Below are 267,823 nucleotides of genomic sequence, written 5' to 3' on the forward strand. Positions count from 1 at the left end.
CTTTTAAAATTCTCTCTTTATCTTTAACCTTTGGCATTTTAATCATGATGTGTCTATTTGCATCAATCTTATTTGGGACTCTGTGCTTCCTGAACTTGCATGTTTATTTACTTCACCAAATTAGGAAAGTTTTCTTTCACTATTTTTTCAAATTGATTTCCAATTTCTTGCTTTCTCTTCTCCTCTGGCACCCCTATGACGTGAATGTTGGACCTCTTGAAGTTGTCCCAGAGGCTGTTTCTATTATCTTTATTTATTTATTCTTTTTTCTTGTTGTTGTTCCAATTGGGTGTTTTTTGCTTCCTTATATTCCAAATCATTGATTTGATTATTGTCTTCTTTCACTCTACTTTCATTTCCCTGTAAATAGTTTTTCATTTCAATTAGTGTATCCTTCATTTCTGACTAGATCTTTTTTATGCTGTTGAGGTCCTCACTAAGTTTTTTGAGCATACTTATAACCAGTGTTTTGAACTCTGCATCTCATATATTGCTCTCTCCATTTCATTTAGCTCTTTCTCTGGAGTTTTGTTTTGTTCTTTCATTTGAGCTACGTTTTTTTGTCTCCTTGTTTTGGCAGCCTCCCTGTGTTTGTTTCTATGGATTAGGTTGAGCTGTTATGACTTCCTGTCTTCTTGGCATGATCTAATGTAGTAGGTATCCTGTAGGGTCCAGTGGCACAGCCTCCCCTATCACCCAAGCTGGATACTCAAGGTATGCCCTTTGTATGGAATGAGTACACGGTCCTCTTGTAGTTGAGCCTTGGTTCCTTCTGGCGGGTCAATGGGAAGAATTTACCCAGGCCGGTCATAGTATATTCCTAAATAAAAACCCCACAAAATTATATATATAATAATGTCCTGGAACTTCCAGACACAATGGAGGCATAGGTAGACACACTTCGCTTCCTCACACAACAACAGGAAGAATTACAGCTAATCTCAAAACAACAACAACAACAAAAGCACCCAGAACTGCCAGAAAATTGAACTGTATGAAAATCCAACAACCAAAGGTTTAAAGAAGCCACATTCATCTAGATGGATACGGGGGGGTGGAGACCCAGAGTTGGGAGCAGAGAGGATGTAGTGAGGCATGGAGAGGCATCAGCAGCAGCAGAACAGGCTGCCCCACATTTACATATAGTGGATAAAAGTCTGGTGGGATAACTTGGAAACGAGCCATCTCAGCCCCAGGCTAGACCTCACACCCCAGGGTTTCAGCATCAGGAAGATAAAGCCTCATAACTTCTGGCTATAAAATCCAGTGGGGGTTGGGGCAGCAGAAGAAACTGCTGGTTTCTCAGGTTGTCTATTTAAAGGGCCCACATGGACTTAGAACTATACAAACCCACTCGCTATGGGAATCACCATCAGGGCAACAGCTAGAAGGACGTCAGTCGTATATAGAAAGTGGGTGAAGTGACTGAAAATGGGGCGAGTGCTCGGCAAACCTCCAGAAGCCAGACAGTCATGTTGTACCCTTTCCAACCCCTCTGCCCACACACAGAGCCACAAAACAGTGAAGCAGATTGTCCCACCCTGGCAAATACCTCAGGCTCTGCCCCACACAACTTAATAGTTGTGTTAAGACAGGGAGTCAAAGCAGTTGTACCTAATACACAGAAACAAACACAGGGAGGCTGCCAAATTGAGGAGACAAAGAAATATGGTCCAAATGAAAGAACAAAACAAAACCCCAGAAAAAGAACTAAACAAAACTGAGTTAGCCACCTATCTGCAGAGATGCATAGTTCAAAACACAGGTGATCAGGATGCTCAGAGAATTCACTGAGTATGGCAAAAACATAAGGGAAGGTATGAAGTTTACACTAAGTGAAATAAAGAAAAATCCACAGGCAACCAACAATGAAGGGAAGGAAGTTGGGATTCAAATGAATGGTTTAGAACATAAGGAAGAGATAAATATTCAACCATAATAGAAAGAAGAAATAAAAATGGAAAAAAATAAAACAAAAAAATAAATAAAATGAGAAAATAAGAAGACTCTGGGACATCTCCACAAGTGCCAACATCTGAACCATGGGGCTCCCAGAGGAAAAGAGGAAGAGCAAGAAATTGAAAACTTATTTGAAAAAATAATGAAAGAAAACTTCCTTAATTTGGTGAAGGAAATAAGACATACAAGTCCAGAAGCACAGAGTCCCAAACAAGCTAAACCCAAGGAGGACCACACCAAGACACAACATAATTAAAATGCCAAAGGTTAAAGCTAAAGAGAGCATCTTAAAAGCAGCAAGAGAAAAGCAGAGAGTTACCTACAAAGGAGTTCCCATAAGACTATCAGCTGATTTCTCAAAAGAAACTTTGCAGACAAGAAGGGACTGACAACAAGTATTCAATGTGATGAAAAGCAAGGACCTACAACCAATATGACTCTATCCAGCAAAGCTATCATTTAGAATGGAAGGGCAGATGAAGTGTTTCCCAGACAAGATAAAGCTAAAGGAGTTCATTATCACCAAGCCATTATTATATGAAATGTTAAAGAGACTTATTTAAGAAAAAAAGATCAAAACCATGAACATTAAAATGACAACAAACTCACAACTATCAACAACTGAATCTAAAAAACAACAACAAAAAAAAAACACAAACTAAGCAAACAACCAGAACAGGAACAGGATCATAGATATTGAAATCATTTGGAGGGTTATCAGCTGGGAAAGGGAAGGAGAGAATGGGGGAGAAGGTGCAGGGATTAAGAAACATAATTGGTAGGTACAAAATAGACAGGGGAATGGTAAGAATAGTATACAAAAGGGAGAAGCCAAAAAACCTTATGTCCATGACCCATGAACATGATCTAAGGGGTGGGGAGGAATTGCTGGAGGAAAAAAGGGTACTAGGTGGAGAGGGGCAAAGGAGGAAAAACTGAGACAACTGCAATAGCATAATCAATAAAATATACTTAAAAGTAATGTCCCATTTTTGCAAAACAAAATTTAATGGGAAAGATTTATGTAATATTACATATTAGTAAAGTCATATCAATATCTGCTTGTATATCTTATATATAAAGTGTGTATTTTGTTATGTATACATGTCATAAAATATGCTGTATATGCTATATAATGTAATCATATGACACATTTATATAATATATACCATATTTACATGGATTTATAATATTATATATGATAATGCCATTTTGTCCAGAAAATTTACATATCTACCTGTACATGCTTACACCATACATGTTATACATAATACACAACACACATGTTTTAGAGAACATGTGTGTATGCATGCATTGCTCTCTTTCAGTTCATTTTGCCCTTTAGGCTTCAAATAAAATTGGTTGTATCCTCTATTACATGTTTATGGAAAGTATTATATACAATGTTCTATTCAAGATTTATCCAGATTCCAAAGGGCTCACCACTGCCTGAAGACTCCCTCAGCCCACCCAGGCTTCTTTTTCTCCTTCAGTGCCCCAGCTCAGAGGTGGGATATTGTTACCTTCCTGAATTTCTGCAAAACCACCTGCACAAGGCAAATGAGTGTGGTGGACTTTTTCTCAGTGTTCAGAGCACCACGAGGCTACCTTTCCTGCAGTAAGCTTCTCAACGATCCTAGGCTCAGACCACAGCGGGTGCAGGTGTGGCCACAGCCTTGGGTGGGCGTGGCCACTGGCAGGCATAGGCGTGGCCTTGGCCAACGACTTGGCCATAGAGCTGGAGCCAGGGCAGGGGAGGTCTGCTCTCTAGGCTCTGCTTCCTTCTATTACCCTAACCCCGCCTTTATCTCTTGCTCTTTATCCCAGGATTACAAACCATGACTGCCTGGTGACTGACAGAGGTCACCTGGAACAGGAGAAACCAACCAGTGGAAAGTCTGAACCGTGAGTCCCTCCCACCTTCATCTTCACCTTCACTGGTCTCTAAGAGAAAGTGGTGCACATGCAGGCACAGGCCAGGGCTTGCTTCTCGAGTAAACTAGTAAATCCCAGCTCCCACACATACTGGCTGTGTGGTCTGGGGCATGATTCTTCACATGCCTCGGTTTCCTTATCTATGAAATGGGGATGGCAGTAACATTTAATAGGGTCGCTGAAAAGTAAATGAGTTAAATACAGAAAGATATCTTATCTTAGAGTTAATAATGTATGAAGTGTGTGGAATAATGTATGGCACAAAGTAAGTACTATTGAATATTAGCTATTTTATTTTTTCCTCCGCAAATATGAATTATACCCTCACCTGCCCCCTCCCATGAACATGCAAGAGTAGCTATAGCCAGTTTGACTTTGAATTATGTATTTCTATATATAGCTATATCTGAAATACTTGAAGAAAACATTTCAATATGTTGGAGGTGAAATTATGGTGTTTATTTTTTCCTTGTGCTTTCTCAAGTTTTGCATGTTTTGTGCGTTTAGCATTTGTTATTTTTGCAGCTATGGAAAATGCAATTTATTTTTCAAAATAAAGGCAAGAGGAGCCTTGTGGTATGATAATGGTGTGGGTTAGGAGAATTCTTTCCCCTGTGTGTGTGCTGAGGCACAGCTCCTTGGCTTTTTGAGAAATAGGTGGCCCTTAAAAATTAATGATGCCCCACTGTTTGCATCTCAGAAGAAATCTGTGATTATTTATTGCTCTTCAGACATGCCATTTCTGCATCTTAAAAAGAAATCAAAGAAAAATTAAAATGAAACACTTGATTTGTTCCTACAAACCAAAGTGTTCTGAAAATGTCCCCTTTGAGTCCTGGATTTTCAGAGGCTGAGCCTGCATTCTGCCCCTAATTGCTCTATTAATTTAATCTGCTCAAAGTCTCCCAAGAGTGTACACATGGGTCGTCAGGGCTGGTTCTGGCTGGTCTGGGCTCTTGCAGGGTTGTGCTGAGCTGTTTTACATGTTACCCTGAATGCTATTTTGCTAGCCTTTTTCTTCCAAGAGGGTTTCTCTGACCTAATTAAAAGCTTTGGTATTTGCACGAAGTTGCACATTAAGTGAAAGGATCTGGACTCTTTTTTCCTTTTCTCCAGGAGAGACCCGGAGCTACACATTTGTCCTAATTTTCCTGTTTTGGTCCCTGATCATTTTTCTTATGGACACTCAGTGACTATTAATGTTTATCAAGCGTAAATTGGTTCTTTGCATAAAAACAGAACCCAAGCAAGTTAGTTCTCTTTCATTTCCTTATCTGTAAAGTGGAGAGAAAAACATATATGTTAGTTTCATAGGGCTGCTGTAATAAATAATCACACACTTGGCTTGAAACAATAGAAATTTATTTTCTCCCTGAGTCTAGAGGCCAGAAGTACAGAATGGAGGTGTTAGCAAGGCCCATGCTTCCTCCAAAGCCTTAATGGGAGAATTCTTCCAGCTCTAGCCTTCCTTGGTTTGTAGCAACATCACTCCATTCTCTGCCTCCACCTTCACATGGCTTCCTTCACTCTGTCCTCCATTCTCTTCTAAAGACACCATTGCATTTAGGTCCTACTGTAAATCAAGGATGATCTCCTCCCAAGATTCTTAATTACATCTGAAAGATCCTATTTCCAGATAAGGTCACATTCACAGGTACCTGGGATTACGATTTAGACATATTTTTTAGGGGGATACTATGCAACCACTACGACTTACCAACCTTGTTGAGTCGCTCTGTATTACAAATGATATGATAATGTGTGCAACGCAGCTACCACAAAGCCCGATATGTAGTATGTGCTCAACTAATAATTAATCATCATGTGAGAAACACTCACAATAAAACACTGGGACACAGGGCTTCAGTTGCAAAGTGAGGCATTGATTCTCGAGTCTGCAGAGTCGGGTGCACAGCCAGCCAGGGGCATGCATGCGTGAAGTAGACAAGGTAAACTGGTTTTATACTAATGTGATTAGCTCCCCCTCCCTAACGCGATTGGGTTCCCCCCACCCCCATTTCTCCATTACTGGTTAATACAGATTCACAATCTAATGAGATTAACTACTTAACTCAGGGTGTGATTAACTAAGGGTAATCTAGTTATAGGTCTATCTCCAACTTATTTGCAAAGTTATCTAGCTACTTCTTCCCATTTCTGTGTGATGACAATCTTCCTCCTTTTGATCCCAAAGATCTGTGTGAAGAGCTTTGGAATGTCATTTCCTCACCCCTTTTCCATGATTCATCTGTTAATTATCTCCTGCTGGTTTGAGAGTCACTGGCTTCTTTGTCCTTTACAATCATCATAATTATTAATTCCAACCAAGGGATCACTTCCATTGGGCCAGGCCTGACCTGGAGCCTCGCTGTGCCTCCATCTGCTTACCCCTTACAGCAACCTCTCTGAGGGAGACAGTGTAACGCTCCATTTTACAGACGAGCAAACTGAAGCTTCAGAAGCTTAGAGGGGCTGGTAATAAAAAGTAGTGCCGGGACTCCAGAACCTGTGCCCTTCTCCATTACATTTGGTTGCCTCAGGTCTGCCCCTCTGTTGTGACCCTGCATCACCCCCTTATCTCTACTGGCCTTTGCACTCTGACCCAGAACCACGTCTGGTGGGAAAAATCAGCAATGGAGAGAGAGAGAGGAGAGAAGTTTCTCTGAGTTTCTAACCTGCTTGGGTGTCCTTGTGACTTGGCAGGTGGCTTGCCCCAGGGTGAGTGATCTGCGAGAGGGGAGGAAGTCACTGTGCCTTTTCTTGCTCACCTGGGAAGTCTCACATTGCTTCTGCCACACCTAACTCCCTTCTGCCAAGGAATGAATTCATTCCTTGAAAATGAGTCACGAGGTCCAGCCCACACTACAGGGGGAAGGGCATTAGGTGTCACCCTTTGAAAGCAGGGTATCAGAGAACCTGGGGACATATTTAAAAATAACCACACCACATACTGCTTGGGAGGAAGATGGCCTTTGTCTAAGAACTTAATCTGGGTATTTTAACCAAATGCCTAGTTCTGCAGAGCGAGGCCTGGAGCTGAGTTTAGGGGTGCGAGCTGAGGAGAACTAAATTGTCCCCCCTAAGGTAAGTGGGGAGAGAGGAGGGGGAGCAGGAGCCAGGCAACATGCTGGTGCCTGAAAGACCTGGGGGAAGAACAAGTCCTGGTGGTATTATCTTCAATGCTGCGTGCTAAAGCGCAGGCCCCTCCTACCAAACCACTGATGAAATGCCCCGCCCCGCCGGTGTGAGAGACTTTTGATGGTGATTATGGAAAGAGCAGAGTTTCAGATCGGGGTCGATGGAGTCTAATAAGCAGGGACCACACTCGAAGGCCGCAAGCTGATCCACAAACTTACCCCGATGTGACAGAAGCAGATGGTTGAGGCCAAGCTGTTACGGAAGCAGATGGTTCAGAATTCTCAGAAATCTTGGGAAAGGCAATGACGTTTCCATGAGCCTGGAAAGGGAGGGGATCTTTAGGAGCAGAGAGGCACAGGGGTGGTCCCTGCCGTGGAGTCATTACTAAGCACAAGGAGTTGGAGAGTGCTTCACTTGGGAGGGACAAGGCCTGCCGTAATTTGAGAAAGCAGCCTTCAGGCGAGAGGAAACCCCCATTAGCTGCTCTGCGGGTGAAGGGATAGGTATTAGCTTTTTGCGTTAATTTTGCTACTAACTGCCTTGGAGGATTCAATATTTCTGACCAGATCCTAAGCTAACATTTTGCAGTTTTCATTATTTCAAGTCATTTGCTTTCCTCTCTACAATACATGGTAGTTTGGGGATGGTGTATTTATGGGCTTCAGGCTTAATTAAGCCTGAAAAATCAATTTCATGTCACTCAACTTAGGCACGCCATTAGTACTGTAGCGCCCATCACTCTTGTTACACGTAGTTACTGGATTCGTACATCTCTCTTCTTTTGAAAAATATAAAGCCCTGGTGTAGGATCTCTTAAGAGCAAGAGCATTTGTGATACTTTGATATTGAACAAAAACCCTTTTGACAAGAAAAGGCGCCAAGAGGAAAGAGGGTTAATTGGGGGAGAGCACATTATGAAGTTCAAATGTTTACCATTTCTCCTAGACTCTGGTTGGCCAGGTCATTACATATTTAAAAGTCTTGTCTGGGTTCTAGTTGGTCACTGTGCCTGTCAAGGGTGGGTTTCCCTGGAACCCCAGTGCATGATGTGGTCCATTTGTTGACTTGGGTATTCATAACAGACTATTAACACAAAGATTAGGTAGGATCCAGTTCTAGAATATTTCCAAAGGCAAAATATTTCAGAATAATGAAGTCCCTGATCAAAAGGTTATGAATTTCCTTGTTTCTTACTACTTTTGATCAATTTTCAGGAAGGGGGGGCAGTTCACAGGGTGGGATTTAGGGTGAATGTAGCGGAAGATGGCAGACGTCTGGTGCATTTGTCCATGCTGTACTGTCAGAAGTAGGTTTACCGTTGTTTATCTGGAAAGTAATACAATAATTATGAATAATAATACAAGAATTCTGTGTTTTGTGTACTCACAACTGTAAACCTACTTTTGCCCCACCTTTTATATACACATTAAGGCTAGGGAATTTAAACATTCATTTTCCTATTTTCAAAAGCTTCACTACCAAATGTCATTGAAAATAACTAAGTCTCAATGGAGAGTAGACTTTGAAAGGGATCCACTGCCCACTGAATTCTATACGGTCTGTTACTCTCCCCTAATGTTACCTGTATTTGTGCATTTTGAGTCCCCAGATAGATGCTGAATTCCATGAAAATAGGGGCTGTATCTTTCCCATCTCAACCCCACACAGGGTCTGCTCTGGCCCCGCTCTCCAGCCACATCTCACACTGGCTCTTCCCCAGGTTCGGCTCACACCACCTGCCTCCAGGTTCACTCGCCCAGTTCCTTAAATACTGGAAGTGTCAGCTGGAGACATTTTGTCCTTAAGATCTGGACAGGATTGTCTCACACACCTTATTCCACAGACTCTGGAAAACCCAGTGACTTCTCTAAGATGTCTGTAGGTTCCTGGGGGGAGCTGAGTTCTGGGTTAACTTTTAGTTGACCTGCTTCTGTGGATTAGTTCAGCTTAGGGCTCATCTGGCCATGTTGTATAAACCTGAGACTCAAGCATTCCCTTATTTTCTAGATATTTACACTGACACATCTTTGTGTGTATGGCAGACTTTATTTTTAGTAAAATTTCAGGAAGATGGGGTGATTTGCCTCACAGAAAATCAGACAAGTTAAAAGTAAACGTTAGCCATCCTTTCCAGCCTTCTTTTAAAATTTTTATGTTTAAAAACATTTTTTAATAAAAAAATCTATTTAAAACATTTTTATTTTTTATTGTCTTTTTCCCCATTACCATTTCTCCCCATATCCCCTTCCACTCCCACCCATCCCCTCCCCCCACAACCACCACACTGTTGTTCATGTCAACGAGTCTTTTTCCTTTTTTGCTCCATCCCTCCAGCCCCTCAATGCACCCCCAGAGCTGTCAGCCTGCTCTCTATCTATGAGTCTGGCTCTATTTGCTTGTCAGTTCAGTTTGTTCATTAGATTCCACATATGAGTGAAATCATATGAAAACATTCTTCAGCCATTTCTGCTGCCTCCGCCAGGTAATCTTACCTCCTCTCCATCTTCTTTCCTTCTCTCTTCTTGCTTCTTTTCCTTTTTCTCAGGAGAAAACAAAACAACGCCCCCTAACACCCACAACCCTCACACACAAATTCCTCCCATTTTCCAGGCCTTTCTTGCATACTCAAGTTTAGTTTTAAAACACCAAAGTTTTAAAATTACCATTCCTAAAGAAAGGCTCTTCTTAAGTTCTTAAATTTGAATACCACTCAACCCCCATCTCTAGGTTTTGTCTGGATATTAATTAGTAGAGGAATGTGGTGAAGGTTTAGTTTTCTAGTTAACTCTGATGCCCAGTTTCCCCATCTGTAAAATGAAGATATTATAGTTCTTGCTTCGTAGAAGTGATGTGAGAATGAGTAAGTTAATGTGTAAAGTCCTTAACACAGTACTTGGCACATAATCCACAGAACAATGTTACCTCTTCTTACTTGTTTCCTCTCTACCTTCCCATCTGGGGTCCTGTTCAGTCATTTGGGCCTGAGTCAAGGGCCAAAAAAGCCACGGGCACTTCTGTGAGCTCTCCCAGCTGGAGCTAATCACTCCTCCCTCTTCCTCCCTGCTGGCATTCTTGTGCCCTGGGTTTGCCCTTCCCTCCAGGCAAAGAGGAATGTAAGGATGCACAAGACAAGTCCCCGCAGGAGTCTGCAATCTGGAGGGAAAGACAGACAAGGGCATAGAGAAGGAATGATCCAAAGAAGCTAGGAATGGGGAAGGGGAGGGACGAGCCAAGAGGTAAATCAACCAGCTTCAAGGACTTCAATTCAAAATCAGTAACATGGTCATGTTGCCAAATTGCCAGCCCAGAATACCATTATGCAGTTCCTCAGTCAGCTTTCCATCTGTTGCACATTTTACCACTGTGCAGTTTTAGGACTTGCCACTGTTACATTGTGTTGATGATTTCAACATGTGCATATCAGTCAGGACTCCATCAGGGAAGCAGAGCCATTATGAGTTATGGGATAAGGAATTTATTATAAGAAATGGACCCTACTTCATTTCTGGAAGAGCTGGTGAAGTAAAGGTCTGGAAAGAGGAGTTGAAGCATCAGAGAAAAGTCACTAATTAGCCCAGACTTTCAGGGAAATCTGGGACCTGGGCATATCCAGCTGCCGGAGAAGGATTGGGAGGGCTCTGGGGAAGAAGTATAGGGGGATTGTTGGCTCTTCATGACAATGCCTCTGTGCTTCACAGCACAGCATCGGCTGGCAGCCCTGGGCTGCTGTGGCTGGCAGAGCAAGCAGACAGGAAGAAACGAGGGCAAACCAGAGCCGGCTGGCACGTCTGTCTATTTTGCTGCCGCCCACCAATGACAACCTTTAGATGGTCATGGTGCCTGCTACATTTCTGCTTCCTAAGTCTCACACAGCTTCACTTTTGGCCAACTCAACACAGAATCATGTAGAGAAAGGAAACAGTTCCCAGGAGGATCATCCAGCACAACATTCATTATGAATCTCAGTATTCACTGCAAATTGGATAAACGACTAATCTCTAATGTCTACTTCTTGGAACAAGAATACAAAATATTAAGAGGAAATGTTATAGGATCTGGGTAAATGGCAGAGTCAACATTTTATAACAGAAGGTTCTAAAATCAGACTCCCCGAATACAGATACATAATGTATGATAGAGATGGTTCTGCAGAATAATGGGGAAAGGACAGTCTTTTCATATACGTAAATGATGCTGGGTCAGCTGGATGTCCAAATGGAATAAACATAAATCTTGACCCCCTACCTCACAACATATATAAACATCAACTCCAAGATGTAGATCTAAAAGTGTAAGATAAAACAGTAAATCTGCTAGAAAGTAAAATAGGAGGCCATCTCCATGGTTTTGAAATTGGGCAAGATTTCTTAAATGGAACACAAAAAGCACTACTAATCTTCCATAGAGAAAAATGCGGAACAGTTTTAAAGCACACTTGTTAGATGGAGTATAAATAAATTCAATCACTTTGGAAAACTGTTTGATGGTGAGGAAAAGCAGAGACTGCCACCCTAAAATATGCCTTTTGGGATATTGATTGTTTTTAAGAAACCAAAGACTCTGGAAAAATCTTTGACCTTTCTCCTAACTGCCTGAAAGAATTTCTCCCCAGGGCCTGCTCCAGGAAGGGAGATCTCATCATAGATAACTATAGTTAAATATGAGCTAGGTTTGATAGACAGGGAGACACCTAGCGAAGTCCTCTCTGTGTTCATTGTTAGAGATGGCCCGGCAAACACTTATTTACTGAACATTTGCTTTTTCATTTCCTGTAAGTTGTCTTCCTGCTCTTTGAAGTCCCAAGCCACAAATTCCGCTTTGCCCTTAGCTCAGCCTGGTTTATAGGCCTCAACTGCCTGATTTGTCCTGTGTCTCACTCTTATGGAAACCCATAGGTACCTAAGTAATACATTTGGTCATTTTCTCCAGTTAATCTTTCTCATGTTAATTTGATTATTAGATCAGGCAAAAGAACTCAGAAGGGTAGGGAGAAATTTATTTTTCCTTCCCTGCAATGGCGTTTACTGAAGTTTAATATAGTCATACTCTACATTCCAGCAACTTCATTTCTACTTATGTATACAATATAAAGGAATTATATAGGTATAGAAAAGGATTTATGTAAGAATGTTTATAGCTCTTTATTAATAGTCAAAACCAGGAAGCAAGCTAAATGTCCATCGACAGTTGAGCATATAAATAAATATTGGTAGATTTGCACTATGGAATACTATACAACAATGAAATGAACAAACTGCTACATGCAACAAGAAAGATGAATTTCTCAAACATAATTTTGAGCAAAAGCAGCTGGACACAACTGAATATACAGTGTTTGGCTCAAAAAGCTCAAAATGGGCAAAACTAATCTATGATGTTAGAAGCTAGGATAGTGACTTCCTCTAGGTAGTAGGAGTTGACGACAGAGGGATTATGAAGGGGACTTCGGATATGCTGGGAATATTCTGATGTTTGATCTGAAAGGTGGTTACAATCTGTGATAATTCATTAATCATGTACGATATATGCTTTCTGTATGTATGTTTTATTTACTGTTTAAAAAAGCGTATTTTTAGAAAAACTTTTAAAACATCCTGCTTTATCCATCACCAATCATCCTATCTTGTAGTCTTGTATCTCATCCTCTTTTATCCCTATGTTAGTTCCTTTCTTCTTGCTCTAAACATGTTTTCCTTTCATAATTCTTTTTGCACCTTGGGTCCCTAACTTTGTTACTCAACATATATTTCTTGAGTATCCGCCATATGCCCAGCACTGAGCCAGGCCTAGCGTTTATGCTGATGAAAAGCTAGCAAGGACGCTGACCTCAGGGAATCCTGTGGAAAGAGGCTTCCAAACAGGTAATTGCATCATAAGTGATTCTTCTTCCACTTCCCAAAATTCAGGTCTTCCCCAAAGTTCTAGATTAAAGTCAGCTTCTCAAAATCCAGTCCCAGTGTCTTCTCACCTCCTAGCAGGGCTCCCTGCTTCCCTGCTCTTCCCATAATTCTATTCTCTTTATTGCTTCCTGCTCAGATCACATCACTCTGCAGTTCGAAAGCCTGCGATGACTCATTCTCTCCACTGAAGTAGGTTAAAATACCCTCGCTTATCATTCAAGGCCCAACTTGTTTTCCTGGTTTATGTCCTACTCTACCCCTACAGTTTCCTACATATTCTGCTCTTTCCACCTCTGCCTTTGTGCCTCCTCTAACCTTCCCACCAATCAGTCCCATGAAAACATGTAACAGCCTTCTAGCCCATTCCTAATGTTGCTTCCTTTCTATATTCTCCCCTGATGCCCTTAACTAAAGTGACCTCTCACTTCAGCTCTACTGGGAGCTCCTCTTACTTATTCAGACATGGTGTTTGGAATTAATGTGGGCTGGAATTCCAGCTTTGCCTGGGCACCTGAGATCATATGGAATTCCCTGCCTCAATTTCCAACCCTGTCAAAAGGAGATAATAATAGTACCTACTTCCCTGTCAAGAGATAATAATAGTACCTACTTCATAGGCATGTTGGAAGGACTGGTCGAGGTAAGAACCTAAGCTGCTAGTGCATGCCCTCTGCAGATGGCAATTACTGTATTGTCTGGTTTAGCTCTGCACCCCCTTACCCAGGTGCTTAATAAGTTCTCATGTAATGAATGGACACACCAAACGAAGCAACAATATTGACCTTAGGGAACAAGGTGATCAGGGTTAGGGCCCCACGTAGGGTCAGTGTAGGACCCAGGTATTAGCAGATGAAGAGTTTCCACTTGTTCTACCAGGTCAGGAGAAACAAACACTCAGTCTTAACAATTGGGCTGGGGCACAGCCCCATGGTGTAGGCCACAGTAAGTTACCAGTGCCTCTGGATTTTAGACCGTTTGCAAAAGATAGCCCCTCAAAGCCTTTACTTGGGGGGCCCTCAGCTCCATGCTTGGGGATGGAGCTGTCTGCACACAGAAAGGTGAAGAAAGGAGGTGGGAGGCCTCGCAGCAGGTGCATTCCCATTTGAGCCCCAGTGGAAAATATCCATGACATGTCAGGTGCTGCTGGAGGAGCGAAAGCTTGGGCGACCTCGTTTGGCAGAACTTATAAAATATGAAGATGAACATACATACTTGGTGGTCCAGCAGTTCCGCCTCTAGGTGTCCACCCTAGGAAGACACTCATCCCAGAAGACTTGCTCAGGGAGATGCGCTGCTGCACTGTTTGCAAGAACAACAAATAAAAAACAACCTGAATGCTTATCCATGATAAATAAATAAAATGGGGTACATTTAAACGTTAAAATACAAAATAGCAAATGCAAAGGCATGAACTAGATTTTTGTATGTCAATATGGATAGCTTTCAAAAATCATTTTGACTGAAGAAAACAACTTGCAGAATGATACCATTTAAAGATATAAAAACAGCACTCTATATTGTTCAGGGCTTAAATATATGTACAAGCTTTAAACCACAGGCTGAAGGGATACATGGGACAGATGCTAAAGTCATAATTTTAGTTACTTTTGAAAAAATAAATTAGACCAGGAACCATGAAGACTTAAATTTTATCTGCAATCTTTCTTTTTCTCTTTTAATTAAAAAGAAAGAAAGAGAGAAAGAAAGAAGAAAGAAACCCATAAAGCCTTCAAGGACAAATTTTAACAACTGAATTTAGGATGATGGTTGTGGTATAAGAATACATTTTTTCTCAGAAAACAAAAATATGGCTATGAGTCTGATTTGGGGTATTTGTGTTACGTTGTATTGTGTTAGGCAAGGAGGCATTGGTCATGATCCTTTAGGAATCTCTATTTGCAGGCAACAGAAATTAATTATTACTATAGCATTTAAATGTGAATGACTTGCTGAGGTTCTTAAGCCCCTAAGGACATTTTTGACCTTCTGATGAAAGCTACAATGACCTCTTGACTCTAGAGGGGGGAATGGTCATGTACACAATTTGGCATATAATTTCAGGGGGTTTGTAGCCCTGAGGTTAAGAGTTGCAGTACTGCAAGGTATCCAGAGATTGGCCTTTTTTTTTTTTTTTTTTACCTCCAGAACAGCTGTTAGAAATGCATGGCAGAAAGACCAGGAGACTTGTTAAAATGTAATAAATATAAATACGATGCTCTTCTGGCAGAAAGACAGTTTGAAGTGTGTGTGTGTGAAAGCTGCTGAAACCTTTTAGGAAACAAGCTTTTCAAGAGCTTTCCGTTTGCATCCTGAAGTGCAATGTCAATAAGTCAGACCATTCTGGGAAACTTGAGGCTTAGGAAGCCCAGCTTCTGCCAGTGTAAACGCCAGCAAACCAGGCCTCAGCCCAGAGCAAGAAATGTAGAGAAACCCGTTTGGTCTTGCCAAAGGACTGCAAGGTCTGTTCTTGCCGCAGGGACCACGTGGTACCTGGTTTGCAGCGCCGCCAGCCTCTGTCGCCCCTTGCTGGAAGGCCTCTGGTTTCACCCAACATCCCTGAGGGGACAGAGCCTTTCCATTCAGGACCCATGCTGTCCTTTTCTGTCCCCAACCTCAGTCTGGGACTAAGATGGCTTTTGAAACTAAGTATCATTTTGGTATTTGGAATTTTTGAATTTGACTTCTAGTATAGGAAGAAAAATAGAGGGACTATAATGAAAAGAATAATTATGCAAATTTTAGGTCTGCTGCATCTTTTCCAGTTAATGCAAAGGTCTGCTGAGTGGGGGTGATGAGCTGCCAGCACCCCAAGTGCAGAGCTTCCCGTCAGTAGCATTTCCATTGGCAGTGCTGTGGCCAAACCCTAGAGAAGGCATTAGACATTTACTGGAAACCTGATCCCTTCCAAATACCCAAAGTCAGATGGAGCCTTAAATATTTTATAGGAAAATATTTGCAGAAAGAAATGTGACTTGGCAATAAATCACAAGGTAGTACTCATTAGGATTACTTGCTGACAGAGACGTCTGACATAATGATCCAGACCCAGAATTATCTTGGAGCCACGAAAAATCTATCAAGATATATACATATGTACACAGGGTGGGGCAGAAGTAGGTTTCCAGTTGTTTGTATGGACAATAATACGATAATTAATGCATAATAATAAAAGAATAAACTGTGTTTCGCACACTGACTTTGCCAAAGTGAACTGCTTTTGGATTGGGTGGGTGAAGCCCGGTTAGGTCAACTCTGAAATCCAGAGGAGAGAAAGGACATGGGAAGCTCAGGCAGAGCCCTCACTCTGCTTCTGTGGAAACAAGAATTAGCCCACCACTCCGTCCCCACTGCAAGGCAGCTCTCCTTAAACTCCCGTGCCGATGGGGGCAGATCTTTAAGAATTCTTTGTCTGCAGAGGAGCTGTGGTTGGGGCGTCCCCTGGAACTGCTGCAGCTTCTTGTTTAGAGACCCAATGCAGCCCACTGGTGCAACTTTCTGGGGAAGGCATTTGTTCCCAACGAACACCTGACAGTCGTAGAGTCCAGATGGCCACTGTGTTCCGGTGCCCCAGAGGGGAGCGTTCCTACTGCCCGCGGTGCCCTCTCAACTTAGAGACTCGGTTCTGCTAACTTGAATGCTCAGGTAGATGTCAGCAGCTCCTGCGGAGAGCAGTGGTTCTCAAACTGCAGCTTCGGAATAACCTGGAGGGCTTATTCAAATGGAAACTGGCCCTATCCCCCGAGTTTCTGATTCAGTAGGTCTGGGGTGGCAGGGAGCCAGAATCTGCATTTCTAATGAGTTCCCAGGTAATGCCGAGGCCCGCTGCTCCTAGGACCGCGCTTTGAGAATCACTGGTTTGTGCCTTTCATCTAAGATGCCACCTAATTCCTCAGCTTGAGTCTACTCCCAGAAGGAAGCCCTAAACACACAGCACTCCTCACCACAAACATTTGGAAGGAGGGAGGGGTACAGATATAGTTAGCCAGACACAGAGTCCGATTTCATATGTGAAACAGCCCTTTCATTTTACGTTCAGCAGAACATTCCAATCCATTCTAGAGACCAGAAAGGGGCCAGGCAGTCTGGAGTGGCTCCTCCCCTCCCCACATCCCCACCCTGCCACCAGCTTGCCCTTCTCTCTCGGGAAAGAGGATTCTCATTATAACCCTCAGGCACCCAGGTGGCAGCTCCCTCCCTCCCTTTTATCCTGGACATCCTGTCCTGTCCCTCTTTCCCACAAGACTCTCCTTTGGTTTCTTTCTTCTGCTGGACTGCACTCCGTTCATTTCCATCCTGACATGACAGGGCCGCAGGACCTAGGGAGCCGGAGATGGGAAAGGGGAGAAGGGGCCTTCCATCTTGTCTGCCCTCAGGATGTGTTGTGTACAAGACAATCAGAATTCACGCGCTCCCGATTAGCAATGCCGTGGCTCCTATGCTCTGTATTATGCTAAAAGCGTCTCCTCAGTTATCCTGTCTGAAGTGGATCCAGTTCCCGGGAGGGGCAGCCTTTCCATTGCACAATAATGAGTCAGTGTGCTGCTGATCTCTGTGGTCATGGCTGTCTCACTCCTCAGAGGGTAGGCTTGCTGCTGGGAATCTCCGCTCTCAGCAGCTGAGTTGATTGCAGACAATGATTTCCCCTCAGACCATGACTGGTAAGGCTGCAGTTATCTTTACCTATGACTTAGAGGTGGCCCACACATGGAACATATTAACCCTGATTACTACACAGTTCCCTGGCAGTGGTTCCTCAACCTGGCAGTCATCAGAATGCCTGAAAAACTTTCAAGAATATATCTATTATGAAAAAATATGAACAACACAGAAAGCAAGGGTACACTTGTTTTCTTAATATAGATACATGAAAAGCTCTTACAAACCAATAAAAATACTGATAACCCAATAGAAAAAAAATAAAATAAAAGGCATGAATAGGGAGTTCATACACATTCAAATTTTCAATACTTATTAATATATAAAAATATAATTGATGTCACTCAAAGTCATGAGCATTGAATATCAAGGTACCATTTCTCACCTATCAGACTGGCAAAAATAAAAACAGTTGACAATACACTTCATTGTTAAGAATGTGGAAAAAAAACGTATTCCCATACATTGTTGTGGGCATACAGTATATGTTGCCATAAGCTTTATGGATGGCAGTTTGTCAATATCTATCAAAATATACAGGCAAACTTCCTTAGGCTCAGTGATTTCATTGCTATTAGTTCAGCAAAGTGATGTCTTGACACATGTGTGAAAATGTATATACAGGAAGTTCTTAACAGCATTGCTTATAATGGCAAAACCCAGAGACAATAAATGCTTACCAATAAACAGTGAGTTAAGTAAAGTATGCTATGGCCATCCACTGAGCTCTCTACCATAGTAGAAAAGGAGGACGATGATCTGTGATCATGTAACAAATTGAAAACAGTAAGAGGTAAATAGTGTTTTAATGTACTGTTATTTCTGTAAAAATATGGGTGATATATAAAAGTGCACATTGATTTATATTCAGAAATATGTGTAAATTATTTTGGAAAGGATTCATAAGAAACTGGCAATAGGTAGCCTTTAGTTAGAAGGAATGATAGACTCCATATCTATCTATATAACCTTTGCATTGTTTGAATTTATATTTACTATAAGTATGTTCTATTTTATTTTATTAAAAAAATAAAACATTTTTGGGCTCCATCACTAGATCAACTGGATTTGACTCTGAGGCTGGGAGACAGGAATTTAAGTTTTAAAAAAGAACTTTGGGTTGGGATAGGGGATATACAAGGTGAGCTTGGAGCATCTGGTAACGTCAAAAGTCATGAAGTCTCAACAAACAAAAAAATGGGGGCATGTCAAAGGGACACAGGAGTCAATCTGAAAAAGCTTCCAATGGTCAAAACTGGAAAACTGGGGCAATAAATTAAATAACATAGCATTGGATTATAACCCAGAGTATAAAAGAAATACCCAGGAGTATTTATCTGAAGAAACCCAAAACCCTTATTCAAGAGAATATATGTACCCCTGTGTTCATTGCTGTGTTATTAATAGCCAAGATATGAAAGCAGCCCAAGTGCCCATCAACAGACAAGTGGATAAAAAAGCTGTGGTACAGGTATACAGTGGGATATTACTCAGCCATAAAAAAGAATCAAATCTTACCATTTGCGACAGCATGGCTGGACCTAGAGGCTATTATGCTCAGTGAAATAATTCAGTCAGAGAAATACAGATACCATATGATTTCATTAAAATGTGGAATCTAAAGAACAAAATAAACAAACAAAATTGAAACAGACCCATAGACACAGAGAGCAGACTGGTGGTTGCCAGAGCGGAGCGGGCTGGGAAGACTGGGCGAAGGAGATGTAGGGGTTAAGAAGTACAAATCGGCAGTTACAAAATAGTCTTGGATGTAAAGTACAGCACAGGGAATCGAGTCAACAATATTGCAATAACTATATATGCTGCCAGGTTGGTACTAGAATTATCGGAGAGTCACTTTATAAATTATGTAATTGTCTAACTATTAAGCTGTACACCAGAAACAAATACAAAATAATATTGAAAGAAAACTGTAATTGAAAAAATACATACACACATACATAGCCCCGAGCCCATATTGGTATCCATAAATGATTAAATAAATGGGGACAATGAGACACACCTCCCTTACAAAAGAATTCCAAGATTTCCAAATAATTTATGTAAATCCTCTGCACTCTGGAAAGCAAAGCGTAAGTCCCACCTCTCCCTTGACAGTGGATTGTACTTCCTGACTCCAAAGAGTATGGTGTTGGGGTGGAGGAGCAACTTCCAGTGCAGAAACCTGGCAAACACTACCTTAGCAAGACGATTAAGGTTAGCATCAACAGTGGTAAGTCTTGTTGAGAGTAGGTACCTTTGATATGATATAAGAAGGATATAGTCGGCCCTTGGTATCCATGGGTTGTACAACTCTGGGCTCAACCAATTGCAGATCAAAAATATATTTTTTAGAGTGTTATGTTGTTGCTGACATGTACTGTATAGTAAGGCTTATAATGATTGCATCTGTATTTAACATGTACAGACTTTCTTTTTCTTGTCATTATTTCTCAAGACAATACAGTATAACAACTACTTACATAGCATTTACATTGCATTAGGTATTATAAGGACTCTAGTGATGATTTAAAGTATATGGGAGGCTGTGCATAGGTTATATGCAAATACTAAGTCATTTTATATAACAGACTTGAACATGTTTAGATTTTGGTACCCAAGGGAGTCCCGGCACCAATCACCCTTGGAAACTGATGGATGGAATGTATGGCATTGCTATGATATTCTTCCCCCAAACCCATACCCTCAATATAACCATAAGAAAAACATGAGACAAACCCAAATTGAGGGACATTCTACAAGATACTAGGCTGGGATTCTTCAAAGCTATCAAGGTCATGAAAAAACAAGGAAATGCTAAGAAACTCTCACAGAACAGAGGCAACTAGAACATAATGACCAAATGTAATGTGGTGTCCTAGATAGAATCCTGGTCAGGAAAAGGACATTGGTGGAAATCCAAATGAAGTTGAGAGTTAAGTCAATAATCAGAAACAGAAATAAAGTGCCGGGCAGTTCTTAGGTAGCCAGCTTGGCCCCAGGCTCCCAGTAAGCACTTTAAGATCATGGCAATGTAGTGGAAGTTCTCAAACCTGGGTGGACAACAGAATCACCCAGGGAGTGTGTTACCTCTGTAGATCCCACCATAAAAGTTCTGATTCAGCAGATTCATGGGATTTGGGGACATGCATTATTTTATTAAAACAAGAGCCATGTTTTTCATTTGTTCTTTTTTTATTTTTTGCATTTAAAGTATACTTCACTGACATCTTTGAGATTCTTTGCTGTGCCCTTTACCACCACATGACTGCAGCCAACCACTCCACAGGGTTTCCCTTCTCTGTCACCTTTACAGAGGCCTACCCATCCCCCCAGCTCCTTATTGTCATGAACCTTAATTAGGTTGATTTGTTGTTCAGCACAAAGGGCTTCTACTGACGTACATAGACTCATGACAGTTGAATGCAAGCACTCAAGAATGGGCTTGGTGCCAAGACACTGGCAGCTTTGCAAATTCCACCTGCTTGGCCATGGTGAAAGAGGGAAGCCTTCAGTGAGCACCTCATGTAAAGCAGCCCCTTACTCCTCCAGCCACAATGCCATGGCTGTGGGTTATGTGTGGAACCAAATCTTGGATGCACTTGAGCCTCTGCCTCCATCCAGCTCATTAGTGTCAAGGAAAGAAGGAATATGAATTTTCAATAAGCACTCCATGGGCTTCTGAAATGCCACATTTTGGACACACCACATGGGAAAACAAATCTGATTCTTTACTCATAATTACTGTCCACCAATAAAATGTGAGTTCAATTGGAATGCACATCTTTGGAAGATAAAAAGATTACGAACTTCCATTTATTATGTAACATCTCCAATCTATTTGGGGCATTCAGTGAGTTTTTAAATAGAATTCTTACCACCATTTGACATGTGATGTGTGTGAAATGAACAAATACTGAAAATAAGGAATTACAAGGAAACCTCCTGACATATAATCCCTTTTCATCATTCCAACCTGGTATAATCAGAAGAGTTTATTTCCTACAGCACTGAAGTCACATTTAGGTCATATTCTTTTATTTTTCAACACAGGCACAATGTGATATGTTTGCAGAATTAGAGCCTTGATAGGTACGTTGTACTTCTTTCAAAGGCATCCTGTCCCCTCTCTCTTCAGGTTCTCCCTGCCCACAGCTCCCTCTCCCTGGGACTGTCTTGCCAAACCAATCCATAGCACCTCACAACACACATTCCTACTTAATTCCTACTCAAGTCTGAGCTTATAGATTATTTCCTTGTCCAGCCTCCTGCACTGGTAGGGACCCTTCCAACATGCTCCCAGAGCCTGCCATTCCAGCCACACCACCATTCCTTCATTAGAAAAAAAACATAGAATTCCTTTCTTTGTACTTTGTTATTTTTTAAATCCATTGCTTGTGTTTTTACCAGTAAGTTTCAGTGCTGTCAATAGAACATTCTATAATAGTGCAAATGTTCTTCATCTGTGCTCAGGATTCAGTCCAAGAAATCAATTGCCTGAGCTTGTGCTATGAGCCACCATGGAAAACTGCCTCCTGACACCACATACTTCATTGTTTTATTTGTAATTTACTGTATCTTTCGCTCCATAAGACGCACTTTTTTCTCCCCAAAAGGGGTGGGGGTGGGGGGAATGTCTGTGCGTCTTATGGAGCAAATATTGCACCACAGACCATAATGTTATTACCTGACCTGTCAGCAGTGGTGACAGCTGTTAGAAGAGGAAGTGGTGGGCCCATGCGAAAACCCCTGGGGATGCTTAAATGTTCCACTTTACTGCTGAATCTCAAGGCGTCTGGTCAGTATGAAGATAGTGAAGAAAGTGGTATCAGTGATTGTGAGCAACTGAGCTTCATAAATTCTGACACTAGCGATGATGATGAGTTCTTGGGGTTCCCAGAAAACTAGAAGAGTACTTGAACCTTAAGGTCTCTCATTTGTTAATGACAGTGATGATGGTTCTTCATACCGCTGTTGACTACTGTTCACATTACATGGTTGAAATATTATTGTTATATTTTATTAAATATTTTAGTACACCATTTGGTTCAGAATATTTTTTCTTGCTTTCCTCCTCTAAACCTACGTGTGTCTTATGGTTAGGTGCGTCTTGTAGTGAGAAAAATATGGTACCTTTTCTGTTAAGTTGTGTATTTCTTCCTATATTCATCCTTTTGGCTGAGAGGTCAGGGAAGGTTAGTGGAAACTCACACACAAAAGAGGTGATATTGCAGAGAGTTGAGAGCAGGGAAGAGATGTTTCCCTGCAGAATAAGAGAAAGGTCCTGCAGGCAGATGGGACCCTGTGACAAAGGTTCAGAAGCCTGAAACAGCAAGATGAAGGAGGCTCACAATCAAAGACAGTTCATGCCTAAGGAAGACATAAAGGGAACTTGACAAAAAATTTTATGTAGGATATAGGAGAATTGATTAGAATTTGATCTTAGAAAGTGAAATTTAAAAACAAAAGGGAAATGTAAAATTATAACAATAATCTATATTACTACATATTTTTTAACAAACATTAGGTAGTAATTTTCAATCTGCCCTAATTTTTAGAATAAAAAACAGTTAGTGTTGATTTAGAGTTTAGGAGTATTGGAGAAGGGGGATTTTCTCCTTACCTCTCTTGCATTCTTGTGATGGGACTAATTATAAAATTGACACAAGACATTAAGAGGAGAAAAAACAATTTAATTTCATGCACATGTGAAATCACAAAACTGATGCTCAGAGAGTGACTGCAAAGCAGGCAGCTTTGATATCTTTTTAGACAAAGAAGCAATATATTTGTGAGGATTTGACTGAACAAAGAAACAGGTTTGGGAGCTTATTAATGAGGAATCTAAGCAAAGTTTGGGCTTGGGTAGAATTAGTTAAAAAAAAGTAACAAGGCTGATTTATACAGGCTCTGGGCCCTGAATTCGCTAACTTGTGTGATAAGAATGTCTCTCTGTCTTTGGGTGCAGGGAGAGCACTTTTCACAGGAAAAATTTATTTCCCACATTTAGGGAGACAGAGGAGGGTTAAGGCATCCTTCTTACACCAGCTGCTTTTAAAATAACTTTAATTCAAATAATCAATATGCCAAAGTGACATATTTTGGGGCAGCCTACTCTGGGCCCCACTGGGAATCCACTTAAAAAAAAAAAAAGTCTGGTTTGACAAGTATGTTGAGGTCCTTCATTTCCCCCACCCCTCAGCTCCCTCCCTTAAGCTATGATTTCCAAATGTTTCTCTTTGGAAGATCCTATTATGCCCATTTTTCCCCCCTCTTTCATTGTTAACTGGTCTAACTTTGCAAGACTTGTATTAATCAGTGTTTGCCTGTGATTCTAGCATTTCTCCAATATTACTTCCATCAATTTAATGAAACCGTACATCTGGGGGTATTCATATTATGGGGATTTTTTGTGTGTGTCTCAAACTAATCAGAGACATTTGCATAATGATGATCAGCTTAAAAAGAAGTGCCTGCTGTTTGTATGGCTGGAGTATTGGGTATGAGGTGGGGAGCAGTGGGGAAACCTGACATTTACCAGCTGGAGGACTTCAGCAAGTAACTCTGACTTTCAGATTTCTGATCTACCTTGAGGAATCTGTTCTAAGATTTCAATAAAAACTGCACAAATGACAACACGTACCATCGTGCCAGGGGCAGGACCATCCCTCAGCAAACATTCATGATCTTCCTCGGCAATGCTTAAACTATCCTGCGTTGCATTCGCTTGATTAGTTGATTTGCGCACTGGTCACATTTTCGTCTTGCCACTCTGTCAAATAAACACAAAACCTAATAGAAGAACTTCTGTGCCACAGAGGGACAAAATAGGAAACATCGTTCAATTTTTAAGACAGGGATTCCCAAGAATCTAGTTTCCCATTGACTACCAGGATAAAAGCAAAACAGGAATGTGAAATGTTACACATGCTGAGGATGACATCTCTGGGACTAAACAGAACTGGCATCTGCAAGACATGCAAAGATTTTTTTATTCAGGGCCAAGGGATTCTGGAATCCAGCCTCCCTGCATGTCATTCCTTCTAGGGAAATAAATAAATTAGACAGTGAAATTGGAGAATCAGCATGCCTCATTATGGTCTTCAAATTGAATTTATAAATAAAAATAAGAAAGTGGAGCACCTCCTGGGCTCTTCTGAGGAATTAATGACAAATGTGGGACTCTACTGACAGCCCATCTAAAATGCAATGTTTCTGTCTTTTGTTCTCTAAAATCTTTTTTGAATTCATATTTTAATGTATTTGTTTTTAGAATGTTTTATTTCCCTCAAGAACAAAGGGACTCTTTGAAAATAATTACATGTGAAAATTAGCTGAATGGTTTGCAACCATTTGCATTGGAAATTTATATGCAGTAGCAGTAGTCTGAAATGTAACATTTACCTTATCATACAATTCCCATCACTTCTGAGTTAACTCAAGAGAAAAAACTCCCCAGCCAGTTAAGGAGCAAGGTCCTGATTTTATAATGAGGAACTGAAAATAGTAATGAGATTTGTTATCATATTAGAACCATAAACTCACAGAGGAAGGAATACATCTGAGATTTTAATCTTTGTATTTGGTGTTCCAACCACATAGTAGTAGTATCATGAGAGAAATTTCTCATGATTTCTGTGAGGCAATATTTGCAGCTATTTTCCTAGTGTGGGTTAATTTCATGGAATTACTTCTCAAGGATGAATGATCAAGTCTAAAGGAGAAAAATGCTACTAGGCTGTGTCTTACTCCTACATACACTCCTCGGGATATTTTTAACCAAGAATTGAGCTTGTAAGCATTAAAGAAATATTTAAAGAAACTACTGATTTAAGAAAATTTTGGAGGAGCAAGATTAGATACTAAGAACAGGGCACAGAGAAAATCTAAGCGTCTCAACACAACTGACAGAGAAGGTTTGCATGTCCTCTGTGACTGGCCATTTCCAGTTCCTCAAAGAAGGGCATTCTTTTAGGTTAATTTTCTTAATATATAAGTAAGCTTTTATAAATTAGTAAGAGGAAGCTCAAAACCCTGACAGAGGATGTGAACAGGCAGTTAGTTCATGGAGAAAGAACACAAATGGCTTTTAAACATGAAAAACACTTTACCTGGGCAATTATTAACTCAAAGAAAAAATAGGAAGTTGTATAAGAAATGCAATCTTAGTTCACCCCTTGGCTCAGCAACAAATAACATTTATATAGAAATAGTAACTTAAACGCTGAACCAAATATAAGTGTAAGTAGCTTATTGAACAAGATGAACTGGGAAGGTATCAGCGGCTGACCTCTCCGCCATCTCTCTTTTATCAGCCCCGTGGATGAACTATCAGACAATGTCTATAACTGTTGTGAGCATTTTTAGGTTATTAAAGTATTGCCTCAATTCTTTTCAGGTTATCCAAAGTCCATCCAGTGTAGTCTGATATGAGAACACCAAGCTCTTGCCCAGCTTATACGCCTCCTCCCTCCTCTCCCACAGCTTGGGCCTGTCCCAGGCTTGAAGTTTGCAGTGGGCAAGAAGTATAGGTAGGGTTGCCAAGTGCAATACTGGAAGCCCAGCTAAATGTGAATTCCAGAAAGCAACAAATACGTGTAGTACAATTATGTCCCAATATTGCATAGGATGTACTTATGCTTAAAAAAGCATTCATTGTTTATCTAAAATTCAAATTTAACTGGGCTTCCTGTACTTTTATTTGCTAAATCTGGCAACACTGGGTGGAGAGGTTCAGCATCACTCTTCACCTAGGCTCACTGCCTTGTCCCTGGCTCCTCTGGAGTCAGAGGCAGACAGGGAAGAGAAATAAGGGGGAGAAAAGCTCTTGACCTGCAGAGTTGTCATCTGCCACGGGTGTCCTCTTCGTAAGTCATATGTCCAAGGCTGACTCATGGGAGCAGCTCGTCACTGAGGAATTTTAGCTGCACTTTCCTAGACCTGAAGGTGCCTCATTTGACCACGACAGTAGTCTCCTCAGCATGTGGCCTCTGGTTGTTGAGGCCGTTTTTTACTCTTCAAGATAGTACTGTTGGGTGGGGAATTCTTGAAAGCTGCCCATTGGCAGCTCTCTTCCACAGAGTCCAATCTGGCCCATAGAAAACCTAATCCTCACCCCACCAATCCTGGAAATTCTGGCCAACCTTGGCTCTCTGTCCTGCTCCCAGGCAGGCTGCTCCAGGAAGCTCTGGCGTTCAGATATTTTTTTATTTTTTATTTTCCCTGGGTGTGAGTAATTTGCCAAGTTATGTGACTATCTCCCCAAATTCCAGGGAACACCTATCTTTCTCTGTGAGAATCCTCTTGACGTCCCCCTTACTCAGTGCATGGTGAGTGGGGGGAGGGGAGTCCTTCTCCCGTTCTGCATTGGGTGTGGAGTGGGAAACACAGTACTGCTAACTCTCCCGGAAGCAATCCCCAACACAGCAGTGTCAACGCCCTGGTTAATTCCTGTGGCCGCAGGTGGTTAGTGGCTGAGGCTGGACGAATCTCTTTGGGGCCACCCAGTTTGCAAGCCCTGCATAGATTGTCTAGAATCTCTCTTTAGACCGTGGGGGCTTTTGGAACCTATTTTTCTCAGCTTTGGAGTCTAAATTCAATCTCAGAGACTTTAAAAAAATCTATTTTAATTATCTACTATATAACTAAAAATTATTGTATAATCATATTATGAAAATGACCAGAGGGAAAGTGTGTGTGTGAGTGTGTGTTGTGTATAGTGGGTGGTTTTTTTAATAAATCATAATTCTCGTTTATCATAACAGGAAGGCAGAAGAATGTCTCAATCTGAAAAATCAAGAAGTAGTAGTATATTACTTAGAAATATGGATTAAAATACCAGCAGTCCTGTTACAGAACCCCTGGGCTGCTCCAATTGAAAACAAACCCACGGGGTCTTTAGTCAGGGGCCCGATTGCCCGCCGCCAGAATTATAACTCTCAATACCAGAGTTTAGTGAAAAGAAAAAAATTGTTTATTTAACAGTTATATAGATCTAATTATTTGCGGATTTCTGCTGTTAAGTCTTATGCTCTTTAAAACACTCATAAACACATATCCTTGCCTCCCCCCTACCAAACCAGGCTAGTTTTAGAAAAGGTAGGAGATACTGTTTCCCTCCTTTCTAAACACAGTTCAGCTTTACCAGTAGCTGCCAATCATTCAATCCTGATTGGGGAGACCTCGCCTGTGTTATGGTGTCCACCAGCTTTTAATCTAGAACCTCGTGGATTCTCAGCCTCCTTGTAAACTGCATGGTTAGTCCTTTGTAATCCACATGGAGATCCTTCCTTTTCAAAGCAGCAAGGTACGTCCCTTCCTTAAAACTGTATCATCGACTTCCGGCCAAGATGGAGGCTTAGACGGACACGCTAGGTCTCCCTCTACAACTAGAGAGGAATACAACTACTTCAAAACAAAGGATAACTAGAAATTCCAGAAAATAAAACTACACGGAAGTCCAACATATGAAGTTATAAACCAGCGGTGCCATTTGGGCAGGTAAGAGTTAAAGAGGGCAGTGCTGTTTGCAGTCGCACCCGGAGCTGCGGGAGGCGAGGAAGCCCGGCTGCGCAAGCCCCTGGCGGTGCGCGACCCGGGCGAGGAGTCCCGGCGGCCAAGCCCCTGGCGGTGCGCGACTCCGGAGCTGGGGAGAGCGGCCGCCGCATCGCCTTGAACAGTGAGGCCCAGGGGGGCGGGAGGACGGATCCCGGTCTCCTAGCTGAATAACTGTGAGAATCCATCTTGGACCCCCACCCCCAAAGAAAGCACCACAGGGTTGCGAAATAGGTCGCGGACAGGCAGGCGCCGGTCGCTGATTTGTGACGCGTACACAGGCACTGCCCCGGACAGCCGGCCCAAGAAAACAAAACGCATCTGTCAAAATGAGGCAGACAACAATAGAAATCCCGGTGACACAACTCACCAGGCAGCAGATAGAGAACCTGACAGATGAACAGATAAGAAACCTGTCAGAGGCTCAGTTCTGGGCCATTGTTATCAGGTGGCTTACAGAATTCACAAAAGAGCAGGAAAAAGATATGAAAGAAGCGAAAAACTTTCATAACGAAAGGAACAAAACCACATACGAGACAGAAGGAAAGGAAATAAAATCCAGAGTTCATTTCAACAAACTGGAATATGGAGAAGGAACAAGCAGTCAACCAATGCAGCGAGAGGAAATGGGAAGCAACAATGAAAGGATCAGAAACCTCTGGGACAGCTATAAAAGGCCCAACATAAGAATCATTGGTTTGCCAGAGAATGAGGAAGATGAACTAGAACTTGAAAAATTGAGTGAAAATATAATAAAGGAGAACTTCCCAGACTTGGGGAAGGGAATAGACCTGCAGGTCCAGGAAGCAAGGAGAGTTCCCAAGAGACTGGACCCAGGGAGAACCACTCCAAGACACATTATAATCAAAATGTCAAAAATTAAAGATAAAGAGAGAATCTCAAAAGCAGCAAGAGAGAAGAAAAGAATTATGTACAAAGGGGTCCCAATTAGACTATCAGCTGACTTCTCAAGGGAGACCCTGCAGGCAAGAAGAGACTGGCAAGAAATATTCAAAGTAATGAAAATCCAAAACCTACAACCACGAATACTCTATCCAGCGAAATTGTCATTCAGAATAGAAGGACAGAGAAAGTGTTTCCAGGACAAAATAAAACTGAAAGAGTTCATTAGATCCAAACCACTGTTATATGAGATGTTAAAGGGACTGGTTTAAAAAAAAAACAGAAGCTAGGGAGATGAAACAAAGGCAAACTAAATAGGCAACGAGAGTGGAAGAGGAACTGTGGGTACGGGAAGCATATTGGGGGGAGGTCAACAGGGAGGGGGAATGGGGAAAGGGAGGGAGATGATATAGGAATTGGGGATCAAGGTAGGAGGGAATGGAATAGACGGAGAGAGGTTGGGAGGAACTGTATGCACAACTAATGGACATAATCTAAAAGGGGGGGACAACTGGAGGGAGGGGGGCCACCGGGTGGAGGGGAGCAGAGGGAAGGGAAATTGGCACAAATGTAATAATTTAATCAATAAAACACATTAAATCTGAAAAAAAAAATACAAAAAAAAAAAAACTGTATCATCATTTTCCCCCCATTGCTCCCCCTCCCCCCAGCCCACCCCTTCTCCCACAATCATATCCCTCCCCGTTGTCCATGTCCATGAGTCATTTATACACGTTCCTTGACTAAACCCTTCCCTTACTTATCCCCCTTCTCTCCCTCCCCCCTTCCCCCCCATTGACTGCTATTCTGCTCTTTGTTCTATTTAGTTCTTTTGTTTGTGTTGTTCTTTAGTTTCCTGTGTTAGGTGATATCATATGGTATTTTTCTTTCTTTGCCTGGGACAACTGTAATTGAAAAACCAAAAAAAAAAAAATAATAATAATAATCATCATGAGATATCACCTCACAATTTGCTTCACAAAGTACAAATTGGTAGTTACAAAAAGGTTGTAAAGTAAAGCATAAGGAATACAATCAGTAATATTATTATCATTATGTATGATGTCATGTGGGTAATGAAAATATTGAGGGAAACACTATGTACTGTATATGATTGTCTAACCACTAAGTTGTACACCTGAAACTAATATGAGATGATATTGAAAATAAACTGTAATTAAAAAATAAAAAAATAATAAAAATAAAAGCAAAAACCTTCTTTGAATCTCATGGTTGAATTACAGTTCTCTCTCATGTAAAACTTAAACTCTATATTATATCCAAATACACAGGAAGTATTTGCTGAATAAATCTGAGTATGCTTATGTAGGTATTAGTAATTTTTTAATCCCAAGATTTTGAAAACATAGCCACAAATTTAATAAAAAATATTTTGTCGGCAGCCGTCCGTCTAGAGACACGATGGTGTAGCTCCTTAAGAGTCTATCTGCACCGCCGAGAATGGCTGTGCAGTCCGACTCGGGAGTGACACGGTATCCATCTCCTCCCGTGTTGAATCGACATCTTGCGATGACGCTGGAGTGTCCTCTCCAGTGAAGCTGAAGCTACAGAGCCTGGGCAGGGTGATATGGAGGGTCTGCTGTTGCCCATGCAGCAGACCCCCCCTCTCTTCGCAGCTGAAGCGTCCAAGGGAAAGACAGAGTCAATACAGCTCGGCTTCAGGTGCGCTGCAGGAGTTGCCGGTGTTGACTACAACGTCAAACCGCCTTAGGGACTCCGGCTCCGGATTTTCTGTCGGGGTTTACTCCCTTAGCCTTTCCCCTGAAGAGGTATGCCGCAAGGCAGTGGAGGTTTTTTGGAGTCAGAGTTTTCCTTCTCTGATGTGCCCTGACTGGAAGATCGAACCAGCGACACTTAGCTCGCAGGCCGACGCTCAATCCACTGAGCCAAACCAGCCAGGGTAAATAAAAAATATAATGCTGTGAGATCTCATATAATGTTTGATAAACATGGGCTTTAATCTCAATTTAATAGAGTTTTAAAAATAACCACATTTTCTCTTTTATTAAGTGAGAAGCATAACATTTTTTTTGTCCCAGAGCTGACCATAGTCAAATCTAAAGGCAATTTTCCTCAGATAAAAAAACCATAATTTTTCAGCAACTAACAGATTTTAATATATGTATTCCTGATATCTTTATATGCTGTGCTTTTACAAGTATACATTCTAAAAAAAAAACAAAAACTGTATCATCATTCCCTGTTAAATCTGCATGGTCAGCCGCTCATTTTTAAATCCATGACTGCGTCCTGTGATGAAGTGGGTGCGGCAACCAGTTCTGACCATTCACAGCACCTCATGCAGGCTCTGCCTGCTTTTTCCATACTATCCCCTGGGCCAAGACCCCTCCCATCTACCTGAGGCTTTGGATGCATTAAAGCCATTTTGCATAACAAAGACACTAGCCACCAGCTTCAGGCATGTGAAGGCATCCTGAAAGCTGCTTCCTTCTCCCCATCCCCCAGCCGCAAGCTCTGGGGGTTTTTGGACACCCCTGTTTCTGTAACACTTCGATAATAAACATTTAAATGACAATTTTGACAAAACTACCAACAAAGTATGTAGTTATTAAAAGAATGAGGCATCAAACTAAAAAGTTTCTGCACAGCAAAGGAAACCATTAACAAAACAAAAAGACAAATCACTGAATGGGAAAAGATATTCACAAATGATATATCTGATGAGGGGTTACCATCCAAAATATGTAAAGGATTCACACAGCTCAACATCAGAAAACCCAAACAATCCAAATAAAAAATGGGCAGATGACCTACATAGACATTTCTCCAAAGAGGACATACAGGTGCCCAGCAGACACATGAAAAGATGCTCAACATCCCTAATCATCAGGGAAATGCAAATCAAAACCACAATGAGATAGCACCTCATGCCTGTCAGAATGGTTCTCATCAATAAATAAACAAGTGCTGGCAAGGATGTGGAGAAAAGGGAACCCTTGTGCATTGTTGGTAGATTGTAAATTGGTGGAGCCATTATGAACACGGTATGGAGATTCCTTAAAAAATTAAAAATAGTTATATGACACAGCAATTCCACTTCTGGGTATTTATTCAAAGAAAAGTAAAACACTAACTCAAAAAGATATATGCACTCCTAGGTCCATTGCAGCATTATTTACTATAACCCAAACAGAAGCGACATAGGTGTCCATCCATAGGTGAATAGATAAAGAAAATGTGGTATATACAAGGGGAGACCCCATCCTAAAAACCAGAATTATCTTCTGGAGGGCGGGCCCCTTGTAGTGCAGGCTTCCTCGGCTAGGTGAGTGTTCTAGGAACCCATCTGTTTCAGTGTACCAGTTGGCGTTGTTGTGAGAGGCTGTGTTCAGCTTCATTGAGTTTTTTTTTGAAGACTTTCAATGCATTTGCCCATTTCATAATGGGTGATTTACAAGTGCACCTGCCCACACTATGCTGAGTGTTCAGCAGTTTTGACCAAATCCTGCATGACCCCTACCCTTCCTATTCACTCAATCTTGCCCTGAGTGACTTTTTTTTTTTTTTTTCTGGGATGTAAAAAGTCCGCAAAGACAAACATTCTGGTGATATGGAAGAAGTTGAAACAAAAAACAGCAGAAGCACTAAAAAACATAAAAATGAACAAGTTCAAAACTTTTTGGGCACTGGAAAAATACATCTCGATAGGTGTATTGCATCAAATAGAGAGTACTTTGAAGGTGACTGAAGTTTAAACATGTAAGAATAAATACACAATTTTTATACATAAATTCCAGGGTTTTTTTGCCCCCCCCCTCATATATGATGGAATATTATTCAGCCATAAAAAAGAATGAAATCTTGCCATTCATGACACTGTGGATGGCCTAGCGGGTATTATGCTAAGTGAAATAAGTCAAACAGAGAAAGACAAATACCATGTGATTTTGTAACAGAACCCCTGGGCTGCTCAGATTGAAACAACCCACTGACTATTTAGTTAGGGGCCCGATTGCCCGCCGCCAGAATTATAACTCTCAATACCAGAGTTTAGTGAAAAGAAAAAGAATTGTTTATTTGCACATAGTTCTGCCTCCCCCTCCCAGACCTGTCCAGTCTTAGGAAAGTCAGAGAAACTGTTTCCCTACTTCCTAGGCACAGTTCAGCTTTACCAGTAGCTGCCAATCACTCAACTCTGATTGGGGAGGTCCTTTCTGTGCTGTGGTGCCCTCCAGCTCTCAGTGCAGAACCGCCTGGATTCTCAGCCTCCTTGTAAACAGCCTTCTTCCTGCAAACCGCATGGCGAGAGCCTCTTCTTAAAGCGGCCTGGAGACTCCCTCCTCTAAGCCACATGGAGGGAGAGCACCCTAAAATGTCCGCAGCTGCTTATATATCCCTGACTGCGTCCTCTGACGCAGTGGGTGTTGCAAGTAGTTCTGACCATTCACAGAACCCTACGCAGGCTCTAGGCTCCTTCCATACCATCCCACAGTCCAATATCCCTCCCATCTTCCTGAGTCTTGGAAGTAAAGCGCATCTTTGTGCAACGAAGTTTCCAGCTACCAGCTCCAGGCTCGCAAAGGCATCCTGAAAGCTGCTTCCTTTCCCCTATATCCCAGCCACAAGCTCTGAGGTTTGTTTTTGGACTCCCCTGTTTCTGTAACAGTTTCACTTTTCTGTGGGAACTAAAACAAACAAACAAACAAATGAAAAAACAAAACAGAAACAGATCCATACATACAGACAACAAACTGATGGTTGCCAACAGGAAGGGGAGTTGGGGAGAATGTGGGGGAAAAAATGAGGTAGCTCTAAATAATAATGATAGCTAACACTTTGAGCGTCAGACATAGTCTAAATTCTGCTCATATATCACATTTTCCCATGTGTATTTGTTTGCTGGGACTGCCATAACAAAGTACAATGAAGTAGGGGGCTTGGAACAACAGTAACTTCCTGTCTCTCAGTTCTACAGGCTAGAGGTCAGCAATCAAGATGCCAACAGCACCACGCTCCCACTGAGACCTATAGGGGAGGATCCTTCCTGCCTCTTCCAGCTCTGGCTGCCCCGCTGTTCCTTGGCTTGTGGCAGCGTTCTCCCATCTCCATATGGTGTTCTCCCCATGTGCATGTTATGTGTCTGTATCCAAGTTTCCAACTTCTATAAGAACAGAAGTCCTTCCGAATTAAGGCCCACCCTAATGACCTCATTTTAACTTGATTACTCTGTAAATTCCCTATTTCCAAATAAAATCACATTCTGAGGTCCTAGGGGTTAGGACTTCAACATATCTTTAGGCAGGGACACCACAATTTAACCCATAACACCATGCAAGTAAGGTGGGTACTGTTCTTAATACCATTGTTACAGATGAGGAAAGTGGAGAACGGAGAGATTAGGTAATTTCTCCAAGAATGCACGACTAATTAACAGTGGTTCTGGAATTTTATACCCAGGAAGTCTGGCTCCCATATTCTGTGCCTTTAGCCACTCAGCCACACTCTTTCTCTCCATTAGGTGCACAAAGCAAGGTGAGAGCAGTGGGTATAGTATGCTGTTGTTTGTGTTAAAAAATGGGGGGCCACCATTGTGTGCATGCTTACGTATGCACAGTACACCTCTGGAGGAATGCTCAAGAAACTGACAGCAGTGTCCTCCTTTTATATATATTTTTGAACATTTTAAAATTTGCTAGGGTTCATTCGTTTGTTTGTTTACCATGTACAGGGATTAATTTAAAATGTTTAAATTAAAAATGAAAGAGGAATGTTCTTTCACTGATGTCATCCCTGAGACTATAGGGGTGACTTGGGTGATAGTTTATGAAAGTGTGTAAGGAATCTACCTGGAGGAAATGATCTAACTGCTGGTTCCCGGGCAACCTCTTGAAGAAAGACAATTGCTTTAAAGGACTTTTCTGGTGGCTGTAGAATCTGGATAGTGGAATATTATGCAGCCATTAAACTTTATATTTATGAAGAAATAAATATAAACATTGGGAGATACGTTTATAAAATAGTAAGTGAACTCGTATGAAGAGATGTTCAGTTATCTTTAAAAACAAAGCTAGAAGGAAATAGACTTAAATATTAACCATGGTTATTTTGGGTGAAAGAATTATGGATGATGTTCATCTTTTGTTTGTACTTTTTCTTGTTTCATCTAAGTCTGCAGATAGAATTTAAAACATTTTTAAAAATGCAAACAGTGTTTCCGGCGAACTGGAGCCATTCCCACATCGACCGACAGCGACTGCCCTGAAGAGGTACAATGACAAGATGAGTGTGTGCCTTGGAGAATGTGCTCCTTCAAAAGCCAGCCGAGAACTCATTTTCCCATGTAGGCACTTCTCTCACACCACCACTTTCCTAGCTTGATTCCTCAATACATTTTTTAAAAAGGAGAACCAGAGGCGTGAGGGTATTCTATTCTGCAAGGTATCAGTTGTTATGCTTGGAACTCCATTAGGATTACTCTTTGAATTGGCTGCAGGATATAAGCTTATCCTGCAGGCCCAGAATCCGCTGGCTGATGGTGGGGCAGTCACTTAAAGCTCCTGTGGCTGTGTACAGCACAAGTCACGGTGTCATTCATGTGGACTGATGGGAATGGGTCTTCTAGTGAAGCACACTGGGGCCGCTCTCACTGTAAAACTTATCTAGTTGCCTGGAGAGGCTTAGACTTCTCTCACTAGCCCACCTCATGTCACTGTCCTGCTGAAATAATATAATCGGCAACAGCTCTCAGCTCAGCTTCACCACTGAGGGTGTGTCTGCAGGGTGGGTTTCCATGCTGCCAGCTGGCACATGACTCAGGCATCATCAAACCATCGTCAGCCCAGAACCTGGCTAATTCTCCAGTGAGCTAGGGGTCAGGCCCTCAGGTCCAAGTCACTGGCCAGCAGCACTTTTTGGTTTGCCTTCTAGAAGGGATTTTTGTGGCCTTCTCAAGGAGGGCTTCGTTAAACAGCAGATTAAAATAAAACCTGTTATGAAGTACAGCAACAGTCCTTTAGGGACTGGAAACACTCATCTGGAGTTCTCTCTTCTTAGCCAGCTGGGAGGCACCACTAGGCCCTAATCATTCTAATAACCAGGGAGATTTACATAACACTTTGAAGTCTATGGAGGGCTGCTGAGGTCCAGGTAATGTAATAGGGCAGGAAAACTAAGTTACAGAAAAGTCTTGTGTGCTGGATCCCATTTATGTTTTGGTGATCATGAATCAATATGATCTTAACTATACAGAGATATTTAGAGGAACTTAAATATTATTAGTGGTTATCTCTGGGTGGTAGAATTTGGTGCAATTTTTTAAAAACATTTTTATCCTAATTCTCAGTACATTTTTTTAACCGTAAGCGTGCATTATTTTTATAAAGACAAAACAATTGTTTTTCTAAAGAGCAATTACACACATCTCTTTTGCTATGTGTATAACCTTAGGCAAGTTAGCTAATCTGTCTGTGCCTCCTTCTCCTGCATTATAAAATGGAGGAAATAATAGTTCCTGCTTCATGAAATGTGTTAGTGTGTGTAAAGTACTTAGAACAGTACTAAAAACATTGAAACGCTCAATGCTATTATTATTTTGATGGTCGTGGTGGTCGATGTTAGTTTTATTATTATAACCCCACGTTACACCATGACATCGGCAGGTCAGGAATTACTCAGAACAAAAAGAGCCAAATTAATTTTTCAAGTCCATGCAATAGCAATAGTTGAAAAGAAGGATATAACAGCATTGACACACTAACTATCAGAGGTAAAATGCTTCATTGTGGTAACTGTCTAGGACAGTGATTCTCATCCTGTGGGTCGCGACCCCTTTGGGGGTCAAACGACCCTTCATAGGGGTTGCCTAAGACCATCGGAAAACACATATATAATTACATATTGTTTTTGTGATTAATCACTATGCTTTAATTATGTTCAATTTGTAACAATGACAATACATCCTGCATATCAGATATTTACATTACGATTCATAACAGTAGCAAAATTACAGTTATGAAGTAGCAATGAAAATAATTTTATGGTTGGGGGTCACCACAACATGAGGAACTGTATTAAAGGGTCATGGAATTAGGAAGGTTGAGAACCACTGGTCTAGGAGATAACTTTCCAAGAAAGATGTGGTGATTTTTAGACTTAATGAACTTCAAAGAAATGTATGAAGGTCATAATGAGACAAGAACTTCTATATAAAATGCCTTTATAGCATAGGCCATAGGCCACCTGCAACAACTCAGTCTGTTTCATCAACACGGACCCTTAAAGTAAGAATTTGGGATGGATGGGAGGCAAAGTGTTAATACATTAACCCCTTGAGTTTCTATTTGCAGTCGGGGTCTCTGCCTGGTATCTGTATGTCGTGAAAGGCCCAGAGAGCTAAGGGTTTACAAATGGGCACAGTTCTGGGCACCAGGCTCTCCACGTGAGTGAGCTCATGCAGCCTAACCCTGAAATACTTGCTCTCAAGCTCCCGCTGCTTCAATTTCTGGCTCAGATGCCTGTGGCGCCTGCATCCTGGGGATGAGGGCACCTTGACTTAAATTCCTGGTCCAGTCTCTCATCTGATGACGACTGATAGAGGACGGACGAGGCAGCCAAAGTATGTCATCATTCAAGCTGGTTTGAACCAAAGACCCAAGTTAAGGAAACAGTGTATGTCCTTATCATCGCCAGTGATAAACTCCTGAACAAAGCCGCCTGCTAATTAAGAATGTACAACAACAAAGATCCATTAGCATTCCACTTAGAGGAATTCCGTGCTTAAAATTCCACAGTAAATGTAAGCACTTTTCACTAGCAATTGCATGGCTGAAAAGAGGAATTATTGTCAGTGACACAAATAGATAGATAATGTTTATGAACCCGGCTACGAGAAGGGCGTTCATTCTTCTTTCTAGCAGATGAATTGCTTTGTCACCCAATGTCACCCTATGACAAAAGTAAGACATGAGAGCCACTGGTAGAAAACAGACAAATACAGATTCTTCAAAGAAGGGAATGAAAAATATTTTTGTATACCTATATCAGTTTTTATAAAAGAAAGACTAAATATAAATATTTTGAAGTAACATCTAATTTAGTGACCTGCATATGCAGGCTCAGTGTGTTATGGTATTTTGTTTATTTACACCATACTGAGGGTTGAAGTGGTTATTTAGAAAACAGTTTGGATCCTGGTCTAGTAGAGACCATGGAAAAAAGCCCCAAACCTCCACCCCCTAGCAATATAGAAATTATTTTGACCTTGAAAGATGTTAGAACAGTTATACCAATAATTGCCCGGGTCAATAAAAGAAAAAAAATCTTTATTGATTTGAGCTACAGAGGTTCTTGAGGTGGTTTCTGAGATAAACAAGTTGCAAAATATTTTCTTGTCAGTATTTGTAGGCTACTGAGCTAACTCTCGAGAGACTGGAATAAGATGGTCCTCTGAGAGCTAAACTATAAAATCAAAAACTAATGGGTTGCAGTAGAAACAGTGAAAATTTCCTTATAAAGAATGCTACCCAGGCAGGTCTTGGCTACCCTAGAGAAAGCATGGAGGGAAATGTGGGCACTGCCTAGCGGAGCAGAAATTAGTCAACAGCTTTTGAATTTTGACTTTTTATTTTTGGGGCCTAGAAAGGCCAATTCCCATGTGGAGGTATGAGCAGGAGATGGTTACCAAGTGGCCATAAACGTTCAGATTCCTAGGCAAGAACATCGCTAAAGGGAGCTGGATGTATGCAATGTGTGCATGATAGCATTAAACATTTAATTAATCCTACTTCCCTTGTTCTCATTCAATGTTTATGAGCAATCTCTTGATTACCTTAGCCCCTCACGTCAGTGTCCCTATAGAGAAATTCTGTATGGAGAAGATGGACAAATCCTTGTTGTGATGGGAATAACTGTTGTATTCCCATCACAATAATTATCTTTGGTGTTGTAAATGAATTTAATTGTTATTCAGTTTATGATTTGGCTTCCCGTACAACTTGACTACAGGGAGGAAATGGGCTCCCCATGCCCACTTAAGGTATTTCAGTCTATAATCTACATAATATTTTGATTTTGTAGCTGAAGTCTCAGTGGGCACCCTTATTTCCTGGTTCTTAAAAAAAAAAAATACCTTCTTTGTAGCTTCAAAGGATTAATGAAAGCATGTAAATTAATGCATCAGTGTTTTGGTTTTATATCTAATCTCATAGGCTTGGTTAAAGTGAGTGTAATTTATGAAACTAGATTTCTAAACCCTTAAGACCAGGAACCACCCAGCAGACCATGGAAACATTTTAAAGGTAACAGGTGTCACCTGAGGCCTCCTGAGAAAGTCACATCACCTTCCCTGGAAAAAACAAACCCCCGTTTCTCTAGGAGGGCAGACACACCTCTCTTCCTTTTCTCTATAAATCTTGGACCATAAATGAGCTTGATGGTTTTATGGGATTATTTGAGACAAACTAGTTTAAAAAAAAAGAAATGAGGGATATCTACTCAAAATAGAGAATTTGGCTTTTGAATACTCCACTCAAAGCTGTTCTTTCTGGTATTCATTATCCATTAGGACCCAATGCCTGTTAAGTCCACTCTTAAATTATGATAACAAATCCATGTATCATTTGCATAGCAGAGAATGTTTGTCTTTCTATTCTCCGTAATGAGTAGTTATGCATCTAGCTGACCCAAAAGTAGTAAAAAAATATTATTATCTAAGGCTGAGTCTAAAGGAGGAGAGGCCCCCCAACATTCCAGTTTATTCCCATTAGAGATTATTAACTGATCGGTCAAGAGACCTTTCCTACTTGGACACTCAGGGTGGATTCTGATGTAGGTTCTTATGAGTACCACTGGTCAGGCAGTGGTCGTTCAACTTAGCCTGAACCCATTTGAGGTCCCCAAAGTCACACACCAGGGAAAAGTCTATAAGAACCACCATTACGTTGTTATGGACAGATTTTTCTTCCAGGTAACAAAGAATCTAATAGTGGCTTATATAGAATAGTTACACCTAAGAACCCTTGCTCTTCATGTTAAGTACTAGCTTGAAAATCCCAGACTTACAAATTTATAAAGCAAAAACTGACCACCTTTTTCAGGGAGCACCTAATAATTAGTAGATTTGTAATCAGGCAAAGAAAAGAATTTTCCATTTTTCTAAATCAAACTTTTTGTTCTGAGATAGCTGTAGGTTAATACTTTGCAATTGAAAGATCTTATGTCCCTTTACCTGCTTTCCCCAATGGTAACATGTTGCAAAATTCTTGTACGAGATCACAACCTGGATATTGACATTAATACAGTCAAGATACAAAAAATTTTCAGCACCACAAAGATTTTCATGAAGTCCTTTCATAGCCACATCTGCTTCCCTCCCACTCCCATCACTCCTTAACCCTTGGCAAGCATTAATCTATTCCCCATTTCTATACTTTTGTCATTTCAAGAATGTTATGTAAGTGGGATAATACAGTACATAATCTTTGGGGATTGGCTTCTTTTTACTCAACATAATCCTGTAGAGATGCATCTAAGTTGTTGTATCTATCAATAACTGGTTTCTTTTTATTGCTGAATAGTATTTCATGGTATGGATTAACCTCAAAAATTGTTTTACCATTTATCTGTTGAAGGACAAATGTTTTTAGTTTTTGTCTATTATGAATAAAGGTGCTATAAATATTTGTGTGTAGGCTTTTGTGTGAACATAACTTTTCATTTCTCTGGGGCAATTTCCCAGGATTGTAATTACTGGATCAAATGTTTAGTTTTTAAAGAAACTGCCAAACTATTTTCTAGAATGGTTGTACCATTTTTGCATTCCCATCGGCAATATATGAGTGACCCAGTTTCTTCAAATCCTTGAAAGCATCTGTCTGGTATGGTCACTATTTTTTATTAGACATTTGGATAGGTATTAGTTACATCTCATGGTGGTTTTAATTTGCATTTTCCTAATGGATAATGATGTTAAACATCTTTTTGGGTAATTGTGTGCCATTTGTATATTCTTTTTGGTGAACTGTCTCTTCATATCTTTAGCCCATTTGGTTTTTCTTAGTGTTGAGTTTTAGGAGTTCTTTATCTATTCTAGATACTAGTCCTTTGTGAAATATGTGCTTTATAAATATTTTATTCTAGTCTCTAGTTTGTCTTTTCATTTTCTTAACAAGATATTTCACAGAGCAAAATGTTTAATTTTGATGAAATCCAATGTATTAATTTTTCCTTTTATAGATCATGCTTTTTGTGTCAAGACTAAATACTCTTATCAAGTTTTAGATTCTGAAGAGTTCCTCCTGCTTTTATTCTACAGTTTTATAATTTCCATTTAAGTCAGTGGTCCATTTTGAGTAATTTTTTGTATAAGGAGTGATACTTAGATAGAGGCTTATTTATTAATTTTTTGCCTATGATGTCCAGTGATTCCAGCACCATTTATTACAAATCTACCTTTCTTTCACAGAATTCCTTTTCCATCTTTCCCAAAAACAGTTGGGCATATTTCTGTGTTTCTATTTTTTGGTTCTCTCATGTGTTCCCTTGATCTAAGTGTATTCTCCCATATTACCACACAGTTTTTTTTATCAGTATTATATAGTAAGTCTTGGACTTTTTCCACTTTATTCTTCTTTTTCCAAATTGCTTTGTCTATTTTAGGTCCTCTGTTTTTGCATATACATCTTAGAATAATCTAGTAATATCTATAAAATCTTTCTGGGATTTTTTATAGGAATTGCATTAAACCTATATATCAATTTGCTGAGAATAACATTTTTACTAAGTTGAATCTTCCAATCCATGAACACTGTATGTCTCTTTCAACTAGGTACTCTTTGATTTCTTTCATTAGCATTCTGTAATTTTCATTATATAAGTCCTGTAATATAGTGTTATATTTACACCTAAGAATTTCATTTTTTTTGTAATTTAAAATAGTATTGTATTTCCCTTTTTGACTAATGTTTTTGTTATTTATTTTCTTTTTTATAAAAGACATACAATATATTAGTTTCAGGGATACAACATAGTGATTCAGCATTTATCAAAGTGATCCCCATAGTAAGTCGAGTAACCATCTGTCACCATACACAGTTGCATTATTGATTCTATTCCCTGTGCTGCACATTTCATCCCCATGACTTATTTTGTAAATGGAAGCTTGTACTTCTTAATGCCTTTTCCAATAGTTTTGTATTTTTTAATTTTGGTGTTCACAAGTTTATTGCTGTTATATAGAACTAAAGTTGATTTTTGTATGTTTATTTTGCATCTAGCAAGATGAACTCACTTGTTATTCCTAGGAGTTTTGAGGGTTTGGGGGATTTTCTACATAGATATGTAACCTGAAAATAGGGATGATTTTATTTCTTCTTTTTAAATCTGTATGCCTTTTATTGACTTTTCTTACCTTATTGCTTGGCTAGAACTTCCAGGATTATGTTGACTAAGAGTGGTAAAAGCAGACATCCTTACCTTGTTCACTATCTTAGGAGGAAAGCATTCAGTCTTTCACAATTAAGTGTAATGTTAGATGTAAGATTTTGTTGATGTTCTTTATCAGTTTGAGAACTTTCTATTCCTATTTCTTTCTGAGAGCTTTTACTATGAATGGGTGTTGAACTCTGTCAAATGTTTTTTCTGCATGGACTAATATGATTTTTTTTAGTCCATTAATATTGTGGATTACATTGATTGACCTTTGAATATTGAACCACTCTTGCATTCCTGGTATGACCCATTTGATCATGCTGTATAATTCATATATATATATACACACTATATGAATACTATATATACATATATACATATATATACATACATACTATATATACATAGTCTCTTTGCTAATATTTTAAGAACTTTTGTGTCCATATTCATGAAGAATACTGTACTGTAGTTTTCTCTCTTTTTTTGTACTATCTTTGTCTAGTTTTTATACTGTTATATAAATGAGCCAAAGATGTCCTCCCTGTATTGGCCCCTATGTTGTTTATTTCTTCACTGCAGGCTGAGACCCTTTGACTCAGTACCAAACTCAAATCTTTTACACATCGAACATCCAATTATTTTAAAAATAGCCCCAACAAGCAAATGTTTAGCCACTTAAGGCCTGCCTGCTGTGTATATCCCACAAAAGTTCATCCAGCATGTGCTGGCCATTGATAAAGATAGAGCCTTATGGTTATAAGACCCCAAACTGCTGTTGCCCTGATGAGTTCTCTGACCTAGAGACTCCACGCTATGCTGCTGAGTAACATCACCTGGACACATAATTCTCCTCTCCTCTAGGAGTTCCCTTGTCCTTCTCCATTTCTTGATTGTGGCCGTCTGGCCATAAGCCTCTGGAGGTCAAATTCTGTGAGGGACTTCTCACATGCAACCCTGTGCAAGCGTGGCCCAATAAAGCTTGTGTGCTACTTCTTTGGTGGTTTTATCTTTCTCTTTGATCATTCCAACTCCCCCTTCCACCCCCCCAATCCCTTAAATCCCCTATAGGCATCAGGATAATACTAGCTTTATAAAATGAATTGAGAAGGACTCCATTTTCTGTAAGAGATCATATAAAATTTATGTTAATTTTTCCTTAAGTGTTTGGAAGAATTTTCCAGTGAAACTATCCAATGATAGAAATTTATTTTTGGGATATTTTATTTAAAAATTCAATTTCCTTAATAATTATAAGGCTATTCAAGTGTTCTATTCCATACTGGATGTGCTGGATGTGGTAGGGTTGTTTTTGTTTTTAAAAAAATACAACATTGTTTATTATTGTCCTCCTTCTCCTCCTCCCAGGAATTTGATGAATCAAATGTTAGATTATTTGTTAGAGTCCCACAAGTCCCTGAGGCTCTGGTTTTTTCCCCTCAGTCTATTTTCTGTTGTTCAGATTGGGTGATTTCTATTGTTGCAGCTTCAAGTTCACTGATTTGTTTCTCTATCTCCCTCCATTCTGCTACTGAGCAAATCCACTGAGTTTTTAATTTCTGTTATGGTTTTTAATTCTAAATTTCCTCTTTGGTTCTTCTTTGTATCTTCTATTTCTTTGGTGAGACTGTTTCTTTGCTGAGTCTATGTTTTTGTTTCAAGCCTGTTCTTAATTACTTAATGAGGCATTTGTATGGTGGCTGCTTTAAAATCCTTTTCAGGTGATTCTAACATCTCTGCCATCTTGATATTGGTATCTAATGACTGTCTTTTTTCATTCAGTTTGTGATCTTCATGGGTTTTGGTACGATGAGTGATTTTCAAATTGAAATCTGGACTTTAGGGGTACTATGAGACTTTGGATCTTAGGAAAAATGTTTTTGTTTCAGCTGGCTTTCTGTGACTTTGTTCTGGCAGGGGCGGGGGTGGTTCTCCCTCATTATTGCCAAGTGGAAGTAGAAGTCCAGCTCTCCCACTCAGCTCTGTGGACACTTGGTGGGGGAAGGAGTTCCAGTTTTCTACTAGGCCTGCGCTGACACCTCTCTCTCCTTCACTGACACCACAGAGTGGGGAGTGGCCTTGTTACTGCTGGGCAGTGGTGGAAGTCCTGACTGTCCACTAGGCTTCCCTGACATCACTCCAGTGGGAAGGAAAAGGTGCTGCATTACTGTGAATAGGGTGGACAGGGCCCCGCTCTCCATGTGGCCTCTCTCCACTGAGTCCATGAAGGAGATCTTGTTACTCTTTGGGGGATAACATTTTCATCCCCTATTCTGTCCTCTTTCACACCACCCTGGCAATGGATTTTACATTTGCAATTTTCATTACAGTCTCATGAAGAAGCCATCTAGGCTCTCCACTCTAGCACTGGTGGGGCTGGGACTACAGTTTTTTTTTTTTTTTTTTTTTTTTTCCTGTGGTATTTGGCTACAGTAGAGCAGTTTTTAACTAAAAGTTTTCTGTTCTTGCCAGGCTGCCCCTTTTCTGATTTTTTTGGCTGGAGAGAGCAGGCTATTGTTGGGGCTTTTTGTTTTTCTCAGCTTGTTGGCATTTTGGGGTTGTTGGCTTCTTTAACTCCAAGTCTGAGATAGGCAAGGCAAACAGAAAGCCCAGAGAACTCACCACTGTGTTGTTCCTTGGATCTCGGTGTCCCTAGCTGTTCTGATTTCTCTCCACCTCTCAGAGTCTCCTTATATATAATGTGTGTTTTATATATAACGTTCAGGGTTTTTCATTGCATAGGGAAAAGTACTCTGTCTTTGTAGAAGTCTCTAATTGGCCATTTTGAAATATAGTCAAAACCCACATTCTGAGTCAAACCAGAGAACAGTGTTATCCACAGGATTCATGAAGGTGACCAGATTGATAGTCATGAGAGCTGACAGTTCTAAGTGGTCCTCCGAGGAACACCGAGGGCTGGGAACCTCCTCAAGGCATTTATTTAGCTTGAAGTTTTTAAAATCAACTATGTAAAATGAGGCATAATCACCAGTCTCCAGTCAGAGAAAGATTGGAGCAGTTGACCTTGTCTTGTGAATCAGTGGGCGTCACCCATATCTCAGGTGGGAGCTTTGCCTCCAAGACCACAGTCATCAAGATTATGTCTTTGCTGTCTGGCCCCAGAATCTACTCTCATCATTGTCTCTGACAGCCAGACTCACATCCTCCACTGGAATTTATAATTCCTACTTTTTTTTAGGTGGTGAGAAACCTATAATAAGCCTCAAATCTGATGATACTTTAATCACATGTATATCCTTCATCTTTGTCAATGCAGACTGTTGGAAAGTGTCTGCCAGATTTACAGGACACTCTGCAGGTAAAACTGATTTTTTTTTGTTATCAACAATTCATTGGTAAGAGATAAGAGAAGAAATTTCACCCTAAAGACAGTTTTAAATAGATCTCAGACAGGCGGTAATAAGTCATCAATCGCATTGAAAGGTCTTGGTCTAAACTCCCATTTCAATCTTATGTGCACCCAGACTGCATTAGAAAGAGAAAGAAAACATCACTTTCTGCCTGATACAGAATATTCATTCTAAAGATGGGGCCTTGATCAGGATTAGACTCAGTGGCAAATGACAAAAAAATCACAGTGACAGTGGCTTATACAAGATAGTTATTTATTTCACTCCTTCATAAAAGTCTTGAAGAGCAGTCCGGAACTGGTATGGCGGCGGTGCACTGAGCAGGGACCTTCTCTCCTTTCTTCTTGCTTTTCCGTTCTCAGTATGAAGCTTTCATGTCGTGGTTCAGTGACAAGTAGACGTACTCTCTCCCTTATAGTGAGACTTCCTGATCATTGTGATCACCCCTTTTCACTGGCCTGATCTGAGTCACAGGGTACAGTTAGTTGGCAGGAAGGCTGGGTAAGTAGTGCTTCTTCTAAGTGGCTGAGTGCCACAGAGAGAATAAATAATGGGGGCAAATAACAATTCGGTCACTGGGACTAACAATGATAAAAATCTCTAATGTTAACTGTAAGTGACCACCCCATCTGATTTACTTTCATTTGCTGTCGTTGCGAAGCAGTTGAGGGTTTTTTCATTTGAGGGCCACATCTGTCTTTGGGAGTAGGGTTCGAAAGGAAGCAGCCCTCCTCTCTCCAGCTGCTGCATATGAGTGTGTTCTGACTCAGCAGCCGCTTAATGCTCAGGTTCCAAGGATGATTCATTCTGCCATGGAGTCTGTGGAATAATACAGAATAAATATTATGGCAAAGAGATCACAAGACCAAGCAAATAGCATGCCCTTGCCAGGGGAGATACAAATGTGAAAAACAAATCACATCCAGTTGGCCAGAGAGTCAGAGCAAAGCTGTAGGAAGCTTTGGTCTCTCTGATGCTAGCAGTGTTGCAAGTGACCAGTCCACTCTTCTCCTAATTTCCCCCCAATATACGGAGAGATAAATCCATGAAATTAAGAGATTGATTTTAAACTCTGGCTCGACTGTATGCATATAATGTGAAAATTCACCTGCAAAGCTAATGTTAAAGGTTTATAATGTTAGAGTACTCACTTACCACGGCCCCCTGGAACCCAGAACTAAGTAACTGTGTCTGAAATTTACCAAAAGCATGTGCTGTCACTGCTCTACCTTAAAATAAAAACTTCACCTGTTTACAAGCTCTCACTTCTCTAGAGCTCAGCAATCTGCAGCCTCTTGGGAATACAGCTAAGAAACCCATGTCTATGAGAAAATAAAATAGATGGTATAAGAAGTCAAGTATTTTTTTCCCTAAGGAAGCCCAGACTACTCATTGGCTCCTGGCTCACAGCCCCTATCGTCTTGCACTACACACAGCTCTAATGAGTGTGTTACCTGGCTTCTAGCTTACAAGCATGTTGGAACTGTAGAAGTGGGAAGACGGCTGTGCAGACAGGCACATGAACAGCAACAGGAAGTAATATTGTCAACCTGCCAGCAAGAGAAGGGACAGAAACCTACAAAAGGTAGATAGGAACATTAATAAATCTGGTTTCCACAAACATTTAATGGGTGGACAAAGAACCATGTACCTGGTTAAAGTACCATGTCTTTGCTCAGTGAACACTGATGGAATATTTACCCTGTTATCCTCACATTGGGACACGGGAATGAATTCTGGACAATGGAATATAAACAAAAAGTGCTATGTGGTACATTCAGGTATGGGCTTCTAAATTTCTTTTAAATACATCAAATGTTCTGTCTCTCCCTTATGTTCCAAAATGCAGAGAATGCAGTGATGGACTCTGAGACCCTAGAAGATTTTGGAGCTCCAGATACAAAGGGTCCTGGTTCCTGAATGACTACATAATGCAGAGCACTTGTACTGACCCACATTGGATTGTGATGCCTGCTAGAAATATTGCATTTTGTTGGGTCAAGACCCTGAGTTTTGGGGGTGGTTTGTTACAGTAACCAGAATTTCTCAACCAAGATAATAGAGAAATTAGTACTGAAAATGCTGTAAAAAACCAAAAAACCAAAATAACCTGTGGCATCACATAGTAAGCAGCAAGAAAACTGACAGAGCAGGATGCTGTCTAAAAATCCATGCAATACGGTGGCAAAACTTTGGTAAAATTGTCACCTGTGATATCTTGGAGGCAGACCGTAGGTCTGTTGCACTTGTAGCTCTGTGGGGAGTAGTTAGAAAACCACACATTAGTAGCGTGTTGGTTCTTATTGGCTGCATTTGACAGACTATGAAAAGAAAGATGAGCTCTTCCCAAAAGCGGCCAGAGGTGACTTCTAAAAATGGTTACTTGACCCAGGAAACTTCACAAAATCATGCAAATCAAGAGGTTCAAATCTTCGTGTTCATTTTAAGAATACTTGTGAAACTGCCCAGGCCATCAAGGGTATGCAGGTGTGAAAAGTCACCAAGTATCTGAAGAATGTCACTTTACAGAAGCAATGTGTGACCTTCTGTCATTACAGTGGCAGTTGGCAGGTGTTCCCAGGCCAAACAGTGGCACTGGACACAGGCTCAGTGGTCCAAAAAGAGTGCTGAATCTTTTGCTGCACATGCTTAAAAATGCAGAGAATAATGTTGAACTTAAGGGTTTAGATGTCGATTCTCTGATCATTGAGCACATCCAAGCGAACAAAACTCCCAAGATGCAGCGTAGAACTCACAGAGCTCATGGACGGGTTACCCCACACATGAGTTCTCCCTACCACACTGAGAGGATTCTACTGAAAAAGAGCAGTTCCTAATCCAGAGAGGAGGATGCACAGAAGAAAATAATATCTCAGAAGAAACTGAAGAAGTAAAAACTTATGGCCTGGGAGTAAAGTCAGCATAAAATAAGTACTAATAAAAGTTTTTTTAAAAAATGAGCACAGGAAAAAAAAAATTGGCCAATCTGTAAGCAAAAGTGAAAAGAAATAAAGTCCAGAAATTCCCGGTCTCACAAAGTTGGAAAATCCAACTATTTTAGGCTCCAAATCAAACAATGTTAAGAACAAATAAGGCTTTGAGCAACAATGTCCCAAGAAAATTTCTCAGTCGAACATGTGGCTCAGCCTTGCATTAAAGGTCAGATCAAGGCTGTGGCCCCCTAAGCCAGGTCTGATAGTTCAAAGGTAGACACCATTAAGTTGAAAGAGGCATGGGGGAAAAAGGGCAGATTGGGAACAAAAAATAAGGCGGCCTTGAAAACTATGTCTAGGAAGGAATTTGGGGTAAGGTTACTGGCACATGGAACTGCCCTGAAGTAAAGAGATGAGAAGCCTACAAAGGTTTTGAATCCAGCAACCCAGACCAAAAACATTTTGACTATTCCAAAAAAAAGTTTGGAGCCCCTAATCTTTTTTCCAAAGACGGCATCCTCCCAAATATACATTTCAGTTGTAGCCAAAGAAAATGATGCCTAGTGAAGACCATGCCAAAGGGGAAGTGCAGAGCCACAGGAAACAATGGAAAGTTCCTCCCAGAGAAGAGAATTAGAGTTTAACGAAGGCTATGAATGCCTAGAAGGTTTCACATTCCTAAGGATCAGTGGCTGCTATGTGTTTTCCACTTTCTCTTCCAAATGTGAGTGATTAATGCAGTAGTTCTGTGTTCCACCATTTTATTAGTATGTGCAGAAGGCAGGGCTGGGACCAGGGTGAGGCAAGTGAAATGCCCATGGTGCAAATTTAAGAAAGTGCTCACTCTCAGGTGGGTGCGAGGGTTGATGTTGTACACAAAGAGCCATAATTAGACCTGATGGAGAGGACCACACATCAACACATAATCTGAAAATTCTGACTTTTGAGCTGAATGTCATAACTGAGGCTTTGGATTGTACCTCTTTGCAGGGTGCATGGAAGAAAGAATGAAACAGACATTTCGTTACCAGAAGCAAGGACGTAAGCAGAAACTGGCAAGGCATTCCCCCGTACCTATGCTCTCTCTTGCCTGACACAATGGGAAGCTGCATTTTCTTATCCCTCTGCACCCCGGTGGGGCCCCGTGACTGTGTTCTGCCCAGTACAATGCAATGCAACTTTAGGCCTGGTTCCTAAAACCTCTGGTGCAATTATCACCTGCCACAACATGCAAACAATTGTAGTGGAGAGCTCCCAGGCCCTAGAAGGTGGCAGAACCCCAGATAGAAGGAACTTTGTCAGCAGAATACACATTTCTCTCGAGCTCACATGAAACATTTACTAAGACAGACCACATTCTGTTCCAGAAAGCACACCTTAACTAATTTCAAAGAATAGATGTTATACAATGTCTATTCTCAGACCTCAATGGAATTAAACTAACAATCAATAACAGAAAGATAGCTGGAAAATTCCAAAATACGTGAACATTAAACAACACACTTCCGAGTAACAAATGAGAAAAGAAGAAATTTCAAGGGATATCTAAAAATGTTTTGAGCTAAATGAAAATTTAAACACAACTAATAAAAATTTGTGGTATGCTGTGAAAGCATTGCTTAAAGGGAAATTTATAGCATTGATGGCATATTTATAAAAAAGAAGAAAAATTTAAGATCAGTAATCTAAGTTTCCACCATAGAAAAGTAGAAAAGAATGAGCAAATTAAATTCAAAGTCAACAAAAGGAAAGAAATAAGAATTAGAGCAGAAATCAATGAAATGTAATGACTCCTAAAGATGTTCATGTAATTAATCAAGAAAATAAATTCAAAAGCAGAATGACAAATAGATCAATATAACAGAGTAAAGAGCCCAGAAATAGACCCCCATAAATATGGTCACTAATCTTTGGCAAAGGAGCAAAAGCAATACAATAGAGCAAAGATAGTCTCTTCAGCAAATCGGTGCTGGAACAACTGGATATCCACATGCAAAAAAAAAAAAAAGAAAAAGAAAAAAAAAGAATATAGACACACACTTTACACCCTTCACAAAAATGAACTCAAAATGGATCATGGACCTAAATGTAAAATGCAAAACTATAAAATTCATAAAAGATAACAGAAAAAAATCTTAGATGACTCTGGATATAGTGATGACTTTTTTGATGCAACAATAAAGGCACCATTCATGAAAGAGAGAATTGATAAGCTGGATTTCATTAAAATTAAAAATTTCTGCTCTACAGAAGGTACTATCAAGAGAATGAAAAGACAAGTCACAGACTTGGAGAAGATATCTGCAAAAGCGATATCTGATAAAAGAACGTTACCCAAAGTATACACAGAACTCTTAAAACTCAACAATAAGAAAACAAACAACCGATTAAAAAATGGGCCAAGGACCTTAACTGTCACCTCACCAAAGAAAATATACAGATGGCAAACAAGCATATGAAAAGATGCTCTACATCATACGTCATCAAGAAAATGAAAAAAAAACACAAGATACCCATAAATGTCTAGTTGAATGGTCAAGATCCAGAACGCTGACAACAGTAAATGCTGATGAGGATGTGGAGCAACAAGAGCACTCCTTCACTGCTGGTGGGAATGCAAATGGTACAGCCACTTTGAAACCATTTTGGTGGTTTTCTTTCTCCCTCCCTCCCTCTTTTCCTTCTTTCCTTCCTTCCTTCCTTCCTTCCTTCCTTCCTTCCTTCCTTCCTCTTCCTCTCTCTCTCTTTCTTCCTTTTCCCTTCTCTCATAGAATTACAAGACAGTTATGTTTTTCTGATTTGGTTTTTCAAGCAAAAATTAATGACCACTTCTTGAAAAAATTACTATAAGTAAGAGTGCACATAGAACAAGAAATAACTAATTCTGTTCCAAAGCAATTTTAGTGAGAAAGATGCTGCTTCTTTGGTTTATTTTTTATTTTGCAACCCCTCCCACTGCCCGCCCCAAACCAGCAGCCACTTATTATTTCAAGTTTTATGTCATTAGAAGTCTGGACACAGGAAAGCTGAGAACCCTGTAGCTGTCATGTAAGGCTTGGGGTACCCTTCATGGCCCATTCAGACTGCTGTGAGAATTTCAATGTAAGATTGAGGTCCCCATTTTCTTGCCAGGTATGTAGGCTGTGACCACTCTCAGCTCCTGGACGCTGTCCTCAGTTCCTTGCCATGTGGCCTCTGTAGGCAGTTCCTCACACGGACATTTGCTTGCTTCCAGGCCAGCAGGAGTGTGTCTCTCCGACTTCCTTAAGGGCTCAGTCCCTTTAATGACTTACCCGATTAGGTTTGGCCCACCCGCATCCTCTCCCTTTGTTTAACAACTGATTAGAAGCCTGATCACAAGAGTGGTATCCCATCATTTTCACAGATTCTGCCTGCACTCAAGGGACGGAAATTATATAAACCATGTACACCAGGGGGGGCAGGATCCTCGGAGGTCACTGGAATTCTTCCAGCCATGGCTACTTTCTCACAACTGCCTCCAGGGAGGCTCCTTTGCTTTAATAAGAAGTGTGGATCTTGAAAAGATAAGACAAACATTCTCATTCGATTGACTTGAACTTCCTTTGATGGAACTGAGAGGTGAAACCCTGACTTACTAAAGTCCGTGGTAGTGACTTGGAATCATGGCCAGCTAAGGATGGGCGTGGATCAGGAACACCAGGATTCTCTACAACTCTTCAAGTGGAATTTGGGTTACTTCATTTCCTTTGTTCTCAAGTCAATGAAGTCATCTTTGGCCAGGTCAGCTTCACTACTGCCAACTTCACTACTGCCATCTGTGTCAATATGGAACAGATTACAGATTCCCTTTGCACTGTATTGTTTGTGCAGGAGTACACTCAAAATATTCTGGGGGCTTGTGGGTCGCTACAGTTTTGGGATTCAAAGGAACCCAGAAAGTGTCTTCGTCACTCTCGGTTCTAGCATGTAGAAGCTTTTGCTTCAGTGATGGAAAGTTTGAAGCTTCTTCCTTCCAAGTGTGTAGGTTTGGCCAAAAGTTTGTGTTAGTTTAGTTTTTTTTTTTTTTTTTTTTTTCAGAAGAACTAGATTGGGGACTCCAGGACCTTGGTCTGAAAGATTTGCCTCATTCAGTAGGACCTCAACTCTCTGCCTGATACACCAAGCCGTGATTAGATGCCCCCACTAGCATTACTAGGAACGGGTTCTTCTTTTTCTCAGAAGCATGCATAGAGACCACTGCTTTAAATCCAGTAAGCCCTCCAGGACCTGTCTTATTCTGTCTGGTTGGTAATATTCTGCTGCTATTAGTTGACAAAATCTCATGAAAAGATGGCAATGCGAGGCCTCGGCTTGGAGAAAGGTGAATACACCCACGGCATAGGGCAGGCTGTAGGCAGGATCTTTGGCACAGATGCTTGCAGAGCAGCTTTTTTCTCAAAGGCAGGTGACCAGATGGGCAGCTGAGCTTCCAGGGATGCCCCCTGGGACCCAAGCACAAATTTTTTTTTTTTTTTTTTTTTTTTTTTTTGTTTCATCAAAGTTTGCTCTGCAAAGACTCTTCACAGTTTTAGAGAATGGGCTCAGAAAAACATGTTTCTTTTACTGATGGCATCTGATGGCATCGGTCAGTAACAACGAACAAAACCCAGAAGGTCAAAGAGAAATGTTGGTAGTTTTGTTCTTCTCCATGCCAAAGGGAAATGTTATCACTTTCAATTATTTGAAGATCTGCTTCAAGCTACAAGAAAGGACTGTTACACATTTTGGAGTGGGTGACATCAACTGAAACATTCCTCCTTGGTTTCAAGCCCCTAGTAGACCAATTTCAGGGTGTGTGGTTTTGCCAAGGTCTCTCCAATCCCATGGGGATTCTTTAGCTTGGCCACAGGATGAGCAGTCTTGCAGGATACACCAACATAAGGCTCTTGATTTGAGATTAATCCATTTGATAAAATTCTAGTATTTCCAAAACAGGGTTCTTCTCACACGTCCACACTGTCTGAGTTAGTTGTGTTTTAGGACTCAGAAGTGTTTGCATGGGCAGAACCAAGACTTGGTATCTGATTGCATTTGGCAGTGAAAATAGACCACAAAGCACAAAAATTTGATCATACTGTACTTTCTTTTCTTCAACATTTTCTAATTTAAGCTACACTGAACAGAAGCAAAGGCAGATGTTTGTATTCAAAAGATAGGGTACATTTTATTTAATTCTCGCCAATGGTAAACTATTTTAGAAATCTTAAAATGGCAAGAGTGATAATTATATATTACCCACCCACATACTTAGCACGTGATAAAGACAATTTTAGTAAGCAGAAGTCAAATTTGGGAAGTTCCACCAGCAAACTGTCCCATTCACTAGTTTTCTGTGTAATTAACCAGGCAATTGCAAAAGCTTGGCGCTGATAATGAACAATGATGTCCAGTTCTGTAGGTTTAAAATGAATCACATAGCTTCCAGCGCATTACACTGCACTTATAAATGCTTTTGTATTGCCAACATTTTTACAGATGCCTGATTGGTAGAAAACAAGGAATTGACAGCACTGAGAGAACTGTGATGCTCTACTTCCCTCCAGACCTCATACAACTATTCTAGTGGATGAGCATGACATGAGTGCATGGAGAACTGGTCTCGGCTTTTCTTACACTTCATTACAACTTGGTTACTTTCATTCATGGCAGCAGCAGTATCATAGGCATAACCCTGCATTTTATTCATATTAACTCTGATTTGCTGCAAATAATTTTATACCACAGATAACGAATCTTGGCCACGTCTTCCTCATCAGTGAGCCTCTCTTTTAAGTGTAGACTTTGTTGGTTTTTATGATTATCTTGCATAGATTAATTGCGTTTTTTTTCTTTGCAGTATTAGTCTTCTTGTAAAATAGTATTGAATAAACTGAAAAAAAAATTCATATCCTACAACTACTCTGTCTTTAACATCCCAATGATTGTGAATTTATACATTTATAGAAATCAACTCAAGAATGCTAAAAAAAATTTGCTTTATATATCAATGAAATAAACTCCTAAAAGTAAATGCTACTTTTCAAGAAAAAGAAAATATTTTCACCTAAGAACGTCAGGAATATTAGAATGAAGGTAATCTATTATCAATGGTTTTACCACAAAAATCAATATTTACTTTTACGTTGTAGTGTTTTCAAACATATTTCAACTTTTTCATGCTTTCTAAAAAATGTAATGACTCCTAAAGATGTTCAAAGCTATTTTCCATCAGAAATTTTTAATGACTAATTTTTTTAAGTGAAGGAGACTAGTAAGTATAAATAACAGGATATTGCATTTTTTGGCAATACCATATGCCAACGATTGAAACAATTTCCTTAAAGCCCGAGAATTTACCTGGGATGTCTTGTCATCTTCAGGTACATTTCTGTGGATACTGTCTACCACATAATTTCATGAACTTCAAACTCTGTGCAGGATACCAAGTGGAAGCTGAATCATTGTCTGGCTAACAGATGGACTCTGATTAATTGTTGGTGATGATAAAGCCTCTATTGCATGTTATCATCATTGACACCATTCTTCAATTTACAGTGGAATATTAGCACATTTTTAAAGATAGTAACTGACTTCTGTTTTGACAATGTTTTAAAAACAACCACACTTCCAAACAAACAAGACTCATGCAAGCCTACACAACTGACCACGACTGAAATTTTCATATTGCTAAACAACAACTACAAAACGTGTGTAACAAGCCTCGCAAACTCTACAATTGTTGGCAGGAACAAATAAGTCCACTTGATGAGACAGGCAAAACCCCACCTGCGGAACAATGCCAGGACTCACCATTGTTTTAGATAAGATAGTCAATAGTGTCCTGTCTTTGTCTGTTTGGGCTACTATAACAAACATACCATAGTCACAGGGATGTAAAGTACAGCATAGGGGAATATAGTTAATAATATTGCAATAACTATGTATGGTGCCAGCTGGGTACTGGAAATAGCAGGGGAACATTTTGTAAAGTATATGACTGTCTAACTACCATGCTGTACACCCAAATGCAATTCAAAATAATATTGAAAGTAAACTGTAATTAAAAATAAAAGAAATAAAGAAATCAACATGTAATTAACCAAATAGTGTATATAAGCAATGGGTCAGCTTCCTCTCAGGGGGATAGAGCTTTGGATATGAAACCTATCTCCTTTACTTGCTGCTAGTAAAACTACCTTGTATCACATGAGCTAATTCCTTACAGTAAATTAATGTACTTATCTATCTATCCTTTTGGTTCTGTTTCTTTGGAGAACTCTAAAAGAGCAACTTAGCCATTTACATTTATTTTAATTAATATGCTATTGGGATTTATTTCTTATTTGACATGTCTTAAAATTTTTTCTTCTTTCCTTTGGGTAGAACACATTTTCTTCTCATGAAGAAAAGCATATCTTACAGAAAATATCTCTAGTCAATGTTTTATCAAAAAATTGCTACTTGATTTTTAACATCCAAATGTCATTGTGCATAAGTGTATTACGACATGAGACTTTTGGCTGATGTTTATATAGGAAACAATTGTGTTTATACTTCCTAAATTCAGTACAATATTTTAAACAATACAATGAGAAGGAAGTGTCACGTTACATTCCCAATGAAATTGGTAAAATATACAAATCATGTGCAGACATTCTGAAAAGTGCACTAAGTGCAAAGAAAGGGAATATATGTTTCAGATGTTGCAGAAGCAGAGACAAGAGGGAACAAAATTTCAAAGCTGTAGAGCATATGGCCGTGTGGTAAGACTTAGCAGAGAGGCAAGAGCTGAAACGTGGGTAATTGCAGGCAGGAAACAACATGAACCAGCAGAACTCAAGAAACTGGCCGCATTAGGTCATTCTGAACACAGGGGTCAAGTAGAGGCTGAAAACAATGGCAGAAAAAACTTCAAGGTCTACATTGTGAACCACTGGCCCCATTCACATATTTGGCCCTCATAACACTGGAGGTTGTAGTTATTCTTATTACCATTTCTATCCCAGAAAGTTCGAGAAGATTACCCTCTAGAGAAAATGATCAACTACAAAGAAAAAATTTCACTTTAATCTGGGAAGGTTGCCAAAGAGAGTCTGGGACCCCATCCAATTACCCTTCAGAAAATGCCATCAGAACAGTCCCCAGCCACTCAGTGATTCTAATCACCATCTATCAAAATGATCATATGGCTTTAATCCTTTCATTTGTTACAGTAGAACTCTCTTAATTGACTTATATTTAACAGACCAATACTCACCATCTCTCCAGAAAACATACTGACAAATGTTTATGGTACAGGACCCTTGAACAATGTGGGGGTTGGAATGCTCACCCCTATACAGTAAAAAATCCACATATAACTTTAACTCCTAAAAACTTAACTATTGCTGTCTCTCGGTATCCTTGGGGACAGCTTTCAAGACCCCACAGATACCAAAATCCTCAGATGCTCACCCCTACCTGTGCACACATCCATGGGTTCCCAACCTCGAATGCAAAACCTAAGGATACCAAGGGCTGACTGTATTTATTGAAGGACATCCATGTAGGGCCACGCCCCACTCCTTCCCCCAGTTCTGACTGGCACCTCCCCTTCTCCCGACTCCCAGTGGCTTCACCCTGCTGAGGTTGGGCTCCTGGCAGACTTTGGAACAGTTTGAATTGTGTGGCTCTAGTATGAGAGAAATTTTTCCCTTGCACACACAACTAGTTCAGAGCCTTCCCTTCACACAGCCAAATCTTGTCTGTTTGTGCCTGATAAACTGTAGGCCTCACCCTGAAGACTCCCTGAGACCCCACCCCACAACAAAGGTGTACAAGCACCCAGTACGTAGCAGCTAGCCTTGATATACATGAGACATTTGCTGAGTGGTCACAGATCCAGCACTGGCACCAAGTTTTAACCTTTGTCCGTCTGGTGAACACAACTCGCCTTACCTGGTGACTCACTGAGAACATACCTACCTTATGCAGTTCAAGTACCACCAAGGGTTCTTTGTGACTGAGCCTAACAGGCAGCTGGAAGGTGGAGGCAGGAGGAGGTAGGTCTCAGGGCTCCTTGGGACTTTTGCTGACCTACCCCCAGGCCTGGTGCTGGTAAAAGCCAGCTTCAGTGAGCAGCTTGGTCTTTCCTGCATGTACCTAGGCCCAGCAGAGGCAGCCACAAACTACGGTTCAGTTTGTAGCTCCAAACAGGTTGCCAAGGGCCAGTCACAAGCAGCATCTGACATTATTCTGCACCAGAGTCCCTCCCAAGAGGCCCTAGAATCAGTATACCCAGTGGCCAACTTCAGACAACATCAGAGAATAATCCAACTAGCTTCACAAGCAGCATATCCAAAGGGAGATCTCACAGGCACCAGACCTTGCTGAGGTGAATTTTGCTCTGCACATCAGCTCATACACTGTGGGTGGGGTTGATCCTCACAGTCAGCCAGCCTGAAGGATGACTCAACACACAAATGAGCTAATAGCAATCCAGATTCAATTACAACAAAAGGGTCCATATAAACCACACAGGGGTCATTCCTTGATCAGTTGTGCTGGTGAAGGAAAACAACACACAAGTCCAGGAATTACAGATAGTCCCAAACTAGATGAACCCAAAGAGGCCTACACTAATACATATAATAATTAAAATGGCTACGGTTAAAGACAAAGAGAGAATCTTAAAAGCAGCAAGAAAGACAGTTAGTTACCTACAAGGAAACTCCTGTAAGACTGCCAGCTGATCTCTCAACAGAAACATTTCAGGCCAGAAGGGATTGGTATGAAATGTTCAAAGTGGTTAAAAGCAAGGCTTTCATTTTAAAATCAAAGGAGAAATAAAGAGCAAGAACATGCAATGCAGCATTGAAGGTCCCCATCTTCTTACACCATCCATGAAAATAAACTCAAAATGGACTGAAGACTTAAATGTTAGTCTTGAAACCATACAAATCCTAGAAGAAAACCGAGGCATTAAAATCTCGGACATTTCTTGTAGCAAAATTTTTTCTGATATATTTCCTCAAGCAAGGGAAACAAAAGAAAAAATAGACAAATAGAACTACATTAAACTAAAAAGTTTTAGCACAGCAAAGGAAACCATCAACAATATGAAAAGACAACCCACGAATGCGAGGACATATTTGCCAATGATACACCTGCTAAGTGGTTAATATCCAAAATTTGTAAAGAACTTATACAACTCAACACCAAAAAACCAAACAGTCCAATTAAAAAATGGGCAAAGGACCTGAATAGACACTTCTCCAAGGAAGACATACAGATGACCAATAGACATATAAAAAGATGCTCAACATTACTAATAATCAGAGAAATGGAAATCAAAACGACAATGAGATACCACCTCACACCTGTCAGATTGGTTACCATAAATAAATCAACAAACAACAAGTGTTGGTGAGGATGTGGAGAAAATGGAACCCTTGTGCACTCTTGGTGGGAATGCAGGTTGGTGCAGCCACTGCAGAAAAAAACCATAAACCCTAATTCAAAAGAATATATGCACCCCTATGTTGATTGCAGCATTATTTACAATAGCAAAGATTTGGAAGCCCAAGTGCCTGTCAGTAGATGAACGGACAGAAATACATTGATAGAATAGAATACTACTCAGCCAAAAAAAAAAAAAAAAAAAAAAAAAGGAAATCTTACCTTTTTGTATAGCATGGATGGACCTGCAGAGTATTATGCTAAGTGAAATACACCAGTCAAAGAAAGACAAATACCATATGATTTCACTTATATGTGAAATCTAATGAACAAAATAAACTAACAACCAAATGAGAAACAGACTCAGATAGAGAATAGACTAACAGCTGTCAGAAGGGATGAGGTAGGGGGGCTGGGTGAAAAAGGTAAAGGGATTAAGGAAAAAAAATGGGGGAGGAGATAAATAGTGATGAAAGTAAACTTGACTTTGGATGGTGAACACATGATACAATAGACAGATGATGTATCATAGAATTGCACTCCTGAAACCTATACAATTCTATTAATAAATGTCACTCCAACAAATTCAATATAAATAAGAAAGAAAGAAAGAAGAAAGGAAAAGAGATCCATGTATAAGTGAGCCTCTGCTGTTAAAATCATGTTGTTAAGGGTCAATGGCATACTGCACATGCATGGCTAGCACGCTTCTCTCTAGTATAATCATGCACTTCTCTTCCTACAAGTTGAGTTCTTTGGTTGTTGTTTGTCCCCAAATTGCTTTTTACCACTTGTACTTGTTATTTTAAATATTTAATATAATCAAATATTTTAAAGTTTGGTAAAATATGAGTATGAGGTGAAAAAGCTATTGATCCTATTTGGAATGGGCAGAATTCTAAAGACTTCCCTCAAGACTCTCATCTCCTGATTACTCAAACACTAATGTGAATACTGTTTCACAGGGACTTTGAAGAGGAAATTAAGATTATTGATAATCTGACCTTCAAAGAAGGAGATCATCCTGGATTTTCCAGATAGGTGCGAAGTAATCACACAAGCCCCTAATAATAGAAGAGGAAAACAGAAGAGATGAGTCATAAGGGAGATTGGAAAGATCAGAAAGAAGTGCAAGAAGAACTTGTTCCACCATTGCTGGCTTTGAATATTGAGAAAGGATGCCAAGAGCCAGGGAATATAGGCAGCCTCTGGAAGATGAGAATAACTCTGGCCACCAGGCTGCCAGGAAACAGGGACCTCAGTCCTTACAACCTCACAGAACTCAATTCTGCCAACAACCCAAATGATTCTGGAAATGATTTTCCCTTAAGAGCCTCCAGTAAGGAATAAAGCTCAGTTAACCCTTCTCTTACAGCCCTGTTGTTACAGAACCCCTGGGCTGCTCCAGTTGAAAACAAACCCATGGGCTCTTTAGTTAGGGGCCCGATTGCCCGCCGCCAAAATTATAACTCTCAATACCAGAGTTTGGTGAAAAGAAAAAGAATTGTTTATTTAACAGTTATATAGATTTAGTTACTTGCGGATTTCTGTTGTTAAGTCTTATGCTCTTTAAAATACCCACAAACACATATCCTTGCCTCCCCCCCCTTCCAAACCAGGCTAGTTTTAGGGAAGTCAGAGAAACCGTTTCCCTACTTTCCCAACACAGTTCAGCTTTACCAGCAGCTGCCAATCATTCAATCTGATTGGGGAGGTCCTTTCTGTGCTGTGGTGCCCTCCAGCTCTCAATGCAGAACCACCTGGATTCTCAGCCTCCTTGCAAACTGCCTTCTTCCTGAAAACTGCGTGGATCTTCTCTCCTTCTCAGAACTGCATGGCGAGAGCCTCAACGCAGCCTGGAGACCCCTTCTCCAAGCCACATGGAGAAGGCCCCTTCACCAAGCCACGTGGAGGGAGCACATGAGAGAGCGAGAGAGCGAGAGCGAGAGCGAGCGCGAGCGTGCGAGTGAGAGAGAGTCAGAGCGCCAGAGCCAGAGCGCGAGTGAGAACCCGAGTCAGAGAGCGAGAGTGTCTCAGAGTGAGAGCACGAGCGAGAGCCAGAGAGAGTCTGAGCGCCAGAGCGAGAGCGCGAGCCAGAGAGCGAGAGTCCCAGAGTGAGAGCACGAGCCAGAGAAAGTCCGAGCGCCAGAGAGAGTCAGAGCGAGAGTCTGAGAGAGTCTGAGTCAGAGCGCCAGAGCGAGAGCCAGAGTGCCAGTGAGAGCCAGAGCCCGAACGAGAGCTTGAGAGAGTCCCAGAGTGAGAGCACAAGCGAGAGTCAGAGCGCCAGAGCCAGAGCCAGAGTGCCAGTGAGAGCCAGAGCCGGAACGAGAGCTTGAGAGACCCCGCTAAAATGTCTGCAGCTGCTTATATATCCCTGACTGCGTCATCTGACGCAGTGGGCGTTGCAAACAGTTCTGACCATTCACAGAACCTTACGTAGGCTCTGTGTGCTTTCCATACCATCCCCTGGTTCAAGACTCCTCCCATCTGCCTGAGGCTTTGGATGCATTAAAGCCATTTGCATAAGAAAGACAGTAGCCACCAGCCTCAGGCATGTGGAAGCACTTGAAAAGCTGCTTACTTCTCCCCATCCCCCAGCAGCAAACTCTGGGGATTTTTGGACTCCCCTGTTTCTGTAACAGTTTCCCCCCTTTCAGACTAAGACCCTTTATAATCTTATAAAGGACAATGGGCGAAGGTCTCATGCTCCTCTAACTGCTTCCTGCTGAACGTGGTCGTCGTCCTACCTACCCTTGGGTCTAGAAATCCCTAATAAGAGTGGGGATGTAGGGGACGGTGCCCTTCCCACATGGGGAAGAATCTTGCAGAGTCCAGGTCAGTTGGCTATTCCTGGGTAGCAGCATGCTTGGTTTCCAAGGGCTGGTACTGCTGGACAAGCTGGCATTCTTGTCGTATTCTGAGGGCAACAGACTTGGCAACAAGGTTAAAAAAACACAATTCAACCTATAACCTCTATATACAAAAGGCAGGGATTAATTTTTCAATGTCCCACGTTAGGAAAAGAAATGGCTTCTTTGGAGGAAGGTGTGCAGGGCACGTCACACCTGTTCAAAGCCCTTTTGCCCACTATACTTAGTTTGGGCTGAGGGGTATAAATTTTGGATTTCCCCCCTCTCAGACCTCTGGGCCCTTTCTGTCCAAGCCATTAGGACAGAAAAGAAACCAGTTTTAAAGTGAAGCCTGCAGATCACCCCATACTTCACCAACTCAGCCACTTAGTTCAGCCAAACCGTTGAGTCTCAGGAGGTGACAATGCAGATGGGCTTCTTAAGTGAGGCCTATATGTACAGATAATTACTCAGGTAGAGATCATAGGCTTATGCCCTATGAAAACAGAAAGAACATGCATGTTAAATCACACAACACAGTTCACAAACCAGTCTTCAAATCTGAGAGACTGTCTTATTGTTAAGACATCCAGTTGCAAGGCACTTGACATTCTTCTTGCCTGTAAATAAAGCATTCTTGATAATGTCACAGACTTGGTTTAACTTTCAAATGGAAAACAAACTTTATAGACAGTTAGCTGCACTGAGCATTGCAATTTTTCTTAAGTCATGATTTTTCTCCTTAAGATCACCCTCCTTGCCAGTAAAGGCACTGCATTAAGTCCAGTTTTTAATTTAGCCTGTTCATTTGCATAAACACAACAAGAGCAGTGATTGATCACATATGATCTTTAAGTCTACTATGCTGGAACTTACGCAAGGAACCTTCATGTTGACTTTTGTCTGCCCATCAGGGCACAGAAGCTGAGCCACATACCTGCCATTCAGCCTTGCCTGCAAACACCTGCTTTCCCAAGTTCTTTGGGTTTTCCATTGTGCCTTAAGGTTCTTTCCAGCCATCTTTCAGGAAAGCAACCTTCGTTCCTTCCCTGGAAAGACTGCCGTGAACCGCACAACCAACCAAGGTGTCAGGCCTTTTTCCTTCTGGGCTTTCCTTAGCTTCAAAAGTCAAGTCCAGTTCCTCAGGGCTTTCTGGTAACAACCAGAGCCTAAGCATGCCTCCTTCAGGCATGTCACTCCAGTCAAAAGTCTTGGTTAACAATACCTTTATTAACAACTGGTCTTTTTAGTTTTATGCAAAGAAACCTAACGGTAATTACTTACTCCTTTAAATTGCCAAATTCTGGAGGGATCAGGTAGGAGAAAAATACACAGTGTGAAGGAAAATCCTTGTCCTTCTAATATTCCCAAAATTGCATTTCCATGCCTTATACTTTCTTTTGTTCACTTTCCTACATGTGAAGTTTTTTTAACTTTCTCTGGGAAACCTCAATTTTCCTTTCAGATTATATGGCCAGTACCAATACACAGAATTCCAGACCCTTCCTAGGCCTCAGGGAATTCTAGACCTTACATAGGTCTCTAATGGCTAATGCCAAACCAATACAGGGAATTCCAAATGACCTTTCATAGGTCCCCAATGGCTAAATGCCAACACAGGGAATTCCAAATGACCTTTCATAGGTCCCCAATGGCTAAATGCCAATACAGAGGTACAGTAACCATACAATTAGACCACAAGTAGTTGAGGTTTCCCTTTTCCCAGGTTTAAAAACTTTCACAACCTTTCTATATATTTACCCATTCAGATTTAACCATAACCCATTTCCAATTCTTTTCCACACTGTAAAGGACTCTACCCAAACTCAATATTTGGCAGCTAAAATTCCCTAGATTTGCAAGCACATGCCTAAAGCAAAAGAAACATTTTAAATCTGTGTTTCAGTTCACTGTCCTTTTTTTCGAAAGAGTAATTTCAAATCTTCTTCCGGAGTGCAGGTCCAACTTTCCCTTTCGGTGTCAGTCACAGCAGCAGGGTCTGTGTCCTCCTCAGGCGGTGCTCGTTTTACCCGTGTGTGGTGTATCCAGGGCTTGATTCCTACCAGCTTCAGCGAAGAATGTGTTGTTAGCAAAACATCATAGGGACCAGTCCATTGTTCAGCCAGCTGCTGTTCGGGACCTTGTGTCTTTCAGTTCTTCAGTAAGACTCTGTCCCCAGGTCCGAATTGGTGCAAGGGTTTTCATTTCTACTTCCCTTCTTACGATTTGGACACTCATTTTTCCAATGGCCCTTCTTTCTGCAATAAGCACACTGGTCCTTGCCCAATGGTTCTTTCCTCCTCTCTTTAGGGTCCTGTTTCTTCCTTTGGCCTCTCCAGCCTGTTTTAAAGAACATCAGGTCCTGTCTTCTCTTTTCTACTCCCCTTGCATGGTAAACTTTAAATGCGATGTCCACTAACTGAGAGGGGCTCATTCCTAATACCCCATCTATACGCTGGAGTTTCCGTCTAATATCTGGGGCACTCTGCCCAATAAATGTCATGTTCACCATTCTTAAGTTCTCTTGTGCCTGTGGATCAACATCAGTGTACTTTCTATAGGCTTGATAGATCCTCTCTAAGAACGCAGAAGGATCCTCATCTGGTTTTTGCTGAATAGTCTGTACCATAGTCAGGCTTTTTGGCTTGGGTACCCCTTTTCTAAGTCCTTCCAATATACACTTCCTGTAGTGTTTCAAAGGAACTAAGCCTCCACCATTTGGGTCCCAGTTAGGCTCTGTCCAAGGAATTGCCACAGTTGGGTCGGGGGTCCCATGGGGATCCTCTCCATGGAGACGCTGAGCCTCTTTATTAGCCTTACTTGTAACCAGTCGCCTCTCATCTCCAGTTAGAAGAATATTTAGGAGAGCCTGTACATCTGCCCAGTTCGGGTTATGAGTGGCAAAAATGGAGGCAACAAGCTCTACCATCTTCTGAGGATCTTCCCTATATGAGGGGTTAGAATTCTTCCAATTTAGCAAATCTGAAGTGGAAAACGGAGTATGGGCCCAATAGTAGCCAGAGGGCTGGCCTTGCTGATTTATTCCACCTATTGGGTACTGCCGTAGAGGGAATTGGCTTGCTCCGAATTGGGAGGTCCCCTGACTATACTGAGTTCCTTGGCAGGTTCTGGCGGGGGAGACCCACTCCTCCTCCTGTAAGGGTGGAGTCATTGACTTTGCAGTCATTTCAGAGGCTGGCTCCAAAAAGGGTGGTGCGAGAGAAGTCCCTTGAGTTTGCAAAAGGGCGGGCACCACGGAAGCCACTTCCATCTCTGGAGGTGGTATGGTGGAAGCAACCTCCACCTGCAGAGGGCGCTGCGCCACAGGAACCGCCGCCCCGGAAGCCTGGGCCTCCTGCAGAGGAGGTGGAGCCACTGCTGCGGAAGCTATGGCCTCCTGAACCGCCCCCACCTGTGCCTGGCTTGGTGCCAAATTAGGGCCTTTGTCTCCCGGATTTAGAGAATTAAAGAGGGCTACTTCCTCATTCTCCCTTTCTTCCGGCGTTTGACTCTCAGGAAAAGGCTTTGAGACCTCTTTTTTCCTCTGCACCATTATTTGGGCCTCCATTTCTGCTAAGGTCTTATTATGCAACTCTGCAAATGCATTTAGATAATAAACATCTTCCCAATTTCCTGATTGCAGACAGTACCCCTTTAATTGATTAATGACATGATAATTCAGGGTACCATTCACAGGCCACCTTTTCTTACCACCCAGAACATACTCAGGCCAAACAGTATTACAATAATAAATATTTTTCTAGTCATAGGATAACGACAGTATTTATCCCAATTTTCCAAAATTCTCTCCAGTGGGCTGCCATCAGGGACTTGCCCAGAACTGCTCTTATTAACCCAGACATACATGCTAATGGCTATAACCAAAACAATCCCAAGGACTAGAAAACATATATACCACTCCGGCATCCATAATTCTTTTACGTCAAGGAATTCTCCTAATCGGACAAACAAATCTAGTATCCACGATGCCATTATTTTAGAAATACACAGAAATAAGTTTTAGCAAACAATCTTACTTCTCTAATCCCTTCCCAGTTCTGTTTTCTTTTCACCACACAGGCGTACTTAGGCGGTCGGCGCCCTCAGAAGGTGTCTCCCAAGGGGGTCGACCTGCCACGGGCAATTATTAACGTCCCATCTGGGTCGCCAAATTGTTACAGAACCCCTGGGCTGCTCCAGTTGAAAACAAACCCACGGGCTCTTTAGTTAGGGGCCCGATTGCCCGCCGCCAAAATTATAACTCTCAATACCAGAGTTTGGTGAAAAGAAAAAGAATTGTTTATTTAACAGTTATATAGATTTAGTTACTTGCGGATTTCTGTTGTTAAGTCTTATGCTCTTTAAAATACCCACAAACACATATCCTTGCCTCCCCCCCCCTTCCAAACCAGGCTAGTTTTAGGGAAGTCAGAGAAACCGTTTCCCTACTTTCCCAACACAGTTCAGCTTTACCAGCAGCTGCCAATCATTCAATCTGATTGGGGAGGTCCTTTCTGTGCTGTGGTGCCCTCCAGCTCTCAATGCAGAACCACCTGGATTCTCAGCCTCCTTGCAAACTGCCTTCTTCCTGAAAACTGCGTGGATCTTCTCTCCTTCTCAGAACTGCATGGCGAGAGCCTCAACGCAGCCTGGAGACCCCTTCTCCAAGCCACATGGAGAAGGCCCCTTCACCAAGCCACGTGGAGGGAGCACACGAGAGAGCGAGAGAGCGAGAGCGAGAGCGAGCGCGAGCGTGCGAGTGAGAGAGAGTCAGAGCGCCAGAGCCAGAGCGCGAGTGAGAACCCGAGTCAGAGAGCGAGAGTGTCTCAGAGTGAGAGCACGAGCGAGAGCCAGAGAGAGTCTGAGCGCCAGAGCGAGAGCGCGAGCCAGAGAGCGAGAGTCCCAGAGTGAGAGCACGAGCCAGAGAAAGTCCGAGCGCCAGAGAGAGTCAGAGCGAGAGTCTGAGAGAGTCTGAGTCAGAGCGCCAGAGCGAGAGCCAGAGTGCCAGTGAGAGCCAGAGCCCGAACGAGAGCTTGAGAGAGTCCCAGAGTGAGAGCACAAGCGAGAGTCAGAGCGCCAGAGCCAGAGCCAGAGTGCCAGTGAGAGCCAGAGCCGGAACGAGAGCTTGAGAGACCCCGCTAAAATGTCTGCAGCTGCTTATATATCCCTGACTGCGTCATCTGACGCAGTGGGCGTTGCAAACAGTTCTGACCATTCACAGATCCTTACGTAGGCTCTGTGTGCTTTCCATACCATCCCCTGGTTCAAGACTCCTCCCATCTGCCTGAGGCTTTGGATGCATTAAAGCCATTTGCATAAGAAAGACAGTAGCCACCAGCCTCAGGCATGTGGAAGCACTTGAAAAGCTGCTTACTTCTCCCCATCCCCCAGCAGCAAACTCTGGGGATTTTTGGACTCCCCTGTTTCTGTAACACTGTGAGACTCTAAGCAGGGCCTACAAACCAATGAGATATTATGGGTATTATTTTAAGCAGCTAAGATTGTGGTAAGTTGTCACAGCAGCAATAAGAAACTAATACACTACTGAAGCCTAAATTTGTGACTTTGGAAAGATTTAACAAGAGGAGTTGCTGAAAAATGCTGCTTTCGAATTCGATGTGAACACAACAATTGTAAAAGATTGGAAGGAAGATTGTGAAAATCTTGCACAAAAATACATTCCATGTCCTTCACACATGCCCTTATGTTTTTGCTCCACTTTAATGGCACCTAACCTAGAAGTTGAAGGCAATACGTTATGTGTATGGCTTATGCAGGAAAGGAAAGACAACTCAGAATTTCACTAACCCAAACTAAAAGAAAATAACTTAGCCCTACCTTAAAGACTGATGTTTATACAGTTTAAGGTAAAATAAACTGTATAAGGTATCTACGTCATTTTAAAAAAGATTCTGTGCTCTAAGCACGTTTGATAGACAAATGAGGAGTGCTGATTGCCTCTGATAAGAGAGCTTTACCTGTAAAGTAGTAAATCATCAACTGCCTTCCTAAAGTTCCATGTTTCTATCTTTATTGGCTATACTGGTTTGTGCGGTGCTGTCTTTCATTGTAAGCCCTCTGCAGAATGATGCCTGCTATCTAGGGGGTGCAGTGTGGTTGGGGGTCTCCCTTTCTGGGCTGGCCTGTCTGTGGTTCTTCTTCTGCAGCTACCTATGTTGTAAATATGAGAAAGTTTCATTGGATGCCATGAATTTCCATTTTCCAAGTCGGGTAGGACCTGCCAGTCTCCCCACCGCACAGAGGTCCTTGAATTGCTGAGATGACACATTCTTGGCTTTAGGTTTTTACTGCTTCAGGGGCTGCAAACTGAAACGCTCTGGGTGTGAGGCAGGTGACCTGAATGAGAAAGGGGGGACGGAGACCTGGCAAAAGCCACAGAGTGGAAAGGCCAGGGACAAAGCAGAGGACCTGCCAAACAAATAACAGGGTGCCTGTCTGTGTCCACTGCTGCGAATATTATGCCCACTACCAGCTGTATTTTAGATCTCTTCTACTTTCATTTTTAATGACTACTGTACCTGATAAAAATATATACGTACAGTTTTACAAATAACTAAAAGGCATATTAATTGCAAGTAGGTGCCTAAAGTAAAGTTGTATTTTTGTAATATAGCAAAACATTTCCCCCTACATTTCAGTGAATGACCGATGCACTCATTTGTCATTGTATGGTTCTGTCATACGATGAGAAGGAACCAGGAGGTCTGAGAGGACCAGTATACCTGTCATGGGGAGCAAGCTGAGAAAAGAAAAGATGAGGGCACGCTGAAGAAGGTAGAAAAGAAAAATTGTGAAAGAGCAAAATAAGAATTTTGAGAAGCAGTAGGAAAAGGCCTTTGACATTTTTAATGACTAACTCAGAAAATACAGTTTTCTGGATTGAAGGTGTACTGCCTACTCAAATGTAAGTTCAAATTACATTCAATGGCTTTTTAAATACTGTTGTATATCCTACAGAGGGTCATGAAATTTTTCCATGTGCTTCTGAGGAATTCTTCTTGAGATATTCTTTTCTAATCATTGGTGAGAAATCAATTTTAATGACATCTGAATTGCTTTTAGAAAAAGTTGTGTATATTCTTTCCTCCAGCTCAGTTGCGCTAGAACATTAGTATGGAGATTTTTGGCACAGCAAAGAACTAGTGTATTTTGACTATTTGTGTTAAAAGTTTTTAGGGAGAGGTTTCATTTTTTTCTACAAAGTCTGCCAATCTCTGGCTAAAACAAAGCAAATAAGCCAGCAGTATAAAATTAGACACCAGTTACATGTCTTTTTAAATGAAACCTATTGTAAATAGATAATTGAGTGAAAAAAATTATAATGGTGATAAGAAATTAAAAACTAACCACTATCTGTCTAAAATACAGCAGAACCAAAAGCCTATAAAGAACGCTGTTTTATGGTTCAAGCAAACAATAACCAAAATATATAAAAGTTAATTCCCTTATTACATTGTTTTAGGGAGTTATTGAAGTTACTCAAGATTAAGGATATTGAAACAATTATAATTCAGAGGCTGTCTTGTTATGTTATGTAGTTTAAAGCAAGATGCAATCAGGAGAAATTTTTCACTAATGAGAAACAGAAAGCAAATTTAGGATAATTACAAATATCTGATAGTATAACCTTGGTAACTAGTTGAAAATTAAATGTTAGCATAGTAGGGGATTTTAGTTTTTGATATTTTGTGACTCGTGTGCACTTAAATAGGACTGTTTTACTATGAATATTGAGTTGTTGAGGAATTATTTTAGGCCATGAGCCAGGACAGGGAATAAGTGTTTAGATCAGTGTCAAAGTCAAATGCCTACAGGGACCAGGCGGAGGACATAGAAAATGAAAGTGGCCTGATGTGAGAATAAGGGGAATAGTGGAGACAGGAACCAACTAGGAGGTGGCATTGCATCTAAAGGGGCAACTGTTGACAAATGGGAATGTGGGTGATGAGATCTTCATATTTTTAAGTGATTCTGGGTATTTAGATTTCATGTAACACCTCTTGGTATTTAATTCAGCAAATCAATTTTAAAAAACCCTATGAGTTAAATAAAACTCTTACACTGTCTGGATTCAGCTTGCAGATCATCTCTAGATTACCAAGGGGCATGGCATTAATGTTATGTGAGTACTTACTAAGTGCTTGCAGATTTGCAAATCACAGTACTGTAGAATACAGTGGAGCCACAAAATCCCATGAGGGTAGTAAGCCATGGAGAGAAAAGATCAGCTCTGACTCATGTTAACCCCATCCAGAGCCTGGACTGAAACTGACATGCTTCCTTGTGGTCTCCCCATGCTGATAGATGGATATTTTCTACTTCTTACCGTCCCCAACGACTTAACCCTTGAATGGTTGTAGCTCTAGGCAGGGCTCTCAGTTCCAACTTTCTGCCTACTCCACTGTCACCTTGTGGCCATGAAATCCAGAGTGTCCTGATTACCTAGCAGGGGGCAAACACTCCCATCCGTGCTGTGGCAGCAGCAACTGTGGCCCTGCTCTCTATTTCAAAAAGGTCCGTCTTTCATTTGGGCTTTTGGGCTTCTTGTGCTTTCTTAGGAGCTCAGTTCCACATTTAAACAAACATTTGTTGTGTTTCATTTAGCATTTAGAGGAGTTTGTGGTGGGAAGAGTTTTATGTTCTGGAAATGGAAGCCCACGCGCTTCCCTTTTCTCTTTCTCCCTTGGATCTTTTCAGACCAAAGACTCCTGCATCTAGAATATGGAAGGAGTTCCAAACTTGGTTTGGCATCCTTCTTATACAATAAATCTCACTGGATTAAACCTTTGATTCCAGCTACAGGTGATTATAGAGCCAGCATAAGCAGCCACCCCATGGAATAGATGCCAGGGGCAAGACTCCAAGTATTCTCCTTTTTAAAATGTTATTTATTTTAGAGAGAGGGAAGGGAAGGAGAAAGAGAGGGAGAGCAACATCAATGCATGGTGCCTCTCATGCACCCCAACTGGGGACCTGGCCCACAACTCAGGCATATGCCCTGACTGGGAATCAAACAGGCGACCCTTTGGTTCGCAGGCCAGTGCTCAATTCACTGAGCCACACCAGCCAGGGCCCAAGTCTTCTCCTTTTATTTTAATTTTTGAAGGTTCATTTAAAATTTAAAAAAATATTTAAATTGAAATTACTCCTTTTAAGGTTAAATTTCATTCACATTTTAGATTTCCAGGTGTTGGTAAGAAAACCCCTTTTGATGGGCATATTAAAATGAGTGCGATGGCCTAGTTACACAAAGCTGCTTTGATTTGCTTTACATTTATTTTGAATGAAATTCATTGTAAAAGAGAGCCTCTTACCTGCCCAGCTGCCGGGACATCCCGCAAGATGATGAGGGGCCAACTTCACCCGACCTGCCACACTCAGGCCTGGAGCTCCGACCTGTCATGGGATGAGTTCCCCGAGATACGACTCATGAGGGCAGGCATTTTCTTCGAAGAAGGAAACCAAGTCAGGTCCAGTGGCTTGAATGATTTTGGAGACCTGTCCAGACAGAGTGTGCCTGCTGGGCTGGATGCTTTCCTGTCCTCGGTTCCTTGCCATTAGCTGCAACCATACAACTGGAGTTTGCTGGAGAACTGAATAGCTCTTCTCCCAACAAGTCTTTAGCTAAGAGAATGCCCAGAATGCAAACCATGGCCAGTGGCAAGAGAGCAGACAGGCCCAGTCATCTGCCTCGGACTACACCTAGGAAGAAGGCACCTCAGGAGAAGAAATCCCTTGCTGGCAATGTCTTAGAAGTTGTCCTGGGCTGAAAATCCCAGGCCTTTATCCCGGAAGTACCAGCAACCTCCTCTCCAGTGTCTGGCCCTCCCGTGCTTAGGGTTGCTAAGAAATATTCCTTGCTCCTTTCGGGGCCCAAACAGCCCAAGCACAACTCCAGGAAGAAACCAGTGGTGAATAGGACAAGGGAGCTTGACCTGCTGGCCTGAGAAGATACCGACCCAAATGAAAGCCCCAAAGGTCCGACTTCCAGCAAACAGGCCAGGGCTACCTCGCCTGTCCATGCATTGTGGAGGATGCAACTGTGGAGACCCCAAGATCAAGACCTTTCAAGTTCCAGGACGCTCACAGCTTTTGGCCATGGCCCAGGAAGGAGTCAAGCCCAGAGTGCTCCCACCAGTCGGTGACCAGGGGCCACCTCTCCATCCACCATGACAGGAAAAGCAGTGACCACCTGGAGCATGGGACTGCCCTCAATGTCCTGTGCTGCAGAGAGAAACCGACAGCCTTAAAAATCAACCTGTGGCCATGCACTGCCTCATCAACAAGTTCCAGATCCTTTAAAGTTGAACACAGCACATACCCCGCCACCTCCCACACATACAGAAGCAGCTGCACCTTTTGAATCCAAGGCCTACAGCCACACGGGTTCTCTGTTCCCCATGCCCACTTCTCATTGGAAGGCCCTCCTGTGCTGCCTTGCCAGGGCTTCCCTCCTTCTTGAGGTTTAGCACAGCTTTTGTCCTGTTTGTTGTGGTTTTATTATTTTTTAAATTTGATGTACTTTTAAGTATTTTTTATTGATTACGCTGTTACAATTGTCCCAATTATTTCCCTTTGCCCCTCCGCCCAGTACCCCTTCCCTCCAGCAGTCTCCCCCTTAGTTCATGTCCATCAGTTATGCATGCAAGTTCTTTGGCTTCTCCCTTTCCTATACCATTCTTAACATCCCCCTGTCTGCTTTGTTCTTACCAATTCTGCTTCTTAATCCCTGCACCATTTCCCCTTCTCCCTTCCAGGTGATAACCCTCCAAATGATCCCCATACCTATGATTCCGTCCCTGTTCCTGTTGTGGTTTTAAAGTAAAGTACTTCTGAGGTGGGGGCGGGGGGTGGGGGTCAAGGGCCTGATACTCCTGTTTGTTAAAGGTCCGGGGTTGGGAGTGGGGAATTAAGGTCAAGAAGCATTACCTTAGGGTATATTACTTTCATGTAATTTAATTAACACGAACTCAGATGAGCACTAAAGAAACTGGAAAGGAAAAAGATTAGGAGCTTTGAATTTATAGTGCGAAGAACAGAAGAAAGGAGGAAAACGTGGGAGGGTCTCAGTGAAGGGGTTGGAAAGTGGGCACAGACAGCTTGAGACCTTCCGCGGAGCAAGCTCTGGGATAGTGTAATGGTTAGGGGCCTGCCTGGAATTAGATGGCACTCTGCAAAGAACAAAATTTAATGAAGGGGCTATTTAGAAAAACGAACAAGGTCTAGTGAAGCACGGTGGGGAGGGGTGGGCATTTCCCAAGTTATCACCCCCAGCCTGAAGAGGAAAGGGGAGGGAGTGGTACTGGAACCCGAGGAGAACCATACTGTAGGAGACAGCTGTGGCCTCGTCAGCAAGCCCCGTGAAACTCGGGCCCAGTGGAGAGGGAGCAGGGGGTTGGGGTTGGGGCATCTCCCCCTAGTGGTAGCCATTGGTTTAGCGCAAATAGAGGCCAGAGGACCAGGGGGGCCCACTGGTGTAGGCACCAAGCCTCAGGCTCCTGCGGAGAGCGAATGTGGGGAAACAGACGGTCCAGCGCGGGAGGACCTGCACTGCTGGTGGAGGGCAGGCGGGCCAACGTGGGTCCAGGGGAAAGGCTCAGAGCGTGGGCACTCTGGCCGCTGCCTTTTCATTTCTCACAGCCTTGCTTTCATAACTGCTTCTGCTTTTACCTGTCAAAAGAGTACCTAAATGGTTGTTGGAAAGGCACCAGCTTTGAAGGCTGTCTTCGGGGGATGAAAACGCTTTCTCTTTCCCCCACTTGCCCCTCCCAGCTACAGTGCTCATGGAAAGGTGACAAAAATCAAGCCATATTCTCCAGCAAATCGTTCAGCATCTTGGTGGTGGGCAGAGTGGCACTGAACGATAGCATCAGCGGCAAGTTGCCCTCATATGGATTAAAATGTCAGGGCAGATTGAGGATTCCACTAACCTTGTCTTTTCCCCAGTGGAACCCAGTCTCCCCAGGCCACCTACGTCTAAGACACCCTTTTCAGTTTAGGCTCTTGTGTCTCTATTTAATCACTGAACTTTCTCCACTGGGTAGCTATTGAGAAAAGAGAGAACAAGAGGGGATGGAAGAAGTGAAGAAAAGACAGTGTGGCTTTTCCTCTTGCTCTCTTCATCCTCGAAATAATGCCCTGATTTCCCTCCGCACGGGGCCATGAGCACTTGAACCCAGTCAAGGGAGGGCTCCAGAGCCAACCTTTAATCACTTGTGAATTCAGTAACCATGATCTATAATAGTATTCTCAGCATTTTATGAGGACATTACTCATGATGATTGGTATCTTTGTGTGTGGACAGGGCTCCTAGAACAAGACTAGGCTAATGTTCCCTTTTAGGCTGCATATATACAATCTATTTTCTAGTTTGTGGAAAGAGCCACCAATTGGATCATCTGAAACCATTTGTGAGCCTGCCTTTTTTGCCCTGTGTTTGGTCACTTCCCTTCTGTGAAACTAGTCACCACATTTCTGATTACAAAATATCAGGTTGGTCTATCTGCCTTTGTCATTTCTCACCTAATCACAAATACCGTGTCCCAATTCTTGTGGCATAAGATTTGGAGACAGAAGCTGCTTCCCCCTCTAAGCCCCCAAAAGCATGACCCTGAAAAGCTGCTCAGAGTTGCACTCTGAACCTTATTCTTCTCATCTGTAAAGTGGGGGTTTTAATATTATTTTCCTTACATACGAAGCTCAGAGGATTATGGAATACTCTGAAGGTTATAAAGTGCAAGTAGACACTGATTTTCATTTGCTTCTTTGGGTGATTAGAACACCATGATTCAGAAGACAGAATTCAATGAGACAGATACTGTTAGCCTTGGGAGTGACAATAAATTTGAAAATATACTCTTTTCAGAAAGTGTATCCTTATGGGGCCAAGGCCATGCGGCTGCTGAAGCTGTGGCCCACTCGAGGGGGAACGCCACAGCCTTGCTGCCAAAGTGGAATGTTTGAGCCAGTGGGGCCAACAGAATTAAATCTGTGGGCCATTTCTAATCATAGTATCAGGAAACCACTCTCCCTTCCAGCTCTTTCCATGACTTCTAATAAAACAGCAAAGTGGGAAATTAGCATTCCCTGATGGAGTTAACAGTAACAACACCAGACAGAATCAGAAACTGGGTTCAAGATCCAATTGTTGTATTTCTGGCTGTGTGATCGCAGACAAGTCATTTATCATTGCTTAGCTGGAGAAAGAGAATCATGAAATCTATTCTGCAGGGCTGTTAAGAAGCTACAGCAAGTTTGTATATTTAATGTCATTTTGTAGGCTGCAAAGCACTAAACAAATGGAAGTATTAGTATTCTTCCCAGACACTGAGGGAGATGTTACTGAGCACTAAAATTTCCTTACACATAAATAACAGAGGCAGAGAAAAAAAAAATAAGCAAAAGACCTAGATTATTCACAGACTGGAACAACCAGCTCCTGAATCCTCTAGACGTGGTTAGGCAGTGTCCGATATAAAGCCCTGGTGACGGCTTCAGTGGCTGGAAATTTGAGGCTACAAGCAAAAGCTGAAGGGGTAATCTCTACAGAAAAGATAGATGGGAGGAAACTCAATGATTTCCAAGTATACACAGGGCAACTGTGGGAAATGTGGTGAGTAGCTGCACCACTTCCACAGAAAACAGAACTTGTGAGGATCCACCGGGGTCAGTGGGTTGGGAGATGGGGCAGTCGGGCAGGCCAGAGCTGCTGTGGCCTGATTATGCACTCAGCCAGACTGTCTCTTCCAGACTTAGGTTGGAGGACAGGCATGGAGTTTAAGCATGTTGAGCAAACGTGGGCTGACCCCTAACATTGAAAGATTTATCTTTGTGAGATGGAGCTTAAAGGAGCCCATGGGACAAAAGATCTTACTTTGGCAGGTAGCTCACCCCAGAACTAAACGGTGCTTTAATCCCTAAATTAGCTACTTGGGACAAGGTATTACAGCCTTACATAACCTTAAATAAAAAACGAAATTCGGATATAGTCATCATTCATTCATTCACTTTTTATCTGTGGTTCTGGTACTGGTGACAGTTATGCACTAGCAGAAACACCAGGGTGAACGTGACAGTCGTTTCCATAAGGAAGTGCCTGGAGTAAAGAAGGGCGCTAAGTCCGTAAATAACTGTGGTAGATGAGTACAGTACATGGAGAGTGAACTGTGGGGGTTCGGGGAAGAAAGAAATGTCACCTGACTGTGGAGGTGATGGGTAACATAGAGAAAGTGGCATTTGGATCAGGAATTCAGAATGGGCATTTTGGCAGGATGCTTGCAGCAATGGGTACAGCATGAATCTTTGTGTGGAAGTATTTGATTTTTTATTATTCATGGTCCTTGACTGTATATTTAATCAAAGTGTAAAAAGCTTTGTTAACAATAGTGATTGTACCCTTTTTTGAATTGTGAGGTGTTTACATGGTGTTCCATACATACCTGGAGTGAATGGCCCTTCTTTACAGCTTCTCTTCCACAATTTCTCTCCAGAGATTGCTTGAACAAAACCCTTCCTCCAGGCTTTTATCTGTCATTCTCTTGTTTAAATCATCCCCATCTTGTGAGACCACTTTCCCTTTTTTCCCCCTGGGGAGAAAGGACCCAACCTGTCTCTAACTCCTATTTATAAAGCTGAACCACAGGAAGTTGTTATTTCTGTAGATCAAAGATGGTTCAACCTAATGGAGTCTCTTCCACTGACTTGTCATGCACTTGGTCTCACTTGTATGCTTCTCATTATTAAATCATCTTGTTTCTTTTTTTTTGGCTTTCTCCCTGTTCCCACCCCAACTCTCATCAAATATAAGCCCCTTGAGAGTAAGAAAGATACTGTCTTATCTTTGCTGTATCCCTTGCTCCTAGCATACTGTACATGGTAGGTGCTCAATATTTGTTTACTGAATGTGAATAAATGCTTTGCCTTCCTGGTTCTATCCAGGGTTTCAGCATGTGCACACACACAAAGCTATTCCATTACCGGGTTTGGGTATTAAATAGATTTTGTCTAGTTGTGGGATTGGGTGAGCCTTTCTGGGTCTTGCTTATCTCAGCTCTGAAAGCCAAGTTGTGGGGTACACTAGGATTAGTGGTTTCCAAACCTGGCTGCTCACCAGAATTGCCTTAGGGAAGTGTTAAAAATATAGATCCCAAGGCCCACTCCAGACCAATGTAATCAGAGTGGTGGGGGTGGGCAGTAATCTTTAGATATCTTCACCTCCCAAGATGACTCTTGGGTAGCCACTGAAATAGCTGTCAACCTGCACTTGGGAACTGACAGACCCCTGAAGTCACGGAGAAAGGACTGCATTTGTCTTGCTCACTACCAGGGTCTCAGTACATAATACAATGCCTAGCACATGGTGAACGGCAGTGAACAGCTGTTGAATGCATGTTGGAGGGCTTTTTCGTTTCTGAGGGCATCTGAAGTGCCAGAGGTCTTACGTGGATTGACGTTGAGAGTTTCCAGGGTCCCCTTGGGCTCCCAAACTTGAGATCCTTGTATACTTGTAATAGTATATTATAAGCCACGTGTCACTGGGTGGTTTAACCTCTCTGAGCCTCAGATTCTTTGGTGAAATCAGGGCATTGGGTTAAATGACCACTAGGGTCCTATAGAACTTGATCTTGCTTTCCATAATGACTCCTCTATGTACTAACGGTGTGATTACCTTTTGTTAAAATATCTGTAACTCTATTTTATCACCTCTCGCTACTGGATTGTAAGCCCCATGAGGGCAGAGACCTTGCCTATCCCATTGCATGGATCTGCAATACTTAGTGCGTGGCATAAAGTTGTCACTCAAGAACTCAGTCTTTGGAGGAATGATAGAGACATTTATTAAAAATGCAATGAGAAGGTAAAAGCTAGCTTACTTAATAAAAAATTGTATATATCAACCTAAACTCACTGCACTGCTAGTGGGAGAATAAAGTCACACAACCACTTTCCTTTTTTCTGAATAACAAATTTATTAAGATATAATTAACATATCATAAAATTAACCCTTTTAAAGTTATAATTCAGTGATTTTTACTATATTCACAGTTGTGCAACGATCGCCACTATCTAGTTTCAGAACATTTCATTACCCCCCCCCCAAAAAAAAAACCCAAGTCTATCTGCACTAGCAGTCACTGCCCATTTCCTGTTCCTCTTAGTCCCTGACAACGACCTAGTCCCTTCTTGTCTTTGTGGATTTGCCTATTCTGGACACATCATGTAAAGGGAGACATACATTTGGCCTTTTGTATCTGGCTTCTTTCACTTATATTAAGGTATATTCATGCTGAAGCATGTATCAGAACGTCATCCTTTTTAAGAAAAATAATATTTCATTGATGGATATATCACATTTAATTTATCCATTTATTAGATGGTAGACATTTAGGTTATTTCCACTATTTCTCTATTATAAAAAATACTACTATGAACGTTTGTGTACAAGTTTTTGCGTGGACATAAGTTTTCAATTCTCTTGGGAATAGGCCTATGTTTTTGATGAACTGTAAAAACTGTTAACTGTTTTCCAAAATGGCTGCTCCATTTTACAATTCCATCAACAGCATATGAGGGTAGCAATCTCCACATCCTCTCCAACATTTGTTATTGGCTGTCTTTCTTATATTCACCATTCTAGTAGATGAGAAATAATCTCTCATTGTAGGTATGATTTACATTTCTCTAATGACAATTGATGTTGGGTATCTTTTCGTGTGCTTATTTGGCCATTTGTATATATTCTTTGGAGAAATGTCATTAAAATCCTTTGCCCATTCCCTCCTGCCCCCCAAGATTAAAAATTTTTATTTGGCAATATAGCATTATTTGCGTCTGTAGGCTTAACTTCCAATATGAGCTTTATTTGTTCACCTTCAAAATACTGTCTTACATTTTCTAGTCTGCACTCTTCAATAGGATAGTCAGGGGTAAAACATTCTGCCTTCTCTCTTAGCATCACTACATCTTCACAAACCAGTGCTTTACACATTCTTCTCATCTTCTTTCATATACTTTAGCTCATCCTCAGCGTCCTCTTTCCCCTTTGCCCATTTCTAACTTGGATTATTTGTCTTTTTATTGTTGAGTTATAAGTAAGATGTCGATTCAACACGGGAGGAGACAGATACCGTGTCACTCCCGAGTCGGACTGCACAGCCATTCTCGGCGGTGCAGATAGACTCTTAAGAAGCTACACCATCGTCTCTCGAGACGGACGGCTGCCGACGACGACGAATAAGTTTTTAAAATGCATTCTAGGTTCTAGTCTCATATCAGATATATGCCTTATATTTTCTCCCATTCCATGGATTGCCTTTCTACTTTCTTAATCTTGTTCTTTGAGGCACAAAAGTATTAAATTTTTATGAAGTCCAATTCATCCATTTTTTTTTTTTAGTTGGTTATGCTTTTGTATCTAAGAAACTATTGTCTTCTCTGAGGTCACAAAGATTTGCTCCTATCTTCTAAGAGTTTTGAAGCTTTAGCTCTTACATTTAGATCTATAATCCATTTTGGTGGATTTATATGGTGTGAGGTAGAGCCACTTTTTAAAAAAAGTATCTTTTTCTATAGTGAAATTTAGCATACACACAAATACACAAAATAAAAATGCACAGCTAAATGGATTATCAAAGAATGAACACCCTATAACCAACCCTTAGGCCAGAAAATAGGATACTGTCAGCATTCAAAGGGTCACCTTATGATACTTCTATATCAATACCCCTTCCTCCCCCTTGAAGTACCTATACCCCCTAAGGCAGCCCCTTGTTTACTTTTCTTAGTTTTATTACCTAAACATGTATCCCCAACAATTTAGTTTCACTTTGCTGCTTTTTGAAGCTAATATCAATGGAATTATACCATCTCTGGCTTCTTTCACTCAACATTATTTTTCTGGAGATTCATTCAGGTTTTTCAAGTAGGTATAGCTCATTATTGCTGTATAGTATTATTTTGCATGAACATACCATAATATTCTATTTGTGATGGTGATTTGAATTGTTTACAGTTTGGGGCTTTTATAAATAGTACTGCTACGAGCATTTGTTTTCTTATTTGGTATATACCTTGAAATCAATTTTTTGGATGTATGTATATTTCACTTTAGTAGAAAGTGAAAAACTTTTCCAAAGTGATTGTATCTCCATAGTTTTGCCTCTTCCAGAATGTCATATAGTTGGAATCAGATTATATAACCTTTCAGACTAATTTCTTTCACTTAGTAGTATGCTTTTAGTTTCTCCATATATTTTCATGCTTGATATCTTAATATTTTAGTGCTGAATAATATTACATTGTCTGGATATACCACAGTTTATTTATACATTCACTCACTGAAGGACATCTTAGTTGCTTCCAAGTTTTGACAATTATGAATAATGCTTCTATAAACATCTGTGTTCAGATTTTTGCACGGATGTAAGTTTTTAAATCCTTTGGAAAAATATCAAAGAGTGTAACTGCTGGATCATGTGTTAAAAGTATGTTTAGTTTTATAAGAAACCACCAAACTGTCTTCTAAGCTGGCTGTACCATTTTGCATTCCCACCAGCAATGGATGAGAGTGTTTACTGTTCTGCATTTCTGCCAGCATTTGGTGTTATCATTGTCTTGGATTTTCAGGTCCCATTATTTTAGTTAGTCAGCAATCATATACCCACATATTTTCCCTTTCCATTCCTCATTCCTTTGTGCCTCTTTGGGTTTACACTGGGGAATCACTTTCCTTTTTCTTGAAGAATACCTTGTAGTGTGAGTTAACTGCTAAAAATTTCTCACATTTCTTTTTTCTTTGTCTTTTTGGAATGTCATTATTTTTCTTTCACTCTTGAAGCTGACCTGTAGTAGTGTGCTTTGCCCACAATGAGGAAAGCTTGAAGTGTCAGGGAGTTAAAAACACACAATCAGTCCTCAACTACTGAAGGATGGAGCTGATGGATAAATACCTACAGTTTCTTCCCCCTTCAATGGCATAATTCTCAGTGTGGCCAAACACTGTCCCTCAGATGGTCCTTAGTGGGACTGAATTCCAGTTGCCCACAGTGGTAAAACATTCATCAGCTCACCTTCTATTGTTTTTTTTTCCCCTTCCCTGTCTCATTTCTTCATTCTCATACAGTGCTTCCTGGAATAATTTCCTATATAAACAATTTATAGCTAAATCCTTGTCTTAAGTCTGTTTTTTTTTTTTTTTTTTTTTTTTTTAAACCAAATCTAAGACAAGGCCTATTTCAGCAGTATAGCCCTCCAGGGCCCAACCCAAAGTAAGAGGGGGTTCATTAGTACTCACCACTGCACTGGGGAACCTTGGAGCTCAATCCCTGGTGTTTTAGCCCTGCATGCTTGTCAGAGCTGCTCAGCTTCTTGGCTTCTCACTCTATCTTTCTGGAAACTGGCATTCATCCCAGAGGAAAAAGTGGCTCCAAACACAAGATTCACTTCCTTGGGTCTTATTCATCCTTTGGATCCCAGTTTGGTAATTCATCATTATTTTGTTAACTCTCTTGTATCTTTAAGCAGATTTAAAGAAATATTTGGCTAACTTTTCTAGTCGTCTTCAAAGGGAGAAAAAGTCCAATTATTAGGGGAAACCTCACCCCTCCTTTTCTTTGCTTGTATTGCATTTTGGCTCTTTAAAAAGCTTCTGCTTGAACCCTGTTTCTCTCCATTCCCTATTTGTATTCCCTCCTCCCTCATCCATGCAATGGGCTTGCACAACTCCATGCCTTTATTCTTGTTTTTCTCCGTTCAAAGAGTGACCCACCAAAGAATTGGGCCCTGGGAGACTAAAATTCTCCTTAATATGCCATCCTGGGACAACAAAGCAGTTACTATGTCAAGGTGGTTGTCAATCAAAGACCAAGTGGGCAGTTTGAAAGGGCTGCCTCAAGTGAGGAGACAAGCTTCAACCAATCCAGAAAGTCTCAGTTCTAGGAAACTGGGAGTGGATAAATCAAGTGGAAAGGGTAGAAGAACAAAGAAAAGACGAAGAAAGGGAGATTTGGAGGAGAATCATGAGGCAAAGTCTGGGTGTGGAGCTTGTACAGGAGCAACTCTAAAATGACAAGGTTTAAGCTATTCTATATGTCCAGAATATTCTTGAAAGCTCAACGTAAGTGACTTTTCTTAATTTTCTTGACTAGAATCACTTCCTTCTTTAGCTCTCATAGCACTCTTATTGCATCTATCATATCACATTGTTCTCCTACTGGCTTTGAATAATCTGTTCCTTCTAAATTAGTAACTAGCCAGTAGCTGTGGGACAGTGGAAACAGCAATGGAATAAAAGTTAGACAATCTGGGTTTTAGTCTCAGCTTCAGTAGTTACCTAAGGTGTTTGAGCCTCAGTGTCCTCATCTATATAATGGGGGTAATAATACTTATTCCAGTGTGATTTGAATATTAAAAGACAAAAGCATAACAAGTGGTACACAGTGAGTACTTGACAAATAAAAGCTTCCATTTGCAGTGTCTACTAAGTGTCATGAAGTGCCCTAGGTGCTTGATAAAAGTTATTTTACTTAGACCTCACTACAACCCTACAAAGATCTATTACTTGGAATATTTTACAAATTAGAAAAAAAGACACTATGATAAGTAATATAATCAATGTCACATAGTTAAGTAACAGCAATAGTACACAAATCCAGGTGTATCTGGCTTTAAAACTAGCAGTGTAAATTGGTCTACCCTGCTTCCCCATGGGTCATATGGACTTCTAATAAATACTGGTCTTCAAATTACTTCTAGTCAGTACTAATCTGGGACAATTTTAGAGTTGGTGACCTACAAAAAGTGTTCCATTATGTGTCTCAAGGAGTCCCTACTCTATCCTGATTTCTGAATAAATTTTCACGAGATCTGTCCAAAAAGTATCCAGCCATGTACTATGAAAAATAGAGACAATTATTAAAGAAGATACAAGAAACATGGTACATAAGAAAATGATGTCTCAGTTCCCTTCAAAGTAGGTACCTTGGGACCTCACACAGTTCTCCCAATTGCCATCAACTGCCCTGTCATATTTTCCTGCATCTCATTGATGATCTGAAATCTCTTCCTTTTCAAAGGTGATTTTAGTTTTGTGAAAAGCCAGAAGTTGCAGGGTACCAAATCTGGGCTGTAGGGGGTGTTGAGTAACCTGGGTGATTTGATGTCTCTCCAAATACTGCACGAGACATGATTCATGAGCAGGGGCATTGTCGTGATGAAGCTGCCGATAATCAGTTACCCATAGCTGCGGCCTTCTGAATCATCCAAATACTTTCCGCAGAGGAATATTCGAGCTTAATGCAAAATTTGATGCAGATTTATTGCTCTACTCACTCCTTCATTTTGAGTGCAATCGTCACATAGTACACATGCTCACTGAACGGCATCTACTGCCCCCAATGACTTGTACAGTGAAGTTGTCATTATTCATGCATGAGCATTCTAGTCCACTCTCCTTGGCTGCCAGGTTACATTGATATTGCACAAACCATTCTTGTTATATTAACAATGGTTGGACTTTTTTCAGACAGACCTCATATATTTTGCTCTAAAGAACTTCCTAAGCAAGTGTGTATATATAATGCATTAATAAAGGTAAAGTGTTATCTAATATTGAAAACTTTTCACAGGACCCTTTAATTTTAACAAATATCCACAGACTAGAGAAGTAGTTTCATGTTTTCATCTTTACCTTGAGACATGTACTTGAGCCCTGGCCAGGTAGTTCAGTTGGCTGGAGCATTCTCCTGATACAAGGTTGCAGGTTACATTCCCTGTTAGGCACACACAAGAATCAACTAGTGAATAAGTGGAACAACAAATTGATGTCTCTCTCAGAAAAAATTAAGGTGTTTGATTTTTTTGAAGGGGCCATAAAAACCTTTGAAAGAAAGTTATAAACCGGCTCCCTAGAAAAAAGCAACTAGATCCATTCATAAATTTGTCATTATGATCCCACTGATCATAAATTGAAGTGCACCTTTGTAGGATAGATCATCTTTCATTTACGAGTCGTAAAAAAAATCATTAACCATTTAAATCAGGAAATTAGTGGAAATTTCCACTTTTTTCTTTGTGTAGGTACCCAACAGTGTTGGGGAAATTGGGGAGACTAAGATAATAAAGGGAGTTGCTAAAAAAAAAAAAAAAGTTGCTGCAAATCAGCTCTCTGATCCTACAACAGGACCTTGTGGGAAGGTTCTTACATAACTATCTTCTCCATAAAACACTGCATTTCCTGCACCTTACCTGATTTTACACTACCACTTTAAATATTACTGCTGAGGAAGGACGAGAAACAACAAAAAAAACCCCTACGGGTCTGCAAAGTAATTAGGGCAGCCCCAAGGAAATCAAACAGAGACAACGCCGGAGGCCCTCTTCCATCCCACCTCCCTGCGGACACACTCACACTCGTGCTTACTCCCTCCCCGCGCGGGAGGACGCGCCCCTCCGCCTGCTAGTTCCCTAACACGTGCTCTCCGGGACACTCACTGGGGAGCTTCTCACCCCCACCGGGGGCTGGGCTCGGGGCCGAACGGACCAATCCGCGCGCGCCTTACAGCGCCGTGGTCCAACAACGTTGAGCCGCCCAATCGAAAGGGCCGAATCGCCCGTTTCCCGGAGCCCCGCCCCTCGCAGCCGGACCCCCCCCCTCCCCACGCCGGTCGCCTCCCTCCTCCTCCTCCTCCTCCCCCCTGCCGTTTGCCCCTCCCCCCCGCTCGGGAGAGGAGCCTGCGAGACGGAGAAACTGGGACAGAAGTGAAGATGGCGGCGGCGGCGCGGGTGGCGGCGGCAGCTTTTCGCCAGTGACGCGCGGTGCGGGCTTATCCCAGTCCCCACCTCCCCAGTCTGGACCCCGTCCGCCGCTGGGACCACACCGTCTCTGCAGCCCGTCCCTCTTCCCAGTCGCCCCCCCTCTCCCGACGCCCGGCTACTGGTGGCGGCGGCGGCGCCGCGCCCCGAGCCCCGGTCGCCGGCCTCGCAGTCCTGCGCGCTGACGCCGGGGGAGCGGGTGGCTTATAGATTTGCGCTTCAGCCCGCCCCGCCGGACCGCCGGGCCGCGGACACACACCCGGCACGGCACGGAGCGGCGGCCCCTGCGCATTTGCTTCCCTCCATTTGGGGACTGGGAGGCGGCGGCGGCAGTGGGTTTTGGGGAGGGGAAGTGGGTTCGGGGGGGGCGGGCGAGAGCGGGAGGGGGCCGTCCTCGGGAAGAGGACGAGAAGGAAGCACCATGACGTCCATCCATTTCGTGGTTCACCCGCTGCCGGGCACTGAGGACCAGCTCAATGACAGGTAATAGGGCCGGCGGACGGGGGGAGGGGCGTCTCCCCGCCCTGTCCTCCCCCACGGGGCCATGCCGGAGCGGGCGCCAGTGTTTACGCGCCTGCCCGTCGGCAGGCGTTAGTGGGGGGGGGGGCGGGGGCTGGCGTCCTCACTGTCCCTGGCTAGGCCCCTTCCGGGGTAAACTTCTAGTCCGGGGTGCCCGGGGCCGCGGGGGCAGCGCCGTGTGGATAGGGAAGCGCGCTGCACGCCACCCCCACCCCCACCCCCCTCTGAGGAGCCGCGTAGAACTCGGCGGAGATGGGGGCGGGGGTGGTCCGGTTCCCGGGGAGGGGGGGCGGTCTGTAATTACCGCTGGGCCCAGGCCCGAGGAATCCATATTAGTCAAAGTTGAATTGAGACAGACAATGCGGATGGGGGATGGTGGAGATAAAAAGAGAGGGAAGAGGGCCCCGGGGTAGGCTGGGCTCGCCCAGGCCCCCGGGAGTTGTGTCCCACGGGTGGTCTGGACCTGCCAAGCCTGGAGATCCCGGGGTTGGGGAGGAGGGGGCGAAAAGCTGATTCCCAGCAGATCGCGGTAGGAGGAGGCGGGGAGGAAGCGCCATGATTATTGTTATTATTATTAAATTTGAGCCCCTGCAGTGAGGTTTGCCTGCCCGGGGTGGAACGAATTCAGGCAAGGGTGGGGAAGTGGATTGGATTCCCTTTGCTCTCCTCCCAAAACGGTGCTGGCAGCTCCTGCTCCCTCTCCTGTGGTGTGAGCTTTTTTGTTTCCTTTTTTATTCTAATGATAGTGTTTTCCTGAGTTGTAATTTGACAGCTGAAAACCTTGCGTAGGGTCAAAGAAAAACTTACGTTTGCAGTTCGCAGTGCTGCTTTTCCTAAGACGCTGTAAATTTTTGAGATGGGTTTGCTATGGGGGGAGGAGGGGTGATGATTTTTTTTTTTTTTTTTTTTTGGTCTTTATTAAGAAGGCTCTCTTGGCCGTGGATCCTCCTTCCTCCTCCACCGTTCCCTGCCAGTTTAGGGTATTGAATGCAGGGCCGCATGCTCTCATGGAACTGAGGTAACGCAGGAAAAGTTCCTTCACTGTTGGAAAACAGACTCCGAGGAGACTGAGGGAGGCCTCCATTAAAGTAAATCTTAGGATCTAGGACTCGTATCTGATGATGGGCTAAAATGTTTAGGGGTCACAAAGTGGGGCATTTTAAGCCGCCTTCTCCCCACTGCTTTCGCTGCTGTCTTTCATTTGAGTGTAGGATGCCATTTGGTTCAAGTTTTGAAGTGAGATTTAATTTTTACTAAGTGACCGGGTGACATAAGTTGCATGACGCCCTGTTTGTCATGCGCTTCCCGGAGGGAGAAAGAGGCCTAACGTGGTGCTAAGATATTAGCCTCCGTTTACATGGAGCTAACCCGCGGGGCGGACAGCGATTCCATTCGAAAACTGGCGGCTTAGTTTCTGGAGCGGGGTTTGCATTTCTCCAGCCGTAATTTAATGTTTGTTAAACTTTTGGAATACGTTCTGAAAATATAACCGTTTGGAGTTACCACATGTATTCTTTAAATACTGAGAGAAATTTTAAATCACTGAAGATTTTGTTAAGAGGATCCTTACTGTGATTTTATTAAATTAGCGATAGAGGTCCTTTTGAAAGACTTGAACAGAAGATTTTTTTGCTAAGTTTTCGAATCAGGCTAGTAGTGAGGATATCTCTGCTGTCATTCATAGAACCGAACTGGTAGTGTATGGAGTGTTACATTTTGTAACTTAGAAAATTGCACCAGGGAGGAGAGAAAGGAGTAGGGTGTGTTTTCAACATTAGTCTTATTTTATATAAGGAACCTGATTAGTTTACTCAATGGACCATGCATGCCAAATCCTATTTTGCAGTGGTGTTGAGCAATTTTGATTCATTTTTCAGTATTCCTTTTGCTTCAGCTAGTCTGAGAAATTGACAAGTAATGTATCTTTTTTTTAAGCTGCCTTTCTCTTTTTTCATTCCTATTATAAACCAGTAATCAGCTTTATTTTTGATTCCTGTAGTGTCAGTATATACATATTAAGAATATTTACTACTTTAATAAAAACTCAAATTTAAGAAAAGAATAGATATTTAGTTTTCATTTCATGAACTAAAAGACAAATGATTTTAATTCAGATCATATGTGTGCATCAAAGGTGCAGATATTTTGAGAAAATAGGAAAGTGCTGTAGGTAAAACTTTAGGGACCTAAAATTGTATATAGTAGCAGTAAAAATGTCTGGTCTGTTGAGATTTGTGAAGGAAGCATTTGAGACAGTCCTGCACCCTAAGTTTTGAAGTTCAGTGGTTGACTTGTGGTGGAGCTCTTCTCTCTGTCTTCCCTTCAAAAGAAAGGAGCTGATCAACCTATTATTCCTGTATTGCTTGAGAACAATCAAGTTTGGGTAATAGAAGAGTGTGCTATTGTAGCTCGATTTTTATATGAGAAACGTGCCCATGATAGTCACAAGCGAAATGATAAATATTAGTCTTGGGTCAGAAAGGGTATAAGTAGGTAGACTTTATTCTTCACACAAAAAGTAAGATTCGATAGGAAGTGTGGTACTGCAAGTCAGTTGCTCAATTAAAGAAAACTTAGGCGACTCAAAGCATCAATAATTTCTTCAAATGAGATTTCTTTCTTTAAATAGCCACATCCTGTTAAAAATCAGGTATTTTGTTAAGTGTAAACCTGTGATGTCTTAAACATGTAAAATATACTCAGCATTAAAAAAAGGTTACGTTGAGTTTTTTCTTCGTTTTTTTAAACTTGCTAATTCTGTGGTAGTCTTTGTATATTTTTGTACATTAAAGTCTTTAATTATTGGCCCTGGGGGACCAATAATGAATTCAGTTTATGAATATAGGTGGGGATGGTTAGGGCAGAGAAGAGGAATTCAGACAGCCTAAGATGTAGGTTGCTTGTGGTTTCCCAGAGTGATTGCAAGGTCCCTGGCGCTGAGTGGCCTTCTGCAAATATTCCTTGTGTTGAATTGAAACCATTCCATGCTCAGATACTTCTGTGACCTTTTGATTTTCTTTCAAGTGAATTTCTTGAGTTAGTGCTATGTTTCTGCTTTAACCATTGTCTCAGAGTAATAGAAAAATGATACCAGGGACATGGTTCTGCCCGCTGAGGCTGAGGGAAGAGCTGGAAAGTGCCCAAGAAGTCATGTAGACCAGTCTTTTCACTAATGAGTTGAAAAAACAGGCCTAGAGATTTACAGAATTTATCCAGGGGTACTCGGTGAACTACTAACTGATGAGATCCACATGATAGGTCTTCTGACTTTTCCAAAGTCCAGGGCTCTTTCCACTATTCCACGTGGTCTTGATTCAGGGGTATTTCTGCTTTTTGAGGCATCCCAGCCTTAAGGCAATCACCTGTCTTACAGTTTTGCTTTCCCCTTCCCCTCGACGACTCCTTCCAGGGCTCCAAACTGACTTTTTTTGCTTTTTGTTAGGCTGCTGACCTTTCCTAAAACTAGATTAGGAGAGGAGAGGCAATGTGGGTATGGCTTGTTACTGTCCTGAATTACTCCTTGGAATGAAGGTTAACAATCCAAACCAGTTCTCATTGTTTTTTCTATATGTGGAATTTTCCTGTGAGCTTTTTTTGGCATTGTCATATGTTGTGCAGTCATAAACAGTCTTGGTTGAGATTGTCTTATCAAAAGGGCTTTTCTCTAAGGAGCTTCCCCTTTAGATGCTGTGAGAGACAACAGAGTAAGACAGGCAGGAGCTTGGAATTTGGAATTCCTAAATCTGGGTTCGTCTTAGCCCTCCTATTTATTAACTGTACAGTCTATTACAGTAGGCAAGTCATTTAACCACTTAGAACCTGACTCCCTGTCTCCTTTCCACCCCCCACACCAGAGTCTCTTAAGTCCAGCAGAATACCTACCTCACCATCAGTGAGGAACAGTTGAGACAGTGGCAAAATACAAGTATTATAAAGTAGATTCTGTGGAAAATATTATGAAGAGATGGTTACTTTTAACTGCTTTTAAGTGTAGTCTGGTTTACAAATAAGAGAAGCAGGACCTCCCAAAAAATTATTCTGGAGTATCCTTAGCACTTAGTGTAGAACCCAGACTCTTAACCTTAGATCAGTGGTTTTCAACTGGGTGTGATTTTGCCCCCCTGGGGTTATTTGGCAGTGTTTGGAACAACTTTTTGATTGTCACAGCTGGGGCAGTGCTGCTGGCTTCTTCCTACCCAGAGACGATGCTAATATCCTACAGTGCACAGGCCAGCCCCCCCAACAAAGAATACGTATCCTGTCCTAAATGTCAGCTGTGTTGAAGTTGAGGAACTCTGTCCAAGGTTATTTGAGTGCGTATAGTTGTCAAACTAAATGGAATGATCTTTATGAAGGCGAATCCAAGCAATATAAGTCAGTCTCAAAATGTGATTATTTAAATTGAAATTAATTAAAATGAAATAAATTTAAAAGTCGGTTGCTCAGCAACATTAGCCACATTTCAAGTTTTCTGTAGCCACATGGCACCAGTGGCCACCACATTGGACAGCACAGGTACAGAATGGTGCCCTCGTCACTGAAAGGCCCGTTGGGCAGCAATGACATAGAAGTGCCTTTATTCTGCACAGGGCATGACATTTAGTAAGTGCTGCTTATTTTCATTTGGAGCTGTTGGGTTTTAAAGACTCGGGCATATCGTTGCCTCACGGTGGAAGACAAAATAAGCCAGGGATTTCATGCAGCTGAACAAAGGTTGTGGGAGGTAGTTGAAAGCAGCCTAAAATTTCAGTGTGCTACACCAGAAAACACAAGTGTTAGGCTGAGTGGGAGAGAGCATCAGTCACATCACTAAACCAGTGGGAAGTCTCACTGTTTGATTATTGAGATTGTTACTACAAATAGTAACACAGCACCCGTCCTGGGAAAGTACAGGAGAGCTTAACTAAAATGATTAAACAAAGTTGATGAAGAAAGGTATTGTAAGATTAAAGACAGGGTATAGAGAAAATATTGAAAATCAAAGAAGGGCAGATCAATTTTATAAATCAAGAAGATCAGTGACTGTTGTAGGCTTCGGAGTAAGCAGACTTGTGAAGGAAGTGGCACGGTACATAGGTACATAGCACAACTAGGGGTAATGGGATGAACTTAAGAAAGGTCACATTTTTCCTTAACAATTAAGTTATTTAGGGAATAGTCTCTAAAGGAAAGTTTAATTACTGGAGACTGAAATTACACTTCAGTAGATCACATTGGGTATATTGACAGGAACAGTTTGTTGCAGGAGGATTACTTATGCCTTCTTTCCCGTTTTTATTTTTATCATACCTATCTACTTCAATGAAAACACATCCAGTTACAGTCTGTTTCTGTCACTTTGACACCTTTGCATTCTGAACAAATGAACCATGGTAATTGTGAATTGTTGATTTTTTAAAATAATTTTTTAAGTTTTCCTCTGAAAATTATTTTTAAGCTTTTTATTATGGGAAGTTTTTAGCAGTTTCAGGCATCTTCCCCTTTTATTTCCTTTCATTAGATAACTGAATCAGTATACCTCCACAAGATGTATTTCCAAGATGAGGACAAGAAAACAAAACAAAAAAATACCTTAATATCAAAATTCAGTCTGTTTAGATTTTCCTATTGTCACCAATACTTATTTTTGATTGGCAATTTTGATCATTTTACCTGAGACAACTAATTAGGTTCTAACATGTTACAAAATTTGACAGTTCTTAAGAAGAGAAAGTTTGTTTGATTGTAGACTTAGAAGGAGGGGCAGCACCACACTGGAAATCTTAAGGTTCCCTACAGCTTTATGCTGTCACTTCTTACTTCTTAACCTCCATTGTGACAGCATTTTATCAGCAGTCACTTGTAATGATTATGTGATGATAGTAAGATGGAATTCTTGAAATTAAGTACTTTTCTGTGGAACACTTCAAGAAATAAGATTGCAGCATTCTTCTAAGTTAATATGAAGAGGTGAGACTGTTGGTAAATTAAACTTTGTTATTAGAAATTATTCTCTAATGAGATCGAATTTCATTACTTTCTGGGTAGAATCAGTGTAGTGGTAGTAAATCGCTTTAAAATGAGAAATACGGAAAAATTCATAGGATATTCCCATTTTTGTCGGCATATTAAATAAAGCAAAGAAATCAATGTTCTTTCATGTGTACTTATTGCAGAAGTAATGTTATTTGTTTAATTTCTGATGTTATCCTTCACCTTAATAAAATTTTCAGCTTCCTCTTGTTTTGTAAATCAGCTTTATTGAAGTATAATTTCCATGTAATAAAATTCACCCATTTTAAGTGTACAGTTTGATGAATTTTGATAAATGTATACAAAATTTGTGTTCCCAGTACCACAATTAAGACGGAGAATATTTTCGTCACCCCAGAAGTATTTTGTGTGTGTGTGTGACAGCTCACTCTGTGATGTGAGAAGTGGAAGGTGATGGGTTTTGTAAGCTGTAAGGAGCCAATTTTGAGATTAGGAAGTTTAATTAACTTCAGGAGAAAGTCAAAATAGACGGTATGGTGGGGTTATTTTAATGTTTAAATGATGAAAACAGGGTCTGGGGGGAGGGGTGTTAGGCTTGTGCAGTTCATCATCTCTTTTCTTATGGTGAAGTAGTGGCTTTGTTTCCCGTCCAGAAGTAATTTGAACTAGTTAAGTTAAGGCTCTGTATCATCATCTGCATATGGAAACCCTGTTTTGTCTTTAAAGGAAGCGCCAATCAAGTGACTTTTCTTAAATTGCATGCAAATCTAGTTTGAACATTCATTCTTAGTATGCTTAGATTTCTAGTGGTTTAAAACTGAAGTCTTCTAGAAACCCCTTGATGCTTTCCTTAAGAGACTGCATTTTTCTGCTTACCACGTGTTGTGATTGTTCTCTATAACTGGAGAATAGTAAAGGAGAGGGACTCCTCCCATGCTGTCTGTGGTGATTCTTTGGGGGGAGGTATAGGAACTACTTTTTCTTTGCCTCTTGCAGTTGCCAGCAGGGATGAGTACAAATTGCCACCACCTGTTCCTACTGAGTCCTTGTTAGGTTTCTGTCACTGCTGAGGGGAGGCAGAACCAGGAATGGGTGTCTTCTGTAGGGGAGGTTGGCAGCCCATGGTCTGCAAGTCAGAGATGACATGTGGGCTGCTTTTGTTGGCAGCTTCTCATCTTTCTGCCACTTCCGAGAGCTGAGAGCTACTAAAAAATACATACAACACCCACATCCAGCGACAGGAATCAGTATGAGGTTAGCAGCCAGCCCATAACATCCCAGAATGTTTCTGGTTTCACAAAACTGTTGAGTGGGCAGTTGGCCTTTTGCTTTTATTCTCCAGGCCTCTTGACTCTTTGGAAGACTCTTTGGAAATGTAAAAAGTCTTTTCAGTTGACGTGAAGATTTAATTTTTCTTCAGTAGGTTCTAGGGCATTCTTGAGGGGTCATAGCATTTGTTTTTGAGTATATGTTCAAACCTTTTTTTTTTTTTTAATGGGAAGGTTTTCTGGCAATAATGTTGAAGTTTTTTAAGTGTAACATAACCTAACCAAATTGTAGTGAAACATTTATTGTGGTGGCTTTTCCTGATCAAGAATTTCTCTGATTCAAGTAGTGCTTCTCATAGTGTCTAAATGGACCACCCTCAGGAGCTGAGGAACTTGAGGACTACTTTAGAAGAAAGGCTCTTGCACATTTCTTTGTTTAAAATAAAGTGATGACAGCAAATAAGGGTCAAGCTTGTGAGTTCCTCACAGCCTCCAGCCACCCCCCACCCCCCAGACTATGGGTTCTTTAAGAGCTGTCTGTTTGAGAATAAGGTATTTTCTTTCCCTTTGAGGCTAGAGTAGTTTGTTTTTGTTTGCTTTTTTGTTTTTACAAATGAATTTTTAAAAGTTTAGGTTCCATAAATATTAGGGCATCCCCAGAGCTGTAAGACACTGGGAGGATAGCTTTTTAAAAACAGGGTCAGGGCTGTTAGGGTTACAGTCTAATTGAGGGAGTGGAGCTGATCCACTGACCAGTAACAGAAAGACTGGCGAAAGAGTTTGGCTTGTGTAAATATTAGCTCTGTGTTGCCTGCACAGAGTTTGAGAACAGCGTTAGATTAATTTTCCTTGGTCAGTAAATGTTTGTGTGCTTCTCAAACATTGTGCTGGGCCAGGGGTGCTGCCAGGCCAGGTTCCCGTACCAACCCTTCCTGGAACTTTGGATTGACGAGAACTTGGAAATTTTTCTGGCTCGCTGGGGAGGTTTGGAGAAGAGTGATTACAATTGATTGCTGGGCCCAGGGAGTAGCATCAGGTGGGTGTGCCATGTATTTTTTTTTTTAACTTTGTACTTCAACATGATTTTAGACTCACAAGAAGTTGCAAAAATAATGCAGAGAGGTCCCCTGTACCCATAACCTAGCTTCCCCCAATGATAACATCTTGATTGTGCCAAGTTTTTTCACATCCTTGTCAAAATAACAGAGATGGAAAGGAACATCTTTCTCATATGCATTTTTGAAAATTACTTATTTCTCTGCTAAGATAACATAGAAGACAGATTTAAAGAAAACTTGGTATTCTTAGATGATTTTAAGTTGATGGAATATATTCTAGGCAGTGATTTTTTTGGTCAGTCTTTGATATGATGGTGAATGGGAGGAAAACGGTTGGGAATTTGTTCTTTTTGTATCTGGCACTAATTGGCCATGTGACCTTGAGTAAATGATGTACTTATTTTTGTAAAAGGGGAGAACTGGGCCAGATCACTTAGGTTTTTCATGCTCCAATTTCTATGTTCCTAGGGTTGTGGTAGGGAAAAGGAGTTTTGTATTGTGGGTTGGCTTGGGGGAGAAAGAACTGAGTCTGTGGTTGTTCATTATTTCTTTTACTTAAATTTTGTTGATTAATGGAAAAAATGAACTAGGGAAGTGAGAAAATAAATTTTATTCTTGCTCAATTCAGTGAATATTTTGCCAACTAAGTTATATACATTGGTATACAAAAATGATGACCACTGCTTCATGGGGCTTTCAGTTTAATGAGACAGTCATATAAATAAAGAATTAGGTGTGAGCAGAGAATGTAAGTCACAGGGTCTGATGATTCAACTCGGTGCTTATGAAGGGTTTTGCAGACAGGGTTTTAGGGTGTTGAGACTGGATCATTCTCTTCTGATCTCTTGAGCCTAATGAATTTTTGTCTGTGGGATTGAAGATAATGTTCATCATAGGTGCCTGTGTCTGATAGTGATAAATGGGAGTCCAGAATTCTTGTGCTGTGTGAGAACAACTTACATAAAGTCAGCGGTTTTTTTTTTTTGTTCTTTGCTTTTTTATTTGCCAAAGATACTGTCTAGGGCAGTGGTTCTCAACTTTCCTTGTGCCGCGACCCTTTAATACAGTTCCTCATGTTGTGGAGATCCCCAACCGTAAAATTATTTTCGTTGCTACTTCATAACTAATTTTGCTACTGTTATGAACTGTAATGTAAATATCTGATATACAGGATGTATTGTCATTGTTACAAATTGAACATACTTAAAGCATAGTGATTAATCACAAAAACAATATGTAATTATATATGTGTTTCCCGATGGTCTCAGGTGACCCCTGTGAAAGGGTCATTTGAACCCCTAAAGGGGTCGCGACCCACAGGTTGAGAACCACTGGTCTAGGGATTAGAAGAAGGTAATCGGCCAATCAGAATGTGAAAACGGGTTGCTTCACCCTTATGCTTTTTTTTTTTTTTTTCTGGGTTTATGCTTTGACTATATTGGGAGTTGGCAAGGAGGGTAGAGGGGGTACTTGAAGAGTTTATGTGTGGAGTTTGCTCCTTTCTGACCCTCGTTTTGTACAGGCTAGGACTGTGATCCTGTGGCCTTCTTCAGTACTGCCAGGAGAGTGGTTAAAAATGAGACTGAGTGTCCTCTGACTCTTGTTATTATCTTTGTTTAAAATACTTATAAATTCATCTAATGTACTGCCAATAAATATTTAAAGATTACGATTATAGATATTCATGTAATAGCACTGTTTTAATGGATTTAGAATTTCGTACCAGATTTAAGACCTTAAGGTGAGATGAGATAGTCATAAATACATTCTGAATTTCCATGTATCTGCTTAATCTTTTAAGTTTTGTAATACATTTTTACCTATCTTCAGGTTTGCTTCATGATATTGACATTCATTATCAAGTATTACAGTTCTTAAGAATTTGGGAGTATTACTGTATATCCAAAAGATTTTGTGTACTAGACAGGTCCTGATGGGGAGAGAGCTCTGAAAGACACTGGATTTGTAGGTAGGAGCCTTGGTTTTTGTGTCTTGGACAAGTCGTTGCCCTAAGATGAGGGCATGTATTTGATGTCTGAAAGTTCATTTCAGCTCTGAATCTGTGTGACTTTTGGGCTCCAGATATTGTTTGATGAGTTATAGTTGACGTATGTGGTCAGCTTTGCCATTTGAAGATTTGTTTTTTATTTCCTGCCTCAGACCTGCTTTTCTACTCTCTTTTACTTGTCCTGATGGGTATTTAGAATTGAAGATATTCTAAACTCTACCTGTTTAATTGGAGGGAAGCTCTTAAAAACCACCCGAACTATGCTGTTGTGTTTTTTTTTTTTTTTAATTTCAAAATGTTAGGGCTGATGTATTTGACACGAATGAATTTAGTACAATTGCATTATCTTTTAATTATACTTCCCATATAAACTTAAAAGGGGAAGATTCTGTGTGACAGAAGCTGATTTGAAATAACTGTGTGATGAAGCAAAAGCACATTGACTGTGTATCACCTACAAGGGGTGGGAATGCTTGCTCACCTTTGATTTTTGGTTGGTTGAGACTATTATTCCCTTTTGGAAGGCTCTTTAGTAGGAGGTCCTAGTGCTGTCAAGTGCTTGATGGGAATTGAACCTCTGTTTTCCAGGATACCTATTATCATTCTGCATGTTAGGCTATAATACTTGATACTACCTTTTGACTTAAGCAGACTGCAGGTCTACTTGACTTTGATTGCTGAGTAGGAAATAACATTTGAAATGTTCAAATTTTTACCCCAAGGATGATTTTAGAATTTCTGTATTTTACAGCTGAAGAACTTGTGAGTTGGAATGCCCAAGATGATTACATGACGAAGACTAGACTCTGCATTAACTCAGCTTTATTGCTTTTCCTTTTCTTTTTGGAATGAGCATGGGAAGTTACTTGTTTTTCTGTTAAATATTAATATGGAAATGCACTGGGTATATGTATAAATATTACAATATCGCATCATTTAATTCAGTAAATTTGGGAGGGACTCCTGCTACCTGTCAGTTCTAGCCTTGGGTGTATGGTGGTGGAGCTCAGTCTATGGGGCAGTATGATGAGAGCAGTAAAGAGGAAGTTCCAGACTCTTATCACAGGCACATATGAAGAAGGAAAGCTTACTGAAAGAAGGAACATTTAAAATGAGGATCAGGATTCTGAACAGGAGGGAGGCTGAGGGGCTAGTGGGGATTCTATGTGATGCAGGGCAAGCTATTGAGGACTGGAAGAGCTTTCTATGCAGAAGGAACAGCATGTTTTGAAGACCCTGAACTGTGTACAGTACATTTCAAGAGCTAAAGTCCAGCATGCTTAGAATAATAATACATAGGGCTTCAAATCAGTTGACCTTTTTTTTTTTTCTTTTTGGTAGAAAAAGATACCATTAACTATTGGATTAGCCAAAGAGCCCATTACATTTTTTTTCTGTACGATGGCTCTAGTAGTGCCTAGTTGTTTGTCTTTAACTTTATTCAAAACGATTTTGTTAGATTGTATTGTGACAACTGTCATGTTAGTGTGCATTTTTAAAAAAGCTTAACAAATTCGTGAATTTCTGTGCAGCCATTTTAATATTGAAGATGGAAGAAGTTACACAACATTTTCAGTGTTATTAGGCTTTATTATTTCAAGAAAGGTAAGTGCTGGCTAGTGTGGCTTTGTGGGCTGAATGCTGGCCTGCAAACTGAAAGGTTGCTGGTTTTGATTCCCAGTCAGGGCACATGCCTGGGTTGTGGGCCAGGTCCCTGATTGGGGGCATGTGAGAGGCAACTGATGGATGTTTCTCTCACACATTGATGTTTCTCTCCCTCTCTTTCTTCCTCCCTTGCCCTCTGTCTAAAAATAAATACAACAACCAGAAAAAAAGGTAAAAATGCAGCGGAAATGCAAAAAAAAAAAAAAAAAAAAAAGATTTATGCAGTGTATGGAGAAGGTGCTGTGACTGATAGAATGTATCAGAAATGGTTTGGGGCCCTGGCTGGTGTAGCTCAGTGGATTGAGTACCACCCTGCGAACCAAAGGGTTGCTGGTTCGATTCCCAGTCAGGGCACATGCCTGGGTTGCAGGCCAGGTTCCCAGTTGGGGGTGAGTAAGAGGCAACCACACATTCATGGTTGTCTTGCTTTCTTTCTCTCTCCCTTCCTCTCTTTCTAAAAATAAATAAGTAAAATATTAAAAAGAAAGAAATGATTTTGGAAGTTTCTTGGTACTATTGACATTTTGGCCAAATGATTCTTTAATGGGGGGGTGTCTTATGCCCTGGAAGACATCCCTGGCCTCTACCCACTAAAAGCCAATAGCTGGAGATAGCCGACATACTCAAAATACCCAAATCAATGAAGTTATTGGTGAAAATGAAAAATGTGCCTTTTATTTTACAGAAAAAAATGTAATGGACTTTTTGGCCAACCCAATATCTTCAGTAATGAGCTTTGTATTATGATAAAATAAATCTGATGTGTTAGGTCATATATTGGCTGTGACTGCTAAATTGAAGGGTTAGACTTAGAGCAGCAGTTCTCAACCTGTGGGTCGCGACCCCTTTGAGGATCGAACGACCCTTTCACAGGGGTCACCTGAGACCATTGGGAAACACATACATAATTATATATTGTTTTTGTGATTAATCACTATGCTTTAAGTATGTTCAATTTGTAACAATGACAATACATCCTGTATATCAGATATTTACATTACAGTTCATAACAGTAGCAAAATTACAGTTATGAAGTAGCAACGAAAACAGTTTTATGGTTGGGGGTCACCGCACCATGAGGAGAACTGTATTAAAGGGTTGCGGCATTAGGAAGGTTGAGACACTGACTTAGAGTAACGGAACCAGTGCAGTAAAGGGTGTGAAATTCCATTCTAGTTTAAGCCGATTGCTTGATTTCAGGACTACAAATAGCATCCTTCACCTCTGTCCAGCCAGGTTTTTAACAAAGACGAGCAAGCTTGAATGAATAATTCAGATCAAATGCCTCATTGTTGTTGGGAAAGCACTGCAAATCCTGCAGATGAGCCAGTACCACGGAGATAAAAGTCTGTGGTCTTAACTATGTTAAAGACAAGAGTTTCATTAGAAGTAATGAAAATGACAGTGAACTTGTCTCTGGGTTGTGTGAGTGCTTACTTTTGAAATCTTTTAATATATGTTAGTATTTTATATACTTTCATATGAGCATGTATTACTTTAATAATTTATTCTTTTTCTAAAGAATAAGTCCCTGTGGAAGTGTTTTAGTTTAGTTAGCTATCTGCCTAAAATAAGAACATGGAAAGTATTGAAGAAAAGGGTACTAAGATAATTTCCTTAACATTTTTTTTCCTCTAGGAACTTCTTAGAGGAAATGGAATTCTTTGTATAAAACTGGGGGATGATTCTATAAATAGATTTATTATTTTAAAAATACTATTTGGAGCTTCGATATTGAACAAAGCCCATTAGGATCAGATATGGGCATAATTTCTGAATTGAGCTTGGAGAATGTTTGTTCCCAGCCCTTTCACAAACGAATGGTGTGTAAGGAAAGCCTTTTGGATTTTGGGCCAGAATTTATTGTTTCCATTTTACAGTCAGAGTTCATTCCAGGGAGAAGACAACTTGTGAAACACCCCCCGCACCCCCCAGTAAACTGACCAGAATTTTCTTCTTAACTTAAATATAAATGAGTATTATAAGAAAGCATTTTTAAGAATTTTATTCATTCATTGTTAATCAGTACATTTATTGGGCTTGTTTTAGGTCAGATACTTAGGGGCAAAAATTCCAGCCCTTGTGGAGCTTACATTCTACTGACATGCTTTTTATGTGTTAATAATTATGAAATACTTCCTTTGAAATTTGTGATGTTTAACTTTCATATGCTATATCTATTTGAAATGTATTTGTATTAAAATGTAGTCAGCTAGAAATAATGGGAATGCCCACTGAATTAACTATTCTTTATAATATTTCTAAATAGTTTAAGTACCATCATTGTCCTGCAGGACCATCTTTAAACTTGCCTTTCCTAGAGCTTGAGCCTGTGACTGCCATTAGGAGAGATGAGAGCTGATGTCTTCTGAAGACAGGCTCACGGTCATCTTTGCATACCTAATGTATATTAGTACATCTTTATTAAATTAATGTGAGCTTCAAAAATAAGCACAGTAAAGTACTTTATTTTATTAAAAATTAGTTCTTACTACTATATTCCGATCTTTAGAATAAGGAGTGAATTAAATGTATGGAATTCAAAATATTTTTGGCATGTACTTACTATTCCAATGACATTGGAAGATAGCACAGCATAACTTTACTTTTACCCCCTCTTGATTTCAGTAGGAGGCCTTCACTCTGGGGGTGTGTATTTTTGATGTTGATTTTTTTCACCAGCATTCTGTTGTAAACATTTTCAGAGATGCAGAAAAATAGAAAAAATGAACAATGAATTATTTTGTTATCCATCTTCTAGATCCAGTAATCGTTAACATTTTGTCAAATTTTCAAAACATACGTGTATAGATAAATAATTTTGAACTATTTGTTTGGAAGTAGCAGTCATCATGATGCTTTATCTTTAAATGTTTAAATTAAGTTTAAAGTGTGTTTTTAAATTTAAAATAGACTTTCTGAACAACCACCATACTATTATCACATCTTAGAAAATTAACAAGAATTCCTTAATACCATCCAGTAGCCAGTGATATACTCATTTTTCCCCACTTGTCCTCAAAGTATCTGTATATTCTGTAATAGCTTGGTTTTTCAAACCAGAATTTAATCAAGGTCCACACATTGCATTTGGCTTCATCTGAATTTTGTCATGGAGTCATTTTCACCAAAATATTTGCAGTTTTTCCAAAAGACCGCATGTAATGAAATATTAAAATCATTCTATTTTGAAGCACAGTTGTCATTGTTTTAAATTTTCACAAATTTTTAAATTGTTTTTTGTATGCAGTTTTCACTTGTCAGTGGTGTGTATGTTTTGATGAATTTTCCAATGTTACTTTTCCTACACCTCATGGACTCTTACATCTTTTGCAAGATTTGCAGTTTCACTTTGCACTTATTTTGCACTGGATTATATTTTATTGTCTGATAACATACTATGAGCAGCAACAGCTTGACCTCAAAAGACGTGGATGTGATAGGCTTGTTAAAATTGCAGGGATTTTTGGAGAGCATTTTAATAAGAAATCAGTGGCTTATGAAGGATTTGGCCTTAGTAACTTTTGTTTCCTTCTGCAGTCTCCTGACTGCAGGGATGAGGAAATGAGAACGTGTGTCAGTATATGTGACCCGGTGATTGACAGGCGAGCTGGCCCTGTCGGTGTTGTATTCATTATTGTACTAGGGTTTATTACAAGTGGGGTTTTTGGTTTATGTTTACATAAAGATTGGCTTTTATTTTGAGCAAAGGTTTACTATTCAGATGAGTCTAAGATTAAATAGATTTGTAAATAAGATAGTTGAAATTAATGTTTAAGGAAGTCAACAGGTGTAGGTAATACAAAGTTTTGGGTTTTTACACTTGTCCCAGTTAAAGGAAATTGGTAAGAAAATTAATCAGAAATGAAGCATGAATAAGGTTTTATAAGTACAGCAGTGGAACTAGGACCTGAGAAAATGTTGAGGTTTTCTTTGGTCATTCTGTTTTGTTTTTTAAATTGTTTTGTAATAAACAGCTCTAAACTTAATGTGAAACAACATCATTATTATTTCTCGGGACTGACAGTACTCAGCCAGGTGGTTCTTACTCCAGGTTTTTTCTGCCATTGCAGTGAGATGGTGGCTTGAGTTATGTAGAACTCAACCAGCTGGTTCCTCAGGCATCTTGAACTCTGTGTATGCGGTCTCTGCAGAAGGGAGGCTTCCAGGTAGCCAGACTCCTGATGCGTCAGTTCAGAGTTTCAAAGGCATGTGTCCCAAGAAAGAGCCTCTGGCTGGGATGCCTTTTTATGACATAGCCTTAGGAGTCATGCAGAGTCACTCAGCCTCATTCTTTCCTCAACCAAGTAATAGGCTCCACCTCCTGATGGGAGGAGGAGTGTCAAAGAATTTATAGATTTTTCTCTTTTCCCTAAAACTACCACAACCATTAAAAAAATATGATAAACTAATAGTAAAGTATAATTATTCAGAAGGAGATCTGGGTACCATGAAAGTATTAGAAAACATCGATATCTTATATTTGATATAAAAACAAGACTTGACATTTTTGTCACTGGGCATTATGCATTTTGTAGATGTAGTAACTGTTAATGAACATAATGTTTTCAGGCAGAAGTACTGAACTTGTTCAACAACTTAACATCACAGAGACACTCAGGTCAGAACCACAGGGAAGCCAATATAGATGTGTTTCTTTTGACATCACTGATATTACTCCCATAGTCAGGTGGTTGATTGGGCACATTATTTAGGAAAGATTGAAACATGGGCTACTTCTTTACTATGATTGTCCTTGAATGCAGGGTGTATTTCTCTGTGAACCAGAATTTTCTTTGGACAAAAACTACTCAGCTTCATCATCCACCTAACTAATCAGCTTTATGACTGAATGCTTTCTATATCCAGAGACACATATGCCCTGAAGTGACTAGGTGTTGCAGCTGAGTTAACTTGTTTTAATGATCATTTATGTGCCCACTATGTGCTAGGCATTGTACTAGCTACTGGCTATGTAGTAGCATTCGAAAGAAACCTTACAGCCAAATCCAAAAGGAGAGTTCCAAAAATCTTTTGGGCAGGGTCGTTGTTGAAATAAATGTGTAGCTTACTAGTATGATTAATATGAAGATGAGGTCTTTTTGCATATAAAGCTTGTTAGAAACATAGGCCTTATTTTATAGCTTTGCCTGAGTGGTAGGTATTTTGGTTACTTGTGGTCAGTTTTAAAGGGATGTTAGTCATTGTCATTTTTCTTGCTATGTTGCGGGTTTTTTTTAATGGAATATGTAAAGTTGCAGCATCTTTTGTGCATATGGGAAAAAGAAATACCTATATTTATTTTGCACATACAGTATTTTTTGTTGTTTTGTCTAATAAAAGAGGCCTTATTGCTGTCATTATGAAGTGAAGATGTGGCACTGGACTGTTTCTAAAGGGCCTAACACTTAAAGTGGGAAAGAGTGGATAGAAGTTCAGGATGTAAACATGGTAGGAGGTGCCAGTGAAGTGTCAGCTGAGGTTGAGTCATATTTTGGACATTCTGAAAGCCAAGACAAAACGCAGTGGCTAATGAAAGACACTGCTTATTATATCAGAGAGAAACTTGATCATGCTGAAATGAATTTTTAGTGACTTTTCTACATTTAGAGATACTAAAAATTTAGCACATTGGACTGTGAGTTTTAAAACAGACATAAAAGTTTTCTTTCCATGACTGTATTAAAAAATAAAACGAAATGGCAATGTTTTATAGAGACCCTTCTCTGGAGATTGAGGGATGTAATTTTCTGGGTTCAAATTATGTAATGTTTAGAGGCAGATCATGTAATGCTGAGGTTTGTTCATCTTAAACATTATTTGTAGTGTTGTTGCTCCTTACTGTGTATGAAGCACTCTTTTTCAAATATCTCCTGGCAGTATTGCTGGGGAGAAAAGTTGAGCGGAAGGAGACTAAGCATGGGGCCCATGCTGCACAGACTTGAGTAGTAGGTCTCCCAGCACAGGCCCTTAGTTATTAAGTCATACAATAGGCTGTGCTGTTGAGGCTCTTGGGTACTTTTTTTGAACTGCAGTTTTAAATATTTGTAGGTAAAAACAAAGCGTTATAGAAAAGGAATGTGTTGTAGCCTTTAAAAGCAGTACATTAACTATCTTGTGCCTACACAAATACATTTTTTAAAATTGCTTTAAAATATTGGTCTGTGGCAGAGGGCAAAATCATCGTCATGTCTTTTCTTCCCTCTTGCCTGGGGTTTGAGGGAGGAGAGCAGATCATGTATAAAGTGATTAATAGTCTCCATGCTCAGTTGAGTGTTGAAACTAGGATCAGTGTTTATTTCTGAAGCGAGTATGCCAGTACCTATTTAGTAAGCTTGTGCTAGACATTTCATCTTGACATGCTAGGGCAGTGGTTCTCAACCTTCCTAATGCCGCGACCCTTTAATACAGTTCCTCATGTTGTGGTGACCCCCAACCATAAAATTATTTTCATTGCTACTTCATAACTGTAATTTTGCTACTGTTATGAATCGTAATGTAGATATTTGATATGCAGGATGTATTTTCATTGTTACAAATTGAACATACTTAAAGCATAGTGATTAATCACAAAAACAATATGTAATTATATGTGTTTTCCGATGGTCTTAGGCGACCCCTGTGAAAGGATTGTTCGACCCCCACAGGGTTCTCGACCCACAGGTTGAGAACTGCTGTGCCAGGGTGTCTGATGGTAAACTGGGGACACTTTAGAATCATTACCGTAATGACACTGAAGTGTTTATCTTTTAAGTGCTGTTTGGGTGAGAAAAGTTGTGAACAGTTGATCTCTGGTGTTGTATAATATTCTTGTGTATTTAGGCAATGTATGCAGACCTACAGTGTGTAAAAAGTTAAGTCACAGGTCACATCCTTAAGATGTATACTCTGTAGATGGGAAAATAAAATAGAGATGTAAAAAGTGGACTAGCAATGTCAATGACAACAGTTCAAAGCAGTAATTGATTAACTGCAAAATTGAATGATATTGATGAGTTCTGGATGAGGTCAAAAGAGGAAGTGCTCACTGGACTCTAGTACCCCAGTTATACTTTCCGTAGATAGTTGATATGTATCTTGGGTAGATAAAGGTGATTCTAAATGTAATTTGGGGAAGTTGAGATAACCAGGATTTTAATAGATGCCATGGCTTCACATTGTTTTTACAGTACATATGACTTAAGAAGTACCATTTTTTATTCACGAATTTGAGTTATGTCTTTGGTACTATGTGTTAGTTATGAGATCTGTTTTAAGTGCTTGCTTTTTAATGGGGCATGATGGTAGATATTTGCTGTTCATTCAGAGCGATACGCCCATCAAATAATAGTTCCACACCCGCAAATTCCTTTTTCACTCATCCCCATTTAGCAGTTCCTTTCATTCAGTAAGAAGTAGTAATGACAGACACTAAGATTAGGAGCAGCTAACATTTTGTACAAGGGTCTCTATTAAGCATATAATGTACTGTAATGCCTTGTTGGTTCAAATGTGTAAGTAAACTTTGCTACTAGAAGTGATTTATTGTTTAAATTATTTCTTGGATGTGTTGAGGGACTCAACAACTCTTTCTGGGGTATTTCAGATAAAAACTCCTGACCTTTAAACTAAATCAAGCTTTTAAGAAGTCCTGATTGTTGTGGATAGAATTTTTCTGAATTGTCTACTTTATAGACTCTGGTCAAGCCAATAACTTGAAAAACTGGTGAGGGAATTTAAAGTAGTAGGGTCAAGGTGCTTTAGACTTACTGGTTTCAAGAAGAGCTTGTTTACAAGGAACTCCTTAAGGTTTTAAAGAGGGTTTGTCCCTAGGGGGTCTTTAGTTTTGTTTGTTTGATTTCAGTCTCTGCTCTGTTCTTGCTCTTCCCCCTTACCCCAAGCTTTTGGCTTTGCAGACGTATAGTGATGTTCAGAATATTTAAAGGTGTTTAAAGTTGCACATATACATTTTAAACACAAATAGCACTTTTACTTTTCTATCCCCCTTTTTTTTATCCCAGTTTTTATACATTTAAAGATTTTATTTATTTATTTTTAGAGGGAGAAAGCGAGGGAGAGAAACGTCAATGCGTGGTTGCTTCTCATGTGCCCCCAACTGGGGACCTGGCCTGCAACCCTTGGCAAGTGCCCTGACTGGGAATCGAACCAGTGACCCTTTTGGTTCACAGGCTAAGCACTCAATCCACTTAGCCACACCAGCCAGGGCTCTATAACTTTTTATACAAGACCAGGCACTACTATGACATTAGACAAATGAATCTATGTACTTCCTGTATTCAGAAAATCAGGAAGGTGGAATTTTTTTGGTTTTTGTTTCTATCTCAGTTAACTGTTTTGGTGACCTTTTAAGGAATTTTGGGTCTAGTTTTGCTGGTTTGTTGTAGAAGTGGTTTAAAACCTTGTTTCTACTTTGTTATTAGTGTGTCATTTATTTAGATGAAAGCAAATATATTTTTTGTGTATGCGTTGTTACTGATTGGAAATCATTTCCCCCCAAAATGATAACTTCTAGTTGTTCTTTTATTTTTCCCTCTTGTGGCAAATATTTGAGTGACTGCTATGTGCCAGGATTGTACCAGGTGCTGAGGAAAAAATGAGTAAAAATGGACACAGCCAACTTACAGCTTAGTCATTGCACAGATACAGTTAACGGAATAGATGTTTTTCCAAAGAAGCCATGCAAATAGCCAACAGGTGCATGAAAAGCTGCTCAACATTGCTAATCATCAGAGAAACGCAAATTAACACCAAAATGAGATATTACCTTGCATCTGTCAGAATAGACACCATCAATAACTCAGCAAAAAACAAGTGCTGGTGAGGATATGGAGAAAAGGGAATTCCTGTACACTTTTAGTGGGAATGCAGGTTGGTGTGGCCACTATGAAGAACAATGTGAAGTTTCTTTGAAAAATTAAAAATGGAACTGCCTTATGACCCAGCAATCCCACTTCTTTTTTAAAAATTATATTTTATTGATTACACTATTGCAGTTGTCCTGATCTTCCCCCTTAACCCCCCTCCACCTGGCAACCCCCACTTCCTCAGGCAGTCCACCCCACCATTTTCACGCCCATGGGTCATATGTATAAGTTCTTTGGCTACTGCATTTCCTAAATGTACTGTACTTTACATCCCCATAGCTGGCTATTCTGTAACTACCTATTTGTACTTCTTAATCCCCTCACCTCTTCACCCATTTCCCCGAACCCCCCTTTCATCTGGCAACCATCAAAACATGATTCTATCTCTGTTCTTGTTTGCTTAGTTTGTTTTTTAGATTCAATTATTGATAGATATTTCTTGCCATTTTATTGTTTGTAGTTTTCATCTTCTTTTTCTTTAAATAAGTCCCTTTAACATTTCATATAATAATGGTTTGGTGATGATGAACTCCTTTAGTTTTTTCTTGGCTGGGAAGAACAGTCTTGGCTGTAGGTCCCTGCTTTTCATGACTTTGAATATTTCTTGTCAATCCCTTCTAACCTGCAAAAGTTTCTTTTGAGAAATCAGCTGACAGTCTTGTGGGAACTCCCTGTAGGTAACTTAACTTCTTTTGCTGCTTTTAAGATTCAATCTTGATCTTTAACTTTTGATGTTTTAATTATGATATATCTTGGAGTGGGCCTCTTTGCATCCATCTTGTGTGGGACTCTGTGCTTCCTGGACTTGCATGTCTATTTCCTTCACCAAATTAAGGAAGTTTTCTTTCATTATTTTTTCAAATAGATTTCCAATTTCTTGCTTTTTCTTTTCTCTTTCTGGTACCCTTATGATGAAAATGTTGGACCTCTTAAAGTTGTCCCGGAGGCTGCTTATACTGCCATCATTTTTTTTTTTATTATTTTTTCATCTCCTTGTTCTGATTGGTTGTTTTTTGCTTCCTTATGTTCCAAATCATTGATTTGATTCTCGGCTTCATCCACTCTACTGTTGTTCCTTGGTAAATTTTTCTTTATTTCAATTAGTGTCTCCTTCATTTCTGACTGGGTAATTTTTATGCTGTTGAGGTCCTCACTAAGTTCCTTGAGCATCTTTTTAACCAATATTTTGAACTCTGCATCTGATAGGCTGTTTATCTCCATTTTGTTTAGCTCTTTTTCTGTAGTTTTGATCTGTTCTTTCATTTGGGCCATGTTTCTTTGTCTCCCTGTTTTGGCAGCCTCCCTGTGTTTGTTTCTATGTATTTGGTAGAACTGCTGTGACTCTCTGTCTTGGTGGTGTGGCCTAATGTAGTAGGTGTCCTGTAGGACCTGGTAGCGCAGCCTTTCCTATCACCCAAGCTGGGTACTTGAGGTGCGCCTTCTGTCTGGACTGAGTACACCCTCCTCTTGTAGTTGAGCCTTGGTTGCTGATGGCAGATCAATGGCCGTTCAGCTGCAAGGACTGGCTGTGACCACTGACCACCAACTTCCACCCTTTGTGGAGGATCAGCTGTGCAGGCGCAGGGTGATGGTGCTCCAACATGGTCTGTAGCTGTTCACAGGGTGTCCTGGCCCTGGGTTTCCTGGGTGGTGCAGGCCAAGGTCAGCCCCCACCTATGTTCTGCCCAGGGCCACCCTGCCTGAGCTATAAAGCAATCTGAGATGGCTGCTGCTTGTGCTGGGCTTGAAGATTCCCAGGCGAGGCCAAACTGTGATTAGGCTAGCTGCTGCTAATGTGGGGCCTGGGGCTCACTGAAGCCAGCCTTTGCTTTGATAGGATTTAGGAAGTTGTGAAACATGAGCCAAGACCAGCCATTCATAAGGAAAAGTAGCTTGGGTGGGCCCATAAGTTGGGTGGGGTGGAGTCTGGGGTTCTCCAAGGTGGGTCAAACAGTGTTAGCCAGGTTGATGGAGTTACAGATATGGCACCAGCTTGCTAGCTCGGTTTGGATGCATGTGGTTTTGTTAATTCCATAGTTGTCAGACTTCCATTCAACTTGACTTCTGATGGTTCTGAGTGATGGCTGTTCTATATTTTAGTTGTGATTTTGATATGGTTGTGCAAAGAGACGAGCCATGTCTGCCTATGCTGTCCTCTTGATCGGAAATTCCAGTATTTCTTTTGAGGAGTTCAATGTCATTTTTGGTACCTGATACTTGCTGCTTGACCTCCCTAACCCCCAAAGTTTTAGGGGCTTACTCAACCCCTGGTGCCGAGAAATTGCATGTTGAGGTGCCTTGATGGTTGGGCTCTTTCTCATTTGTTGTTTTTTCCCATTCTTTGTATTTTTCTCATTTGTATTTTGGATCCCAAACACTTGCTAGGTCCCTTTATTCTGGAAGTTCATATAGTTCAGTTCCAGGACATTTTGTATGTTATTTCTTTTAATACTGTTTTCTCCCAGTTATTTTATCTTTCTTCTTTTAGAACTCTTGATATATATTTTTTTAAATTAATTTTTTATTGATTTTTAGAGAAAGGAAGGAAGACAGAGAGAGACACAGAGAGACAGATTTGTTATTCCACTTATTCATGCATTCATTGGTTGCTTCTTGTATGTGCCCTGACTGGGGATCTTACCTGCAACCTTGGCAAATCAGGACATAGCTATAACCAACTGAGCTACCTGGCCAGGGCCACAACTAGTATTTGGCTCCCCTCCTGTAGATTTTAGGCTTCAGTTTTCTCTTGTCAAGTTACTTGCCACTTCTCTATCTGCTATTTAGCTTCCAAAATTTTTGCATCTCTTGCTTGAGTGCCCCAGCCTTCTCTCTCTCTCTCTTTGTACTTATAATTTAAAATTCATTTGTTGTCCTTTTAGTGGCGTTGCAGGAGGTAGTGGAGATAAACACATGCTTAATGAGAAGTCCTGTACAAGAAAATGATTATTTATTCGCAATAGACTAGTTCTCCAAACCTAGTGTTTTAGTCTGCTCCAGCTGCTGTGTATAACAAACTATCATCAGCTGGGTAGCTTACATAGCAGACATATTTCTCCTGGTCTCAGAGGCTGCAACTCTTGGATCAGGGTGCCGTAATGACCCGGTGCTGGTGCCGGCCTTCTTGGCTTGTAGATGACTGTCTTCTTTTTTCTTCACCTGGCCCAGAGCAGAGAGAAAGGATGTAAACTCTCTCCTATCCATTGTAAGGATTCCAGTGCCATCATGAGGGCTCCACCCTCAAGACCTAATTACCTCCCCAAAGTCCCCCTCCTCAAACACCATCACAACATGTGAATGGGGGGAGGGGCACATTCAGTCCATAGCACCCAGTGTAACTTTTATGTGATTCTCTCTTTAGCTTGCATACTTTTTCTTTAATCTCTGCTCCTGTATCTATGGTTCTTGGTCATGGCCCTGTTTACTCTTTGAAGACATTCTAGCTTGCTGTAGGGCTTCACAGTAACTGTGTTTTCCTCTTGAAAATGAGCATCCCGCAGTGTGCAGATTGAGTAACTTTTCAAAATATACTCAAGACTCACTCGTTTTAATTTTGGGTGCTCTCCATTGGTCTTCAGGCATGAAAAATGTTCTTCAAAACTGACTGTAATCAGGGTTTGTATTTTACTATGTTTTGGAAATGTTTTCTTCCTTATTTTCTCCTACATCTGGTGAGGGGCCCAAAGCAAGATTTTCTTTTACTTTGTTTTCCCATTTATTAAGATTCTCTTCAGAGCATTGAAGTTAGAGCAGAGAAGTTTACAGCCTTCATTTCGTATGATTTCATGTCCATAACAGGTATTGTTGGATCTACGTCCCTTATATCCGCTGTCCTGTTAATGATATCTGGGTCTATGAAGTACACTTTTTTAAAAAAAAATTCCAATAAAAGATAATTATTTGATCACTGGAAAGTGGTATGTCGTTGTTTGTTACTTATTCTTGCATTGTGTTTTGACTTAGACTGCTCTACCACTACCCACTGTTTAGATGACTTGTTAAGAAAAATAAAAGAATTAAAGCCTAGAATTATCTTTTTGGCTTCCTGAAACGTTTTGGAGAATTTTAACCTTTTTAGTTGCATAAGAGCTAAATAGTTTTTAGTTTAATAGATAAATCATCATAAATATTTTCACTTGAATATGCCCCTTTTCCTGAGATGATGAATTCTAGCACCCATCAAGGCCCATTTCCAAATCTTGACTCTCCTGAAGCCCTCGTCCTCATTGAATCTTGCAACCCAAAATGAGTTCTAACTTCTCTTTGCAGTTCTTGCCTTTAGCACTCATCTTGGCACCTAGTTCACTATTTTAGTTTTTGTCTTTCTATGTATACATTTTGTTTTTGCAAGTTGGTTCTAAGCTACTTAAGATGTGTCGATTGACTCAGTGTTTCTCAACTTGACTTTCTTCCTCTGGCTTCCCACGTGGCAGTGCACAGTCTTCTGTAGGGTTAGGGGCAGTGTCTCGAAGTGTGTAGAGACCCCGTCAGGTGGCTTTGTTAGTCTCCCCAGGGTATTTTATGGTGCAGTTTACTTCCTGTAATACTTGGCACCCAGTGTTCAGGAAGTATTTTTTGATTGCATTGGAGCTTTGGCAGGTGTGGGGTTGGCAGGACTGGAGCGAGGCCTGCAGAGGTTGGTCTCTCACTCTCCCTTCCACCTCTTAATTGAGTAATTACAGGTAAATCACTTAACCTCTGTAGTCTCCTGTTTTCTCAAGTGGAAAACAAGGAGACTATTGTAGTAAGGACTCCACAGTAAATTAAAAAGCTCTGTGATCGAAAAAGTTAAGAAATATCAAATGAAGTACAATTCTGTGCTGGTGCCAGTTAGAATTTTTTTAAAATTATAGATTGTCTTTCCTACTTCTTAAAATTTTAAAGGCATCTTTCCTTTTATGAAATATTGGCAACAATAGTAGATTGTTTTTCTGAACCTTACCTGGCAAAGCGAAAAGTTGGCAACCTTATGTTTGTCCTTATAATTTGAAGGAAATTTTGTTAATCTGTTAAGTCCAGATAACAAGCTTTATAGCTTTGAAAAGGGGTGTTACGAATGCCTCAGTTAGGGGACAGGTCTCTACATATTTGTTAGATCAAGCTTGTTAATATTCCTTTTCAAAGTTTCTATCTTTACTAATATTTTGTCTGCTTGAATGATCAGTTTCTGATAGCAGTGTGCTAATTTCTCATTGGGGTTGGCAATTTCTCAAATGATCAATTTTTAGTAGGTATTAGGAACATTCATATTCATGCATGTTAAATGTTCTTGTTGGTGTATTTTTTCTTCCCATTGTTCTGTAGTGTCTTTTTATCCCTATTAATACTTTTTTTCTAATACTTTTTCCCCCTTCATTCTGATAATTTTTGACTTTTAATAATGTGAGGTGAACCACTTGAATAAGTAGATTTATTTTACTGTCTGAATTTCATATTTTCTAATTTTTTTGCTACTTTTTTTTAATGTTAGATCCTTAGTTTTCTGCATTCTTTCCCTTTCCTCTTTTGATTTGGAAACCATAGGCTGTATTTCTGTTCTTTTACTCTTAAAATTCTCAGCTACAGTGTTTTCTAACAAAACTGGGGAAGGGGGGGCCACACTAGCTTCCAGGATGAACTTGGCTGTGGTACCCAGTCTCACTGGGGAACACTTAGCCTCATTTTCCTTTTGTGGCGATGCTAATCTTATATTTGATCTTAGCTTTGTTTTTTTCTTCCCTCTCTCTCCACCTCCTCCACTATCTCCCCCCCCCAACCCCCCCAAACAATGGTCTTTTCTAGCAGTGTATTTAGACTAGGAGATGCTTTCCCAGAGTGAACGCACTATACCATCTCTATACCAACTGTTCTTCCACCCTGCTGGCTTGTTACTTGAAAGTATCTTACATGTTTTGTTCCTTCTGTTGGTTTTCGTTTTACCCACTTTTTTCAACTCTAATTGGAAAGGAGAGAAAGTGGTGGCAATAGGAGCACTCAGACCTATGAGGGGCTTTTTCGCTGGCTCTCCATGTCAGGCTTGGTGGGGTGCTCAGTGTTGGGAGAAGGGAGGAATAGAAAATTCAGTCTAGTTCAAAGTAACTGTAGAGTCCTAGTGTTGAATTAGCAAGATTTAGTAATAGTGTTCTCATCTTAGGCTGGCTTCATTTTAGCTGTTAATTGTTTTGGTCTATAAACAATAAAGCATTATATATATGCTGCTTATTTTTTGTGGGAAACAGGAGAGTTCCCCTGTATGTTGTAGCTTTGATGATGGGACTGAGTTTTACAAGCATTCTTGTTTTACCCTAGTGATATTGCTAGGACAGAGCTGAGGCAGTCTTTGATTAGTCTGGCTTCATGGTAATAAAGATGCTCAGTAAGATCTGCTTATACTGTTGAAGGAAAAATGATACTGAAATTTATTGCTGTCTCCTTAAAGTAGATGATTCTGAAGTTAAAGGTCTTTTATTTTCCACTTAAAGGAATAAAAATGCATGTTGCCATATTATTTGGATTTAAAAAATTGCTGAAAATAGTTTGCTTTTTTTAACATAATTTTTTAAACAATATAATTTTAGGCAGCGTGGGATTGTTTATGCTGTTAACTGTTTTATCCTTTAAGATGATTAAATAATAAGAAAATTGGGAAATCGTTTTTATTTAGATAAAGAGAAGACAAGAAAGGCAATTTGTCACTCTTGAGCTCTAGCTTTTGGAGAGGCTTTCTCTGTGCCAGGCACTCCCCAGGCTTCTGGGGCAGAGAGATAAATAAGACATGGTCTCCACCTCCGGGAGCTGGGATTTGAAACCAGTGTCCTCTGATTCCTGAGACCTTACTAGAAAGAATGACCTGAACTGTGTTTCATGTTCAACTTCAACTTGGGAAATGTAAGGTTAAGCATAGTTAAGCAGGTTTGTTTATTACAGGATTTATCAGTTTTTTCTTTTAAGATTTTATTTTTAGAGAGATGAGAAGGGAGGGAGAAAGACGGGGAAAGAAACATCAATGTGAGAAAAAAACATCGAAGTTAGAGAGAAACATTGATTGGTTGTGTTGCCTCTCATATGTGCCCTGACCAGGGACCAAACCCGCAACCCAGGCATGTGCCCTTACTGGGAATCCAATGGGCCACCCTTCACTTTGCTAAGTGACCCCCAAGCAACTGAGCCACACCTGCCAGGATTTATCAGTCTTTAATGGGCGTACTTGAATTGTTAATTTCTAAGAGAGGGCTGTCCTGAGAAACATTAACAAAACTTGAAACAGTAGGGTTATTAATATTTCTCTAAATATACTACTAATCTTGTGATTATTTTAAGTAACTCTTACATGTACATGTGGTCTTTTAGAGGAGTGATTTGTAAACCTGTTGATCATTGGAATCACTTTGGGTGCTTAGAAATTAAAAAACATTTTTTTTGAGTTAATAATAAGTTTATGTGTTTTAAAATTCAAAAAGTGTATAATTGGCATCTAGGAAAAGTTTCCCTCACTGCTCTGTTCTCTACCTGCCTGCTTCCTTTCCTTGTAGGTGGTGACTCATGTTACTCTTTCCAGAGGTATTTCATGCAGGTGCCATAATTTATTTAGCCAGAATATAAATTACTGAGCCTTGTATTTGGAGATTTCTGATTTAGAAGGTTTGGGCCTAGGAATATGTCTCTTAAGATGTTTCCAAGAGATTGTGATGATTAGATATATGTAGGCACTATTATTTTAGATTACAGATTACTTTTGTAGGTGGCATATTATCCAATTCTTTAAACAACTCTGTGAAACAGATTTATATGGTAACTACTGTTTTGGCCAAGAGGTAGAAACATGAGAGTGGGAGATGTTCAATGGCCTACTCAAATTCATGTCCATCTTTTAATAGTGGAGCTGGGTGGGACTCATAGCCCTCAAAGATGTTGCTGGTTTTCTTCGATTATCTAGGTGGGACCTGGTTGGCACTAATGCTGCCCTTTCGTGGCTATAATGCTGACGATTGGCCAAAAAACAAACAAAAACCCAAACATAAAAAATTAATGTGGGTATTTACATGCAGTTCTTCCTATTTTAGTACAGCATTAAATGTTATACTATTTTATTGCATTACTTACCACTAGATGTCCAATGATTAGAATTTCTCTAGTTTGCATTTTAATCAGTTATCCAGGTAGACTTGTCAATTTCAGGAGCTTAAAAAGACAGGCTGCACACAGACGCTCATCTGTAATTTTGCTTCCTGATGAGCCCTCCTCTCTCCTCCCTTTGCTTCCAGCTTTCTTTGGCCCCTTTAGCATTTCCTTAATACCAACCCAGATTAAATCAGAGGAGAGAAGTGGGAGGGACAGAGAAAGACCATCCTCGAAGTGGAAGAGACTGGGAGAGTCTCCTAGGACTGTAAAGTACGGTGTGATTTTCCTGTCTGCCTGGTGAACTTTTCTCGGAATAATTCTCAAAGAAAGCATTTCAAAAATTTCTCGTAGCATTGCAGGACCATTTGAACTAGGGTATAGCCCCCTGGTGGATTATTTTGTAGGATAGTATTCCTTTGGGATTTTTAAAAAACCTAGTCTCATAATATTGATCACATAGCAGAACATCTAAAACAGTTAAATGGCTTCAAAAAGAATAAAAAAATTTCTAATCCACCATTTTGAGGCAGTGTATGAATGTTCATTCATTCGTTTAGCCACCCATCTATTGGCAGACACTTTCTAAGGATTTACTGTGTGTCAGTTGTTAGGGATTAAGAAGTTAGTAAAACATGGTTCTTGCCTTTATCATAGAGTTTGTCTGGTGGTGAAAGACACAAATCTTTCATCAAGCAAATAGTTACAGCATAAGAAGTACTATAGATGAAGCATGCCCCAGGTATAACTGGGATTCAGAAATGCCTGGTTTAGCCTGGAGTGAAAGGTGAGTTAAGGTTTCCCACAGTTTTTTCAGTTCAGCCTTGAGGGACTAGGAGCTAGATATGTAGAAGGCTGTTGAGGGTATAGTTGTTCTAGGCTGAGGGAATAGACATGTACAAAAAGAGTATTTTGGGTATTAGGGAATTAATGAGAGTATAGTAATGTTTGAAATATGTATAGAGTCCTATGGAGGAGTGAGGAGATGAGGTTGAAGAGGTGGTAGGGGCCAGAAAGAAGAAATCTTTCACTCTTTGTGAATTAAAACCCATGCACAAGAAACAAAGAATTATAGAGTATCTACAGGTTTCTGGTTCCAAGAATTCCCAGACTTAGGTGTCACTCCCTGCATCCTCAGGTTCCTCCTAGGTCTCAGGATTCAAATTGGACCCTATTGATCTGGCAACCAGTTTAAGCCAGACATGGAGGGCTTGAAGCAGCAAAAAAAAATATATATGAAGTCTGTCCGGAAAAAGTCCACCCATTGTTAATATGAGAACAGGTTGCACAACATAGGGGTAACCTGGCAGCCAAGGAGAGTGGACTGGAATGCGCCTGCATGAACAGTGATGACTTCACTGTACTAGTCAGTGGGGGTGGTAGATGCCATTGAGTGAGCATGTGTACCGTGTGGCTATCACATTCAAAATGACTGAGCGAGCAGAGTAACGAATCTGCATCAGATTTTGCGTTAAGCTTGAACATTCCTCTGTGGAAACCATTCTGATGATTCAGAAGGGCGCAGCTACGGGTAACTGGTGTTTGGCAGCTTCATCATGACAATGCATCACGTCTTGTGCAGAGTTTTTTGGCAAAACATCAGATCACCCAGGTGATTCAGCCCCCTACAACCCGGATTTAGCACCCTGCACCTTCTGGCTATTTCAAAACTAAAATCACCTTTGAAAGAAACACATTTCAGACTGTCAATGAGATTCAGGAAAATATGATGGAGCAGCTGATGGTGCTTGGGAGAACTGTGTGAGGTCCCAAGTTGCCTGCTTTGAAGAGGGGACTGAGGTGTCATTCTCCTGTGTAGAGTTTCTTGTATCTTTTATCTTCTTCAATAAATGACTCTTTTTCATATCACATGGCTGGGTACCTTCTGGCTGTGTGTGTGCGTGCACACGCATGCAGTTTGTACACACACACACCCTGTACACACACACACACACACACCCCCTTTACACACACACACACTCTCTCTCTCTCCAAGAAAAATACAGTATAAAGATAATGGCAGCCATTTTTTGAGCATTTAAATGCTTGGCCTTTACAATTGCCTTCAATCCTTACAGCATCACTAACAGACAAGTGCTTTAATCTCCATTTAACAGACCAAGAAACCTTCCACTTCTGGGAAGTTAAAGTAAGATTGCCCAAGGTTACAAAGCCAGTTAATGGTAGGGATGGAATTGAACCCAGGTTTGTTGACACCGCAGTTCATTCTTTCCCCACTCCACCATGCCGTCCTTTATAGGACTCCAGGTGTGGTTCCTGGAGCCCATGGAATGGAGCTCAGGAATGTGAAATGACCATTTCAAAGGTAGTAGAACTGCTTTTCATCTTTGATGTTAAAAGGGCAACAAAAGAAATCCCCATAGCTCTGGTTTAAAAAACTTCTCATGAATCTGATGGCCTCAAGATCCTTGGTCAGGAATATAAACTTCTGCTTGTCTTGGTTCTGTGGAAAACCAGATTTCATTACAGGTATTTTATTTCAGTTTGCAGTTTTATCTCAAGGACCGAATAATTTGTCAAATGACAGTGTTTATTCTATGAAGTGCATCAGTTATCTCATGAGACATTTGATTTGCATGTAGAGTTAAAATTGGGTTTGTAATGATTTTAATATATTATCTGCATTTGGCAGAGACTTTAATGAATGATGTTGCAGATATTTAGAATGTGGATTTGGCATAAGGGTGAAGAAAACCACTAATTTTCTCTTGACGTTTTTGCTGATGGTGGACTTTGTGGAGGGAGATCTAAAGAAGTCTTATCCTGTTAACACAGTTTGATTTTTTATGTACTTATAGTAACACATGAAGAAAATGAAATCTGATGAGACTTAGGAAATTCTCAGAAGGATTATCTTCTCTTACCAAATTTCTTCTTGTCCATTTGGCATGTGTATTTCCCTTTGCTGTTTTTAAAGCAGCTGAAAATAGCATGGTTTTGCTTTAAAGGAAAATGACTCATTTTGTTCTGTTCAGCATTTAGTTTCTCTGATATGTGTTTATCTTTCAAATGGCACAGTTGTTTGGAATTTTGATCTCTATTTTATTACTAAAATGTTATTTATGACAAAATATAGGAATTTCTAACCAGAAAAAATTTCCAGGTTAAGGGAAGAAATTATACTGTCATTTTTCCCCCCATGATAGTTTGCAGAGCGTTCTGTAACATGAATTTTGTTATCTTAGTTTTATAGAAATCTTTTAACCATTTTAGGGGAAATGTTAAAATTTCCCATTTTCAAAAATTTACATTATTTCATGAATTTATAGTATTTATTTAGAAGCTACTTTTCTTTTTGGTCTTGAATGCATCTTGAATGTGAATGTCCTGCATCATTTACTTAAAGTGAACACATTATATAAACTGGCATTTGTCATCTCCATAAGCATAAAGTATGTATAAGTCATAGCTGTAATTGTTACTCAGGAAGCTTCCAGATGGATTTTTCCTCTACAAAAGCCATCGTTTGTGTGATTTGAGGTCTTTTAAGAGTAAAGTCAGATATTTGCTACTTGGCATAGTTTTCTTTGGCTAGGCAAAAATTGAGAAGAATCAGGCTGCTATTTTAGAAATTGTCAATTCAAAGTTAAAGAAACAAAATGTAGTTAGGACTTAGGGCTGAGCAAAGATATATTAGGGATTAATGTACAGGCTGAGATTTGAATTATAAAATTGATCAGATTACTCTTCACTGAGGAAATATCTTTTTTTGGAGGGTGTGAGGAGGAGTAATCCTGTATCTCTAGTCTCAAACCCAGATGCCTATAGGTGCTAGGCAAGCCAGGACACCTCTAGTCACCACTAGGGCGTATAAGCTCAGTTGCTAGATCTCATTTTATAGGAAAAGCTAGAAATCTGAAATTCTAGGTGAAATCTTCTGGTTTTAAAAGTTAGCCAAGAATCTTTAAAGATCTTTTCAAAATTTAAAATACCATCGGATTCAATATTATGTGTCCGGATGTAGGATGGCAGTTTGTGACATTTCCTTAAGTGTGTCTTTAGTGTCCCCACCCACTTTAGTAATTGACTATAGCTTTTGTATATAAATCTTAAAGAAGGTCTTTTGTATCCTTGCCGATTGCCTTTTCCTCCCTTATTGAAAATCACTGGCAAGTGAATGCTAGACATTTAGTGCCTCTTGGGAGTTTAATACTATCAGGGAGGCAGTATTAAAATTTTTAATATACTTTATGATAGTTTGCTGTGCCCTTTTATATCTGAAGAGATTTATGCATGGGTAAAAATGATCAATTTAGAGTCAAGATAAACCAGTGAATTTTAGTATAATAGTACGAAAAGTTCATTCATCGGTTTTCAGATTCTACATTGCAGCCAACCTTTAAGAAACTATCACTTGTTGGCTTTTGGTATAGCATCAGAGAATATCCATTATTTAAGAAGTATTTTAAAAGTACATGATTAGGAGGTTGTTTTAGTTGACATTTGTGGCTGTTTTAGTAAGAAAGAACAATTATTTTTTTCCCAACTCTGATTTAGTAATTGGTTACTTTAATGGCACTGACATTTTGGAATAGACCACAGCAGTTCTCAGAATGTGGTTCGTGGACCCCCAAGACCCTTTCAGGGACTCTGAGTTCAAAACTATCTTCATGGTAATATTGAGACTTATTTGGCCTTTCCATTGTTTTGACATTTTTGCTATTGTTCAAAAGCAATAGTGGAGAAAAGACCAGTTTCTTAGTACACATCAAAGTATTGGCATCAAATTGTACTGAAAATTATTGTATTCTTCATGTTTTTTGCACTTGCAGAGAAGAAAACACCATTTCACTTAAGGGGAGGGGTCCTTGTTTAAACAATAAAAATTATTATTTTTATTAAATCTTAACCTTTGAGTATATGTCATTTTAGTATTCATGTGACAAAATGAGAAGGACATTCGTTTTGTTAAGGAAACACTTATGCAAGTGTTTTAGTTGTAAGTTGAACTAGCTGTTTTCTTCATGGAATAATATCATTTTTATTTGAAAGAGTAAATGACAAACTATGGCTATCCAGACCCAGGGTATTTGACAGACATTTTCTTGAAAATGAACAGAGTGAGCCTGTTACTTCAAGGAAAACAACTGACACTATTTGTTCCCAATGATAAAGTAGAGTTTTCGAGCAAAAATTTGAATTTTGGGGAAGTTTGTATCCATCACTGTGAGTTTGAGAGTGTAAATTGATGGTGACTTGAACAGATGTGATTTTGATTTTGATTTTGAACCTGCATAAGTCAGTAAACCAGTGTTTTTCAAATGGCCAATGCATGTTCTTACAGGCTCATGCCTGGGCAAAAGGTTTTTTCAAAGTTTATTGACAGGTTTTACATTCCACATTGTTCCTGGTCTTTAAGAAACTAACACTTGTTGGGTTTTGGTGTAATATCAGCGAAGAATGTCTATAGTATCTGAAAAGGGTATTAAAATATTCCTTCCTTTTCTAACAGCTTCTCTATATAGGGCCAGCTTTCCTTCATATACTTCAACCAAAATACTGTACTGTGTGGTATATTGAATGCAGAAGCAGATGTGAGGGACCTAAGTTATATTAAAGCTGATAATAAAGAGACTTGCAAAAATGTAAAACAGTTCCCCACCGCAAATATTTTTTGGAATTAGTTATTTTTCAAAAGGTAACTTACGTCAATATGTAATTAATTTGTTATTTTAAAAAAATATATTCAAAAATTTTCTTGTTTTAATGTTACAAATATCAGTGGCTATAACCCGCACAAACGAAAGCTTTTTGAGGTCCTCAATAATTTTTAAGAATCTAAAGTGGTCCTGAGATTTAAAAAGTTTGAGAAGCGTTGAAGTACACCCTGAAGGATTGGCAAGGGAGACTGTTGAGAAGACCTAAAGGATATCTGGGGAGAAGGAAAATATGCATCCAGAGGTTCTGATTTGCCTTTAAAGAGAACCCTCCTATAGATGACACAAAGAAATATACTTAGGGTCTTTGCTTTCTTGAAGCCTAAAACCTTTTTTTTTCTGCTAACATTTTTAGTTCCTGTTTTGGCCCCTACAATAATCTTGTCTGTTGCTTCATTGTTGTTAAATTTGGAAGTTTTCTGTGACATGAGAAAAATTAAAGACAAAATAGGGAGTTTTTAATATAGCTAAACTTAGATAATTTGATTTATTTTAAGATTGTAGCCTTCTTACATTTTTGACATGAAAATGAGGTCTAGTGAGTTTTCCTGTGTGTGTGTGTTGTCCAAGTAGCTATATTCTCATTGTCATCCATCTCCACTCCCATTTACTGTTCCATGAAATCCTAAAGTTGAGAAACTCATAATCTGGGTTAAATTCAGATAGCAGCACTACAAAATGGCTTTCAGAAAATGTATCTGAAATATAATGTCATGAAGTTAAATTTCAGACAGTGAGAGAGTTGAGATAGTCTTTCATAATCACAGAGATGAACAGAATCATCCCTAATGTTCTGGTGGTTCTTCATTGGACCAAGGCAACCCTTATTCTTTCTAGACTTGCCTCTGCCATTCTCAGCACCATGGTTCAAGGTAGCTCCCAATATCTACGTCACAACACAGAGTGGGTAGATAGAGGGAAAGGCCTTATCCCCTTCACAGAAAAACAAACTCAAAGTTCAGGATGAGGGGAACACTGAGCTAATGAATCTGCAGCCACAGGCCTCCCCTTATTGGCACCTGTTAGCCATGGTGTTTATTCTCTGCTTCAAAGAACAACTTCTTTCTTCATTAAGTATACAACTACCATCACCATCATCACAACCATTATTACCAACACTATCACCACCATAATTACCCCAATCACCAACAATGAAGAACATTGCCACCATCGCTACCACTACTAGGCGCCAGCAGTTGCTCTGCATTAGACATTGTGCTACACTCTTTATAAACCTTATTTGATTACATAACCACCTTGATTCTATAATTATAGACAGAAAGAAGGTAGTGATTGTTTAAATTGACTTATGAGAGTATAAGGACTTGCTTTCTGCTCTCAAGATGTCTTGCAAAGAAATGTGAAGACTTGTGATACTTTACTTCTTAACCCCCCCCCGCCCCGCCCCCCAACTCTTCCCTAGGCAGTTGAGATCAGAACAGCTGCCATGATGTCATCACTGGCCTCTTATCTCCTCCTTCAGAGCCTGATTTTCTGGTTCTGAAATTTTCAGAGAGCTGCATCACCTGCCACATGAAAAGCCATTGTTACCCTTGGTAACTGCCTCCCTCAGTTTTGCCCTTCATGTAGCCTGGCCTCTAGGGACACTGGGCTCATTGATGTTCTGCACATACTTACCTGTCTTGCCTCACATGATTTTGCTATTCTGGAAACTTCACCTCTGCTTTCTCACTTGACCCTGAATCTTTCTTTTGCCCCCTCAAATCCTGCCTGTTCTTCAAGTCTGTATGCACCTCGTGTATGAATTCATCCTGGTCCACTGAGCCAGAGGTGAACCTTTCTCTCCTGAAGGTGTGCAGCATTTTTGTGTTCACTACGGACATTTATCACACCATTTTGGGTCTTTCTTACTTGTGTGTGTATTTGTTGCCCAATCAAGCCTGGAGAGCAGGGTGTGTCTGTCTTCGTGTGATTTGCCTCTCAGACAACAATGAAATAACCACAAACAAAAAGTAGTTACTGTTACTGCTACTACTACTACCTAACAGTGAACATGATACTCTGTGACTTATTATAACCTCTCAATAACTAATAGATACTGTTACTATCCCAAGTTTACAGATGAGGAAACAGGCACACTGAGGTTGAGAAAGTGTCTCAAAGCCACAGCTTAAAAATGGCAGAATCAGGATTTTAACCAGTGGAGTTTGGATCCAGTGCCCTTGCTCCTGTCATGAAAGTTAGATGTCCTAGCTTTTTGCAGCCTCCAAATCCGTTGGTCATTTGAGTCTGTGGTGGGCTACAGTTGCCCTGCTGTTGAGCTCTCCCCTCATGAAACTTGACACAAATTTGCTCCCTTTGGTCTAGACTCTCCTACAGTATTTGGAATTTTCTTCCTCTTATGTTGTCTCATTGATTTCCCCCCCCTCCTCCATTTGTAATCCATTATACATCACACTGAATAAATCATTGGTGTGGGAGTACTAAGGATTGTCAGAGGCTTATTGCTAACCTACCCATTGTGTGTTAGAGGCACCTCACAAAGGCTTGCCTTTGTGTCCCTGAATCAGAATAAACACTGAGTTATGAGGTTATTTTGTAATGTTACACTGTACTCTTAAAATAGTTTTTTCTCATAACCACATGTAAAGATTTATTTTGAAATGGAATTTGCTTAGTTGTAGGGTACTTTTCCTTTTATTTTAAAAATGGGGAAAACTTGTTAATGTTGCCATGAGAGGAATTATAGTTACTAACTTTAAGCATTGTAAACTTTAAGAGGAAGAGCCTTCAAAGTAGATGAGGGCCTAATATATAGAGATATTCAGGATTTAGTAAATTTAAATGAATGTGATTTGGCCCTCAGTGATTGTGTGATTTGCGTGTCTGCTGTGGAAAAGCAAAAGGGAGCTAAATACACATTTATAATTTACTTTATTTGCTTGACGATTTCTTTGTCACTGTTATCTGGGATTCATGTAAATTAATGTGTAGGTGGCCAATTTAGTTATAACTGTCTTGTGATTTGGAAGAACGATACATTTTACATACACTTTTGGGATTCAATTCAAGAAACATAAAAAATTTAATATGGAGAAATTGTCTAAATGTCCGTGTAAAATCAGTTTGTATATGAAAGTTTCAGATGGCTAAGATGAAACTGAATATGACTATTAAAAAGTGCTTTTTCCATAAAAACTTTGCATATATGTCCTTTGCCGGGACATTTGCTTTCATATTGTCCATTCATAAGAATTTCAGGACTGAAAAGAACCAGAGGTGACTATTCATCTTCCCTCACATAGGTGAGGACCTGAGACCTGATGGGTTTCAGTGAGTAGTAGACGAGCTGGGAGAAACCCCCGATTATTTGCTATCCAGTGAGTATTGTTTCCAATATAAATGGCACACATTTCAGATGTGGTTCGGAGTCCACCATGATTTTTAAGATTAGAAAATTTAATTAATGGCAGTAACTATTTTCTCTATCCCCTAGGTATCCTGAAATTTGCTAAGTTCTTGTGTTATTAAATATTTTCTAGCATTTTGATATTCTCAAAACCTATAAATATATAGATATAAATATAAATAAATATATATTATATAAATATATATTTATATATAAATATATAAATATATAAATTCTATAAATATTAGCTACCTGGAGTGAGATTTGGAACCATGAAAGGCACATTAATTCTTTTTTCTTAAATCGAAATAATGTTCTTTATTTTTAAACTTAAAAGGTAGGAAGCAACATCCAAGAATGTTTAATAAAACTTTTTCAAGTCTGATAATGTTTGTGCTCATAGTTCTTAACTGTTAACGTTGATTTGCTTATAAAATAAGCTGAAGCTTTTGAGAAAGTGGTGTTTCTAGGATGTGCATGGGAAAAATGAGTCAGCTTAGGAACATTAATTCTTAATTTCAGTTGTTTTTCAGCTCCTAAAAGGCTTTGACACATTTTATCACCCCCCACCCCCCAATACTATATACTTTGTGAAAATTCTACAGACAGTGTTGAGCTAAGAAACAAGAAATGGAAATGAATGTGTTTAGTTGTAAGCCAATGACTAAGAACCTTCTAAAAGTGTCACTACTGTGGTTTTTGGAAAGTAGAACCTTTCTCAACCCTTTCTCATATTCTGATTCTAGTAGGGTGAAAAGTTTTGTTAATTACTTAAGAGTAGGTGTGGGCCAAGGGGAGTGCGAGCTCCTGCCAGGCGCTGGGTCTTCTGAAGGCCTTGATGGCTCAGGTTAGCAGCCTAGCACTTGGGACATCTCCCGGTTTTTCTTCTTGATGTTTAGTCAGCCTTCTTGCGGAGCTCAGGGGTGCCAGAGTGCATTAGTTTTACAGTGTTTTTTCCTGCCTTGGAACACAGAAGTGTGCCTTGCCAATGAAGTGGGTTTGGAGCTCAACACTCCAGGAACAATGAAAACACATTTTGGTTTTATTGGGGGGCCATGTCACACATGATCAGAAACTGGTTTTTGGGAGTGAGAATAAAGTAATCAGTGAATATCTACTTTTGGGGAAAGAAATTATGGCATCATTTGAAAGTTACTCTTGAGGATTATGATTCGGTACTGGACAGTTACTGTATGTATTTTAGTGTTTGAAAGATGCTCCTCAGCATTGAACCAGAGAGTAGAAGTACCAGGATAAAGTAAGTACAGTTGAGGGACAACTGGCTGCTGCTAGAATCTTTTATTGAAATAATTAGATTGTTTGCTTGTCTCTGATATGATTTGTGGCAGCTTTTAACCTAAACTGGCTGTAAGGTGTGATTTATTTTTGAGTATGTGTTCCACTTTCATCTATTAGTACAAATGATTGAAATTTGATTTTATGTAATTTTGCCATTTTTTAGAGAGCAAAGTTTATGGAATTTTGTACTGATCTACTATACTGATTTCCCCCCCCATTGTTTTCTAAAATTGTCAGTTTATTTTTAAGAGAATTATTTCCAACAAAGTTTGGAAAGACCAGGCAATTGTTTTGGTAATTTCATAGAAGCAAACTCTTAAAATCTCTGCATTTGATTATATCTCTATAAAATTACTTCTTTAGCTTGGCAAGTGTTTAAATGGGTATTACAGTATTTTATATTAATCCAAAATACTTTTTTTGAGAGAAACAGAAAAATCAAATAATATGAGTTAATATATTTTAATGCAGCTCTGAGATTTTTCTGAGAGTATTCAATACTCTTAAAAATAGGGAGATGTTATACTTATTTTATAGATAGTGACATTGAGGTTTTAATTTGTACAATTTTGTGTAATAAGGCCCTTGAGGAACTTGAGACTGTGCTTTAATGCTTCGGGGCTTTTTCTGCCTCATTATATTAAATTTTTAATAGATTTGTGCCTCCCATGTATTTTCATTTTGTGATCTACATGTACGTTCAAGAATCTTTTGACATACCACAGTGTTTAAAAATTGGCTTTCCCTTGGGCGTTGATTTAAGTACCAGCTCTACTGCCACTTTTTGTTTTATAAATTCTAGAAGGCTCATTCTCCTCATCTGTAAAATGAGATTAATAATAATATTGTTATTGAAGCTGCTAATGGGATGGTGAGGGAAGGGAATTGCAGAATTGACTTATGGGTTTTTTGGTTTTTTTTTGGAGTTGGGGGACAAAAGTCAAAAGATAATATAAAAACATTCTTGCCATAGCAAATATTCTGTATACTACTGTTAGAAATAACTGAAGTAATGGTACAAGTCCTATCAGAACAGAATTGTTTTGTTTACAAAGGATAATGTACATGTGGTTTATTCATGTGTTTTGCTTTGATTTTACAGGTTACGGGAAGTTTCAGAGAAACTGAACAAATATAATTTAAACAGGTAAGAGTTGGAAGGTATTTAAAATTTCCTGAAAAGAATGATATTCCTTTATTTGGAAAAACAACTCATATTTAGGCAGCAACTGTCAGCTTCTTTTGAGTTGGATTCATTTGAATTACAGTTTCTATTCATGCTGGGTTTAAAAAATCTAGCATTCCAAGGAGCTATAATGACTGCGAGGATATAATTATTTTTCTTCAATTATTGCTTTAAAAATATTAGTTTTTTAAAAGATTTTGCCAGCTTTTTAAAAAATTGATTGGATAAACAAAAAAGAGAACAACTCTATGATGTATTTACCATTTACAAAGTAGTTTTACTTATATACTTTTCTTTTTCTTCATTCACCAGCCATCCGCCTTTGAATGTATTGGAACAGGCTACTATTAAACAGTGTGTGGTGGGACCAAATCATGCTGCCTTCCTTCTTGAGGTAAATTGTTTAAGATAGAGAGAGAGATGAAAATAAACAGTTAAAATACGACTGTGCATCATCAGGTTTCTTTCTTTTTAACTATGGAAATAGCAGTTTCTTGCAAGATTTATTTCAGATATTATCCTGTTCTATTTCCCCGTTGAGTAACTTCTCTGGCCCGGAAGAAAGCTTAGATGATTTGCTAGACCTTGAAACTAATTAGTAACAGAATGGAGAAGTTTCTGATATTCATTCATTTCCTCTGATTCTGTTAGATTGAGATATTTTAAATTACTTTTACTGGTTTCTTGATAATGTATATAAAACATATTTCCCCAACTCAGGTGTGAGTACCTTCTGGAAGGAAGCTTATTTGTTGTCTTCTGAATTGACAGTGATAGGCACTTAATTAATGTTTGTTGAATATACTGAAATTTTAACACACATTTTTTACTTTGGAAATTTCTTATATTTGCTTTACTTTTAGGATGGTAGAGTTTGCAGGATTGGTTTTTCAGTACAGCCAGACAGATTGGAATTGGGTAAACCTGATAATAATGATGGGTAAGACATGTCCTTTCTATTTACTATTTAGCTCTTAAAGGTATTATTTTAAATCTGTTTTTATATTGGTAACCCTTAAGTTAAAAAAAAAAGCACTGCAGAAATGAGACTTAAAACAGAGTGAAATGGTTACTTTGTAGTGTGATTTTAATTTTATGCAAGCAGTGATCTATAGCTAAAAATGTCAGCATTAAAAGTAGCAGCACAGGTCCTGGCCCATGTAGCTTAGTTGGTTAGAACATTGTCCAGATATGCCACGGTTGCTGGTTTGATTCCCGGTCAAATCGATCTCTCTCTCTCTCTCTCTCTGTCTCTCTCTGTCTCTGTCTCTCTCTCTCTCTCTCTGTGTCTCTCCCTCCCTCCCTCCCTTCCTCTCTCTAAAAAAAATTAATTAAAAAAAACGTAGCAGAGTCAATGATGCTTAACAGAAGTAGGTTGCCAGAGGAATAATATGTATTTGGTAGGTCCCAAGTCATATTGGGTCTTTGATTGAAATAACTCATTAGATCATGTTTGTTTTTATTTCCTTTTTAGTATTTTCAAATCAAGTAACTCAGTTTGAAAATGACAGGGTCTTTAAAATTTTGGTCTTTATAAATGATGGCATATTAAAAAAATTGATGGACAATGTATGATGAATTTCAGTTGATCACTTCTAAGGAAAGCATGATTACTTTAAGAAATCTAAAGAATTAATTCATTTGTATTTAAACCTTGATAATAGTTTCAGCCAGTAAAGAACCCTAGATTGTTATGAGGCTATAAGTTGTTAGATTTGCTCTTTGATGTGAAGTAAACGTTTTAGTGGGATTAATAAAATAATACTTAGGCTAGTTATTTCACTATAGGAAGTCCCAGAATAGTGAGGCCTGGAAACCCAGGCTTGTTCCTAGGCAGTTTGGGACTATTCTGTGATTGTTCTACCTCTTGTTTTTTCCCAGGTCAAAGTTGAACAGCAACTCGGGGGCGGGGAGGACCTCGAGGCCTGGTAGGACAAGCGACTCCCCGTGGTTTCTCTCAGGTTCCGAGACTCTGGGCAGGCTGGCAGGCAACACTTTGGGGTAAGTTGTGGCTGGATGATGACATCCATTGGTCTTAGCTGGTGCTCTGAGTGCTCTTCCTGAGAGTTTTTGTCTTTAGTGTTATCCTGGGATGGAATAAGGAAACTCCTGAACTCCAGGCAGGAGCTCATGTTGCTCCCGATGAGCCTCCATGATAAAAATAACCCACACAAGCTAATTACAATTAACCCAGATTCTTGACCTTTTAAAAATGTAAAATGTTCACATGGGTTTATGATGTTATTTATCGTATCATTTATGTCATTTAAAAATTTCAGTGATACCATGTTTGGTTTTGTAACTCATTCTTAGGTAAAAAAAACTTCAGATATTTTTCATTCTGGTCTCTAAATCTGAGAATTCTTTCTGAATTAGTGAGGTTAGAAATTCATTTAACTAATCCTTAAATACTATAATAGAGTTAATTTTTGCCTTAAAAATTGAGATATAATTGACATACAATTTCAGGTGTACAACATAATGATTCTATATTTATACAGGCATAATACCTCAGAGATAATTGTGGGTTTGGTTCCAGACCATTGCAATAAAACAAATATTGCAATAAAGGGAGTCTTGTAAAAGTTATGTTTATTTTTACTCTGTTAATTGCAGAAGGACGATATCTAAAACAACAGTGTATGTTAATTAAAATACTTGCTAAAAAATGCTAACCATCATCTGAGCTGATTATTACCATAGGGGAATTATTGCTAAATGCAAACCTCTGCCCCCGTTCTCTTTTTGTCCTTAGAAAAGCTGCAAATCTGGATTTCTATGTCAAATCTCCTGATTTAAATGTTGTAACTAATTAATATTTTTATATAAAAATGCACAGGCACACATATCAATCTTACGTATATAAGTTGTGTGTACACATGCATCTGTTTGTGTATATATATCTTCTTTTAAATTTTTATTTCAGAACAGATATAAATTGACAGAAAAGTTAGAGATAGTAATGAGAGTCTCATAAACCCCACACCTAGTTTTTACTATTATTAACATCTAACATTAGCATGGTGCAGTTTTTGTTATTAGTGTATACTGATACATTATTATTATTATTTTTAAAGATTTTATTTATTTACTTTTAGAGAAAGGGATGGGGAGAAACATCGTTGTGAGAGAGAAACATTGATTAGTTACCTCTTGCATGTGCCCCTACTGGGGAATGAATTTGCAACCCAGGCATGTGCCCAACTGGGAATTGAACTGGTGACCCTTTGCTTTGCGGAACAACGCCCAACCAAGGCACACCAGTCCAGCGCACTGATATGTTATTATTAGTTGAAGGCCTTATGTTATTCACATCCTTAGTTTTTCCCTAATGTCCTTCCTGTGTTCCAGAATCCCATCCTGGATACCACGTTTCATTTAGTCATCATTTTCCCTTAGGCTCCTCTTGACTGACAGTTTCTCACACTTTCCTTAACTTTGGTTGGTATATATACTTTTTAAAGTAACCAACCAGTCAGGTATCGGGACAAGACTTGGCCCATGGACTTTAAGTTTGCAAGCTATGGATTAATTCCATATGAAGTGTTATTTCTTCAGTTGATTTCAAGTCATTTTGTTAACTTATAATGGGATCAAAATTGTAGGATTAATTTGATAAGCCAGGTAGAAACTGATGTTCCCAGTATTTTTGAATTTAATAGTTATATATAACTACTATAATTACAATTAAAAAGAATCACTGATTTCAATACTGTCTTGTGTGTCCACTGACAACACATTACTTTCTCTAGAAAGCAAGCTGGTTAGAGGAATGTTGAGGAGGAAATGAGACAGGAGGCTGATAGGTTGGATTCTGATTAAGAAGCCCTGCACAGTGGGAGAGAGCAGGAAAACATGGTATATCCTTCATGGTTAATGGTCAGGTCAGTGGACAAGCTAGAGATGTTTTGACCTTTGTCTTCCACCTAACCTCAGTTGAGGGTTTGTGTAGCAGAGATTGCAAATTGGCAGCTCTTTGTGTATTAATGGAGTAATCAAGAAGGGAATTTGAATGTTTTAGGTAGGCTGGTATACTCCTCTCTTCCCTGTTACCTTGACTTCACTTATTTATATAATCTATCTACCCCATTGGCGTTTGTGATACCTGTAAGGTCTACTCCGGAGTAGATCTGTACTTGGATAGTTTGCCATATCAGGTTTCTAGCATTATTTGCTTGGAGGAAAATGGTATGTATCTTAGAGAAAATATGTCATTCCTTATTTCTGTGTTAGCCATATAATTTATTGTTCAACCTTGGACATTTTGGAGTGAAATTAGTAATTAGGCTCAGATAGTAGGCTTAAACAGCATTATCTCATGCAAATCAGGACATATACTCACCTAATTATATCTTTTTGAGACTCCTTAGTGTGGTTCTACCTGTTTTCAAGATGAAATGATATACTGGGTGAGGCAAAAGAGTAGGTTTCAGTTGTGAGTATGTGAAACAGAGTTTATTTTTGTATTAATTGCTGTATTATTTTTCATATGAACAACTGTCAACCTACTTTTGCCTCACCATGTATTTAGCTTTTGAATATTTAGGTTTAAAAATTCCAAGAGTGGTTCCACCTGGCTTAGTTTTTGTGACTTAGTTTTTGTAACTTAAAGGAAACCATGAATTAGAAATGCTGATTTAATATTTGACTTGAATGCCTATTTATGTCTCATTGATCCTACATTGTTTTCTGTTGCATAATTGTCAGAATACATTTAACTTAAAAAGAAAACATGTCTTACTTTCTTGAATGTTGCTTTCTCTGATAACACATGACTTAATTGTTTTTTAAATTATGGTAAAAATAACATAACATAAAATTTACTGTCTTACCTGTTTTAAGTGTACAGCTTAGTGGTATTGAGTATTCACATATAAACAGATCTATGGAACTTCTTTCTCCTGGGAAACTGAAAATTTATACCTGTTACAGCTCCCCTTTACTGTTACTTCCTAGCCCCAGGCAACCACCATTCTATTTTCTGTTTCTATGAATATGACTACGTTAGATACCTCATATAACTGAAGTCACAAAGTGTTTTGTGGCTGGCTTATTGTTAGCACAATATCTTCAAGATTCATCCATGTCGTAGCATGTGACAAAATTTCTTTACTTTTTAAAGGTTGAATAATATTATACCATATTTTGTTCCTCTATGCATCTTTGATGGACATTTATATTGCTTCTACTACTTGGTTATTGTGAATAGGGTGCTTATGAACATGGGTGTTGCAGATATCTCCTTGAGACTCTGCTGTTAATTCTTGAATGTATATCCAGAAGTGGTATTGCTGGGTCATATGATAGTTCTATTTTTAATTTTTGAGGAACCCCTCTACACTTTTCTATGGCATTATACCATTTTACGATCCCACTAACAGTGCATGAGGGTTCCAATTTTTCAGCCCCTTGTCAACACTTATAATTTTGTTGTTGTCATTCTAATGTGTGTGAGGTAATTATTTGATTGTGATTTTGATTTGCATTTCTCTGATGATTAGTGATGTTGAACATTTTTTCATATGCTTGGCCATTTGTGTATCATCTTTGGAGAAGTGTCTGTTCATGTCCTTTGCCCATTTTTAAATCGGGTTGGGTGATATTTTTTCTTTGTTATTGGGTGTAGGAGCTCTTTAAACATTCTGGATATTAACCCCTTAGCAGATACGTGATTTGTAAATATTTTCTCCCATTCCATAGGTTACCCTTTCACTCTCTGGATTATATTCTTTGAGACACAAAAATTTTTAGATTTAACATTGTTCTTTATGTCTGCTTTTGCTTTTATTGTTGCCTGTGCTTTTGGTGTCACATCTAAGAGATCATTACCAAGTTTGAAGCCATGAAGCGTTTTCTTAGTTTTCTTTTAGGAACTTCATAGTTTTTAGGTCTTATGCTTATGTCTTCAATCCATTTTGAGTTAATTTTTGTATATGGTATAAGACGGGGTTCTGTTTCATTCTTTTGCATGTGGATATTCAGCTTTCCCAGCATCATTCGTTAAAGACTCTGTCCTTTCCCCATTGAGTGGTTTTGGCACCCTGATTGAAGATCATTTGACCACATACACGAGAGCTTATTTCTGGACCCTCCATCCCACTACGTTTGCCTTTAGGCCAGTACCGTGCTGTTTTAATTGCGGTAGCTTTGTAATATTTTCAACTTAGGAATTGTGATTCCTTCAGTTTGGTTTTTTGATCTTCTTTTGCAAAATTGTGTTGGCTATTCTGAGTCTCTTGAGAAGGTTGTATATGAATTTTAAGATACATTTTTCTATTTTTGTAAAAAATGCCATTGAGATTTTGGTAGGGATTGTGGTGAATCTGGAGATTTCTTTGAGGGTTATAGACATCCTAACAATATTAAGTCTTACAGTTTATGAACACAGGATGTATTTCCATTAATTTATGTCTTTAATTTCTTTCAGCTGTGTTTAGTAGTTTTCATTGTACAAGTCTTCACCTTCTTGATGAAGTTTATTCCTAAGTATTCTTATGATGCTACTGTAAATGGAATTGTTTTTTTACTTTTTATTTTTATTAATGTAATGTACTTTAATGCCCCCCCCCCCTTTTTTTGGTCTATGAATGGTTCTTTTTTAAAAAAGATTTTATTATTTTATTTCATTTTTGAGAGAGAGAGGAAGGGAAAGAGAGAGAGAGAGAGGGAGAGAAACATCGATGTGTGGTTGCTCTCACACGCCCCCAACTGGGGACCTGGCGTGCAGCCCAGGCATGTGCCCTGACTGGGAATCGAACCAGTGACACTTGGCTCACAGGCTGATACTCAATCCACTGAGCCACACCAGCCAGGGCTATAAATGGTTCTTTACCACTTCATTTATATTGGGTTGGCCAAAAAAGTCTATTTACTTTTTTTCTGTAACATTTTTCATTTTCACCAATAACTTTATTGATTTGGATGTTTTGAGTATGTTGACTATCTCCCGTGTGGTATAATGTTGATTGTTCTCAATTAATGTCTTGATTTGATCACTATCAACTAAAACTGGTCTATCCGACCTTAGAGCATCATTCAGTGAGAAACCTCCAGCACGCAACTTCACAAAAACACTTCTGACATGTTTGATGAGTCACAGCACCCTCCGCATACACTGCACAAATCTTTTCTTTTTTTTGTGTTTCAGTTGTGTTTTTATCTTTCTTGAAATAATGAAGTGCTTATTACCATCTCCAGTATTAACATGGTTACATGAAAATTCACCAATTTTGATCATTAAAAAAAAAAGCATGCTGAACTTGTCTCTCCAATAGCTCAGCTGGTAGAGCGGAGGAATGTAGTTGATTTGTAAAAAAAAAAATGCACGCTGATATGACAGCTGTCACAATGCAGTCTAACAAAATTGTTTTGAATGAAGTTAAAGACAACTGAACACTAATAGAGCCATCATTACAGAAAAAACCAAATGAACTTTTTTGCTAACCCAATAAAATATGTAGACCTGAGAATGCACTATATTGTCCTTCTCTAAAATAACCTTGGGCAGTTCTCAGGCTCTAGATACTGACGCTGCACAAGCATGAATGGATAGAGTGCATCAACAGGTGTAGAAAGCCTTCAAAAAGGATGATACCAGGGTTTCTGGAGTGTCGTCCCCACCCCATTCCACTGCAGACACTGTTTAAAAAGCTTTTATTTGTTTAGACAGAGATTATTGGGTTTTTCGATTAAGTGAGAAGAGAGACCCAAGAAATCTGTGTTATATTAATTTGAGTATTGCTACTGGTTAATATATTCACACATTTTTAAGAGGAAGAATGAAAGGCTTGGGAAATCAGATGTAAACTAAATCTATCCGCAATGGGAGGTGGAAGGTTTCAGCCTTGGGTGAATGCAATGCAGAGGAGACGGGAGTGAAGCACCTCTCTTTAGATTGAATCATCTCTAAGTATTAGATTCATTTTAAAGAGAACCAGCACTGTCATAATTTAACGGCTAATGGGATTTTTGTGTGTGTGTGGCTATTTTCCTAAGATCTGAGTGAATGCAGAAAAGCAATTGTTTATGGTTATCTAGTTTACTTAATTTGAATGAAGATACTTAACTATCCTGTTTGGGGCAGTAAGTGAAGATGTAGATGTCATGCCCTTTCTAAGTTGTTTTCTCATACTTAAGAAAAAATTAGGCCCTGGCTAGGTGGTCCTGATACTTCAAGGTTGCGGTTGGATCCCCAGGAAGGGCACATACAAGAATCAATCAATGAATGCATAAATAAGTGGAATGACAAAATCGATGTTTCTCTTTCCCTCTCTCCCTCCCTCCATCTCTCCCCCTTTCTCTAAAATCAATAAATAAAGATTTTCAAAAATGAATGTTTTAAAGAACAGCTTACCCTTGTTCAAGTTGGTTAATAGTGCTAAATATTAATGAACAATATATATTATCTTTGCAAATGAATATTTTATTCCATGCAAAGCACTTCAAGTTCTAAACTCCTTAATTTTACTTTTTGTGTAACAGAGTATTGGTAGTTATGTTTGATGGGTCTTTTAAGCAGAGGTGAGATGTGTACTATAACTCATTTTAGAGTTGTCACTAGAAATAACATGGTATGTGGATCTTTTTTTAAAATTTTACTTATTATTTTATAAATCCTCACCTGAGGATATGCTCATTGATATTAGAGAGGAAGAAAGAGGAAGGGAGAGAGAGAGGGAGGGAGGGGAACATCAGTCGATTCCCTCCCCTGTGCACCCTAACTGTGGATTGAACTTGCAGCCTAGGCATGTGCCCTGACTGGGGATTGAACTCACAACCTTTTGGTGTATGGGACGATGATCCAAGCACCTGCGCCACCTGGCCAGCGCAGTATGTGTATCTTTTAAAAAAAATGCTTAAAAGATGCAAAAGCATATTTATCTTTTTAAAAGTGATTTTATACATAAACATTTAAAAAAATTGGAAGTGTTATTTTAAAGCTCAGTTCTATTACCCTGTTCTATCAAAATACTGCTATTTCATATCAATTAGACAAATTCTTTCATTTTGCTGAAGAGAATGAAAATGAGATCTGAAGTGACCTTTTCAGAATGGTTATTTAAAATGATAATTTTATAAATTCTCCAATATTTAGAAGTCGCTGGAGTTCTGGAGTAGGTGGGAGTGGAGGAGGATCCTCTGGTAGGTCATCAGCTGGAGCTCGAGATTCCCGTCGACAGACGCGAGTGATTCGGACAGGACGGGATCGAGGGTCTGGGCTTTTGGGCAGTCAGCCCCAGCCAGTTATTCCAGCATCTGTCATCCCTGAGGAGCTGATATCACAGGTATGAACTTTGTAGAACACTGAATGAGACAACAGGACAGGGTGAGGTTGAACCGATTGTAATGGGCCGTAGTCACAACTCATATCATGAATTGTGACACACTGCTTTCCTATATGAATCCTAGGAAGGTGATTTTGATAAAGAATTTAATCAAAAGAGAATTAGCATAGCACTCTTTTGTATTTTTTTATTTCAGGCCCAGGTTGTTTTACAAGGCAAATCCAGAAGTGTCATTATTCGGGAACTTCAGCGAACAAATCTTGATGTAAACCTTGCTGTAAATAACTTACTTAGCCGGGATGATGAAGATGGAGATGATGGGGATGATACAGCCAGTGAATCTTATTTGCCTGGAGGTTGGTGGATCACCATCATAGTTTTCTCATCTCTGGAGGGCGAGATTTCTTTAAGCTGGGGAATAGAATTTTAAAGTACAGTGAATATTGACTTTAATTTCCAAGGTGGCAGATATTTCTTACTGTGGTGTTTTTTGAAAAGAAATGGGTGTCTGTGTGTGGCTATATCACTGGCTGACAAATGACTCTGAAATTCTGTTTTTTTTTTTTTTTTGATGTCCTTATTACTGAATATGTCTTAACTGCATTTAAATTTAAATATCTCTGTGATGTCACAGTTACCTTACATAGAGATCTTATTTTCTTGTAATTAGTAGGTAGCACAAGCAGCAGACATGCATTTGATATTCCTTAAAATCTTTGTTAAGGACGTTCACTTTATTTCCTAGGTAGTTACTGCTTTTTTTCCTCAGCTTATGTCATTCAGTTCCTGATTTTAATCTGTTTCAGTTTGCAGAGATCTTTCAGTGGTCTGCAGACGTTTTCTCTATAGCTGCTTCATTTTTGTTTGTCTTTGTAGAGGACCTTATGTCTCTTCTTGATGCTGACATTCACTCTGCCCACCCAAGTGTCATCATTGATGCAGATGCCATGTTTTCTGAAGACATTAGCTATTTTGGTTACCCTTCATTTCGTCGTTCGTCACTTTCCAGGCTAGGCTCATCGCGAGGTAATTTTGCAATTATTTCTTTGTGATCATTGGCTGGCTGTGTGGAGAGAGTGGTCAGACTTACTGTATTTTAACTTTTCACATTACCGTAGATGAAATCATTAATTACTTATTAGTGTTTTTGGGTGCTTTGGCATTAAAACTAGTTATTTTTGATTTTTGAAGAGCCACAATACTTTAGAGATGATCTTATCTATATTGTGGAATACTCATCAAGGGTTTTGACTTACCTAACTGTATTTTTAAATAGGATTATGGATTCTGAACTAAAAGCAGAATTCTACTTTATTGACATGCAGCATTCAGAAAACAAGTCTCTTTATTTGATTAAAATAAATGATTATTCTGTTAATTTTAAATCCTGGTTAAATGAAAGTGAAAAAAAACTTCTTAGGATGGGATTGGCCAATAATATACAGAAATGTTTAGCTCATTAAAATGCTAATATAGAAGATATAGGAGAGGTTAGAAAGAAGATTTTGAAATCATATAAACATAAGACTTTCTGTATCTTTTGGTATAGATTTAGTTTGCATTTCAATTTTGTTAAGCCAAAGTTTTTACTGTCCAGAATGTAAAACTGCTTGACTCAGTAACAGTCAGCTGTATTACTTACTGATCATTAGTAAACTGAAGAAGATGCCATATTATATTTAAGACTTTGTTGCAAATATCTAGTACTTAAAAAGTTTTAAAACAACAAACCTATGATCTTTTAACATACTGAACCTATTATGTAAGAGCTTTAAATTTTTTTGAAATAAATGCATACTTTACTGCCTTAAATGCATTAAATATTGTGTTTTTAAATACTCTGTATCTAACACAAATAACTCCCTCTAAACCTCTCCCTTTTGGTTTTTCTTAGGTCATTTTATGTAGTAGGCATTACTTTTAGTTTGAACTATATAAAATTGCTGGTTTTTGACCTGTATTGATGGCAATTTCATATAGTTCAACTTCATATTGTGTTTAATCCTTATCAAAAATCTCAAATACTTTGATTACCTATTTAAAAAATAATATATGAGCAAATTGCAAAAAATTGGCTATATAGACTTGTAGCCAGTTGTAGGGGAAGCAATTTCATAAGGAAATCTTTCTATAAAGATTTTTTAAAGAAAAAGTAAAAATCCTGTCTGGTTTCTCAAAAATTTTAAAATAAGACCTATGCATAAAAATATAGCCTTTAAAATTACTCTAAACGATGGCTTGGATTATCAGAAGTTTTATAGTTAATGTTAATGGATTTAACCATTTCAACATTTTTTTGGTATGTGTAGGGTTTTTTGTTTTCAATTAACAGAAGACATTCTAACAGATACTATTGGTTTTTATATATATATATCTAATGTTGAAATTCTAATTTGTGTATATTTTCTAATAGATAAATAAAAAATTGTGGTAAGCATTTTTAATGAAAGCCAGAAATTTTAAACTCCATTAAAAAAATTCAAAGTCTAGTTTAAAATAAAGTAATTTGGCTCTAAAAACATGAAATTGGAATTCAGGAAAGTCTTTCTCTACATAGTTCTTTAATATACTAATTTATAATTTTTATACATGTACTTGAAAGAGTTAATGTTTTGAATGTTGCATGTCAGGCTTATTAGAAATACATTTACATTAAATTTTTTGTGAGTAGATAAACTGCTGTTAGTTGCATCCTGAAGGGTCTTTACTAGAGAGTGGCTTACTTTTATCCCACTGGTGTGACCCAATTGCATACCAGTTCTCCTTCTTCCCTTAGAGAGAGACTCTGAGCTGTTGCGTGAACGGGAATCCGTTTTACGTTTACGTGAACGAAGGTGGCTTGATGGAGCCTCATTTGATAATGAAAGGGGCTCTACCAGCAAGGAAGGAGAGCCAAACTTGGATAAGAAGAATACACCTGTTCAAAGTCCAGTATCTCTAGGAGAAGATTTGCAGTGGTGGCCTGATAAGGTATTTGGAAAAAATCCTCACCCTTTCCATTTAAATAGATTCCTGGCAACCACCCTCCCCACTCCCACCCTCCCTCCCCCAAAGGTTTCTGTTTCATTTCAGATTTTTGTACTACTGTTCATTAAAACACACACACACATACACACAGATATAAAGTGAAATTTTTGTTCTGTTTAAAATATAGGCAGAGCATCTGTATTTGGCACTAGATGCCTCATATTAGTGAGGCATGTTTCAGTGATACTGTTTTATTCTACTTGATGAAGTAAATCAGAGAAATCGAAATGGTAGTTCAGTTAATACATCAGCATTATGTTTTAGGACTTCTTTTCTGGTGCTAATTACACCAGTAATTGATGGTGTATCTCTGGTGCCCAGTTTCTGCAGGGCAAGTTTGTGGTCATTTAGATACAAGTGTGTATGTCAGGGCAAGATTAGGGAACTGCATTTCTTTGATTAGTTAGCTGTCCCTTTTGATGGCAGTGAATTCCGACAGGTTCTTTGTTCTAAATGCTGCGGGAGACAAAACAGGCTGAACAGGAATGGATTGGAGGAGTTCTGCTCTGCATCCTGAGAAGACATACAATGGCTGGCTTCTAGAAAGCACCCAGGATTCATTAAGATGATTTGAATCTTTTAAGAATCTATCACTGCCACAAGTGAAACAGAGTTGGTGCATCCTATTGATGGTGTGTAGGTTTCATTGTATTAGGTGATAAGTAATTCATCTTCAGAGGGCCCTATAGGGAGCCGTGTTTTTCACCTCTTTGGTGCTTCTTTCTTATTTCCAGAACCAGTTGGGTAGGAAATTTTATAAGTAGAAGTAAAGGAAAGAACTTTGAGGTTAATCTCTAGCAGATAAGGAGATTCTGGTAAGGACTTCTTTTTTCTCTTTGAAGTTGAATTTGAATGTGGGGTTTTAAAGGAAAATATCTAACTTTCTGAATTTGTTTATTTTTCATAGTTATTGTGAATCTTGACATAGCTCATTAATTTTTCTCTACATTCAGCTCATGTAGAAAACTTGAATGCAAGAAGGAACATGAATTTTAATCAGTCTCTTTGTAAGCAAAAGGTTATTCCCGTTTCTTTGGCAGCTGACAGATTTTCCTTGACTTGAATTCTTTTATTTCCATAAAACTAGAAATTTCCCAAAAGTTTTACTGTCTGTCACTCCAAGTGGTAGAAGGTGATTTAACCCTTTGAGTGCCATGCACAATTGCTAAAATTCGTGTGAGAAATGCCAGGCTATTTTGCTGAGAAATGTAGAGTTTATGAAAAATGTCTATAAAGACATTATTATTCAAAATAATTTGCTGAAAATTTCATGACATATATAGTAAATACATTCTTCTTTTGTAAGCAGAGTTCTTTGATGCAATTTAGCAAAATATTTATTGCATTAAAATTATTTTATTATAACAATTATTTTAGAAAATATAAATTCTTCCCTTCAGTATGGCTTTTGAAGTATAATATATATATATATGGCATAATATAAAACCTATGATTATAATCTGAAAAAACACATAGCAACATGGATGATAAGCAAGAAGTGTGCCAAATATTGCATAAATTTAAAAAAGAAAAATACAAAAAAAATGAACACAAACAGCCTTCACGCTAGAGACATATATCAATAGATATCAACAGTGAAAAACAGTTTATAAACAAAATGCTAACGCTGTACCATGAAGCAATGAAACTGTCCATTAGCAAAAGCTTCCTTATCATGCATAGTGCATAGAGTTTTGACGATTATTGGAAAGATAAATGAAATTAAAAGGACCGTTTAAAATGTAAGTAAAAATTATAACAGAATTAATGTGTCAGTATTTGAACAAGCATAAAAATTCAAAATGTGGATCAACATGAGAAAAAGTTATATTAATATAACAAAACATAAAATATGAATTATTCCATTATTTATATTTATAGCCATCGAAAAAAGAGTTGCTTGGAGTGACGCTGGCACTTTTGGGAAAATTTGTCAGCATTGCTCATAGTGACATTGGCATTCAAGGGGGTTAAACCATTGAACTTTTGTTTGTATAGTACATTGTTCTGTGTTTCTATTTCCTTGCCTGGATCATATCAGGGCTGTGTCTGCATGTTTTTAGGCAGTCATAGAAGACTCACGAATCTTATTTTAATAGTGCCATCACATGTATATTAGTCTAGACTTCTTTATCATATTATTTTTTATTAATGAACGGGTTTTGAATCGTACAAATTCAGCAAGCTTTTTCTTTGACTTGTATAGACATTGACTGAAGGAGGAATAGCAATATGTGATACAGGTATATCATAGCTATACTTTTTGTTTCTTATTAAACACCTAATTTAAAATATTACTGAAAAAAGAACCACTTTTTATTAGTTTATGATTGAAGTTTAGACATCAGAAATTTAATTTTTTCTTTTTCTTTTTTTTTTTTTAAAGCTTTGACTGTGAGCTAATTTCCATTGTATTTTTAAGTTTTCCTCTCCCTTTGGGGAAGAATTTCTAATTAGATTGATGACTCGTATATTGTTATTCTGCCAGTTGTGAATATACTAATTAGGTCCACCCTCTAATGATTTGCTTTTTATTAAATAGAACTAAACTACTGATCTTTACGGACACAGTGCATGTTCACTTTTCCAGTTGGGTTGAAGCAGGCCCCCAACTTGTTCAGAAGCAGCTTGTTAGTCATGCATTAAAACAATTAAAGCATTGTTTTCTATGATATTGTGAAATGAGTGAGCTAAAAATACAGTTCTTTTGTGTGTATTTGATGATTTTGTATTTCGCTACATACAAACCTAAAGCAGGCAAGAAACAGTCGGTGGTCTTTCCATTGTCTTCCTTTGGTTGATGATTGAGTCATCTGTCCGCATTTGTCTCTATAGTAGTGGGTTTTCACTTGACTCATTCAGGACTCTATTCTGGGGAATGTTGACCTGCACTTGAAGGATCTATGCAGATCGGATTTGAGAGGTCTTGTGCACCATGTTTTTGTCACAGGGATGGTTTGTTCAGGATTGCACTGCTCTGGCGAGGTATTTACGTGAAGAAGTTAGAATTTAGATTCATTTGTTTATTCAATTATTAGCGTGCTCGTACTGTGTACCGTGTGCCAAGTGCCAGGTTGACCTTGGGGGGGTGTAGAGGTGAATACATATGGACCCTCCCACAGGAAACTCAGTGGGCAAACATTTACATTCCATATAATGTGTTCACAGTATGATCAGTGGTAGACTAAAGGTGGGAGTACAGTGCTCAGGGGCTTAGAGTGGGGACTGATACCACCTGAGAGATTTGGCAATGACTCACAGATAAGGTGACATTTAAGCATCATTTTTAAGGTAAAGTAGGTGTTGACCAAGATACAAAGACATTCCAAACATTCGAACTCAAGTGTGAATAAGTACAGTTGACCAAATTGTAATGTAACCTTTAGTTGTATTCCATCCTTTTAAACCATAATACATAGTACATCGTTGTTGGAGCTGGTACTTAATGGGAAAACTAGTGTTTGCTGATAGTAGGAAAACTTACAAAAGTAAAAAAGATGAAAACCAAGTTTTGTGGGGAGAAATTTAGGACTAGAAAGACCAACCCATGTGTTTGGGGAACAAAGAGAATTCAGAATTGCTGCTATGTGGTGGGGAGAAGGAGAAGAGCAAGATGGAGGAAGACTGCAGAGGGCCCTAGAAAACCTGCCAAGGAGTTAAGACGTTGTTTTCCACTCACCAGAAAGTCAGTGGGGTTCTTAGAGAAGTGACATTATGGGGTTTCGTTTTGTTTGTTTTCAATGAGATGGACGTTATGGGCATTGAGGGAGAAGGATAGGAATAGGAAAAATCTATTTAGTTAAGAGACTTGTAGAATTGTTACAGAAAGGAATTGTGAGGTTCTCCACCACAGCAGTGACAATGGGGACAGGGGAAGGGAAGAATTTAAGAGGAACCCAAGACAAGTGCACCACTGGTTCACTGGTCACTAGGTTGCTGGGAGAGGAGGAGATGTTGAGGAGAGCGCACAGGTTCCCCCATGTCTCTCACACGATGTGGGTGGTGGATGGAATGCATTTAGGTGGGAACTGCAGAAGTCAAGCACCTGGGAGGAGATGATGCATTTGCTTTGGCACCATTCTGGTACTTGAAGACATCAGAGCTCTTGCAGTTTACCCTGGAGATAGGGATTTACTTGTTTAAAAGCATGGTGCCCTAGTGGTGACAGTCACTTAGGTGGAGGGTGGAACATAATTTGAATAAAGAGACAAGGACAGCATCTGGGATAGGGAGTGCCTGGTGGTGCGAAGGAGGTGGAGAAAACAGTCATGAAGACTGGAGGGAATCCAGTAGAGAGTAATAATCTGTAAGCAAGGGACAGAAGGGGTTTCAGAACTGATGGTAAACAGGATCAGACAGTTCGAATATAAGTTTAAAGAGACGGTGGGTTGGTTAAATGCATGGGGGCATTGATAGTAAGTACAGGTATAGTTGCTAAGGAAAGCTGTAGGTGAAACATGCCAAGTGGTAATGCACTTGCGTGTGAGTAGGATTAGAGGAGAGATTAGCTTGGATGGTTGTTGGGATTATAAGAGAGAGTTGTATCCAGAATGTGTGTGTGTGGGGCTATCTTTAAATAGGAGAAAAGGTGTGTTCTTTTATTAAATGAATGTAGAAGTGGGAATTTTCAGGAAGCTTGTGCTTTCCGGGTGAGTAGGAGATGAAGTCGGGGGAGCAGAGTAATGGTGGTTGAATTGGATTGATCCCCTACTTGTGCTGGGCTCTGTGCCGTGTACGTCATATGTTACACTATTTGGTTTTTACCCTCCCCCTCTCCATCTGTGTTATTATATCCATTTTAGAGGTGAAGAAATGGGTTCAGAGAAATTACATGTTACATGAAGTCATGAACTTAGTGTTTGGTACAGGTTTTGGATTCAGTTGGTCTGATTCCATCATTCCTTCAACCAAGGGGTTGAGAAGGAAGTGTCAGGGGAGATGGTAAGATTTGTTGGAGGAGCCATGGAAGAAAGTAGGCAGTGATTTTCAGATACCCATGGAGATGTTAAGAGTGGAATCTCTTTTTAGAGAATTTCATATTTGGTTTCTTTCCCATCATGATTTGAAAATTGGTATGGCCAGTACTGGTAAAATAGAAAATTTTAAAATTAGTATTCTTTTGTACAACTCTGAGGAATAACCTGTTGTTATTACATTGAAAATCTTGGCAGACTTCACTGCTTTAGCTGAGCGCTGAGCATTATAACCCATCTGACCAGATGAGATCAGAATCTGGAAAACCATAAAGGCACCATTAATTTAGCACGCTCTAGAGCTGGAATTCCAAAGAGACTAGTGGATAGACCTTAGCAAAAAGTACAAGCTAAAATCTGTTATTGGCAAGTTTTGCAGTGAGACTTCTGGGTAGCTTCATGACTCTGATTTTTTAACCATGGTCTTATGTTTAAAAAACTATCATTGATATTGTGTTTTTACATTTATTGTCCAAGATTTGTATAGTTTAATTGCGTTTGAACTCATTGCCTGTGCATTGCCTTAAAACGAAAGAAACTTTTACCTTAAAAACCAACACACATTGTTTAGCAGCCTGAAAGAGCCTACAGGGAGGGGGTCTTCTGTTTTGGCACTGGACTTGACCTGCTCCACCTCCTTGGGCACTGTTCTAAGAACTGGGGACACAGTGGCGAACAAGACAAAGCTTATTCTAGTGAGGTAGACTATAAACAAGTTAATATACATCAAATTGTGAAATGCTGTGAACTAAAAAGAAAGCAGAGTAAGGAGATAAAATATATGAGTGGTAGGTAGTTTTATAGACAGTGTGGTCAGAGAAGGTCTCCTTTGAGCAGACATGATTGAGGAGAGGGAGTGAGTCACATGGGAAACAAGACAAAAGAACAAGGACGTGGTGGGATCCTGGTGGACAGGAAGGAGCAAGAAGAAGGCCAATTGTGACTGTGGCGAGGGAGCTGTGGCCATGTTATGGAGGGCCTTGCGGGCTGTGCTAAAATAAAGACTTTTCCTAGCTGTGGTTTATGTGTTCACATAGTTAATCCACATTTTATGTAGTGATTGTACCCAAACCATTAGGGTTGGCAACTGTTACATATATACCATTGTATTATTTTTACTCTATAGGATGGGACAAAATTCATCTGTATTGGAGCTCTGTATTCTGAGCTTTTGGCTGTTAGCAGTAAAGGAGAACTTTATCAGTGGAAGTGGAGTGAATCTGAACCTTACAGAAATGCGCAGGTATTTTATTATATAAATCTTGCATTGAATAGGTCTATATTTTAACATACAAAATGGTGATCATTTTTCTTATGCGTTCAAAGAATCCTTCATTACATCATCCACGAGCAACATTTTTGGGGCTAACCAATGAAAAGATAGTCCTCCTGTCTGCAAATAGCATAAGAGCAACTGTAGCTACAGAAAATAATAAGGTATGAAACACTTTGCATTGATTGATGAACATTTCATGCTTAAATTCTTGATTTTCTTCTTTTCCCTTTTCCATCTCATCATCTTCTGCCTTTCTCACTAGATCCACAAAGTATCTCTGTCTTAGTAGAGTAATCCAGTGTAGGCCCTGACTGGGTAGTTAAGTTGGTTAGAGCATTGTTTGATCCCCAGTCAGGGCACATAGAAGAATTGACCAAATGAATGCTTATATAAATGGAACAACAAATCAATGTGTCTCTCACTCTCACTCGCTCTCTAAAAAAAGTAAATTAGTAAAAATTTTAAAAGGGAATATGCAGGCATCTGCAATAGTGTCAACAGTAAATAAGGGAAAAATACTTGTAATCTAATGTGTAATCTTTTTGTTGCTTGTTTATTTCTATGTTATAATTCAACTCTAGAGGTAGCTTTCTACTTTAAGGGAAGGAAAAATATTCAAGGTAAGTGCTGACAAAAGAGATATGAAAAGCAATGTAACTTGAGATTGTATTATAGATCGAGAAAGTGTGAATATTATACCTCAGTTTATCAGTTTTGCTTTAAAAGAGTCATTAAATTCTTTTAAAAATGTTGGAGCAAATGTTTACTTTTGATTAATGCCTGATACGGCTTTAGACACTCATTTCAATAACTGTTTTTGATTTATTTGTGTGAAGAAAGTAACTTACTTTCTAGTCTTATTAAGAACCTTTTTTGAATTACTTATTATTATTATTATTTTTTAGCATTTAGCTCAAAATATTTTAGAATTCCAGTCCATAGAGTATTGTTTTGACAGCAATTCTTTTGCAAAGATTACTTGTTTTTATTTAAATCTTTACTATTTTATTGTTTAGGTTGCTACATGGGTGGATGAAACTTTAAGTTCTGTGGCTTCTAAATTAGAGCATACTGCACAGACTTACTCAGAACTTCAAGGTGAACGGATAGTTTCTTTACATTGCTGTGCCCTTTATACTTGTGCCCAGCTAGAAAACAATTTATATTGGTGGTGAGTATCACAGGGAGGGGGACTAAGCGTATGCTTTATAAATAGGTGCTTTGAGTAGTGGAACCACCAACATGAGAAGGTCAGCCAAAGACAATGCTTTATAGAGAGGGAAATGTCACTTTGGAGCAAAGTAACATTAGAAAATACCTTAAAAGAAATTCTTAAAAATTATAGTCACTGTAATTATGAAATTTTGTAAAAATATAAAGCAGAAACAAAAATCACCTATAATCCTACGTCTTCAAAGATAATAGCTACTGTTAACATTTGGGGGTATTTTAGTCTTTCTTTCCTATACATAAATGTGTACTTTGTTTTTACATAATTGAAAGCATAGGTTATAGGGTGCTTTTTCAAAAATTCAACAGCATTACCGAAAATATCATTTTAAGGGTTATTAAATTATTTCATTTTATGAATATTCTGTGCCTTCCTATTAGAAAGGAACTTAATGGTGTTCTCTGTTGTGTTTTAAGGCATCAGCAACTTTGCATTGACAAAAAAGTACATTGGGAAATCTAATGAAATACAATTATTTGGAATAAAATATCAACTGATGAATTTTTTTTGTAAATTTCTAAATGTTTAAGTATGGATTCAGTTATTTATTAAATAGTTCTTATAATTAAGAATAAGTTGAACATGTTAATATCCTGAAGCAAAAATATTGGAGAAGGAATACACCAGAAATGCCCAAATATGAGTAATTTCAGATATGTTTAATGAGCTTGTTTGCTGCTTATTTGACCAATTTATGCCTTTTTCTTTTAGGGGTGTAGTCCCTTTTAGTCAAAGGAAAAAAATGTTAGAGAAAGCTAGAGCAAAAAATAAAAAGCCCAAATCTAGTGCTGGTATTTCTTCGATGCCGAACATCACTGTTGGTACCCAGGTAAGTGATTAGAATTAAGTTTGTCCTAAGGGGACATTGTTTCTCTTCGCCTATTAGTAATTCCCCTATAAGCGATTTTACAAAAGAAGGTCATTTAAAGGACCAGGTTCCAGCAGCACATAGGTGGCACCTCAATGGATTTAATAGCTCCGTAACATGTAGAGTGTGCCCAGTGTCAGGAGGTACCCCTATGGGGGAGGGCTTCTAGATTTGTCTGGTGTTAGGAATCATTTGGTAATTACTTAACATGCACTGTGTGGAGCCTTTTACCTGAAATGTGCTTTCAGTGTCCCTGGTGGTAGTGCCCAGGCCTCATTGTGTTTAACATGTATTCCAGGAGATTCTTATGACCAAGCCGTTTAATACATACTGCTGTCTGGTGACATTATCAGCATGAGACTGGAGGCTTCACCAGATTACCCCTGTTCCCACCAGTTTCTGTTTTGTGACTCAGATGGTTTAGGCTCCTATACCTATTTTATGGAAGGTCATTTTTCTAATACCCCAGCTGGCTTCTCAGCCCTTTGCAGGAATCTGCAGAGTCCATCTTTCTCCCATTATGTACGTGTGAAGCTGAATGGACTTTATATACTTTACTTAAAGTAACATTACAACACACTGAAGCAGAAGCAGACATGGGAATCCAGCTGTCTTCTATTAAATCAGACATTAAGAGATGTGCAAAAATGCAAACAATGCCACTTTCCTTGCTGATTTCTTTGGAAATATAGTTATTTTTAAAATTGTTTATATTAATGGGGTTTATTACTGTTAAATTAATATTTAAAAATTTCTCAGTTTTAATTACTATTAAAAAAACAACTAGATATGGACCCACATAAACAAAAGATTTTTAGGTTCTCAGTAATGTTTAATAGGGAAAAGGGGTTTTGAGACCAAGATTTGAGGGCTGTTGTTAACACATCTAATTCATTAGACTTTCATAGAAATTTATCTTGAGGATACAACTTGACATTTATATTCATTTTAGCAAGTGCTGCGAAGAATGTTTAAGGACCTTATAATCCCTAACACTTAGACAAATGGTAGTTTTTATTACATAATGTGCTAATTTCCTCATCTAGTACTTTCTTTAAATTCATTTTTTTCTCTTCACTACAAAGTGGTACTACTTAAACAGTATTCTCTATGTTTTAAAAAGTTGTCACTATTTTCGCTGTTATTTTTCTTCAAAAGCCAATTTAAATGGAGCTGTTCTTTTTGTTTGTGACTATTTTTTTGTCCTACTCATGGTTGTCTTGTTCTGATTCCTTTGTTGGCCTTCCAACTAGGAAGTTTTCAGCAATTACCCACTATTTTGAATATTACTGTTCAGCCTCCATTATTTGTGTCACTTGCTTTGCAACAGATCTCGCTCTTGGAGCCCCATTTCCTACTTAGTTCAAATGCTGCTTTCTGATGTTCTTATGAGTTCTTTGCTCACTGGATTCACGTAACTGAGGCTGTCTTAGCAATTGCCTTATTACCACGTAGGATGACATGACTATGCACAGCGAGGGCAGAACAAATACTTTAAGGACATTGAAGAAAAGCTAATTTAGCTTGGCACTAAATTGCTAAAAGAGAGCAGTATATTAAAATACTTGGTGTTGAATTAAGATTGTGTTTCGAAGCTGTAGAAAATTGGAGGTTTAGGACAGTCACGACCACAGGACAAGAGCATTGATGTGTGAACATCAGAAAGAATTGTCGATCATTTCAGGTTTTCCACTACATCTGCTCTCACAGATCATAATTGTTGAGAGAAACGTGTAGGCATATCTTGTTTTATTGGGCTTTGCAGATGCTGTATTTTTTTTTTTTTTTTACAAATTGAAGATTTGTGGCAATTGTATCAAGCAAGTCTTATCAGCACTATTTCTCCTACGGGCTCACATGGTGGCTAGCATAATAGCAATAAAGTACTTTTAAATTCAGATATATACTTTTTTTAGACGTAATGCTATTGCACACTCAATAGACTATAGTATAAACAGCTTTTATATGTTCTGGAAAACCAAAAAATTTGTGTGACTTGCTTTATTGTATTATTAACTTTATTATGGTGGTGAGGAACAGAACTCACAATATCTCTGAGGTATACTTTTATTCCGTTGTATGTCTTACTGTATACTGGAGCCTGGATACACACCTTCCTGTCTTAAGGTGTATTTGTTTTTATTAGAAGGCATTAATAATTTCTAATATATCTTGCCACATTTCCCTTTCAGTTACAGCCCTTTTTCTTATTGGTCCTCTTTCAGGCTTTAAAGCTTTCCACCAGACTTTCCTGATGCGGATGAAACTTTTGTTTAAGTCACAGTAAAGCAGGGCATACTTTTTTCCAAGAAGTTAGCTATTAAAAACTATTCATTAGAAGTGATAGATCTGCATTTAGTAACATGCAACTATTCTTTGGTAGAACTGCTACTCTATGCCAGTATTTCCAGTTCTCATACTTCTCAAATGTACACCTTTTTCTGTGTCATTTTAATTATAAAGCACCAAAAAACATGATCTTCATATATGCTACTGTCAAGTACAACATAATCGTTAGTTACTGGAGGACTGAACAGAATGTTAGTAAGATTGGGCTATTAGAGAAATCAAAAGAGATTTCCAGAAATAATGTTTCTCTCTTTTGGAACTATTTTTAGTGACCCCTTGCAGGTTATTGGTTTCAGGGTGTTCCCTGCCAGTGAGGATTTATAGCTTGTTAACTCCTGAACTCAGTTAACTGCTAACACTAATGTCTTCATACTCTTTAAACTTAAGAGAAACCTTACAGTATCCAGGGAAGCGTCTAGCCTGTAGAGAACAAAAGTCTTCTGAAGGAAACAAACACCAATAGATATGAAGTGTTAGAGCCTATATAGTGTCATAAGTTATGAAAGAAAATAATTCAAATTATAAGAAACAGACGAAATGTGTAATTATTTTGTTCGCTTCATTTTTTTAATGACCTTTTTAGTTTCTTCTCTGCTGTTTTTGTTTCTTTATAGCAGAATGTCAGAATATTTGCTGCCTGAAATATTAAAGTTAATTTTCAGAAAATGTGCTGAAATTGTTTCTGTTTCTTTGGGGAGTACATTTTCTTAATGGAGACCTTTTATCTGTCTCTTGATTGTGTACGATCGTATTTGGAAAACTGAGGAAGCAATATACTTTCATATATTGTATTTTTATACATTTTTGAAATAACTCTTCTAGTTTGTCATCTTGATGGTGATTTTTCTTTTGTCAGGTATGTTTGAGAAATAATCCTCTTTATCATGCTGGAGCAGTCGCATTTTCAATTAGTGCTGGGATTCCTAAAGTTGGTGTCTTAATGGAGTCAGTTTGGAATATGAATGATAGCTGTAGATTTCAACTTAGATCTCCTGAGAGCTTGAAAAGCATGGACAAAGCTAGCAAAACTACTGAAGCGAAGTAAGTACTATGCTGTAACTAATCTTGAGTTTACACTGCTTTCTAGTTTGTGCTGTACATGAAGGGGAGTAATCAAGGGAAACTTAGACGTGTGTAGAGACTCAGAAAATCACCAAAATGATGGGTGCTTGTTAAGATCCTGAGGAGTTTGGAAAGGAATTGGGAAAATTTACTGTTCGCTGTTTAGTTAATATTTGAATATTATAGTTACCCTTGATGTTTAATGGTCAGAATGACAGTGTTGTGGATCTCTTGTTCTCTGTGTTTTGTTGCTAGAGTGTCCTGTGCAGGTGTTGTGTGGCAGTAATGTGTTCAGCCGCTCCCCCTCACTCCCTCTTTAATCATCCTAATTTCTAGTCTCGCCTGCGTCTTGATCACCGCGAGGGTTTTACAGGTCATTGTGCTGGGAAGGGAAATTTGTAAAGGATTTGTAAACTTTTTGGAGGCATATGTGAACAGGAATACCACTGAATTGTGTACAGCCCATCTTTGGGGCTGGCTTACAATTTGGGAGCCAGGTACACAGATTTTAACTCCTGTGCTGTTAGAAGCATCTACTTATCTTTAAAAATATGTGTATTATATTTTGATTGATAGATGAACCTAAAAACTAATAGAAGTTTTTAAATAACTCTTTTCTTAATCTTATAAAAATGTGTGACTATTATAGAAACATGCAAAAATAATATCACATTCCAGAAATAAAATTTTAAATATTTTGCTTTTTTTTTTTTTCTAAATTTATACAGTTATTGAAAATAAATGATTGGGATTTTACTACATATACAGGTTTTTAAAGTTCCGACATTTTTTAAGTTTGCTGAAACAAATAATTATAAATTTACTATCTATTGCTGTTACTCCTCTTAATGTTAAAAATGCAAATTGAAATTCTGAAACACAAGGATCACCATTAAATAACTTAAAATAGAATTTTTAATTAGCCAAAGCTACTGTGTAATTTATGTCTAATTAAAGTTTTCTGTTTTATTTTTAGTGCTCAGTCTTGCCTTAAAAAAAAGGTTTATAGACTTTCTCCCTAATTGCATTGATTTTTTTTTTTTTTTAATCCCAAAGATAGAAGTAACAACGCATTTTTATTTTTTATGGAAACTTTCTAGAGAGCGTTTGAAATATTTTTGATGTGTATAAATAGTTCAAATGAGGTTACAATAAAATACGCTTTTTAAATCCTGTACTATGAAGATTTTCATAATCTTCCTTGAAATTTGCCATCTGTATTACTTTTGTGAAAGAACTAAGTGAAATGAAATGTTAAGAAGATAGTTTTCATGTCAGTAGACTTTTTTTTGCAAGTCATTGAAATACATTCACTTTAAAGGCATGCTAATGATTAGTCAGGATCGCCTTGGTCTGCACATCACACGATTTTCATGTGTTCTTGCACAGAGCTCTTGGCTAAGACGCTGGTGAAATAATACTGGTTTTCTGTGAACTGTTTCTAAACTCAGGTGAAGTTCCAGGTAGGGGTAAGGAGATGAGTGTTAGCTTAAGATGATGGCCCTATTTATAATATATACCATGGTGTATATATAATACATTTCTGAGTAATAGTGACTTTTCTGACCAAAAATTGACCTTCTGCCCTTTAATGAATAAAAATATTTAATTTTACTTCCTGCAGAAGATTGTCTAGTTGACTGCAGTTATCTTCTTAAGTATAATTAGTAAGTAACTCAAGCGGGATAGTTTGTTAATCCTATAATTTCTCATTTTAGTTATAGCAGGTGATGGTTCATCACCAGATGGTTCAAGATTAAATTTTGGTACACCATTGTGAGTAGAGGTCCTTCTTTGAACTCCCAAGACATTAATGATCTAGTAGGCTTTTTTATTTATTTGCCTTTACCTTTTGTTTTCTTTTTTTTCTTTTTCAGTTAACTTGCTACTTCCAAATCAGAGTTCACAGAAAATGTGACTTATTTGCTCAGGATGGTAAAGCTATGTTGAAAAATTAAGTGTAGCTTTCATTGTTATTCCTCAATAAGGCTTACCTGAAGGGTTATTCCAAGTTGTCGATAGCTTTATGTGGTATATTTTTCCTTCCTATTTAAAAACAGGACTAAAATTTTGAAGTATGCACTGTGTACCTTTTTCAGTACCTGAGTCCTAAAAATCAACCATTTTGTTCAAGTTTTTAATATTTCATTCCCTTATATAAGAATAAATGAGTCTTAAAAATAAACCATTTGACAAGTTCCTAATTCTTCGTTTTCCTAATTATAAGGAAAATCTTATCTCTAATCTCAGGCCAGAAAGTAAGCAGGAACCAGTGAAAACAGAAATGGGTCCTCCTCCGTCTCCGGCGTCCACCTGCAGTGACGCGTCCTCCATCGCCAGCAGCGCATCAATGCCATACAGTAAGTTTTATGTGTAGTACATGTTGGTCAGTATATCAATTCTGTTTCGACTGGTTTGATTTTTGTATATGTGTGTGCAGCTTTATTTAAATGAAAAAAATATTATTTACAGTGTTGACTGTTCCTGTTGTTTTTGAGCATTATAATTTTTTACAGTATGTAAGCATATTGGCAGTAATAGAAGGAAATAACTGCCACTAGCCAGATACCTGCCCAGCTTTATTGAGAATGTTATTGTAAATTGGTACTGGCTCAGTCACAACTTTCGCTCAGAATTTGTAGAATTTATAAACTTAGACTCACTATTGCATCTTAGATATCAAGAGTTTTAAAAAGTTCCTCAAAATAAATTTGTTGTACAGTGTAGTTGTGTTGAAGTTCAAATTGAAAGACTGTGTGATAGTTTTAAGAACAGCTCAACACATCTATTTTTTTTTTTTTTTTTTTTTATACCTTGTTCAGAGAGCCCTAATCTTGAGGGTCCAAAATGCGTTTTGTACTTCTTTGTTGCATATGGTTGTAGTAGTGTCAGTATTGTTAGTTATTTAACAGATAAGGCTATTTTCCTCTCTGAATTCATTAGAAGTGAAAGTTGGTTATAAGGCCTCAATTTATAAAGCAGTAGTTCACGAAATTTTTATTTAGATATCTCAATTATGTGTCCCTTTACAAATGACTTTTTTCATACATTTAGATGAAATCTATAAAGTCTCTTTTACATTTTCTTTTTGGTACTTACCATTTTGTTGTTGTCTAAGAACGACGACGGTCCACCCCTGCCCCAAAAGAGGAGGAAAAGGTGAATGAAGAGCAGTGGTCTCTTCGGGAAGTCGTTTTTGTGGAAGATGTTAAGAATGTTCCTGTTGGCAAGGTGTGTTCAGAATATCTAAGAATTAATTACTAACAACTTTAATGGTATTGGTTATATGAGATTTATGGTTGGCGAGTGTTCATCAGCTCTTTCTTCACAGCTGCTTTTATTTCTCACCTTCCATGATCTCTTAAAGTCACATCCCTTAAACTGATGCAGGTCTCCCCTCTGTGCATGACAGATGAACAGGTGATTGTTATGCCCCTCCCTGAGCTTTTATGTTATGTTGCTTTAAAAAAAAATGTTATTTTGGAATAATTTTAGATTTGCAGAAAAATTGCAAAGAGATAATTACTTTTTGATACAGTCCATTCTTTGGAACTATTAGACAGTTCTAATGGAGGTCATCTTCCATAGCATTTAAACATCTTATTACTCTTGAGTCACCTCTCATCTTCTCCTTTCTTCTTTCTGAAGAGCATCTTACCTTTTAGGAAACCAACTTAGTAGAGTTTTATCAGCTGAAATGCCATTAATTTCACCTTCTCTCTATATACACTTAAAACCAAAATGGATCTATAGTTGTAGAATATCTACAAAGTAAATGTTTTCCTGATTGCTTGTTAATTTCTGAAATGTGATGGTCTTTCATTTGTACTTAAAGGAAGGAGTAGCTATACCACATTCTGCAATTTACAAAGACCTTTTTCGTATTCTCCCATTTGATTGTTGAAATGGAACTGTAGATTATGGGCAGGTTTTTTTTCTTCTGGCCCCAAATCAAAAGGAGTAAGTAGCAGAGGTGGGACTCAAGCATTCTGGTTTCAAGTCCCGTGCTTGTCTTTCTGTGCATTATTGACTGTATACCTGTGTTGTCCGGTATGGTAGCCCCTAGTTGTATATTTGGCTAATTCATTTTAGTAAAATTAAATAACGTTAAAGGCAGCTCCTCGGTCCCATTAGCTCCATTTCAAGTGCTTAGTAGCCGCTAATGGATATCATATTGGACAATGAAGGTACAGAACATACCATCATTGTAAAAATTCTTTTGAATAGCAGGGCTCTATAAACTATCAAAGAGGGATAATGTGAGGATTTTATGGATTATACTTAATTTTTTCAGTTGATTGCTAAACATCCACAGGCTGTAATCACTGCCTGTGGGGTTAGTTTTTCTCTAGAATATAGGCCTTGAATAATAGATATCAGTAATAAAGCTTTGCTGGATCTGTTCATGTTAATTTCATAAATTGGTGATTATGGCAGAAACACTCAAAAGTAGTTAAATTCCTCAGTGTTAAATTAATCCAGTGAAAACCATCTGCATGTTGATTTCATATACGTTATTACTATTTAGCATATTTACCTGTATTTCTAGGTGCTAAAAGTGGATGGTGCCTATGTTGCTGTCAAATTTCCAGGAACGTCCAGTAATACGAACTGTCAGAGCAGCTCTGGGTCCGATGCAGACCCTTCTTCTCTCCTGCAGGACTGTAGATTGCTCAGAATTGATGAACTGCAGGTACGTGTAGAGGACTCACTCGGCAGGTGAATTTTGGGACTGACTCCCTGAGGATGTTACGGAATTTGAGAGCAAAATCTCTTTTGTGTCATTTAGGTTGTCAAAACTGGTGGAACACCGAAAGTTCCCGACTGTTTCCAAAGGACTCCTAAAAAGCTTTGTATACCTGAAAAAACAGAAATATTAGCAGTGAATGTAGATTCTAAAGGTAAAGATCTTTTAAGTTTTTCAACTTAACACTCAGTGCAGTAAATGAACAGGTTAAAGTGGTTTGAGGCATTTGTAATAGAATAAAATGTATCTGTTGGAATTGATTTACTAATGTGGCTAGAGAAATTCAAATTTGGTGGTACTTACAAGAGAGTACTAAAGACATACAATAACTTATTTTATATTTCTATGTTTCTGAAGGTGTGCATGCTGTTTTGAAGACTGGAAATTGGGTACGGTACTGTATCTTTGATCTTGCTACAGGGAAGGCAGAACAGGAAAATAATTTCCCTACAAGCAGCATCGCTTTCCTTGGTCAGAACGAGAGGAATGTAGCCATTTTCACTGCTGGACAGGTACAGTGGCTTTTTTTGCTTTTGAAAAGTGACGCGACAGCATTGTCATTTTTGTGACACTTAAGAGTCTGGCTCTAGTTTGCTTGTTATTAACTACTGAAGAATTTAAAATTTCAGCATATTTGAATACTAGGTTTCTTATTTGGTCATTATTACTAACTAATATATATATTTGTCTCTCTTTATAAAACTAATTTAAAAATAAATACTTTTAAAAATCAGAGCTAGAGTTTTGATTGGTAAGCAAATTTTATTATTTCCTTTCTGTTTATAGGAGTCTCCTATTATCCTTCGAGATGGAAATGGTACTATCTACCCAATGGCCAAAGATTGCATGGGAGGAATAAGGGATCCTGATTGGCTTGATCTTCCACCTATTAGTAGTCTTGGAATGGGTGTACATTCTTTAATAAATCTTCCTGCCAATTCAACAATCAAAAAGAAAGCTGCTATTATTATCATGGCTGTAGAGGTAATGTGACTTCTGAAACGACTTGGCATTTGAATTCACAAGACAACTGCTCAAGTCCAGGGAAACAGTCTTGAATAGGTCATTCATTGCCCCTTCCCTACAGGAGCTAATAGTCTTATTAGGATAAGAAAGATGAGTGAATCAGTGATTACATATCATGTAAGTGTTTGAGAATGGCATGCACAGTGTGGGGACAGACGTCAATCAGACTGTAGAGAAGACTTCTCTGAGGAGGCGATGCCTGCACAGAGCTCTGAACAATGAGACACAAGGTGAAGGTGGGCAGTGTTGTCTCATGCATGGGAGAACATGGACATTGTTTTGATAGAACCAGAAGGTAGGGCTCATGAAAATTAGTGAGTGGCCCTAAGAAGTCTGGAGAAAGACACTAGGTGTCTTGTGTGCTGACCTAAGGGTTGTGGGAGTTCCCCTGAAAGCTAGGAGAAGGATTGAAGCTGGCTTTCACAGACAAGATTAGCAGTGGACAGAGAACAGAAGTTCAGAGACAGATAAAAAGGCTAATACAGTTACCCAGGTGAGAAACAAAGTAAGCTTGAATTCTTGGAAAAGAGGAAGAGTAGGTCGATTTGAGAGCTGTGAAGAAAGTAGAAACTCTAAAGTTTGAAAGCTTCTGGTGTGGGTGTGGTAGATGTGAAGCGGAAACACAGAAGGAGGAACAGATGGAATAAGGGAGGAGGATGAGCTTCGTTTTGAATACACTGCTGTTGAGGTATTTGTCAGATGCCTGGATAACACCGTTGGGAGTTACTGAGCAATGTGAGCAGATTGACCAGATTTGCCATAGAGAGGATCACTGCTGACATGCTGAGAGTACCGGGACAGGGAGGGAGTAGGGAGACTGATAGAAGGCTGTTAAAGTAATCTGGGGGGCGTGTTAATGATGGCTTGGCCCGGGAGGTGCAGTTATGAGTGAGAAGTGATTAGATTCCGGATATGCTACATATGTAGAGCCAACAGGATTTGATTATGGCTAAATACAGGGTATCAAATAGAGGAAGCAAGAGGGCAAAAGGTTTTGGGAAAATGAAACTGCCATTTTGGGGGATGAAGCAGGTTCAAGGGGTGGGGTGTGATGTCAGGAGTTTGGTTTTAGACATGTTAGATTTAAGATGCCTCTCAGATATCCAAGAGGAGATGGTGTATAGAGAGTTCTGATGTGTAAGTCCGAAGACCGAAAGAGAGGGCCAAGCTGAAGAAACATACTCAGGAGTTGTCAGTATGTCTTTGATAGTTGAAGGAATTATAATGAATGATATTACCAAGCTTAAGGAGAAGAGGAAAGGTGTAAGGACTCTACCGTGAGAAGAGGCCCAGCATTTAAATGCCAGGAAGATAATGAGGAACCTGCATAAGAGCCTGCAAACTAGAATGAGTATTGTCTTGGTCTCTCCAATTCATTGCAGTTCCCGCTGCTTAAAATTTATTGCTCTGAGTTGTGGCCATTTATTTATTATACAGGCTGTTACCTTTTTTCCACCTGGCCTCATCCACTCATTTATATTACTTCAAATGCTTCTGTAGGCGTTTGATTCTGTGACCCCTGCATTTTGTCTGCATCTCAAGGGTAAAGATAAAATGTGCCCTCATTCCATGTGTGGAGATAAAGTGTAATTTATCTTCTTACCTCACTTCTTACCAAGTGACGAGGGCTTGGTGCATACTAGACCTGCAAGAATTATTTTTAGTGAACTCTCTGCCTTTTCCTATAATAATAAGTGACAAGTACAGCATACTGTGATGCAGAATAAACTTTTTTGCTTGTGACACAGTAAGTGTGGTATTGATACTCTTAGTTGTGAGAGCTGTGTCCAGTCTAGCAGGTTGGAGATGGATGTTCCCTGAAGAGGAGCTGCTTCTAACCAAATGACTGGTTGATGCTTGAAAATATCTGTATCACAACAGTGTACAGCAGAATATCTTGATTTTTGTTACTTTTAAAAGTATTGTGCTTCTTATTCTTTGGACAGGCTTTGACATTTTCTCAGCATACTGATTAATGCAAACATGTCACTTTACTTGAGCAAGGTCAGTCTCATGTAGCCCACCTCATAACTCTTGAACTGGAGATTGCAACTTAAGGGGTCACCTCAGAGTCTTAGTTTAGTTCCACATTCAAAATGGCCAGTCTCACATGTAGCAGGCACTGAAAGTAGCTTTTAGCTGTATTTTCTTGCACCCCTACCCCGCCCTGCACTCTAATCCTTCTCCATGAGGTTGGGGGAAGGGTTGGGTTATTTTAGGCAGCTTGTGGGGAGGTGGTAAGTTGTTCCAGTGCATCTTCTCTCTTCCCTTTGTATTGCCATACATCCTTTCCCCATCTGCTTTCTTCCAGCAGTTTCTAATTGTAATTAAATTGAACAGTATTACTCATTTTCCAAAACTAATGCTTTGTATTCATTTCGTTAAGTATCCTATAACCATAGTTTTACATTCTGAAAGAAGTTCATTTGAACTCTTGGGTATGTTCTTGCTGTGGCTTAGTCCGTTCTGTTGTCTTATAAACAACAGAAATTTATTTCTCACATTCCTGGAGACAGGGAAGTCCAAGATTAAGGTGTGGGCAGAGTTGGTGTCTGGTGAGGGCCTGCTTTACATCGTGTGGTGGGAGGAGAGAACTCTTCTTTAGCCTTTTTAAAGTGCATTGATCTCCGTCATGAGGGCTCCACCGTGATGACTTAATCACCTCCCAAAGGTCCTCCTCCAGACACCATCACGTTGGGGGCTGGGTTTCAGCATCTGAATTGTGGGAGCAGGTGGGACACAAATATCAGTCCAGAGCAGGCTGATTCTCAGGTAATGAATGATATATTCTGTGCTTTACCAGTACTACATTGTCTTTTCACAACGAAGTACATTCATTGTCACCTTTTGGGGGATTGCTTGTGTCATGATTTCTGGGAAGGTAAAAGTTGTGATTTTTACATACCACAGTGTGAGAGGGTGTGAGTAGGCTTGAAATAAAATGTATACCCTTTGCCTAATTGGTTAATAGTACTAATGAGGGTTCTGATTTGATAGTTGTTATATACAGGGTGGGGCAAAGTAGGTCAGCAGTTGTTCATATGGAAAATAATGCAGTAATTAATAGATAATAATAGAAGAATAAAATGTGTTTTTCATATTCACAACTGTAAACCTACTTTTGCCCCATCCTATACATAATATAAAACCAGGGGTTGGCAGAATATGGCTTGCAGGCCAGATCCAGCTAGCACCATTCAGTTGTGCATTGAACGTGGCTGCTTTCCTGTTACAACCTCAGAGTCAAGGTCGTTGCAAGTGCTGAAAATATTTACTGGTTCTGTACAGAAAATTTACCTACCTTTTCTTATTCCTGTCAATTGTATACTCTATTTAAAGGGTACCCTTAAGTTCAGCTCCTTTTGCCAGTGTCCCTGAAATTGTCCTTACTCATTTGCTGAGCTGATTGCATTATTTTTGTTGGCCATGAGAAATTTTTGATGTGTGTAATGTTATGATTATTGAAGATATTTTTCCTAATTTATCCGAGCACAGAAACAAACCTTAATGCAGCACATCCTACGCTGTGACTATGAGGCCTGTCGACAATATCTTATGAATCTTGAGCAAGCGGTTGTTTTAGAGCAGAATCTACAGATGTTGCAGACATTCATCAGCCACAGATGTGATGGAAACCGAAATATTTTGCATGCTTGTGTATCAGTTTGCTTTCCGACCAGCAATAAGGAAACTAAAGAAGAAGAGGGTGAGATTAAATACTATATTGAAGTGTGTAAAAGGAATTTTAGACCATTTTGAAAATACAGTAACAATTAAAATAAATAAAGTAATCATTATAAAGAATTTATGGTACTTTGTTTCGTAAAATCTAGGAGTTTTGACTTTCTCAGAAGGTAAAAATTTCTGTCCTTGTTAGGCTAAGTATGTGACATAAGCAAATAAAATTTTTATTGATGTGTTTTTGTTGTCTTGAGTTCTCTTCTCTATGATATATACAAATTCTATATGTAATACTTAAAAAAGCTTTACTGCAGATGACTTTTATTACCAGGAGAACTATTTAGCAAGTTAAGGCAAATTATATTAAGGCAATCTTAATCCTAATTTTCAAAATGTAGAGGGAAAAATAACTTAATGAGTTGTTAGATATTTTTGGAAAAGTAAATAAGAATTTTTGCCTTAAAGTTTTAAATTGCTGAATGAAGGGGGAAACTGAAAACCTAAAGTGCAGCCGTGTAATTCATGTTTTTTCCTATTTTGAATTCTGCCAATGATATTCTAGTAGCTACATATTTGAATAGTGGTTTGAATAAGTAGTATATAAACTAAGATTGAGGTACTGATATGTGGGTCTTTTTCTTCCTTGGTAGTGAAAGCTGTATTTCATTCTACTTATGAATAACCATATTCTTGACCTTTGGGAGTTGAAATATAAGGCAGAAAAAAAAATATTCATATATTAAAGGTCATAGTTCAGTCTGTCTTAGGTGTTTATTGCTCTGGGGAGGAAAATTTAAGCTATTAATTATTTCTAGTATGTGAATAAGAGCAATAAAATACATAGCAGTTAACATTTAATGGCCTGTACATACTTAATCTCTTAGTTATTTTTGAAGTATAAGTTGATCCTAATTTTTTCTCTTTATTTTTCAGAAGCAGAGCGCTCTGAAAGAAATACATTTGCTGAAAGGCTTTCTGCTGTTGAGGCCATTGCAAATGCAATATCAGTTGTTTCGAGTAATGGCCCAGGTAATCGGGCTGGATCATCAAGTAGTCGAAGGTAATGTGATTTTTACCAGGAAAACTTAATTGGCGGAAACATAATCCAAGTACAGAAAAAAATATATCTCTTACCTATCATAGTCATGAATTGATGGGTCCTTTCCTTTCGTTTTTGTTCCTCCCTGTAGTACCTTGGGAAAAATATCTGATAATATCAGAATTGAAGTGTAGAACAATAGGACCTAGGATGCTTCAAAATTTTGAGATAATTTAGTCGAATAATTCAAACTTGATTCTTTGAATGTATTTTAAATTTATCATTTTTGTTTCCTAGGAAGTTATTTTTAGTTGGAGAACAACTAAAAACAGTAATTGAAAGAACCTCAATCTTTTATTTTCAGATTGCTTACTTAGGTCAATTTTTCACATGTCTTAATGATCTGGGAAGAAATGAAAGGTTGGTGTGTATTGTGAATGTTTGGTATTACAAATTTTCAGGCTTTCTGAGTTTTGGGATGGACAAAGCTTAGTAATACATTAAAAATTACTAGGTGTTTGACTAGGTGACAAATAAAAAGAATGCTGGATATAGTTCTGTTCCTGAAGAAAAAGCACATTTATATTAGACATGACAGCCACAATTCTTGGATACTTGACAGATGATTAATGGAAGCACTGCTTGCTGTGCTAATGTGATAGTTGTAAAGTCTTCTCGGAATGAAGAGGATTTTTGCCTGTTTTCTGTTCCCTATTCAACTTCCCCTTTAAAAATGATTCCTCTAAAATCAGTACCAGGTTTATAGCTTCCCAGGTTCAAAAACATCCTGAAGTGGGATTTATCAAACACTATCTTGGGTGACCAAATTATAATTTAAAACAGTACAAAAACATTATATAGACTATATGAAATGGAAATGATGACCAGCTTATTTGTTTAGGATTACACTAAGCAGTCAAAGTATTTGACTTAAAATGGAGAGCAACTTAAATGCTTCATGAAGAACTTAGTGTCTGAATTATTTCAGGTATTTCATTTCCTCAGGGAAAATACAGGTGCAAATCAAGTTGGACTCTGCTATGGTTGGTCCAATGCCAGTGCTGCCGGCATCTTTTTTTCCTATAAGGATTATTTTGAAGGCAAAGACTAAAAGGAGCTTCAAGAGTGGGTGATGTGTTGCTCACAGAAATAATTTGCAGAGTAAGCTCCTTTGAGGCATTTGCCGAAGATTTCACTGCAGTGTTCTTACACAGTTCAAACTCAGGGCTGCTGATTGAACAGATGAAAGCACAGGAGTCTTATTATCCACGCCGGGCAGTAGCAAGTCCACAGACTCTGCGTCACTGACGTGAAATCCTCCTCTAGCCTACAATGGATTTTCTAGGCGATGCCCCTTGATGAGTATGCAGGCTGGGATTCATGAGCTGTAAGCTCAAAACTGATGCAATTTCAATGTTGACTGGAATACTGTTAAATGTCTTCAAATGATGATTTGACTCAGAAGTTTTGTTATGTGACTCAATAGTTCCTGAGTACAGAGGGCAGATTTAGTGGAAAGCTTGATTGATGCATCTGATTACAGGTGTATGTACTCTAGAGATTGTTAACCTGGAAGACACGTGACCTTCGCTTTTTTGTCACAGTGGTATGTTTGAACATGACTGGATTCTAAGGCTTCTGTAGCATGGATATAACGTGCTTACAAAGAGGAAATTACATCATCCTTGAATTCTTCCATATTCTCAGAAAATACGATGACTTCCAGGCAAGCCTATATGAAGAAATGTCAAAACTCTGAACCTTAGCAGCCAAGGTGGTATCTCCTCAGTATTGTCCTCAGCCACTGAGGATACAGGTGAATCTTCATGAATTGTGTACAACATCTTGAAGAATAATTTTCTTTTTTTTTGTTTTTTGTTTTTTGTTTTTGTTTTTAAGACTCTGTATGAGGAGCTAGGCATTGTACTTAAAAATGTTTCCAAGACCTAATGAAGAAGAGGTTAAGGACAACTTTTTTTAATGACAAGCAATGGTCCCCTCATTTAATATTGAGTTGACTACACCACAACAAGAGTTGGGAGTTTGCAAGTTCAGTATGAGATTGTGGTCTCCATTTACCTTTACTTATTCTTAATCTACTCTAAGCTAGAGCTTGGAGAATAGCTCACATATATTTTGTTTGGCCTGTGCAATGTTAATTTTTTTTTCTTTAAAACTTGAATGTCTTTAGATGAGCATGTACACTGCTAGTTGGCCATTACTTCCTGCTTCTTACACCTGACTGCCCTTGCCTCAACTTCATCATTTGGGCCCAGTAGACATTGAGTTTGTGACCCTGATGGAAGCCATCTTGATAAGCCCAAAACAAGCATTTATTTTCAGTGCCTCCCACTTACTGCTTTTTAAAAAAAATTTTTTTTATTCCTTTTTGTGTGTGTTTTGAGTAAGACACATTAGGATGCTAAATGTCTGTGTTGAGCCTAATTGGATTTGTGTAGGAGCATCACAGTGTGAACAGTCACCCTGGTGTGTTCTGTTACCGGTAAGGAGCCTGCCTTCTCTGTGGGTAATGTCTTTGGACAGAAATGGGACTTCAACTGAAATAATCACTGTGACCTGCTCCCCTCCATATTACAAAACTCTTAAACTCAGATTTCTAAATTGGGAGACAGAAGACATTGATAACATAAAGATTAACTATATGTATTTTTAAGTAGTGAATACTGTAATAACTAAAATACTATTTGAGACACTAAAATTTACTGCACAGTCTTCCAAAGAATGTTTGTTTCTAGAGGTACATCATTATGCAAAAGCCTTATAAAATAGACATGTTCATAAAAGTAGCCTCTAAAAGAAATTTTCATAAATGCTTTTTAAATAGAAATTTCCTTATAAAATTGAAAATTATCGCTATGGAAAAACACATTTACTCTCAGATAAATAATCATAATTAGAGATTCAAACGTTAATAAAAATCTAAGTTACTTATTTGTAGACATAACAGTGATTACTTGGTAAGGTGTTAGGTCTTTTACGTCAGAAATGTCCTATCTTTGGGATTAAACCTGCAAGGAAGAATGAAATCCCTAATGTGTTGCTTGGCCCTTAAAATTGAATTTTTACTCTTTACTTAGGAACTCTAAAATTGTGTCTGACTTGAAGGGATTAGCCTCATGTGCTCTCTTTTAATTGCTGTTACTAATGTATTAATTTTGTAGCTTTCATAAGCTGTCATTCAGAGGTATAGATTTTTGTATAGGTAGGTAGTTACCAGATCCCCTAATGAGGTCTGTGTTTATGAATATTTCTTTTTCTTTTAGTGATGTGCACATCTGTGCAGTATTTTTTGTTTTCTTTTAGCAGGAGGAAAAAAATATTATTCCCAGATAAATAATCTCTAACACATTTTACAAGCTCCATTTTTATTCATTAATTTACTTGGGATGCAAGTTGTACTGTTAAAAAAGCTTTTTGTATAAAAATATAAATCTAAATTGGTCTTTGTTTCAAAACTACTTACTCTGTGGATATTAGTTCAATTGCTTTTGAGATCACAATAGGATTTAGCGGGCTAAATCAGTCTGTTTTAGTTTTGTGCTAATCAGCCTGTTCACTGATGTCTATGATTAAACTTAATTCTTACTAATTATAAATGGGACAGAAATATTTTTTAATATTCAGCTGTCATTTGTCTTAACTGTATGAAAGATTATTTTCTAAATGTCACCACAACTTTTGTTCCCTGCGCTTAAGTTTGTGTGGGAGCTTAATATAGTGGTTTTAATGCTGAACTGGGTACTAGGAACCCTCAGGTTCATTTCTGTGCCTCACTGACTGACTCTGTGCTTCCAGAATTGGCATTCGTACTTCACTGCCCTTGCCTGGAGTATTTGCTTGTAGAACAAACTTTGATCTCAGATGAGAAGTTCTGTGAACCTTTTCATTACTCTTGGTCATGGTAGTGAGTTTTGATTTTGTCCATGTTCTAGTTTGAGACTACGGGAAATGATGAGACGTTCGTTGAGAGCAGCTGGTTTGGGTAGACATGAAGCTGGAGCTTCATCCAGTGACCATCAGGATCCAGTTTCGCCTCCCATTGCTCCCCCTAGTTGGGTTCCTGACCCTCCTGCAATGGATCCTGGTAAGGTGTTATTTTATTTAGTTTTTAACACAGAGACAAGGTTATGAAAGAAATGAAATTGAGCATTTAACAGGATATTGAGAAATCTGAAATATTTAAAAGTAGCTTATTCTAATAATAGTTTTATAATGAATTTAGTTATAAAGATTTTGTGTAAGGGGTTTGTAATTTCAAAATTAAAATTCTAGAAACTCTTGTCAGGAGTCCTTCTTTTATTGAAATATTTCCATACTGGTAAGAAGCTACCTAGTAGTATAGCAAGATAAGTCAGTGAATTACCTAGGAGATTCCTTCTCTTAGAGTTAGGAAAAGAACCTTACACTTAAGCCTCTGTCCCATCTGTCATTTGGCTTGCACAGAAGAGCCTTAAGGCCAGTTAAGAAAACATGTTAGGGCTATGTTGCCTGTAATGATATACATCCTGCTGTTCTGTTTACTGAAAGATGGTGACATTGATTTTATCCTGGCCCCTGCTGTGGGATCTCTTACCACAGCAGCCACTGGCACCAGTCAAGGACCCAGCACCTCCACCATCCCAGGTGAGAATCTCTCCTACTTTATTTGCCCAGGCATTTGGAAGTTAAAAGAACAGACTTCGGAAATAAGTTTTACAGATCCACACTTTATCTCAAGGCGACTTTCCTTGGCCTGAAAAGCATCTAATTCTCTGAATTATCTTCCATATGTCAGTGAAATTTTGGTGTACATGTACATACATTTTGTCAGCCGATATTTGTAAAATGTGTTAAAATTCTCTTCAGTGAAGTTCTTATTACTAATACAAGTATATTTTTCTGGTGGTTTATTTAATGAATACTTGGAATGTTATTCCAGATTATTCTTTTACTCTCTCTTGTTTACTCTTGTTAACAAATGGATCTGCTTAATTACAGGTCCTTCCACAGAGCCATCTGTAGTAGAATCCAAGGATCGAAAGGCTAATGCTCACTTTATATTAAAATTGTTATGTGACAGTGTTGTCCTGCAGCCCTATCTACGGGAACTCCTCTCTGCCAAGTAAGTTGAATATACTTTTGATAAGATTCAGCTTAGCGCCTTTTAAGTTAAGTTGATCTTTTTGCAATGTATGACACAGTTATGTGAATTTAAAATATCAGAATCCAGTGTTGTATTCCATCTTTTACTACACTCTCTTCAGTGAAGGATGCCTTCATCATAAAATACAATGTATGCTAAATGAATATAAAGTGATTTTATGTTAGCTTGATCTAAGTGTGTATATGTTAAAAAGATCACAGCATTTTATTATTCTCAAATGTGAATCCACAAGTTAATTCTATCACTATCACCTGTAGAACTTTAAGAATTACACAGATTCTTCCCAAGCTACACACTAGAAGTATGACTCAGTAGGTCTGGGGTGGGGCCCGGAATCTCTGTTTTAAAACTGGGCAGGTAATTCTTTTTTTGGTTTTTCAATTACAGTTGTCCCATTTTTTTCCCCCATTTCTCTCCCCCACCCAGCTCACCCCTTCTCCCACAATCATACCCCCCCCCTTTGTCCATGTTCATGAGTCATTTGTACACGTTCCTTGACTAAACCCTTCACTTACTTATCCCCCTTCTCTCCCTCCCTACTCCCCCCTATTGACTGCTATTCTGCTCTTTGTTCTATTTAGTTCATTTGTTTATGTTGTTCTTTAGTTTCCTGTATTAGGTGATATCATATGGTATTTTTCTTTCTTTGCCTGGCTTATTTCACTAAGCATAATTCTCTCTAGTTCCATCCATGTTGTCGCGAATGGCAGGAATTCCTTCTTTCTCTCTGCTGCATAGTATTCCATTATGTTGTGCAGATAATTCTGATGGTTTCTTTGGAAATCCTTGTGGCTTGCAGACTGCATCATGAGATTATGCAGGTTTTTTGATAAAGTACTCTGTGGTAAATGCTCATTAGCCATTAATACATTATATCCCTGCTTTCAGCATGATTGTTTATCTTTCTTTACAAGTTCATAACAGTAAACATTAAAAAAATAAATTAGCCATTATCTGTGCCAAACTCAACTTGTATTAACTCTTAATCCTAGCAATAACTGGCTGGAGTAGGTGATATGATCCCCACTTTATATTTGAAAATCCGGGCTTAGAGGTTAATTAACTTGCCCGGGGTTACAGAACCAGTGGTGGCACAGCTGGACTTCCAACCCTCGTCTGTCTCTTGCTTCCAGAATTGATGAGACATTCATTTGGGGTTGAGTATGGTGGCAACACATATATTTTGGAGTAAACAGAAGGGAGAAGTGTGTTTATTTTGTAGTAGACAGCTTTATGAAGATGAAGTTTGAGTAGGACCATGTGGAATGGGGAGGGAAAAGAGTGAACAACACCAGAGAAGTGGAGAAGTATAAGTCTTCTAAGAAATAGTAACTCATCTAATTGGAAGTGGATGGCCAGTGAATCTGAAAAGTTAGATTAAAGCTCCCACTTTGGTCTCTATTCTTTGGGTTGGAATCCCCTAACTAATGGCATTGTTTAGACTGTAATAGTATCAAAGTGGGGTTATAAAAATAATAATGTGATGGTGATACTAAAAAATGACTAAAATAGGCGAGTGTAGAGACTAGCGTTGAGGCTATGTTTTGTATGCCTACTATAGCCTTGAATTTGTGTGTTGCAAGAAACTGAACTAATGAGTTGCTGAAAATGGGAAGATTAGATGCAAAATAAAAAAATGATTTAGAAGGAAGATTTCATAAGAATCCAAGTTTTCTGTCTTAGCTACAAGGGACAGTGATACTGGTGCCTGACAAGTCAGGTAGAGAGCAGGTTTGGGGAGAAAGATGACTTTAGTGGTTAGACATGTTGAATGTGAGGGAGCACTGGGAAATCCCAAGAACATGTATCATGTAAGCAAGTGTAGATGTTGGAACTGTACTGTCCTCAGAGAAGTGGTAGTTGCTATGGTGGATGAGAGAAGGAGGAACAAATGGTTGAGGTCAGAATTTTGGAAATTCCAGGAGGGAATAGAAATTTAATAAAGAATATTGAAGGCAAGCATTTAAGAAAAATGCATAATAATAGGTAACATCTATTGAGTGCATATTATTTTGCAGGCATTGTGCTAAAAGCTTTCTAAGTAATAATTTATTTAATCCTCATCACAATTGAATGACTAGAGCATATTCCTTTCCCGTTCAAAAAGTATTAGTTTGACTCCAGAGCCCTTGCTGGTCTATGGTGACACTAATGACTAAGAAAGGAAAGCATGGTTTAGAGAGACAAGGATTCAGCAGAGGTGAATGAGAGAATATGAGACCAGAAAATACCACCAGTGATTTTCTTTGAGCAATGGGACATTATTTAGCAACACATAACTAGTTTGTTTCATTGGGAACATGTATTTCTTTTACAATCCGTAAAGAAAAGTAATTGATAATATTTTTATGTACAATTTTGATCATGCTAGGGATGCAAGAGGGATGACCCCATTTATGTCTGCTGTAAGTGGCCGAGCTTATCCTGCTGCAATTACCATCTTAGAAACAGCCCAGAAGATTGCCAAAGGTAATTTATTTCAGGCCCTAAGTGAGTTGCTTGTTTTTTAATTTGAGTAGATTCTATTCTGTACGCAGAACACCATAATTATTCAAACTTAATTTCTGTATATGGAAATTATATAGTTGATTAGAAGCTATCAAGATAATTATTTTGTGTATATGTTTGTGTGTAAAATTTCAAGTGTATTATATCTTCTGACTTTTCATCAAAAAGCAGCTGGTATAACTGTCTTAAATTTCAAAAAGTTTCCATAATGTATAGTGTAATAACCTGTTTTTTGAAAATAAAGGTGGGTTATTGATAAAACCTGCCAGTGGTTAAAATGGTGGTAGTAATAAAATTTTATAGAAATTACAGGCCAGATATCTTGTTCTTCCTTCTGGCTTGGAATTCCTGCTTAATAGAAAGCATTAAGGAATATCGATTCCTGTCATCCATTCTTTAAAAGATTAAAGTTATTTCCTTTAAAATACTGGTTATAAATAGTTCATGTGATCGTCTCTACTTTGTGAAATAGAGCTAGGACTTGAACCCTAACTGCATAGCTCAGCGCTAAGCGCTCAGGTGGCTGATGTGTGGTACATTTGTGTTGTCCTCTTATGTGGTTATTATATAATTATATTTTGCTTTACTTTGCACTGGAATTGACTGGATTTCCTTGCATGTTAACTTTGTATATCAGTTTTTTAAATTAATATGTGCTAGTTTCTGATTTATACTCTGTAAATGTTAGAGCTTTTCCATTTGAAGAAAGTAATAGATGGCTGTGATTTAAGTCCTTTCTTTAATATTTTTAGCTGAAGTATCCTCAAGTGAAAAAGAGGAAGATGTATTTATGGGGATGGTTTGCCCATCAGGTACCAACCCTGATGATTCTCCTTTATATGTCTTATGTTGTAATGATACCTGCAGTTTTACATGGACTGGAGCAGAGCACATTAACCAGGTAAGTTATTTTATATTTCCCTATATTTATGCTATCTTCAGGTTTTATTATTTTTTTTCCTTGTGACCATCGCTAGAGTTATATAGCTTATAACTTGGAATTGCAAGTCTGATATTTCCTGTTACTCTTGAGTTATAAAATTCTCCAAAGAAAGTTTTTATTTAGTCTTAAATAAATGAGGCAGAGGAGCTGATTCTTAACTTAGTTATGGGATATCATGAAAATTAGAAACCTTCACTGGGTAGTATAATCCAATCCACAACTCTTGATACAGATTTTAGAACTATAATCCTTTTTTGGATGATGTAAATTATTTTTGCCATACTGGTAATATTCGACTTGCATCTATCTAATTGTTAAGTGTATATTCGGTATACCCTTTCTATGACTCTTTGTTTCCAGAGCACATTAATTTTGCTCTGCTATTATTGTGATTGAATTGTTTCAGAAAAGACCAGTTAATTGGTGAGGTATACATCTCATTTTTTTAAGTATAGTCTTTTAATTTTAGGATATTTTTGAGTGTCGAACTTGTGGCTTGCTGGAGTCACTCTGTTGTTGTACGGAATGTGCCAGGGTTTGTCATAAAGGTCATGATTGCAAGTGAGTACAATCTAGTTTACTTTAATAATATAAATTGTTTGGATTCATATTTCTGCATTAAATTAATTTACATCAAGTCATGTTTTTGACTCATAATTTAGAAAGCATGAGGTTTTACCAACTTGCCTTTCTTAAGGCAGTTATATATTAAAATATGGTTCTTGATTCAAAGTGTACTTTGAGATAAATGTTCTTTAAATAAAAGTAGGCTGATATGCACAGGAATATGTGATCATACATTGTGGCTAGGATCAGATTAATCTTTTGAGATGCAGCTACAGGGTGCTTTTGTCTGTATACTCCAGCCAAAGTCTTAGGTCCCCTTCGCAGGAAATCACATTAAGAGAATCATAGTGAATGTTTGGCATATGCTTCATTTATGCCATAGACTAAATGTAATAATCTTTCAACTTAGTACTAGAGTTACCATGGCTATTTTGTTTTCACAGATTTAAGAAGCAATAAAATACCCCAGCACTAACATTTGTAGGGCGCCTCAGTCTTGTAGGGACATCAGCTATAATTGCTACAGATGTGTAGACATTATAGTTGAGAGAACTGGTTTGTAAAAACCGTCTATTCTGGTTTGAAATAATTATGTAGGATGGTGGAAAATTTTTATAGATACTATACTGATACTTATTTATGATTTTCATTAAAAGAATTGTGGCTGTTTGTCTTGCTTATTTTACACATCGAAAAGTGATCATCTTTCTTCATTCATTGCTTACTATGTGCACTCACTGTGCTAGAAGTTATGGTGGCGGCGGACAGGATAGTCCCTGTCCTCACAGAGTTGACAGTCCTGTCAGAGGACACAAGCAAGGAGCATCTGCTCATAAGGGTTTTGGGGTTCGTTAGCTGTACGTAGGAAGAACACTTAAACTGAGTTGGAGCTGTGGGGAAATAGGGAAGACATTCCAGAGGAAGTGACTATACCCAAGTCAGTTATAACATACCCCTTCTCAGGAGAGTTTTGTGTTGCCTTTTAGACTTTGTACCACTAAATAATCCTTCTTGTTATGTATATTTTAACAGTTGCACTTTGCATTTAAAAATTAGCAAGGGTTTTGTTTGGTTCCAATGAGTTATGCCTCCATAATTTCAATATAGTACTTTGTCTTTTTTAAAAAAATTTTGTACTTGTGTATGAATTCTTTCTAGACTCAAACGGACGTCACCGACAGCCTATTGTGATTGTTGGGAGAAATGTAAATGTAAAACTCTAATTGCTGGACAGAAATCTGCTCGTCTTGATCTGCTTTATCGCCTGCTTACTGCTACTAATCTGGTCACTCTGCCAAACAGCAGGCAAGTGGGCTTTTTAGGACATAAATTGGGTTGAGAAAGCACAGCACATGTAAATAGCACCCCTCCCCCACTACTCCCACTCCCGCACACTTAACCCTCACAAAAGTGTTCTGTTTTGCAGGGGAGAGCACCTCTTACTCTTTTTAGTGCAAACAGTTGCAAGGCAGACGGTAGAGCATTGCCAGTACAGACCTCCTCGAATCAGGGAAGATCGTAACCGAAAAACAGCCAATCCTGAAGGTGAGTAGATTTTATAGTTATGACACATATGACAAGCAGATGTTTATTTTTGTCTTACCCACAATTTCTCTTTCTTCTTAGATTCAGATATGCCTGATCATGATTTAGAGCCCCCAAGGTTTGCCCAGCTTGCACTGGAGCGTGTTCTACAGGACTGGAATGCTTTGAAATCTATGATTATGTTTGGGTCACAGGAGAATAAAGACCCGTATGTAATCATTAATTTTTTAAAGATTTATGTATTTTCCATACTTGTGTAGGCGATTACAATGCATTCTGTCTTTTCTTCCCTATCAAGTCTCAGTGCCAGCAGTAGGATAGGCCATCTTTTGCCAGAAGAGCAAGTATACCTCAATCAGCAAAGTGGCACAATTCGGCTGGACTGTTTCACTCATTGCCTTATAGTCAAGTGTACAGCAGATATCTTGGTAAGTCCTTGGAACGTTTCTTTACAAGCACATGAAGAGCATGTTTTCCTATAATTTAGTCCAAATTAATAAGTACTCATAACTAATTAAGCAGTACATTAAGGGGAATGGAATTTTTGGGGTGATTTAAATGTCTCAGTAGAAGCTCCTTTCATTCTAAATAAATTCCTAAAATATGTGAAAAATACAACAATATAAAAATGAATGGAGCGGTATTCAAAATTCATAGTAACTTGATGCAAACTCTTTTTAAGTACTCCTTTTTTGCTGTGAAATTAGAAAAGAATATAAAGCACAATACCTAGTACTGATGAGGTTATGGTAAAAAGAACATTACACTGAAGGGGTGGCGTTGCATTTGGTACTTTTTTGAAAAACATCTTAGCAATGTCAAGAGCCATAAAAGTATCACTGCCCTCAGAATTTGTCATAAGGAAATAATTTATGATATGAGAGAGAAAAAATCATGTCACAGAATAATATAAAATTAAAAAATGGAAATACTTTGTGGACCCAATAATAGTGGACTCCTGAATCAAATTAGAGTTAACCCACTTACTGAAATATAATGTAGCAATTTAAAAATTAAGTGTTATTTCAAGTAACATTTTAAGAAACAAAATAATATGAAATTGGGTATTCTCTGTAATTAATATCTGTATGATAGACCATGCATAGAAATGAGACTAGGAAGTAATAATAATGGCTACTTTGCTAATTCATTAAGTATCCTATAATGAATGAAATCTATTCTTCCTCTGACGTATTTGGTATTGTTTTTCTAAGTATTGATATACATAGGTCTATGAAACTGAAAACAAGAAATTAGACATTTGAGACTTATAGATCAAGCACAGTGGGAGGTATGTGGCATAAATTAATCACTGACTTTGTAAATGATTTGGTTAAGTTTATTTGGAGACTGAAAAGATGTTAGAACTTGTTATTTCAAGAATGTCTAAACATCTCTTAAAGTGTATCTACATTAAGAGTGGTTATACTTTTTTTAAAGCTTCTAGATACTCTACTAGGTACACTAGTGAAAGAACTCCAAAACAAATATACCCCTGGACGTCGGGAGGAAGCTATTGCTGTGACAATGAGGTTTTTGCGTTCAGTGGCAAGAGTTTTTGTCATTCTTAGTGTGGAAATGGCTTCGTCCAAAAAGAAAAAGTAAGGCATCCTTTTTGATTTTGACTTCTCTGGTATTTTGCATACATTTTTTGTGGAAACGATAACATTATGTATTTGAAAGGATTCATAAAAGATTCCTATATTGTCCTTTTTGCTTTAGCAACTTTATTCCGCAGCCAATTGGAAAATGCAAGAGAGTATTCCAGGCTCTGCTACCTTACGCTGTGGAAGAATTGTGCAATGTAGCAGAGTCGCTGATTGTTCCCGTCCGAATGGGGATTGCACGCCCGACTGCACCTTTTACTTTGGCTAGTACCAGCATAGACGCTATGCAGGGCAGTGAGGAATTATTTTCAGTGGAACCGCTACCACCACGACCATCATCTGATCAGTCTAGCAGGTAAATTTCTATAGATTATGATTAATTCTTTCTCTGGAAATGTTATGTTTGGCTTACTAAAATCTTTCTATAAATGTTCAAGTGATGTACTTGATCATTTATAAAACAATTGGTTAAAGGTTTTACTTTATTTGGAACACTTGAAGGCACTTTAAAAGTTATACATGTGTTTCCACGTTTAATAGATAACACAGTTGTGGGTTTTGTTTTGGGTTTGGAAAAACACTTTTTATTATGCCAGTAAAGTAATCTGATAAGAAAGATTACTTAAGACTTCCATAGACATCATTACTTTCTGTTCCTTCTTACCTTTAAATAATAGTCTGCTGGAAGGCCCAGATGAAGATTGAAAAGATACAATTTTCTCTATATCCAAAGTCTTGGGCTGGGGGGGAAATTGTGTATAATCTAAATAACAGTCAGAATGTTAGAGTTTTAAAAATATTCTCTACAATAGCCATATTAACCTAGGATAGAGCTAAAATAACTCAGTAATGAAAAGTTTCTAGTTAACAAGGTAATTTAAATCTATTCACCTTTTCCTTTTTTTTTTTTTTCTTTTTTTTTAAATCCTCACTCAAGGACATGCTTATTGATTTTAGAGAGAGAGGGGAACGGATGGGGAGAGAGAGGGAGAGAAACATGGATGCGAGAGAGAAACACTAATTGGTTACCTCTTGTACGCAACCCAGTTGTGTGTCCTGACTGGGAATTGAACATGTGACCTTTCTTTCAGTCTACAAGACAATGTTCCAACCATCTGAGCCACACCAGCCATATTTTCAATTTATTTGATAGTTTCCCTAACTAGAATGTAAGCTCATTGAGTCACAATATTTGGAACCTAAAAGTAAATGTTCTAGTGTATTTTATTTAGCAAAGTGCTTCTCAGACTTTTAATATACATGCTGATCACTTGGGGTTTTATTAAAATGCAGAGGCTGATTTTGGAGGTCAGGATGGGGCCTGAGATTCTGTATTTCTTATGAACTGTCAGATAATTCCAAAACTGCTGGTTTAGGGGCCACACTTTTGAATTACAAGGCACTAGAGATATGCTTTTTAATATTAAAAAACGTTTTTCCCCATCACCAATTATCCCTCCATATCCTCTTCCAGCCCCCAGCCCCAGCATGTTGTCCATGCCCATGCATTCTTTCTCTCTAAGGCTCTAGAGCTCTTTAGAAAATACTTGATTTTATGTTTCTCAGGTCTCATCTTCTTTCTGTATGTGTATGTGATAATGTTTTAATAAAGCTCTCTAAGATCTAAACACCCTTCTTCCTCTTTTCTGAACATCTGTGTGTTAATAAGGATAGTCTGCTTTAGTACTGGGACAGTTCCCAAGTCTTAGTCTCTGGATTTCATTTGCGTTGATGTTGCCTGTCTGCTCTCTCACTGTTCTTCTTACTCTATAGGCCAATATATGTGTCCTAACTTTTCCTTTATTGTCAGGTCTCATAGGATACCCTAGATTCTTAACTCCGGGTTTGTCTGTCAAAGCTCTCCCCTGGTAGCCTTGTCACTGATGTACTTCCAGGATTTGCTGAAAACTGTTAGAAATCAGGCTATACATATATGTTCAGACTTGCCAGATATACCCTACTGTCCAAAGGTTCTTCTAGTGAAATCTTCTCCTTGGACTCCTGTGATGCTCCTGATTCTCATACCCTGCGATGAACCCCCAGTTACTTATGTGATGTATCACCTTTTGAATTCTTTGTGCCCTTTCCTTGATTTTATTTCAGAACATATAATTTTAAACAGATTTTGTGATCATCTCATCTCAAAAGAGTGTCCATGAGCCTGTTCTTACCAAGTTGTTTTTTAATCCTCACCTGAGGAAATTTTTTTAATTGCTTTTAGAGAGGGGGCAGCGGGGAGGAGAGAGGGAGAGGGGCAGGAGAGAAAGAACCGTTGATGTGAGAGAGAAACATTGATTGGTTTGCCTTCTTGTATGACCAAGAATCAAATCCGTGACATTTTGGTCAACAGGCCAACATTCCAACCAATTGAGCCACTCTGACCAGGGCCCACTAAGTTTTAAGATTTTTTCACCTGCCCTGCTTCTTAGTTTCTTTATTAAAGTATTGTGCACTCTTAAGTTCTCCTTTACTCTGTTCCCCTTGGTATATTCTTGGGCCAGTCTCTCATGTCTTTCCAGAAGGAGATCTCATTTCATAATCAACAGATAACACTGTGAATGTTTTGTACTGTTGATATGATACATAATTCCTTGATTATAATATAGTGCAATTACTCCTTCGTGTAAGGTGTGTTTGACCAGTGTTCCAAGCATGTTTTAAATAAAACAAACACTTGACCAGTTTCTGGGATTTTTCTTGTGTTGGTTGATAGATGGTGTTTACCACTCCATTGAGTATAAATTCTTAAGTTTTGTAGTTTTGCTTTTTCTGTTGTTGCCTCCCATCTTTTCAAAACTCTTGTGTCCTTATTAAATAATGTGTCTATCTCCAGGCCTCATATAGTAACTGTTACTGAAATTTTAGTATGAACTAAGAACTTCCCTAAGCACTGTAGATGCATAAACCTGTTCATCTTCCCAATAACATTAGATACAACTATCAATCTAATTTTAAAAGTGAGGAAACTGAGGCTCAGGGAGGTTAAGTAACAGGTCCCACAGCTGTTGATGTTTAGAGATATTTGGAAATCTAGACAGGTTTTTCCCCCCTATGGTATTAGGCAGAATATTAGATGGCAGAGTAGAGAGAGATTGCTGCTTGGTGCTCACTGATAATGCTGAGGCACTGGGTTAATCAGCACTGAAGCCCACCCTTCCCCATAGCGTGGATTGCAGGCCTGAACTGTCATGAGCGCAGGCTTGTAGTTAGAAGTCTCTGAAAAGACGTTTTTCCTTTCTCTACCCAGCCATGGCTGATAACAGGGTAGGTCTCTTAAAATCTGTTGCACTATTATGAGTTATATTTGGCTTTGTGTGTTTGAAGGAGCAGAAGAGAGGATTTTTGTGATGCAACTTCCTATTTTGCTTAGACCCCATACTGTCTTCTGTGAAAACTAAGGCTCCTTTGAACCCTTCCAGCCCAAGACACATGTTTGTATGTGAAGGCAGAGTGTCTCAGTTGATGACTTTTCATGCGTAACTGGTTTGATCTTGTTTTTCACAGCAGCTGAGATAAGGACAGCATAAACATTTAAAGGTCCTTTAACCTCTTTTAGACTGTGTTTTAAAATCTGTGAATAGAGGATAATCGTTAGGTCACAGGGTAAAACCCTTTTTGCACCTCACCTTTCATTATAATTCTGTTTTAACATTATACTTTTGAACTGATGTTTCCCCTATCCACGCCCAGTAAGTCAAAGGTTTAATAAGCTGATGCAAGGCAGGTAATGTCAGGTCTCTGAAAGAGCAGATTATTTACAGGAAGCACACTTTCATGAATGGATGCACGCTGCTCTTAGAGCCTTTGGAAGTTGAGGACTGCCGGTGTTGGAAGCAATGGGAAAGGGGTAAACTTCCCTTTAGAATATTTCAGTCAAGGATTCATGAAAAGTATATGCATTAACGTGGATTTGAAATGACTTACTAAAGGTAAAAACAATTCGGAGATTTATAAGTTCAATCTTTATGATAACATAATTTCTTTGGGGTTTATATTTTCTGAGAGACTAGATTAATTGTTACTGGTTTCCAAGAGTTTTTAGGTCAGATTTAAAAAGCTTACTAGTAAGTGAAGCACATTGGATGCCCTGGTGTCAGGTGCGGCAGCCGCGTATACTCCTAGCCTCCCTTCCCTTTCAGCTCCAGTCAGTCTCAGTCGTCCTACATCATCCGGAACCCACAGCAGAGGCGCATCAGCCAGTCACAGCCTGTTCGGGGCAGAGACGAGGAACAGGATGATATTGTTTCAGCAGATGTGGAAGAGGTAGTTTTAACTTTTAACTGTGGTAGGCGAGAGGCTTTTATTTGGGGAGGAAAGAGGGGAATGTCGTCACTATAAGTTTTATAAATAGTAGCTTACTATACTGTTAAATATGTTTGTTGCCAGCTTCTGGATTTTTGCTGTATGTTCTCATTTGTGGTTATACATCTTGAAAATATTTTAACAGTGCCTGATTAATTGGGTAATAGGAAATTGGAAACATAAACCTGTTTTTACTGAAGGGTTAAAAGATTTATCAATCTTAAAAACAGTTTTAGTAGCTTTGTGCAATGTATTTGAAATACAGAGAATACTGCATATTTTTAGATAAATTTTAAAATGGCAGAAATTTAAATAAACTTCCACTCCACAATTGTTATACTACTAATTTTGAGGTTCTGCATGTGGACAGTAATTATAAACTTTGAGGAAGGTCATCATAATTTTTGATAGCAAATTGCAACTAGCAAATGAAGAGTTTGATTCCCTGTATTTAGGGACCCTTGTGTTCTCATTTGTTAATTGCTGTGGAGGAACATTGGTAGAGAAGTGGGTTAATATGTGCTTTGATTGTCTACAAATGAGATTCTGGATTTAGGTTGAGGTGGTGGAGGGTGTGGCTGGAGAAGAGGATCATCATGATGAACAGGAAGAACACGGGGAAGAAAATGCTGAGGCTGAGGGACAACACGATGAGCATGATGAAGACGGTATGCAGGTTATTTGAGAAGTTACTCCGCATGAGTAAATCAGATACCTTAAAGAGAGAGAGTAACAGAGAAAAGCCCCATTTGATGTGTTGTGAAATATGCAACAGATTTTCTGCCAAGGGATTCTGTAGCATCTTTTTCAAATTTTAGGAGGTAATGTGTGTGTGTATACACACATATATAAGTATACATATATAATATATTTGTGTGTATATATATATAAAGTAATTTATCCTCTTCTCTCTTTACCTTTTGGTTTAAGTCCCTTTTTTTAAGTGCTTTTAGAAATTAAAATAATTGTAACCATATTATGAAATATTTGGAATTAGAGAAAAGGAAAACAAATGACCCATAATGTGACTATGTACTAACAGTTTGTATTTTCCTTTCAGTCCTTCCTAGTCCCATGCATGTCTTTTAGATATTGTATGTGAGATTTTTGTGACTTTCTTTTTCACTTAAAATAGTCGTTTTTGTCTTTTTGCTACATAGCCAACTTAACCATTCTTACCAGTAGCCATGCAATAGATTTTTTTTTTTTTGGAACCAGCTTTATTGTGTAACTGACATACATTTATCGTTTTGTGCATGTTTATATGTGTATATACTGTGAAATATGAAGAATAAATATTTCTAACTTCCTTCCCTTTTTGGAAGTCCAGTATGTAAAACAGATGAGAATGAAGCAATGGACCTAGCCCAGAGCTCTGCCCACTGGCCAAAGTCCCCTTCCTCAGCCCTTTATGTAATTTTGCATTGCTGTGTAATGATCCCCTGAGCACCATAGTTTACCTAGGCCTCCTTTCCCTGCTTAGCAGGCAGTCATGCTTACTGTGGCACAGTTGTCACTTCTCTCTGCCCTGTCTCCTGCCTCTCACTTGCTTAGTTCCCTCCCTTAGCGATATTCTGGCTTACAAGACCCAGTGTGGATCCACAGTGAGTTTGTACTTCTTGTTTCTTCTTATTTAAATGTATTTTCTAGGGAGTGACATGGAGCTGGACTTGTTAGCAGCAGCTGAAACAGAAAGTGACAGTGAGAGTAATCATAGCAACCAAGATAATGCTAGTGGGCGCCGAAGTGTCGTCACCGCAGCAACTGCCGGCTCAGAAGCAGGTATGTCACCTTATCCCAGCAGCTTTCTTATTGATACTAAGGCCGTGCACGTATGTATGTCATGTGAATTTGTTAAACTGTACTCTATGCATGCATGGCACAGGGTGACTAACTCTTTATAACTTCATCCTTTTTCCCTGTAGATGTTAGTAAAGAAGGTATTGTTTTAATGACTTGCTTTTCTGTTTTTTTTTAAATAATGTATTTTAAGGTTTTAGTGATGTTTTGTGGACTGTTGAATATAGCCTGACATTCTGTTTAAAATATATATTTTCCTGAATGAGGGGTTACACTATAGTTTTAGATATCAATAAACTCACCATGGTTTTGGTTTTAAAAATTAAAAATTTAGGTGCAAGCAGTGTTCCTGCCTTCTTTTCTGAAGATGATTCACAGTCAAATGACTCAAGTGATTCTGATAGCAGCAGTAGTCAGAGTGACGACATAGAACAGGAGACCTTTATGCTTGATGAGCCTTTAGAGAGAACCACGAATAGCTCCCATGCCAATGGTGCTGCCCAGGCTCCCCGGTCCATGCAGTGGGCTGTTCGCAACACCCAGCACCAGCGGGCAGCCAGCACGGCCCCTTCCAGTACATCCACACCAGCAGGCAAGTTTGAAAACTTGGTTTTCCTAAGAGTGCTTAATAGGTATTTTTTTAAAGTATGCATGTTCATCTAGAGAACAAATAGTTTCATAATAGTTCCCTATTGTTTTGCTAAGGTCAAATATAAAACATTATTTATATAAGCTTATAGGAGGGTTTCTCAATCCCTGTACCATTGCTACCTTAGACTAAATAATTATTTGTAATTGTGCATTGCAGGGTGATTAGCATCATCCATTAGCAACCCCTCACCCTGGTACGATGACCAAAAAAGGTTTGCATACATTGCCAGATGTCCCTCTTTGATGGGGGCAGTGGCAAAATTGTGGTTAAGAACATTATAGTACGTAATTCCCTCATCATTCTCCTCCCTAAATTAGTGTGGCTTAAAAAAATGTTTTTTGCTGTTACCACATTTGCAAATGTAGTTGATCTTTTAGTTTTCTTAAATACATACAGTGCTTGAGAAACATAATTAGCAACTGACATTAGCTTCCTGTGCTTGCCCTTTTTTACTTATAGCAAGTTCAGCAGGTTTGATTTATATCGATCCTTCCAACTTACGCCGGAGCGGTACCATCAGCACGAGTGCTGCAGCTGCGGCAGCTGCGCTGGAAGCAAGCAATGCCAGCAGCTACTTAACATCTGCAAGCAGTTTAGCCAGGGCTTACAGCATTGTCATCAGACAAATCTCAGACTTGATGGGCCTTATTCCCAAGTATAATCACCTAGTGTACTCGCAGATTCCAGCAGCTGTGAAATTGACTTACCAGGATGCAGTAAACTTACAGGTATAAAACCACTGAAAAATTACTCATTCAAATATAGTTTTTGGCTGTTAATTATGAAAATTCCAGTATAATGGGAATTAATGTTACACATATTTAAATCTTTACACAGTACTACAATAGTATGTCCTCACTTAATGTCATTTATAGGTTCTGTGACTTTAAGCAAAATGGAGTCAATTTCACCATAGACTAATTGGTATAAACAAGAGTTAAGTTCCTACAGCATCATGTGAACAAAACGACATTATTTGAGGACCTGCTGTATATCAAATTTAACTTTATTTGGGTAGTTTTAACTATTTCAGTTTGGTTTTCACAATTTTAACTATTTTAGTTTGGTCTTCATAGAACTATGTAGAAGAAAAACTTATACCCACTTGGAACTGGATGGTCAGTATTATGGATTCTACTGAAGCTCAATTACGTTATGGTTCTGCATTAGCATCTGCTGGTGACCCGGGACACCCAAATCATCCTCTCCATGCTTCTCAGAACTCAGCGCGGAGAGAGAGGATGACCGCACGAGAGGAGGCTAGTTTACGAACCCTCGAAGGCAGACGGTATGAGAGACTTCATTTATGCTTGTGTATTTATTTACACAGAACCCTTGTATACTAGAAAATGTTTTACAGAAGACCCCACTCTGTTGTGAAGGAGGAAGTAAATACCTTACTACATTACTTCATTTTAAATTGTGAAGCTGAAGCAAAACAAATTAGTTATAATCCAGGCTATTGAAAAAATTTTTAATTTGTTTTATAGGAATCTGATACTAAATACTTGGTCAGTTTTGAAGGAGTTCATCTACATCCGTGTCTTATTATCCCCAAGACCCCATACCCCCTACCCCTTGAAAGGGATGTATTCGTGGAAACGACTTATTTTGACCATGATAGAATATGAATGAACTTTGTACTCAGGAAGGGGAAAGTCTGTATATAATTACCAAAGCTGCTGTGTGGTTTTTCAAATCACATTTCTTTTTCTATCTTCTCTAGCCTGCTGAATCATAAAGAATATTTCTTTGTGGATTTGTTGTGTTCTTTTTTATTTTTTTAATAATTTGCTTATTTATTTTATTTTTAGAGAGAGGAGAAAGGAGAAAGAGAGGGAGAGAAACATCACTGTGTAGGTTACCTCTCACTCATGCCCCCAGCTGGGGACCTGAAGTGCAACCTAGTCATGTACCCTGACTGAGAATTGAACCAGCGACACTTGGCTCGCAGGCTGACGCTCAGTCCACTGTGTTATATTCTTTTTATTCAGTTATAAAATGACATTTTTTAGGACTAGGAATTAGGTCACACATTGATCATAAAGCAGTGGCAGTGCCATAGAGTGAAAGTGCGTGTGCTTAAAATCAGTTCTAGGATTTGGTCCCAGCTTCGGCTCAGGCTAGCCTAACCAACCTTGCTTCTTTGGGTGGATCATGAAGGGGGAAAGATAGGGGTCTGGGAGACCGTTTAGGAAACTTGACAAGGTTGTGGTTGGAGTCTACAAGAGAGGTAATAGTTACTAAACTAGAGTGGGACAGTAAAGGTCAGGAAGGAGGAGAGAGAAGCTTTGAGAGCATGTGAACAGAATTTAGGGCCTTGCCGGGAGAGCAAAAGGAAGCAGAAATTACTTTTAGATATTTAGACTTGGGTTCTGAATAACTAGTAAGAGAATAAAGAGAAAATCCTAGAGGAGAGGAGTGTACATACGTACTTGGTTTTGAACTTGTTGAGAACTGGGGAGAGAATGCAAAATTGAATGCCTGGCAGAGATCTGGGCCAAAGATAAGATTTGGGAGGCATCAGCTTTCCTGCCCTAGGAAGCCTGCTCCACAAACACTCACAAACCTTGTCTTCATTAGGCTAATCTACTCTGAAGAAGAGAGTTTTGATAAGATCTTCATTGGTGGCAGGGTTCTTCATTTCTCTCTTGCTCTCCCCCTAATATAACAGCTTTATTGAGATGCAAATCATACACCATAATTCATCCATTTGAAGTGTATAGAGCTTTGCACAACCACCACAATTAAATTTGAAGTACTTGATCTCCACAAGAAACACTATGGCTGTTAGCAGTCACTCCTCCATTTTCCCTACCTTCCAACCCTAAGCAACCACTGATCTCTGTCTCTATAGATTTGCCTATTCTGGACATTTCACATAGATGGAATCATATAATATGAGGTCTTTTGTGCCTGGCTTCTTTTATTTAGCATAATGGTTTTAAGGTTCATCCATGTTATTAAGTGAAGAGCTGAGGTCTGAGAAAATCTCAGCATATTGCTTGCCAATTCCAAAGAAGTAACCCAGAGGACTGGTGGTGAAAGACATGGGTTTATTAGGACTTAACGTGGGCCCTGGTGGTGGCTGGCCAGTGAAGTTTTCTGCAGCCCAGGCTTTCCCAGCACAGGGTTATGTAGAGTGCAGAAAACAAAGCAGACAGAGCATGGGGGTGGGGGTGGGGTGGGTAGAGAAACATAATCACATGCAAGCTGTGTGAGATCAAAACGCTAGCTGTTTCTGCGTTGAGTCCAATTTCACGTCTATAATTCTGCAGTTTTTCTTTGCTGTTTCTTCACCGAGGAGCTGGCCAGGCTCTCAAGGTCGGTCCCACAGTCCACTTACATATGGCCTTGATCATATTCCCACAGAACAACAACATCAGTATCACCTGAGAGCTTGTTAGAAATGCAAATTTTGGGGCCCTATCCCAGACCTGAGACTGTGGGGGTGGGGGCCAACTATGTTTTAACAAGCCTCCCAGATGATTCTGATGGATGCTTAAGTTTTGAGAACCATTGTCTTTAGGGAAGGAGTTTTTCTGCCCTTCCAAAGGATACTGGAATTCCTTTTCTGTACAAAAGTATAGGACTGTAAATCATACACAATGGTTATGTTTCTAAAGCAGAGCCACAGGCTTTTAAAAAGTTTTTATTTATGGGTAGTCTTATTACTTAACTTTGCATATTTATGATAGCGACAAACTTCGTGTTTGTGTTCTTGTAAACACTTTCATTTCTTTTTATTTCTGTAGACGTGCCACATTGCTTAGTGCCCGCCAAGGAATGATGTCAGCTCGAGGCGACTTCCTAAATTATGCTTTGTCTCTAATGCGGTCTCATAATGATGAGCATTCTGATGTCCTTCCAGTTTTGGATGTTTGCTCACTGAAGCATGTAGCATATGTTTTTCAAGCTCTTATATATTGGATTAAAGCAATGAATCAGCAGACAACATTGGATACACCTCAACTGGAACGCAAAAGGTATCCATACTTGCCATGAGGTTGGTTTAGGAAATAACTTAATTGCTCAGTGTGGTCATTAGTACGTTGTCCAATTTTTGGAGTAAGGAAAACAGCATTGCAAAAGGGAAATAGTGCAGGAACATCTCATTTGGAAGTGAACTTGAGTTTATCCAGCCTTTTCACCATAGCTGCTTCTCACTTAAAATAGGAAACCCTAAGAATCCATTTAAGTTTTCTTTATGCTTGAGATAGTTTGGCCTGGTTGATCATGTTTTCTATTAGAATTTATATAACCACTCACTGTTTCTTGTGTGATTGATTAACTTTTTACTTCTGTTTAAGCCTATTTTGTAATGGTAGCACATTTGGCTGGTTAGTCTACCATTCCCAGAGTCTGAAACTTTATCACAGTGTTTGAAGTTGGTCAGATACTTAACAGACATTTTCAGTATTTTTTTGCTTGTAGTTCCCATCATCGTTGCTTCTGTTCATAGGACACATATATTGCATGTAAAATGACATTTGTCTTTTTAAAGGACGCGAGAACTCTTGGAACTGGGTATTGATAATGAAGATTCAGAACATGAAAATGATGATGACACCAATCAAAGTTAGTGTACAGAAAATCTGCTAATCTACTTCAAGAAATGGCTGCCTCAATAGTTCCCCTTCAAGCTTTTTAACTTCATTATTTTCTGTCTGGGTGGGAATTTCTCTTTATGTCCCCTTTCCTGCCTTTTCTGTCCCCTTTTCCTTATACATTCTTGCATTATTTGCCTCATAAATGAGAACGATTAAAGAAATGTTACGAACTTTTTAATCAGTATTTTTTTTTGCATAAACTTGTTATCGCTTTGGTGCATTTCTCTCAGTTTTAGGTTTACCTTTACTCTTAAGTGGGTAGGCAATACATTAAAATCTTATAATCTCTGTTACTATTGATACAAAATAGATTTAGTCAAGAAAATGAGATATAGCAGTTCTAACTCCAAAATTCCAAATCTGTAATAGTTAATGCAACAAAAAGAGAGAAAGTATTCAGACTCAAGAAATTTTTGGGATCTTCTGCAGTCTATTTGTAGTTTTCAGCTATTATTTCGAGTGGAATTAACAAATTTTAAATTGGATCAGATAGTCCACTTGACTCTTATTATAAGATAGCACTTTTAGTCAGCCTAGGAAAAGACAACTGACCCAACTGGTAATTTTGAGAACCCAGCCATCGCTTACTGTTGTTTTCACAGCACACTTTAAGCACTGCTCAAAGTTTAAAGGGAGTTGGTGTGCTGACTTCCTATTGGGATTCATAAGAGCCCAGGGATTTTCTTATTTATCTTCTTACAGAAGAAGCAGAACTTATAAGTAAGCAAATGTGCATATTTCAGCCCCTGACCATCTCCCCTTTTTGGAGTCATGTGTGAGCCATGTCCTGAATATGCTCAGGAATCTACCTGTATTCAGATCTGAATCTCTAGAGATATAAAGAAGAGGATATGGGAAACTCCTAATACAAAATGGAGCAATATTTGTTATGGCCTTCTGTGTGTGTGTGTGGCGGGGGCAAGTTTTTATTTTTATTTAAAAGACATAACAAAATTTATCATTGTAACCCTTTTAAACTGCTAATATTTTAAATTATCACTTTGAAGTATTATCAAAATTTTGGACTATTATTTTTTAATAGCATTCAAATTTATAAAGAGGTAATTAAAAATTTGGATTGAGCAGATTAAGATTCTTTTATCCTTTCCCATTAAATGATTTTTCTAAAAACCAAACATTTTATCTTTTTATGTTTAGGTGCTACTTTGAATGATAAGGATGATGACTCTGTTCCTGCAGAAACTGGCCAAAACCATCCATTTTTCCGACGCTCAGATTCCATGACGTTTCTTGGGTGTATACCCCCAAATCCATTCGAAGTGCCTCTGGCTGAAGCCATCCCCTTGGCTGATCAGCCACATCTCTTGCAGGTGACTTAATGAACTGGTCCTAAGGTTTCTCTTTAATTGACTTTATTTTTTTCAAGTGTTCAATGTAACTTGAATATTTCTGTTAAAATTCCAGCCAAATGCTAGAAAGGAGGATCTTTTTGGCCGTCCAAGTCAGGGTCTTTATTCTTCATCTGCCAGTAGTGGGAAATGCTTGATGGAGGTTACAGTGGATAGAAACTGCCTTGAGGTAAGATAGTAAAAAGCTTTATAATATAATATTTGTGAATGAGCACTTGTCCCCAGCATCCAGATCTTTAGAAATGCATTAATTCAGAATATTCTATTTCCCCAAATAATAGACGTATCAGAAATTCCTGTTTTATGACAATAAAAGGAATTCCAACTGTTTTGTTAGCCTTTTTTGAGATGGATTTGCACTCTCAGGTTACTTCATCTATAACAGGGTAGTTTCATTATGTGCTCTCCCTGTTTCACAGAGTTGATTTGTTGTAATGCTCTTGACAATTTAAATTTATATGTGTATATAAAAAGACATTTAAAATATAAGAGCATGCGTATTATTAGCTTGAAACTTTTCTTTTGCATCTAGAATGTGAATAAATAAGGAAATAACACTGTCTCAATCTTTATAGCCATGTTGGGTAGAAAATATTGTTATTTTGATTTTATGGGTAATAAATTGAGGCTTGGAGAGATTTCATAAATTTCATGTGGGCATGTCTATTGTTATACAGCTAGTTAAGTAGAAGATCTAGATTTTAGGTAAAAGTCTGATTTGAGAGCCTAAAATTATACTTTATTGTTTCTCCAATGAAAAATAACATGTTTAAGAGCTGGGATAAAAGAAATTTAATTGAGTACAATGTTTTATTATCTAAATGATAAAGGAAAAATTGAAAGTGCATAAGAGACTAAAGTAAACACATATTACAAAGATTCTTTTAAAAGTTTTTGTGGGCTGCTGAGGTAAATGCACTAGAATTTGTGGTTGAGGGGAATCACAGACAAGAAACAGGCAGCATCTTTGCAGTTGAAATGCCAGAAAGGAATTACATCACTTCCATGTGGTTTCTGTGGAGGACTAGCAAGTTGAACGTGAAATCTAGTTAGTTTTTTAAGTGTGTAACTTTTAAATGTAAAAATTCATAGGTTCTTCCAACTAAAATGTCTTATGCTGCCAATTTGAAAAATGTAATGAACATGCAAAATCGGCAAAAGAAGGAAGGGGAAGAACAGACCGTGGTGCCAGAGGAAGCCGAGAGTTCAAAACCAGGGCCATCTGCTCATGATCTTGCTGCACAACTGAAAAGCAGTTTACTGGCTGAAATAGGACTGACTGAAAGTGAAGGGCCACCTCTTACATCTTTCAGGTATTTGTTAAGTGAATATAGTTTTTCTGTTGTATTACTTTTATGGCCATTATATAATTGTAAGAATTTTTATTTAGAAATTTTATAATTTTATTTGTATTAGAATTAAATATTATTTTATTTTTGTGTTCTCATAGGTTATAAGCAGATATTTAAATAATAAATATGAGTTTTCTGGGTTTCTGATTTTTTTGTGACTATGTCATTGATTGGCATTATGATTTTCTCCTTACTATTGAGGAAATTCTAAGACAATGTTTAGTACTGAGTTAATGTATATACTTCTCTGTCAAATAGCCAGTTATAGACTTGTTAGCAGCATCTCAGCTAAGGGGGGACATGGGAATAACTAGAAAGAAGTTTCTAGATTTGTGACTCTTACACTCACTTGGGCTCCTTTGCAGGTCCACAGCTGGTAATTCTCTTTCTAGAGGTAGATTCTTTGCTTTCCCAATAAAAATTTGCCAGTATACACTGTGGCTCAATGTGGCTAATCACCAAATGATTTGTAGAGTATCTGCTTCATGGCCTTATGTTTTTTGCTTGCATAATGTCAGATTATGTTTTTGCTTGGAAGGAATTAAAGCTAGTTTAGGAAACTATACACTTCATATACATGGTTTAAAAACCATAAAAGATAAAGAAGAATTATGGACTGGGTGGCCCAAGTTTCCTAGAGACAGTGTGGCTTGCGGAGAGAGAGTGTTGAAGCAGTTAGATTGACAGAGAAAAGAATTAAGAGGTAGGGAGACATGTTAGAAAGTTGTTATTAGTTCTGTGCTAGTGGTAAATAAAAGGGGGGCTGAAGTAGAATGTTGCCTTTAGGAATGGAAAGAAAGTCATGGGAAGGAAGAGAAGCTCATTCAGGACTTGATCACTCTGGAGGAACCAAGGGAAGAAAAATTAGAACTTGTTTCACGTGTGTGCATTAGGGAAGTAGGTGTTCCTACTAAAAGAAGTCAGGAGGCAATATCATTGTAGTGAAGAGGCCATATTCAGTTGTACCATTTTGATTTTGAGTATCATTGGAGTGGTTATATTTAACACAGTGGAAATTCTGGTTTATTGTGGAAGTGTGAACTAGAGAGGGGGTCTGGGAATCACCTAGATGGAGATGAACATTGTAGTTGAAGGAAAAGAGGTAAAATGAAAGATGAAGACACAAGGCAGCCTAGGTATGTATCCTTACATAAAGGACAGAGGGGAAAATGGAGTAAGAATGAGACTTTCTATGAGGAATGAGTAGCTATAGAAAGTTCTCCATTAGAGATGATGATATAGTTTGAAGTACTTAAAACCTCAGAAAATTAAAAGACTAAGTAAATTACTGTTATTGGCCAAAAATCAGGGAAGTTTTATTAGAGTTGGCTAAATGACTTCCCCTCTCCCCTTAAACTTCTTACAGGCCACAATGTAGCTTCATGGGAATGGTTATTTCCCATGATATGCTGCTCGGACGTTGGCGCCTTTCATTAGAATTGTTCGGCAGGGTATTCATGGAAGATGTTGGAGCAGAACCTGGATCAGTATGTATTTTGAGCACTTTAAATTCTGTTTTGCCTGTAAGAACATATTTCAGAAAATAATTCTGTCATGCATTCTTTTTTTTTAAAGATCCTAACTGAATTGGGTGGTTTTGAGGTAAAAGAATCAAAATTCCGTAGAGAAATGGAAAAACTGAGAAATCAGCAGTCAAGAGATTTATCATTAGAGGTAAAGGTATCAGATTTTCTTATACTATACTTATAGTATGTCATTTATATGAAGTTTAGAAACAAAAATTAACTGTCTTGCTTAGGGATATGTGCTGTATAATTCAAAGTTTTAATGACAATAAGTGGTAATTAGCAGGTGTAGAGTAGTGGCTATCTCTGGCAGTTAGTTTCCTGGCATCCTCTAGGGATGATTAATGAGTTTTTTGTTTTACTTTTTTTTAAGTAACATTATGAACACATGGATTTAAATGTCTTTGGTGTGTTTCATTTCATTGAGAATATTATTCCAATCGATGCTGAAATTGTCTCTGTTTTGGCTAGTAGGAGTCTGGTTCCTTTTTGGCTCCCGAGTCCTTTTGACATGACTCCAGTAATCTTTGATAACTTCCTTACTTTTTGGTATGTCTTGTCTTGTATATTTCCTGTCACAGACCTTACTTAAGTTGGACATTTCTTCAAAAAGTCCTTGTTCTTTTTAGTAGAAAATTGTATCTTGACATTATAATCTGGGTTGCTCACTGCCTCCTGGATTGGTCATTGTTTCTGGGCTTTTTTCATGGAGAGAGGTAGGAAATGCTCCTTACCAAAAAATAAAAAAGAAGAAAATGACCTCAGGTTCATACTGATAATAATCTCAGTCAAATTCAAGATTAAGGACAACAAGGTTGGTTGTTTATTTTTACCTCTTAGTCTTTATCTTTTTCTTCCAAACTGAATATCCAAATTCCCAACACTAATAAAATCACTTACTTGCTTTTATCCCACAGCATATACACAACAGTCTTAGAATCACAGTATCGACACTACCACAAAAGGACTGTTGAAAATAGCTTAAGATTTACTTACAGTTTTTCATCCTTAGAATATATTCAGTTGGAGATGTATGGTCAAATTACTTTACAGTTCTTTGAAATAATTTATCTTTGTGTGGTTTTTGCTACCATCTCCATATAATTATGGCTATTTGCTTTCAGTTTTTTGGGATTGCTTTCTCCTTATATTTATTTATTCCCCCCCCCCCCCCCATTAACGTAAAATATCTACAGTGTTGCAAGGTCACAGAAAAGATCTATATATTCAGAGAATCTAGTTTCTATTCCTAGTTCTCTCTTATCATGTCCTCCACTCTTCAAGGGTTATTTTTTCCCTTTTAAGTTATATTTTATTGATTATGCTGTTACAGTTGTCCCAGTCTTTCCTTCTTTGCCCCTCCCCACCCAGCAACTCCCAGCTCCCTCAGGCAGTCCCCAACCTTTTGTTCATATCCATAGGTCATGCTTGTAAGTTCTTTGGCTACTCCATTATACTGTACTTTACATCCCCATGGCTCTTCTTTACCTATTAGTATTTCTTAATCCCCTTATCATTTCCTCCATTCCCCTACAGCCACCTCCCATCTGGTAACCATCAAAATGCTCTCCATATCCATGCTTGTCTCTGTTCTTCTTGGTTGCTTAGTTTCTTTTTAGATTCAGTTGTTGGTAGGTATGTGTTTATTGCCATTTTATTGTTCATAATTTTTCTTGTTTTCTTAAGTCCTAACATTTCATATAAAATGGTTTGATAATGATGAACTTCTTTAGTTTTTCCTTGTCTGGGAAGCTCTTTATCTTCCCTTCAATTCTAAATGATATCTTTGCTGGGTAGAGTATCTTAGCTGTAGGCTCTGCTTTTCATGACTTTGAATATTTCTTGCTAATCCCTTCTACCTGCAAAGTTTCTTTTGAAAAATCAGCTGACAGTCTTAAGGGAACTCCGCTGTTGGCATCTAACTGCTTTTCTCTTGCTGCTTTTAAGATTCTATCTTTACTTTTAACTTTTGACATTTTAATTATGATGTGTCTTGGAGTGGGTCTCTTTGCGTCCATCTTGTTTGGGACTCTGTGCTTCCCGGACTTGCATGTCTATTTCCTTCACCAAATGAAGTTTTCTTTCACTATTTTTCAAATAGATTTTCAGTTTCTTACTCTTTCTCTTCTCCTTCTGGCACGCCTGTGATATGAATGTCGAAGTTGTCCCAGAGGCTGCTTACACTATCCTAACTTTTTGTATTCTTTTTTCTTATTGTTGTTCTGATTGGTTGTTTTTTGTTCCCTTATGTTCCAAATCGTTGATTTGATTCTCAGTTTCAACCATTCTACCATTGATCAACTCTAAATTATTCTTTATTTTAATTAGTGTATCTTTCGTTTCTGACTGGATATTCTTTATGCTGTTGAGGTCCTCACTAAGTTTCTTGAGCCACCTTATCACCAGTGTTTTGAATTGTGCATCTGATAGATTGCTTATCTCCATTTTGTTTTGATCTGTTCATTCATTTGGGCTGTGTTTCTTTGTCTCCTCATTTTGGCAGACTCCCTGTGTTGGTTTCTATGTATTAGGTTGAGCTGCTATAACTGTCTGTCTTGGTAGCATGGCCTAATGTAGTAAGTGTCCTGTAGGGTCCATTGGCACAGCCTCCCCTATTACCCAAACTGGGTACTTGAGGTGTGCCCTTTGAAACACAAAATATTCTCATATGGTTTAGACTGTTGTTGATTTGGAGTTTTTAAGTTTCTGAGAACCCAGATTGCTTTGTAATTATTTAAATTGTCAAGAAAAAGCTAAAATTAGATTTTCAGATTTTTACATAGAAAATTTTCAGGTTGATTTCCAACACTGAATTCACTACTTTTTGCTATGTTTTAATAGGTTGATCGGGATCGAGATCTTCTTATTCAGCAGACCATGAGGCAGCTTAACAATCACTTTGGTCGTAGATGTGCTACTACACCAATGGCTGTACACAGAGTGAAAGTCACTTTTAAGGATGAGCCAGGAGAGGGCAGTGGTGTAGCACGAAGTTTTTATACAGCCATTGCACAAGCATTTTTGTCAAATGAAAAATTGCCAAATCTAGATTGTATCCAAAATGCCAACAAAGGAACTCATACAAGTAAGTACAGATACCTAGCATCATAAAAAATCTTTCCTTGTTTGACTGAAACGATGATAATCATGTATATTGGGAGAACTTTAATGTAAATTTACATTTTTATATGCTTTTATTCTAGATTGATGATTTAATCTTGTTTAAAGTACTCTAATTGAGAGTTTAGCACTTGCTCTTTACTGCCACATTTATTTTCCTTAATGTTTATGCTTGTAAATGTCTCATCTCAGTTGTTACAGGTTTGGGAGTGGAGGTTGTAAGATCCATGGCAATATAAAAGTTCACCAAGTTGATTAAAGTATTTTCCCTTTCCTGTATTATATTGGTACAGATACCTGAGAAGAAAATACTGTTCTCCAGAGCAGTGCTATTAAAAGTATGATTTGTGTGTAGTTGCTACTGGTTTCCAATGAGATAATGGAGCTTGCAACCAAACGTAAATTGGTTGATGATATGTCACTAAACTCACTGCTTAATGTAGCAAAACTTTTTTTTTAATATGCTTTATTGATTATGCTGTTAGAGTTGTCCCAATTTCTTTTCCCTTTGTTCCCCTCCACCCAGTGACCCCCCCCACTTTTCCCTCCCCCCTTAGTCCATGCCCATTGGTTGTGCATATAGTTCTTCTCAACAACTTCCTATCTACTCCACTCCCTCCTACTATGCTTCTTAATTCCTGTACCATCTCTCTCCCTTTCCCTTCTTCCCCCTCCCTGCTGACGTCCCCCCAAAATGTTACCCATACCTATAATTCTTTTCCCACTCTCGTTGCCTACTCAGTCTGCCTTTGTTTCAATTCCCCAGCTTCTGTTGTTGGTTGTTGTGATACAGTTTTCATTTTAATGTTCATAGTTTTGATCCTCTTTCTCCTAAACAAGTCCCTTTTATATTTCATATAACAGCGGTTTGGATCTGATGAACTCCTTCAGTTTTACTTTGTCCTAGAAGCACTCTCTCTGCCCTTCTATTCTGAATGACAGCTTTGCTGGATAGAGGAATCATGGTTGTAGGTTTTTGCTTTTCATTACTTTGAATATTTCTTGCCAGTCCCTTCTTGCCTGCAGAGTCTCCTTTGAGAAATCAGCTGATAGTCATATTGGGACCGCTTTGTGCATAATACTCTTCTTTCTTGCTGCTTTTAAGATTCTCTCTTTATCTTTAATTTTTGACATTTTGATTATAATGTGTCTTGTTGTGGTTCTCCCTGGGTCCAGTTTTTTTGGAACTTTCTGTAATTCTGTTTCTTTTCCCAAGTTAGGGAAGTTCTGCTTCATTATTTTTTCACATAATTTTTTCAATTTCTAGTTCTTCTTCATCTTCTGGTAACCCTATGATTCAGATGTTGGGCCGCTTAATAGCTGTCCCATAGGTTTCTGAGCCTCCTCATTTTCCCCACTTTTCGTTTCCTCTTTCTGCACTGATTGACTGTTTGTTCCTTCCCTATGTTCCAATTTGTTGATTTGACCCCTTGTTTTCCTTTGCTCACCACTTGTTTTGTATGTGTTTTCATTCATTTTAGCAAGACTAGCCTTCATTCCTTCCCCGTCTTGTTTAAGATCTTCTGTTAGATCTGTAAGCTTTCTTATAACCAAAGCTCTGAACCGAGCCTCAGAAAGATTTCCTATCTGCTGGTCCGTTAGATCATATATTTGCTGTCTGGTCAGCTGCGTGATTGGGATCTCTATCATGATTCCTGCCCTCCTGACAGTTTTGTGCTTCCTGGGCGGGGCTGTCACACCTCCTATGCTATAGGAGGCAGAGTCTCGTGCACTCATCACTACCAGGCGACCCTTATCACCATGGTGTGGCGTTTTTTGTGTCAGGGCGGGGGTCCATGATGGATTCTTGCCATTTACTTTCCGCTGAGAGACCGGGAGTTTCTTCCTCCATCCCCACCCCCTCCAGTCCTCATAGTCTGAGGCAATGGGGATCTGCCTTCCCTGGCATTGGAATTGAGAGCTGACGGGTCTGGTTTGCAGCCGGGGTGCTCCCCAGGTGGTTCTTGCCTCCCCTTAAATACGGGTGTCTGTGTTTACCGCCTTCCCTCCACCATCTCCGCAGCTGCCGCCACCAGCACAACTTGACCTCTCTTCCCCGGCTTCACCCCTCCTACCTGTCCGGATGAGCACCATGTCTTTTATAACTTCATACATTGGACTTCCATTTATTTTCTGGAACTTCTGGTTATTTCTGATTTTGTGGTAGTTGTATTCCTTCTTAGTTGTGGAGGGAGACAGAGCGTGTCAGTCTAGGCCTCCATCTTGGCCGGAAGTCTCCACAAAACTATTTTTTGATAGTAAGATTTCTATTGACATCCTGGTGCAAGCTCTTTACCTCCCTTGGGGACCAGCATTTTGGGATTAGAATTCTTGCCTGAATTTCGAGATTATAATTAGCAAATTAAAAAGTCTGAAAATTACAAAAGCCTTAAATAGGTGATAATGGGTGATTCATGTAAAGTTGGGGCAGAATATTGTCAGTTTTGTAGGTGGGTGAGTAAAGGAAATCAAGGAGAGTTACTAAGAAAATCCTTTATTTTACCTAGACTAGATAAACAGTCAAACCTCAGTTCTCAAACGTTTTGGTTCTCAAACTATTTGGATCTCGATCAAGTTGTTCACGGAAAAAAATGTTTCAGTTGTCTAACAAAACTTTCATTCTCAATTCTGTACCCGACAACCCTTTCATGCTGATACTTGTATGATCAGTCACGCATTTCTCAGGTGACAAAGGAGATTTGATGTTCGAACGAATCTCTTCTCAAACAGTTTTCCGGAACAAATTAAGTTCGCAAACCGATGTTCCAATGTATTTTATTGTGGTTCTGTAACCAGTACCATAGAGGCTGAATGAGCTCTAGAAAGGATTGAAGATGAAAAGATTGGGAGTGTACCCCAGTCTTTCATCATTAGTTTTGCCATTTGACTTTCTTTAGTCTTATAATAAGAATTTGGCAAATATAAATGAGAAAACCCAGTAGTCATAACATTTCAGAAATAACTTCTTCATTTTGCTAGGAAACCATACTCTGGTTTATGTTTATAATAATTAAAAAAAAGCTGATATTCTGGGTGGCCTATAATGCTTAAAACCAAATGCTAATAATAGAGAAGATATTCAAATACAATTCTTATCCTGTAAGAAATCTCAGCATTATTTATGGTGAAAGTAAACATGACCCTGGTTGCTACATATTATTCCACAGCTTTGTCATGACAAGGCGAAAATTCATTAAACAAATACTAAGTGAACATCTATTACATGCTAGATACATTCTTCACAATCACTCCAACCCTTAAAATCATAGGGAGAATGAGAGAAAGACACTAACACAGATGGTAAGAAGATGATCTAAGGCTTTTATGTCTTATTGTGTTTGGTCATGTCCTCACATTGATTTTATGTAAACAAAGTGTATTTCAATTTTCCTCCAGGTTTAATGCAGAGATTAAGGAACAGAGGAGAGCGGGATCGGGAAAGAGAGAGAGAAAGGGAGATGAGGAGGAGTAGTGGCTTGCGAGCAGGTTCTCGGAGAGATCGGGATAGGTAAGATAATTTTGTATCTTTTCTTGAACTCTACCCTTTTGGATGAATTGAAGGTAGGCCTATAAATAAAAGAATCTCAATTATGGGTTATATTTTAGTAAATGGAAGTTAATATTTGGATATATACATAATAACTAAAATAGTCTAACCAACTGTTATTAAAGTGTTCTTTAAAATCTCAAGGGCAGTTAATTACGTTTGCTCTTTATTTATCCCTCTTAAGTTCTTAATTTTTTGAAACTTTTATTAACTTCATAATGTTCATAAATTTGTTTTAAAATTATAAGTATGGCAATTATGTTATTTAAACCTTTTAATTTTTCTCCTGTTAGGCTGATTGGCATTTTACTTTTGACTAAAATTTCTAGCAGTTGAGTAGGCTCTTGATTCTGGTATTTTAAGGTCCTACTCCCTCAGAATCAAATTGAACTGTGTATTGTGGATATGTATATTTTCAAGTGACAATTTCTAGATAATCTTTATTTCCCAGCTGTCATCTGTTCAGGCATTTCACCACCTTGGTGTGCCATACCTGGAGCAACTTATATCCTCTGGTTTTCTTTTCTTTCTTTCTTTCTTTTTTTTTTTTAATTTTATTTTTTGGTTTTTCAATTACAGTTGTCCCATTTTTCCCCCATTGCTCCCCCCCACCCATATCCTCTGGTTTTCTAACTTCATTACTTGTTGTGCTGATATTTTCATTTTGAAGACAAAGGAGATGAAGTCATAATAGCTTTGTTCTTCTTTCAGAGACTTTAGAAGACAGCTTTCCATCGATACTAGACCCTTCAGACCAGCCTCTGAAGGGAATCCTAGTGATGACCCTGACCCTCTGCCAGCACATCGTCAGGCACTTGGTGAAAGACTTTATCCGCGTGTACAAGCGATGCAACCAGTATGTACAGTGCACTTAGCTGCCACTTAACTGGCTGTGTGACATTTTTGTTTTTGAATGAAAGTTGGTATTTTAAAAATTGTCAGCTCCTTGCAAGCCATGTGGTTGAGACTGTAGTAAGAACAAAGCTTAGGAGGGGAACATGTTTGCTGGAGGGTTAACTACATAGCTTAAAATTTATTTGGTTTTCCCACCTATGCTGCTTTGGCATTCTACCTGATAAGTTCCTCTGTGCTAAAATATCCTCTGTGCATTGTATTTATTTGTACCCTTATCTGCATAAATTATTGTTACATTCTAAAGCAGTCTTATCTGTTATCAACCTGTAGCTAGAACACATTGCAAAAATTGTACTTCACTGCTGATAAATATTGCAAGATTTTTATTTTGTATGTTCTGTCAGAGGTTTCTTTCATAACATGAAACAAACTGGTTGTGATATTTGTCTTTCTACATAACTATGTGTACATGATGTAGCAAAAGAATAATAAAACTGAGAAACCCAATTATATTTCTTTAATTAAATGTAGGCTTCTTTTTCTCTTTTCTTCCTCCTTCACTACTTCTCTCCTTCTCTTTCCTTTTTTCTATCCTAAATGAAAGAAATGTTTCTGGTGTCCTGATAGAAAATAAAAACATGGAAATTGAGTATTTGTATGTTTACTCATAAATAGCAAAAGCATTACAAAAAGGCTTGCCATACAAATATTAACCCTTTGAGTGCCATGTATAATTGCTAAAATTTGTGTGAGAAATGCAGAGTTTATGAAAATGTCTATAAAAACATTATTATTCATAGTAATTTGCTGAAAATTTCACAACATATAGTAAGTACACTTCTTTCATAAGCAGTGTTCTTTGATGCAATTTAGCAAAAACTTGCATTAAAATTATAACAATTATTTTAGAAGAAATAAATTCTTTCCTTCAGTATGGTTTTTGAAGTACAATATATGGCATAATATAAAACCTATGATTATAATTTGAAAAAACACATAGTAACATGGATAACAAGCAAGAAGTATGCCAAATATTGCATAAATTTATGAAAAAAAAAACTTCATAACGTACAAAGAAAATGAAGACAAACAGCATTCACACTAGAGACATATATCAATAGATATCAACAGTGAAAAGCTGTTTATAAACAAAATTCTAATGCTATACTGTGAAGCAGTGAAGATGTCCATTAGCAAAAGCTTCCTTATCATGCACAGTGCAGAGTTTCAACGATTATTGCAAAGATAAATGAAATTAAAAGGACCGTTTAAAATGTAAGTAAAAATTATAACAGAATTAATATGTCAGTATTTGAACAAGCGTAAAAATTCGCATGAGAAAAAGTTATATCATTATATAACCTCAGGTACAAAAAGGGAGACCAAAACATAAAATACGAATTATTCCATTGTTATTTACACTTACAGCCATTGAAAAAAGAGTCACTGGGAGTAATGTTGGCACTTTTGGGAAAATTTGTCAGCATTGCTCACAGTGACGTTGGCACTGAAAGGGTTAAATGAGCTTTAACAAGACTGTACTAGTGCATGGACTATTTGTTCCTTACCAAAATTCTCTATAATTGAACTTCTAGTTTAATAAAATACCTTATTGGTTTAGAAATTTCTGAATTGTTAATCTTTCTTGTCTTTTCTTTTTTTCTTTTTCTTCTTTGTGGTTAGGAGTAAGATTGCTGATTAGACCGGAGGTTTCAGAGAGTAGGGGCAATTAACATTTATTCATCATTTACAGGCATTTGCAAGTAAAATCACTGGCATGTTGTTGGAATTATCCCCAGCTCAGTTGCTTCTCCTTCTAGCAAGTGAAGATTCTCTGAGGGCAAGAGTGGATGAAGCCATGGAACTTATTATTGCACATGGACGGTAATGTGTACAATTGGGAAGGCATTTCCGTTTTTACATCAGCTACTTTATTAGTAGGATGTGGGTGCCACTATATCTTAAAATTTATACTATAAAGCAGAAGACTTTAAATGGGTTTTTAAGAGATGGCTTATAATCCATGATTGAGACAGCTAAGTTTCATATGTATTAGAAAGATAGAGTTTCTAACAGTTATATAACTTACCCTTTTTTCCAAGCTGACAAGTGACACCAGGAAGATATATGTTATACTTATTCTATGACTTCTGTCCTGGGACTACTCTTGATATCCAGTTCGAGACTTTGAGGGGTTAATTATTTTTCCTTATGAAATTTTTTTTTCCTTCCTAGTCATGATTTTGAATGAGGAATTTAGATTAGAGATAGAAAGCAGGTAGGCTAAGCCCTGAAACGAAACCGCCACTTCCCTGTTTCAGAAACTTTGAATAGACCAAGCCGAAGACTTGCTATAAGTTTTTTTGTTTGCTAGAACTCTTTTTCTTCTAGACTTAGTGTACTATTTTATTCCTCTTTAGCACACTGATGTAGCGCAGACTATTATAGAAAAAGTTGAGAGGATATACATTTTTGATAAGAAGAGGTTTTGTAAATACATGTAAGGTTTGCTAATTTAGTAGTGTTTTCTATGTAATGCAAATAATACATAATGTTGATTGCTTTCTTCACCTAGTTTTATGGAGTGAAGAGTAAAGTTACTAGTATTCTAGAATACTACGCTAAAGAATTTAATTCCATCTATAACAAACCGAACTAACAAGCAAAATAGAGACAGACTCAGAGCAGGGTGACAGCTCTAGGGGTGTATTGAGGGGGTGGAGGGATCTAGCAAAAAGGAAAAAGACTCATGGGCATGGACAGTAGTGTGGTGATAGAGGGTTATAAGGGGGATAAGTGGTAATGGAAAAAATATAATAAAAAGGAAATTAAAAAAATTAATTCCTATTATAATTGCTTTCTGAACATATTTCTGTTCTTTACAATGCTTCCCCAAGCTTAAATTTCAGCACCCCTATGAAGACCACATTTATTTTGTCTTAGCCCTTGGCTCATTATCTTGAATCACATGGAGCATCTAGTACTTTTTATGTATGTATTATTGATGTCTCTGCATTAAGACTAGTATGTGTCCTGGATATTTACTTAAAAACTTAAATGTGTTTATAAATTCTTATAAATTTAAATGTATATGTTTTATCTACACTAAATTTGAGAAGTTTCCATTATGTGGAATGTGAAAGGCTTTTTATTTGTTTTTAGGGAAAATGGAGCTGATAGTATCCTGGATCTTGGATTATTAGATTCCTCAGAAAAGGTACAGGTAAGGGATATTTGCACATGTGCTTGTAGTGAGCATTTGGAATTTGAATTCTAGAAGGGGAGGGAAGCCATATTTATGAAGAAACTATGTCTTTATAAGTAAAATGCTTGATAATAGTAGGAAAAAAAGATGTCATATACAGAATCAAGTAATAAGATTGGTTTAGTGAGGGCTAAGTGTAACCGTGCTCACTGGCTGCCTCTATTTAAGTACAGCCTGAATTAAGCTTTAATTTAGAGATGTCATGAATTAATAGCAGAGAAGGAAAGGCAATATGGAATCCTAGAGCTTATTCCTCAAAGAAGCAGTGAGTGTTAAAGATGCAGACAGAATATGACATACAGTATAGCAGTTAGGAAGGCTCTTCAGTGCATGGTGCATTTTATTCTTAAGCTATCTAGAACTTTACGGTCAGTCAAGATGGAGCAAACCCAATATATCGTATCTCTTCATTGCTTACAACTAAAAATTCTGGACAAAATACAAAATAGAATTGCCTGAGGATCCTGAAAAGTAAACAGCACACAGATTGGAGAGGGAAATCAAAACTTGAAAAACAGTTTGGAATGGCATTGTTTAAAGGAAGGGAGAGGAGAGCTGATCAGTGTTCCACCTTAGCTGGAAGACAGAGCAAAGGCTCTTTAGAGCTAACCTATAGCATAAACCACTGTCTGAGTCCCAGACTACCTGAAATGGTGAAATGAGTAACAGGCCCTAAACAGTATAAGAAAGGCTTTGGAAACGTAATTGCTATTGGAACCACTGCACACAGAAGGTGACACTTCCAATCTGAAGCTAATTGGGTTGATTGCTACTGAAGCCAAAACACCAACATTCTCTAACAAGACCCCAACTTTCACAACTTAATATTCAAAGTCCAGGATATGCTTCAAAATTAGTCAGCATACAAAGAACAGGAAAGATTGACACAGGGAAAGAACCAAAAGAAGCTAACTTTGAGATGACCCAGTTGTTGGAATTATCAAAGACTTTGTATCACATGTTCTATAAAATAAAGGTAAACACCAAAGAATAACAAGATAGAGGTTCTAAGCAGAGAAATAGAAACTTTGTAAGAGAACAAAAATAAAATTTCAGAATTAAAAGTGCAATGTCTGAAAAGAAAAAAATGCACTGGATAGGGTAGTAGCAAAATGAAGATAACAGGAAAGCGTCAGTCAATTTGAAGAGAGCTAGAAATTATCCATTCTGAAAAACGGAAGATTTCAAACAGAACTTTTTCAGGGACCATGAATGATTAACTATTCATGCCATTGGAGTACCCAGAAAAGAGAAGAAAGAGCTTGCTATAGAAAAAAATATTTGAAGGAATAATAGCTGAAACTTCCCAAATTTCATGCAAGACAGATTTATAGGTTCAAGGTCAGTGAACTGTAAACAGGATAAACTGAAAGAAAATCATGTCCAGACTTATTATAATCAAACTGCTTTTGTAAAATGAAGGAGTCAACAGTGCTTACATGGAGATTAATGATGACTTGAGATTGTATTTCTCATCAGAAAAACTGTGACGGTCAGGAGATAATGGAACGTCATCCTAAAAATGCTTTAAGAATTATCAATCCAGAATTCTATATCCAGTGAAAACATCTTTAAGGAATTAAGGTGAAAGATGCTACCAGGGTTTCATTAAGTGATTTAATTTACATGAACAGAGAAGTTAGAGACCTAACATGTATATGCTTTGTATATCATAGTTCTAATAGGATGAATGAAAAGTTCACCTTTAGTATGTTATATACATACATTTAAATATGAATGTTGGTCTGCTTACCTGACTTCATTTTGAGTGACTTTAAGTTCTTTTGTTTTGTTTTTAAAATTAATCTTGGGACACGCATTTTCTGATACTGTTATCAGGAAAACCGAAAGCGTCATGGCTCTAGTCGAAGTGTAGTGGATATGGATCTAGATGACACAGATGATGGCGATGACAATGCCCCTTTGTTTTACCAACCTGGAAAAAGAGGATTTTATACTCCACGACCTGGCAAAAACACAGAAGCAAGGTTGAATTGTTTCAGAAACATTGGCAGGTAAAATACCTCTAATCTTATATTTGAATTTTTAAAAAATTTCAGTTGAGACTTATAAAATACATTAGTTTTTAAAATGTGTGTATATTCAAATTCATACTGATTAGAAATGAGGCGATAGAAAATTTCTCAAAATACTGTATAGAGGGGATATGTATATTCTAGAATTGTTTTTGAATTTAAATTTTTTTTGTTTTGTTTTTAGGATTCTTGGACTATGTCTGTTACAGAATGAACTCTGTCCCATCACATTGAATAGACATGTGATTAAGGTGTTGCTTGGTAGAAAAGTAAGTGATTTTAATGAACCGAACTGCTTACAATTGCAAAAATTTTCTTTTATAAAATAACTATATACTAGCACACTGTTTATTGCATTATTTTAAAATTAAAATTTAAAGTATTATAGCCATTGTAAATCATTTTCAAGCATTTTCTTTAATCAAATCCACTGTCATTTTCTGTTAGTACAGCCATGTCATATTATGATATATATATTATTCTTAAAAACAAAACAAAACTCTGGCCCTATTGAATTCTTAAAAGTAGTCCAGCCAAAATGTTCTTGAGCAAAGAAGAACTGAAATAAAGTTCAGCAACATTACAAGCATTGCTATGTTTAGCCTTTAACAAGGTTTATGGAAAAGAAAAGATCATGAACTCAAATAGAGTCAAGTTCAACCCAGTGATGTGATCTTCAGCAAGTTACTGAATTCCTTTGAGCATCAGATTTATCACCTGGAATTAGTAATCTGTATTTTGTAACTGTTGTCAAGATTAATAGGATGTTCACCATAATCATTGTTTAATAGTGATGTTTTTTGCAAACATATTTTGGAACTTAAAAAAATTACACTATTGGCTTTGAATATTTTCAAAATATATGTTACATTTTTCATACTTTAAAAATTAAATGTAGCTCTGGCTGGTCTGGCTCTGTGGATTGAGTGCCAGCCTGCGAACCGAGGGGTTGCCAGTTAGATTCCCAGTCAGGGCACAGGCCTGGGTTGCGGGCCGGGTCTCCAGTTGGGGGCGTGTGAGAGGCAGCCGATTGATGTATCTCTCACACATTGATGTTTCTCTCCCTCCTCTTCTCCCTCCCTTCCCCTCTCTCTGAAAATAAATAAATAAAATCTTTAAAAAAGTAAACATGTGTTAAAGTAATTCCAGAATGTCTATTTTTAAAAAATTAAATGTACTATCAGAACCAAAGATTTATTATTACTTCTTTAAATCAGTTAAACGTAGTAGAAGATTATTTTTTATCATTATACCTTCAAATTATTCTTTATCATAGATTTCAGTTTACCAATGAATCCAGTAGAGATTTTTCTTTCATAATTTTCATATGATTACTTTCTTAGGTCAATTGGCATGATTTTGCTTTTTTTGACCCTGTGATGTATGAGAGTTTGCGGCAACTTATCCTTGCTTCTCAGAGTTCAGATGCTGATGCTGTTTTCTCAGCAATGGATCTGGCATTTGCAATTGACCTGTGTAAAGAAGAGGGTGGAGGACAGGTAAAGCAATTATGTCATTTTCTGATTCTGGCAAGAGAATTTGGTTAGTCTGTAGTGCTAGTCTTATGTAGAAACAATTTAGATAGGAGCCAAGAAAGAGACATACACAAATCCAGAATAAAGATAGAGGAGATTAATAGAAACAGAGAGAGACACACACAAACAAAGATCGAGGGTCAAAAAAGTTTTTTGTACTTATGAGGCCTAAAGCGTTTGTATTTCTTAGATTAGATACTTGTGAGATACAGAATTGCCTTTAGATTTTAAAAATTAGGAAATTGTTTTATGAACTGTTAACGTCTTATTGCTTTGACAAAATTGTTTTTTAAGTGGCACTAAATTTTTCACAGGTTGAACTTATTCCTAATGGTGTAAATATACCAGTGACTCCCCAGAATGTGTATGAATATGTACGGAAATATGCAGAGCACAGAATGTTGGTAGTTGCAGAACAGCCATTACACGTAAGCGTTTCTAAAAAGTGTTACTTGATCTAAAGAGTCTTTATGCGTCTTCCTGTGTGGTAAACTAGCTCATAGTATATTCAGCTTGCCTATAAAAGGTCAAAAATTTTAAACCAAAGTGAATTTATTTATAATGTAAATTACACCTGAATCCAGGCCTTATTACTCACTTTCTTTAGGTGAAACTACTTGGAAGAAAATGTAGTCATCAGAAACTTAATTTTAGTGGGCAAAATTTTGGAACGGATGCTTGCAAGACTGAAATGGCTACTGTTTTGGGATCCTGTGACCACTCATACTTTTGTTGACCTACTAGCTGGATTCCTAGGCCTCAGAGGCAGTTATGCTCGTAGTTATGGTTTAATATAGCCAAAGGACTATCAGCAAGGGGTGCAGGCTTCCATAGTTCTCTTGTTGGGGACATGGGTTGTCACAAAGAACACACTTCTTTCTTCAGCTGTGAATTAGAGCAACATGTGCAGTGTTTGTGTTTAAGGAAGCCTGTTTAAGAGTCAGCCTAGTGTTTTTAATTGGAGGCCAGTCCAGTAAGCATATTCCTGCCTTTAGAACCAGCCATGATTACTGAAAATCAGACTCCCAGAGGAAAGCACATGTTCATCATAAATCACTTCGTATGCACAGATCATCTAGGCAAGATGTGCAGCAGGGTTCTTTGCCTGAAACATTCAAAACAGCCACATCAGTTAATAATGTAGGCAATATTCCAAAAACCAAGTTCCCAGATGCTAGCCAGAGGCCAGTCAGGCCCTTCTAAAGGGCAACATCAAGCTTACTACATTAACTCTTTCCCTTTCTAGGGTAAAATGTTTGTTTATGTAGATTTAGGACTGGTCTCAAATGTTTCTGGTCCTTGGGCTGGGAATAATTGTGCAGGTTCTGGATCTACTACCAGAGTTCAAATCATGGCTGCAGCACCCTCTTGCTGTGTTGACATTAGCAAACTACTTAAGTTCTTTGTGCCTTGGTTCCCTCCTCTGAAAAATGAGGATAGGATTAAATGAATGAATACTTGTAAGGTGCTTAGATCAGTTCTTGGCACATGGTAATTTATCGGTAAGCATCTAGATTTTGGGTTTATGTCAGGGAAGTTCGTTTTGTCATTACAATAGCTATCCTAGGATGTTGACAGGATAGTACATTTGACAAATTGAAGCTATTCTTGTTCATTTAATGACTACCCTCTACTACCCTCTTTGTTATTAATACAGTTTAAAAAATTATTTCAGTTAATGACTGGTATGTAGTACCACTTCGCTTTTTAAATGAAGCCTTTTGAATACCCACCCCTTTGCCCCTCTTTTGAATCTATTAATAAGAATATAAAAATGCAGAGCCTAATGTTTTTATCTCTGGTTTTAAATGAGAACTATTATTTTTAGAGAGAGGCTGCTAAAACATATTGGGCTTTAATAATCATAAAGGTTACATGAAAAGTACCAATACTAATAAAAGGATAACTTTTGAAATTCTCTAGGCAATGAGGAAAGGTCTACTGGATGTGCTTCCAAAAAACTCATTAGAAGATTTAACAGCAGAAGATTTTAGACTTTTGGTAAATGGCTGTGGTGAAGTTAATGTGCAAATGCTGATCAGTTTTACCTCTTTCAATGATGAATCAGGTATGTAATTCTTGAAGTGTTTAAGGAATAAGCTATATAGTTTGTCAGCATTTTTTGAGTTTCTGGTTTTTAGATGTATTTATAGGGCTTTGGAAATGCTGTATTAGATGCTTAAAAGTTTGTTGTTTTTTTGTGATTATATGATTGAATGATGATGGCTTAGCATTAGGCTTTTATTGCTTAATTTTTCTAGATTTTAAAGAATGCATGGTTTATAAAAAAAAAAAAACCTTGTGGTGAGCAACTTAGTGGGTGGAAACAATTCATGTGACAATTCCATTGATCTTTCCTGATTCATTTCTCTTAAAATCTCTAAAGAATTTGACTGCATGATGTCAACTGGACCCAAAGCGCACTTAACAGGGACATAGCACACAAACACATGGAGAATCTAGAAAGAATAAGGAGGTAGTGATAATCCCCCTAGAATAACATTTACCTTCAGTGCTTGATTGCTGCAAATCTTTCTTTTCAAAGTCCTATAGTCTAGGAATAGACTTTTTAGCTGTGGACTATACAATAAAACACTGGAAGCTCCAAGAAATTTGTTATGAGAGGACAATACCTATAGCCCAAGATTATTGCATACATTGAAGGTACCAAATTTTCCCCTCTATTTTTCATATTTTGTAAACAATTTCAGCCAAATTATAGTAAGTTAAATTTGGATAAATTATCTTGTTTATTCTTTGTGCTTGGCAATATATATGTCATTATATAATAGTTTTTGTGTTTTTTCATATAGTTTTTAATAGTTTAATAGTTTTGAAGTAAGAAATTTATCTCATTTATAAGTCAAAAACCTAGGAGGGGAAAGAATATATCTAAAGATATCCCCAAGTATGATCTTCAAATCAGCAGCAGCATCTGAAGCTTTCTAGAAATACAGAATCTCTGGTTCCTTTCCCTTTTTCTTCCCCCCAGACCTAGTGGATGACAGTCTACATTTTAAAAAGCTCCCCAAGTGATTTGTAAACTCACTAAAATTTGAGAAACACTGGCTTAAGATCATGAGAAGAAATTGTCAGTTATAGATGGGATTAAAGTCATGTGATTACCAATTTTGAGACAGGTGTTTTTTTTTTTTTGGTCTTGGTCATCTTGAGTCAGGATTGACTAATACACTATAGAGTTTTTACATCATGCAAATGATCCTAATTTCCTGTATTAAAAGTAAGACCTAAATAACATTTTAATTATATATTTATAATAAGAAATACTTTAAAACTATTAACTACTGGTACAATATATTGAGTTTATATTCTTCCTTAGGAGAAAATGCGGAGAAGCTCTTACAGTTCAAGCGTTGGTTCTGGTCAATAGTAGAGAAGATGAGCATGACTGAACGACAAGATCTTGTAAGTTAAGTTCACAGAATTTGTAGGAGAAAATATAAAAGTTTAAAATACTGTGTATGATAGCCTTTTGTTTTAAATTTGTAATGGTTGGTTATTTTAATTTTGGTTAAGAAATTACAGAAGGTCAGAAATAACTTTTTTTTTTTTTTTTACTCTGCAATAGAACACCTGAAGTATTGATAAAGCTGTAAGCAAAGTGAAATAAACACATCTTAGGTGTTAATACACATTGTTAGTCCCAGAAGATAATACAAGCTTATTGTTGAGACATGTTTTTTTCCTCCCTATAGTGCCTACATATGTTGGCTGCTCCTTTTATATATCCTTCATCTTTTTGACTAGTAGCAAGCCTTTGCAAAATTTCTGAATAGTATAGTATCTTGGTCGCTGTCTGTACACTAGGAATAGAGTAGCTTAATTGTGATATGTGGATAGTAAACTTACTGCTTTAATCTTATTACTACAAATTAATTTAGAAGCTTAAATTAGATATTAACTTTGATCACAGTGAAAAGTCTGTCATAAAGTCAATGAAATTATGTCCAATCTGGAGTATAGCCATAACCAATCAGCTTGTTTATTAATCTTGAAAGGCAAGTCCCCACCAGACTTTCTTGTAAAAAATTGAGGAACATTTGCCCCACTGAACCAGCCTGAGTTCTCAGTAATCTAAATTAGACTATTCATGGAATGTATAAGAAGGATCTCATTTCTAGATATAGCCCTCAATTTTATTTGAGAGGGGGAAATGGTTACTTATGCAGGAAAGCACAAAACTTGCAGTTTCCCATTTACCTTCAGTTGAGGCAGTAACTTATTTTTGGGGAGGGGAGGGGAGGGTACTAACTTGCTTTTAGTACTCCGTAATCTATACATGTGTGCACCCTTCTCTCCCAAGCCTTCTAGTATTTCTTCACTAATTTGTTCAGCAGTCCTGGTGATTGCCACTTATATTGTTCCTTAGGTAAATTCTGTATAATTGGTTCCATATAATTTGGCTTTCCCAATCTTGTGAATCCTAAACCAGTGCTAATACCATATCTGTTCTTCTGTTTCCAGGAGCACCTAAATAGCTTGTTAGGGTTATACCACTTGTAGTCAATCTTTGGATTTGGGAACCTTTCTTCCCTGTAATAGGCAACATATTAGTTCTGTAAGATCTACCAGAATCAGAAATAGAAATGATTGGTTATCTGGTGTGAATTCTAAGGTATATATTTTTATTCCCTAGTTTTAATTTTCTGCTGTTTTTAAATCAATCTCACTGCAACCCAGTCTTCTGCTTTCCCGGGAGAAGTGTGCTAACTCTTCAGTCTTGAGAGAGGGAGACAGAATCTCTCTTTATAAAGACCTCAATATTTCCTATCAGCAACTTTAATGTGTGAGCTTCGCTTTTTAAATGGCTGTATGAAGTCTATTCTGGGGGCTTAAGCAGTTTATCAAGGTGTCTTTTCCCTCTCCTCTTCCCTTCTCCTACACATACTGTTTGCTTTATCCTGGTGTGTTTGAGGGGAAGTGCTGGGGGATATAAGAATATAACAGGGTTTCCCAAATTGTTCTCCCTTGAATTATTAGTCCAGCAAATTACAGGGTTTCTGTATACTGATATTTCTCATAAAAATTTGCTTCAGGAAATAGCAACTTAGTTCATTTAGTTTTCCTCGTCACTCTGGGATATTAGATATATTTATTTAGTTGTGCACTATAAATGCATAGGATTTAAAAAGCTTTACCTTAAGAGATAGGCACTGTTTTATTATCACTAAAGAATGGTATGCATGTATATGTGTATGGGCCAATGTGAAATGGTATATATACAAATGTTACAGGAAAACAACCTTGGTTATCATATATAAGTAAAAAATAAAGTAGAAGAAGTTAACATTTATCTTAACGTCACAAAGTATATGTGTAGTAAAACTCTTAAACTTTTTTTGATAACCTATATGAATTTTGAACCTTTTTTGGTGGATGGCTTTGCAATTTAAGAAATGCTCCATGCAATTTAGCTATTGGAAAGTCCCTTAGAGAACATTTGGTCCAACAGTCATGTTACAGATGAGAAACTGAGTGCCTGAAACACAGTCACTTTTCTACATAGCTGGCTCTTTTTTTTTCTTCTGACTCTCACCCTTTCATTTTCAATACAAGAAATAAATTTAAAACTCAGTTCAAAATATTGTAATATCCTTTTGTAGGTTTTAATACAAGAATGGGGCTCTGTGTGTATTTTGCCAGAATTAAGGGTTGAATGTTAATCTGTTAAAAGCCAAAATTATAATTAATATATTCCTGTTTAGGTTTACTTTTGGACATCAAGCCCATCATTACCAGCTAGTGAAGAAGGATTTCAGCCTATGCCCTCCATCACAATAAGACCACCAGATGACCAACATCTTCCTACTGCAAATACTTGCATTTCTCGACTTTACGTCCCACTCTATTCCTCTAAACAGATTCTCAAACAGAAATTGCTACTTGCCATTAAGACCAAGAATTTTGGTTTTGTGTAGAGTATAAAAAGTGTGTACTGCTGTGTAATATTACTAGCTAATTTTGTAGATTTTTTTTTTCCATTTGTCTATAAAAGTTTATGGAAGTCAATGCTGTCACACCCCACTGGAGGTACCTTAAAAGAGATTAAATGCAAACATTCCTTGCTGAGTTTGTAGCAGAAAGGCCTGAGGAGCAGTAGCAACATTTGACCATAATGGCTTGCTAGTCAACAACTTCTGGGTCTAACCCCAGCCAAAGATGACAGCAGAACAACATAATTTACACTGTGATTTATCTTTTTGCTGAGGGGAAAAAATGTAAAATGTTCTGAAAATTCACTGCTGCCTTTGTGGAAAGTGTTTCAGCAAAGGTTCTTGTATAGAGGGAATAGGGAATTTCAAAATAAAAAATTAAGTATGTTCTGTGTTTTCATTTTAACTTTTTTTATGGTGTTTAATTTGTGGTTGGCTGCAATTGTGTATCATGTATATGGAACTTGTAAAAAGTTCTGGACATTCAGATCTTAGAGATAAAATCACTTTTACCTATAAAAACCACTTATTGTGGTTTATTTTGGCTGCATTGAGCTCTAGGATATTAAATGAAATCACTAATATTTTGCATGTAATTGTTCATTTGAGTGAGGGCACTTTTTTGTACATATGATGGGGCCAATGCACAATACTTGATCACAATCAACTTTTTCCCTTTGTATCCCTATTTCAATGAGCAGTCAGTCAGGAGGTTACTGCACTTCAGTTCTAACTAGACATTTGTACTAAGATATTTCAGTTATGTAAACTCAGCCTGGGCACTTTCTGATAACTGTAAAATGTTTTATAAGATCATGATTATTGAAGATACATTTTGGAAAATTTTAAATGTTCGTGAGCAGCTTAACTACTTTTGTATCTAGCCTTTTTTAAGTATCTTGTTACATTTACTTTTTTAAATAAAGAAATTACAGAAGAAGTGTCAAGTAATATTGAAGAAACAATAGTTTTTATTTATGTAGTTGTACATTTTTAAACTAAGGGCAATACACGGACACGGTTATGTGCATAAAAATTTTTGATTTAAAGAACAGAAAGTTTATGTACACATGGACTAAAAGAAACAAGAAAATCAGTCCACATTTTACAGTTAGCAGAGAATCCTGAATGGCACTGGCCAGGCCACCTCTTACTTGGCATAGGAAGTTAACTCACTTATACTTTATAACTACTTAATAACTAAGTGAGAGGTTAGTTTTTGATGACTCATTAATTACGTAGCCTAAAATCAATATCTAAATTCCTGTGTAGCTTTAGTCAATGGCATAATAAGGAACACTTTCTTCATGGAGTCTTCAATAAAATGACTTAAACTAGTCACTTTATATGTTGAAAATGAGGTGAGAAATTCTCTGAAGTCTCTCCTACCTTTCAGTTACTTCATAGGACTCCTGTCCTTTGGGGTGTTTTCATGGTCAAAGGCACTACACTTTTATTCACTTTTATTATATAGCTTCCTTCTAGAAGACTGAACCATGTGATATTCTCAGCCCTGCTGACATAATAAATATTAAAAACTAAAATGATAGTGAAACTCATTGTATTACTTAAAACTTACACAACATGTTGTGTTAGATTTGTGTAAATTAACCAAAGGTTATTTTACAAAGTAAGACATTGGTTTTTATGTCTAAATGCTATTTCTGAGTAAATGAAATAGTAATTAGATTAAGAGCTGATCATTGATGTATCTGAAATAGATAAAATTTATATATTACCTTAACTTCTGTATGCACATTATGGGGTTGATAAACTATGAAATGAGAACAAACTAGATATCATTAGGACATTTGAAACCCTAATTGTGAACTTATTTTTAATAATTACTGAGAGAATGAAAATATTTAAAATAATACAAAATGTCTCAAGTCTTCCTAAATCAAGATTTTGGTTAAAATGCTTTTAGAACTATTAAAAGCAGAGAGTGAGTTTTATTTTTTTTTTTTTAAGTAAAGCATAAAATGGTTCTAAATGTAAAATAAAGTCATGTAAAATAAAGTTCTCTTTTGGTCTTGTTTAGTGATTAAATCTAATATACTTAAAAACAAATTTAGGAAGAAGACCAAGAATGAACTTTACTGAGGGTTTTCAAAGTTTTGCTACTTTTATTCTTAAATCATCTGAATATCAAGCATAATAGCTTCCTGGGGCAGACTTGAGAGTGCTTTTAGAGTATGATTTCGCTACTTAGTATTTGCTCTAAACATTACTCCTCAAGATATTATTTTTGTGTGTTTTAAGGAAGTCAGCAATTTCTAGGTCTAAACTCAGATACCTTCCTTTGAGGCGGTTGTTCTCATGTGACTGTAGGCACAAGATTCTTCTTGTGGAACTTCTGAATGCAGATCTCAATCACGTTCTTGTTCTTGTTCAGTAAATCTTAAATGGAGGACAGAAATCTTTATTCTTAAACAACATTGCAGGTGATTCTGAAACACTGCCCAAAGAGCATTACTTTTTATTTACAAATATAAATTCCCCTGTTGGTAAGCTCTCAAGAGCCAAATCTTTCCTACTTATAACCTATGGAAAAGTACTTCTGTCAATCACCTTGTCCTAAATTAGGTTCTGCTGCTGCCTGATAAAGGGCTGAACAGTGATAGGAAATATTTTCAGTGGTTACATTAACCTAAGTAGGTAGGCATGAACATACAGATTCTTTTTGAAACCCCATATGATTAAGAATTTAAAAGTGTGATTTTATTAATGTCAAGATACCTTAGATAAGGAAAGTATCTTACATTACCTCAAAATTAAAAAATTATATATATTCTTGGACTTACGAAGTTTCTCTTCATTAACTTTTGTTAGTACTTACGTGCTACACACTTTGTCAGGTGCTTTACATGGATTATATTTCGTTTTACTCTGAGAGTGCCTGTTACCAACCTCTCAGATAGGAAACTAGACAGGCTAAACAACTTGCTCAAGGTTACACAGCTTATAAGTATAAAGTGAGGCATTCTGGAGCTTGCATTCCTAAGTATTGGGCTATACAGTTTTGTGGAAGGTATGATTATAAGCAAGTGAGTTGGTCATTGAAGGTTCTAATCACCCAATTCCAATATCCGGGGTGGGGTGTGTGTTCCTCCACACCATCAAGCAATGCTGTGACACGAGCTGGGTGTCCTACAGTTCAACTCAATTCTGACACTACCTCAATTCTTCCACAGGTAAAGGGCTCCGTCCCACAAGACCACACCCCAGATGCCAGTTGCAAGCACCGCTTGTTATCTGTACATCTGACTGAGAGGCTATACATCAGTGGTTCCCATGACTCCTTCCTTGGGTTTGATTAATTTGCTAGAGCAGCTCACAGACCTCAATGAAACATTTTACTTACTAAATTATTGAAAAAAAGGAAATAACTCGGGAACAACCAGATGAGCAACATGCATAGGGACTTCTGTGTTCTCTCCAAGCATGCCACTCTCCTCAAATCTCCCAAGTAAGTGCTCACCAACCTGGAAGCTCTCGGAGCCCTATCCTTTTGGGTTGTTACCGAGCTTCATTACATAGGCATGATTGTGAAGTCGCTGGCCACTGGTGATTGATTTCAACCTCCAGCCCCTTTCCCCTCCCTGGCTGTGGGGTAGGTTAGCCTTAAAGTTCCAACCCTCTTGTCATCTGGCATCCTTGGCAATCAGCTCCTATCTTTGGGTGCACTCCAAAAGTCACCTCATTAACAACAAAAGACACCTTTATTATTTTCATCACTTAGGAAATTCCAAGCGTTTTAGAAGCTCTGTGCCATAAATGGGAAAGGACCAAATACGTATTTATTATAAATCACAATATCGGTCTACCCCTTGGTCTTTGAACGTGAATACCTTACAGCAAAACAACTATAAGGGTCAAAATATAATAGCACATTACTGGAATACCATTCAGTCAACAACCATCCAATCCATCATTGTATAATATGAACATATCTCCCAGTGTGAGGCCACTTAGGTTTGCAGGCTTCCATTTGATTGTGTCAGGTTCCAAAAGCAGGAGAGGTAGCAGCAGTATATAGCTTCACCCTGCATCTGGTATAATCAAGCAAAGGAACTATCATTTTAAAAATGTTTTCAACATTTTTATTTATTTTTAAGAGAGGGGAAGGGAGGGAAAAAGAGGGGGAGAAACATCAGTGAGAGAGAGAACGGGACTGAATCTGCAACCCAGGCATGTGCCCTGACTGGGAATTGAACGGGCAACCTTTCACTTTGTGGGATGACAGTAAACCAACTGAGCCGCACTGGTTAGGGCGATCTCTCTCTCTCTCTCTCTCTCTCTCTCTCTCTCTAAATCCTCACCAGAGGATATGTTTATTGATATTAGAGAGAGGGAGAGGGAAGGAGGGAGGTGTGGGGGAGAGATAAAGAGAAACATTGATGTGAGAAACATCAACGGGTTGTTTCCCTTATGCACCCCAACTAGGGATTGAACCTGCAACCTAGGCATGTGACCTGACCAGGAATCAAATCTGCAACTTCTTGGTGTATGGGACAATGCTCCAACCAACTGAGCTATTTGCTCAAGGAGGAACTATCATCTCTTGCTCTGAGCCTCTTTCAGTGTGTAATGTAATATGAAATTTCCCTAATTAACATAATCCATTTATTCATTCCTTTACTCATAACTACTATTTTTCCTTCTCTATTTATACCCAAACTTTTCCACCTTTGGAAAGGATCTTAGATTCTGCTTCTGTGCTGTCTACATTGCAGACAGCAACACTAGTCTAGCAAGTCCCTCCCACTTCTGTTCAGATAAGGTAAGTTTACAAAGGTGTAGAATAACTAACTAGTGGACTGTTTTTACCACCAGGCAGTATAGCTGAATTCACTGTTAGCCCCAACTTGGCAGATGGGGTAAAGGGACATCTGCCCCATCAGACCCTTAACACTCAAAGTTTAAAAGCAGTTTCTTGCTTCGGAATCATCCCTGCTTCCAGCCCTTGCAGTTGCAGCAGCCATGGTCCTATGACCATTGCCACAAGTAGAAGAAGAAAAAAGTTGAAGTGATGTGAGGAAGAAAGAATATCAGCATTTTCCCCATCCCCTCTTCCCCACATCCAACAGAAAACCTACCCAGTAGGGAGATTCCTTTAGCCCGGTAGCCCCACTCATACTCATGTTGAGTGTGGGCACATTAACAACCACTGTTTTAATCACCCATTCCAGTTCTCTATCAAACTAACCAAGGAGGAGAGATCTCAGCCCACTGTTGGACATTATGGGCTATAAATTATGTTTGTTCCTTGGTCTGAAGAAATAACAATAAACTGAGATTCAAGCAACTCAGTTTGATCTGAACCTTTCAGTTCCATGACTGCTACAATTGCCTGATCAGTAGTGTATGTGGAAGCTACCATAGTAATTTCCCACCCCACTGAGTGATTTATGAGTAATATTAAATCCACACAACAATCTTATTAGGAAGGAATTATTATTATTCTACAAATGAGGAAGCAGTCTCAGAGAGGCTAGGTAACTTGTCCAAGGTAGCACAGCTAATAAACAGGGGAGCTGGAATTAATGTCCATGGTATGGTTCTAGGATCCATATTCTTTTTCACTAAGCTCATTCATTTTTGTATCTTCAATACCAAAAATGTTATCTGACATAGTGGACATATTGTTTGATGATGTTAATTAAATGACAACTTTTGCTCTTTGTTTATTTGCCATGTGGCCTATGGTAAATGATCTAACTTCTTTAAAACTCAGTTTTCTCATATATTTTCTTATTTAAAGTTAATACATGTAAAAATTTTACTCCACACTTGGCCTATGGTAGTTGTCTCAGAAAGGATAACTCTCACCCCCTACTCTAGGGCAGGTCTCAGAAAGAGCTTTCAGTCATTTTCAAAGTTGAATTTTCTATCCTATTTACCCCACTTCACACAGTTATCCACAAAACAGGTGCATGCTGTTCAAGGCTTAATATTTCAACTTCAGGCTACCTAAACAAATCTCACCTCATTTTAGATCAAACTATTTTTTCTTTCTGTTGTAGTTTCCTTTAGATAGTTCCCCTGAGAGACGGTATTAGTAATTCAACCAAATTATTGTGACCATCGGTAGTAACCACTGCCTATAGCTATTACAGGGGAGAATATCCTCTCCACGACTTTAACTTTTGGCCTTGTAAAGGGCACTTACTAAGGAGACTGTGCAGTCGACTACTTTCTAAGTGGATAATCTTATCAATCCTAAGGCTGGGTTTCTTCATCTGCAACACGAGGGATATTGGTATCGCTTACCTCAGAGATGCACTGACAACTAAGTGACAATTCATATAAGATGCATAGGATGACGCCTGACACTTCGTAAGAGCTCAATATTCCTAAAAGCTCAGTATGTTGAAACAATTTCAGAGCCTTTAAAGTATTTTCCTAAATTGAGTCATTTCCCCCCTCTCACTCTCACGCCCCCTTCCCCACGCACACGCACACTTTCCCCTGGACCACTTCTTTTCGGACGCTTAAATACAAAACAAGGCAGCGTTCTCTCCTCGTTAATTTGTTAACTGTGCGGTATTTTTTCCCCCACCAAGAGCGTGGCTTTTCCCCACCATCACTTCGCACAAAGATAGTGCTTTCTCCTTATCATCTCATCCGGTGTGTGGTCCTGTGGCCACCTGGCATTCTCTCGGGACAAGCCGAATTAGCGCAACATACCGTGTTCCTGAGGCACCGCGAGAGCTGCTGGGGAATCGCGACCTGGAGAGGTGACCTGGCACGGCGGGCACCTCCGGTAGGTACTAGGACAGTGGAACCCGAAGCTGCCAAGGAAGGCGGGGCCGAAAGCCGCAGGCCTGGTACCTCAGGCCGCAGGCCGGGAAGCGAGGCCTGGCGGGCTCCTGCGAGCTCCTTAGCAGGGCAGGGAGAAGGCGGGCCCGGCTCAAAGAATGGGGCGGGGCCAATCGGCGTAGGCGGGTCCCTAAGGTGTGTAGGCGGGGCTGGGAGGCGCAGGGTGTGTCCTCACTGGGCTCAGGAGGGAGGCGGTGCCTAGGGCCATAGAGTGGGCGTGGCCAACAGGAGTAGGCGGGTCCTTGAGGCAGTGATGGCAGGACCAGGCCTACGCAACGAGAAAGCAGGGGAGGTGCAGTGGAGCGAGGCGGGGCCGGCCGGCGTGGGAGGGGTCTCTGCCGCTGGGGGCGGGCGTACTCCGCAGCCCTACTGGCCACCTGGGTCCAGTCTTAGTTGGAGGTGTCCTGCTGCGCTCGGTTCCCAGAGCTCCAGTAGCTCTGGCGGAGTCTGCGCGATGGGCGACTCCGAGGGGCCGGAAGAGGCCAGGCCAGAGCTGGATGAGGTAACGTTGTTGCCGCTTTTTCTCTGGTCCCACAGTCAGCCTGGCTTCTAGATTGCAGGTTGCAGCGGGGACTTGCAAGGTGCCGGACCGCTGCAGGAAAACTTCCCCCTTGCCGTTGGAAACCCCATGTAGGCCCGGCCTGGAGCCCTGGCCAGAGCCTGGTTTCGTCTTTTCAAGCACCCAAGAGGCCGTCTCCGGGGACGGGTGCGGTGAGAGCCGGGTTTCTGCTCCACTGCTCTGTACCGGTGCCCGTCAAGGGCAACGCTATGAGGCTTCAGGCCAGGGCGAGGCGCACCCTTTCTTTTATTCTCCTCCCATCCTTCCCTTTTCTGGAGCCCTGGCCGGGGAAACTGAGGCAAGGAACGAGGGCCGGTGGATTTACTGGAGGAAAGCTTTCCACCTCTAGGGTGGTTCAAAGGAACAGGAGGACGACTGTGGACATTGACCCAGGGAGGTGGGATGGAGACATCGGTAGAAGGGCGACCGGAAATATTCATAATAATCAAAACAATCAGTTCAAGAGGCCAGTTTTGCCCATACCAGGTGACGTAACTAGTTGTGACTCTTTGGGGTGTCACTTCATTTATACAGTCGAAGTGATACAACTCTCACAGAGGATTAAGTAAAATGCTTTATGCAAAGTACTATGTAACTTGTGGATGCTTCATAAAACCTAAGCATGTTCATCCTCTCTGCTTCTCTATGAATAAAAGTACATAACAGTAAAGAAACCGGGATTTATTAGACTGGAGTGTTGTAGAGTAAGTAGTTCAAATTGTTGCTTCATAATTTTCATACCCTGTTTATTTTGCAAGTACTGTAAACCATTTGTGTTTCCTTTGAACCTGAAGCTGTGTATGGTTTCTTTGACTTTCTAGAGTTTCAGCTCACAGAGACTTGCTTAGCCCTACATTTCTTCAGAAAGTTGTGGATTCCAGATATGCGATTTTATTTTGATTTTGTAAACATTTAGTAACAATTAACAATTTCTAAATATCCCTCAAACTTTTCCTTCCCGTTTTGAAACAAAGAAGACATTTAGTACTGATTTCTCCACTTCAATGAAACAACTCAGATTTTTCCTTTTGTGGTAATAGGCACCAGCTGTCATTAAGGCTTAAGACCTGGAACTTAGCTTTTATTTATTATCCCTATCTCAGTGATAGCCACCCACGAAGACAGAGGTGGAACTTTATTTCTAGAATGAATTTTAGTGAGCATCTGTTCTGAAAGTTTTAAACTTGAGATGCAGGGATGCCTTAAATACTTTGTTTCTCTGGATTTGATGGTGCATCATGGGCCACCTGCATCAGAATCACCTGGAGTACTTTGTAAAAAACATAAATTACTGGGTCTACACCCAGTAATCAACTCTGATAGTGAATCAAAATTTCTTGAGATGGGTCTGGGACTGCATTTTTAACAAGCACTTCAGGCCATGCTGTTGCTCATGCCTTAAAGGGTTTATAAATGGACTTTGAAGGAGGTTTGTAAATCTCCTGAAGTTTGAAGATTTTTCATGTGTAGATGTGAATCTCCTAAGGAAGGGGTCCATAGCTTTCATTAATTTCTCAAAGCTAACTATCATTAATCTAACAGATAGTCTCTGTTTTCAAAGTAAAAAAGTTCAGGCCAGAGCAGATTAAGTGATGTGCCCAGGACCACCCAACTCAGTAGTAGAACAAGGCTTAAACTCAAGTTCTTGCTCCTGGGCTGATATTCCATCTGATTTCTCAGATTTGATGGGAATAGAAGAATGAAAATGAAAATGATACCTACAACTAGTGTATGACTGACTGTGACAATATCCAAATATTCTGCTGCACCTGAAGAGTAGAAGAGAGGCGAAGGCAAATGAACGTTGTGGAGAGTTTGGGTGGATGGAAAGAAGGGGCCTAGTAGAATGCCATTCTCGGTCAGGGCCTGGTGAGCACTAGCTGGAGAATCTGGACTTAAATGGGTGCACTAGCATGTCCAGGTCCCTTTGGGGACCAGGTCACCAGAAACTGAGGCAGGTAGAAACTAGAGAGACCGTTGAATGTTTCCAAGAAATGCCTCTGTGAAACTTTATTTCAGATTCTCATCACTTCACACCTGTGCTGTTGCAACAATTTAGTTGTCTCTCTACCTGTATGTAGCCTTAACCTGCTCCCCTATCCTGTTGACCACTGCCAAATTAATCCATCATTAAACCAGTGCCTCTGTGTCACTCCCTCCGCATAAAAATGCCCCAAAGGGTCTCAGTTCCCACCAAAAAATGCCCAACTCCTCAGACTGGCAAAGTCCTGTTCAAGCAGCTTTTTCATGCTGTCATATCTTAATTCAGGTTCTCATTTGCACCTCTAACTTGACACAATAGTTACTACCAAAATCTAGGGGATTTTTTCCCCCCTCTTTTCTAATTCATGGATTAATCTTGCTAATGCCATCCCTGTCCATGTTCATTGCTATTCAGGAACTTTCCATGACTATCCATAGAAATGATTTCTAAATTGTGCCGCACAATGAATGCCAGCACCTGGAGGTTGGGAGCAAGTGTGGAGAATTAGAATATGAGCCTCCCAACCCCCCAGACATTTGAAAATCTTTGGCCCACACAATTCTTAACCTCTTAGTTTGATATCCAGAGTGTGAATCCTGTTCCAAGTTCCTTGCTGTCTCCTCTGTTGACCCTATACTTCAGCCCAATCAGATCACTTCTGCCTTTGCTTTACATCCACTTGAGTCAGCTTTAATCTCAGCTGGCCCCTGCTCTTCCATCTGCCCTTTCTCTCTAGGCTTCGTCCTCAGTCATGCTACTGCTACTCTATATGATGTCCCTGGATAATCACAACCCTCCCCTTGGTGACTCTAATGGCATCTTCAGGGAGGGAGCAGAGATATGGCCTCTGACTACTATAGTATTATATCCGGCTATCGACTGGATACCTTGAAACTGAACCCATTATCTTTTATTGACTGAATTGACTTTTTAAAAACTTGTGTTTGCAACTTTTTATTCTTGTTGTGGCTTGTGTTAGTGGGGGGAGTTCATTCAAATTAAACTTTTATTTTGGCCTTATGTTAAATTAAAAAATTCTTACAGCAACCAGTAATCTGAGCCCAGGATTAAAAAAAAAAAAAAAATTAGCGGCCCATTTACTTGCTTAGCTAATGCGTATTGATGTTACGCTTGACACGGGAACATCACAAAAAATGAAAACTAGTTTCTACCTTCTGGGGCTTAAGTGCTATAGCTGGGGAGGCTCACGCCTTCAATATAAGTAGTTACCAAAGAAGACAGTCAGCATGTGTGAAATGTGTAAGCCCCACAGGTGTTTGTGTGACCTCAGGCTCTGGCTGTGGGCCTCTCTCTCATCTGGCCTTGCCTCTTAGCCTCATCCCTGTTAGCATGAGGATTGGTGGAGGCAATGGTAAGGAGGCAGGAACACAATGAAATGAATCCGGATAATCTTGATTTATATGTTTTAGTCTATTTGTATATACTTTATATATACTCATTCTCATGCACACACAACTCTTCTGATGCTTTTGCTAACTATTAAAAAAATGGCACTTTCCTCTGTGAGAGTGCCATCATGTTTCCACGCAGTATGTATGTAGGTATGTGTTTTTCACTTTATTCCACAAAGTTTAGAGACCATCCACAGCGAGACCATGTGCAGTAATATTAACATGTAAATACAATAACAAATTGGTATATGGTCAGCTTCAGACAAACAAAGGCTCTGTTGGTACAGAGTTCAAATAAGTATTATTATATTTCAGTTAAGAGTAGAAAAAAAAGCATTAAACTAAAAAGAAAAAAATGGTTTTTACAGTAGCTTATTTGTGCCAGCATCCTGTCTCTGAGAGAGGAACAAAGGGGACTTTTTATTCATAAACTTATATATTTCCCCACTGTGACATTTATGGGTTAAATTTTGTGCTTATCTTCAAAGTAGCATTAATGACAATAATTTGTTCAGTGCTTATTATGCGCCAGTTTCTGTTTAAGGCACTTTTAATCACTGAAATTAATTTGATGGGCACCTATGAGGTAGGTATAATTTTATTGACTTGGAAACTGAGGCTCAGAGAAGTTAGTCAACTAACCAAACACTATTAACCAGCTACCAGATGAGAATAAGGATTCAAGCAGACTGGCTCCCAGACCTATGCTGTTTCCCTAACCACCCCCAGGTGTGGGTTTAGCTAAAACTAAAGAGGAAATGTCTACACAAGATGGGTGTTTGTACTTTAATTTTCAAAGAGGCTGTCTTCAGTTACCAACGAAAATGAAGCAGAGTCAAATGAAGAACCACTCCTAAGGAAGAGCTCTCGTCGGTTTGTCATTTTTCCTATCCAGTATCCTGATATTTGGAAAATGTATAAACAGGCACAGGCATCCTTCTGGACAGCAGAAGAGGTAAGTGGTATCACCTTCATCAGCAATCATGTTCTGTAGTGCAGGGTTCACATTTTCTGTTACAGGACATTAAAGAATTTTAACTTATATGCGTTGAATAAGATCACTTGTATAAGATAATGTTTGAAATTACTGAGATTAAATACAGTGTTTGCCAATGTTTGGTATTTAGACTAATGTCCATAAATATGTTCCCTGCCACAAAAAATGGCATCTCAGTCCGCCAGATTTTTGTTTCCAATATATTTTAGGACATTTTCTATTTTTAAACAGACTTGTTTGCTGTGACTAAATGAAACAACTCTTTATTTATGGTCAGCAGAATAAGGACAATTGCAGCTACAGACATACAATGGCAGTGGAAGCCTTAGCAACCCTGCTTTCAATTGAGATTGAACAGAAGGAGCTGTCACATGAAGAGTGTGACTGCCGGACAGTGCACTTACTTCTGAGCTGCCAGCTGAATTCACAGTGCTCCTCCCAGTCTGGCTCTGCCCTCAGCCACGTCAGACCTGGCACAGCTGCCCCAACAGACAGGACGTCTGTAAAATTATTTCTATTAGTGTGGCATTTTCCACCTAGGAAATGACCTGAACTCAACAAATTAGAAAATACTGGCTGGTTTGGTAAGGACATTTGGTCACGTAAGTGGCTGTCCTGTAGTCTAACTGAACACACCCATAGCCATTGTCTTCATCTTTGAATATGATGGATAATACCTGCATAGCACTCTTGCACACTGTGTATGTTTGAATCTGTTTATCTATTTGGGTAGGTATGTTTGGGCCTATATGTGTATTTTTTTCTTGAGGTTGATTCTATACACGTAAATGCATGCTGTTAAGAATACAGGCTGTGGAGCTAGCTGCACAAATCCTGGGTCTCCCACTTACTAACTGGAATTGCAGAAGTTGCTTAACCTCTCCATGTAATCTAATTGGTATATTGAGCTAACAGTAGCTGGTACATTGGGCTGTTGTGAGGATTAATGAGATAAATCTTGTTAATAAGATTAATGCCATATTTAGAATGTTACTTGGCACTCAGAAGCTATTATTTTACCCAGAATGGGGGAAACTTGCACTAGAAATCAGAAGCACCAATTTTTGAAACTTCTGTTACGAATTTTACCCACTTACCCAACTTTGTTATATCGTATTGTTATATTGTTAACATCTTTGTTGTATTTAACATATAGAGCAAAACGAAACAAAATCCCAGCATTTTCAAATTGGGTCATAGTGCTTGGCACACCTGATTATCACTAACTGTCTGTGGCTTTTAGAAAGGTTTTTATTAGAGTTATGAGAACAAAGGGAGTATACAGGTGGCTTTTTCATTTATCATGTTAAAAAAGTACTTGTGATGCTTCGGTTTCTTGGAATTCTTTTGGAAATTATATGCATCTTTTAGCAAATGTAATATATGTTGTATCATGACTAAGAAATACTAATTTGAAAAAATATGCAAGGTAGGACAAAAATACATTTGCAGTTGTGAGTCTATGAAACAGGGTTTATTCCTGTATTATTATTTATTAATTATTGTATTATTTTCCATGTGAACAACTGTAAATCTATTTTGCCCCCCCCATAATATACATATTTTGTAGGCAGCTTATAGGAAGATTCAAATAAGTATTATTTTTAATTTAAACAGATTTGTCAGTTATAATTTATTGACTTTAGACCTTATTGTTTTTATCAGTGGTTTAGCTTTATTCCTAAGTATGGCTAATCATTAGGAACCTTGATTCAAAAGACAAATTTCTGGGGTTTGTTTTTGTTTTTGTTTTTTAAAGCTACCTAGGGGATTCTGATAACTAGTAGTTTGGAATCAATATTTAGAGAATTTACTCAAATAAGATAAAGCCAGAAGGGTTTACATTGGGTATGGAAAATAACTAATGTAGTATAAACAAAATTAATAGGACCTTTGAAAGCTGAGTGTTTGAAGAGATTAGATTAATATGTAAGAGCGAACATATTGTAATATTAAGTGTACCCAACTGCAAAGAAGAAGAAATCAATGTGTAATTAACCAGATAGTGTATATAAGCAATGACTAAGCCACCCTTTCAAGAGACAGTGTTTTGGATATGAATCCTCTGTCCCCTTTACTTGCTGCAAGTAAATAAGAATACCTAACGACAGCCACTTCTCATTCTTGATCAGAACACCCCAAGTGGCAAACCCCTTAAGTTTGGGAATAGTAGTTGTTCAGTAAACACTGAAAGACTAAAGTAATAAGGGAAGGATTTTAGAAAAGAACACAAATGATTAAAAGGATGAACCAGCCCTTTTTAGAATGGTCAAAGAGATTAGGATTTTGTAGAATAATTAAAAGAAGGACAAAGGAGAATTACATATTTCAAATGTTTATGAGGTTACTGTGAAACATACTTAAGAGATCTTCTGGAGATGAAGTGGTATCGACAAGGTATATTTAAAGACTATTTTTGAATTGTAGATTTCACCAAACTCTAGAGTTCATCTCTCTTTTAATTCCAAGGACTGCTTCTAATAACCATTTTCTAAAAACATTTCTATTCTTAGAGGGAGACATACCTATAAATTACTTTAAAACCCAGGTTAACTGCCTGACATTACATACTTCTTAATATGAAAGTATATTAACCTGCAGTAAAGTAGCAGCTATAATTGCTTAACAGGTGTCAAATTATGTGTCTAACACTATAGTGTTATATAATTTGTTATATACTATTTAAAATGTTAAAGCAATGGTTGCTGCAAATCATTAGTTTATTCACCTGAGTTCCTTCTTGACCAGTTTCTAGTCTCTTCTGTCTTTTGCCCTTTCCTCATTTGTTTCAGTTTCAATAGATTATGTTTTCCCTCCAGCTTTATTGACATAATTGACATATAACATTGTAAGTGTGAGGTGTACAACGTATTAATTTGATACAGTTATATATAGTACATATATTGCAAAAAATGATACCACCATAGCATTAGCTAACACCTGTATCCCGACACATAATTACCATTTCTTTTTTGTGGTGAGCATAGATCATGTTAATTGTAATATTTTGAAAGTACATCTTGCCAGCTTCTCAATTAAACAGAAGGCAGATTCTTTTATAATGTTTTTATTTTATTGCGTTCCTTTGTAATTGTCTTGGTTCAGGCTGCTGTAATAATACCCTAGACGGGATGGTTTATGAACAATAGAAATTTATTTCTAATAGTTCTGGAGGCTGGGAGTTCTAAGATCACGGTGCCAGCAGATTTGCTACCTGAGAGGGCTCACTTCCTGGTTTACAGACAGCTGTCTTCTTGCTGTACCTTCACATGGCAGAAAGGGTGGTGGAGTTCTCTGGGTGTCCACTCCCATCACCTAATCACCCCCTAGGCTCCACCTCCAAACATCATCATCTTGGAAAGTAGTTTTCAACACAGGAATTAGGGTTGGGGGGTGAATGCAAGCATTCAACCTGTGGCAATGATGTTAATATTTTCTCCCTCTTAAACATTTTACTGCTAATGAGATATCCCTCCTTAACTCTGAGGTAAAAGTTAGTTTTACAAATATTTTGGGAAGAATTTAACTTCAAATTAAAATTTTGAAAATCTTTTTTATTTAGGTTGACTTATCAAAGGATCTCCCTCACTGGAACAAGCTTAAATCAGATGAGAAGTATTTTATTTCTCACATCTTAGCCTTTTTTGCAGCCAGTGATGGAATTGTAAATGAAAATTTGGTAAGATCTTTTTTTTTTTTTTAACTTTTGTTTCCATTTAGCAGTTAAATTATGATAATGGCAGTAAGATAATTAGACTGAATCTAAAAACTTAGGTCTAGGAAATAAACTAGATGAATATGTTTTTCTGACCAAGTGTCAGAGAAAATGGTACATTTCTGTTGTTTGACCAGCAAAATATCATTAAATCAAGCCTATGGTACCAGTCAAGATTACTTAAAATGCAAAAACATGAGTTTGATTTTCACCCTGCACCTTAATAATCCTTCTGGAGCTCTGCAATAGTGCTCTGGGTTCTGGCTCTGCATTTTTAAACTTGTATGATGGCTGACCAGGAGGCATACTTTCTTGTTAAAGAGAATAGAAAGATGTGAACTTTCATCATGTAGATTTACTATATACTGTCAGAAAAAAAAGACTTAAGGTCAGTTCTACAAAGTACAATAATTATTTTTTGTTAGATGTTCTACAATTTACTGGGCACTATAGTCAGTTTCTCCACCTAACAGGTCAATTACTTTAATTTCTTAAGAATACATTATGCAACTAATTTATTGTGGAGGGTTGATGAATAAACAATACTGTTTAAAATCATCCATAAGATCTTTCTGATCTGTTTGTGGCATGACAGGCCATTTTTAAGCAATAAATCTGATGTCTATATTCTGATATATAGTGTTTAATGAGAACCCACAGAATTGGATATATTTGTTTCTTTTATTTTCATAGGTGGAGCGATTTAGTCAGGAGGTGCAGGTTCCAGAAGCTCGCTGTTTTTATGGCTTTCAAATTCTCATTGAGAATGTTCACTCAGAGATGTACAGTTTGCTAATAGACACTTACATCAGAGATCCCAAGAAAAGGTATCACTGCTGGGATTTTATTTACAAAGGTTTATCCTATCATTTGGTTATGTTAAAAGCAGACTTTATTCCAAAACTAAATGTTAGGGAAATATTATTCAAATATGGAGTTTAGGAGTATAATGTTTTCTATTGATCAATAATGTGTCCGTTTAAAAAAAAAAAAGAACTTGTATAGAACCTGTTAATCTGTGGAGCACTTTCTGTTTTGCAATTGAATATTTGAGTTTGGTCAATTTTGTATCAGATCAGATCCAAACTACTAATTTGAATTTTACTTTAATGTCTATATTTCATGCAAAATACATAAAAATTACAGATCTGATAGTAGACCATAGAGTTGCAATTATTATCCCTGATTAGCCAATGAAAATTTATTCCAGTTAAGGAAACAAATGAGTAACTTTGCCATTAATTCTTTTGACAGGGAATTTCTATTTAATGCAATTGAAACCATGCCATATGTTAAGAAAAAAGCAGATTGGGCCTTGCAATGGATAGCAGATAGAAAATCTACTTTTGGTATGTAGCTTTAATTTATATACCGTATTTTTAGCATTATAAGACACACCTGACCATAAGACACACCTAGGTATAAAGGAGGAAAACAAGAAAAAAAAATCTGAACCAAATGGTGTACTAAAATATTTAATAAAATATAACAGAATAATATTTCAACCATGTAGAGTGAACAGCAGTCAACAGTGGTATTAAGAACCATTATCACTGTCATTAACAGATGAGGAGAGACTTTAAGGTTCAAGTACTCTTCTAGTTTTCTGGGAATCCCAAGAACTCATCATTGCTAGTGTCAGAATTTATGGGGGCCTTTAATAACAGGCATTGAGGGAGTTAAGAGGTTCACTAGTTCTAACAGTCACTGAGACTATCACTATCCTAGTTACACGGTCTGGCGGACTAGCCCCAGTGCCTGTTACAGCCAGTGACACCCCTTAATCCCCTCAGTGCCTGTGTTACTACTAGAATAGTGACCCCACCATAACTCCCTTTATATACTACAAACTTCAGCATTTAGGGCTGCTCTCCCAGTTACTGCTGGCCTCCTCACACAGAAATCTGGTGTGCGCTGGGAACAGTATGGAGGCAGACGAGACAGCTGTAGCATCTAACGGAGCCAGTAGCCAGCCAAGAACATGTTACTTCAGCTCCCCCATCTGCCTCTCATGATTGGCAGAGCTTAAGACATAGTAGTTGGTCACTGGAGGCAGTCCTACTGACACAGACCTCACCCAGTGTCAAAGACAATTGGCAACTGGCACTGTGCCTCATACCCGTTATTAGCCTCAGCTGATTCAACAGGTCAGCAGTTGTAGCTGGGAGTGTCAGGCAGCTCTCTGCACTCTCCTAGGTCCTGCATGTTGGGCAGAGGCAGACAGCAACTGACCAGACACCCTGAGATTCAGCAGTAAAGTGGGACATTTTAAGTGTCCCCAGGGGTTTCGCGTGGGCCCACCACTTCCTCTTCTAACAGCTGTCGCCACCACTGACAGGTCAGGTAGTACATATCATGGTCTGTGATGCAATATTTGCTCCATAAGATGCACATTTACCCCCACTTTTGAGGGGAAAAAAAGTGTGTCTTATGGAGCAAAAAATACGGTATATCAAATTTGGCTGTTATGACTATCTCAAAGTCTCAATGTGCACCTTTAGTAGGATCATTCTTTCTAATAATTGATGAGAAACCATAAAATAATGTAAAACTCTGTTCTGTTTAATAAACTGAAACTTGAAAGATTAAGATGTCAGTGTATAATAACAGGTAAATAAGTCAGTTACTTAGTATCTGACGAGAGTCTTAAAGCAATTCACAGTTTATATCTGCTTTCAGGAATGTTTATTTTAGAAATTTAAAGCAAGTCAAAATCTGTACATTTTTCAGAGAACAAATATGTAGTTTCTGAAAAACTAAAGGTTAGTGCAAGAACAGGCTTATTTTTCACCCTTCTGGATGAGTTGAGATCCAATAGCTTTAAAAAAAATTTATTTACTTTTAGAGATAGGTGAAGGGAGGGAGAAAGAGGGAGAGAAACATCGATGTGTGGTTGCCTCTCGTGCGCCCCCTACTGAGCACCTGGCCCACAACCCAGGCATGTGCCCTGACTGGGAATCAAACTAGCGACCCTTTGGTTCCGGCACTCAATCCACTGAGCCACACTAGCCAGGGCCCAATAACATTTTTTAAGGAAGTGATTAACAATGCATCTTATACATAGTAGTTGCTCAGTAAATCTTTTAAAATTTTAATTAAAATATTTAGATAATTCATTTGAATAGCTCTAAGTATCTGTCTCATTCTTATCTATTTTATAATTGGCGGTCTTACTTTTGGGGTTTATTCAAAATGTAGGGAAACAGGTCTCAAAATATTTGGTTTCAGGACTCCTTTGTTCTCTAAAAATTATCGAGGATTCCAAAGTGTTTTTCTTTTTGTGGGTTATTGATATTTCCATATTATAAATTAAAACAATCTTTAAACATTTATTAATGCATTTTAAATGATAGTAACCTGATAGATTTTAACATATATTTATGAAAAAAAAAAACACTTTTCCAAAAAAAATTAGTGAGGAGAATGGCATAGTTTTTAATTTTTGTAAATCTTTTAAATGTCTGACTGAATAGAAGACAGATGAATTATGTCTACTTCTACACCCAGTTTGTTTCAGAATGTTGTTTTAGTTAAATTATACAAAGAAAATTCACCCTCATTCAAATATGTAGTTAGAAAAGGGAGGAGTATTTTACTAGACTTTTCAGATTATTATGGAAGTGCCATGTAGCATCTGGAAAACACCAGTATACCTCATGAGAGAATGGTAGTAAAAAAAAAAAAAAAGAATAAATAGTGTCATAGTATTATTATGAAAATAGTTTTGATACCACAGACCTCCTCAGTCTGTGAATTTCCAGCGACTTCTGGACCACACATTGAGAACCAGAGATGTTGTGTAAGGTATGGCTAACTTACAGTATGTCAGGGAAGAAGCAGATATGTCTGCATTGCCTTGAGTTCATTTTGAGAGTGAGAAAAGCAGTGATTCTCAATGTGTTTAACTGTCACCTGAGAATTTGTGGAAAAACTGAGTGATGTAGGAGGCCCAGGTGAAGTGGAGGAATCTGCATTTCATACCTAGTTGATGCTCACACAAGGGGTTTGAGAGGCACATTTTGAAGAACATTGGCTTTAAAGAAAAAAAGGGAAATTCCAAGGTGTTCAGTATGCATTGAAGATATTTAGGCTGATAGGCTCTGATGGAAAAATGAAGAACAGGCTCATGAGAGGCATGTATTTCATGAAGCTACCAAAGAAAGCAGCCTGGAAATAGAGAACACAGAGGAGGGTGGTGTCACCGTGTGACATCAGGGGCTCCATTTAAAATTTTCATGTTGCTCACTCTCAAGGCAGACTCCACTTAGGGTTCTGAATCAGGGTCTCAGAGGAGAGAACATGGTCTGAAATGATGCTGGGGGAGTGGAATGGGTGGTGGGACAAGAAAAAGGTGAAGAACACATTGGTGGCCCTCCTCTTTGAGAGAGGAGCTAAAAGACAGTAACATGAAAAGGGAGTCTCGCTTCACCAAACACCTGCACTTCCCGTTAACCAGCTGGGGAAGTGCCGTTTTATGAACTAATTGTGCCACCTGCACCATCAGTGCCTTTAGGTTGATGAAGCTGGCTTTGGGCTTTGCTAGTCTTCTGCACCTAGGGAGACCCAGTAGAGCAACTCTTCTTTTCTCACATTCAGACTTCTAATTTTTAGCTCAGGAGAACCTGAGAATAGTCCTTAAAAAAGCATTAGGTTTTTGAAAATTAATATGTTGGAAGTAGATTCAATTCATGTAGAGCTAAAAATTCTTAATTGTATATCTGCTTATTTTTTAAAAACTGAGATATACTGCTTAATTTTAAAAATATCTTTAAAGAGCCTTCACATTCATTACAGCTTTTAGAAGGAATGTTTTAGAAATCTTTTTAGTTCACATTTGTTCATGAAAATATGTAAACTTTACCTCTTATAATTCTTCATTTCTTTCCAAGAAGAATAGCCTTCTATATATGTTATGATTTTCATTCTTTAACATTCACATGAGTGCACAAAGTAGTTAAAATAACAAATTTTTTCTTGCTCACAATGTATTAAATTATAGCCTCGTTCACTTACAGATAAATGGCCACATGGCATCACCTTTATGTCAATAAAATATGTATCAATTATAACTATCCATTATCTTATTAATAATAAAATTAAAATATAGTAGTAATCTATATATTAAACTAATGATAAATCTCCATCTTAGCCCTGGCTGGTGTGGCTCAGTGGATTGAGCGCTGGCCTGTGAACCAAAGTGTCGAGGGTTCAATTCCCAGTCAGGGCACATGCCTGGGCTGCAGACCAGGTCCCCAGTTGGGGGCACGTGAGAGGCAACCACACATTGATATTTCTCTCCCTCTCTCTAAAAATAAATAAATAAAATCTTAAAAAAAAACCCTCCATCTTAAAAGTATCTCTATTCTTAAAAGCCATTTTTGTATTCAAAAGAGTTAGCAGAACATAGTGATTATTATTATATTTTAAGATTTAATTTTAGCATATTTAATATATACTACACTAAAGAGTCTTGGTAATTCCTCCTACATAGTATGTACTCAAGTACTTATTTAATTTTTATTTCTCCTATTTTTTCAAAGTGACTGTTTAAATTGTGCCTATAAAAAGAAAATGTCATAGAAGTTTTTGTGTTGTTTTGGATTAATAATAGATAAATATTTGCTATAATGGCTCTATCTGATATGATTTGTTTATGATAATCAGAGAAAAGAACAAGGACAAATCAGAGTACTATTTAATGACAGCCAGAAATATTTTAACTTAGCCATCTTCTTTTTGAAATTAAACATTATAATTACCTTTGTTTGGGAAGTTATAAATATTTAGTTTCTGCATCAAGTTTTAGCATTTCTATTATGTCTTTTATCATCAAGCACAGCGATTTTCAACTGGTGTGCTTCAAGAAATTTTAAATCATGCATTACCTGGCTATTTTAGTCAGGGTCACTGATCTCTTTTTTCTTAGATTGTCAAATAAAACAATAACAACAGCCAACACAGCAATAGCTGTCCAGAGTGAACGAATCAAAATTATACCTATTTTTTTTGTCAGGTTGGTAAAATTTGTACTTTTTGGTGTGCTGCAGAATTTTAGTAATTAGTTTATATGTGCCATGACATGAAAAAGGTTGACAATCACTGATCTAAGTGCTTTTATAGTTCCCATTGATTCAGATCAGGACACAGTTATTGTGTTTTTGGTGGCGCAACACGTACAGGGACGCAAGCTATGCTGCCATCTGTGAAACGGGTCTGTAGTTGGTTCTATTACTCGGCTGCCTTTCACAGTCATATAGACCAAACCTTTCTCCCTAGACAGACATATATAAATATTTCTCCTGAGCATGCAATGTTGTGGCATAAGGGGCTTGAGAATGGTCTTCTTTCGGCTTAGACCTATAATCACCCCCTAAAGATAGTGTTGCAGATAGACTGCAACATTTCATTTTCGGAGATGGGCTTCTGCAAAGTGCTTGCCTGACAGTAAGTAACATTAGAAATTGGGCCTTACATGTTTAGCAGAAGACTGTATTTTTCCTATGTGATGGGATATTATCTGATAGATGTACTTATAATCTTCAGCTGGATGTATCTGTTTTTCTTTAATTGCAGATGCAGGGCAATGATTTTTGAAGTATTTACATCTAACCTAAGACATTTCTAAAACATAAACCTCAGCGACCTCCCTTCTCCCAGCTGCAGAGAGATATTTGTCATAAAAGCTATCTGCTACTCTCCACTTTGAAACACACACACATATGCACTTACTGCACTCACAGGCACATGTGGTGCACAGATAAGTAACCTCTTTTTTTTTTTTTTTGAGTATGAAAGGCTCTCCTTTGTCTGTATACCAAGACCTATAGGAGTTCAGTGTATGACATAAGATTTGAAGTAGATGTACCTTTCTGCTCTAGTAGGTAGAGGTAGCAGTTCCCCCTCTGAAGACCCTTGGCTATTGCATTAACTTGTTGATTTTATTTCTTGACAGAATAGCTGTGGTATTGTTATAAAAAAAATATAAAAGTGTGTGTATATATAGCTTAAATATATCTGCAGTATATGATATTTCAGAAAATGAAACTATTTATTGTCTCCTAGGGGAAAGGGTAGTGGCCTTTGCTGCTGTAGAAGGAATTTTCTTCTCGGGATCTTTTGCTGCTATATTCTGGTTAAAGAAAAGAGGTCTCATGCCTGGACTCACCTTTTCCAATGAACTCATCAGCAGAGATGAAGTAAGGAATGAAGTATTCTTCTAGTTTTATTTGTATTCATTTTTAGTGTTCACTTATTTTTCTGTCCCATGGAAAAATACTTATGGTGACACAGGATCCTGGTAATTCAAAGAAAATAAGAAGTCATTTCTTCCCTTGCTCTGGAGACCCTGTGCTTTCCTCTTGCCTCTTACTGTTTCTCCTCAGTCTCTTCTGTTCATCCTTAAATATTGTACTCCAGGTTCCCATTGTTGCCTCTCTGTTTTACTGTACGTGACCTCCTGGCTGATCTAATTTATTCCCCTGGAATTGGCTACCATCCAGATGCTCATGCAACCAAAATTTTGTCTTTAGCCTGTATATTCTTTCCTGAGCTCCAGACCTGTGTATCCAAGTGCATATTAGATGGTTTCTCTTGGAAGGTGAAATCAAACTCATCATCTTTATCCCAAGATTTAGTCTTCCTTCTGTTTTCCCTATCTCATTGAGGGTCACTAACTTCCATCCAATCATTTCTTAATTTTTTAGACATTAAAAATCAATAAACTTTTATTTTGGCTCTTCTTTGTTTTCCTTTCAAAAATTCTTTTGGTTGTAGATTTCTGTTGTTGTTGTTGTTAATGAATTCTTTCAGTTGATGAACTAAGATTTGCTGGCACTGAAATATTTTCACTACAGGTTATTATAATTGGCATTTTAATGAGATTTTAACAAAAGTAGTTCCTGGCCCTTTTAATTCTTCTTTTATTTTCCAGAGGTTGCATTCCTAGAACGTACTCTATATGATACCTGACACCCTCTGTGTTAAAACAGCTATTAGATGTTTTTTTGACATGGTATTTTTCTTCTGTTTCAGGGGCTTCACTGTGATTTTGCTTGTCTTATGTTTCAATACTTAGTAAATAAGCCTTCAGAAGAAAGGGTTAGAGAGATCATTGTTAATGCTGTTGAAATCGAGCAGGTAAGCAGGGAAGCTTATATGATTCGCACATCTCTCTCTGAAGATGGTACCATTATATTATTAGGTTGACTCAAATGAAACTGCCATTTTGTAGGTCAAAATAAATACCAGTAATTTTATATAGTCAATCTGACAGTACTAATAGATAGTGTATTTCAATTATTATGTCACTTTATAATTTGGTTTGTAAGTACTAGATATTAAGGTTTTACGTATATAAAGACTGTTTAAGAACTGGTTTTTCTGTCTCATTGACCTGTCAAATCTTATGCCATAACAAACTATTTTAATTATTTTAGCTTTATATTTTTAGATTGTTAGCTACTGGAGGGCAGTGATGTTTTCTTGTTTGTTTTGTGTTGTCAAAAACCTAACAGGGTGTCTAGCTTGAAGCATGTACCAGATGCTTATAGGATGAATAAATGAATGAATTAGTGAATAATAAAACTTAAGTTTTAGCATGTAACAATATATGACTAGAAAGATCTGACTGCTCCACTTAGGATGTGTTTCTATCATTTGAAAGAACTAGTTTAAAAGTAAAAGGAACTAAAAAAATTTAACACGGCATAGTCTAGCAGCCACACTTGTCATATTTGGAGGGGGGAAAGGCATAAATACATTCTGGTATCTTTAATCACTTTGAGAACTAAACCCACATGATTAATAGTTTTATTTTTCCTCTATTAACACTTTACCACTGTCTTTCAATATAGTTGGAGTTCACTTTATCTCCCAATCCTCGAATCCAATCCTATTTCTTTCTCATTTTCTTTGTTAGTTGTGTTTTCTCTTTTTTGCAACACCCTCCATAATCACAGTCTCCATAATGATCATCTTTGGTGAATCTTTTTCTAGATATTTCAGAACAAAATATCTCCTTTTTATCTATTGATAAACATATGAATTCAAGTCCTACTTGTGCTACTTTAAAAAATACCAGTAATTTGATAATTAGTTTCTATTTATTTTGGCTACTTGAGAATGTGAAAAAATGTAAATAGTTAATACCCCAAACATCTGTAAACAAATGGACATTATTTGCCACGTTGAAAGAATTTAACCTAGTATGCTTTCCTTGGACAAGATTAGTGACTTAGAAGATTAATAAAACTAAAACCCTTTTTTTATTTGGAAGATACATACTTATTTCTTGTTCTGTCTTTGTACTCTATTCTGTTTTTGTTTTTATCTCAGGAATTTTTAACAGAAGCCTTGCCAGTTGGCCTCATTGGAATGAACTGTGTTTTGATGAAACAGTATATTGAGTTTGTAGCTGACAGATTATTTGTGGAACTTGGATTCTCAAAAGTAAGGTTTTTTATAGGTATTACTACTAAGCTAAAATGTTATTTGTCAAATAGGGCCACTAAAATATTATAATTGAACTGAAAGCATTTGTAACATACTAGTTTACTTTTAAAATATCGATGACAGAGCCTTGTTTTGCATGAACAGAATAGCTTTGCAAAATCTTTTGAAACTTAAAATGAAATTTATAACAGAAGTAGGAGGCTGATAAATTGTAGAATAAGCTCAATAAATTACTTTGTAATAATTGCAGGAATCTATTTAAAAATAGGATTATTTTTAAGTAATTGAATTTAATATGTATGTATGTGTTTTACCCTCATATAAATCTCTATATGTCTTTGTTGTGTTTTAGGGGTTAATACTTTTAAATAGGAAATGGTTATTATGAAGACATTAACTGTCATAACTTGACTCTTTCAACTCAGTTGTCTTTAAGTTATTTTTGTCGTTTTGTTTATCAACAATAATGTACCTGGGTTTTTTAAAGAGATGTGCTTTTCACATGACTTAACAAACAGAGGCTGCAGCCAGACTCCCTGGGTTTGAATCCTGGTTCCACCACTTTCTAGCTATGTAGCTTAACCTCTATCTCAATTTCCTCATTCGTAAAATGGAGATAATAATAATAATACTGATCACAAAGGATTATTGATGAGTTGGTAACTTAAAGCACTTAAAACAGTGTCAGACATATAGTAAATGCACACTAAGTGTTCAGCATAAGTGGAACATTCACAGAACTTTACTATGTACTACACCATGGTAATTAAAAATTATAGATTTTGATTTTTAGCATGGAAATGTAAGTTTAAATTGTATTTAATGACAAGTCTTATGGAATCCATGATTCTGAAGTAATAATTACCTTTCTTGGTAATGTGTTTATATTCTGGTAACCACAGAAAGACTAAAGGAAGTCAGGTGAGGGAAAGGTTTTTGTAAGATAAACTATTTATATTTTATTATTTTAGTTGAAAGATCCTTTCTATGTTTATCAGTAATTAATGAGAGAAATCAAGATTATAATTGTATTAATGTGATCTCTTAAATTTGTGAACTGTGTATTAAAAATGTGTATCTGTTCCTAAGCTATACCAATATGTTTGTTGTAGGAAAATTAATTTGCTTACTTAAACCTTAATTAAAGTGAACTCTCCATCCTTTATCCCACAACCATATACTTGTACCCACACATCCATGTTCTCCAGCTTATTGGAAAACTGTGGCCCCTGGGTCTAGTTTTCCCCACATGCCTCATACAGAAGAAAATCTAAACATAGTGTAAAACGTCATTTTTCAAAGGCCTTCAACATATCTCAATAAATTCCTAAGAGCAGAAATTATACAGACCTCTTAGATTTTAATGCAGTAAAATGAGAAATTCATAATAAAAGATTGCCAAAAAGTTCCATCTACTTTGAAATTGAAGAGATATCCTTTAAAATGAGATTAAAAATAAAAATATAAACTCATAGAAAATATAAACTGAACGACAGTAGGATTACTGTGTATCAAAACTTGTAGAATCCAACCAAACAGATCCTAATAGGCAAATTTATAGCTTTGAATGAGTATATTAAGAAAACAAGACAGTTTAAAATACAGAAACTAAACTTTGAGCTCAAGGAGCTCTAAGAAGAACTATACTTATAATAACAGTTTTTGGCAAAATAAGAGATTATTTAAATTAGCAAGTGGTTGTCATTTATACAGAATTCTAATTAGGAGCCACATGGATATTTTCAACTTTTATTTTAGAATTAGTAAATATTTGAGTACTTTCAAGTGTCAAAAAAAAAAAAAAAAAAAAAAGCCTAATTTAGCTTGGTCTTAGTTACCTTGTCTATGACATGAATGATTTGGATCAGATTTTTTTTGAAGGTCACCAGTTTTAAAATCCAGTGAATCTATAACTATTGGCCTAGTGCTCTTTCCCCTTAGCCTGCTGTGTGTGATAGCTCTTTTCACTCCCTCCTAACAGTATTTCTGACAGGAAAAATTGTGCAGAATTCCACCACTCAACCATACCAGCATATGAGTTTTTTTTTTAAATTACACACACACACACACACACACACACACACACACACACGCAGATATAAAGATATAAATCACAGAGCACTTATTGTATTAATAAATGTACAATTCAGTACATTTTCACAGTTATGCAATATTCACAACAATATTTTAGAACATTATTTTTATCACCCCACAGAGAAACTCTGTACCCATTAACAATCAGTCACATCTTTCCCCTGCCCCTAATCTAATTTCTGTGTCTTTAGGTTTGCCTGTTCTGTATACCCCATTTCACATAAGTGGAATCATACGGCATATGGTCTTTTGTGTTTGGCTTCTTTACATGGTATAATGTATTCACAGTTCATATGCGTTACAGCATGTATCAATACTTTATTCCTCTTTATGCCCAAATAATATTCCTTTGTATGGCTATACCAAATTTTATTTAACCATTTATGGGTTGATAAACATTTGAGTGGTTTCCACTTTTTGGCTATTGTGAATAATGCTGCTATGAACATTCATGTATAAGTTTTTGTGTGGACATATATTTTCATTTCTCTTGAATATAAGGTTGGCCAAAATGTTCATTTATATTTTTTCCATAAAATAAAAGACACATTTTTCATTTTCATCAATAACTTTATTGATTTGGATAGTTTGAGTATGTCAGCTATCTCCCACATGGTATATAATGCTGTTTGTTCTCAATTAATGTCTTGATTTGATTGCTATCAACTTCAATTGGTCTACCCAATTGTGGAGCATTGTCCAGCGAGAAATCTCCAGCCTGAAACTTTGCAAACCACTTTTGACACATTCAATCAGTCACAGCACCTTCTCCATACACTGCACAAATCTCTTTCCATTTCTGTTGCATTTTTACCTTTTTTGAAATAATAAAACATAATATGCCAAAAATGTCACTTATTGTCTTCCGTCTTCAATATTAAAATGGCTACATAAAAATTCACCAGTTTTATAAGTATTTTTTTAAATGCCTGCTGATATGACAGATGTCACCATACAATATAACAAAATGGTTTTGAATGAAGGTAAAGACAACTAAGCACTAGTAGAGCCATCTTATGGAAAAAAAATGAACTTTTTTGCTGGCTCATGTACTAACTCTATTTTTAATCTTTAGAGGAACTGTCAGTCCATTTTCTAAAGTGACAGTACTATTTTCCATCAACACCAGCAGTATATGAGAGTTCCAATTTCTCCACATCCTCACCAATGCTTGTTATCTGTTTTTTTCCCCATTATAGCTCCTAATGTGTGTGAAGTGGTATCTTATTGTGGTCTCGATTTGTGTTTACCTAGTGGATAATGATTTTGAGCATTTTTCCATGTGCTTATTGGCTTTTTGTATATTTTCCTTGGAGAAATGTCTACTTGTCTACTCAGATTCTTTGCCCATTTTTAATTGAGTTATTTGAATATATTTTTATCTGTGGTGTTTGTAATTTCTGCTGGAATACTCCTAATTTAAAAAGTCTTTTATTGCCTCTCATGAATTATTTAAAATGTCTCAAGCTGTATCTCCAAGTCTGCTTCTTGAGTTGAGAAACAGTGAAATAGCTTCTTTTCACCATATGTCCCACTTTTTGGGGAGGGTCACTATGGATAGAATTTACTCTGTCTTACTTCATCATGGTCCCTTAATTGATGTGATTATCTGTTCTTTTACGAACTAAGAAATACTTAGGTCTACACTACATTGTCAGTAACTTAATAATTTGTCATGTCACGTATAGGTGACTACCTAATGGTAATACCTGTGAGAAATGCCTGTAGTATCAATGGCCTATTAAATTTCTGAAACTATGAAAACATTTTAGTTGCTTGGTTTTAAATCTTTCATTTCCTTAAATAATCTTTTTCCCTCTTTTCTACTTCTTAGAATACCAGATGCTAGTATAGTTTCTTAAGGATGTTAGTAGAAAATCTTAGTCATCTGAAATTGTGTCAGCCTTGAGCACCTTCAGGACCTCAGGGAATAGTGTGATCCTGTAGGTAACTATGAGACCTGAGCTCTGTGTTCGTTTTCTGTTGCTTTTATTATGGAATATAATTTGGTTTTCTCAGAATGTCTAATAACATTTCCTTTTTTTTTCCTTTCAGGTTTTTCATGCAGAAAATCCCTTTGATTTTATGGAAAACATTTCTTTAGAAGGGAAAACAAATTTCTTTGAGAAACGAGTTTCAGAGTACCAGCGTTTTGCAGTGATGGCGGAAACCACAGATAATGTCTTCACCTTGGATGCAGATTTTTGAACTACCCCCTCCCTTATCTAAACCTATCGTTGGTAAATAGCCATCTATTATTCTCTGCTTCAAAACAAAACAAAACCTTAAAGTATCTCCTTTAGGGAATATGAGTTTGTTCAAAAGGAAACTCAAAACCAAATGTCAATCAATTTGGATTCATGTGAATACACTGTAACTTTCCATTTTAACAAGCAGAGTGTGACCTAAATGTTTTTGTTTCGTTACTAAAATATAAGATGGCAGTATGTAATGATAAAGAGCTTGAGGGGAGGTGCAGATATGAGTTTGAGATTCTGTCCTTACTACTTTGTGTGACGCTTGGCAAGCCAATTAACCTCTCTCAACCTCAGTGTACTTATCTTTAAAATGAGAGTCCAAAATTCAGAGTGGACAGGAGGATTAAGGCAGAAAAAACTGCTTAGTACCATCACCACTGCTTCTGTTGCTATTACTACTACTACTTATTGTTATTAATAGTATTAATTGCAGTGATATTGTTATACAGCGCTCCCATCTCAAAGTAATTGTGAACTAGATCGTAAGACCTAGAGTTAGATCTTTGTATTTTTAGTATTCGAGGAAGGATATAAACATTTCCTAAAAATTATAATTCTCATTAATTTGAAAGTAACTTCTTTGAATTCCTCAGTATATAGTAAAGGAAATTCAGTTCTTAGCTGCTCTGGGCAGGATACTCATGGACTGGAATCCAGGAGGTTATCGTGGGGATTGCCCTGGTGAGCAAAATGGTTCTGCTCCTTCAGAAATTAAAAAAGGTAACTGTTGCCAGATGTAATGCTGGGATGTTTAAAACCAGATGAATTAGCTAGAATAGCATTTTCCAAAGAGTATTCTAAGAGCTATTAGCCCCTCTGGATATTTTATGGGAAAAAGAGATTCTGTGGTCAAATGAGTTTGGGAAATGCTGTGGAATCTATTCCTCTTTACAATGTTCAGTCAGTACATCAAAGACTGAGAAGTTCTGCAGTGCATAAACTTATTTCTCCCTGCATATTCCAGACTTACTTAACATAGATGTGTTTTTCATTTGTTAACATCTAACTAACTAGTGTTCTTCAGAACATAGTTTGGAAAAAGCTGGTCTAGAACTATTTTTATATGGTTCTAGGGCTTGTGGACTAAGTCATGGAGAACCTGGTGGGGGTAATGGAACCATTTCAAATTTGTGCCAAGCTGAGTAATGTACTGTGATTCGGCTTAGGTGTGTTTTCTTAATACTCTTACAACTCTCTTATGCTGTTGCAAGATGTAGTTCTTTTAATGGGACTATGCATGTCCCATGGTAGCAGGTGGTGAGGGAGATGGAGGTCTCTGCAGAGGAGACTGAGGAAGGGCCCGGAGCCAAGGTCTCTGCACAGTCTGCCCCTCTTTATTGTAAGGAAGTGTCAACAGATAGCCTGAGCCCCAGAAAGCAGTGGGGCCCCCCACTCACAGTATACTACTTTATAAACTTCCGGAAGCTAAAATTTAGAGATTTTCCCTTTGTATAAATGTTTGCTCCACTTATGTGACAACTATCAAATTAATTCAAACAGGGAGTTCTCAAGTGGATGCAAAAGGAAATGGCCATATCCTGTTTGTTAGAGAATATTGGAAATGAGGTCTATGATAATACTGTTTACTTGTTTAGTGCTTCGTAGTTTGCCATGTCTTTTTACATCATCACCTCATTTAATCTCACAACAGCTCTAAGAGCTTGACAGCAGCTGGTATTGAAATGTTACCGATGGACTGAATGAGGCTCCGAGAAGTTAGATGACTTGGCCAAGATTTGTTCATAGCCGCTATCCCTACAATGTAATTTTTCAAAGGTTATCATATTTCTTGTATTTAGTTTTTTGTCGATCATCGTGATTTGATATTGCCTGTTTCCCCATTAAAGTATCATATATTTTAATTAGAGTATCAAAGTATCAAACATTTTAACTATATTCAAGTAATATATTCAAAGATATTTATCTATTGCCTTGCAAAAACAACATTTAAAATTGATAATATCTGTAATGACATCGGAATGAAAGAAAAACTCCATATTTACAGTCCATATTTCCTTTGTTTTGAATCCAAATTTTTTTCATAGGTAATGACATGTGCCTTACTATGAAGCTTATCTATAGTAACAATAAACTGAACTGTATTGCGATGAAAAATTTTTAATACCAAAATACTGGATTTTTATACACTGGTGTGTTATATTTGATATTCTGTACCCTTTTCCAGGCCTCTAGGTTGCATACTTTTTAAAATTATGTTTAGTATTTTGGTTCTTAGTTTTTAAGGAATCAAGAAGTTGTGGAATTTTCTTTTTAATACTATCTTGCAGGTAAAGAAAAAAAATTAGAGTATGTTTACAATTTTTTAACAGCACATGTATTTAAATCATTGCTATAGTAGTTAAAGTTAAGTTTATTTAGGAATATAAAAACCGGTAGTTCTATGATACATTGCAATTACTAAAAATGTTTCATTGTGGTATGTAGAATCATATTTTGGAAAGATTTGGGAAGATAGATTGATCCAGTGCATTCCAGATGGGCTGTTTTGCTATCCAATTATGTACAATTCTTATTACAATATAAGTGTACTCCACTCATGTCTTTATATATGAAATTTTTACAGTTCTCTTATTTTGGAACATCCATATTTTTCTGCTTCTTTCGCCATTTTGTGTTTCATTTGTTCATTAAAAAAGTGTTGACAGGAGCTGATACTCAAACAGTGAAGGAAATGCAGATGGAGAAGATCCACTTGGACCTAACTGCTATTATGACAACACTAAATCCTTCTTTAATAATATTTCTTGTGATGACAATAGAGAACGGAGACCAGCCTGGGCTGAAGAAAGAGGAGTAAATGCTGAAACATTTGGAATCCCACTTTGTCCAAGTACAGAGGCACTAGAGGTCTTGGTTTCCGTGTGGCCGAGGGTGTGGTGGTGGCAGCGGTGGTGCCTCACCAGCCCTGGAGGGTTTTGTGGTGGATTCACAGGAAGGAGGTCATGGGGGCAGGGAGTTTGCAGACTTGGAATATAGGAAAGACAACAAAGTTGCTGCATGGTCGACAAACAAGTTTTTGAAAATAGGTGAATTTCTAGCTCTCTGTGGTCCTGAGAATTGGTTTCAGTCTTTACTAATAATGAGGAAATGAATTCACTGTGTATTTGTCAGCAGCACTGGGTTTTTTGTTTATTTTTCTGGTTAATTTCAAAAGTACCATACAGTTATATTGGGCGGGGGGGGGGGGGCAGTCACCTTTTAAAGGTGAGCATTAAATATATTTAAAAGAGCAGAAGGTTAAGTAATTTTTAATATATAGTTAAATGAAAGCAATACTTAAGTGGAACTTATAAGTATTTTTTTTCTCACTGAAGGGATTTTTCTTATCTCTAAACTATTTGGCAGTTATTGCAAGTTGCCTGCAGATAGGGCTGTGCTGCTGTGTTTTGAGCCACAGAAGGCTGGATGTGTGCATGTGTGTGCGTAAGCGTGTGTATCTTTTGCCCTCTCTTTCTTTTTGGATATCTTCTAATATCCCTTTTGAAATAGCTTATTTCATCAGTTAATTAGGATGCTGGATGGTAGAGAATTTTGTCAGTCCACTATGTACACACAGTAAAGACGGTTTCTTAGGCAAAGGTAACTTTTTAATATAGTTGTAAAATTCCATTATATCTCAAAGAAACATGAAGAGCTTTGTAAAGCTGTATGAAAAGCAACTAATTTTTTAAAGAATAAACATTTTAAAGTCAGCAAATGTACTGTGTCCTTGCAGAAGTTGATGTGCTGAGGAGTAGAGCTATGGGTGTATCTTTTATTCATAGCTTTACAGGCTTAAGTTTTTTTTTTTTTTTTAATTTTCTTTTTCAATGTTTAGAACCCAAATGAAGTTTTGATACATTCTTTCATTATCTGAAGAGAATAAACGCTCAAGTTCATTGTAAGAACTTCATTTTATAGTAAATGGCATATCATGGGATTTGTCCAAATAATAGATATTTTCAGTATGTGAATATAAATAATCATAGATAAGAATGTACTTAGCTGTATTTTCAAATAAGTACCCCCTCTCTTTTCTAAGACAATAAAACTAGGCATCGATGAAATTGATAATGCCTGGAATTTTGTTGTGATAAGTTGACTCATTCCATTATATTTCAAGAGGATTCAGATTGTTAGAAATTATTTTGGTAGCCCATGAGATATCATAACACTGATCCTTGGGCCTGCGGTCCATGAATGACTCAGTATAGAATTCATTGCTAATCATAAATCACTAGTAAATCTTTTTGGTATTTCAAGCTATAGTGAGGGAAAAGTCTACCCCCTTTTGTGTCTTTATGAAGGCCATGAAATAAAGTAATCCAAAGATTTAAATATTTTTATGTCTTAGTTTTATTAACTTTCTCCTTAACCTATTGAGTAGTGATAAAGATGTGGAAAACTGTACCATAGGAGAATTGAATTACTCAAAGATGGGTGATATTTTTAATTTAATGTCTTTTGTACAGCTCTTCAAGGAAACGTTTTGTAATTTGGTTTCATTATTAAGATTCAGTACCTGGCAGCCATAATTTAGATATTGTTTATTACCCTTTGCTAGCATGTTAACAACAAAACCTTTTGGAGGACCCACATGTGACATTGAACACGTATCTGAGGCATTCTGAACATCAGAGCAAGTGCTGTGACAAAGCCTGTAGACTGTTTGAGATGTCCTGGGCCAATTCCAATAAGAAAAACTGTACATACCAGTTCTAAAAAAATGCTCTAAAAACATGAATTCACGCACTGTCCAAGCCCTCGGGGTCACTGACAAGGGCGTTTGTTACCCCAGTAATAACTGGCAACATGGTGTACCCGCAGTGCAGCTTGCAACTTAAAGCAAGGGTTTTATTCTGAGGCAGAATAAAACTCTCAGTTAAAAAAAAAAAAGTGACTGTTGAGAAAGATAGTGGCTTGCAGATTTAAACAATAAATTATTTAGTGATCAGAATCTTGCATTTTACATTTAAATATGCTAACACCACTGTCATAGAAGTCCCAAATTGCATGTGTGCGCACTAAGCTGAAGGCTAAATGTCACTAACTGATGTTCAGTGATAAAGGAAGCTGCTGCTGGGCTGTATGAGAGCCAGTTCAGTCCTCTCATCGGGTCTTATGTGAATGAACTGGTACCAGCTGAGAAACTCGTCCCCAGCAGAATCTGCATAAGTGGTACAGAAGAAATCAGTGTATCTTTGGTTTAAATGGTCTGCTCCTTTTCAGACAGGTTTGAAGGAGACTCTGATGTTCCTGAGGCTTTAGAAAGAAAGGATTTAAGCCTTCACATTTTAGGCTGAATTCTGTTAAAATATAGGTGAAAATAGAAGGCTGGAGAATGATTTTTATACAGATTTAAAAAACAACTCGATCTTTCTCTGAGTTCACAAGATTCTTAACTTATGCATTTGACTCTTTTACAACTATGTTTTAGTTTTTCCAAATGTCTGGTCATTTAATGAAGTTATTTGGTATCTACTGTGTACAGAGAGCTTTATGAGGTGTGGTATACCAAATTTTTTTTGCTAAATTACATTTTGGTCAATCAAGACAACCCTGCACATAGAGAATTTGTTATTTTCCTGCAAGAAATGAGTTGTTTTGCTTTTGTTTAGTATGCTGAAATAAACTATCTTAGCTACATCATTTGCGTATGCCCTTTTTAAGTAAGAGTTCTTCTTTATAAATGCATGGGCTACCCTAATGAAGAAACATATATATTTCCCCAACCCATTATGAACCCAACAATCCAGTTTTTCCGTATTTGCATCCCAGCAGCCAAATACTGCTAGAGAAAAAGTCATACAAGACAAACTGGATCTACTTTAAATTCACAATTACCCACTGTCTTAGCCTATTCAGGCTGCTATAAAACAACAACAATAACAAACTAGGTGGCTTAAACAGGACATTTCTCACAGTTCCTTAGGCTGGGAAGTCCAATATCAAGGCGCTGACAGATTCACTGTCTGATGAGCCTCACTTCCTGGTTTGTAGACGTCTACTTGCTGTGTCCTCACATGGAGGAAAGGGCAAGATAGCTCCCTGAGGTCTTTTTTAAAAAAAATAAGGGCATTAACCCCATGTGTGAAAGCCGAAGCTCCCACCTCTAAATCTATCACCTTGGAGATTAGGTTTTAACATTAACTTTGGTGGGCTGCACTTACCTCAGTACTTTCTTGCAGTCCTGCTACAATTTCCTGGTTAACTCGATCTCCATTCGCCACCATGGCTCATTCACACTGTTTCTACTCAGCTTCTACCCTCACTCAGTGATGCCTTTGTCATCTGCTTTTTCTTTGTGGACTATGGACATTCTCAGAGTCCTCAGAAGAAATGGATAACATAGAAGTCAAATTTAGAGCTTAGGAAGTTGGCAACAGATTTCAAGATACAAATTTCAATGCATGGTTTCTCTCCTATAGAGACATTAAAATTAACGTGATTAAGGAGATTACCTGTTTTTCCCTCCCTCCTTCTGGGAATAACAGCCACTTAATTCTGGGAGCTGTTGCTCTCTCTCCCATCATGTGGTTCTTGCAGGGCTGCCAATACGAGTACAAACGCCATCTGTCTGGGCTTAGGGTTAGCGTGTGATCCAGGCAGGGCCAGGACCTTACCTACGGGTTTTCTAGTTGAAATGAAAGGAAGAAGATCACTTATTCTAATGACAAGCTAGAGAAAAGAGTCCTGGTTCTAACTCCCTAAAGGCCCAACTGTACTCCATTTAGCAATCTTTGTGTCTAGATAGTTTATTAGGCTTTTTGATTTCCCACCTAAAAACCCTAATTAAAACAAATCTGTTCCTGCGAACAAACAAAATAAGTGGAAAGAACTAGGGTGTTCATGTGTGTATCAGTGAAGGAGCTGAGAGCGCAAAATTTGCACCCTGTGCGGATCCTGAGAGCCGGGTGTGTAAGTCCTCAGTGGAAGCGAAGTGCTGTCTGTCTGGAGGACAAGGTGAACGTAGAAGGGGGAGACAGAGCTGAGGTGTGCGTCTTAGGAGAGCAGGATTGTTACAAAAAACACTGTGGTATCCATGGTCTGCATGGCCGCCCTGCGGTGAAAAACAGCTGTGCTTGTTTTATGTAACCTTTCTGGGTGACTAGTGCACCTGGGCTTTCTGCACCCTGTGCCAGCTCTCACAGCCACACCTGCTCTGGGTTCATTTCTCCAGGTTAGTGTGTTTACACATCAGAACATGAACAGTTTGTGTAACGGTCAAGGAGAGTGTTCTTGATATTCCCTCATCATTAATGATGGATGGAGTCCAAGTTCCGAGAGTAAAAATGTGGGCTTCACTGCATCTTGAAAATGTAATTCCCAGTAAAATAATAAGCATTTGCACCTACTTTAGAGTCTATAAGGTGATTTTGCAATCAGGTCGTTCCAATCATTTCATTGGTTCACTAATACTATGAGAAAATTCTATGTCATAATAGTATCATTGACAAGGAAACTGAAGCTCAGACAAATTAAGTTACTTGCCCAAGGTCACACAACTAGTAAAAGTTAGAGGTGGGACTCCAACCCAGGTGTCATGCCTTTAAGTGCCACATGTTTTCACTGAGTGCACCCACATTTTTATTCCTGCTGCTAATGGTATTCAAAAAGACTTGTGGGATATAATCCCCTTGACCCACACTCTCTTTCTAACATACTCCATTAGTGGGTACCAATGTAGAGCTTCATTGGTCCATCTTGGTTGTGGCCCTGCCCCACAGCTTGCTGGGAATTGTGTTTGAGCACCTCTTCATGGAGGGTGTGGAGAGGGCTCACCTGTGGGGGCCTGGCTGGAGTAGCAATGATGTTTGAAGACAAGGGCAATTGATACTTGTTTGCTAATCATATATGGCAAATAAATCTTCAAAACTATTTTTTTAAGTAAAGAGAAATTTATTTTAAGGTATTCGATAAAGTAATAGTATTCGTGGAACTGAGAATGGCAAATCCTGACAGTGGTTGCATATGACAAACTTTGGAAACCTTAAATGACATCTCTAAAATGTTAAGAGCTGCCCAGGTTGGAACTTCCCAAGAAGTCCTGCCCAGAACTCAGGGTAATAAAGTGATAGCCAATAAAGATATGCTTGCTTTGATTTGTTTAAATTCCTGACCATAAGGCAGCGCCTGTCTCTAGTTACTGCCATCTGTTGGCTTGTGTGTCTGAGTTTGGAGCCTAAAATCTCAGAGGACTTGCACTGCCCTTTACACAATTCTAGAAGGGAGTCTACCTCACTGAAGACAACATCCAGATACAGTCAGCCTTTCCATCTCTTGAGAAAATAGACGAGTATAAATCTCTTCCCCGCATGCCTCCTGCGTGTGAGACAAGTCGTGTCCTGCTACTCATCTCCAGGGACCGACTCAGCTTGTGAATGGGCTGTCAGAGTTTGATACAGAAAGTTCCTTCCCCTTCCAAATCCTCGTGCCCCTGCTCCTGCTTTTTTTACTGGTTAGTTCCTACCTGTTCTTGGGGAAGGTCCATTTCATTGTGTGCTCATAGCTCTCTATGCTCTGTGTGTGGCACACAATGTATTAAAATTATAACTGAGCCACTTTGAGGTGAGATCAGTGCTCTTCAGATTTGTATGGTCCGTGGGACACATGGAAGTTGCTCAGTAAGTATTTCCTCAATGAACGAATGAATGACAGTCATACTTAATAGTATCATGAAACCTCGTATCCCGTAATCAGAATAAGCTGGTAGCCAAAAACTGTCATTTGCAGAGCACATGCAACCCACTAGGTTTATATATGTCATCTCATTTAATGCTCTTAACAATCCTTTGGGAAGGTATTCTCCCCCCTTCCTCCCACAATTATTTGTTGAGTGTATCCTAAGTGCCAGGCACTGTGCTTTGTGCTGGAGATCAAACCATGAAAAGATATGATGTCTGCTTCATGGAGCATAGTGGGGTAGACACATAATAAACAAGCAAAGAAAATATTATTTTCTCCACTTTTGAGGTGACTTTCAGAAAGGTCTACTCCTTGTCTACTCCTTGCTTAAAGTGGTACAGATGGCCCTGGCTGGGTAGCTCTCAGTTGGTTAGAGTGCTGTCCCAATACACCAAGGTTTCAATCCCTAGTCAGGGCACATACAAGAATCAACCAATGAATGCATAAATAAGTGGAACAACAAATTGATGTTTCTCTCTCTCTCTCCCCCTCCATCCCTCTAAAATCAATGGAAAAAAAGTGGTACTGATAGAGCCAGACTAGCCCAGTTCTGTTTGATCACAAGCTCATGCTTTTTCCACATTCCCCAGGTAAAAATGTTGCTGCAGCTCTGATGGGCAGAGTCCCAGGCTCCATCCTGCTTCCAAGGGCTGCAAGGCCTGGGGTGTTTAGGCCATGATGGGAGAGCCAGCTGGCAGCTGCAGGTGTGGCTCAGGCTTCATGGGAGAAGGCAATGCAGGTGAGGATCAGGCTCTGCCTCATCCTGCTAGCAGCTGGCAAGTGATCCTGTTGCCATCAGTGGGGGGTTTGGTGGGCAGGGCTAATGGAAGAATTTAGCAAAGCTAACTCCATCTAATTTTCCAAAAGGGAGGACTAGCTTCAGCATCTTGCCAACTGCCACCCATGGAGCCCAGAGTTGCCAGCACCCCATGTGTCCCTCCTGTAGCTGGAGAAAGCCTTCTCTGGGGCTGGGGGAAGCAGAAGAGGTGAGGATGGGGATGGGGGGACACTGTGCCAAGAATCCCTCTGAGCTTCACAGGCCAGAACTGTGGCCTGGCTACTCCATTGGGCCCCCGTTCCCTATCTCCAGCCTTGGGCTTGCTGTGAGTGGTACCTGCTCCGGTTGGTGTAGATGGTCGTGGAAATGTTTCGCTGGGTAACTCACTTCCTGCCTTCCACATGGTGGAGCCCTTGAGCCGCTGCTTTCTCAGCTCAGCCTGCTCCTTCCCTGCAAGAACTGAGGAGGCAGATTGTAAAAAAAAAACAAACGAAGATTCCGTTTCCAGATGCGCTTGGGCCGCTTGGCAGGAGCGAGGACTCCAGACACATGGAAGAGATTCGTGCTCATCACTGGCTCTTTAGGAAGGGCAAGCGCCGGGCAGGAGCCCTTGGGGAGTCGCAGCCCAGGCTGGCTGTGTTGAGATGAAAGTCTGAGGGGTGGGTCAGTGCCACAGGGGAAGCCTTGCATTTCAGTACCAACGGGAAGAGGAAGAACCTCTTTCCATAAGTGGATGCTGAGCAGTAATAAAGCCGCTGACAGCACCATGCATCCTTGTGAGGTGTCAGGAGGCCTGGACTAGTGTCACAGAGTTGCCTGTGATGTTGGTATTTGCTTTGGGGGAGTGGATGGTGCAGAGACCAGAGTCAGAAATGGCAGAAAGATGGCACTTCCCCTCTGGCCCATTCTGAGAGGATCTGAGGATTGAGGGGAACAGACTAACTCTTGTCTGTTGTCCCAGAATGGGTCACGTGAGTCCCTTAGGTCCTGGCTACCTGAAGCTCCCAGTCCACCTCAGTCTGGGATGGGGATATCTATGGTAGGAGCAGGATGGGTGGATCTTCACAACTCAGGTCCAGGGAGCAGGTTTCCTGGAGGCTGGGGCTGATTTAATGATGCTCCATCCTATGACTCTATCTTGACCCAGAAAGTACCTCAAATGTAGGATGTTGCTCTTGCATGGAGGAGAATAGGCTTTAGAGCCAAACTACTTGGGTTCAAATCTTATTTGTACCACTTAATGGCTGGATGACTTTGGCAAGCTATTATCCGTGACACTGAGAAGAACGGCATTATGGACTTCCTGTGTTGTATTAAGCAGAACAATTAAAATAGCACCCAGCATACAGTAAGTACTCAGTAATTGAAGCTATTATCTCAAAGCTTCTGTCTAGCACTGAAATTCCAACGCCATGCCCAATAGCTTAGAGAGAGCTTATAGTCAATAGCCCCTCTGAGGCTGTGCTATGGCTTTCTTGCTATGTCCCCGTTAACCATTTCATTGCGTGGGTTTCATGTCCATCTTACAGACTGGCCATTCAAGTTTCTTTGCATACATTTCTAAATGGTCTTAGTATCCCGCATCTTAGTTGGCTGGGAAATACATTCTTATGTTTCTTTAACAAATAAGAGAGCTTTCCTCTGCCTACAGCATTAGGAGCAAGTGAAATTCAGTTCACCTTAATTATCTGTGCAGGTTTAACATCCTTTGTTGCTGATATCATGAACATTCCATGTTAAAGCTAATGAACAAATCACAAATCCTAATCACAAGTAATTGCCATTTTGTTCTACACTTAGCAAAGAGGAGGAGCTCCAACACTGCAGAACACCGCTGCTCTCAGGAGAAGCCTTAGTCCTGGGAGCTCTCGTCCTGCTGTCCCCTCGCCTGGACTGAAAGCTTGAAGGTGCAGACTTGCTGCTGCTCTGCCTTTAAAGGCCCTCCTTGCACCAGGTGGGCTGCAGACGGGTTATTGTTCACAGTAGGGACCTCGATGTGAGCCCAGGCCTCACCACTGCGCTGCAGGCATGGCTGGGTACATTGAGAAAACCTGTGTGGTAGCTCACCTGAAGCTTCTTTGTGTGGGGTCTCCTGGGAGAGAGCAACCCTTGGGCAAGGAGAGGCCAGAGTGGGTGAGCTTGGCACAGGGGATGGGACGGGGCAGAGATTTGGAATGTGGCAGAGGCCATTCCACCCACCCTCTGACGTGAAACAGGGTGAAAGCTGACCTTGAAGGGATGGCTTTACAGAACCTCGCCTGTGTTGAGATACAGACCACAGAGAGGGTAACACAGAGGGAAGGTGTCGGTTCTCCTTTCCAGGCCAACTTATACTTGACCTTGGTGCCTGGAGGAGCAGCATGAAGTAGGTGTGCTTGATTGTTCCAATTTCCTGCCTTATAAAAATCAGTGGTGAACATCAATTTATACACTTACACACTTGTACATATATAACTTTATGCACATCCATGACTCTCCCCGGGGATAAAACGGGTCAGAAAAATGCAGAATTCTGAAGTTGTCCCACTATTTCTTTTTTAAACTTTATATGCCTATCCTACCCAGCCTGTTTCTTTTTTCTTTTATATAAGAGATGCTCATATACAAAACTTTCTTTTTAGTAAACCTATAGATACATTCTAAAACCTTTTCTTTGGCCTTAAGGGAGGCATTTTTATTTTACTTTTATTTTTGGCCACACTTCTATTTACCTCTCTGCCAGATACTCTTAGCTGTCTACCCCGAAGCCACTCCCCACCCTTGCCCGCTTCCAACGATGGATGCTGGGGAAGCCACATCCTCGCTTTCTCAGACTCCTTTGTAGCAAGCAGTGGCTAAGGAGCCCCGTTTGACTAATGAAACATAAAGGAAAGCCCGTTGGAGCCTTATGGAGAAATATTTTTTCCTCTGTGCTATGAGTGAGGCTTGTGAAAAGAAAATCTCTGCCAGGAATACTCCCCTGTGCCCTGCTTTCAAACAATTGTGTGAGGACGTAATCTCGGAACAGTGACAGCCATCATGTGATCATGAGGCAGCTGGCACAAGGAAGGACAAAAAGCAAAATACTGATGATGAAAGAGATAAAAGGGAAAATGCTTGGGCTTTGAGCATACTGTTACATGGCTGGGTCAGCCTTGGAAACTCCTGCCTCCCATCCTGCGTTCTGAGATGATAAGTACCAGGATTACCTAAGCCATTCTTACTTACGGCTTCTATTACTAACAAGTGCATCTTAATGGAAACCACCTCTCTCTCTCTCTCTTTTTTTTTTAAAAAACCAATTCAACATGAGATGATTATCCCTTCCCACTCATCCTGCATTCCTTAACCATAAGGTGGTTTCGATACTCCCACTCTGATTACATGATTTATAAACCATTTTAAAATGTAAGAGACCAGGTTCGTTTTTCAGCAATGCTGACATCCCTCACAAATGTTGCTTCCCATTCAGCCCTGGTTCAGCCTGGCTTTTCCAGCGTTTGGCAGAGGACACAATGCAGCCCCGAGCAGCCAGCTCCCTTCCTCATGGCTTCACCCTGTTGCCCCCCCCCGCCCCCCATGGCAGCAAGGTCCTGGAAGAAGGCATTCCTGAGTTCAGCTATGGGGCAGCCCTGCCTGCTTCTCATGTCAGGACTGACCCTAGCACCCTTCCTTCTTGAGAAGGGGTCAGAGTGCCTGGGGTCTCCGTCCTACTGTCTTTTAGCTGAGACCAAGTTAAAAATTCTTAATGTTAAAACCAGATATTTTGTCCTGAACATAATACACAGAGTGCTAATGCCTGGAATACAAAAAACTCAACGATTCCTTCAGATTCAAAGTCAGCTGGAACCGTTTTCCCTTGTGCAGGTATGTTCAGACTGAGTGAAATGTTTGATTGCATTACTCCCAAATGGCTGGCTTCCTGATGTGGTTTAGCTAATATTCAACTTCCCTGTGACAGGAATCAATTACAGGGCTCATTCCACCCTATAGCCCATAACTTTCACAATTAGCTCATGGGAGACTGTGGGAGCGTGTGACCACGCCCCGTGGCCAGGGTGGGAAGGGGCAGGCAGGTGAGAAATGCCCCTTCCTGGCTTAGAGTTTGATAACTGAGGAGAGAGTGGAAGGTGGGGCAGAAGCTCAGGAGGAGGTGTTGCAGGTGCACACGGCACAGATCAAGGTTCTTAGTGAAACTGTGAGTGCTGGGGTGGGCGTGGCAGAGAGCAGTAAAGTGGAAAGATGAAATACTTTAGCCATGTGACCTTGGGTGAGTGGCTTAAACCCCTCTGAACCCCAGTTTTCCAATCCATAAAATGGGGGTGGGTAGAGGAGTTGTAGTATAATTGTTCACTGTAGTAACAGACAAGGAACCCAGATCTGAGCTGGGTGTCGAAAAGGAAGACCACTGGGGGGATGGGGGGGTCAAGTACAAGTTGTGGCTGAGCTGGTCCTGGTGGGTTTTAACTGTTAAATAGTTTAAAGTGACAGTTGATTTTCCTGTGGTCAGGCCAGTCCCCCTGCCCCTCCAAAAGCTGTGTTCCTCACAGGATATAACCTAGTGCCACATGCAGGCTTATTTTATAGAGGAGGAGATGAAGGTTTGGAAAAGTCAAGAACCTTGCCCGAGGTCCCACAGCCATTGCAAATTAGAGGAGTAACCAGAACTAGACCTTGGTAATCAGTCTTAACTTTAAATCCTGTTTGGTAACTAAGATTTTAAAATGTTCAGTCCCGGGCTGGCCAGGGGCAAAATGACGTAAAATGAATAAATTGTAGGCCATCCTCACCCTTCGTACCCTTTCACCTCTCCTCATGCTCTGAAATTTCTCAGATAGGAATTTTCCCACAGCTAACCTCACACTCAATAGAGAGCGTTCCCCCAAGCTCAGGAACCAGACAAGGATGCCCACTCTTGTCACTGCTACTCAACTTAAAACTTGATATCCTAGCCAGAGCAGTTAGGCAAGAAAAAGAAAAAGAAAAACGATCCAAATTGGAAAGGAAGAAATAAAACTACCTTTTCTTTTTTTACCGATGACAATTTTCTATATAGATATGCATTTTAAAAGTTGTTCAGAGTCAAATGTACGTGACTGATAACCTCGACGAGAATTATTTTTCTCTCAGAGGTGTTTGCTTTCAAATCAATGCAGTAAATTCTGTCTATGAAATGTATTGCATTGGTCCACGGATACAAACTTTTAAAAAAGAATTCTTAAGTTTTCCGTGGCCACTGAATTCACAGCACCCACAGAGTTACCTGCCCTACCCACACCGGCCCTTTCTCCTCTTTCTTTCTCCAGCTTCCTTCCATCTTCTTTTTACCTGTTTAAGGGTAGGAGGGGCTATATCAGCGATCAGCGGTGCTTAAAGTGTGATGCCCAGACCAGCAGCATCATCTCCTGGGAACTTGTGAGAAGGCAAATTCTCTGGCCCTGCCCCCGGCTGAGTCAGAAACCCTGGGTTGGGGCCCACACATCTGTGTTCCAAAAGTTCTCCAGTGATTCTGATGCACATGGAAGTTTGAGAACCACTAGACTATAGAAAGGAATAACACCAGTAATTTATTCATGTCAAGAGATGTTGGAATATTAGCTAAATAATAGCAAGTAATGTTAACAGCAATGCAATCAGACATAGAATGCCACTCCCTCCCTTAGCTTGGCATTTTGGCAAGGACTGCTGCCTGGGCTACTGTCCCATGTCCCTGGCCCAGCCCCTTAGGTGCTCCTTGGGCTCCACCTGGCTCACTCTTCAGCCCTCTTTCTCCTTCTTCCTACCCTTCATCTGTTCTGGTTCTTTCCCAAGCTGAGGCTGATACTAACCCCCTCAATTTGGTAACACTGTTTTCTGAATAGCTCCCATAACACCACAATTTTGGTTCCAGGCCCTGAAATCTTGGATGCTCAGCTTCTTGAACATTTTAAGGTCATGGGAACAATTGTACAGAAGTTCCCACCATTATTGATGGTCCCTTGTTGGGCATTTTAACACATTTTCTTCATCCGAACCTTGGAGCAAAGCAAGGGCACCGGCTTCTCTGCCTAGTTCATCTGTTTAAGGACCCTTTCACTACTGACCTCATTCTAATCAAAATGCAATTCTATGGGGAGTTGCAGATGCCCTGGAATGAAAGGCTTCTGTTTAAAAAGGACAGCTCTTCACCTGGCAGCCAGGTGGAATTTTTGTCACTTTTGAGACTGGCAGCAGCAAATAAGCACCTTGATGAGCCCTCCGGCCATGAGTTTTTCAAGGAGCCAGACTACAGACTGAAGTCGGGACTGAGCTAGGACATACATGCTGATGTAGAAGTATGTCTGGGACCCCTAGTTTATCAGAGCTGCAGGGCAGGAACACAAAGACCTTGACTGTAGGTTTGCCAGTCCATTGTTCTGTGGTGTAGTCAGGAATCCAGTAGCCATAAAGATGGCCTAGACATCCCCCTGGAAATTAAGAACTGTTGGCTATTTTGTTCTGTGAACTTGGTTCCCCCCAGGAAGGTTGTCTGTGGGGTTGTGAGCACAGAGGGTGTCTTTGGAGGCCTTTGCATGATGAAGTTTGGACCCCCAGAGAAGAGACACTTTGGGGCAGAGTTTTATTGCTAACAGGGAGAGTCTAAGTGACATTTCTCAAAATGTTAAATAAAATATTTAAAAATGTAATTTTAAGAATCCACTTTCATCTCATAGTTAAAAGCCTTGGGGTATGCGTCTCTCATTCACAGGGTACTTTTGAACTTAATATATTTCACACTTGGTTATTTAGCTCTGGTATAATTACTGAATTGATGGAACAAATCACTTAATCACAGACTGAAGCAGAAGGCTCCTGCCTCTTGTGGAGCTGGTGTCTCAGGGATTCCAAGCTGAATCTCTGAAAGGTATAAACAGAGAAAGGGAAGGATCTGAAAGGAGAACTTAAATGCATACTTCTTTTGTTTCTGGCAATTACCCACTGAGATCCCTTGTGAGTACTGGGCATGTGGCTAACTTAGTTAAGGGGACTCCTTAGCTAAGGCATCAAGATGAAGACCAGATAGTCAGTTGGGTTTGCCAGGGTTTGGTTCACTACCCAGGACTGGTTTACAGTATTTGAAGACATTCTTTAACCCTCCCGTTTCTGGAAACAACAAAAGGAATGAGCTGAGAACACAGACATAACTATGGATGAATGATACACAGGCTGCTAAAAAAAAGAAGAGTTCACATGCACGTCAACACTGAATATAATATACATTACAGGAGTGTTCTTGCTTAAATTCCACTTCCTTCTCGAGATATTGGCAAACTCTTCTAGCCATAAGAGGCTAATCTCCAATCTGATTCTAGCCATGTTTTCTGAATCCTGTCCTTCTGGTCCTAGACTGTGTATATTGCTAGAATTTCACATTGATCTCCACCTCTCAGACTGCTGAATCGTCTCAGTCCTGTGCTACAGTGCATTCTCATGCAGCCATCTGGCCTCATCCCTTTTTCTTTATTTTTTGAAGATTTTATTTATTTATTTTTAGAGAGAGGAGAAGGGAGGGAGAACAAGAGGGAGAGAAACATCAATGCTAGAGAGAACATCAATCGGTTGCTTCTCACACGCCCCCATCCAGGGACTTGGCCTGCAACCCAGGCATGTGCCCTGACTGGGAATCGAACTGGTGACCTTGCAGTTTGTGGGAAGACACCCAACCCACTGAATCACACCAGTCAGGGCAAGGTCCTTGCCTCTTTTGGCCTCTGGGCTTTCCCATCCCAGGTTTATTTCTGCTCACATTTCCTTCCATGTTTTGTCCTCTGCATGGCCTCCAAGACTTTTTCTTAGGCACCTGCTTATCAAAGCTGAATCTTCAGCCTCCAGACCTCTAAATCAGTATTTCCCAACCTTTTCCCCATCATGGCCCACCAAGAAAATATTTTTGTTTCCCACCATGACAAACTGGCATGGTTTTGAGCCTCAGTGGAGGCTTCAGGGGATGGGAGTGACCAGCTCAGGGCTCCAGTCACTTGATGATTAAGGGGTCAGCATCTTGGGGTACACTTGTAGAGGTGCTTTGCTTTGGTAGAGCCTGTCTTGGCCACTTGTCTATGAGGTTAATGTCTGCACTGGTATCTTAGCTCTTTCTGGTCCCTCTCATTTTCTTGACTGCACAGACTCCGCTGTCCTGCTCGGTTAAGACTAGCCTCTCAACCAGCTTTGACCTCTGACTGCCTATCTCCTTGCTATTCTGAGTGTGGTCCTCTGACCAGAACTGTAGACATCTCCGAGGAACTTGATAGCCATGCAGTATCTCAGATCACACACAGACCTACTGACTAGGAATTTGCATTCTTATTCCTACCCATCTGGTCATATTCCTATGGTTTATTTTAAGTGTCTTTCCCCAACATCAGTCTCTTGTTATGTTTATCTTTCTAGAAACACAGCAATACACATTTTCTTTTAAAAGATAATTTTTCAATTTTCAACTACAGTTGACATACAATATTTTATTAGTTTCAGGTATATAACCCAGTGATTAGATATTTATATAACTTATGACACGATCACGCCAATAATTGTAGTACCCATATGACACCATACATAGTTATTACAATATCATTGACTCTATTCCCTATGCTATATTTTACATCCTTGTGACTATTCTGTAACTACCAACTTGTACTCTTAATCGTTCCCTTTTTCACACAGTCTCCCAACTCCCTAGCCCTCTGGCAGCTTTCAGAATGTTCTCTATACCTTGAGTCTGCTTCTGTTCTGTTTGTTTGTTTATTTTATTTTATTTTTTAAATTCCACATATAAATGAAATCATCTGGCATTTGTCTTTCTTTGTCTGGCTTATTTCATTCAGCACAATTATGTACAAAGGGGTCCCAATAAGACTATCAGCTATTTCTCAAAGGAGACTCTGCAGGCAAGAAGGGACTGGCAAGAAATATTCAAAGGAATGAAAAGCAAAAACCTACAGCCACAGTTCCTCTATCTAGTGAGGCTGTCATTCAGAATAGGAGGGAAGAGAAAGTGCTTCCAGGACAAAGTAAAACTGAAGGAGTTCATTAGATCCAAACCACTGTCATATGAGGTGTTAAGGGACTTGTTTAGGAGAAGGAGAATCAAAACTATGAACATTAAAATGAAAACTGTATCACAACAACCAACAACAGAAGCTAGGGAATTGCAACAAAGGCAAACTAAGTAGGCAACAAGAGTGGAAAAATAATTATAGGTGTGGGGAACATATTGGGGGGAGGTCAGCAGGGAGTGGGAAGGGGGAAAGGGAAGGAGATGATACAGGAATTAAGAAGCATAGTAGGAGGGAGTGGAGTAGACAGGAAGAAGTTGAGGAGAACTATATGCACTACCAATGGGCATCGACGACTTGGGGGACATCTGGGGGGAAGGGTGTCACTGGGTGGAGGGGAACAAAGGGAAAAGAAATTGGTACAACTGTAACAGCATAATCAATAAAACATATTTAAAAAATCATCCAACATGAAAAAAGGAAAAATAAAAAGAAGACTTTTTAACAGTTCTTTTAACAGTGGTTTGGTGGTAATGAACTAATTTAGCTTTCTTGTCTGGAAAGCTCTTTATCTCCCTTCAATTGTAAGTAATAGTTTTACTGGGTAGAGTAATCTAGGTTATAGGTCCTTTCTTTTCATCATTTTGAGTATTTCGTGCCAATCCCTTCTGGTCTGCAAAGTTTCTGTTGAGAATTCAGCTGACAGTCTTATGGGAGCTCCCTTGTATGTAAGTAACTGCTTTTCTCTTGTTGCTTTTAAGATTCTCTCTTTGTCTTTAACTTTGTCATTTTAACTATGAAGTGTCTTGGTATAGGTCTCTTTGAGTTCATTGTATTTGGGACTCTCTGAGCTTCCTGGACTTGTGGGTCTGTTTCCTTCACCAGGTTAGGGAAGTTTTCTGTCATCATTTTTTTACATAGGTTTTCAATTCCTTGCTCTCTCTCTTCTCCTTCTGCCACCCCATGATGAGGATGTGGATATGCTTGAAGTTGTCCCAGGGGCTTCTTAAACTATCCTCATTTTCAAAAAATTCTTTTTTCTTTTTGCCATTCTGATTGGGTGTTTTCTGCTTTCTTATCTTCCAAATTGCTGATTTGATTCTTGGCTTCATCTACTCTGCTGTTGATTTCCGTTAATGTAGTCTTCACTTCAGTTATTGTATTATTCATTTCTGACTGGTTCTTTTTTATGTTTTCTATCTCAATTTTTATGTTTCCCATCTCTTTGTTGAATTTCTCACTGAGATAATTGAGCATCCTTATAACCAGCGTTTTGAACTCTGCATCTGCTAGATTACTTGTCTCCGTTCTGTTTAGTTCTCTCTCTCTCTTTTTGAGTTTTGTTCTGTTCTTTCATTTGGAATATGTATCTTTGTCTCCCCATTTTGGCTCCCTCCCTGTATTTGTGTCTGTATTTGTGTCTGTATTTGGTAGAACTGTTATGTCTCCTGGTCTTGGTAAAGTGGCCTTATGTAGTAGATGTTCTGTAGGGTCCAGTGGCACAGCCTCCCAGTCACCTTATCTGGGTGCTCCAGGTATGCCCCCTTATGTGGGTTGTAAGCATTTTCTTGTTATAGTTGAGCCTTGATTGCTGTTGGTGTGCCAATAGGAAGGATTTATCTCCAAGTGTTTTGCTGTGAGGATTGGCCACAACCACTGGGGAGGATCTGCTGTGCAGGGGCAGAACTGCATGATAGTTATTCTGTAGTTAAGTTGTAATTTTGATGAGGTTATGGGAGGTTCTGAGCACACTGTTTACCTATGCCACCATCTTGACTAAAAGCCTTAGGTTCTCTTTTTAAGAAAGAAAAATAGGAAACAGAAAGAGGAATCTTTCTTTAATAAGAGAATCAATTTTAACCTCTGAAGGAAACACTTGAACCATTGATTCCAAAACCACTTGTAAATTGCTTTTTTTTTTTAACTTGCGGATAATAAAAACTAAAGGATTTAATATATTCTTGACTTCAGGAGATAAATATTTATTCTTAATCAGATGGAGAAATGGTCTCAAGTAAACTTGGCCTGTTTTAGTTGGTAAAATTCTTTGCCATTCAGAGTGAAGGAGTATGATGAGAACTCTCTTTAAGTGAAATTATTTTATTACAAGAACCAATTTTCCCAATCTGCTATGTAAACCTGCCATGTATTTATTCCACTCAGGAACCATGAAGTATGTTTTAGATAATTATGAGAAGTCACAAAATATGACTGGTATAAGAAGTAATAATGGTTCATAAACTATATTTGTTAGTCAATTCAAATATAATTGAACTTAAAATAAACCCTCATGAGTTTTAAATTTTGCTCCTGACAGAAGCTAAGTTACCTGTTCCAATGCTCAAAAAGCCACATTCTAATTTCTGGTATATGAAACACAAGTTCTCTTGTCTCCCTTTTATAGTGGTTAACATATGACCAAAATGCAAGACAAAGCTCTGTTTATTCTTTAGTGGTACACTCTCTGCACACTGGTCCTGTCATATTGGCAGGAAAAAATATTGTTGCTACAGAGCATTGTCAAGAAGACTGTTCTTCCTGTCACCAAACAGACCCTTAATTCATTATATTTTACTGTTTCCCCTCTGGATAGTCGAACTAATATTTAATTTTTTTATTTGATTATTTTTTTAAAGACTCACCTGATAATATGTTTATTGATTTTGGGGAGAGAGAGAGAGAGAGAGAGAGAGAGAGAGAGATATTAATGTGAGAGAGAACATCAATCAGTGGCCTCCTGTACACACTCCAAATGAGGATTGAACCCACAACCTAGATAAGTGCTTTGACCAGGGAGCGAACCCAAAACCTTTTGCTGTATGGGACAATGCTCCAATCAACTGAGCCATCAGCCAGGAACAGAACCAATGTTTTAGAACAAAATTTTGCTTCCTATGTCGTCGGCAGCCGTCCGTCTCGAGAGACGATGGTGTAGCTTCTTAAGAGTCTATCTGCACCACCGAGAATGGTTGTGCAGTCCGACTCGGGAGTGACACGGTATCTGTCTCCTCCCGTGTTGAATCGACATCTTGCGATGACGCTGAAGCTACAGAGCCTGGGCAGGGTGATATGGAGGGTCTGCTGTTGCCCATGCAGCAGACCCCCCCTCTCTTCACAGCTGAAGGGTCCAAGGGAAAGACGGAGTCAATACAGCTTGGCTTCAGGTGCACCGCAGGAGTTGCCGGTGTTGACTACAACGTCAAACCGCCTTAGGGACTCTGGCTCCGGATTTTCTGTCAGGGTTTACTCCCTTAGCCTTTCCCCTGAAGAGGTATGCCGCAAGGCAGCGGAGGTTTTTTGGAGTCAGAGTTTTCCTTCTCCGATGTGCCCTGACTGGAAGATCGAACCAGCGACACTTAGCTCGCAGGCCGACGCTCAATCCACTGAGCCAAACCAGCCAAGATATGCTTCCTATGACTGATAAGTTATTAAACAAATACCCTATGTTATTTTTTAAAACTCTCTAAGCATTCCCACCCTCCTAGGGTTGGGCTACTTGTACTGTTCTGTAGATACGTACCAGGTTATGCTGAATGAGGAAATTTGACCATATAACCAGCATGGCTATTCAGAAGGAAACTGAATGTAGAGCTGGGGTCTGTGTTGGACACCTTCAGTGCATGTGTGCCTATATCTCATGGAGAGTTGATGCCAGAAACCCTCCATCGGGAACCTCTCTTGGCCTTTAAAAAGCCTGGGACATCTATTGCTCCTTTAGGTTTTAGACTTCCACTGTGCTTGAAAACTGAGTGGTTATAAATGCAGTGATGCTTCTTTCCTATTTTCTTTGGAAATAGTCCAGTATAGTGGGAAGAAGAGGGTGTTTGAGCTGAACATCTGGTTTGGGATCCCAGCTCTACCACTCATTATGTGACACTGAGGTTATTATTCAACCTCTGGGTGTCCTTTCTTTGTTATCTGGGATAAAAGCAGCTGCCTGGCAGTGCTGCTGTGAGGGTTAATGAGATGATACATGTAGAAGTGTTGAGATCACTGCTTGGCCTTGCTGAGAGGGCACCCAGTATTTGTTCTTCCTCTCCCTTTCATATGCTTCTCTCCCCCTATTTCTTGGCTCATGATCCTTTTAAGAAAGCAGGTGAAAGCAAAGCCCAGCACAAGGCTCCCTCTTTGTGTTTTCTAGCATTTGTGTTCTCCATTCCATCTATGGACCACCCTCTTTCTCTTCTGTCACTACATACTTCTGCAGATTTATTTCATGTGTTTCCATGGCATTAACTGCTAATTACCTGTCAGTGACTCCCAGATCCTCTTCCTCTTGCCTGAACTCCAGGCCCACATTTCCATCTGCTTACTAGATACTCTACAGACCCAGAAATCATTCAAATCAAACTCGTTATCTTTCCTACCACTTATACCATTAGAGTAAAATTCTTTTTATCAGTATATTTCCCTGATTAGGCTCCCTGATCTTTCTGAGGGCAGGAATTGTTTTTTATTTATTTTTAAATCTTTAGCATTCAAACAGATTCTATCTGAGAAATGTCTCTATTTTTGAAAGATATTTTTGCTGGCCATAAAATTCTGGGTTGAGAAGTCCCCTCTCCGCCCCCGCCCCCCGCCACCCCAGTATAATTTTCCACCTTTATCCATGGGGTATGCATTCTAAGAACCCCAATGGATGCCTGAAACCACAGATAGTACTGAACCCTATATACAATTGACCCTTGAACAACATGGGTATGAATTACATGGGTCCACTTATATGCAGATTTTTTTCAATAGACCTACATTGTTCAAGGGTCAGTTCCATGGTTAGGAATTTGTGTACGCAGAGGGACTGCTGTAGTTTTACCTGGCTTTTTGACTGCTCAGGAAGTTGGTGCCCCTAACCCCAACACTGTTCACGGGTCAACTTTATACTATGCTTTTGCCTATACATACTCACCTTTTCAGTTAAAGGAAACACTTTGTGGCTTCTCTTTGGCATATTTGAATTGCCAGTATTGCTACTCTTGCACTTTGGGATCATTATGCAAATAAAATAGCTTGGTAGCAATTAAGTTTAGAAGCCAACAATTTTTGATGGATTTAAATTCGAGTTTTCCCTTGAGGAAAGACTACAAAGTTATAAAGTTTTACAAATTTATCCAAGGAGGAAATACAAAATTACTGATTTCTGTGGTAATTTTCCCCCAACATTGTTATTAGAAAACAGATGCTTTCTCTCTCTGAATGAGGACAAAGAAATTATTTCAGTTCATAAAATCACAAGTTTCAGAGACTTCTTAATGAGAATGAAAGTAGTTCAATTATGAAGACACTTATTTTTGTGGTGCTGTGGCTGATGCTAAATTTAATGGGGAAAACAATTAGGACTGTAATACTCCAAAGTTTCTAAATCCTTTTAAGTAAAACATTCAGACATTAATCAGTTAAGTAATGTAATTTATCACAATGTTTTTGAAATCAGAAATCTAGACCGTGTAATCACAGTATGAATATATTTGTGAAAATAAACATGACCTCCCCAGCCTGTGGAATGTTTCATGATTAAGCTACATTTGTACCTCCCTGTTTTTTCTATAAATTGGCTCATGATGATGATGATGATGGTGAAGATGAAGAAGATGAAGCTGATTATGATGGTGACTGATGATAATAGCTATACCTTATAAAGGGCTTACTGTGTTCCAGAGAAGGAAAACTCTGACTCCAAAAAACCTCCGCTGCCTTGCGGCATACCTCTTCAGGGGAAAGGCTAAGGGAGTAAACCCCGACAGAAAATCCGGAGCCGGAGTCCCTAAGGCGGTTTGACGTTGTAGTCAACACCGGCAACTCCTGCGGCGCACCTGAAGCCAAGCTGTATTGACTCCGTCTTTCCCTTGGACCCTTCAGCTGCGAAGAGAGGGGGGGTCTGCTGCATGGGCAACAGTAGACCCTCCATATTACCCTGCCCAGGCTCTGTAGCTTCAGCGTCATCACAAGATGTCGATTCAACACGGGAGGAGACAGATACCATGTCACTCCCGAGTCGGACTGCACAGCCATTCTCGGCGGTGCAGATAGACTCTTGAGAAGCTACACCATCGTCTCTCGAGACGGACGGCTGCCGACGCCGACGACGACGACGACGACTGTGTTCCAGGAGTATTATCTCATTTAATCTTTGCTGCAACCATATGAGTAAGTGCTAATATTACTTATTCTATTCCCCATTTATAGATGAGGAATCCAAGGCTGTAGGTTGTTCAAGGTCACATGGATTTAGACTCAGATATGCTCAACTCCAAAGACTACTAATTTTGCTAGAATAAGTCATGCAACTCCACAAACTTGGATTAGTTTCTGTGTTGCTCACAGGTCTGAATCTCACATCTTGATTCCAGGGACAGAGCCAAGCCAGGATCACTGACAAAGATATTTTTATTTTCCTCTGCCTTGTCAGTATCACCTTCCAAAGATTTCTCTGACACCTCAAGAAGCAGAGCTATCTGTAACCCTGCCAAAATGCTTATGACTTGGAAATACCTTCTTTTTAAAAAATATCTTTATTTTTTTATTACAGTTTACATTCAATATTATTTTATATTAGTTTCAGGTGTACAGCTTGAAGTTAGATAAGCAAATAGGAAGATACCCTGTTTTTATCTTAAGTATTTTTTGATTATTAGATTCTGTGGGTGACTTTCCATGGCTCAAATGTTTCTCTTACTTAGAAAAATGATGAAACCTACTTGTTTACCCCAGAATTCTGTACCTTTCAACACTTAGAAATATATGGTTACTTTCTCTGCAGCACAGGCACATCATGGGAACTGTCCATGGTGGTTCCTTACAGAACTAACAAGTCATACTAGGACCTTCCAGTGTTAGACATGGTGCTGAATTTCTAGCTCTCTCTTCCTCTCTTTCTCCCCCTCTCAGTCCTCTCTTTTTCTCTCCATCCCTTCCTTTCTTTTTCTCCCTCCTTTCATGTATTTACAAATTACAGAGACACAGGAAAATTATGTGTATCTATCTAACTTGTCCTCTTATATTTCAGATCTCAAGATTCTAATTTTCTGATGGTTAGAAATAGAAATATGTTTACCACATGCTAAAACAATGAAAGAATGTTCTTTGATGAGAAAGATCATAGGATGTATACCACACATCCAAAATACTTGGTGTCTTTAGATTAAATGTTGTTAAATGTTAATCTTTAAGTCCCATGGATATAAATGCAAAGAACATTGTAGTTACAGGGCAACTTTAGTTGGATTTCTGAGTATATGAACCACTTTTTAAGGCGCAAAAGAAACCACCTTACTGTGGTAGGCTATATTACTGTTTCCCCATAATTTTGGTGCTTCTCTCTATGGTATCTCTATTTATGAAAAGATTACACATCCCTGCCCTATTGAATTTAGAAGTGGCCATGTGACTGTGACTTGCTTTGGCCAATATAATGTGGCCCACTTCTGAGCAGAAGCTGTAGAGCCAGTATGTGTGCTTCACAATGCCACAGTGCGACTTCTCCATTAGCCTGAGTCCCAAAGTGAAATTAACCGGATCAGAGCAGCAGGTGACCCTGACTGGACAAGTAGAATAAAAAAGGAACAAATCTTTGTTGTTGTAAGTCACTGAGGTGCTTAGAGCCATTTATTACCACAGTTTATATAACTTAGCCTATCACGAGTGGTGATAAACAGTAGACTTCAAATTTATATAATAAAATCCATGTGGATTACAAAATATCCAACTTTCTTTTTATAGTAAAGACATTGTAAATTATTTATTTAACCACATATCATAAATTCAATGCCATAAAATTTACCCTATTAAAGTACACAGTTTAGGAACTTTTAGCAGGTAGTTCTGCAATCATCTCCACTATTTAATTAGAGAAACATTTTTTGCCCTCCCCAAAAGAAACCCTGTATCCATTAATGGTCACTCCCCAGAACCCCCAGGCTCTGGCAACTACTAGTCTGCTTAGGGGACCCCACAATTAACTGGTCAAAGCCATGGGTCTCTGTGAGTCAGAGTATTCTGATGACTCCTTTGTCCATCACGGTAACCATGTCTACCCTTCCTTTGATGATTAAGTGCAACCATTTTGCTGCCAATATCCATTATTGTGAAGCAGCTGGCTTGTTAGAATAGTGGATGGCCTAAGAAGACTCAATTGCAGCACCAGCTAGATAACAACACCTTACAGGGCTGGGCAATGTCCTCCTGTATCCTCTTAATCAGTGTCCAATATGTACAGCTGTTGCTGTACTCTGTGAACGGAGACGCAGAGATAATCTCAGCAAGCAGAATGAGTGGCTATCAATGAATGGAGGGCTGTAGCTCGCTCAGGCTTTCAGCAGAGACTAGCAGCCCAACCGTTCCTTTTATTAGGTAAATGAAGTTACCAATTATAGAATCAAAGGGTCTTCATGTATTCAGTATACATTTTCTCAAGAATGTGAGAACAAACATAAGAGTAATATATAGGTCAAACATTAAGATATTATGAGAACAAAGAGTATTCAAAACACATCTGTTGTTTCTGTTATGGCTACAAAACAAGGCTATAAATCTAAAGGGTATGTTTCACATAAGACATTATCGCTATGGGAAAGGAGACATGGCTCTCCAACTTCTTTGCTCCTCAGGACCTTGAGACCTCAGTTGCCATAAACAAGATCTGCCTTGCAAGAACTCTGGGTTGAGTCATAGGACACCTGGGCCTGGAAGGCTTGCCTGCAAGCCTTCAGGCAGAAGTCTTAGGAGTTAACCCTTCATACGGCTATTACTCCTGTTGCTAGAATTCATGAGTCTGAGAATCAAAGTGTAGAAACAGGAGTGGCTGGTGATCCACTAGCAAAATTTTTGCTTTCATTACCTGTGTCCTTGGGCTTTGCTGGTCCAGAGATTTAAATTCCAAAACAAGGACTACTACCAAGAGACACAACAATGATTTCACTTACCTGGAAGTTGAGACTGTCACCTTTTCACTTTGGGGTCCTCTTACCTCTAAATCTTCAGTAAAAGAAGGAGTTACGGCAAACGGATCTGCTTAAGTGTTGGTGCAAAACTTTGTAGATCTCGGCTCTGGCTTGCTTTATTTATTTATTTTTTGGTTTGTTTTCTTTGGTCTTCTCTCCTTACCCCCTCCGCCAAAATGCGGGGGGCAGGAGTGTTGACAATTAATTGGTGAACTCTCCTAAAAAAATGGAGGCAGAGAAAGACTCTGGAAGAAGATTGGTGTGTAGCTTCCCCCCCCCCAAACCTGTATCTGGTATATGATAGATCTATTTTTTTGTCGCTGTTGTTTCTTGCTGCCTTTTCTTTCCTTTTCTGTATTTTGCAAGAGGACCGGAAAAAATATAATAAATTGCATGCAAAAGGAAGCCAGCAAAAAAAAAAAAAAAAAAAAAGAAGGAGTTACTGTGCCTGATGGAGTGATTAATCCTGATTACCATGAGAAATTGGGTACCCATTACACAATGGATGTAAGGAAGAGTAAGTCTGGAATATAAGAGATTCATTAAGGATATCTCTTCATACTACCATGCTCTGTGACTAAAGTCAATGGAAAACTACAACAACCCAATTTAAGCTGGACTGCTAATGCCCAAGGCTCTTTATGAATGAAGGTTTGGTTAAGAACCGTGGCTAGCTGAGGTGCTTGTTGAGGGCAAAGAGAATATGAACTGGGAAGTATAGGTATGTAGTTATAATTACTATGGCCAGGTGACCAGTTGCAGAAATAAAGACTAATTGTTATAAATATTGCTTCCTTATTTTTTAATGAATATATTTGTATATACAGTAAGCAAGTATTTTTGTTTTCTGCCCTCTTTTCTCCCCTTAGCATCTAATATAAGATGTATTAGTATTTGAGTTACAGAATATCAAAGGCAAAAAGTGAACAATACCTGAAGACTTGGCTTGCTTTTCTGGAAAAGGGTTAGGAAAATTTTAGTTGTACACAAGGTTTTTGTATCATGTTAAGTGGAAGGATGACTTGTTATTTTATTTATTTGGAGATGAAGTATGACTTAAGGAGATGTATGTGGGTGCCAAGTTGACAAAGGGTGGACTGTGATGGTCTTTCTGACAGGTCAACTTGACTAAGCTAAACTTTTCAGTTATTTAATCAAACACTAACCTAGGTGTTGTTGGGAGGATAATTTTTAGATATGATTAAATTCCACGATCTGTTGGCTTTGCATAAGGGAGACTTTCTTACATAAGGAGACTCTCTTAGATAATCTGGGTGGGCCTGACTCAGTTGCATGGCAGAGGTGAGGTTTCCCTGAGGAAGAAGAAATTGCGCCCGTGTGTAGCTGCTTTAGCCTGTGTCCCAGAGCCCCATAGTGTCCTTCCTGATGGCCTGTCCTACTGACATTGAATGTGTCTAGTCAGCACCCATCATTGTGTCAACCAGTTCCTTTCAATAAATCTATAAATACATATCTCCTATGGGTTCTGCTTCTCGGTTGAACCCTGACTAAACGAACCTGGCTGAAATGATGTTCACAGATGTTAACATTGATTATTTCTCAGGAATAGGATTCATTTTAGGTGATGTGCTTCTTACCTTCTCCCTCCCCCCCCACCCCCGGGTTCAAGTGTTTTAAAAGAATGTTCTAAAACAAAAACAATCGCATTTTTAAATAAATAATTAAAAATCAACAATTTCACAAAATTATTTAAGGCCTAATACTATTTGCAACACACTCACAGAACTCTAGCAAGTGTTTGTAAAACTTAGAGCTTCTAAAAATACAGTTAAAAAAAATCTTTGGTCTTTTATGCAGAAATGAACAAAAAATTTCACTTCAACTAAAATCTGTTGTGCCCTTTTTGTTTCTTGAATGTTTATTAATCCCAGGAACCATATCTTACTTTTCCATTTTCTGTTTGCTGTGTCTAACTCAGGGATGAGTACAATGTAGATCCCTGTCAATGTTTCTTAATTAATAAACATGTCTTGTACAGATAAATATATATGTTCTTACTTCCCTTAAATCTTTTCTAGTAATTCCCAAGATTAACCACTTTACCCTTTCAAAGTAAGGTGTTAAGCACTATAATTTAAAAATGTACTAAACATTAACTTGTTACATGCACACTTTCTTTTATTTTATTAAAAATATATAGACAGTATTTATTTTTATTAAGTTGAAATAGCTTCGAAGTTACCATGTTGTACTTTGCTCTCTTATTAATAGTATTTCAAGCCCACATAACTTTGAGTCAACACAGACATAAACTTGTCTTTTAATGATTATAGAGCAATCCATCATGAAAAGATGCCACAGTTTGCTCATCCACATCTCTATTTTTAGACATTTGGGTTGTTTCCAGTTTCTTCTTATTATAAATAATGTGACCATGAAGGCTTGTTTAGATCAACAGCTTTTAAAATGATCTTTTTGGGTTCATTACTTTAGGTCAATATCCC

At 38.7% G+C, this 267,823-nt stretch overlaps 2 protein-coding genes and 3 long non-coding RNA genes across 7 annotated transcripts; 2 read left to right on the forward strand and 3 right to left on the reverse strand.

Annotated features, from left to right (window-relative positions):
* Window positions 1–46,053: 46,053 nt before the first annotated feature.
* On the reverse strand, window positions 46,054–84,532 carry LOC150004139 (uncharacterized). Its single transcript, XR_016512364.1, has 3 exons — window positions 84,466–84,532; window positions 83,746–83,827; window positions 46,054–46,639 (listed from the first exon to the last, which is right to left on the reverse strand). It is a non-coding gene; the product is annotated as an uncharacterized LOC150004139 (long non-coding RNA).
* Window positions 84,533–85,251: 719 nt separating this feature from the next.
* On the forward strand, window positions 85,252–209,062 carry UBR5 (ubiquitin protein ligase E3 component n-recognin 5). The gene is made up of 59 exons (XM_090283486.1): window positions 85,252–85,352; window positions 125,771–125,815; window positions 126,167–126,248; window positions 126,718–126,794; window positions 127,736–127,855; window positions 134,949–135,138; window positions 135,335–135,494; window positions 136,015–136,164; window positions 137,897–138,108; window positions 144,265–144,381; window positions 144,465–144,575; window positions 145,431–145,585; window positions 146,357–146,474; window positions 149,719–149,903; window positions 152,175–152,284; window positions 153,043–153,155; window positions 154,474–154,617; window positions 154,714–154,825; window positions 155,029–155,183; window positions 155,458–155,655; window positions 159,193–159,403; window positions 160,312–160,438; window positions 164,371–164,522; window positions 164,966–165,061; window positions 165,416–165,539; window positions 167,953–168,050; window positions 168,842–168,990; window positions 169,502–169,593; window positions 170,758–170,904; window positions 171,026–171,144; window positions 171,226–171,352; window positions 171,443–171,572; window positions 172,585–172,745; window positions 172,867–173,106; window positions 176,891–177,014; window positions 177,610–177,721; window positions 178,704–178,835; window positions 179,188–179,445; window positions 179,965–180,233; window positions 180,582–180,793; window positions 183,261–183,491; window positions 184,010–184,083; window positions 185,274–185,446; window positions 185,541–185,654; window positions 186,578–186,798; window positions 188,204–188,324; window positions 188,413–188,511; window positions 191,205–191,448; window positions 194,880–194,991; window positions 195,742–195,886; window positions 197,639–197,769; window positions 199,048–199,108; window positions 200,990–201,165; window positions 201,371–201,455; window positions 202,530–202,685; window positions 203,036–203,149; window positions 204,645–204,789; window positions 206,062–206,147; window positions 208,448–209,062. Exons 1-59 carry the CDS (start codon window positions 85,291–85,293, stop codon window positions 208,658–208,660), a joined length of 8,397 nt encoding a protein of 2,798 aa, XP_090139612.1. The 5' UTR covers window positions 85,252–85,290; the 3' UTR covers window positions 208,661–209,062.
* LOC150004141 (uncharacterized) lies at window positions 176,691–201,156 on the reverse strand. 2 transcript variants are annotated; one of them, XR_016512366.1, is made up of 2 exons: window positions 200,904–201,156; window positions 176,691–176,958 (listed from the first exon to the last, which is right to left on the reverse strand). It is a non-coding gene; the product is annotated as an uncharacterized LOC150004141 (long non-coding RNA). The 2 variants fall into 2 exon arrangements; XR_016512367.1 differs by lacking the exon at window positions 176,691–176,958 and adding an exon at window positions 194,863–195,050.
* LOC150004142 (uncharacterized) lies at window positions 202,443–215,577 on the reverse strand. Its single transcript, XR_016512365.1, has 3 exons — window positions 215,366–215,577; window positions 210,972–211,075; window positions 202,443–202,658 (listed from the first exon to the last, which is right to left on the reverse strand). It is a non-coding gene; the product is annotated as an uncharacterized LOC150004142 (long non-coding RNA).
* A 171-nt stretch (window positions 215,578–215,748) lies between these two features.
* RRM2B (ribonucleotide reductase regulatory TP53 inducible subunit M2B) lies at window positions 215,749–240,634 on the forward strand. 2 transcript variants are annotated; one of them, XM_090283484.1, is made up of 9 exons: window positions 215,749–215,999; window positions 220,252–220,407; window positions 224,012–224,128; window positions 224,858–224,991; window positions 225,419–225,513; window positions 231,227–231,360; window positions 232,196–232,300; window positions 233,498–233,611; window positions 237,764–240,634. In XM_090283484.1, exons 1-9 carry the CDS (start codon window positions 215,751–215,753, stop codon window positions 237,914–237,916), a joined length of 1,257 nt encoding a protein of 418 aa, XP_090139610.1. In that variant the 5' UTR covers window positions 215,749–215,750; the 3' UTR covers window positions 237,917–240,634. The 2 variants fall into 2 exon arrangements, with proteins under 2 accessions (XP_090139610.1, XP_090139611.1); XM_090283485.1 differs by lacking the exon at window positions 232,196–232,300.
* The last annotated feature ends 27,189 nt before the right edge of the window (window positions 240,635–267,823 follow it).

The sequence above is a fragment of the Furipterus horrens genome, unplaced genomic scaffold (assembly GCF_987537825.1).
Source record: "Furipterus horrens unplaced genomic scaffold, mFurHor1.1.pri manual_scaffold_7, whole genome shotgun sequence".
Classification (NCBI taxonomy): domain Eukaryota; kingdom Metazoa; phylum Chordata; class Mammalia; order Chiroptera; family Furipteridae; genus Furipterus; species Furipterus horrens.

Excerpts from the sequence above, each read along its gene's own strand:
- UBR5 (XM_090283486.1), top strand. The coding sequence starts at position 85,291 with ATGACGTCCATCCATTTCGTGGTTCACCCGCTGCCGGGCACTGAGGAC. Across the intron at positions 144,576-145,430 it reads TAGCTACAGAAAATAATAAG|GTTGCTACATGGGTGGATGA; the intron begins GTATGAAACACT and ends TTTATTGTTTAG. Across the intron at positions 160,439-164,370 it reads GGATCATCAAGTAGTCGAAG|TTTGAGACTACGGGAAATGA; the intron begins GTAATGTGATTT and ends TCCATGTTCTAG.
- RRM2B (XM_090283484.1), top strand. The coding sequence starts at position 215,751 with ATGGCAGGACCAGGCCTACGCAACGAGAAAGCAGGGGAGGTGCAGTGG. Across the intron at positions 220,408-224,011 it reads CCTTCTGGACAGCAGAAGAG|GTTGACTTATCAAAGGATCT; the intron begins GTAAGTGGTATC and ends TTTTTTATTTAG. Across the intron at positions 224,992-225,418 it reads ATCAGAGATCCCAAGAAAAG|GGAATTTCTATTTAATGCAA; the intron begins GTATCACTGCTG and ends TTCTTTTGACAG.